The following is a 243,793-nucleotide window of genomic DNA, read 5'->3' as shown; positions in this document are numbered from 1 at the left end:
GCCCCGCCCACCGGGCGCCAGGACGTGTGGGCGGGAGGGGCGGCCTCAAGAGCCCCGGAAGTCGCCGCCCCTCGCGCGGGCGGAGGCGGCCGGCCCTCGCGGCTTCGGATTGGCGGGAAGGTGGGACTGCTGCTGACGCGCAGGGTCCGACCCCTCCCCTACGCCCCTGCGCGCGGTTAACGTGGGGCGGGGTGGAGTGTGTGGCCCCTGGCTGCCATTACCCGGAACAATCCCCGGCCTTGGGTCAGGTGACCCTCGGCGGGGCTGGCGGGAGGGGGGAGGGGGGAGAGGAAGAGGGCGTGCGGAGAGAAGGGAAGGGAGGAGAGGAGAGAGGAGAAGGGCGGAGTAAGAGGGAGGGGAAGGGGGCGGGGTGGGAGCGGTCACGTGACTCGGCATGGAGGCGGTGGCGGCGGCCGGGAGGAGCCGCCGGGGCAAAAGCCGCACTTGTTAGTGTGGGGGGGAGGGGGCCTGGGGACGCCGACACCGTCACCCAGGGACGCCGAAGAGAAGGCGGGAGGGGGGCAGGGGCGAGATCAGGCTCCGACCCCCGGCCGAGGGGATGAGGGGAGCATGGGCGCCAAGGAGTCACGGATCGGATTCCTCAGCTACGAGGAGGCGCTGAGGAGAGGTGAGGGGGGAGGGGTCTGGGCGAGCTGCTGGGGAGGCCCCGACGGGCTGCCCAGAGGGTGGGTGACGGGGAAGGGGAGGGGAGGGGAGGGGGTGCTGAGGGCGTGGGGCGCCTGAGGCGGAAGGGAAAGGAGGCCGGCGATGGGGAATATTATGGGGGGGAAGGGTCGGGTGGGGGGGAGCAGTGTTTGGGAGTCGGGAGCGTCTGGAAGGGGGCGAAGCTTGCCCAGAGACAGGGTATCTGGCGCTGGCAGGGCAATGCCCGTGCTTTCTGGTGGCGTTGTTATCCTGGATGTGTCCAGGGAAGTCCCCCTCTCCCCCTTTTCTTGGGTGGCACCGGCGCTTCCAGCCCCCCTCATCCTTTACTGCCATTTTCGCATACCACTCCTTCCTAAAAACCAACAACATCCTACCCTCGTACCTAACAGCCTTGACTGGAGGGGCCAGGGGAGGCGGCTGCAAAGCCCTCTTTGCTGGTAGAAGCCCCTTCCAATTGTGGAGTCTGCCTTTTCCGAGGGCCTTTGCCAGTCTCCCCCCTCCCCATCACCACCCACTCCTGCCACCACCTCACCCTTTGAGCGACTGACTTTGATCAGAACGACCTGAAAATAAGTTGTGTTTGAGGTGAGATGAGACTGGACAACTGGTGTTGCCACAAGACCTTGTCTTAGGTTTCATCTCCTCAGACGTTGCCCAGAGCCTGTTATTGCACTTGATCCCCAGTTCTCACCCGCTCTCTCCCTATAAAATGGCATTCGGAAACCCAGCATTCTGATATTGTGTTATAGCTGCCTTTAGAGACCGGCCCTGCTGCCAGTCCTAGCCTGCTGCTTATTGGCTCTGATGCAGTGTGTTGTTAACGGCCCCAACCCCCTACCACCGAGTCTGATACCGCTGACCGTGATCGCTAAAGCACACGCTAACTGGAAGTGGCTGTTGCACAGTTTATGGCCAGAATGTGACTTAATTTTTCATGACTGGGATTTGAGCGTGTGTGTGTATCTATGTGTGCTTGTAGTTCTTTTCGACATTTAATGGGTTTTCTGGGTAAGAAGTGAAAAACGTTAAGCGGGTTAGGTGCCAGGCATTGTTGTTCACAGGTTTCTAAGTAAAGAAATTAGCCATGCTCCAGGTAAGGGTTTTAGTAGCTAAGGATATAAAATAAAAATTAGATTCAAAGGTATTCAAAATGAAAATTTAGTAGGGAACTCTTGTTCCTATGTAGTAAGAAAGGGAATAAGTTCAGTGGGCCATCACCTGAAAATAGATACAGAATTTAGATGTATTGTGGACTGACCAGAATAACACAAATACGCTTTTTATGTCTTTCCCGTGGAACAATCTAATGATTATTATGGACATATCCCTTGAACTTTTCTCTTTTCCTCAATATGAGAAATATTCCAAATTCTTGATGTGTTTCCAGCTCTAGTAGGCTAGTCATTTCCGGGATGCTGTTGAGCCTGACAGGTCTGGCCTCAATTAGGCAATGGCTTACATGGCATGAAAGAAGACATCAGTCAAACTGATTTACAGCTTCAAGGTTCAGAAGCGTTTAGTTTCTTAAGTTTGAGGCTGATGCTGCAGGCACTAAGGAATTCTAAAATTAAACTTTTATCCACCTCTAGGCTGCTTGCTTTCATATCAAACTAAGATTGAACCTTTCTAAATATAAGTGAAATTAATAGTTGGTACATCTTAAACTGATCTGACTGAAGGTCTTTGTTCAATTTGTTATGAAGTTCTGACTGTTGAATTTTTTTTTGGAGGAAGATTGGGCCTGTGGTAACATCCGTGCCCATCTTCCTCTGTTTTATATGTGGGATGCAGCCACAGTGTGGCTTCACAAGCGGTGTGTAGGTCTGCACTTGGGATCTGAACCAGCGAGCCCTGGGCTGCCAAAGCAGAACATACAAATTTAACTGCTGCGCTACCAGGCTGGTTCCTGCCTGTTGAATTTTAAAACATATATTTGAAGAGGTAGCAAAATTCTTGTTAAAACTTTATTTAATTGTTGTTTGAATGAATTTATGTTTTATCAGTTTTGCTGCAGAGGAAAATTAAAGCAAAAGAGAGAAATGTGTTAATAAAATAGGATCTCCAAATGTAAACCAGGAGCTTTTTTTTTTAAGTGGGTAATTCTTTTGAATATTGGTTCTATTTACTCTAGTAAATGTCAGACTTTAATATAGAATTTCTGTTAGTAAGGTTATAGAAAGAATTTATAAAGCTTTTGATAGAGCTAAAAAATGGTTTGAGAACTTTTTTGAGGGAGTTTAAATAATCTAAGTAGGTACTAAAAACCTCCATCCATTAGTCTTACCTACTTGTTTATATTATATAAGGTGAATAGAGGCAGGAGGGAAAATTGGACAAATAGACAATGTGTGTTACATGAATCACAGTACAAATAAAAAGCAAAAAGTAGGTACTGAAATACCTACACCCTTGGCTTTACTTAAAATTATTGAGCACTAAATAATGCCTAACCATAATTGGATAGCATTAAAAAGATAGTCAAGTATACATTGCCACATACAAACATGGAATTGCAGGCATCTTATCTTGTAAAATGGCGCCTTGGAAATGGAGTGTTATGTTAGTAACAGATAACACTAGACCTGAGTGAAAGGGCAGTCTAGTGACTTCTCATTTACATTCCAGAAGCTCTAGAAAGTAGGAAGATTGGTTTTGCATACTATTTTAGCTAGACTGTACATATCACTTATATAAACATTAGTAGTTTTCTGAAAGTATACCTTAACATTTTTTTTAAGGGAGATGTATTAGTAATAGCTTTTATTTTTGGCCACTATCTGTCTGTCTTAAATATCTTAAATAGAACACAAATCTTCACTTGAAGGGTTGACTCTGGTTTAGATTGCATGTATTTTCTAAAATATACCTACAGTACTTAATGGGTGCTGAGAATTTGAGCAGCTATGTTCTTCATCCCTTTACTTCTAAGTTTACATCTAAGTTTGTGGCTTGTGTATTCCTAAAAATGTATGCTAAATGCTTGGAACGTAGCGTTAAGAAATCATTGAATGAAAGATGAGTTGCAGTTTAGAGCATTTCAGAACTCCAAGAAATCTTAAGAATCTTCTCCGGTTCTTTTTTTTTTTTTAAAGATTTTATTTTTTCCCCTTTTCTCCCCAAAGCCCCCCGGTACATAGTTGTATATTCTTTGTTGTGGATCCTTCTAGTTGTGGCATGTGGGACGCTGCCTCAGCGTGGTTTGATGAGCAGTGTCATGTCCGCGCCCAGGATTCGAACCAACGAAACACTGGGCCACCTGCAGCGGAGTGTGTGAACTTAACTGCTTGGCCACGGGGCCAGCCCCTCCGGCTCTTGAATTCTTCTTGCTCTTCCCTCTCTCCTTTCTTTCATCATTCTGGAAATGGAGGATTGTAAGGCTTTTTTTTTTTTCTTCAAGAAGTGGCTGAATTGAAATTGTTGTTAGCTTTTAAATTGTAGTAATAAAATACAGTGGATGAATTTTTTCTAATCCTTTTCTTTAAGTAGAATTTGGCGCTTATATTGGACTAAGCTGTATGATGAACTATAGCATCTCAAAAAGTTATATTGTGGATTCACGTTTTTGTGTGTTCCTCTGCTCATTCATTTAGCAAATTTTTACTGAGTGCTGGCTATGATTTAGGCACTGAAAAAACAAAGATGACTGAGACGCTCTCTGTAGGAGCATATAGCCTGGGTCAGAGATCTCCACTGAAGTGTATATACCTCAAGGTGTGTGTGAGACTGTCCATGAGGGGTGGCAATAAAATTTTAGAACTTCAATTTAAAGTTCTATTTTGTGTATGTTTGATAATGTACGTATTTTCAAAAAATAGTGTATATGTATACAATTTATAAATGATTAACAGATAGTGTATTAAATGCTCCAGTGCTAAAGTAGGAAGTGTTCTGGGAATGCAGTGTGTGTGGGGGTGTATTTGGTGGCCTGAAAGTGTTCTAGTACCATACTCATTTCATAGTATGTGCTCAATAATTGTATGTTAAAGAAGTTAGTTTCTGAGTCACTTAAAGATTGTTGTGTTTGCTAGTGGAATAATTAAGCATGTAATAGTTGAAGATTCCAGTACTTTTCGTTTTGCTTATCCACCAACTCTAATAAGCTCTAAAACGTTGCCTCCCCAACCAAGATTTTATTCACCAAGTGTCATAGTATTAATATTAAAATTCCATTAGAATTATACTACCTATGATGTGATGTTAGCTGGTTTAGCATACTGTATCATTGTATAAATGAAAGTTGAATTTCGCAGTTAGCACCTTCTGGGATGCACTGTTCTCTCTTATTACAGCACTTATTTGCCTTCATCTGAGTTTGTTAAATTCACCAGTGAACTCTCTAGCATTAGTGTGGAATTGGAGCTTTGGTTAAGCCTTTTCGCAAGTATACATAGCAGCTGTTATTATATGTAAAGGAGAAAAATTGGGGCAGTTTTAAATTAGTCTCCTTATATGTAGTCATCTGAGTAGCTACGAAGGTGCCGTTCTTCATAATCTCCAATTTGATACTCCATATGGAGTATCAGTGACAAAGAGGAGATATACCAATGAACCCTGGATTTGGGGAGATGAACAGAATGAGGTGACATCACTTGATGGTTAATGGCCTCCCCATTTACCAAACTGGACAGCTGTTGTTTGTTTTTTCTTGTTCATTGTTTGTCTTTGTGCTTGGTTAGTGAGACTTCACAGTGACAGCATTCAGGGTTGCCTTCCAGAAAGATGTATAAGTAATCTGGAGTTAGTAATGTGGCGACCAACCATAGCCAGGTGTTTTCTCAGGAGAAAGGGAAGATTTTTGGCACTTGATTATCTGATAGGTCACAGGAAAAGTTAGGGAAGTGATTATTATTCTTGCTGTGATTGTAGAAAGTCTGTTTTTGGAGTACTACAGAGAAATCCTGAGTTTGGATTAGAAATTTTAATGTTAAACAGCTGCAGGGGTGGAGAGACTTCATTTATGAATTAAAAGTTGGTGATTTGTTAGTGGTACTGACGAGACTAAGATGGATGGCACTGACAGTTCTTTGCATACAGTTGTATCCAAGAAGCTTGGCTTCTCTTTTCAGGGCTTGTTTATGTTTCTGCGTTTCCGTTTTGGGCTTCATGATATTTGTGTTTAAATTCAGCCACTCCACCTCATTCTACATGCCACTTCTCTTGTTCCTCTCATCTAATAACAAAGAACTCTTGGAGGTCAGAAGTAGATAGTTAATTACTGACACAAAAGCCTGATAAAACTGACTTTTTGGTATTTACTGTTAGAGTCAGAGACCTGTCTGTCAGAAGATCTGTCTGTTCAAAGATGAAGGCCTTCCCTTTATACGGCTCTTTATTGGGGATTTAATATTCATTAACAAAAGACTCTCTTTATTTTAGTGAAATCCCAAGTTTATCACTATCTTGTGAACAGGGTTCAGGAAAATTGGTATTTTGAAACCTTGCTATAACGTAGTTTTAGGAGTCCTTGATACTGGACTGCATTAAAAGCAAAGCTATGTAAAATGAGGTTTTACAGAGGAAGTTCTCCAAGTTCTCTTTCATTTCTATAAAGAAGTTAGATTGTCTCAGCATCTTACCCCTTGCAGAAAAAGCCTTATAAGGTTTGTGCTATGGTCTCTTGCCTTTTCCTAATGACTTGTGAAAGAGTTTAGAAAGATTCCATTATGAAAATGACCCTTCTATCAAGGTAGGCTGTCTGTAGTCTTTCCCATGTCAGTAAATAGCACCACTATTCCAACCCAGTTGCTAAAGCGAAAAATCTAGCGACATCCTCAGTTCCTCCCTTTCTTTTGCCATCTCACCTATCCTTTAATCCCCAGTTTGAGTCTTTTACCCAGTCCTCTTAGTTTGGTGTCCATTCCAGTCTATTAACTTGTGTTCATCTTCACTGCCACTACTCTAGTCCCAGCTGCCATCATCTCTTGCTAAGATACCGTGCAGTGCTTTCCTAGTTTCACACAGCAGTCAGTGTGATCTTAAAATCCAAATCAGATCCTGCCATTCCTTTCCTCTCAGCCTGTTTTCCTCTTGGCCTGGAAAGGCTATTTACAAATTTTCACATGTGTGGCTCATTCTTCATACCTGAAGTCCCAGCTCTGATGGCCTCAGCGAGGCCTTCTTTTATTACCTTATATGTTGTGGTCTTCTGTCACTATTGCACTATTCTGTGTAGATCATTTATAGTCTTTATCATAGTATGTAATTATTATGTTTATTGTCAGGCATGATGCTGAATCATCAGTGCTAGGGTAGGTGCAGAGCTTGGTGTATTTTAAGTACTCAGTAAATATAGGATGGTTGGGTGAACATATAAATGTATAAATGATGGAGAGAAGACTTGGAGAACTTGCATAGTGTTGTAAGGTTGGGGGGTAAAGATTGGAGTGCTGACAGGGAATAAGTATACTAAGCCATGTATCCATCTCAAAATTTCTTTTCCTTTCATCAAGTTTGAAAAAATTTGTGCTAAATGTTTGAAATGATGGTTAAAAATGTAAGAGCGTTAAATGTGATATGTAATTTTGTGTGTTTAGTCAAATACCAGTGTAAATTCCTGAGTAGTGATACCAGTGTAAATTCCTGAGTAGTCATTGAGAGAGTAGTATGGCAGTAGTATTATGCTTGTGAACATTTGAGAATGTCTTTTGGTAATATATAACATTTAATAATTTTGCTCATGAAATTATTTATTTTTATACAATGTCCATGATGACCAGTATCATCCAACTGCCAAATGTGAGGTTAGTGTTGGAAACTCATTTGCTTAAAGTGTTGTACAGAGGTACTTTGGAAACTGAGAATAAAATCCATATCAACATAGAGTTCTCTCACTGGTTCTAAATAATCCAGGTGATTTTAAACTAATTTTTATGAAAATCTTTAGCTGCTTCTCATTTTTCTTTTTGGTCTAAGATTCTTTTTCTCCATGGCTAATGCTTTTTTCCCCCTTCTCTTCCTAGTCTTTTAGTTTTAATGTTTATCATAGTGATATATGCACATAATTTAGAATCACATGGTTTTACAGGGCGGTTATGAAAACAATAGTACTATTTATCCTCCCTCCCTCACCAGTTTTCCTCTACCCATTGGCCAATACTTTTAACACTTTGAATTTTTTAATTTGGTCTTTACCTTTATATCTCAAAATAATATGCTTATATTGCTACTCCCCCCCACCCCCCATTTAAGGAGTATTTATTGGTTTCCCACTATTAAAGATGAGGATTTAGCTCTTTGTTACACTGCTACCGGTCCCCACATAAATGTGCTCTTCCTATCCTTCCATTTCCTCATCTTGGCATATTGTAATTTTGGTTAGATCACTGTTCAGTGTTTATGTAATTAGGCCTTTTTAACTGCTGTTCGCAGCTAAGTCATGTAATATACTAGGATTATTTTCCTTTACACTTGATTTGGTCCTAAATATTTCCTTTAATAATTGCCTTTTATTTTATTTGCTTAGGTTTCTAGTTACTGTAATTCAACCCCCAAAGTTCCTACCAATTGTTAAATCTACTCCATATGTTCCTATATATCAGATATTCACTCAGTTCATTATATTGGAAAAAACTTCCTGGAGCCTTCTGGCCTGCTTCAGTTGCCCTTGTTGCTCAAAGCATAGCTGCCATCCTGGGGTATTTCTTCATATTATCCTGGAGATTCCCTTTGCTGTCCTGTGTTGGATCCCTGTTTTCTGTATTCCTTGTTTCCTCTTTCTTGACTCGCTCTTCCATCTTGGTGGAGCTCATTCTCTGGTAGATTCCTGAAAAAAGGTACGTGGGAAGTAGTTTTGAGACCTTCACTCTTGAACTGGTGCTTTCTTTAAAATAATTCTTTTATCTCTACTCTTTCCTTCTACTCTTTAGTTTACAAGAGGCTCTCTATTTTTTTTTCCATGTTTTCATAGAATTTATTTTGGTGTAACTAGTTGTATTCGTTTCCTAGAGTTGCCATAACAAATTAGCACAAACTGGGTGGCTTAAGACAATCGACAGTTATTGTCTCACATTTCTAAAGGCCAGAAGTCCAAAAATCAAGGTGTTAGCCTCTTTCCTTGCCTCTTCCCAGCTTCTGGTGGTGACCATCAAACCTTGGCGTTCCTTGGGTTGTAGCTGCATCAGCATTGTCATCACATGGTGTCCTCCTGATCTGTCTCTGTCTCCACATGGCATTTTCCTCTTCTCATAAGGACACCAGTCATATTGGATTTGGGCCCACCCTAATGACCTCATCTTGATTGTACCTGCAAAACTCTATTTCCAGATAAGGTCACCTTCACAGGTACCAGGCTTAGGACTTCAGCATATGTTTTTGGAAGACAAACTTCAATCCATCACACTAATCATCTGTGTTTTTTTTGTTTTTCCAAGTGCCTAAGAGGCTCTATATTTTTACCACGTAATTATTCTGAAGTTCATTTTTGGTAATCCTTATACTTGATCTCTTATCGTGTAGGTCCTAATTTAAGTCTCAGGGTAGATTCATTGCAGTGGTCAGTTAGAGACTGGAGTAGGAGGAGGACATTGCCCTGGAATGCAGTTTTCCTGATAATGTACCATTAGACTGTAAAACTCCATGAGGGTGGGGTCATGTCTGTGTGTGTGTCCTGAGGCTTAAAACTCATATTTTTATATCTATATTTAAATGTATCTTCTGCTTTTAAAAAATGGTTAGTTGTATTAAACATGTCATTATGTCATTTTTGGCTCTGCTTTAAAGTTGGTTTTGGAATCTGTTGGTGAGCAGCTGTGGTAGGAAGCTGTGGTGGGTTTATAACAGTTGTTTGATTAATAAATTTGGTTTAGAGATTGTTTAGTTTACGCAAGCATCCATAAATGAAATCTTTCACTTTGTGAGTTTTATAGATCAGAGATGCTGCCTTGAGAATACCTCTTTACAGCTGATTATGGAAGGACAAAAAATTGCTTATTCTTTATACGCTTAGAGGTGTAGTAAGGAGCAATTATCTAATCGTGGAAGCATTTTATATTGTCATATCACTGGTACCATAGAGATTCAAATTGATGTTGACAGAAGATTGCCAAGCAAATATATTTAAATAATGAAAGAAATAGGATATCAACTGAATGAGCACTTGGCAGTAAATAACATCTCAGAGAAAAATGTTCCATTTTGAGTTGAGCATATTTTTTGTGTTAGTAGAATCCAAAACTAAATGCAACTTCTTTTTCCACGAATCTGCTTATATATTGCATGTCTTTATGATTCATTCATGAATCCAAGCCAGAAACTTGGTCATCAGTTAAGACTTTTCCCTCTGTTCACATTTAATCAATCACAGTGTCCTTTTGGTACTACTGTCTTACTATCTTCTGTTTCTTCTCCATCTTTAAAAATCATTGCCTTAGAAAAGGCCTTCATCTGCCCCGTGGACTAGGTATCTTGTACCTCTCCAATCCGTTACACATCTGGTCGTCTTACTCAAGTGCCCTTCAGTGGAAGGTACCCACATCTGTGGTTTGAAGTCAGTGATTTTAATGTGGCGCAAACCTTGGTAGTTTCTGTGATTTTGGTCTGTGCCTTTGAAAATGCTACTTCCTAGATCTTGGAATGCCCTCCTTTATTACCTGCATACAGTAAAGTGCACAAATCTTACTATGCAGCTTGATGAAATTTTATGTACGTACCCAGTAACTACCATGCAAAACCAAGGTATAGAACATTTCTGGCACGCCAGTAGGCTCCCTCCTGCCCCCTCCCAGTTGATACTCCCCACAGAGGTAACCACTGTTCTGAGTTCTCTCGCTATAGATTAGTTTTGCCTATTTTTGAATATTGTATAAGTAAAATCATACAATATTTACTTGTTTTGTGTTTGCATAGTGAACTCTTTTTTTAAATTGAGGTGTGAACTTTTTTTTTCTTTTAAAGATTTTATTTTTTCCCCTTTTCTCCCCAAAGCCCCCCGGTACATAGTTGTATATTCTTCGTTGTGGGTCCTTCTAGTTGTGGCATGTGGGACGCTGCCTCAGCATGGTTTGATGAGCAGTGCCGTGTCCGTGCCCAGGATTTGAACCAACGAAACACTGGGCCGCCTGCAGCGGAGCGTGCAAACCTAACCACTCAGCTACGGGGCCAGCCCCGTGAGCTTACTTTTAAGACCAAATTTTAAGCCTTTTCTCTATGAAGCAAATTGCTGAAAAGATCACTGTTGTCTTGAAATTAGAGCCAGTGTGCTCTTTATTTTATGTTGGTTTTTTGGTGAGGAAGATTGTCCCTGAGCTAACATCTGTGCTAATCTTCATGTTGCATGTGGGACGCTGCCACAGTGTGGCTTGAAGAGTGGTGTGTAGGTTGGTGCCTGGGATTTGAACCCACGAACCCTGGGCTGCCAAAATGGAGCATGTAAACTTAACCACTACGCCTCTGGGCCAGCCCACCAGTGTGTTATTTTATTTCCAGAAGCTGGCATAGTGGCTGGCAGGAAGCCAGTCATGCTCATCGATGAATTGACATGCATCTTTCTCCCTGTACTATCTGCCTCATCAGATTCTCATCTATCAAAACTAAGCCCAGCCATCAAGTCCTTTTGGAAGCCTTCCCTGATGTTGCTTCTACTTCCTCTCTCCCTTTCTGTTGTAACACGCTTTTATTATAGTAGCTAGTCCACTGCAATACAGCTCCTAGTTTAATTGGCTGTCTCCTCTACTTTGTGTGTTCTGAAATCCTTGGGAATAAGAAGTCTGGGGCCGAGAAGTACCTACCTGGCAGGGCTTCTTAAAATGTTGACTGAATGATTGGGACAACTTAGTCCCTTTGAATAAAGGAGAGAGCTTTAGTCAATTAATAAAGCTAATAGTAATAATCTGGTAAATTGTATTTTTACAGGATGAAGTATGGTTGTTTATGACTTATATACAAATATTTAAATGTTTCAGGAATGTAAACATTTAAAATTTGGGTTAAGAAGAAAGTCTCCTGGCTCTAAACTAAAATTATCTGAATCTGTGCAGCACTCAGTAGAAAATATGAAGGAAAAAGGAAGCACAACCTTATACGCAAAGACTAGTAGATTTCTAGTTTTGTGTTATAATTAGTACCTTGGATTAAGTTTGAGTGCCCACATCTGTAGATGAACCTTGGTTTAACTGGTTCTGAGACAATCACATTTCTCTTAAACAGTAGATACTTAACTGATGTGAATAGGAAGCATGAGAAAGTTATGTCAAAATTCCATGCAATTTTTGGAACGTCTTTTTTCATATAATTTACATAATTTGATACAGATTTCTACTTAAAAATTTTAACCTCTTCTCCACAATAAGTATAATATAGGCTCATTGGCTTGCTTTCCTCGTTTCGTATTTCTGTGATTTCTCTTATCTGAAGTGATTTTGTCTCTGCCTTCATCTATTCTAATAATTTTATATCTTACAAAGTGCTGGACAGGCAAGATGAGGTGAGATTATGAAATTCTTTTTTGATTCTACCCATCTTTCCAGACTTTTACGCTTTGCCTAAACCTTACCTTGTTCTCTGGACCGTTCTTGAGCTATCTGGTGTTTACTTATCTCCTTTAAATTCCTGTGACTCTTAATTTCTATCATTGGTATTTGAATATTTTTACATACATATGGTATTGTTTTGTGTGTATTAATTTAATCTCCCCGGTAGATTGCAAGTTTCTTTTTTTTTTCTTTTTCTCCCCGAATCCCCCCAGTACATAGTTGTATATTTTAGTTGTGGGTCCTTCTAGTGTGTCATGTGGGATGCCATCCCAAAGTGGCCTGATGAGCAGTGTCATATATGTGCCCAGGATCTGAACTGACGAAACGCTGGGCTGCCGAAGCAGAGTGTATGAACTTAACCACTCAGCCATGGGGCCAGCCCCAAGATTGCAAGTTTCTTAAGGAGGAATCTTTTTTTTTTGCTGAGAAAGATGTGCTCTGCACTAACATCCATTGCCAAACTTCATCTTTTTTGCTTGAGGAAGATTTGCCCTCAGCTAACATCTGTGGCCAGTCTTCCTCTATTTTGTACACGGGTCGCTGCCACAGTGTGGCTGCTGACCAGTGGTGTAGGTCCGTGCCTGGGAACTGAAGCTGGGGTGCCTAAGTGGAGTGATGAACTTAACCACTAGGCCCCGGGAATCTTTTTTTAAAAAAATACGCTTTGCACTGTTTTTTTTTTTTTTTTAAAGATTTAAAAAAATTTTTTTGTTTTACTTTTCCTTTTTTCTCCCAAAGCCCCCCGGTACGTAGTTGTGTATTTTCACTTGTGGGTCCTTCTAGTTGTGGCATGTGGGATGCTGCCTCAGCATGGTTTGATGAGCAGTGCCATGTCTGCGCCCAGGATCTGAAGTGGTGAAACCCTGGGCCGCCGAAGTGAAGTGTGCGAACTTAATTACTTGGCCACGGGGCCGGCCCCTGCACTGTTTTAAGTACAGGTAGGTGTGTTTAGTATATGCTTGATGATCAAGAGAACCAGATGGTTACAGTTATTGGTGTTTTTATATGATAATGATGTATTGCTTTTTGCAATCAATGGTTGTCTCTTATTTAGTTATCTTTTAAAATATACCTTTTAACTTTCATTGCCATGTTTTTTTCTGAATGTTTAGATAACATATGCCTCATATCTCAAGCTCCCAACTTGTAGCTTTATAGGAATGTGACTGAAGGTTGCACTTACAGGTCTGAGAGAACTGTACTGCCTGGCAGGTCTATATGTGTTAGAAGAATTTATTAAAAGGTAGACAATTGTGAGTTGCAGTGGAATTTAGAAGACTTTTGCTCATTTTATGTATTTGTGTCAGTTTGAGGATTTGAAAATGTACCCAAGTTGTCTGCTTCTCACCAATGACTTGTGATTCTGGCAGGGATAAAGCTAACCTAAAAGGGTAGACTTTTCTGTTTGTCTTAGTATCCTGTCTCTCTATACTTGGAGTAATACATGTTTTTATATTTCCCTATGCAAGTGAAACCACTACAAGTGGATTTTTTCAGCTTTTCAGAGTTTTCACATTTATGAAGTTCTTCACAATTATCTCCTAATAGTTAAAAAAAACGATTCTCCTTAACTTCTACCAGAGCTAATTTGATGTTTGCATTTCTGTTAAACTCTTTCTAAAAGCTATATTATCGATATTTCTTAATATTATACTTTTTATGAGAGAGCAAAAATTGCACTAAATTATGATTTCTGATTATAATAGGAATATAACCTTACAATCGGTATTGTATTTTCAACTGTATGTCTTAGTATCATGGTTAGGGACTTCTGAAATGTTTCCTGCGAATCTTTGTCTGATCTTCACAAACTCAGGTATGTACATTTTTTTTTCTGGCTTCACCAATTTATTTTTACTGTGGTAAACTGTACAGAATAGGAAATTTATTGTTTGAAGCATTAAAAAATATATAACTCAGTGGCATTAAGTATATTCTTAATGTTTTGCAACTATCACCAATATCTATATCCAGAACTTCATCATCCCAAACAAAAGCTCTGTAATCATTAACTCCCTATTCTCTCCACCTCCCAGTCCTTGGTAACTGCTATTCTACTTTCTGTCTATGACTTTACCTATTCTAGCTACCTCATATAAGTGGAATTATACAATATTTGTCCTTTCATTTATCTTATTTCACTCAGCATAATGTTTTCAAGGTTCATCCATGTTGTAACATGTAGCAGAATTTCATTCCTTTTTATGGCTGAATAATATGTATATACCATATTTTGTTTATCCGTTCATCTGTTTTGGGGCATTTGGGTTGTCTCCACCTTTTTGCTGTTGTGAATAATGCTGCTGTGAACATTGGTGTACAAAGATCTGTTTGAGTGTGTGCTTTCACTTCTTTTGAGTATATATCTAGGAGTGGAATTGCTTGGTCATATGATAACTTGATGTTTAACAGAAGTTTGAGGAACTGCCAAACTGTTTTCCAAAGTGAGTGCACTATTTTCTACTCCCACCAGCAGTGGAAAAGGGTTATAGCTTTTCCACATCCTTGTCAACACTTGTTGTTATCTGTCTTTCTTATTTTAGCCACCCTAGTGGATGTAAAGTGGTATCTCTTTGTAGTTTTGATTTGTATTTCCCTAATGGCTAGTGATGTTGAGCATCTTTTACTGTGCTTGGTCATTTGTACTATATCTTCTTTGTTTATTTTTGAATTGGATTGTTTGTCTTTTTGTTGTTGAGTTGTAGGAGTTCTTTATATATTCTGGATATTAATCCCTTATAGATAGATGATTTGCCAATATTTTCTCCTTGTCTGTAGAGTGTTTTTCATGCTCTTGAGAGTGTCTTGATGCTCAAAAGTTTTGAATTTTGACTATGTCAGATATTTAGTTTTGAATTTAAATAATGTTATAGATTGTGCAGAGGATATAACCACAAAACTCTGAAAAATTGACCAACTCCACAGCTGTAGACAACTAGAGCAGAAAGAACTCTATTCCCTATACCTGAAAGACCTCATCAAATAAAGAGAATCTTTTGGAAATAATTTTCCAAATAATCCACACAGCCTGTGGGTAAATTAAAAGCAAACAATATTCGTAAAACCAGTGCTGGCTATAATGAAGGCACAGGAGAGCCAACTTTATCAAATCTAGCCAGGGTGGAAAATCAGAATATTGACTGAGGAAAATCAGAAATGTTGTCTTTTATTATTGCAAACATGTACGCAAATGATAGCAGTTAGTCTCTTCTCTAATAATGAGAAGTGCCTTGTGTCTTCATGAATTCTAACATTTAACCTTTGTTAACGCAGTTGCTGTAGAGGCCTAAGGCTTATATGTTATATGTGCTGTTGGAATAGAGAACATTTGATGGTTAAGATGGTACTTAGTGATGCAAATGACATATATGTTTTAAAATCTTTTATTTTTGTAACAGGCACTCTTTTAAAGAAAGATTTGCCTGTGTTTTTTAAACTTTCTGGAGGCAGAGTCTCAAAAGTTATATCTTAATGGGCATATGTGGATTAATACGTGAGTTTAAAGGGGTGATAAATACTGGCTGTTAGAGGTTTCTTTTTAGCTATGTAACCCCTCAGATGTCGTCCTTTGCATGTCAGAATTTTGTTACAGCAGTGTTCCTTGTGCTTTTTTATTAGAGGTTGTCAGCCATTAATCTAGTAATTCTTCCAGAAGTTTTTATCTCTTGGTAGTGGCTTTTTATAACTTTATATATTGGAGAAAACGTTTATTCTAGACTGAATGCTGATATGCTATGTTAGTCTCAGAAGTTTTTTCCAGATTATGAATGTTGTTCAACTGAATGGTTTTAATTGATTATTAATGCTTTATTGTCGTGTTAAACATTACGGTTGTAATTGACATACTGTAGCTTAGTGCAGTTACAGTAGAGTACTCCAAGGAAGAAATTAATTTTTTTTCATCTTTTAGAAGTTGTTACTTTTCAAAAAATAAAAAAATTAGAGGATAATGGGTAAAATGAGTGATAGTGAAAATGTAATGCATATTCTGATTTACTGTTTTTTGATTACATATATTAGAAGATATGAATTATCCTGTTTTTCCAAATTAGTTTAGAAATTAAAGATTTGTGGGAAAAATAAAAAATGACAGGTCAAAATTTGTATTTTCTTTTTTCACTTTCCTTCTGCTGTTATTTTGTGTTTAGAATTAACATCTCATCTCTGATTGGCATGTTAGACTTATTTCTGCAGGCTTTCTGTTAGATTGCCTCTACCAAAGTTGATGAGATAAAGGTGATCATAACTCTGGCCTTATGTAAAGAATGTACTCAGCTCTACTGCATTTAAAATAGAAAAACAGTGTTAACCAAGAGATAATTTAGTATGTGTTATTCATACACTTCATAGGTGTGTATATATGTGTTTGGTTTTAGAATGCAAATTCTGATGTTGTGCTATATAAGTTATGGTGCATTATAGATGTTCCTTTAAACGCTCAGTAATAATACTTAGTACACTGTAATTTAAAATAGCAAAATTACTGTTTTATTTCTTTGTGTAAAAAACCTATCAAGAGTGGTAAACATGTGGACAAAGAGAACACATTAGTGGTTACCAGGGGAAAAGGGGAATGGGCACAAAGGGTGAAGTGGTGCACCTATAATATGACTGACAAATAATGTAAAAGTGAAATTTCACAAGGTTGTAAACTATCATAACCTCAATAAAAAATAAAATAGGAAAAATAAAACATATTAAGAGTAGTTTCAAGCTTTCCTTCTTGTTGCATAACTTAAAATAGGGAGTAGGCATCTTTTCTATGCTCTAGTGAATTGTCATATTCCTTTCTAAGTTTGGATTGGCTTCCAGTATTTTCTCTTTTGTGCTTTCAATGTTGTGAAAGTATCTCTGAGAGATCTTTAAAAGTTTTTTTTTTTGCCAGTGTTGCTTCCTCTGGGACCTCATCCTTTTTGTCACAACTGCTTTCCTCATTTACCTTTCACTAAGTTCCTCTAAGTGCATATGTAGTGTCTCTTAAAAGGTAGCAATGTCAGTATTTCCATGGTCAGGTATTTCTTCTAAATGTCTATGTTCAGTTCAAATTTAGCATTATCACTTTTCGTTTCTCTGCTAAATTTTTTATCTTTGTTGGCAAGTTCCTTCTTTCGATTATCCATTTTCATAAAATATCACGTTGATTTATCACACAACTACTACAGCTTTGCTCTCTATGTATGAACTGAATAACAGATGTGCAGTGGTCAGTTACAGACAGACTTTGAAAGAGGTGACACGATTGGTCACTGATCATGATGTGCATCTTTTATTTCCATAGGGATTTGTAGACTGAAGGGCTAGCAGCGAAGTTTGTACTTTGTGTAGTTATTCACAGTTAATGTGGTGTGTTGACTGAAATTTGAACTGTGTTTTGGGGGGACTTGTGTTATTTAACTAAACTGTAGTATTTGAAATTATGCATATTGTAACTATGCAAAGCAAAGACTGCATTTATATTTAAAAAAATTAACCTTAGTTCTTCTAATTCCTTGTGAAATACATGTTTTGAAAATGCGAGAATTTGATTTCTCAAGGAAGGAATGTGTGTGTGGTTTGTAGAGAAAAGGATGTGAGGCTTACCTCTATAACCTCAGTTTTTTTTCTTACACTTATAAAATCCTCTGAGCTTATTGCCTTTATTATGGACAATGAATGTATGATGTGCTTATTTTCTGTGGATGGATTTTTAGGATTAAATGTTTTTCATTTCTTACTTATCTTGTGGAACTGATTAAAAAAATATTCTTTTTTCACCAAAAAGGTTTAGTCACAAGACTATTTTAGATTATTTATAGTTAAAAAAAATTATGAACAGCCTAAGTGTCCACCAGTAGATTAGTAAAATAAATTGTTATATCTATACAATGAATATTGTATATCCATTACAGCTGATACTGTAGAAGAATATTTAGTAACATGGAAAGCTGTTTCCAATATGGTACAGTGAGGAAAAGATGAAATAATGTAACGTGTGATAACACTTTTGTAAAAATTATGTACATGTAAAGGAAAACAAATTAGAAGAATATATTGCAAAACATTAACAGGTTATCTCTGTGTTGTGAAGTTGAAGGTGATTTTTATTGTCTTCTTGTATATCTGTGTTTTTCAAGAAATTTTCTTTCTTTTCTTTTTTTTTTTTTAAGGTTTTATTTTTTCCTTTTTCTCCCCAAAGCCCCCCGGTACATAGTTGTATATTCTTCATTGTGGTCCTTCTAGTTGTGACATGTGGGACGCCACCTCAGCGTGGCTTGATGAGCAGTGCCATGTCCACGCCCAGGATTCGAACCAACGAAACACTGGGCCGCCTGCAGCGGAGCGCGTGAACTTAACCACTCGGCTACGGGGCCAGCCTCCCCAAGAAATTTTCAATTGTATTTTTAAAACTATTTTTCTTATTATACATAAAAAAAAGAAACATCTTTTAGGCCTCTTCACGAATGACCTGTGTTTCTTTCACATTTAGATGTAATAAAGGAGTTCCATTTCTTTTGGTTTTCCAGTGGGATTAAAGTTCCACTGTAAAATTTTTGTGGCTTTTTTTTAAGGTTAATTTTTTTCAGATTAATATGTAAATGCTTTTTGTATGTTTTGTAGTCAGTTGTTTCGTGAAAATATATTTGTGTTTTGTGAAACATTCAACAGCTCTTTTAATTTATTCACGTCATTATTTAACGGCTTTTTAAAGTTTTTTGGGCAGCAGAAAAATTGAGGCTGTGAGCATCACCATCAGAAGTGTTTGTGTTGACAGGCTCTGATCAGGTAAAGAACTCTAGCCTTGTTGAAAAAGATTTTTAAAAAAATATAAAACGTTATCTTCAACCTCAAAGTTTAGAGAACTGTCTGATAGTTGTCTCTTTCATTAGCTTATGAAGAATAAAGACTTTTTGAGTTTATGCTTAAGGTAATCTAGATAAGTTTTGTAGTCAAGATTTGAATAACTCTTTGTCAATCTTAGTTATATAGAGAAGTTAAAGGGAGGTTATTTTAAAAGTGTTAAAGTAGAAAAAAGAAATTTAATAATAAGTTACATTTCCCTCTTAGAAGTCTCTTTTGTGTATAATTTATTAGTTCCTTTTGCCTTTCTTTCCTCTTTTTAAAAATTTATGGTCCCTGCTTTGATTTGACAAAAGCACTTAGATTTCTTAGGGTTATTGAATAAATACATAATGGAAGGATTAATTAATTAATTATTAAATGCTTACATGCTGTTCTAGGCTCTGTGCTGAGTGCTAGGGATATCAGGATAAGTAAGACATGATACTGCCCTCAAGAAACTTATTATCCATACAAGATAGAGCAGGGTCATGAAGGAGAGAGTAGTCTGAAGATGAAAGGAAGGAGGAAGTGATATTTTAACCAAGTGGTAAAAGAGGATTGTGTGTTCCTGTGGCATTGCAAGAAGTGGGGTAGTATCCACAGAGAGGGAGGGAGCCTTGTAAGCAAAGGCAAACAGGAATGTCAACTAACAACGAATAACACTTTTGTAAAATTTGTTTACAAATTATAAAAGCAATATAACATTACTGAGAGATTGGAAAAGGGAGAAAATTCCACTAATGATCCCGTCACAGCTCATTATTTGCTTTTACTCTTTTTGCAAATAAATGTTTTATATTGTTTTAATCATACATACATGCAATTTTAAATCTTGTTTTTTCTGAGATGTCTATTTTTATCAGTGTTATACATGCATATAATTTATTTTATTATTTTTTTTTTTTGAGGAAGATTAGCCCTGAACTAACTACTGCCAGTCCTCCTCTTTTTGCTGAGGAAACCTGGCCCTGAGCTAACATGTGTGCCCATCTTCTACTTTGTATGTGGGACGCATACCACAGCATGGCATGCCAAGTGGTGCCATGTCCGCACCCGGAATCCGAACCGGCGAACCCAGGCCGCCGAGAAGTGGAACATGCGAACTTAACCGCTGCACCACCGGGCTGGCCCCTACATGCATATAGTTTAAAGTGTTAAGTAGTTTCTATAAGATCTGTTGAATAAGAAGCAGTTGTCTAATCTCCCTTGACATTTTTCCCTTCCCAGAAGAGACCACTTTATACTCTCTTAATTGATCTTTAGTATTTGGTATTGATTTCTAGTTTTAGGCATTGTCTGTTGACTTCCCACTTGTAAACATGAGAATTTAGCTTTCATTCCCCTCTCCTTTCCCCTTAGCCACTTTCCCTTCTCCCCTCTCTATTGCTTCATCTTACCACTATAATTAATTTTGGTTAGATTAATATTCAGTTTGCCTTATGACCATGTATGTATGATTCACAGCTGAAGTTATGTAGTAAGTAAGCTATGATTGCTTTTCTAGCACAATTTTTTGTTTTCCCAAACTTAATAATTGTGGTTTTATTTGTATTTGTTTAGTATCCTAAGTATTTATCGCTAATTCAACTCTACACCTTGTCATGTGCCCAGCTCTCAAGATTATCAGATACTGTCGGTTTCTTCTAATGTTTCATGTCGCCTTTGGACTGGCTTCAAACTTGACTGGTTACTCTTTGAACATGGTCCATAGTTATGATCCTGGGAATTCCCTTCACCCTTATCCTGGAGATTCTCCTGTACTGGATGTTTTGTTACCTCTATCCCCTATCTTCTGCTTTCTTGATTTTCTCTCATTTTGGTGGATGACTTCCTCCAGAAACTTTTTGAGAAAGAGTTTATGTGAGGTCAATTATTTGAGATTTTTAAGTCTGAATTGTCTTAAATCTGTCCTCATACTTGACTGAAAATTCGTCTGAGTTAGAATTCTAAGTAAGAAATAATTTTTCTCCAGAATTTTGAGAAAGTATCGCTTCATTTTTAGCCTAGCTTCCCATATTGAGATATCCAGTGCCATTCTAATTCTTGGAGCATTGTATTTGTTTCTGTTTCTGGAAACTTACAGGATCTTTATCAACGGTGTTCTGAAATTTCAGTGATGTAGTTTACTATGGCTGTTTTCACCTATTTCCTAGTAAAAATGGGCTCCTTTAATCTGAAGGCTACTGTCCATCAGTTCTGGGAAATTTTCTTTAATTATCTCATATATTGCTCCCTCTCTTAGATTTTCTTTCTTTTGAAATTCATATTTGGATATTGGACCTCCTGGACTGATACTCTAATTTTCTTACCTTTTCCCATCTTTATCTTTTTACTACTTTTTTGGGAGATTTCTTTACCTTTACCTTCCAGTCTTTCAATTGATCTTTTTCTTTCTGCTCGCGTTCTTTAATTTTTAAGCGCTCTTAATTTTTTTCTTTACAGGCATACCTCGTTTCATTGTGCTTTTGTTTTATTGTGCATCGCAGACATTATGTTTTTTTACAAATTGAAGATTTGTGGCAACCCAGTGTCCAGCAAGTCTGTTGGCATCATTTTTCCAACATCCTTTGCTTACTTTTTGTCTCTGTATCACATTTGGTAATTTTCTCAAATATTTCAAACTTTTTCATTATTACATTTGTTGTGGTGATCTGTGATCAGTGATCTTTGACGTTACCATTGTAATTGTTTTGGGGCACCACGAACTTCACCCATATAAGTAGGCAAACTTAATAGATGTTATTTGTGTTCTGACTTCTCTACCGACCAGCCGTTTTCTGTTTCTGTCCTTTTCCTTGGGCCTCCCTCTTCCCTGAGACACAAAGATATTGAAATTAGGCCAATTAATGACCCTACACTGGCTTCTAAGTGTTCAAGCGAAAGGAAGAGTCACATGTCTCTCACTTTAAATCAAAAGCTAGAAATGACTAAGATTAGTGAGGAAGGCATATCGAAAGTCAAGATGGGCTGAAAGCTGGGCCTCTTGTGCCAAACAAATAGCCAAGTTCTGAATGCAAAGGAAAAGTTCTTGAAGGAAATTAAAAGTGCTACTCCATTGAACACACAAATGATAAGAAAGTGAAACAGTTTTATTGCTAATATGGAGAAAGTTTTAGTGGTCTGCATAGAAGATCAAACTAGGCACAACATTCCCTTAAGCCAAAGCCTAATCCAGAGCAAGGCCCTAACTCTTTAATTCTGTGAAGGCTGAGAGGAGTGAGGAAGCTACAGAAGAAAAGTCTGAAGCTAGTAGAGGTTGGTTCATGAGGCTTAAGGAAAGAAGCCACCTCCATAACATAAAAGTGCAAGGTGAAGTAGCAAGTGCTGATGTAGAAGCTGCAGTAAGTTATCCAGAAGATCTAGCAAAGATAGCCAATGAAGGGCCAGCCCTGTGGCCAAGTGGTTAAGTTTGCGCGCTCGGCTGCAGTGGCCCAGGGTTTTGCTGGTTCGGATCCCGGGCACGGACATGGCACTGCTCGTTAGGCCACACTGAGGTGGCGTTCCACATGCCACAACTAGAAGGACCCACAACTAAAATATACAACTACATACTGGGGGGATTTGGGGAGAAAAAAAAGGATCGGCAACAGTTGTTAGCTCAGGTGCCAATCTTTAAAACAAAAAAAGTCAGTGAAGATGGCTACACTAAATGAAGAGTTTTCAGTGTAGATGAAACAGCCTTATATTGGAAGAAGATGCCATCTGGGACTTTCATAACTAGAGAGAGGTCAATGCCTGGCTTCAAAGTTTCAAAGGACAGGCTGACTCTCTTGTTAGGGCCTATGCAGCTGGTGACTTTAAGTTGAAACCAGTGCTCATTTACCATTCCAGAAATCCTAGGAACCTTAAGAATTATGATAAATTTACTCTGCCTGTGCTTTGTGAATAGAACAACAATGGCTAGATGACAGCACATGTGTTTACAACATAGTTTACTGAATATTTTAAACCCACTGTAGAGGCCTATTGCTCAGAAAAAAAAGATTCCTTTTAAAATATTACTGCTTGCCACTATGGAAAACAGTATGTAGATTTCTCAAAAAATTGAAAATAGAAATACCATGTGACCCATCTATCCCACTACTGGGTATTTACTCAAAGAACTTGAAATCAACAATTCAAAGATACTTATGCACCTCTGTGTTCATTGTAGCATTATTCAGTATAGCCAAGAAATGGAAGCAACCCTAGTGCCCATTAACTGATGATTGAATAAAGAAGATGTAGTGTATTTATATACAATTGAATATTACTCAGCCATAAAAAAAGACAGAATCATCCCATTTGCAACAACATGGAGGAAGCTTGAGGGTATTATGTTAAGCAAAATAAGCCAGACAGAGAAATACAAACACCGTATGATTTCACTTATATGTGGAAGATAAACTAACACATGGACAAGGAGAAGAATTTAGTAGTTACCAGAGGGGAAGGGGGTTGGGAAGTGGGCACAAGTGGTGAAGGGGCACATTTATATGGTGACTGACAAATAATGTACAAGTGAAATTTCACAATGTTATAAACTATTACAACCTCAAAAAAGAAATTACTGCTCATGGACAATGCACCTGGTCACCCAAGAGCTCCTGTGGAGATGTATAACAAAATTAACGATTAATGTTGTTTTCGTGCCTGCTAACACAGCATCTATTCTGCAGCCTGTGGATGAAGGAGTAATTTTGACTTTCGAGTCTTATTATTTAAGAAATACATTTTGCAAGGCTATAGCCGTAGATAGTGATTCCTCTGATAGATCTGGGTAAAGCTAGTTGAAAACCTCCTGAAAGAATTCACCATTCTAGATGCCATTAACAACATTTGTGATTCATGGAAAGAGGTCAAAATATCAACATTAACAGGAGTTTGGAAGTAGCTGATTCCAGCCCTCCTGGATGGTATTGAGGGATTCAAGACTTCAGTGGAGGAAATAACTGTAGGTGTGGTGGAAGTAACAAGAGAACTAGAATTCTAAGTGGAGCCTAAAGATGTGACTGAATGGTTGCAATCTCATGATAAAACTTAACAGACAAAGAGTTACTTCTTATGGATGAGCGAAGATAGTGGTTTCTTGAGATGGAACCTACTTCTGGTAAAGATGCTGTGAAGATGTTGATGCTGCAACATCATTCAATGCTGCAAACTTCATTGTTGTCTTATTTTAAGAAATTGCCCCAGCCACTCCAACCTTCAGCAGCCACCATCCTGATCAGTATTCAGCAAAGAGGCAAGACCCTCCACCAGCAAAAAGATTACAGCTCGCTCAAGGCTCGGATGATGGTTAGCATTTTTTAACAATAAAGGTGTTTGTGTGTGTGTGTGTGTGTGTATGTGTGTGTGAGTGTGAGGAAGATTGGCCTTGAGCTAACATCCATTGCCAATCTTCCCCTTTTTGGTTGAGGAAGATTGTTGCTGAGCTAATGCCTTTGCCAATCTTCCACTACTTTATGTGGGGCTGCTACAGTGTGGCTTGACAAGCAGTGCTAGGTCCATGCCGAGGATCTGAACCTGTGAACCCCAGACCACCAAAGCAGAGCACGTGAACTTACCACTACATCATCAAGTGGCCCTAGCAATGAAGTATTTTTTAATTAAGGTATGTACATTTTTTTTAGACATATGTTATTGCACACTTAATATACTACAATATAGTGTAAGTATAACTTTTTTTATTTTTTAATTTTTTTTATGGAGGTTATGATAGTTTACAACCTTGTGAAATTTCGGTTGTACATTATTTGTCAGTCATATTATAGGTGTACCATTTTACCCTTTGTGCCCACCTCCCATCCCCCTTTCCCCTGGTAACCACTAGTCTGTTCTCTTTGTCCATGTGTTTATCTTCCACATATGAGTAGAATCATACAGTTTATCTTTCTCTATCTGGCTTACTTTGCTTAACATAATACCCTTAATGTCCATCCATGTTGTTGTGAATGGGACTATTTTATCCTTTTTTATGGCTGTGTGGTACTCCATATATATACACCACATCTTTATCCAGTCATTGGTTGATGGGCACTTAGATTGCTTCCACGTCTTGGCTCTTGTGAATAATGCTGCAATGAACATAGGGGTACATGAGTCTCTTTGAATTGCTGATTTCAAGTTCTTTGGATAGATACCCAGTAGTGGAATGGCTGGATCATATGGTATTTCTATTTTTAATTTTCTTTTCCTCCGAAAACTCACCCACTCCCTCTCATACACACACACACACACACATAAACACACATACCTCCCTCTGTGTGGTCCCGTAGGATAGGTGTAGTGGGCTGGTGACAACAAGTTTGGTGGTACAACGCCATCCCCCTTCTATAGAGGCAGCCTCATTATAACTGAAAGAATTATTGGAAAGTCCTGGGTTTGAATCCTGATTCAGCTATTTAAAGGGTAGGTGATCTTGGGTCAGCATCTTAACCTCAGATACCTTGTTTATATGACAGAAACTGAAAAGGCCTAATCATAGAGTCAATGTAACTATTTTTAATTTTTTGAGAAATCTCCATACTGTTTTCCATAGTGGCTGCCCCAGTTTGCATTCCCACCAGCAGTGTATGAGGGTTCCTTTTTCTCCACAACTTCTCCAACATTTGTTACTTTTTGTCTTGGTTATTTTAGCCATTCTAACAGGTGTAAGATGAAATCTTAGTGAGGTTTTCATTTCTGTTTCCCTGATGATCAGTCATGATGAGCATCTTTTCCTGTGTCTATTGGCCATCTGTATATCTTCTTTGGAGAAATGTCTGTTCATATCCCTGCCCATTTTTTGATCAGATTGTTTGAGTTTTTGTTGTTGAGTTGTGTGAGTTCTTTATATATTACGGGGATTAACCCTTTGTTGGATATATGATTTGCAAATATTTTTTCCCAGTTGGTGGGTTATATTTTTGTTTCAATCCTGTTTTCCCTTGCCTTGTAGAGAAGGTCTTTAGTCTGATGAAGTCCCATTTGTTTATTTTTTCTGTTTCCCTTGTCTGAGAAGACATGGTATCCGAAAAGATCCTTTTAAGACTGTTATCAGTGAGTGTACTGCCTGTATTTTCTTTTAGAAGTCTTATGGTTTCAGGTCTTACCTTTAAGTCTTTGATTCATTTTGAGTTTATTTTTATGAATGGCATAGAGGAATGGTCTATTTTCATTCTTTTACATGTGACTGTCCAGTTTTCCCAACACCATTTGTTAAAGAGACTTTCCTTTCACCATTGTATGTTCTCAGCTCCTTTGTGGAAGATGAGCTGTACATAGACGTGTGGTTTTATTTCTGGGCTTTCAGTTCTGTTGCATTGATTGATGTGCCTATTTTTGGACCAGTACCATGCTGTTTTGATTATGATAGCTTTGTAGTGTATATATATAGTTTTTTTGAGGAAGATTAGCCCTGAGCTAACTACTGCCAGTCCTCCTCTTTTTGCTGAGGAAGCCTGGCCCTGAGCTAACATCATGCCCATCTTCCTCTACTTTATATGTGGGACGCCTACCACAGCGTGGTGTGCCAAGCGGTGCCATGTCTGCACCCAGGATCCGAACTGGCGAACCCTGGGCCACCGAGAAGTAGAACGTGCGAACTTAACCGCTGCATCACCGGGCCGGCCCCATGTTGTATATTTTGAAGTCAGAGATTGTGATGCTTCCAGCTTTGTTCTTTTTTCTCAGGATTGCTTTAGCAATTTGGGGTCTTTTGTTGCCCCACATGAATTTTTGGATTCTTTGTTCTGTTTCCGTGAAGATTGTCATTGGGATTCTGATTGGGATTGCGTTGAATCTGTAGATTGCTTTAGGTAGTGTGGACATTTTAACCATGTTTATTTTTCCAGTCCATGTGCATAGAATGTCCTTCCATCTCTTTATGTTGTCATAAGTTTCTTTCAGGAAAGTCTTGTAGTTTTCATTGTGTAGGTCTTTCACTTCCTTGGTTAATTTATTCCAAGATATTTTATTATTTTTGTTGCGATTGTCAATGGGATTGTGTTCTTGAGTTCTCTTTCTGTTAGTTCGTTGTTAGACTATAGAAATGCTACTGATTTATGTAAGTTGATTATGTACCCTGCGACTTGGCTGTAATTGTTGATTACTTCTAGTAGCTTTCCAATGGATTTTTTAGGGTTTTCTATATATAAGATCATGTCATCTGCAAACAGTGCGAGTTTCACTTCTTCATTGCCTGTTTGGATTCCTCTAAGTGTAACTTTTATATGCACTGGGAAACCAAAAAATTTGTGTGACTCACTTTATTGTGGTGATCTGGAACCAAACCCACAATATCTCCTAGGTATGCCTGTATTGAAAATTTTCATGTGATAAAATTTTACATGTGGAAAAATGCACAAATCTTAAGTGTATTCTTCAATGAATTTAAAAATACATACACCCATGCAACTTACACTCTTATCAAGATATAGATCTTAAATGTTTAGTTCAGTGAATTTTGACAAATACTTTACACTTATGTTACCACCAAATTCAAGATATAGAATATTTCCATCACCCCAGAATGATCCTTCACGCTTTTCAGTCAGTCATCCCCCCTCCCCAGAGGGAACCATTAGTTTTCTGTCTGATTTCTGTCCAGTGTATTCATTTTGTTTGTTCTTATGCTTAGTATAAATGGAATCCTATAGTATGTATCTCTTTTTTTGGTGAGGAAGATTCCCTCTGAGGTAACATCCGCTGCTTATCTTCCTCTTTTTGCTTGAGGAAGGTCAGCCCTGAACTAACATCTGTGCCAGTCTTCCTCTATTTTGTTTGTGAGTCGCCGCCACAACATGGCTTCATGAGTGGTGTATGTCCGTGCCCGGGATCTGAATCCATGAACCTGGGCTGCCAAAGCAGAGCATGCCAGACTTAACCACTATGCCATGGGGCTTGCCCCAGTATTTATCCTGTTTTGTCTGGCTTTTTTTGCCTAACATGATGTCTGAGAGATCTGATATTCATTCATGTTGTTGCTGTGTAGTATTCTGCTATATGAATATAACAAAATTATTTATCTGTTTTTCAGTTGGACATGTGAGTTTCCTGGTTCTGGCTATTATGAATAAAACTGCTATAAACGTTTTCGTGCAAGTCTTTCTGGACATAGACTTTCATCTATCTTATAGATAAGGAGTGAAGTGGAATGGTCATGTCATAGAGGAGGTATAGTTTTAGCTTTAAGTCACACTTAACTAGATACATTCTGAGAAATGCATTAGGTGATTTTGTTGTACGAACACTGTAGAGTATACTTACACAAACCTAGGTGGTATAGTCTACTACACATCTAGGCTATATGGTACTAATCTTGTGGGACCACCATTGTATATGAAGTCCATCATTGGCTGAAACATCGTTACACAGTGCATAGTTATATTTGAAACCACCAAATAGTTTTCAAAGTGGGTATATAGTTTTTTTACTTCTACCAGTTTCAGTTGCTCTGCCTCCTCGCTAACACTTGATATTGTGTGTCTTTTTAATTTTAGCCATTCAGATTGGTGGGAAGTAGTTTCTCAGTGTTGTTCTTTTTGAGAAAGATTACCCCTGAGCTAACATCTGCCGCCAACCCTCCTCTTTTTGCTGAGGAAGACTGGCCCTGAGCTAACATCTGTGCCCATCTTCCACTACTTTATACGTGGGACGCCTACCACAGCATGGCGTGCCAAGCAGTGCCATGTCTGCACCCAGGATCCGAACTGGCAAACCCCAGGCTGCTGAAGCCGAAGGTGTGAACTTAACCGCTGTGCCACCGGGCCATCCCCTCAGTGTGGTTTTAATTTGTATTTCTTTGATGACTAATGGTGTTGAACACCTTTACTTGTGCATGTTGGCCATTTGTATGTCACTTAAGAGTCCTTTTTTGTTCTATGAATTTTATTTAATGGCATGTTTGTTCTATTTTCACCTTTGTTGTATGTTATCTCTTAGAGGATAATATACATTTAAAAAATTTTCTTTTCTTCCCTTTATATACCATTTCCTCAAAACTTTTTTTGTTTGGTTTTTGTTTCTTTGAGGCTTTTTGCAAATGCCTAATAATTTTGTTTTTGTGCTCATAAAGCTGATTGGAAGTCCTGTATTAGTGGGGCTTGTTGCTGAGCATTTTCATTGTGGAACCCTGTACCCACACCCAAAGTCAATATCTTTAGGTCTTTACTCAGAGAAATCTCTTCTGGTCTTCCATCTGGACAGTAAAGATCTGGCTACCAGATTCTGGAATTCCGCTCAGAGGTGGAAGAGGGAAGATGTGTCTACATTTCCATGCGTGTGTTTATTTAATACTTCGGTTTTTAGAATGGCTCAGCTAACTTCATTTATGTCAGAGAGAGATTTTCTAGTGTCAGAGAAGTGTTTCATATCTTCCAGACAATAAACTTCTAGTTTCTTGCCATGTTGGGGGAAGCTTGGTAGCCAGGCTGTGTGGAATGGGAAAGGGGATCTCTGGAATGTCACTGCTTCTTAAGTAGCTTTGAGCCAATAGCACAACTCCCTTCTTTACCCCCACCCTCCTACACCTTCTAAAGGGACTCTGGTCCCACTAATTCTGAGCCTTTATGGGATTCTGCCATTTAAAAAAACTCACCTTTTCCTAAGATTCAACTTTCTTACATCCACTAAGTTCTTTACTATGTGTCCGTCTGCTTTCTAGCTTTCAAAATTTTCTAAGTTTTATCTTCTATCCTGTTTTCTTTTTCTTTGCGTTTATGCCTTTAAAGAAGAAAACAATTCCTTTATTGAGTTTTGGTAGGCTTTAAGAAGGAAGTGAAATTATATGTGTTTCAATCCAGTGTTCTTTTATCAGACTTCGATATATTTTTGTATAAGTGTCTCCCATTTTTAGGATTATTTCCTTGGAATAGATATAAAGGAATAACAGTCTTTTAACTCAAATCATTTTCTGTTGTCCTTTGTTTTTGTTTATCAACATTTTTAGTTCTTAAAATAGTTTTTTAAAAATCAGTTTGTAAAACTCTTTATAATAAATACCTTGAATGTTAACCATCTGACAAATTTGCTACAGATATTTTCTCTAATTGGTTTACCATTTTATTGCTTTTTTTTTTTTTGCTATTGTTTTTAATGTGCATGAGTTTAAAATTTGTATGTACACTCTAGTCAAATTTGCCAACTGTCGTGTTTTGTATCCCTTCTGGAGTTTCACATTTTCACTCTAGCATGTCTGAAAAATAATGGATTCTAATTTATGACTTCATATTTTTAGTATTCAAGTTTTTTTATTCACCTGAAATTTATTTTGGAATGTGGTCAAAGTTAGGATCTCAATTTATGTTTTTATAGCTGCTAGGCAGCTAATCCAGTATGAGCCAGGGAATCATTGGCATTCTCGTTAAAAAAGATCCTAAAAAATAATTTGAATATGTGTAATAACTCCTATTTTGACTCATAAAGTCTGTTCTAATTATTCCTCTATGTAGTCTTGCATCAGAAATTTGTGTATTTTCTCAGAAAAACTTGCATTGCATCATATGAACTCTAGGCTTCCTTATTTTAAATTATTTTGTTCTGCTTTAGTTGGTTGGGAAGTGTTTGTACACTTTTGCTTTTATGTAATAAAACTTCAGAATGTTGCCATCTTGAGGTTGTTCATAAAACCATATATGGTTATCAGGAAATTGCTGACAACTCTGAAATGCTTACTAATTGCAGTAAAGAAAATAAGCTCCTGGACTTATTTTCTGTTTATTTTTTGTTGGGCAGATTGAGTTCTTGTTTTTAACAGTTTTTGTTTTGTTTTAGTTTTTAACTAGGACCTCAGTTTAAAATAGATTTTCCCTTTAGCTCTTTTTTTCTTTTTCCTCTTTATAATGGCCCTACCATTAGTAGACTTGTTTCTTTTGAACCAGGGCCTTTTGGTGAAAAGATTTTCCTCTAGTAGAGAAGGTCTTTTAGATTTTTATATCAGGATTTCTTATTAACTATAAGCAAGAGAACACCCCTCCCCCTTTATTTCTATAGAGTAAAAAAAAAGGAAATTGTATATTGTAATGAAAAGCAATCTAATGTTTATGTAACTCTGTCAAGTTTGGTTTTTTTTACAAAGTTTACATTAAAATAAATAAGCAGCAAGTGGTACACTATCTAGTACTGTAGAAGAGCGTGAAGTGCTTCATTATCTCTAAATACTGTATTTCTCTTGCAGCAGGAATGATGGAATTGTGTTTTATGAGACAGGTGAACTAGATTAGGTAGAATTTTTACTTACTGTCAACCCTTGCATTTTCTTTTTATATGTTTTTTTTGAGGTATATGGATTTCTTTTAAAAAGTGGGCTTAAGATTCTTATTCACTCTGATAGCAGTGTGTATTTCTGTTTCTGGGAGGAATGCAGCACCAGAATTTTTATCAATAGACTTAAATTAGAATATTTTTGGAGTTATAGAAATCAAGAATCAATAGCAGACTCTTACCAAATCTAAGTTATATTTATTTTTCCTAAAAGTACAGTGAAATACTCATTTCAGTTTTAAATGTCAAAGTACTAGAACTATTGCTATTAAAAGTATTCACGATTGCTCATGTCATTTTGAAGTCTACTCTTTGCAGAAGTTTGGATTTAAGGCCAAACTCTTTTTGGTAGCTTTGTTCTAGTTTTTCTCATATATATTTATTATGTGGCATTATTTTTTGTATTTTAATAAAATTGCATATAAAATTTTATTTGTAAAAGTGCCTTCTCCAAATAAATCCTTTTAGTGATTATTTTGTTACCTGACAACTTCATAACCACTACCACGAAGTCACAGTGTAATAAAAAAGTAATAAAATTTCTGTACATAATTAGGACAAGAATTCCTTGGGGAAATATTGAGTGAATGATTACAGGAAAGGTAATTCTTAGTTACAGATTAAATTGCCTTGAAAATTAAATTCGACTTTAAAATGCAGTCATTTTTAAAGAAATAAACTCATTTATGAAACTAGATTAACTGAATAATTAGAGCTTGGTTTATAAGGAAAACTGGAAAACAATGAAATATTCTTCATTTAGACAAAAAATTAATTTTTACTTGTTGGAATAACTTTCTTCAAACCATGAACTGGTAATGCTTTGTCTGTTTCTCTACCTGTATGTTTAGTAGAACAGTAATGATTTTTTTCTCCCATGCTTGTGGGTGAACATAGTATGTTGTCATCTAAGCCAGTATTTTGTTGTTGTTGTTGAGGAAGATTAGCCCTGTTCCAGTCTTCCTCCACTTTATATGTGGGTTGCTGCCACAAGGTGGCTGATGAGCGGTATACGTCGGTGCCTGGGATCCGAACTAGGGTTGCTGAAGCGGAGTGCTCTGAACCACTAAGCCATGGGGCCAGAAGCCAATAGTTCTTTAGTTGGGTAGCTATATAAAAGTTGTGATGGAGAGTTTAGGATAAAAGAAGATATATAATTACTATTAGAAAATCTGAGATCAGGGAACTAGTAAGGAACAATATCTAAAATACCCATGAAAATTAAGTATCTATGGTATGTGAATCCTTTCTACAAAAATTTGAAGCTGTTAGATTCTTTTTTTTTAAGATTTTATTTTATTTTACTTTTTTAAAGATTTTATTTTATTTTTTTCTCCCCAAAGCCCCCTGGTACATAGTTGTATATTTTTAGTTGTGGGTCCTTCTAGTTGTGGCATGTGGGATGCTGCCTCAGCATGGCTTGATGAGAGGTGCCATGTCCATGCCCAGGATCCGAACCAGTGAAACCCTGGGCCGCCGAAGCAGAGCATGTGAACTTAACCCCTCAGACCAGCCCTTGAAGCTGTTAGATTTTATAATTTTAATTTTAAAATTTTGGATTGAAACATTTGCCATTACCAAGTTGGTGTACACCTTCTAATCGTAAAGTATTGGTAAACATTCAAGAAAATATAAAGCAAGAACTCAGTTTGACAGTGTAAATATGTGAATTTCTTTAAAGAATTCGGAATTGTCCACACCTGACTCTTATCCATTTATATAATTTTTTCAGAATTGCTTTTGGTATCAGAAGGTATAACGTATGAAAGTTTGTCAGATGTTATATGTTGTTACCATTAATAGTACTGAAAAATGACATTTTTCCTGTTACCTGTTAGGTGTAGTGGTTGCCAAGACGTCAGTTTGTTTTCAACAGTATTTCTTCCCAGATAACAGCAGCATTGAGAATGGAAACACCATGTATGTTCTTTTTCATCAGTTTGCCAAGAAGGATGTTAAAAAATTGGTTATTTCCACTCTGTATGGAAAGCAGAAGAACAATTCCAAACTTCATTAATGTGTTTTCTTCTAATAAATTGTTTCCAGGTTTCATTAATTTGTTCTCTTCTAAGGTGGCTATTTTGTAGTGTAGTGCTTTTCAGCAAGGATCTTAGTGACACATAAGGATGAGTGAATTCTCAAAAAGTTGTAGGAAAAATTTCATGACTTCTTAGTTAAAAGGCACAAGAAAATAACTTTCACTGTGAATATTATGGGTTTAGCTAGTACTAATAGTAGAATCTAGAAGGTCTGACTTTTAATTCTGTAATGATTTGATGAAGAGGTAAATCTATGTTATTTGTGGCTTTCTTTACAAATGGGTGCCTAAAATACAGAATTTGACTTTTACACAGAAGATGAATCTTATTGGAGATTTAGGCTTTCTTTTCTTTGCAAACATAGTAAATAAAGTTCTGGAAAGGAGAGATTTAGGATATATCATGTTGTGAAAGACTGCTCTTAAAGTGAAGTAGAATGGAGGTAATAAATACTTTTGAATTCATGGATATTAAATGTGATTGGCTTAGCAGGTTTTGGGGATGGTGTGAAAGAGAAGCATCTCTGGAACCTGAAAACTTCCGTACTTGTATGTGGGCAGGCCTTCCCTTCTTCCTTCCTGCCTTTCTGCCTCCTTACCGCCCCTCCATTCCCTCCCTCCTTGCCTTCAGTCCCTAACTCTCTTCCTCTTCTCCCAAAAACAAAAGAACCCACACAGAGATATATATATATTATCTTTATCTCATAAGATGATTGTAAGACTCTTATGTTTTTTGGTTTTTTTTTTTTTTTGAGAAAGATTAGCCCTGAGCTAACTACTGCCAATCTTCCTCTTTTTGCTGAGGAAGACTGGCCCTGAGCTAACATCCATGCCCATCTTCCTCTATTCTGTACGTGGGACGCCTACCACAGCATGGCTTTTTGCTAAGCGGTGCCATGTCCGCACTCGGGATCCAACCGGCGAGTCCCAGGCCGCCGAGAAGTAGACAGAGTATGTGAACTTAACACTCTGCCACTGGGCCAACCCCTCTTATGATTTTTTGAAAGTGCTTTTTAAAGAGTGAAATGCTAGGTTAAATACAACATTTACTTATTTTGTTTAAGGTTAAAGGCACTGGTGATAACCTGTCATTACATTTTGGTTAGATTTGCAAAGAGATTTGGGCTACTAGATGTCTTTTGACTAAGTCATGTGTCATCGTCCCCCACCTTCCCCCGCCCAAATGGGGGTGTTGGGAAACATATTTTAATGTAGTTGAACCGATGAATGCCAAGTTGGTGTTAGCTCAGAAGTTTATGAACCAGGAGAATGATAAATTGTGTGTTTGATGTGAGAAACTGCTGGAAGCAAGTGAATGAACTAGAAAACTTGTCATCAACATATGTTGAATAGTCCTTTTGTTATATTATGGAGAATAAAAAAAGTGAATACTTAAAGGCATTCTTTCCATGACATTTTAAAGACTTTCCTGCAGCGTTTAAGTATACAACAAATTTCCTGTGACCATAAACTAAGTGGTGTCTTTTTTGATTTATGTTCTTTTCTTATGTGCAGTGTTCAAAGAAACGTTCTTCCCCCCAAATTATTTGAAGTTGTTAACTATAAAGTGACATATTTGGGCATGTTTCCGAATGTGAGCTGTCATTCTTAGTAGAAGAAAGCTCGTACAGCTCACGTGTTTCTCCACTGTGCTCAAAGTTTTTAAGTTGTTACTGGTTCATTCATTGACAAAGTAGCTTTGTTGTCCAGCGCACAGATTCCATTCTATATTATTTTTTCTTCACATTTTTGTGCTTATTAATAACTAATAGGAAGGAGGAAACAATTTTCTTAGACTTCTTCAGTTTTTTATGCAATGCAGCAAAGCTCAGGGATACTGGGAACAGAAGTAGCGGCAGATGGTCCAACCTGATGCTCTGCAAAGATAGGGTGGTTCTTTTGATTACAGACACTGGCGGTCTGTGAAGTGAAGATATGGAGTCACAATCTATTCCACAGCCTGCACTAACCATGTGTGTTGTGGTAAAGCCAAGAACAATTTTGTATGGACATAGTAGAAGAGATGACTGGATCCACTTTTAGTTTCCACACACCCACACATAGCAATACTGTCAACATTATATCTTGGAGCGCTAAGGTCACACTGTTTTCTCCTTTGAATGACAGATGATGTGCTCAGGAATATAAACTAGGATATAATAGCAGGGTGCTAGATTTATATGTTCTCAATAACAGAGAAGTGGAGATTTAGTTTCTCCATTATTTTAACAGCTACCCTTAGATGGGCTATACAGGGTAGATTCTTTTAGAAATTTTTGTTTGTTTGAATTACAGAGACTACGTAGACAATAGAGAATGAAAGACTAGGAAAAACACAATTGTGGGAATGTAAATTGGTAGAGCCAATTGGAAGTTTGGCAATATTTATTAAACTAAAAAATGTGAATGACCTAGTGCTTACTAGAGAAGCATATGTTTATATTTACATTTGCACTCATATTCATATTTCTCCATGGAGGCATGTACATGATTTTTCATGGCAAGTGTTGTATGAAGGGAAAAATGAGAAACAGCCTAAATGTCCAAAAATAAGTGAATAGCTAATCTGTAGTATTGTTATATAATGGAATACTATGTAGCACATATAGGAATGAGCGAGGTCTGTATGTATTAAGAGTAAGTTGCATTGTGATACATATAATATGATACTACTGTAAGTTTCTGTGGGTACTTACAAAGGTATGATAAAAGATCTAAAAGGAGACAGACCAAACATTGGTTATCTCTTGGGGAAGGGTAAGAGAGGGGAAGGAACGGATTAGGACTAGAGCGGGGAGGTGACTGGAATTTGGTAGTGGTGCTGTCTTTAGTTTTATCTGTGTGTACTGAATGAATTTAAAAGAAGAATGCATTTACTCGCCACTTTTGTTATAAAAAAACTAATTTAAAAAATTATCCCCAAGTACTACCCAATACAACAACCACTTTATTTTTTGCATATTGTCATTTGTATATATATTTTATATACTTTTAATAATTTTTGGTTATTATAGTACAAGCATGTTTTCATGTTTCTTTGAAGTCTTTATTATCCTCTTTAATAATACTCTTAAATTATTTCTTAAATGAAATTCCCAAGAATGAACCACATGATCAAAGGATATGAACATTTCTGGCCTTTTTAAGTATGGCCATACTACTACTTTACAAAAGGATTTTACCAGTGTATAATGCTACCAGCAATGAAAGTACACTAACTTCACCACAACGTCACCATTCAAATTTCTTTTTAAAAGCAAACATAGAGATTAAGAGTATGGTTAACTGTGTGCCTTGGGCAAGTGACTTAACTTTTCTACTTCAATTTCCTCATCTGTAAAATGAGAATAATAATAACTCTGTCGGGTTGTTACAAGCAGTAAATGAAATAGTATTTGTAAAATACGCAGAATAATGCCTGGCATAGAGTAAGTGATAATTTTTTTAGAAAATGATTTGGAGGAACTTTGGAGCAAGACTGTGTTGTATATAGTTTCTATCTTATCTGTCTCATTTGATTGATATTATGTGATTATTTTTCTTCTAAAATTTGTCACTTTTTGTCATTTGAAGCAAAAACATACCACATAAATGTATAAATATATAATTTTTTAGTACAAGGTGTCTGTTTTTAGTGATAAGGAAAAAGATACATTTATCAAAGGTAAGAAATTTTGAGAAAGTCATTGCAGTCATACACTGCATAATGGTGTTTTGGTGGTCAACAGTGGACTACATATACAATGATGATCACATAAGATTCTAATGGATGAGCCAGCCCTGTGGCGCAGCAGTTAAGTTTGCATGTTCCACTTCAGTGGCCTGGGGTTCGCCAGTTCAGATCCTGGGTGTGGACCTATGTACCGATTGTCAAGCCATGCTGTGGCAGGCGTCCCACGTATAAAGTAGAGGAAGATGGGCATGGATGTTAGCTCAGGGCCAGTCTTCCTCAGCAAAAAGATGAGGATTGGCAGCAGATGTTTGCTTAGGGCTAATCTTCCAGAAAAAATAAAAAGATTATAATGGAGCTGAAAAACTCCTATTGCCTAGTGACATAGTAGTGCAATGCATTACTCACATGTTTGTGGTGATGCTGGTGAGAGCTCCATGTGTGTTGTTGCCCCTAAAAACATTCCAGTGGGACAAGATGTGGAGGTGTAAAACAGTGATATTGATAATCTCGATCCTGTGTAGGCCTAGGCTAATGTGTGTATTTGTGTCTTAAAGTTCAATAAAAAGTTTAAAAAGTAAAAAAAAATTTTTATAAGTAGAGAAGAGCTTTTAGAATAAGGATATAAAGAAAGGAAATATACAGCTGTACAATGTGTTTGTGTTTTAAAACAAAAAGTTAAAAAAAGCTTAAGTCAAAAAGTTAAAAAATTGAAAAGTTTACGAAATAAAAATGTTACGGTAAGCTAAGGTTAATTTGTTATTGAAGAAAAATGTTTTTTAATAAATTTAGTGTAGCCTAAGTGTACAGTGTTTATGAAGTCTACAGTAGTGTACAGTAATGTCCTAGGCCTTCACATTCACTCACCACTCACTGACTCACCTAGAGCAACTTCCAGTCCTGCAAGCTCTACTCATGGTAGGTGCTCTATACAGGTGTATGTACCATTTTTTATCTTTTATACCATATTTTTACTGTAGCTTTTCTGTGTTTAGATACACACTTACCATTGTGTTACAGTTGCCTGCAGTATTCAGTGCAGTAACATGCTATACATGTTTGTAGCCTAGAAGCAATAGACTATACCATCTAGGTTTGTGTAAGTACACTCTATGATGTTCATACAATAAGGAAATTGCCTAATGATGCATTTCTCAGAGTATATCCCTGTCTTTAAGTGATGCATGACTATTTGATCTTCTGCCTTTGGGCAGGTAAATGTGTAAGTTATACCTATTCCAGCACTTTTCAAGATAACATACCTTATTTCCCACCTGCGTTTTATTTAGTGGGTTACTAAATGAACCTGATTCCAAATTGGATCTTAGGCTAACGAAGGATGTGAAGAAGAGATAAAATTAGTGATGACGAACATCAGGTGTGGGATAATGAAAAAACATTTTTATTGAGCACTTACCATGATCAGGTGTTATTCTAGATGCTGTGGTTCACTTGTAAGTGGAAGGCCGTGAATGAAAGAATAGATATGACATTCATTTAATCCTTTAAAAAAATCTAATCTTTATCCAGAAATTTATTGAACATCAGTAATATTTAAGGTTCTTTGATAGGTGTTGGGATACAGATAAATGAGACCATTTCTTTGTTCTCAAACAGCAGAGAGGAGATATACAATTAAATCAACAAATACAGTGTAAGTTATGTTATTTTAAAATTAAACTATTGAAAATTTGATATTGAGTGATTATAAGGAAGGTCGTTCTGTAGGAGGGACTCTGAACTAGTAGGGACATGGAAGCATTTAGAATAGGCTTCTAAAAAATAAAGGAGAGACATTAAGCCAATTCTTGAAGGATGTTGGGCTAATTAGAGTAATTGAGGATAATTGGCAGAGGACACTGCAAGGATGATGGCAATGAGCATAATGTGGTTAGGGAATGGTGAGTGGTCAATAGCTGAAGCCTTTCTATGTTTCTCTACTTCTGGTTCTAAGGTTTACATTTAAAATTTTCTTCTATTTACTGCATGTTAGAACACTTTAGATTTTTTGGCCTAAGCCAAGGATTCTCAAGTCTTGGCAAGTGTCATCCTTCCTGGCCTTGTAACCATAGTATAAACTATATTTTCTTAGTTTCTGATAATGCCCCTGAAGTAGAATCAAAAGCGTTAGGAAGCACCCTCATCATCCATATTCTGGTCTTGTCTGGTTTCTCCAAATTTGATCTATAATAAACTCCTTCTGTAAAAATTACTTTCATTTTTAATCTAAGTTTTAGATGTAAAAACTCTTGCTTGGGCTCCTGTTTTCTGATTGGTCTTTGATGTTCTTGACGTACAGAGTAACATTAACATTACCTTTTTTAAACCTTGACTTTGTTTATGGGTATTCTGCTCTTTTGAATTTTGCATCATCTTCATTTTTCTAGTGCTGTTTCTCAGTTGTGAGGTTCTGCCTATAACTGATTATTTTCTGATTGCTTCTTGTATATTTTATATATTTCAAGTAGCCATTGTCTTTTATATACTCTCCTTATTATATTAGATATCCAGATCTGGTCCAGAAGTTGTCTTTTCTGCTAGATGAGTGTATCTAGTCCTTACCTTTGCAATCTACTCATTCCAACCATAATTTAATCATCATGAGTTTGCTTTTTGAGATTTCCTTGTTTGTGTGTTTGTGTCATATTTGTAGAAATTTCTTTGTTTCTGTTGTGAGATTTCTTCTGTATTACTTCTGCTTTTATGTTTAGTTAACTGTTTATATTTACCATTCTTTTTCTCTCTAATAGATATTTTGGAAACTTTGGAGGAATGGTTATTTTTGGCTTTACCTTCAAAATGCTTTATTTCTATGTTTTAGTTTAGAGTCAAAACAAAATATTGTGAATTCTTAAAGGGATTTGTGAAAATGTCATTTTGGTAAACTTGTTCGCTGTCAAAGATTAGATTTGTACTACTGAGCAATTTATAATGAGGTTAGAGAAACATGGGATTAACTTAGCTGTTGGAACACGTTTTATTCATCTAAGAGAGAGTAAGCCTAATTTTAAGTACTCTAAAGATTGAGTTCAAAAAGTTTATTCGGAATTTAAAATTTATTCCTCCATAGAAACCATGTTATAAATGATGAGATTCAAAAGGTGTTGGCCTATAGAAATTTAAGTCATTGTTTAGCTGAAATACTGTATGTTTGCAATAAAAAAGTAGTAGAAACAATACTGTGGGAATACTAGATGAAGCAGAATAACAATAAAATTGAAAAAGTCATTTAAAAATGTATCTAAATGCTAATGTTTGCAGATATGGAATTCCATTTCCTGCTGGGTCAACCAGCTCTTTTCAGATGCAGGCTCAGAGTGTTTATCAGTTACTGGTAGTCACATAGAGGGGTAAGAGTATCCTTAGGGAATTTTTGTCCATTTGTAAGGAGCTGGGGAGTTATCAGTCAGTCAGATGTTTGTATCTGTAGGTCTATTCCTGTGTATCTAGGATAGGCTTATTAGTTTTTCATATAAGTAGAATGCACTCTCTCTTTTTTTTTTGGTGAGGAAGATTGGCCTTGAGCTAACATCTGTGTTGCCAGTCTTCCTTGTTTTGCTTGAGGAAGATTGTTGCTGAGCTAACGTCTATGCCAGTCTTCCTCTATTTTATGTGGGATGCCACCACAGTGTGGCTTGATGAGTGGTGCTAAGTCCACATCTGGGATCCGAACCTGTGAACCCTGGGCTGCTAAAGCCCAGCGTGCACTTAACCACTATGCCACTGGGCTGGCCCAGAATCCACTCTTCTTTTAGTCAGCCTTCTTTTGCTCAGCATAATTATCTATGAACTTCATCCATGTTATTACTTGTATGAGTAGCTTTTTCCTCTTTATTGCTGAAGAGTATTCTATAATATTAACGTATCATATTTTGGTTCACTCGTTCATGGACATTTGGGTCATTTCCAATTTTTGGCTGTTATCAGTGATGTTACTGTGGACATTTTGTACGGGTCTTTTGGGATATATGTTTTCATCTCTCTTAGGTAAATATGTAGGAGTGAAATTACTAGGTCATAGGATAGATATATGTTTAACTTAATAAGAAACTCCTAAACTTTTTTCCAAAGCAGATAATACCATTTTACATTTCCATTAGCAATGAATACAAGTCTCAGTTTTCTCTTTCCTTGTCACCATTTAATGTTGTCAGACTTTTAAATTTTAGCCATTTTAATAGTTGTGTAGTAGTATCTCATCATGGCTTTAATTTGTATTTCTTTGATTATTAAGGAAGTTGAATACATTTTCTGGCTGTGCTCTTTTTTTTTTTTTGGAAATTTTTTTTTTTTATTAATGTTATGATAGATTACAACCTTGTGAGATTTCAGTTGTACATGATTGTTAGTCATGTTGTGGGTACACCAATTCCCCCTTTGTGCCCTCCCCCCACCCCCCCTTTTCCCTGGTAACCACCAATCAGATCTCCTTGTCAATATGTTAACTTCCACCTATGAGTGGAGTCATATAGAGTTCGTCTTTCTCTGACTGGCTTATTTCGCTTAACATAATACCCTCGAGGTCCATCCATGTTGCTGTGAATGGGCCAATTTTGTCTTTTTTTATGGCTGAGTAGTATTCCATTGTGTATATATACCATATCTTCTTTATCCAATCATCAGTTTCTGGGCATGTAGGTTGGTTCCACGTCTTGGCTATTGTAAATAATGCTGCGATGAACATAGGGGTGCAAGGGACTCTTGGGATTTCTGATTTCAGGTTCTTAGGATAGATACCCAGTAATGGGATGGCTGGGTCATAGGGTATTTCTATTTTTAACTTTGTGAGAAATCTCCATACTGTTTTCCATAGTGGCTGTACCAGTTTGCATTCCCACCAACAGTGTATGAGGGTTCCTTTTTCTCCACAACCTCTCCAACATTTGTCGTTCTTGGTTTTGGATGTTTTTGCCAATCTAACGGGGGTAAGGTGATATCTTAGTGTAGTTTTGATTTGCATTTCCCCGATGATTAGCGATGATGAACATCTTTTCATGTGTCTATTGGCCATATTCATATCTTCTTTTGAGAAATGTCTGTTCATGTCCTCTGCCCATTTTTTGATCGGGTTGTTTGTTTTTTTGTTGTTAAGCAGTGTGAGTTCTTTGTATATTATGGAGATTAACCCTTTGTTGGATAAGTGGCTTGTAAATATTTTTTCCCAATTAGTGAGCTGTTTTTTTGTTTCAATCCTGTTTTCCCTTGCCTTAAAGAAGCTCTTTAGTCTGATGAAGTCCCATTTGTTTATTCTTTCTATTGTTTCCCTCAACTGAGGAGATATAGTGTCCGAAAAGATTCTTTTGAAACTGATGTCAAAGAGTGTACTGCCTGTATTCTCTTCTAGAAGACTTATTGTTTCAGGCCTAATCTTTAGGTCTTTGATCCATTTTGAGTTTATTTTGATGTGTGGTGAAAAAGAATGGTCAATTTTCAATCTTTTGCATGTGGCTGTCCAGTTTTCCCAGCACCATTTGTTGAAGAGACTTTCTTTTCTCCATTGTAGGCCCTCTGCTCCTTTGTCGAAGATTAGCTATCCATAGATGTGTGGTTTTATCTCTGGGCTTTCAATTCTGTTCCACTGATCTGTGGACCTGTTTTTGTACCAGTACCATGCTGTTTTGATCACTGTAGCTTTGTAGTATGTTTTGAAAACGGGGATTGTGATTCCACCGGCTCTGTTTTTCTTGCTCAGGATTGCTTTAGCAATTCGTGGTCTTTTGTTGCCCCATGTGAATTTTAGGATTCTTTGTTCAATTTCTGTGAAGAATGTTCTTGGGATTCTGATTGGGATAGCATTGAATCTCTAGATTGCTTTAGGTAGTATGGACATTTTAACTATGTGTATTCTTCCAATCCATGTGCATGGAATGTCTTTCCATCTCTTTATGTCGTCGTCAATTTCTTTCAAGAAAGTCTTGTAGTTTTCATTGTATAGATCCTTCACTTCCTTGGTTAAGTTTATCCCAAGGCATTTTATTCTTTTCATTGCGATTGTGAATGGGATTGAGTTCTTGAGTTCTTTTTCTGTTAGTTCATTGTTAGTGTATAGAAATGCTACTGATTTATGTATGTTGATTTTATACCCTGCTACTTTGCTGTAGTTGTTGATTATTTCTAATAGTTTTTCTATGGATTCTTTGGGGTTTTCTATATATAAGATCATGTCGTCTGCAAACAGCGAGAGTTTTACTTCTTCATTACCTATTTGGATTCCTTTTATTTCTTTTTCCTGCCAAATAGCTCTGGCCAACACCTCCAGTACTATGTTGAATAGGAGTGGTGAAAGTGGGCACCCTTGTCTTGTTCCTGTCCTCAGAGGGATGGCTGTCAGTTTTTGTCCATTGAGTATGATGTTGGCTGTGGGTCTGTCATATATGGCCTTTATTATGTTGAGGTACTTTCCTTCTATACCCATTTTATTGAGGGTTTTATCATAAATGGGTGTTGGATCTTGTCGAATGCTTTCTCTGCATCTATTGAGATGATCATGTGGTTTTTGTTTTTCATTTTGTTGATGTAGTGTATCACGTTGATTGACTTGCGGATGTTGAACCATCCCTGTGTCCCTGGTATAAATCCCACTTGATCATGGTGTATAATCTTTTTGATGTATTGCTGTATTTGGTTTGCCAGAATTTTGTTGAGGATTTTTGCATCTATGTTCATCAGTGATATCAGCCTGTAGTTCTCCTTTGTGTTGTCCTTGTCAGGTTTGGGGATCAGAGTGATGTTGGCTTCATAGAATGTGTTAGGGAGTACTCCATCTTCCTCAATTTTCTGGAATAGTTTGAGAAGAATAGGTATTAAGTCTTCTTTGAATGTTTGGTAGAATTCTCCAGAGAAGCCGTCTGGTCCTGGACTCTTATTTTTGGGGAGGTTTTTGATTACCGTTTCTATTTCCTTACTATTTGGCCTATTCAGATTCTCCATTTCTTCCTGATTCAGTTTGGGAAGGTTGTAGGAGTCTAGGAAGTTGTCCATTTCTTTCAGGTTGTTCAATTTGTTGGCATATAGTTTTTCATAGTATTCTCTTATGATCCCTTCTATTTCATTGGTATCTGTTGTGATTTCTCCTCTTTCATTCCTAATTTTATTTATTTGCGATTTCTCTCTTCTTTTCTTGGTGAGTCTGGCTAAAGGTTTGTTGATTTTAATTTTTTCGAAGAACCAACTCTTTGTTTCATTGATCCTTTCTCTTGTCTTTTTTGTTTCAATATCGTTTATTTCTGCTCTTATTTTTATTATTTCCCTCCTTCTACTGACTCTGGGCTTTGTTTGTTCTCTTTTTCTAGTTCTGTTAGGTGTCATTTGAGGTTGCTTATGTGAGCTTTTTCTTGTTTAGTGAGGTGAGCCTGTATTGCGATGAATTTCCCTCTTAGGACTGCTTTTGCGGCATCCCAGATGATTTGGTATGTCGTGTTCTCATTTTCATTTGTCTCCAGATAATATTTGATTTCTTCTTTAATTTCTTCAATGATCCATTGTTTGTTCAGAAGCGTGTTGTTTAGTCTCCACATTTTTGCACCTTTCTCTGCTTTTTTCTTGTAGTTGATTTCTAGTTTCATAGCATTATGATCAGAAAAGATGCTTGATATTATTTCAACTCTCTTGTATTTATTGATGTTTGCTTTGTTTCCCAAAATATGGTCAATCCTTGAGAATGTTCCATGTGCACTTGAGAAGAATGTGTAACCTGCTGTTTTTGGATGAAGTGTTCTATATATATCTATTAAGTTCATCTGGTCTAATTTTTCATTTAATTCTATTATTTCCTTGTTGGTTTTCTGTCTGGATGTTCTGTCCATTGGTGTTAATGGTGTGTTGAGGTCCCCTACTATTATTGTATCGTTGTTGATGTCTTCTTTTAGTTCTATTAAGAGTTGCTTAACAAATTTTGGTGCTCCTGTGTTGGGTGCGTATATATTTATAAGTGTTATGTCTTCTTGGTGGAGAGTCCCTTTTATCATTATATACTGTCCCTCTTTGTCTTTCTTTATCTGTTTTGCTTTGAAGTCTACCTTGTCTGATATTAGTATAGCGACACCTGCTTTCTTTTGTGCATTATTAGCTTGGAGTATTGTTCTCCATCCCTTCACTCTGAGTCTGTGTTTGTCTTTGGGGCTGAGGTGTGTTTCCTGGAGGCAGCATATTGTTGGGTCTTGTTCTTTGATCCATCCTGCCACTCTGTGTCTTTTGATTGGGGAGTTCAATCCATTTACATTTAGAGTGATTATTGAGATGTGGGGGCCTACCACTACCATTTTATGTCTTGTTTTCCGGTTTTCTTCAATTTCCTTTGTTTCTCGTCCCATGGTTTAATCTGTTCTGATGAAGAGCTGCTACTCTCTGTTGTTGTCCTTCTACTTATCTCCTCTGCTCTTGGTTTTGTAGCCCCTTTCCTTTTTTGGATTTTTCAGGAATGAGGGTTTTCCTGAGGATTTCCTGAAGAGGAGGTTTTGTGGCAATGAACTCCCTTAATTTTTGTTTATCTGGGAAAGTTTTTATTTCTCCATCGTATTTGAAGGATATTTTCGCTGGGTAGAGAATTCATGGCTGTAGGTTTTTGTCCTTCAGATTTTTGAATATATCATTCCACTCTCTTCTAGCCTGTAAAGTTTCTGCTCAGAAATCTGCTGATAGCCTGATGGGGGTTCCTTTGTAGGTTAGTTTCTTTTGCCTGGCTGTCCGTAGTATTTTCTCCTTGTCGTTGACTTTTGCTAGCTTCACTGCTATATGCCGTATGGTTGGTCTTCTTGCATTGATAAAGTTTGGGGATCTATTGGCTTCTGTCACCTGAAGATCCATCTCTCTCACCAGATTTGGGAAGTTCTCAGCCATTATTTCTTTGAATAGGCTTTCTGCCCCTTTCTCCTTCTCTTCTCCCTCTGATATACCTATAATCCTTACGTTGCATCTCCTAATTGTGTCTGATAATTCTCGGAGAGTTTCTTCATTTCTTTTTAGTCTTACTTCTCTCTCCTCCTCTGCCTGCAGCATTTCTATATTCCCATCTTCCAAATTGCTAATTCTTTCCTCCATATTATCGGCCCTACTGTTCAGTGCATCTAGATTTTTCTTAATCTCCTCTATTGTGTTCTTCATTTCCAGTATTTCTGTTTGGTTCTTCTTTATCGTATCAAACTCTTTTGTGACATAGCTCCTGAACTTGTTGAGTTGTCTATCTGAATTCTCTCTTAACTCATTGAGTATTTTAATGATGGCTGTTTTGAAGTCATCGTCATTTAGGTTATATATCTCATTTTCTTTGGGATTGTTTTCTGTGTATTTGTTATTTTCCTTCTGTTCTGGAGATTTAATGTATTTTTTCATATTGTTTGATGTTGTAGATTTGTGCCTCCGCATAGAGATAGAGTTTAGTTGCTCCTTCCACTTGTTTCTGCTGGTGTGGTGGGGGAGCAGCTGTTTATACTGCACCAACCAGGAACCCTATCCGCAGTTGTTAACTGGGCCTGGGCCCCTCCTTGTAGTCACAGTGGTCCTTTGGATTCCCTCTTCTGCTGTGGGGCCGTCACGGGGGGGCTTCAGGCTGCTGGTGCCTACTGTTGCAACCCACCTAGACGTGCTCCCTCCTTGGGCTCTGCAACGGTGTTATGGGCTTTTCCAGCGGCCAGGGGTAGGATCACTTATATTTGCCACTCCGTCACTGTCGGCACCCACAAAATCTCACTTGTCCACTATGGGTTACAGCAGAGCTATTGGCATCTTCTACAGTCTGTGTTTAGCTCACCTAGCTATGCTACTTTTGTCCCAGGGTCTTCCAGCCTTGTGGCTCCTGGATGGGTGCTCTCTACTAGTGCTGTGCAGAGGCTTTCCCTGAGGCTGCTGTGAGCCTGTAGGGTTTCCACCTAGGATATGGACCTGGGTCGCTGGAACTCCACCCAGCCCCAGTCCTGTTCCCTAGGAACTCGGGGAGCCCTTTGCCCCGTCTGGGGGATAGCCGGAGATCCTGATTTCAGTGGTAGCTGGTCAGCTGCTGCACTGCCTGATATTCTCCTCTCTGGGACCCTCCCGGTGTTGTGGATGCTGGGCGTGGCCCCTCCGCTAATAGCAGACAGAGAGTTTTGTCTGCTTCCCGGACGGAACTCTGGAGCTTCCCCTCCGGGCCGCAGAGGCGGCCTCTGGAGCTCCCTCCAGCCCCAGTCCTCTCCGAGATCTCTGGCAATCCCTAGCCCCACGGGGCGGGCAATGGCAGCTGGGGGTCACCTCGCCCTCTGGGATTCTCTCTGGGACTTTCCCGGAGTTGTGAATGCTGGGCGTGGCCCCTCCACTAATGGCAGACAGAGAGTTTTGTCTGCTGCCCGGTCAGAACTCTAGAGCTTCCCCTCCGGGCTGCGGGGCCGGCCTCTGGAGCTTCACCCAGCCCCAGTCCTCTCCGAGATCTCTGGCAATCCCTAGCCCCACGGGGCGGGCAATGGCAGCTGGGGGTCACCTCGCCCCCTGGGATTCTCTCTGGGACTTTCCCGGAGTTGTGAATGCTGGGAATGGCCCCTCTGCTAATGGCAGACAGAGAGTTTTGTCTGCTGTCCGGGCGGAACTCTGGAGCTTCCCCTCTGGGCTGCGGAGCCGGCCTCTGGAGCTTCACCCAGCCCCAGTCCTCTCTGAGATCTCCGGCAATCCCTTTCCCCACTGTGCAGGCAGTGGCAGCCGGGGGGCTGCCGTACCCTCTGTGATTCTCTCTGGGACCCTCCGGGCGCCATGAACACTAGGTGGGATCTCCCCGTCAATGGCGGGGCGAGACTCTCCCCGCGTGCTCAGGTGTGTAACTCTAGAGTTTCCCTCTGCGTTTAGGAGTAATTGGGGGGTTTAGGTAGGGTTCTGGTCACCTGTTTCCACTGTTGCTCCTCTGGTGTGTGCTCGCTCCTGCCCTAGGTGTGTGTTGATCTTCTGGGGGTGTCCGTTGGAAGAAAGCCGCTTGCAGGTACTAGGCTGTTCGGTTGGGATCGGAGAGTTTTCACCTATCTCCACATCCTCCCGGAGGGAAGTCCGTCCGCCTTCCGATGTATAGTCGCGTGGGTCTCTCAGATGTCCTGAGATGCTATCTGGATATCCTTTGTTAAGCGATGAGTGTCCAAATAATTGTAGACTCGAAGGGGGAGAGACAAAGAGGACTACTCACGGCGCCATCTTGGATCCCCCTCTGGCTATGCTCTTTTATGAAATGCTCATTTAAGTTTTTTTCCCAGCTTTCAAGTGGGCTCTGGTTCTTACTAATACATGCTTTAAAATAAGGTAAGGTAAAAGAAATCTGATGGGAGCCAGCCCTGTGGCGGAGTGGTTAATTCCACACGCTCTGCTTTGGCGGCCCAGGGTTTCACTGGTTTGAATCCTGGGTGCGGACATGACACCACTCAACAGGCCATGCTGAGGTGGCGTCCCACATAGCACAACTAGAAGGACCTACAACTAAAAAATATGCAACTATGTACTGGGGGGATTTAGGGAGAAAAAAAGCAGAAAAGGAGTCTGATACTTAGAGATTATTCTCTGTAGCACAAAGTTGTAGACATTCAGAAGCATGTAGTTAATACTCTTAAATCTGGCAATGACTGTTTTTTGGATTGACTAGGGGGTCTTAGCATTGGAATGTTAATGATCTCGTTTGCTTTTTATATTTTGATGGACAGAATTCAGAATAGGTAGAAAGCTTATTGAATTTAAATTATAATAATAGAGTTTATACTTTGGGTTCACAGGTACAGCCATAACCATATCTGCCATTATCTACCACAGAAACAGTTTGTATAAACATTGTCATAAGTTCTATGAGCCATTACTTTTTTTTTTTTTTTTAAAGATTTTATTTTTTCCTTTTTCTCCCCAAAGCCCCCCGGTACATAGTTGTGTATTCTTCGTTGTGGGTTCCTCTAGCTGTGGCATGTGGGACGCTGCCTCAGCGTGGTCTGATGAGCAGTGCCATGTCCGCGCCCGGGATTCGAACCGATGAAACATTGGGCCGCCTGCAGCGGAGCGTGCGAACGTAACCACTCGGCCACAGGGCCAGCCCCGAGCCATTACTTTTTTTGATGTTAATATTGCTTAGGGATCAAAATTGGTAATTACAGTGTTAGCATTGTCTTTAATTAGCCAAATCAATCTGTTGACCTCCCTTATAAAAATTGGGAACTTGTTTCCTGCCTTATGGAGGTACTGTGTAAAGTTGTGGCTCTCAGAAGTCCTTTAATCTTTCTTGAAGAGTAAATATGTAATCATTAAAATTATTTTTTTTACATTATTTAGAGCTATTTTCCTTCTGTGCTTTTTGTTAACCATTAAAATACATACTAACCAATTTAAAATCAAAGTGATAGTCTACTTGGAAGGAATGGATCCATTTATATTGTTGAAGATTCCAGTTTATAGAACAGATGTTAGGCCAGTTTCAGAATTTCCGATTTTGTGCCGCTTGATTAAAGGTTATGAATATGTTGAGAGTTTAACCCTTCAACTTTGCTTTGCCCCTTCTTACCAGAGAAAAAACCCTTATGACACCATTTAGCCCTAGATATGTTCTGAAACTCTGGTGGAGTTGTGTTCTTGACAAAGTCACTAGTGCCATAAAACTTGCTAATTGTAGGCTGCCTCTTGCCTGAGATATTCCATCTGGGATGCCCTTTATTATCTACCTGAAGTGGCTTTGCAGTAGCTTTTGCTATAGGTAGCCTGCTAGACTTTTGGTAGGTAAATTCACTTTAGATCAGCTGCACCAGGCACATTTATAAATTAATATTGGTTGTGATTTCTATGCTACATTCAGCATTTTGCTTCTTCTGTGTTTGGAAATTCTTACCCTACTTTGGCAGTGAAAGGCATATTTCCCAGTGTTTGTTTGCCTCTCTGGTTGTCCTCTGATTCACATGTTGTTAAATTTTCATCCATGCCTTTGGAACAAGACTGTTAAAACAGCAACTCCTATCTTTTAGCAAAAATATGAATGCATAACACTGCCGTGGCTCTATGAGAGAGATGGAGAAATAGATTACTTGGTCTCTGCCTTGAACAGACTTAAAATCTACTTGGGGAGATTAAGACTTAATCATTACCTTTGAAAAAAAGTTAAGATATAAGGCTTTATAATAGGAGTGTAGAATACAGGATTGTGGTCCATTGTGAAATATTTTATAACCATGTAATGAGTAATAATGAAGTACTGAACTTTGTAAAAAAATAAACCTTTGCAAAAGTGGATTAAAGTTCCGTGTATTTCACATATGCCTGTGATTTCTTTTAAAGATTTTATTTTTTTCCTTTTTCTCCCCAAATGCCCCCAGTACATAGTTGTATATTCTTCGTTGTGGGTCCTTCTAGTTGTGGCATGTGGGACGCCGCCTCAGCGTGGTTCGGTGAGCAGTGCCCTGTCCGTGCCCAGGATTCGAACCAATGAAACACTGGGCTGCCTGCAGCGGAGCACGCAAACTTAACCACTTGGCTACGGGGCCAGACCCTGCATGTGATTTCTCGAATGAAAGTAAAAAGAGTGTAGTTACAGCTAGAATTTGGGGAATGTCCATGGAAATGAAAATATCCATTGCGAGTCACTGCAGAAAAAGGTTGGTAACTATTGTTGTAGACAAAAAAATTTACAAGAATTTAGAGACGAGCATTGTGCCCTTCTTTTATACTGAGTTCTTTTGGTGCAATCCTTAAAGTACATTTATTTTCTTTTCAAGGACAGTGAGTTCTCATCTCTTCATATGATCCTTCAAAGGCCATTTAAATAGCTTCTCTGTCTAAATACGAAAGGAGTAGTTGGCTTATTTATTGTCAATACTATAGAAACTGTATTAGTTTGCAAGGGCTGCCATAACAAAATACCATAGACTGGATAGTTATAAAAGCAGAAATTTTCTCACAGTTCTAGAAACTGAAAACTCCAAGATCAAGGTTTGAGCAGGGTTTGGGTTCTGGTGATAGCTCCCTTCCTGGCTTGCAGATGGCTGCCTTCTCTCTGCTCCTTCATGTGGCCTTTCCTCCTGTGCCTGAGGGGAGAGCAGGAGAGTGAGCTCTCAAGCTTTCTGGTATCTCTTCTTATAAGGATGCTAATCTTATCTTATTCGATCAGGATCCCACCCTTCTGACCTGGTTTAATCTAAATTACTTTCCAACTCCAAATACAGCCATACCTACAGGGGGGTTAAGGTTTCAACATACGAATTGTGGGGAAAATATACATTCAGTCCATAACATTCTGCCCCTGGCACCCCAAAATTAATGTCCTCCTGGCATCTAAAGTACATTCATTCCATCCCAACAGCCCCAAAGTCTTAACTCATTCCAGTATCAACTCTAAAGTCTGAAGTCCATAGTGTCATCTAAATATCATCTAAATCTGGATATGAATGAGACTGGAGATAGGATTTATCCTGAGGTAGAATGCCTCTCTAGCTGTGAACCTGTGAAAGGAGACAAGTTACCTGCTTCCAAAATACAGTGGTGGGACAGAATTAGATAGACATTCTCATGCCAAAAGGGAGAAATTGGAAAGGAGTCACCCCAAGCAAGTCCAAAAATTAACAAGGCAAATTCCATTAGATGTTAAGGCTCAATAATAATCCTCTTTGGTTTGATGCACTGCCCTCCAGGCCCACTGGGGAGGCAGTGTCACCCCCATGGCTCTGTGGGGCAGCCCAGCCCCCAGGCACTGGGCCATGGCCTTGCTCTTCAGGCCCTAGGGGGTGGTATCTTGGTTCCTCACCCACCAAGCAGGGAGTCCCTACCTTTTGAAAGTGGAGAGGAAGTAGCCCTGCCATCTCTGAATCACCTTTCGAGTGTGTTTTCCCATGTCTTGAAGGATAATGTACCTTTGTAGCTGGATAACTCTGTTGTCCCATACTGTAGAATCCCAGAGGTCTGACAGCCTTCTTTAATTTTGTCCCATTTTTTTTCTGTTCCCTTTAGTCCCAGCTGGCAGTGTTTCTGCTGGTATAATCCTATCTTTATTCATGGCTACTGCTGAGGTGCTGAGGTGATTAAATTTCTGGTTCACACCCATACTAATCTGCTTATTAAATAGTTGTTCACCCACACCCTTAGTGTTCTCTTCAGAACAAGCTTTATCATTTTTTGCAGAATGGATATGCTGAAAATTTTCCAAATCTTCAAGTTCTGGTTCTTTTTGCTTAACAGTTCCTTCAATTTTGTCTCTTTCCTCTTGCATTTTACTAAAAGCAGCAAGAAGAAAACAAGTCTTCAAGACTTTGCTTAGAAATTTCCTCAGCTGAGGCCAGCACCAAGGCTTAGTGGTTAAGTTCGGTGAGCTCTGCTTAGGTGACCTGGGTTAGGTTCCCAGGCACAGACCTACACCACTTGTCAGCACCCAAGCTGTGGTGGCAGCCCACATACAAAATAGAGGAACACTGGCACAGATGTTAGCTCAGGGCGAATCTTCCTCAGCAAAAAAAAAAAAAAAGAAGAAGATTGCTACCAAGTAAACATTAAAAAAAAAGAAAAATTTCCTCAGCTAAATAGGGAGTTTCATCACTCAAAAGTTCTATTTTACACAAAGCGCTAGAACATGAACACAATTCAGCCAAGTTCTTTGCCATTTTTTAACATAGATCTCTTTTCTTCCAGTTTCCAATAACATGTTCCTCATTTCTGTCTTTGCTCTCACCACAGTCACCTTTGATGTCCATATTTCTACCAACAGTCCCTTCACAGCAATCTAGGCCTTTTCTAGCATACACCTCAAAACTCCTCCAGCCTCTGCCCGTTACCCAGTCCCAAAGCCACTTACACATTTTTAGGTGTTTTTTTATAGTGGCACCCCACTTCTCAGTACCAAATTCTATATTAGCTTGGGCTGCCTTAACAAAATACTGTAGACCAGGTGGCTTGAACAGCAAAAATTTATCTTCTCACAGTTCTGGAGGCTGGAAAGTCTAAGATCAAGGTTCCGACAGGGTTTGATTTCTGGTGAGGACTCTCTTCTTGGCTTGCAGATGGCTGCCTTCTCTCTGGGTCCTCACGTGGCTGTTCTTCTGTGTGCATGGAGGGAGGTGGAGGGGAGGAAGCCAAGTCGTCTTATATGGACACTAATCCTATTGGCTTCACCTATATAACTCATTTAACAGTAATTACTTCTTAACTCCAAATGCAGCCACACTGGGAGTTAGGGCTTTAACATATGGATTTTGGGAGTGATGCATATGTTTCATCCATAACAGAAATGTAAATACAATGCAAATTATTCAAATTCTCCTACAGACTGTGTCTTCATCCATGACATTGACTACACCTTAGAACCAAGCAGACATCTAGAAATCATCACAGATACTTTTTCTTTCTTGTCCTTTAACAGTGTTGACGAAAATAATCCATAACCAATCTATAAATGAAAATTTGGGTGAGTTTATTCTGAGCCGAAATCTGAGGACCATGGCCCCAGGCCTTTCTTCCTGAAGGAAGAAAGGGCACCAAAGAAGTGAGGTATACAGAGTGGTTATATACCCCCAAACAGGACGTTTCACATGTGATTGAAATGTCCCTCCCATAATAGTCACAAGATTGCCCTGTCAGCACAGCGCTTGACGGACACAGCAGGTGGTGGGTCTGCTCTCTTGGAGGGCGTAGCAGGAGGCAAGTCTATTGTCTTGAGCTGGGTGGTCACAGGTGAGTGCAGCAATCAGTTTCTAGCCTAAGGAAAGATGCTTAATCCTTAAGGGAATGCCAATGTTGGAAGGGGGAGGGAAGTTGCACCTTTATCTCAAGGGCCTTTGTTCTTGCCACAGGGAATTTCTAAAGCAGATATACAATGCATGCTCAACAGCCACGTCAGGCCCTTTTGGAAAGACAAGGTCAGGCCTAATTAGGTTTACACAAAATGGCTTCCTCATATTCTCCAATATATCCTAGTACTTGCCATATTTATTTGTCAACAGCTGATTATCCAGTGAACCCTGTTCAGTCAACTTTAATATCTCTTGAATCTGCCTTATCTTACCTCCTGTTTTAGTTTAGGCCCTCATCTCTTGTCTGAACTAATGCAGTAGCCTCTCAGCTGGTCATTGAACTGCTTGTCTGGTCTTTTCCCAATCTTTTGAACATATTAACACAAATGTGAACATAAATCTGATTGTTACTACTTTGTTTAAAACTCCAGAATAGCTTAGACTGTCCTACCATACCGTTGCACCTGATACCTCTATCACTTAGGATTAAATTTGGGTGAATATTAAACAGAAAAATAAGATAGAGTTTATTTTTCTCACACACAAATATGGAGATAGGATATCCAGAAGTTGTATGGTAATTCTGTGGTCATCCAAGCTTTTTCTGTCTTTTTGACCTCACTATCTTTAGTGTATGGTTTATAACTTCAAGTTCACTTATAATGTAAAATGGCTGCTGGAGAGGCAGTCAATGCTTCTGAGTTCCAGGTGGGAAGAAGAGACAAAAAGCAAAAGGACATTCCTAGCTATCTGGAGCTTTTTAAGACTGTTCTTGGAGGTCCTCCCTATCAATTTCTATTACATTTCATTGGCCATTTCTAGTTGCAAGGGAAGCTAGAAAGTTTAGTCTTTTTAGCTGGGAACATTATCATCTTGAATAAAGTCAGGGTTTTGTTTATCTGCCAGTTATTGTTTCCTACAGCTCTGCTTCTTGCACACTATATTCCATTTGTATCAAACTACTCACTGTTCCCTTATTATCTATGCTACTTCCTTCTATCTTTTTTTTTTTTAAGATTTCATTTTTTTCCTTTTTCTCCCCAAAGCCCCCCAGTACATAGTTGTATATTCTTCGTTGTGGGTCCTTCTAGTTGTGGCATGTGGGATGCTGCCCCAGCGTGGTTTGATGAGCAGTGCCATGTCTGTGCCCAGGATTCGAACCAACGAAACACTGGGCCGCCTGCAGCGGAGCGCGCAAACTTAACCACTCAGCCACGGGGCCAGCCCCTACTTCCTTCTTTTTTCTTGAGGAAGATTAGCCCTGAGCTAACACCTGCTGCCAATGCTCCTCTTTTTGCTGAGGAAGCCTGGCCCTGAGCTAACATCCGTGCCCATCTTCCTCTACTTTATATGTGGGACGCCTGCCGCAGCATGGCTTGCCAACTGGTGCCGTGTCCGCACCTGGGATCTGAACTGGTGAAGCCTGGGCCACTGAAGCAGAACGTGCAAACTTAACCGCTGTGCCACAGGGCCAGCCCCTACTACTTCCTTCTTTTATATCTGTTTTCCTTACGTGGAATACTGTCCTGCCCTTTTTTGCCAAGTGAACCCTTACTCTTCAAGGGTCAGCACTTCTTGGAAGCCTTTTAAATCACCAACTCAAGCAGAATTAATCACTCCTTATTTTGGGACTCTATTTTCATACCTCCACTTTCACATTTCCTGTCTGGTATTGCAGTTATTTTGGTTGTGTATCAGTCTTCCCTACTAAATTTGAAGTAATAGAATGTGGGGAGTATGTCTTATTTATCTTGACTGTGCCTCACACATAGTAGATATTTGATAAATGATTGGTGGAAAAAAAATCAGCTAAAAGTACAACTAAAAATAGCTAGGAGGAATGTTATGCCTACTTGTAGGCCACATACAGTTAGGAATTGTCTCTAGGAACTACATATGAACATGTGCAGTATATGGACTACTACATTAAAATGGCGGAGTTAGAGAAAGTTCTGAAATCCCTGGTCGAATGATTTGAAGATATTTTTTGCTTAAAATAAACTTAAACAGAATTGGTCTTGCTATCTCTGCTTTGTAAATTCATTTTTTAATGGATTTTTTTTTGAGGGGTGAGGAAGATTGGCCCTGAGCTTACATCTGTTGCCAATCTTCCCCTTTTTGTGAGAAAGATTGGCCCTGAGCTAACATCTGTGCCAGTTCTTCCTCCACGTTGTATGTGGGACGCTGCCATAGTGTGGCTTGATGAGCAGTGTGTAAGTCTGTCCCTGGGATCCGAACCGGTGAACCCTGGGCCGCCAAAGAGGAGTGCGTGAACTCAACCACTACACCACCAGGCTGGCCCCTAAATGGATTTTTTTTGTTCTTGCACATTTTACTTCCCCTTCACCTTTTAAAGAATCTGTGACAAAGCAGTTATGACTCTAGCTCTGTTTTATCTTTGATTTTCTTTCCTAGGGACAGCATTTCCATTGCCTTGTTAAGTCATACTTCATTATAATGCCAAGTGGACTATGGGAAAAGAGAAATTTTTCATTTAAACTCTCAGGAAGAAAGGCTCTAGATAGACTTTAGAGCCTCAGATCAGTGAGTCACTTAAAAGCTAGCCTAAAATTTTTTATCCTTTTGCTTTGGAGTATATTCTTTTCTTTTTTTTGCTATTCTTTGGTAGATCTTAGATACTGAATTTCTTTGTGAGGAAACAGATCACAATCTCCTACCCTTCCCCTCCCGTCCCCCACCCTTGTTTTCTCTGAGGCTGGGTTATTCCCAGTCTCTGAAATAGTGCTCTCAGATGTAGTACAGGTGGGATTTTGATTTCTCCCAATGAGGTAGCAGGTCACATGGTTTTGTTCTATGTCTTTTCTTTTGATTTTGTACCTTTTCTAAGGTGTTAGTTTGGAAGTTTAAATCTTTAGTTCTGTCTTTGGCTAGAGATAATCCTCTATAATGGTTTAGTATTCCTGAAAGAGAGTTGTGTGGTTAACTACTTTAGGATTAACTTCTTTAGTTGCACTTCTCTTTTCCTGAAGTACCATTTTCTTTAGTACTTATGTATCTAACTTGTCTTGCAGAGATTTGCAAATATTTAAAAGGGGAGTAGATGTAGAATTCTTTGGGTGCCTATGGAAAAAAGAAAACCCAATGTAAATGTAATACTTATTATTCATTTAATATGGCAGATTATATTTTCAAAAGATGGCCATGACAATATCTCCCATCCCACATGCTGCTTACAGTGTGACTTTGACACTTCTCTCATGAGAAGTGGAATCTATGATTGCTCCTTTAGAATCTGGGCAGGTTTGTGATTATAGCAGAAGTGACATTTTTGTTATTTTAACTTTTTTTATTAGGGATACCAATGAAATGTATGTTGATTTCCTTTAGCTCTTTGTCTAATATTTTCTCTCTAATCTTTCTCTTTTTTTTAACTTGGCTAACTTTTCTTCTATTTTCCTCCCTTTTCTCAATCTTGTCCTCTTTCTGTTTCGTGCATCATTTCTTTGGCCAAGGAACAGATAGTGGGCATTTTGGTAAATATTTTTCCATAATGCTGGAGATCTCAAACTGAGGCCCAGTGGCCCTTATTCCTTATTCTCTGTTGTCAGAAAATGAAATAAAATGAGGTGGGGTGGGTTTGTATGAGGGCTGATGTATGTCTCTCCAGGTGTCTTTTTCTAAATGTAAACTTTTTCAGTGTGGAATATGTTGTGGCTATGTGAACTCTGAGCTAACTCTGACTTATTAGAGTATTAACTCTGAGTTAATAGAACTCTTAAGTCAGATTTAGTTTTTTAGTAGCTTCCAGATTTAAATGCCCAATTTAAAAATTTTACACTTTGTTATGCTTCTTTCACACTCTGACCAGAATAACTCCTGAAAAAGTAAAAACTGATTAGCATATTTATCACCCTAGATACTCCTTCCCCTTCTCTTTCCATATTTTTCTCTCTTGGAGTCCCCACACCTTACATTCCAGCCTCTCAAACTGTCCACCAACCATTCCTAACATCTTCTGACCTCTGTGCCATTCATTGCTTATTCCCTTGCTGATGCTTGACGTGTTCTATTTGTTTCTCTGTCTTGTACTCATTCTTGATTTTCTAGCATGAGAACTGCCCCCTTTTTATGAAACTTTCCTAGATTCCTCCCTGGTAATCTTTTCTTCTGTACTTCAGTAGCACTTGTCTGTACCCCTAAGGCTTTTTATTACATTCTATGTAGTGTTGTTATTTGCTAATTATGCATTCACTTATTTAGCAGACATTCGAATCCCTGGGCCCTACTTCCAGGACTCTGATGTTTTGGTTTGGGGTGGAGGCATCAGTATTCTTTAAATGCTCCTTAGGTGATTCCAGGGTTAAGAACTAATGGAATAAAGATATAACACAGTGCCTGGCCTGTAATAAACACTCAGATATTTGTGACAGATTTTAAGCTTTTAAAACCAAGGACAATACCTTATTTTTGTATCTCCCATAACACCCAACAAACTCTTGCCAATTACTATATATATATATATATATATATATATATATATATATATATAAAATTAGGCAAAATGCACAGTTTTATTCAGTTTTCATGATATTTCATGTAATTAGTTGTATGGGCCACTCAGAATATACTTGGATTACTGTGTAACTAGAAACTGCTAGACAAACAAAACTGTGAAATGTTTTTTCTGCTCTTGTTTGTATTTTTAAAACAAATTTAAAAATACCTTCTAGAGAAATCTTGGATTTAGTGAACTCTAAACTAATCTGGTGTTTGATCTGTGGGTTAAATAGAAAAAGCCCCATTCTTTAATCTCTTACATTCGTAAAATGTGTATATATTGACTTCTTAGAGACTTTAGTTCAACTATGATTAAGAACCTTTATAGATAAATGTAGTAAATATAGCAAATAAATGTACCATGCTTTTGAGTAAATATCATATTTATTCCAACCTGTAGCCGGTGAATGCAGCAGAATTACCAGACTGTGAACATTTGATCTATTAAGACCAAGTGACTCCTGACTTGCTGCTTTTATGTAATGTTGATAGGAAACTTTCTTTTCTGAAGGAAGATTTCGTTTATAATTTTATGGGATGTTAGTGACCTTTTAAAGTGTTTATGAATACTCATAGTAATGTGACTTAACCTGGCTTTGAGTAAGACAGCACTCATGCTCAAATCTAATACAGGTGACTTGGGTACATTCTTTACAATGACTGACAGTACTCTTCCCTGTTGGTTGTCTGTCAAAGCTGCAGAAATTACTTTCCTCTTCTTGACATTTCTCTTCTTCCTCTTCTGTTCTCTGCCTTTTCTTTCCCTCCCCTTTGTTCCAGTGTTAGATAGCAGCTGGGTCTGCTGAGATGGTAATTTTGGTCTATAGGTAAGGAAAAAAGACAAGAGAGGCAGAAAAATTTGTTGTTATTGTTTGTTTGGCTTTTACTTGTTTCTCCAGTCCTCATTTTCACTCACCTCCAGACTTAGGAGTAGAAAGTGAAAGCAGGTGACACTCTCATTACTGTTAAAAATCCCCTCCTCCCAGACTATCATTTGTTTAGCATCCATTGTTTTCCTGTCTTTGTTAAGTCCTTTTATATGTGTATATTCTCATTAGATCCTTATAACACTGCCAGGAATTAGGTGGTATTATATCCATTTTACGGATGAGTAAGCTGAAGCACAGAGTAACTTGCCCATGTTCTCACAGCTAGTAAGTGACAGTGTTGGATTTGAACATATGTATGTTTTGTGTGTGCCCTTAACTATTTGGTCAGAGGTTGCTAAAACCTAGCAGCTGGTGGGCCATAACCAGTTGTTTAAAATTTCTTAAAAATTAGCTATCAACACTTTTGAAGTAGAGAGGTTTTTAAATTCATATTCCTGGTTTCTTTATTGCCACATTGCCGCAAATGCCTGGAACTTAGTAGCACCTACACCCTGTAGAAGAGATATGTGCCTCTAGGGTATCACAGACCGTACCTGGCCCGCTTCACCATTTATATTACCATCCTGGTCCCTGTAGGTATTTCAGTTTTTGAGCTTTGCATCATCACTCTTTACTATCTCTAGTAATTCCTTTTATGCCTGAACTTGTGTTCCAGAGCAAAGGAGCCACAGAATATTTTTATTCGTACAGCTTTTCTTCCCAATGTCAGGTCTGAGAATAGTCATGTATTAAGAAGATGCCTTATGTTTCTGGAATTATGCACATATTTTCATTTTTTTAGGTAATATTTATTGATAGTGCTGGTAAAGGATCAGATGGAATGTGGTTCAGAAATAGTGGAGAGTATTGAAGAAGCGCAGGTTGCTTGTCAGCACCTACTGCCCTGAATATGAAGTCCTTCAGCAGGAAATAGACTGCCTAGAGTGAATTCGGTGTTCCTCACTTAGCTCACCAAAGTACACTATTGCCTTCACCTAGCTCTGAAAACCAAGTGATGAAATAGAATGGGAAAATCTGGGATGGGAGGGTGTCCAGGAAGCACAAATTTGGGGCTAGCACCATTGTTTATGTTTAAGGGCTGTTCTTTGTCCCATGCAAGTGAGGAGGTTGAAGGCCTTAAACCACATGGGGAATTCCTGAAGTTATCTGCTTTCTGTCCCATAACAGTTAACTCAAATCCAGACACATTAGTCACAGTCAATGGGTAAAATGTGTAAATCTTATCCCAGAAGACTACAATTTTCTCTTAAAAACATTATTTATAGCTGGTGATTAAGTTGTTTATGTTGATAAGTTGCTATGTTAGGTTTATTACAGATCAAATAGGTCTTTAGAATGTCATGCTATAGGGGCCGGCCCCATGGCCGAGTGGTTAAATTCGCGAGCTCCAGTTCAACGGCCCAGGGTTTCACTGGTTCGGATCCTGGGTGCAGACATGGCACTGCTCGTCAGGCCATGCTGAGGCGGCGTCCCACATGCCACAACTAGAAGGACCCACAACTAAAATATACAACTATGTACTGGGGGGATTTGGGGGGGAAAAAAATAAAGGTGATTTATTATTTAAAAAAAAGAATGTCGTGCTATAGATGATCGAATTTAAGAAGAATTCACAATAAGGAGATCTTTATAGGAAGTATACATGCAAGTAATCACTAGATGTAGTTAGCTTTCTTGCTCTAAGTTGTGCTTAGTAATGTAGTTTCAGAGCACTCTTCCCCCCTTTTTAGGTCTTCTTCCTCTGTGCACAACTATGTCTTTTCTATTAACCATATTGTCATTATTAATGCGTCTGTCTCTTAGCTGTGAGTTCCTTGAAGGCAGAGTTGAATGTCTCATTAGTTTTGTGTTCCTCTTTGCCTAGCACAGTGTTGGGGCATCTGATACGTAAGGGCTCAGTAGCTTTTAATCTTTATTTTTTGCTTTCAGGAGAGTCTTACTGGAAGGATTCTGTTTCAGCGGTGACCACCATAGTCTTTGTTTTACCTCTGTTTCAGAAAAATTTCTCCCTTGATTCATTGCCTTTAGTGTTCTCTCGTTCTTGTCTTCTGTTCACACTTATTTCCTGTTTGAGGAGGGATTATGGTTTTGTCCCTATAGCTTTCAGTGAGATTCTAGTTGGTTTCTTAATTCTCATGACAGAGTGTTAGAGGTATATTTTGAAATACTTCTCCGTTTCCTTATGTTTTTAAGGAAAACCTGAAGTAAAAACCTAAAATAAAACCAGTCCTTGAGATTTATTTTTTGACGGTGAAATACCTCTTAAAGCTATTCCCATCATGGTCAGATGTGTCAGTTGGTTTACTGTCCCGCTCTCCTTTTTTATTCTGGAGCCCTTCTTCATTTCTAATGTGATCTTGTTCTCTAGGCCTACTGCACAGTTGTTATCCTGGGATGTCAGATCATAATCATCCTGGGAATTGCCTTTACCTCACTTTTCGCTCATGCTCCAGTCAGTGTTTCCTTTGTTTTCGTTTCTTTGCCTCCTCATTTTGTTGTACGACATCCACTTGTAGCTTGCTGGGAAAGGGTGCAAGAGATTGTTTTTACTTTCTCATTGTTATATTTTTATAGTACTGTATTCTTACTTGGATGTAATTTTCTTTTTCTTCTTCTCTAAGACTTTTTAGAGGTTTTAGTATTTTTTTCTTCTTTCTTCATTATTTCCATTCACCCCTCTTTCCCCTATTTGTTTGTTTTGGTACCTTTCTTGTTGGAATCTTCCTCAATATTTGGTGTTCCTTGGCTCTTCATTTTTTGAGAGTCCACTCTATTGATACGTAATTTACATACAATAAAATGCAAAGATTTTGATTATTCAGTTTAATAAGTATTGACAAGTGTATTCTCTTGTGTTACCACCAACCCAGTCAAAAATATAAAACATTTCCATCACTTCCCTCCTACCTCTTTGCAGTTTGTTGCCTACAATCCCACCCACACACCCCTCACTCTGTTATCTGTCAATCCCTATCTTCATTACCATAGCTAGTTTTGCCCTTTAAGACTTTCCTATAACACGGTGTATAGTGTACGTTCTTTTGTGTCTCACTTCTTTTACTCAGCGTAGTTTTTGAGATTCATTTATGTTGTTGCATGAATCAGTGGTTTCTTCATTTTTATTGCAGAATACTATTTCATTTTATGGATATACCACATTTATTTATTTACCTGTCCATGGACAAGGGGTTGTTATTTCTAGTTTTTTGGCTATTAATAATAAAGCTCCAATGTACTTTTCTGTGCAGTGTTTTTATTTCTCTTGTGTAAATAACAAGGAGTGGAATTGCTGGGTCATAGGGTAAGTGTGTGCTTATCTTTATAGGAACTGCCAAACTCCTCATTTATTTTTGAGTGATGCATTAAAAGGTTGATTGGAGGGGCCGGCCCCGTGGCCGAGTGGTTAAGTTCGCATGCTCCGCTTTGGCGGCCCAGGGTTTCACTGGTTCGAATCCTGGGCGCGGACATGGCACCGCTCATTAGGCCATGTTGAGGCATCATCTCACATACCACAACTAGAAGGACCCACAACTAAAAAAATATACAACTATGTACTGGGAGGATTTGGGGAGAAAAAGCATGAAAAAAAAGAAGATTGGCAACAGTTGTTAGCTCAGGTGCCAATCTTTAAGAAAAAAAGCAAAAAAAAAAAGTTGATTGGAAGACTTAGGTGTTTGACTATATGACTTGTTGACTTGTGGGTTTTCCTGTCGGGTAATTAGTTAAGAACCCAGCCACTTCTATAGGGGGAATGGAGACCTTCCCCTCACCCCATGTCAGTAGCAGTAGATCTTTAGCCTAGCATCATTTACTTTCTTCAGAGAAGAATCTTCCTTTATTCTGCCTAGGTGGTGTACATGTCAGAGTAGGGAAAGGGAGGGTGGCTAGATGCAAATGCTCACTTACTCTTCACCTTTTTTCATACCTCATTATCCCTCCTATAGCTGTCAGCTAAATCTGGTGTTTCCATGTGTGGAGCCTTTCTGTCTCAGTTTCTCCAGGGAATGTATCTCCAGTCTTTTGATATATATCTACATCTGAAAGGTTGGTGTGACAGTGGTGGTTGTGTGGGTAGGTGGTAGATTGGTGCTTGACTGCATCGTGCTGCAAGGGACTTGAGAGTCTGACCATTCCTCACATAGGCTTTCAACTAGTCTCTTCTTACCCTTCTGCCTTTTGTAGTAATTGGTACCATCAGTTCCTGAGCCTTTTTTGGGTGCTCTGGGCAGGATAAATTAGTTTGCTTCTTGTTCACATTTCTCAGCTGCTAGTGCTTAAGTTTCAGCTTTCTTTGGTCTACTTAAGTCAATCACCACTCCTCCAGAAACTTAATGTTCACCAGAAAAATTTGACCATCTCTTAGGTCCTCAGTTCTCTCTTCTCCTATTCTCTTTGTCCTTGTGAGTTTATATCCTTTTTCAATTCTTTCTGAAACCTAGAGAGAGAAAAAAACACTTGTTCAGTTTTTCATTTTTTCCTGAAATTGCTTGTTCTTTCTAAAACTAACTACATTAATATTATGTTTTCCTACCTTAAAATTTTACTAGACTTGATTCTAGTCTATTTTCCGTCTTGCCTAAGTTTTTATTTTTAAAGTTTTCAAAGTTTCATTTGTATAGTGAACTTTTATGTACTTCGTCTGCAGATTAAATGTTAGTGGGTTTATTTTCAGTAAATATGGATCTGTGGCAATATTTTAGTGTCTGATATTCTATTTCAAGCATATACAATAATTTATCTAATCTGTCCTTTGTTAATGGATGTTGTTTGCTTCTTATAAACGCTTTAAAAAGCTTATGCATACATTTTCTCAGGTTATAAATGAATAAATTCATTAGTTATCAGATTGCTAACTTTTAACATATTACCAAACAGTCCTTCAAATAATCTGTAACCAACAGTGTATGAAATTATCATTTTATATCCCAGTGATTAATTTTCTTGTCTTCTCCTCTTAGACTACGAACCTCCTAATTTGTTAGTAAAGCCATTAATGAAAATTAGACGTCTTGAAGAATTAGGTATTCCAGTAGCTGAAGTAATTTCTTCTTCATTACAGTAATTTCTGAGATGAGCTTTCTTCTGTTTTTCACTTTTTCATTCTCCAAAGGAAAAAAAAAGTAGTATTGTTGACACAAAATAACCAATAACCATTCCATAGATAAGAGAGATAAGGTAAATTTTACTTGAGCCAGAGTGAGGATTAAAACCCTGAAAGGCCTTAGAAAGCGGTCTGGAAAAGGATGGTTTTCTGTACAGTCTTAAACCTTTTTAGAACAGAAAACACACCCAGGGTACGTTTGATCAAAGTTTGAAAGAGGTATTTAGTTGCAAATTAGCAGGTCGACATGACCCTGATGCTGGGAAAGGAACTAATGGGCTGTACTAACAGGATGTAGGAGGGGAAGTTTGCGTTCTTGAGAGAGTGCATTGTTGAATGGTTAAAGCAGCTGTACAGTGTATGTTTGATAAGTCAGGTTTCTTAGTTCAAGGCTCATCGGTTTTGAACCGGATGGTTACCCCATATACTTCAATATGTGAAAATCTTTTGTCAGTCTATTGGGGGTGTTAATATTGTGAGTCCAATTTTTAAAGAATTAAGCATCTAATATTCACACTTTTCTCTAGCTACTTATTCAAGTATTAGTTCTCATTGTTTCATCATTGCCCTCCATGTTGCTAAACCCTGGACTTTCCCTCCCTATGACAAACATTTATTGAATGATAATCTATGTGCCAGGCATGCTTCAGTCTTTAAGTTGGTGGTCCTTTCTGCCTTACTTGAGGCTGTGGACCAGTCTCTTATTCCTGTTCTTTGGAGACTACACTCTTTTGTGTTTCATGTTCTAGCTATTCCTTATCAATCTTCTTTGAGTATTTTTTTCTTCCTCTGCAGACACTGTAAGCATTGGTTTCTTTCAGTTTTGTCTCTGTCTCATTATGCTTCTAATTCATGGTTTTAATTGCCACCTATATGCTGATGACTTCTAAGCTCTCCTAAGCTTTATACTCCTAATTGTAAAAGCCCAATGGATCCCCCAAAGGTTCTTATTCAATGGGTCCTTACCAGAATTTATCATCTTTTCTTCCTTACTTACTCTTTTCCGTACATTCCCTTTCTCCATGATCATACCATCCTTCGAGTTTTAGAATCCTGGATATTATTCTAGATTGCTTCTCCTTTCAGTCAAGCTGCAAGTTCTACTGACTTTTCTTTTTAGATGCTTCCCAGATTTAGCTCCTTTTGTTCTTGTAGTAGCAGACTCCTTTTTGCTTCCAGGTTTGTTCTGTTCTGTACACTGCTACCAGAGTGAACTATCTGAATTGTATCTGACTGTGCCCTGTTTCCTGTCTGCCTGGAGTTTGTATCTGAATTATATCTGACTATATCCCTTCCTTATGACAAAAGAGAATCTCTATGAATTAGTCAATGACTGCCTTTCTAGGTTTATCATTTACTACTCCCTGCCTTGTTTATTTTGTGCTAGTAACATAGAGTTGTCCATATGCTGTATATTTTATTGTACTTTGAAACAAACTTATCTCTGCCTGGCTTGCCCTTGTCCTTTTTGCTTGAATTAGCCTTTAAAATTTTATGTAATCATCCTCTGTGCGGATGTTTTCTCTTTCTTCTGCCACGGGCTAAAGGTACCATTTTCTGTTCTTCCATTGTGGTCATTGTACTGATGGTGTAATATTAAAGAGTATTTTTTTTTTTGTCCTTGTAGATTGTTCTATTCAGTGAAAAAAAGTTCTTCAATGCCTAAAATAAAGTAATGGCTCAGTAATTTTTTTTTTTTGATAGTAGGTGTCTGGCAATTTTAGGTTGTTAGAATCATCTATTTATAGATTACTTTCTTTGTAAATGATGACAAAATCTAAGCTAAACTTGGAGACTGTCATCCACATGGATAGATACTTGATCAAGGAGTACAAATAATATAATTTTTATCCTAAAGGAAATGTGTGCATTGCCTCTGAAAACATATTAATGCCAGAAACTAATGCCATTTAACTTACCTGCTAATTTGAAACACTTGTTACCTCTTCCTTGCCCCTCCCCAAAATTTGTATGCATAATTTAATGTTCTGTCATTGGAAGATAGTGGGTCACGAATTTTCATATTTATTTTGTAGATTAGATTTGAACATATTAGAATTATGACAAAATATCTTTGAGTTTTTTTACTTATCTGGAAAGAGATGTAATGTTTGCCAATTTTTGTTAGGAGCTGGGTTGAAAAAATGTAAAGATTTTGAGAGACTTTTTTTCTCTTCTGGTTTCTTATCCACCTTCTATTTCTGAATTACAGTTACAGATGTAGAGCTGAAAAGACTGAAAGATGCCTTCAAGAGGACCTGTGGGCTCTCATATTATATGGGCCAGCACTGCTTCATCAGGGAAGTGCTTGGGGATGGAGTGCCTCCAAAAGTTGCTGAGGTAATCTTTATGTTCTAGATTTTCCTTTGAGATAGTTATCCACCGGCCTGAATTCTTGAGGGGCGTCCTGGTCTTAACAGATTTAGTCTTCGCTACAGTTAATTTTCTTGCCGAGTAGGTAAACAGGTCTTGTTTTAGATGTCAATATGACTGTGCTCTTAGAGACCAACTGAGAGTACTACAGAGTTGCAATTCTGCTTCTTTTGTACATCTGAGCTTTAAACCCACTGATTATAATCAGGGGACCATTAGTATGACTGACTTCTTCTTATAGACTTTATCACTCTTATGTGATTTTTAGTGGGAGTATGTTTTATAAATTTTGTGTTAAAGAAAATCTTTCCATATAGTAAAAACCTAATTAAATTAATTCTAAAAAATTAAATTTTGTAAATGAAACACTAACTTATTAGAACTTGTCTTATTTAAATTCTACTAAAATTTTTAGATAGAGATAAAATGTGCTAAGTTGATATAAATATTCCCTTTCTAAAAATAATGACTTTACTATTTTATAGGCATATGCACAGATATGCATTATGTCATTCTAAATGTGAAATGAGAATAAAATTAATAAAACAGGGAAAATTATAGAAATTTTAAGCTTGGCATATTACATAGAACCTTAATTCACCATTCCTAATTAGTTACAGGTTCTATTTCTAACCTGTGTTGTGTGCTTTTTAACCTTCTGGTCTATATAATATGGAGATTACATTTGTTGTTTTTTTGTGTGTGTGTCTTAATTTTACTTGGGTAGGGATATATGTTCCATTAATTCTCTTATATGTATTCTTGTGTAAAATTATGTACTTTCTTGTGGCATTAATTTGGATTTATGACAGGGTTATCTTTTTTCCTAATACTATTTATTGGGTTCTCTGTTTCAGTATGAATTCGTTGTCCTGTTTTCTTTTAATTTTTTTGTCTTAAATGCTGGTATAATATAAAAATTTGGAATTTAGAATTTTTCATTTTAGGATGAAACTAGCAATTTAATGAGATATAATATAAGATGCCAGTTAGAGGAAGTGATTTAAACTGAGTCCATAGTAACTAATACAAGATGCTTCCAAATTCAAACATATACTGACTTCAGCCTTTCTCTCCCCTTGGCTCCTTTCTTAAGGTCAAAACTGTCAGACTCAGTGTAATTCATGGTGCTGGGAAAAACTTCGGTCAGATTTATCTGCCTACTCTCTTTGGATCATATATAAAGATTTACATATGTACATCTGTACACCTAAAAACAGATATCCGATCAGGTTTTTGTCCAATTTTTAAATGGATTGTCTTTTTATTCTTGAGTTGTAAGAGTTCTTTATATAATCCAGATACAAGTCCTTTATAAGATACATCATTTGTAAATATATTCTCCCATTCTGTAGATTGTCTTTTCATTCTCTTGATGTTGTCCTTTGAAACACAAAACTTTTAAATTTTAATGAAATCCAATTTACCTGTTTTTCGTTTTATCACTGGTGTTTTTGGTGTTGTATCTAAGAAACCATTGCCTAACTCAAAGTCACAATGATTTACTCTTCTGTTTTCTTCTAAGAGTTTTTAGCTCTTAGATTTAAGTCTCATCCATTTTGTGTTAATTTTTATGTATGATGTGAGGAGTCCCACTTCATTCTTTTGCAAATAGTTCTCTAGTTGTCTTAGCACTGTTTGTTGAAAAAACTATTCTTTCCCCATTGAATTGTCTTGTCAGTCTTGCTGAAAATCAGTTGGCCTTAATAAGCATAAGGTTTTATTTCTGGATTCTCAGTTCTATTTCTTTGATTTCTCTCTTTCCTTGCTTCAGTATCACATTGTCTTGATTACTCTAGCTTTATAGTAAGTTTCGAAATCAGACAATCTCATTCCTCCAACTTTGTTCTTGTTGAAGTTGTGTCTGTTCTGGGTCCTTTGTATTTACATATCAATTTTAGGATCGACTTGCCAATTTCTGCAAAAAGGGGATTTTGATAGGATTGCATTGAATTTGTAGTTTGATTTTTGGGAGTGTTGCCATTTTTAACAATATTAAACTCTTCTGATTCATGAAATTAGTGTCTTTCCATTTATTTAGATTTTTAATTTCTTTCAGTGATGTTTTACTTAAGTTTTCAGGGTGTAAGTCAAATGTCCATCAACTGAACAAAATGTAGTTTATTTATACAGTGGAATATTATTTGTTAATAAAAAGGAATGAAATTTTCTGATACGTGCATGGAGGAACGTTTAAAACATGCTAAGTCAGAAGCCAAACACACAAGACCACGTATTTTTTTTTATTCTATGTAAGTAGCCAAATCTGTAGAGACAGAAAATAGATTAGCGGCAGTTTGTTAAAAATTTAGGTGATTTTTTTTTTTTTCTGACTCGCTTGCGTGGCAGCTACGACTTCTTCCCTTGCTCTGATTTTGGAGAGACAATCCATGCATCCTGTATTTTGGAGGAATCTATCCTTCCTGGCATGTCAGGCTACTTGGTTGCCCTGTGATCTCAGCTCTCTGATCGGCTCAAGAAATGTTGTAATATGATAGTTTATCTGGCTTTTTCTTGTTTTTAGATTAGGAGTGACATACTTTCATGCTTTCTGTGTCTAAGGTGGAAGTGGAACTGCCTGCAGCATAATTGTTTTTTTTAAAGATTTTATTTATCCTTTTTCTCCCCAAAGCCCCCCGGTACATAGCTGTGTATTTTTAGTTGTGGGTCCTTCTAGTTGTGGCATGCAGGATGCCGCCTCAGCGTGGCTTGATGAGCGGTGGCATGTCTACGCCCAGGATCCAAACTGGCAAAATCCTGGGCCGCCACAGCGGAGTGCGTGAACTAACCACTTGACCACAGGGCTGGCCCCTGCAGCGTAATTTTTATGTAAATATTTCATATATTTCATTTCATCCAAAACTTTCAAGAGTCTTGCTCTGTCCTTTGGACTATCTGATAAGAGTCATCACTGCGTAGAATAATTAAAGTAATTGTTTACAAGAATGATCTTAATTTAAAATCGTAAAATCCACAATGATAGTTTCAAGCTTCAGTTTTGTTGTAGTTAACACTTTTTTATCTAAACTCTAGCACAGTATTAAACACAAATAAAAACTTTATAAATAGTTTTAGTGATGAACTTCTTTTGTCCTATTATTTACTGACCTAGGCTTATTTTAAGTGAGGAAGGGTACTATTGGCATATGGATATTGATTAGTACATATAATATATTGTGTAAATTATAAAGTATTATAAGAAACTAAGTACTTCTATCTTTAATTAATCTCTGGTATTTTCTCAGCAAAGGAAGTCTTTATAGTTTCTCACACAGTAATCTCAAAGGATGAGTGAACCCTGTTAAATTCTGTTCTGGAACAGTTTCAACATTCATATAAAGTGAGCTTGTGGCTTATTTGAGGCATCTCTCCAAAACAGGCAGATCAGTAGATGGACTTAATCAGCTTTTTTGTGTATTTGGGAAAAGGAGAGAATTTATGAGTGTAATTCATCTTACAGTGCAGTTATTTGCTAAAGTGGACATAAGTTATAAATGGAAGTATGGGTGTGAGCAGATAGTTGTTTGTTTGTTTGTTTTTTGTGAGTAAGGTTCACCCTGAGCTAACATCTGTTGCCAATCCTTCTGTTTTTTCGCTTGAGGAAGATTAGCCCTGAGCTAACGTCTGTGCCTGTCTTCCTCTACTTTGTTTGTGGGATGCCTCCACCGCATGGCTGATGAGTGGAGTAGGTCCGCACCTGGAATCTGAACCCCAGGCTGCCGAAGCGCAGGGTGCAGAACTTTAACCACTCTGCCACAGGGCTAGCCCCTGGGCAGGTAGTTGTGAAGCTTGAATTTAGTTTTAGAGGATGGAATGGAGGATAGAATGGAGGATCTCTGTTCTGTGGCTGCAGGGGAATAAAGTTAAGTGATGGGATTTATAAACAAATGGTTAGTTGGAAAGGTAAGAAAGTAATCTTTCCACTGTATATGGCCTTTGTGAGACTTTTCTTAAAATCCTCTGGAGAGCTTGGACCTTAAATCTGGGTGAAGAGGGTCACCTACTCTTGGTGAGATTCTGAAATTAATGGGTTGAGACACAATAGGAATATTTTACTGTCAATATCTCCATAAGAAGAGCCACAGGAGTCACTTAAGCTGCCAATCATGGATGGAAAGAGAACTTTATTCCCTAGTTAATGTGTTTTTCTTTTTTTTTGGGTGAGGAAGATTGGCCCTGAGCTCAGGTCTGTTGCCAGTCTTCCTCTTCTTGCTTGAGGAAGATTGTCCCTGAGCTACCACCTGTGCCAATCTTCTTCTATTTTGTATGTGGGATGCTGCCACAGCATGGCTTTGATGAGCAGTGTGTAGGTCTGCTCCTGGGATCTGAACCCATGAACCCTGGGCTGCCAAAGTGGAGCATGTGAACTTAACTACTATGCCACTGGGCTGGCCCCCTAATCAGTGTTTTTCTTTATAGTAGAAGTAATAACATGTAGTCATATGCCCATAATGATGTTTTGGGCAACAACAGACTGCATAATAATGATGGTGCTCCCATAAGATTATAATGGAGCTGAGAAATTTCTATTATCTAGTGATGTTGTAACTATTGTAACATCATAGTGCAGTGCATTACTCATGTGTTTGTGGTGATGCTGGTATAAACAGATCTACTACACAGCCAGTCATATAAAAATATACCACATACAATTATGTACAGTACATAATATATAATAATAAAAGACTATGTCACTGTTTTATGTATTTACCGTGCTTTTTATTGTTATTTTAGAGTGTACTCTTTCTACTTATAAAAAAAGAAGTTTACTGTAAAACAGTATGCCATCTTATGCTGGCAGTAGCCTCATCCATCTTGTGTTTACTGCATCTCTTGATTGCATCATTTTCTCTTGTGCTTGATTTAATCTCCTACTGTTTTGTTCATCTTGGTCCCTAGCATACAGAATCCACTACTAATGTTGCCAGTAAGAGGCCATGTCAAGTAATAGACCTGGAAATGAGATTAAAAGTGATTAAGGACTGCAGAGGTGGAAAATCACTGATGGTTATTGCTCACCAGTCAGGCATGTCCCATTCCACCGTAGCTGCAATCCTGAAGAACAAGAACAAAGTGATGGCAGCTGTTAAAGGATCCGCTTCATTGAAGGCAAAAAGATTAACAAAAATTTGAGAAGGGCCTATATCAGACATGGAGAAACTTATAATGACCTGGATTGAAGATACAGAAGCGTATCCCTGTCAGCACCATGATGATCATGAGCATGGCTAAAACAAAAAGTTTGTTTGCAATGTTGAAAGAAAAGGCTGATGATTACTGTTAGCTGTTGAATTTACTGCTAGCTCTGGGTGGTTTAAATGATTCAAGAATTGTTATTACTTAATATGAAAGTGAGTGTTGAGTGTGAGTGCTGATGTGAAGGGAGCTGAAGAATTTTTGGAAACTCCAAATAAGCTGATTGTGGAGGAGAATTGCTTTCCAGAGCAAATATGCAGTATGGATGAAACCTCCCTATTCTGGAAACAGATGCCTAAAAGAACGGTTATCCATAAGGAGGCCAGGACAATGCCAGGTTTCACAACTTTTAAGGACAGGGTAACAGTCTTGTTTGGGGGTAGTGTTGCAGGCTACAAATTGAAACTCTTTGTGATCTGGCACAGTGAAAACCCCAGGGCCTTCAAGCATATCAGTAAGCACACACTGCCAGTGTACAGGAGCAGTAAGAAGTCATGGATGACCCAACTCCTCTTCCAACATCCCCTCATGCATTGCTATGCCAGGAAAATGGAGAAGTACTATTTGGAGAGTAACATACCTTTCAAGATTTTGCTTATTGTTGATAATGCTCCCAGACATCCTCGTTTTATTGGTGATCTTCATCCCAATATCAAAGCAGTGTTTCTCTCTCCAAACATCACTTCTTTGATCCAACCAATGGATCAAGGAGTTATGTAGGCATACTTCGGAGACATTGCAGGTTCAGTTCCAGACCATTGCAATATAGCTAGTCACGTGAATTTTTTGGTTTTCCAGTGCATATAAAAGCTATGTTTATACTATACTGTAGTCTGTTAAGTATTCTATAGCATTATTTCTAAAAACACAATGTCCATACCTTAATTAAAAAGTACTTAACTGCTAAAAATCACTAACCATCATCTGAGCCTTTAGCAAGTCATAATCTTTGCTGGTGGAGGGTCTTGTAAAAAAATGCAATATTGGTGAAGTGCAATAAAACTAGGTATGCCTGTAGCAGCTTTTAAGGCCTACCACCTGAGGAAGACCTTTGCCCAGGTTATTGCTGCAACTGAGTAAGACACTGAGAAGATGCTGATGCAGTTCTGGAAGGATTACAACTTCTGTGACTGCATTGAGAACCTTACTTGGGCTTAGGGTGATGCCACCAAGGAGTGTATGAATGACATCTGGAAGAGGACACACAAGTTCATCCATGACTTCAAAGGATTTGCTAAGGATGAGGAAGTTGCAAAAATCAAGAGGGCTGTGGTTGAGATGGCAGACAACTTTAACCTGGGTGTGGATGAGGATGACACTGAGGAGCTCCTAGAGGTGGTTCCTGAGGAACTGACTAATGTGGAATTGTTGGAACTGGAACAGGAATGTATCGCTGAAGAAGAGGTAAAAGAAAAGGGAACTTGAAGAGAAGAAAAAGAACCCCCAAGAAAACTCACAGTGAAGGGTTTTGCAGACCTCAGCAAGCTCCTCAAAAAATCTGAAACATGGTCCCTAACACTGAAAGGCTTTTACTAGTAGAGAGAAATGTTCATGGTGTATTATCTGCTTACAAGCAAATCTGTGATGAAAAAAAGAAACAAACTAAGCAAACCACCATGGACATATTTCTGAAAAGAATGACAACTCCTCAAGAAAAAGCTCAAGCAGGGCCAGCCCTGGTGGCATAGTGATTAAGTTTGGTATGCTCTGCTTTGGCAGCCTGAGTTCAGTTCCTAGGCTCAGACTTACACCACTTGTCAGTGGCCATGCTGTGGCAGTGGCTCACATACAAAAAAAATGAGGAAGATTGGCAACAGATATTAGCTCAGGACAAATCTTCCTCAGCAAAAAAAAAAACTCAAGTGGGTTCTTCAGGATGTATTCCAGAAGAAGGCATTGTTAGTGTAGCAGATGATAGCTCCATGTGTGTTATTACCTCTGAAGACTTTATAGTGGGACAGGATGTGGAGGTGGAAGAGAGTGATATTGATGATCCTGACCCTGTGTAGGCTTGGGTGAATGTGTGGGTTAGTGTCTTAGTTTTAACAAAAAAAGTTGGAAAAAAAACATTTTAAAAATAGAAAAAAGCTTATAGAGTAAGGATATAAGGAAAGCAAATATTTTTGTACAGTTATGCAATGTGTTTGTGTTTTAAGCTAAGTGTTATTATGAAAGAATCAAAAAGTTAAAAAAAATTAGTTTATAATGTAAAAAAGTTATAGTAAGCCAAGGTTAATTTATTATTGAAGACAGAAAAATTTTTTTTTTCTTCTCCACAAAGCCCCCATGGCACATAGTTATATATTCTAGTTGTGAGTGTCTCTAGTTGTGCTATGTGGGATACCACCTCAGCATGGCCTGATGAACGGTGCCATGTCTGCACCCAGGATCTAAACAGGCGAAACCCTGGGCTGCTGAAGTGGAGCGTGGGAACTTAACCACTCGGCCACAGGGCTAGCCCCAAAAAATACTTTTTTATAAATTTAGTGTAGCCTAAGTGTACAATGTTTATAAAGTCTACAGTAGTGTATAGTAATGTCCTAGGCCTTCACATTCACTCACCACTCACTCACTGACTCACCTAGAGCAACTTCTGGTCTTGCAAGATCCATTCATGGTAAGTGCCCTATACAGCTGTACCATTTTACTTTTACACCATATTTTTACTGTACCTTTTCTATGTTTAGATACACAAATACCATTGTGTTACAGTTGCCTATAGTATTCAGTGCAGTAACATGCTGTACAGGTTTGTAGTGTAGGAATAGTAGGCTGTACCATATGGCCTAGGTGTGTAGTAGTCTATACAAGTACACTCTATGATGTTTGCACAATGATGAAACTACCTGAGGACTTATTTCTCAGAATGTATCCCCGTTCTTAAGCGACCCATGACTGTATATCTTTCAAGTGCAAGGAAAGGTATTTTTGGCATCTTAGTGCAAAAGAATGATGAGCTTAAAAAGACAATAACTTGAGTCCTTAATATATTAATTAAGGAGGCAATGTAAATTTCTAAATTATATAGCTACTCTCTTTTAGAAAATATTTTTGTGGGCCGGCCCGGTGGCACAGCAGTTAAGTTCACATGTTCTGCTTTGGTGGCCCAGCGTTTGCTGGTTTGGATCCTGGGTGTGGACATGGCACTGCTTGGCAAGCCATGCTGTGGCAGGCATCCCACATATAAAAAGTAGAGGAAGATGGGCATGGATGTTAGCTCAGGGCCAGTCTTCCTCAGCAAAAAGAGGAAGATTGGCAGCAGATGTTAGCTCAGGGCTAATCTTCCTCAAAAAAAAAAAAAAAATGGGGGGAGGAAGAGGGAAATTTATCTCAAATTGAACTGAACTCTCATTTTTTACCTTCTCTGAAGACTTGCTTTGATAAATTCTAAGATAGAGGCTATTTTGGATGAGGAATAAGAGCTCATGGCAGTTTACAATTTTTAGAATTTGAGCATTGATTTCATTAGACTCATTGTTTCTAGGATAGATTAGTGTAATTAATGTTTTGATGCAATTCTGATCTTGCTTATAATAGTAACCATGTATTATTTGATAAAATATTAAATGAATAGAATTTGAGGGGATTGAGAAAGCATGGTCAAAACTAGGTAAATGAGAAGTAAATGAAAAATGTATTCTTCTTGAAATTGGAGTTTTCTGAACCAAGGCCACTTATTCTTAATAATCCAGTGTTTATATTTTTTAGAGTATTACCTATTCCCCAATCCCCTCCCCCGGAAATCTAATAACAGAACATTTCCATGTAGTATTAATTTGTAATGTATCCTATTGTTTTTGCATTCACTTAAAAGTGGTTTTCACCATTTACAAAATCTGCCAGGCAAGTGAATTTATAGTAGCTTCTCATTAGCTGTTTCTTTTAACTGGACACTCCTAAATCTCTATCCCAGGATTGATTTCAGTTCTGGATACTGGCTAGTATAGTAATACCACTCCACCATAATAGTAATACCATTATTCTGCAAAATCCTCTTACAAGAATGACCAGGACAGTGACCAAGAAACCATACTCCTGAAGTCAGTTAGCTTTGCTAACTTTGCAATCTTTGAACATTTAACCATTTCCAAATTAGAGAAAAATGCACGTTTTAAGCAAAAGCACTCTTAGAGCCTGGAGTGTTTTCAGACATAGTGATGAACATGTGAAAACAAACAGCTGATTAGTAGTATATTTTTCCATTAGTGTTGGTAAATTTATGCTTAGGTATTCATATTACATTTAGATGGCCTTTGGGAGTAAGGACATTCATTTACTAGATAGTCCAGGTTTAAGGGGACTATTTGATCATAGAATAATGATTTGTGTTTGTTTTCTTGTTTTGATGTTAGTTGATTGGTATTATTGATTTTATCCCTTTATGTTGGGTTTACTAGCATCTCGGGTAACAAACTTTCTTGACTACTCTAGTCATTGCTTTTTAGCTCTTGATACTATTGATCATTGACTGTTGTAATATACAATAACTAATGTGTTTATGTGAACCAGAGAAAAACAGCTAATGTTTTCATTTGTTTATGTTTAGATACACAAATACCATTACAGTAAGTCCTGATCTTGGTGTTATAGCTGACAGGAGAACTCTAAGCAGCATACTGCTTTAAAATCTTTCTTTGTAACTCGAATCTGTAAAATATTCACTAGTCTTTATGTTTAACTGCATCACTTTTTTCACAGTGTAGTGTTCATGCTGGGTCTTAAGTTTCATTGTTTTTCAGTATTTCTCTTTGTAAGATGAGACAAAAAAAGATTCCAAGTGTTCTGTTAGATGAAGATAATAACAGGATGTATCACTCTCTTGTAAAATTACATAAGGACTTTTAAAAAATGGTAGAGGGCTGGCCCTGTGGCATAGTGGTTAAAATTCCGTGCATTCTGCTTTGGTGGCCCAGGTTCGTGGGTTTGGATCCCTGGCACGGACCTAAACCACTTGTCAACCATGCTGTGGCAGCGACTCACATATGAAGTAGAGGAAGATTGGCACAGAAGTTAGCTTAGGGCTAATCTTCCTCAAAAAAAAAAAGTGCATTATTGTCTTGATAGTTCTTAACTGCCAACTTTTAGCCTAGAGTGGTTTTTAAACAGCTTCATAAACTATTGAAAAACAGAGTTTATAGTAGAAGAGGTGTCTTTATAGTAGAAGAGGTGTCATTTCATTAAGCATAATGGGACTAGTGAGTTCCCTGTATAAAACATTACATCAAGTACATTCTATAAATTATGAATGTTATAAGTGGTATGCCAGATGTCAAAGAAGGTATTCACTTATATTGGTACTAAAAATTACTCTTATAGAAAATAACTTATGCATAATCAGCTATTTTGAATCCTTGTGTATTAACTGAGCTACTGAAATGACTAGTATAGTAGATGATAAAAATAATTGGTATCCTTTTCAAGCCAGTCTTCCTAAGACACTTCAATCCAACAGCATATTCCTTAATTGGTATTATAAGATAAAATAAGGTTGATTTAATTTATAGCTTGCAGGATTAAAAACTCTGTCAAAATTTAGCTAATAAAGTTTAGCTGAGTTGGCCTATAGAAATTGTAAAATTCATATAAAGAGAATTCTAAATTGTAGGGAAAGCAGTTTGAGTGAATGTAGAAGGGACGTGTCTGAATTCTTGTCCTTTGCCCATCTCGCCCTATACCCACAGGTAGAATAAGTATAGCTATATTTTATTGAGTACCTACCTAATAAATTTATATTTTTAGCAGAAATGGAAGTATTTTTATGTTTGCCTTACATATGGCAGTTATTATCTTTTAAGACAGTCATCTTTGACTACTATCAGTTATTGTATTCAATATTTAGATTAAAATGTAGGGAGACGGTTTGCAAAATACAGTTGAACTTTGTATATTTCTATATTTTTGTCATTAAGTGGTACGTGTAAGAATCCTTCCTTAATGTATTTCTAAATGTAATTCCTTGATGCTTTATTTTTTCTGTGTAGCTGATTGAAAATATGAAGAGAAAAGAGTTTGTGTCTTTTGTACTTACAGATTTAGGGTACACTGTTTCCTGCCCAGTTCGCCTTTAAGCTATAAGAACATCCTGAAAGCACCATTTGGAGAATTGGAGGTGTTGTCCCAAATATTATGCTATTGTGAAAAATGGTGAACTTTAAAAAATTGTTAGCTATGTAATGGCTAACATTACATGCTATATACATTGTAGTTTTAAATACAGTCATATGTTGCTTAATGATGAGGATACGGTCTGAGAAATGCGTTAAGATGATTTCGTTGTTGTACGAACATCATAGAGTGTACTTACACAAACCTAGATGTTATATCATATGACACACCTAGGCTACGTAGTACTAATCTTATGGGACCACTGTTGTATATGCAGTCTCTTGTTGACTGGAATGTCATTATGTGGTGCGTGACTGTGCAAGTATGTACAATACATAAGCAATATAACTACATGTATTGTAGTTTCAAGTATAAATACATAAAATCTTATGATCATCAAAAATTGTGGTTTTACAATTAATTTTGTAATTAAGGAACATTTCGGTCAATTTTGGGATTTTCAGGGATGTTTTCTTAGGAAATAAATGGCATGAAGAAACAGCAATATATCCTTCTGTGTTCATGCAAACTGGTATAGGATAGCAAATTATTTATTGAAAAATGGTTATATATTGCAGCTGAAAAGGAAGTCCTTAGTATTGTCCATCCTTTTTTCACAGTATTTTTCTTTACTGAGAATCTTTCATTTATTCCCATTATCTAAATTAGATATTTGTTATAAAATGTCTATGATTTTTGTGAATGCATAAAAGTTCTTTGAAATAAACTCAAAATAATAGCATATAATAAATGAATTACAATACATACAGTAAAACTTAGCATTGTATTTTCTCTCATTAGTTAACTTTTCTCAATAATATACATTTTAAAATTAATCCATGGGAATATGTTTTAAAGACATCTTGTCCTATATTTTTACCTGCTAAAGCTAAATAATTGAAGTCTTTAATTTCTGATTATTTTTTCTCAGAGGTGATACTAATATAATATATTTCTTCACTGGGCTGTCTTTCTTTGACATTCTTCCTTTTAAATAGAAGCAGGTTAAAAATGTCCATTCTATTCATCATAAATATCGCAAGATGTTCTTTACAATGAGAATTTTCTTTATATTACTTTGTAAAATTATATTTGATGACTCAGCAATAAAAAGGAAGCTCTGTTGATATATGCAACATGAATGAATCAGAATCATTATGCTTAGTGAAAGAATCCAAGTAAAAATAGAGTACATGCTTATGATTCCATTCATATAAAATTCTAGAAAATGCAAAGTAATCCATCATGAGAGAAAGCTTACCTGGAGACTGGATGCTGGTGTTGGTGCAGGAAAAAGAAGAGGGAGGTATAAATTACATGGAGACATGAGGAAACTTTTGAGGTGATGGAAATGTTTGTTATTTGTTTTCTTGATTGTGGTAGTGATTTCAGTGGTAAGACTTGACATATGACAAAACTAATTAGTTGTACACTTTAAAGATGTGCAGTTTATCGTACTTCAGTTATTCCTCAAAAACTTTGTAAAAGATTTAATTAGATCTACTTTTGAGTTTTTCAGGAAGAATACTTGTATTACTTGGAAAAGTGAGCCTGAAATATAAAAATTGGCTATTGACAGAATAGATCATTTCCTTTTCAATCTTAGTTAGGATATTTGGATTTTAGTTGTAACTTTATTTACTTCGTGATCTTTTCCTAGTTACTTAAGTTCTGAGGCAAAAGAACCTCCAAACTTTTGATCAGAATTGTTGTAGAAATTTAGGTATATGACCAGCTTGACTGTAATTAGAAGTGTTAGAAGTGCAGTTAAATTGTGATATTCTGTTGACTTTGAGATCTGCCTGGAATGGAGGGGAGAAGGATGTGGGCTAGGTTAGGGTGGGAAAGTTGGGGCAATGAAAGGAAGGAATTACCAGTGATAAATTTGGAACTCTGCCTTTTCTCTCCTGATTTGAAGTTATGGATTAAATTAAGCTTTTAGAAAATTGAGGTTAAAGCAAAGAGATTCCAGCATAAGATCATTAAGAATATAAGATCCAGGATAACTAGCTTCTAAGAAAAGTGTGACTAATAAAGCAGGATAAGAACAGACAAGGGGAGCCAGTTGTGAGGACAAGGATCCAATCTTAGGATCATGGATTAAGGGATGGAACAGCAAAGAAGAAAGCTATCCAGGATATCTCCATAGGCAGAATCCAGGGATACTAACTCCAAGGAGAGCGATTTTGACTTGAAACCTAGTAGTTGAACCTGAAGCCTTAACAGCCTTCTTCAAGCACTCGTGGGTCTGAGGAGAATTCAGCTTCTTCCTTGGGTTGGAAATAAGTCAGCTATCAAAAAGGGACAGATATTTGCTTTAAAGGAAGCTAGTGAGTGGAAAGGGAGTTATAAGCTAGAACTTCAAAGAAATTAATTATTTTAAGCCAATGCCAAGCTAGTTGAGAGAGTATACCAATAATTTACCTCATTGATGTCTAGCGTCGTTGTAGTTTATGCTCTTAAGTATCTCCTGTAGTTGTGTATTTGAATAGACTTAAGTAGACAAGGTATCTTCAGAGACAAGAAAAGAGAGAGTGAATCTCAGGACTTGCTGTCTGTAACAGTAGGAAGTTACCTAACGCAGAGGTAGTAAGTAGTCTGGTTTCTCCAAACACCCTGGGATTAGCTTTTTGGTCTGATAGTCTGTCAGCTATAAATAGGTAATGTACAGAGGTATTCTAGATATTTTGTTTAGGTAAGGCTCCTTTGCTTTCAAACTTGAGGAAAGGAGAGAAGTAGTAAGGAGTGCTCTGTTCTTATGTGAAAAAATGTGGATTGTAGGGCCAATATAATACCAAGAATATGGAGCAACTAACATGTTTTAGTTTTTTCTGAAAATACTATTTAATATTTTCACTTTAAATTTAACAATTTATTCTTTAACGGTAAAGTAACTTGGCAGAGTAGTAATCTATGTAAATAAAATTAATTTCTGTCTCTTAGAATATCTTGCGAAAATAACCAGACTTATTTTCATAAAACTTGGTAAGCTGATTTGGGGAGATAGGACTTAAATTATAACCTATCCTATACTATGTGCATGGGTTTTCCTTTGGTTATTTTCTGGAGGAACCTCAAAGAGATAGGCGTCTTACAGAGTGCCTCATACTGAAGTCCAAGAATTCCATGTGACTTCCACAAGTATTAAGTCCCAGTTGAATGAGAAAATAAACCATGGTGTCAGATATAGACCCCAGATCGAGTTACAAGGTCAAATGGTCTGAAATGCAGGCTTTGATTTATGATTGATCTCTGTGTCAGTGGGAAATGCATCACTACCCTCTGCTCCTCAAAACCCCCATTGACTAAATTTATTACTTTTATTTTTCTTTCATGTAAAAGAATTTCAAAGGTAAGCATTGCAGGGATTCAATGGCAGCTCCACTTTGTCATTAGGGACCCAGGCCCCATTTGATCAAAGAGCCTTTCCAGAAGTCCGCACATTGACTTCCAGTTACATCTCCTTGGTTATTCCTAGTTACAAGAGACTCTGGGAAATGTAAGTTTAAACAGGAACATTAGTATCTTGGAAGAAATTGGGGTTCTGTCACTGAGGAAGAAAGGAAATATGGAATGTGTTACCAGCTAACACTTTCTACCACAGGCTTGTATCATAGATTAGACAGTATCGTGGAAGCTTGTTATTCCTATATAGATGAAAATTTTATTTAATAAAATTGCCTGGGCTGGCCCTGTGGCCTAGTGGTTAAGTTTGCATGCTCTGCTTCGGTGGCCCAGGGTTTCAGTGGTTCGGATCCCGGGCACGGACTTGGCACCGCTCATTAGACCACGCTGAGGCAGCATCCCACATGCCACAACTAGAAGGACTCACAACTGAAAAAATATACAACTATGTACTGGAGGGATTTGGGGAGAAAAAGCAGGAAAAAAAAAAGAAGATTGGCAACAGTTGTTAGTCATGTGCCAATCTTTAAAAAGAAATTGCCTTTTAAAAAATGTGTATGCAGTAAATGTTTTAGTTATATTATTTAAACTGAATTACAGTGCTCTTTTGTTTCAGTTGCTTAATTGTTCTAAAAGAAATAGGTTATCCTTGCCCATGGCACACGATTTAAAACTTACTGAAATGTTTTTAGTGAAAAGTAATCCTTCTCCATTTTATCCCCATTACCTGGAGTCCTTCCTCAGCAGTAACTAGTTACCCGTTTTGCAAATAAAGTTTTTAAGTTATTATTTTTATCAAAGTGGTGTATGCACATATTTAGAACAGAATCAGAAAGAGCTAGTGAAAAACAAAAGTCCTTCTCCCCCACCTACCTCAATCGTATCCCGGTTCCAGAGGCAACCACTTAGTAATAGCAGTTTCCAAAATATACCTCCATTTTCTGAATACTATTCTTAACTGCTATTTCTTAGTTAATTTTAGATTTTATCCTTTGCTTTCAGAAGATATTTGCAGAAGATACTTAGTTTTCTTGTACACTCCCCTCTACATCTTTCCAATGCAGTTATATCACACTTTTTGGTTAAATCAGTGTTTGTTATTTATTGCAACATAGTGTACTATGACTTAGTTTTCTTTCTTATTCACTTTTTTGTTTTCTCCTGGAGTTAACAGTTGCCTTATTTTTTCATTTGCTTAGTTTTCATACCTGTGGCTAAATCATCCCGTGCCATCCAACAGCTTTTTAGTATAATTTTCCATGAGACAAGGTTAATTTTTTACATTTATCTTCTAACTGTATCTTTAGCTTAAGTATTTTAGTTGTGATAGATACATGTATTATATCGTCTCTCTCTCTCTCCCTCCCTACCTACCTGCCTGGCTGCCTGCCTGCCTATCTGTCTATCTAATCAGGCTGTCTTTCTGTCTTCTAATATTCCATGAATTTTTGTGCTTTTTGGCCTTCTTTGTCCCAACTGTGAATACAAAAACTCTGATGTAAGATTTAATTAGTAAGTTTTCTTTATTTGCTGTTGAAGTAATGTGGAACATCAAGATAAAATATAGGGGGTGAATTTAACATCATTTGCATGTTGTTAAATTACCATTGATAACAACAATGGGAATATACTAGATATAAAATTCCATCTGTACAAAGCAGTTGACCTCAGAGTAAGGAGAAATCAGGCTTAAAATTATTTTTTTTCTTGCCTTATATAAAAGAAGCTAAGGTAGTCTTTTAAAAATCAAGTTGGTAGCATCTCTGAAAACGTGTTTTCATTTTTTACAGATTTTGGCTAGAGTTTAGCTTTTTAAATAGTTATAATTGGCACTGTTCATAGAAATTAGTAGGCAAAATAGCTTGCTTATGTTATTTTATGTATGGGTGGCAACTTTAGTTGTATTCCAGCTCTCAAGAATAATTTCTTCATTAATTTCCAAATGATAGAAGCAGTAGGGGTGTTATGACATTTACATAGAAAATAATACTGGCATATAATACCTAACATTAAGATTCATTCTGAACTATTTTCCCCATCTTCATTCTTTCTTGTTGCTACATTTGACTTTTTGGAATTTTAGATGAGGAATAAAATGGCTTATAGGAGCAGTCTTGAGAAAAGTTTGTTAAACCAAGTTTGCTTTGTATACCAGGTTCTTGCTTTAAATGAAATAGTGGTATTTTTTTCCTTACAGTTTCCTAATTACTGAGATATAATACATGCTATTCAATTCACCCATTTAAAGTACACAGTAAATGGCTTTTAGTTTCTTCACAGAGTTGTGCAACCATCACCACAATCAATTTCATTACTCCCAAAAGAAACCATATGCCCTTTGTCACCCCTGTTCTCTTCCTCCCCTCCTTTGCCAGCCCTATGCTAACTAATATACTCTTCTGCTTTCCATATCTGTAGATTTACCTATTCTGGACATTTCATATAAGTGGAATTATATGATGTATGGTCTTCTGTGACTGGCTTCTTTGATGTAGGTGAATCTTGAAAACATTATGCTATGTTGCAGCATGTATCAATCCTTAATTCCTTTTTATTGGTGAATAATATTCTGTTGTACGGACATAGCACATTTTGTTTATTCATTCATTCAGTTATGGATATTTGGGTTACTTACACTTTTTGGTTATTGTAAGTAATGATGATGTGAACATTCATGTGCATTTTTTGTGAACACTTGTTTTCATTTTTCTTGGGTATATATTTACCTTGGATGGAATTTCTGGGTTATATGCTAGCTCTGTGTTTAACCTTTTGAGGAACTGCCAGACTATTTTCTAAAGTCACTGCACCACTTTACATTACTACCAACACTGAGGGTTCCAGTTTCTCTACATCCTTGTCAACCTTGTTATTATCTGTGTTTTGATTATAGACAGCTAGTGGTTAAGAAGTGATATCTCATTGTGGTTTTTTTTTTCCCCGAGGAAGTTTAGCCCTGAGCTAACATCTGCCAATCCTCCTCATTTTTGCTGAGGAAGACTGGCCCTGAGCTAACATCCGTGCCCATCTTCCTCTGCTTTATATGTGGGACGCCTGCCACAGCATGGCTTGCCACGCGGTACCATGTCCACACCAGGGATCTGAACTGGCGAACCCCGGGCCGCCGAGAAGCGGAGTGTGTGAACTGAACCGCTGCGCCACCAGGCCAGCCCCTGCTGTGATTTTAAGTCACATATAATGTACATTTTCTTGGTTTGTAGTGTCATACCTATTAAATTCATCCCTCTAAGAACAGTATTTTAGACATATAAATATGATTTAGGTCTACCGAGGTACCTACCCTTCCCACTTTAAAGAAACAGCTCATTGAATCTACAGATGTATTAAAACACATCTTGTAAAATGGTGAGCCTATTTTGTACCTAGTAGTCACATTTCGCTTAATTTTTTCCTCCGTCTCATAAGGACTGATCCCTTGATACTATTTATTTCTGTTCATTAACTTTATTCAGTGATCACTGAGTGCCACCTATGGGCACTTTATTGAAAAGAGGTGACTAAAGTTGTGACAGAGTTGAAATGCAATGTCTTTTTCACTTAGTATCAGTAGGGTTATGAAGAAAGACATCCGATTAAAATGATTCACACTGAGATGTGTTAATGATTAATAGAGTGGGCCTTTACAAGGAGTTGTTGCTCTTAAAAGGAGGAGCTTGTTTTCCCAGATGTCCAATCAGTAGATTTAGGTGCGTGATTTTGTTGCTGTTATTATTGTATTTTTCAGTTCTAACATTTCCATTTGGCTTTTCTCTCTATCTTCTGTTTGTATGTGAGGCTTTCCATCTTTCCCCTCAGAAGCGTTTGCCTTCATTTCTTTGGGCATTTTTATAATGGCTGCACTAGTCTTTGATAAGTCCAATATCTGTCTCACGTAGTTGTTGATGCCTGTTGATTGTCTTTTCCTAACTGCATCGAGACTTTCCTGGTTCTTTATATGCTAAGTAATTTTAGATTATATTCTAGACGTTTTCAATATTATGTTATGAGATTCTGAGTCTTTTAAAATCCTATGGAGATGTTGATATATTTGTTTTATCACATCATTGATATTAATGGGTTCGGGTTGCAATTTCCAGCTAGTATTCTTTTGATTGTGGTTCCAATATTGGTTAAGTTTTCAAAGCCTTTGCAGTGCTATTTGGATCTGTCCCACACATACACCACCCAGTGGCCAGTCTTGGGCAGTGATCTATCCTGAATTTTAGTTCTCAGACTTTGTTATGCTATTTAGGGTCAGATCCATGCATGTGCGGCTAAGAGGCGAACCCAGGAGTTCAAAAACAACTTTCCCAAGTTCCTTCCTTCTCTCAGTATCCATAGGACTTTCGCTTTCCCTGGAGCTCCCATTTTCTGTCCTCCTGTCAGAAAGCTGGCGCTTTAGTTACCCTGCTGTGCCACACACTTCTCGCTATGGTGCCTGTGTCCAGAGCCAAGCTGTAGAACAAGAGAGAGAGGAAGAAAACAATGGGAGTTTGTCCCACCCTCTTGAGACCATTGCTACTCTGATTGGAGAGTGTGGTATGCTGAATAATGCCCCCACAAAATCTCCAAGTCCTATCTCTCAAACCTGCATGTGGCGTGTGTCTGTGGAATTGTGGTAATAAATGTGCATGTTCTAAAATGCTAGGTTTATTACTTATTACTCTATTTGAAAATATTTTAATTTATTTAATTAGGGCAATCTTCCTCGACTACTGGAAATAGGTTTATATAATTATGTATTCTTGATTGTTTAAATCTCAGTTGGAGATTTTCAACAGTGATTACTCTCTGAAAATTTATTGTGTGACATTGTTCTAATGATGATATTGAAGATACTTATAACCTGTCCTCTTTTGTTTTATGAGTATTTTAGTTGCCCTTGTGATTTAATAAAATAAAATTCAGGTGTTGACACACTGTTCATCAATCTTCATGTAAGTTGTTGAAGTTAAGTTTTGATTTTCCCATTTCTCATAGAGTTATATAGTATTTACTTAATAATTGAATGGTACAGTGTTTAAGTTAATGTAAGCCACCAAAGGTTGTAGGTAAGGGCATGAACTGGCATGAGTTTAGGAAGAGCTTGCCCTGAGCATACCTGGCTCTTAGTTTGGAATGGCAGGTCCAGCTAACAACCGTACTTTACTATAGTTTGCTCATTCCTTGTTTAGGTGAAATAGTTTTTGACCGCGAAAGTAGTTCTCAGAAGACCCTTGCTTACTGCAACTTTTACATTTAAGAAATAGGAATGATATACCAGTAGATCAAATCTTTTTCCATCTCAAAGGACTTCTAAAAGTTTCAGAAAAGTAAGTTTTCCTTCAAAACCAAGACACTTATCAATGAGATGAGGAAGATGTAAAGTAAGAAAGCAAATCAAACAACATGTAAAGGAAGATGTATGCATCTGTTTTTGATTAAAGTTCCACAAAATGTTGGTTCCAAGAAAGATCAAATTTCTCTTGTTCACTGTGTCTCCCTTACCCTGTTTGATGCCTGGCGTATAGATGCACAATAATTATTTATTATGTGGGATATAATTTTTATTACTTATTTGGCTTTATGAATAGTTTGCGTTTCCTTTTTTTTTTTTTTCTTCCTTTTTCTCCCCAAAGTCCCCCTGGTACATAGTTGTATATTCTTCGTTGTGGGTCCTTCTAGTTGTGGCATGTGGGACGCTGCCTCAGCGTGGTTTGATGAGCAGTGCCATGTCCGCACCCAGGATTCGAACCAACGAAACACTGGGCCGCCTGCAGCGGAGCGCGCGAACTTAACCACTCGGCCACGGGGCCAGCCCCTGCGTTTCCTCTTTTTAATTGGAAAAGTATTATTTCTTGTTTTTAAATAGGTTCAAGTTCTAAATGTGTGAATCTTTGTGGAATTTTTTTTCCTTCATCATTGTGCCCTTAGGAGAAAAATTAGCTATTAAAGCTAGTAATAGGGAAAAAATATTATTTAGAATACATTTACTATAAAATTTTTCCTAAAAATCCTTTCTGTGGTACATTTACTCAAATATTCTGAAGATCTGTTCATCCTAAATTTTAACTGGAATTTTTATTAAGATAAATACAAATTCGCATGCAGTTAATAAGAAAGAATACAGAGAGGTCCTTTTTGTGCTTTGCCAGTTTCCCCTGAAGGTCAATTCAGTGGCATTAATTACATTCACAATGTTATGTAATCTTCACTTTCTTTTTCTAAAATGTTTTCATCACCCCAAACAGAAACTCTGTACCCATTAAGTGATAATAATGCTGCCTTTCTCCCTCCCTAGTCTACTTTCTGTCTCTATGAAATTTACTTATTCTAAATATTTCATCTAAGTGGAGTCATACAATATTTGTCTTTTTATGTCTGGCTTATTTCGCTTTGCATAATGTTTTCAAGATTCGTCCATGTTGTAGCAAGTTTTAGAACATCAGTCCTTTTTTTTTTAATTATTTTTTATTTTATTTATTTATTTATTTATTTTTTTGAGGAAGATTAACCCTGAGCTGACTACTGCTAATCCTTCTCTTTTTGCTGAGGAAGACTGGCCCTGAGCTAACTAACATCCATGCCCATCTTCCTCTATTCTATATGTGGGATGCCTACCACAGCATGGCTTTTGCCAAGCAGTGCCACGTCCACACCCGGGATCCGGACCCGTGAACCCCGGGCCGCTGAGAAGTGGAACATGTGCACTTAACAGCTGCGCCACTGGGCTGGCCCCAGAACATCATTCCTTTTTGTGGCTGAATAATATCCCGTAGTAACTAATAACTTTCAAAAGCGGTCAGTTTTTCATTCAAGCATCCTTGTCTGTTTAACATTTCTCTTACATTGTTAGAGGTTTTGTATCTTGCTAAGTGTTGGATATTGTAAATTGCTGTGGGAAATCAACTTGAAAATGTAGAATGTCATGAATTCAGTGAAGCTTTTGTTTTTTGTTTCCACCCTATTTAAATTTGGGGGCATTGAAACAGTTCTGTATATTCACCTGACTAGTCTCAAACTTAATTTCCAGCTTTATAGATGGGGGTGGAGCTAGAAGCTACTGGGCATTTTGGCGGAGTATCATGATCCCAAGATTTCTGCTGTCTTTACTAGAGCCCCCATTGGAAAACTGCTAACTCTCAGAGATGGAATTCAGCTATTTGAATTGGGAAACTGGAACCTTTGGCGTGTGAACAAGTCCTTCCCCCCTGCAGTTGCATAGTTAATATGCATACTGGTTAATCCCATGCTGTTACCTAGATGGAATTAGATTAGTGAACAGTAGGGGAATATTTAATTCTTTAATCACTACCATGCAGCATAAAATTGTATTAACTTAAGCAAAAAGATCATAGCTTTGTTGGCTATAATTTCCAAGCTTGATCTTGTTCTTCTATCCTTACATATACAGTCATGTGCCACATAACGATATTTTGGTCAATGATGGACTGCATATACCAGGTGGACCCATCAGATTAGTACCATATAGCCTAGATGTGTAATAGGCTATACTATCTTAGGGATTTTTTGTTTTTGTTTTTTTTGCTGAGGAAAATTAGCCCTGAGCTAACATCTGTTGCCCATCTTCCTCTTTTTTTGCTTCAGGAAGATTGGCCTGAGCTAACATCTGTGCCAGTCCTCCTCCACTCTATATGTGGTCACTGCCACAGCATGCTGACGAGCAGTGTGGGTCCACACCTGGGATCCAAACCTGTGAACCTGGGCCGCCGAAGCAGAGCTCACCAAACCCAACCACTATGCCATGGGGTTGGCCCCTGTACCATCTAGGTTTTTATGAGTATACTCTATGATGCTCGCATAATGACAAAATTGCCTAATGACATATTTCTCAGAAGTATTCCTGTCATTAAGTGATACGTGACTGTACTAAGTTTTTAAGAATCTCTAATTTAAATGCATTACATTTAGTCTTGTTGCCTTTATCCTAGCGTTCCAGCCTAAGATGAATTTGAATCTGTATTCTGTTACCTATTTTATTAGCCATTCCTTTCAGCTTTATCATTTACAAAATTAATATACATGCCTTCTATGTCACAATCCAAATCACTGATAAAAAATGTTTAATAGTTATGATCAAAAATGCAGTCTAGTTGGCACTTCTTTAGAGCCTTTTTTCCAAGGAAGATGTAGAATTTTTAATCAACACTCTTTGTGTTTCTGATTCTTCAACCAGATTTGCATGGCCCTAACTATAATATTCAGCCCTCAATTTGCCATATTATCTAAAATGTAGTATTATGAGACCTTATCAAATACTTGCCTAAATAAAGTCAGCATACATTTACCTGAATTCTTATTACTTAATTTGATTACTGCACCATTTTTAATTTCTACTAAATGATCTTTGTCATAACATGGAATTTAACTAATTTTTTTGTAACTTCTAGGCTAGCTTTGGGTTAGGCATATGAAGAAGTTGGTCTACTTCTTATATGTGATCTGTTAGAGAGAAAGATGCATTTAAAAAAAATAATTCAATTTTATAAAGGTTTGAATTGAGCCCTTTTCAAAGTAGGAGTAGACAAATGTAAGGATTGATATATTCAATAGTTAAAAGATAGTTTTATTCATTTAAAAATAGTTATTTACTGTATTATTGTAAAATAGCGGGTTTATCAGGTTGACCTTTTCCCAGTTCTGTAGACTGTTAATTCTTCCAAAACTAATGGTCTGTCTCACCATTGGAGGAGAATCTGAAGGATAAGATTATTCTAAGTCTTAAACTTAACTTTGCCAAGATCTATTTATAAGATTCAAAGTCATTTGAAGTAAAATCAAGTGATATCTGTATAAATTTGATGTAAAATGACCTACTTACGGAGTAAACAGATGACCTGTGTATTATGACTATCTTTAAATATATATTTTCCTAATGTCATTTATAGATAGATAGATATAAATAATAATAATGATTGCTGAATGTATAGCAGTAAACAATCGGGTAAAATCCCTGCCCCTCATGGAGCTTACACTTTTGTTGGGAATTGGGAGAGACAGATAGTAAACAAAACATACAAAACGAAAAAATTGCCCTTCATTTAAAACTCCTAAATGACTATACTTTGCATATTTTATCCTCTTCAACTTTCCTTTAAGTGACGTTAATAGAATGGTATATGTATCAGTTCTTTTGGTCTTAAGGAAGTTTTAAGTTTCCTAAAATAATAGGAGGTTATAAGGAATATAGGAATCTTAGGCTACTGCTGTTTCTGATTTTAACATTGGAGTGGGCTCACATTCAGAAGAATTAAATAGAGTTCAGGAACTTCAAAATTGTTTTAGGATCCTATGGATTTTAGTCATTAATATGTCACGTAAATCTACTCTTTGTTTCTTATAATTGGTAGCATTTTAAGGGAAACTTTAAAGATGCAATGGGAGTAAGGATAATTATAAGGAAATTGAAACATATCAAATAATGATATTTTAAAAAATACCCTCTTTGGACACTGTCAGAGGTTTCCAAGACCACCCCCAGATTCGTGATTCACTAGGACTCCTATATAGAACTCAGCATATAGTCGTATTCACTGCTGTGATTTATTATAAAAAAGGATACAAAGCAAAATCAGTAAAGAGAAAAGACGTATGGGGCAAAGTTTGGAGGAAACCAGGTGCAAGCTTCCAAGAGTCTTCTTCCAGTGGAGTCACACAGGATGCACTTATTTCCTCTAGCAATAGTTTGTGACGATCGGTGTGAAATGTTGTCTATCAGAGAAGTTCATTAAGAGAGACTCAGTGCCCAGGGTTTTTGTTGGGGCTGATCACGTAGGTACTTATTACCTTTCACATACCAAAATTCCAGACTTCCAAAAGGAAAGCAGGTGTTGAGCATAAACCGCATTGTTTGTACAAACAGTTTAGGCAGTTAGCCACATTTAACGTTTAGGGAATGGTGGAAACCTTCCTGAAATTCAAGTTCACACATGTCAGTCAAGGGTCAAACTTGCAAGCTGACCTAAGAATAGTAGTCTCTGGTCTTCTGTATTTTTTTTTCTTTCTGCACGGATGCCTTTGAAAGATGCTGGGAACGCTACTCATCATTTAAAAAAATGGCTAATGAAGGAAAAGAATCAAACATTTATTCTGGTGGTTCTATACAAAGTATACCCCACGATGACCAAATAGTCGATTAGGGGAGTTTTCTCTTTTTAGAAGTATTCCAGCCAATAAACAAAAGAATGGTAGAATTATAATTACCAGTGTTTTTAGCCTTTAATGAATTTATGAATCTTAGGCAGTGATCATCAGTGGCTACTAATATGACAAAATGAGAGATAAGCAGTCATTATTTGTCTCCTGATGGAGGCACAATAGCACCAACTGGGAGATGGTTCTTGCCAAAAAATATAATTTAAATTTGATCAGTTCTCTGGATCTAACTACCCCTTCACAGGAAAATAGAGGACAGAAGATACAATCAATAAAATGCAGACTTTGGGAAACTCCACAGCGCAAACAAATAAATTGTGAGGAAAGGGGCCGGCCCAGTGGCGCAGCGGTTAAGTTCGCACGTTCCGCTTCTCGGCGGCCTGGGGTTCCCTGGTTAAGATCCCAGGTGCGGACATGGCACCACTTGGCAAAAACCATGCTGTGGTAGGCATCCCACGTATAAAGTAGAGGAAGATGGGCATGGATGTTAGCTCAGGGCCAGTCTTCCTCAGCAAAAAGAGGAGGATTGGCAGTAGTTAGCTCAGGGCTAATCTTCCTCAAAAAAAAAAATTGTGAGGAAAAAGAGAGAGAGGGTAGGAAGAAGAGAGAGAGAAAGAAAGGCTATAGACTGGGAGACTTAAGAGATTAGCAACCAAATATAATATATTTTAGATCCTGATTTGAATAAACAAATTGAAAAGAATTATGAGACAATTGGGGTAATTTGAATACTGACTAGATATTTGATACTAAGGAATTTTTGTTTTTATTTCAATTCATTTGGGCTGCTATAATAGAATACCATGTTCTGGGGTGCTTATAAACAACAGAAATTTATTTCTCACGGTTCTAGAGGCTTGGAAGTCCAAGATTAGGGTTCACTGTCTGCTGAGGGCCCACTTCCTGTTTCATAGGTGACCGACTTTTCACTGTGTCCTCACATAGCAGAAGGGGCAAGGGAGCTCTTTCAGGCCTCTAATTTAAGGATACAAATCCCATTCATGAGAGCTCTGCCCTCATGACCTAATTTCCTCCCAAAGGTCCCACCTCACGTTGGGTTTCAACATAAATGAATTTTGGAGAGACAGGTTTTTTTAGTGTGATAATGGTATTATGATTATATTTTAAGGATATCTTGTAGAGATGCATAATAAAATATTTACATATCAAATTAATAAAAACTGTATAGCAGGTTTTTTTAAAGCACAGAGTAAGAGTGTTGTTTAGACATTTCCAGAAAAATCAATTCTTCATTAACAAATTTAGATCTGCTAAATTTGATGTGAGAAAATTGGATTTGGTAGAAATAACATCTTCAAAAGATAGCACAGAAAAATTTTTGATATGGAAAAAAACTGATGAATCAAATCTTCATTAAAAATATAAATGGAAAAGTATTGGTCCTCATGAAAATTATGTGAAATAAAATGAAAGTTTGAGAACAGTAATTTGGTTCTATTGACTATTAATCAAGCAGTTTAAAAGGTGCAATAGAGTTTACTGAGGAAAAATATTTTCCAAGGCAAAAGTCATGAGCTCGTTGAGCTGAATTCTCACAATTTACTAAATGGAGTCAAACTCTGACTTCTCCCTTTTGCCCTGATAATAGCATTTCCTACACAGGGGCTGCTCTTCAGCCTGGGTCCTAGAATGAGAAGACTTGTGACGCATTGCTTCTACCTATGTGTAATGGAATGGAACTGAGGCTCAGGAAGTTAAATGATTTCCCCAAGATCACATAGCTGGTAAATTAATGAAGCCTGTCTTCAAATCCAGGTCATACTGGTTCCAAAAGCCGTGATATGAAACAGTATCCATTACTTACTACTTCCCCAAGGAATAGTGGAATGCCTTTGTACCTTATATCCAAAAGACAGTGGAAGGAGAAGGACCAGGGCTATAGAAAAGCAATTGAAGGACAGCACAACCTTTCCTTAACTCTGGAGACCTACACACATCTGCCCTTTTTTAACCTTTTGACTATATGACAAGAGGTGTGTTCTTGATATATTATACTGTAAGTCTTTCTCTTTGAAAACGCACACTAATTTCCCTCTCTTCTGAACTAATCATATTATTTACCAGGGTGATATCATTATCTGAAAGGAGGCTAGTGAGATCATTGCCACAAGCATCAATGTTATACATTAGTACAACAGTACGCCAAATCTCAGTCTGGATATTCATGGCTACCAAATGTTTAAGAAAATATCTGTTTTTATTCTCCTTTGTTCTTTAATAGCTACAGGAAATTATTAGAGGGATTTTTAAATAAAGATCTTATAACAAGTTATAATAATAATAATTAACTTTTTAAATTTGCTTTTTAAAAAGTAGCATCAAAATATCCTTGCTGTCCTGTGCATACTCCCTATCGTCAATCCTAAAAACAAAGCTGAATAGTAATGAGCATGATACTTAATATTTTGTAAATGTTAAAGCATTGTCAGTTGTAAGGTGACCGTTGCTTTAAAAATCTTTTTTGAGGATGAAAAAAAAGATACTACACTTTAGGTGTGTTAGGTGCATGATGATTACTGGAACCTTAATAAAAGGTGGAAAATACGTTTTAGAATTTAGGAAATACGGTGATTTTTCCTGGGCCTCCTTTCCTCATCTGTCAAGTGAACTTTTGAATTCGCTGTTTTAGAAGGTTGTTGGTGTTCTTACATTTTGGGAATGAGGTACCAGTATATTCTATCATTCCAACCAAATGTAGTCACAACAAAATCTTCTACATTTTACAAATGCTTGCAAAACTAAAACTCATATCTTAACCTCAATTTCTTGGTTAATTTTATCCTTACTTCTTTACTCACCTTGTGTTAAAGTCAATGAAGTGGTCAAAAGTGAAGAGACTGCATAATCAAGTTAAAGTGAGGGGAAAAGAGACGCCACAGACATAGTGTTTATAAATTGTGGTTGTTGGAAATTTCTTAATTTAATCTTCAATAGATTTCACCAAAATGGTGAAACATTTACTGGCGATGTCCCTCATTTCATATAACACTAGAGAATGTATATAATTGTTCTGTAGAACTATGAAGTGGTTGAGAGTTCAGTTTCAGGAACCTGTCTTGCCTAGGTGTGAATCTTGACTCTGCCACTTCATTGATGTATGACTTTGGACAAGTTACTTAATCTCCTTGGGCTCTAGTTTTCCTCAGACATAAAATGGAGACACCAGTAATCCCTTCCTCATGGAATCATCTTGAGGTTTAATACTGGTAAAGCACTTATGACAACAGTTAAATGCCACGTGATAAGCATTTAAATGTTAGCTATTGTTTTTACTATTATAAAAACAAAAATTTATCAATGGCTTTAATGTTGAGTTAAACACTGTAGTGCTATGATTAAGTAATTTCTTGTTGACTGGCAATATAAAGATGGAGATGGGTGGTGTAGTATAATACCATTGTATGTGTAGTATATAACAGTATACTTCCAATTTCTCTCTCCCATCTTCTGTGCTGTTGTCTTGTGTTGTGGTTTTACTTGTACTATGAACACATTAAATTTTTACTATTATTTCTGTAGACAGTCAGTTATCTCTTAGAACAATTAAAAATAAGAAAAGAACATTTTATATTTACCTTCATTTATTCCATTTTTTACTTTTATTTCTTTTATAGGTACGTGTATCTGTATCATATTTCCTTCAGCCTGAAGTATTTTCTTTTGCTCTTTTATGTAGTGCAGGTTTGCTGCTATTGACTTCTCTATTTTATTTTCCTGAAAAAGTCTGTTTTTCCTTTCTTTTTGAAAGATATTTTTGCTAGGTATAGGATTCTCAGTTTTTTTTCTTTTAGTGCTTTTTTTTTTTTTGAGGAAGATTAGCCCTGAGCTAACTGCTGCCAATCCTCCTCTTTTTGCTGAGGAAGACTAGCCCTGAGCTAACATCCATGCCCATCTTCCTCTACTTTATACATGGGATGCCTACCACAGGATGGCTTTTGCCAAGTGGTGCCATGTCCGCACCCGGGATCCAAACTGGTGAACCCTGGGCCGCTGAGAAGCGGAACGTGCGCACTTAATCGCCGTGCCACCGGGCTTGCCCCTCTTTTAATGCTTTAAACATGTGACTTCACTGTCTTCTGGCTTATGTGGTTTTTGATGAGAAATATTTCTATAGTTATCTATCTGTGGTTACCTTAAACATTTTCTTTTTATCTTTGGTTTTGAGTAGTTTGAATATGATTTGGGTGGTTAGTTTTTGAGGGCTAGAGGTGTGATTTATCCTGCCTTTTCTCTGAACAACTTCTGTCTATGGTTTTGTGTGTTTATTAGTTTTGGGAAATTCTCAACCTTTATCTCTTCAGAGATTTCTTCTCCCTGTTCTCTTTTACTTTTAAAATTTCAAACTACATGTATGTTAAATATTTGATATTGTCCCACAGCTCTTGGATTTTCTCTTTTGTTCCCTCCTGCTCCCACATTTTTTTCCCCTCTGTGTTTCATTTTGGATAATCTTCTAGTCAGTTCTGTTAAGTTTACTATTGAGCTATCCTAAAGCTTTATTGAACTCTGTTCCCATGTTTTTCCTTTGTCAGTATGTTGGGTTTTTGTTCTTTGCTTCCTTGTGTGACTTATAATTTGTGGTTGAAAGATGGATATTTTGTATAGGACAGAAGAGAGTAAGCTAAATAGTATTTATGCCTGGCTAGATCTTTAGCATGAGTAGTTGGGTCAGTCTAGTCTGTAGTTGAGCTGTATTTTGTGTTGCTATGGTTACCCACAGTGCACTGTAGACTTCAAATTCCAGTCTAGGGTTACCTTTTTTTTAGGGTGAGGGGTCATTTGCTGGAGGATTTTTCTAATGTCTGCTCTACTTTTAAGTTTTGATTTTATTTTCTCATTGTTACTATACCTCAGAGAGGGTCTCTCACCACACTCTTCCTTCTCCTCCAGCAGTAGACTGCTGTTATTTATTCCTGAGTGTTTGCTAACACAATGGTGGAGGTGGGTGAGGGGTCTTATTGTAATATGATTGCCATTGTATTTCTGAGCGTTCAGTTAGAGAATGTCAATCTTTCAAATCAAGATGTGTATAAGTTTTACAGAGGCTGAAGGAAGTTCTGTAATTGTACAAAATTTTTATTACATCATTGGGGCTATTGAAGAGGAGGACCTTTATCTTCTTGGACCTTGGTAAGGACTCCAAAGAGAAAGAATAAATATTCAGTGTGTGAGCCAGCGATATATATACTTTAGAATAGATGCTGTATAGCGTGACGAACACTGTCAGCTGAGTGCGGCAATAAGGTGTACAAGAGGAAGAAGAGGGAGAAACTTATCATTTCACTAAAGTTTACCAGGGCCTTGTTTAGAGATGGAGACAGGATCTGTTAAAGGTGACATCAGCCTCAAATTCCTCAACAACTGAAACGTCTAAAGTTGGCTTTATCATTTTTCTCCTAGGTGATTTACTGTTCTTTTGGTGGAACATCCAAAGGATTGCACTTTAATAACTTAATAGTTGGACTTGTCCTTCTTACAAGAGGCAGAGATGAAGAGAAAGCAAAATGTAAGTACTTTTTTTTTTTTTTAAAGATGGGCACCTGAGCTAACAACTGTTGCCAATCTTCTTTTCTTTTCTTTTTTGTTATTCTTCTCCCCAAAACCCCCCAGTACATAGGTGTATACTCTAGTTGTGAGTGCCTCTGCTTGTGCTATGTGGGATGCTGTCTCCGCATGGCTTGATGAGCAGTGCTATGTCCATGCCCAGGATCCGAACCGGCGAAACCCTGGGCCGCCAAAGCGGAGCATGCGAACTTAACCACTCAACCATGGGGCCAGCCCCAGTACTTTTATTATTTCAAAATGCTAATACTACATCTGTGTACAAAATAATTAACCTCAAAATTCTGATGACAGGCCATGGATTTGAATTAATTTTTTTTTCTTTTAAGATTTTATATTTCCTTTTTCTCCCCAAAACCTCCTGGTACATAGTTGTATATTTTTTAGTTGTGGGTCCTTCTAGTTGTGGCATGTGGGATGCCACCTCAGCATGGCTTGATGAGCTGTGCCATGTCTGCGCCCAGGATCTGAACTGGTGAAATGCTGGGCTGCTGCAGCGGAGCACACAAACTTAACCACTTGGCCACGGGGCCAGACCCTGAATTGATATTTTTTTAAAGAAGATATACAAATGGCCAATAAGCACTTGAAAAAATGCTCAACATAATTAGTTATTAGGGAAATGTAAATTAAAATTACAATGAGGTATCATTTCACCTCCACTAGGATGGCTAAAATGAAAAAGTCAGAAAACAGTGTTGGTGAGGATGTGGGATGTAGAAGAGTTGTAGTCCTCAATCATTGCTGCTCAGTGTGTAAAAAAGTACAGCCACTTTGGAAAGCTGTTTGGCAGTTCTTCATACTATTAAACGTCAAGTTATCATATGACCTAACAGTTCCATTTCTAGATATGTACCCAAGATAATTGAAAACATATATTCATTAAAAAAAATATAACGTGTTCATAGCAACACTGTTCATAATAGTCACAAAATAGAAACAACCCTAATATCCACCAACTGATGCATTCAACATAGACAAAATATGATATATCCATACAACAGAATATTACTCAATAATAAAAAGGAATAAAGTACTGATACATGCTACAACATGGATGAACCTGAGAACATTATGCTAAATGATAACTGCCAGTCAAAATACACCACATATTGTATAATTCCATTTACAGTTGGCCCTCTGTATCCCCAGCTTCTGCATTCTCAGGTTCACCTAACCGCAGATCGACAAAGGCCTACTATGGTTGTGTCCATACCAAACATATACAGACTTTTTTTTCTTGTCATTATTCCCTAAACAAAACAGTATAACAACTACTTACATAGCATTTACATTGTACTAGGTATTAGAAGTAATCTAGAGATGATTTAAAGTATGTGGGAGGATGTGTGTAGGTTTTGTGTAAATAGTACACTTTTTTATATAAGGGATTGAACATCTGCGGGTTTGGGTCTTCTTGAGGGGTCCTGGGACCAATCCCCTGTAGATACCAAGGAATGACTATATGTGAAATGTCCAGATTAGGCAAATTCATAGAGACAGAAAGTAGATTAGTAGTTGCCAGAGGCTAGGGGGAGAGGGAAATGGAAAGTAACTGCTAATGAATATGGGGTTTCTTTTGGGGTTGAAAATGTTCTGGAATTAGACAGTGGTGATGATTGTACAACCTTGTAAATATACTAAAAAAACACTGAATTATACACTTTAAAGGGTGAATTATATAGGACGTGCATTCCATCTCAATAAAGCTGTTATTTAAAAAAATTCTGATGACATAGGCTTAACAATCTATTCTTACCCTACTTCACAAATAGAACCAAAAGTTCTCTTCCTTGATAATATTTTATACAAATTCTTGGTAAAAGATTTAATTTTTTTTAATGGTTTTACTTTTAACTTCAAAAGTTAATTTTATTAGTTGAATTATCTAAGCCCAGAAGTGGATGGCACCTCATCCATGACCTTTAAATTCTACTAAGCAGGGAAATGTTATAATGAGAGGGCACCATTTACCGTCTAAATGTGAAAGGGAAGATAACTTTAGTTGATCATTGTTCATCTGTGTTTCTTAGGATATGCATTTATTTACTTAATTTTTATTCATTCAATTGTTTATAATATCTTTTGTCCCCTCATTCTTTTCTTTGAGCTCCCCAAAGACAAATTTGCTCTTACCAAAAGTAATAGTAAACAATGTAAATTTTATTTAAAATTTCTCAGGGGAAGTAAAAGAAGGTATTTATATTACACTGAGTATAACATTTTGTTCCAAAAATTCCTAGATTTTTAGCCTTGGCCAGTGGATACTGAGTCTTTCTCTCTTCCTTCTTCCTTTTCTAACCTGCCCTCTTGGCTACTTCTAAATTTCTCAGAATGTTCCTTCTTACTCCTGAATTTAGACTGTTCTTCTTAATCTATTTTATTTTTTACAATTTTATTGTGGTAATTGACATACAATAAAATGCACATATATAAAGTGTACATTTTGATATGTTTTGAAACATGTACATACCCAGATTATCACAATCAAGAGAATGCACATCCATAAACCCAATTTTATGTATTGGTATTTAACTGTGATCCTGGTTTTTTCAAATTAGCATCTCTCTACCAACAAACACATACTCTGGCTCCAGGCAGCCAGTAATCAACAATAACAGTTTTGGGGGTCATAAACATAAACATACATTTAAAAATTTTCATCATTTTTGTTAGACAATTGTATTGATTTTCTAGGGCTGCCATAGCAAAGTACCACAAACTGGGTGGTTTAAAACAATGGAAATTTATTATCTCACAATTCTAGAGGCCAGAAGTCCAAAATTAAGATGTTAGGAGGGCCTTGGCTCCCTATGAAACCTGTAGGGAAGAAATCTTCCTTCTTCCTAACTTCTTGTGATGGCTGTCAATCCTTGGTGTTCCGTGACTTCAATCTCTGCCTATGTTATTACATGGCTTTCTTCCAACTGCGTCTGCCTGCTTTTCTTATAATCATTCATATTGGATTAGGGCCCACCCTAATGACTTCATCTTAACTTGATTACATCTGTAAAGACCCTATTCCAAATAAGGTCACATTCACAGGTACTGGGGTTAGGACTTCAGCATCTTTTGGGAGCTTACAAATCAACGCTGAACAGATGGTCAGAGCCCTCCATCAAATATTCTTCCTAAGGGAATCGGCGATGAGATCTAGAAGGGCAGGTAGTGGAACCTGGTGGGCCTTCAGAGAGATGGAATGTCTCTTCCATCCTCTATCTTCTGTCTTTTCAAATGAGGTCACATTCATAAGTACCCAGAGGTTAGGATTTCAACATATCTTTTTGGGGGATGCAGTTCAACCCATAATAGCAGTATTTCAAACATATAATATATACCTCCACTCAGCTTTACTATTTCTTAGTATTGTATCATATTTGTCCCAGATCTTGTTTTTTAAGAAATAAAATATTACAGCCAGGGTGAGGCTCTCTCTCTGTATCCTCCATGGTCTCATCCATCCCTGTTCTTCCTTTCACAGAGGTAACTACTCTTATGAATTTGGTGAGCTTTCATTCCTCATGCAGGTCTCTTATATTTGTGACATTTTTATATATCCTTAAGCATGTATTCACCTGTTTTGTAGATTTTAAACTTTTAAATAAATGGTATACTATATAGATTATTTTGGAATTTGCTTTTTCCCTCAATAATTTTGATATTTATCCATCTTGAAACAGTTCCTTTATTCTATTATGATAGTATTTCATTGTGTGTGTGTGTGTGTGTGTGTATCTCAGTTTACCTATTTTCTTCTTGATAGACATTTGTCTTTTTTCCCTGAATTTTGCTGTTACAAACAGTACTCCAGCTAACATTGTTGTACCTCATGCACATGTATTAAAGTTGCTCAAGGGTGGAAGTGGAGTTGCCTAGAAGTTGAGTTTTTAGCATACATGTTCACCCTCATTAGGTTTTGTCAGGTTACTTTCCAAAGTGATTGCAGTAATTTACACTCTCATTAGCAGTGTATAAGAGTCCCTGTTTCTTCCAATTTATTGCTAATACTTTGTATTGTCACACCTAAACATTTTTGCAAATTTAGTGTGTTTGAAAAGATAACACATTGCTCTTTTAATTTGCATTGCTATTTTTTTTTTTAGTAATAAGTTATATATTTATAAAATGCTCTTTCTTTCTCCTAGACATTTTTAGTCTTTTTGCAAGTGAATCCGGGAGCTATGTTATACGGGAAGAAATGGAAAGAATGCTTCATTTGGTGGATGGTAAAGTCCCAGATACACTCAGGAAATGTTTCTCAGAGGTATGTTTAAAGATTTACATTTCATCCCTACCTGTTGACAGAGTATTAACTCTTAGTTGTATAATGAGTTTAGCTATGATGAATTAATGTTTATGTTCAGCATATTCTTGACATTTTTTTATTTAACGATCGATGTTTCAACTATTTATGTGCTATGCTCAAAGGTCCATGACACTTATTACTGCTATACGTGTAAATCTGAAAACTCCCAATTCTACTGTAAAGGCAACTGTCTATACTTATGATATAATGATACACACTCATACACACACACCAACATACACACAGAAGTAATCCTGCAGGAACCTGAGATTGCTCATGTTGTAGTGTCATTACTTTTCATCATGAACATGTAAGTATATCGCTTATTGGCCTTGAACCATTCCGTGACCTCTATGACCCATCAAGGCCTATTTTATCCTTTATTTTAATTAGGTGATTTGTATAGTGGCATGTTTGGATTTAAAAAATTTGTCATTTTTTCTGTTTTCATCAATAATATGTTTTCATTGTCCAAAACTTAAACGATAGAAAATGTGTATCTTTTACAGAGAAAATTCTTTTTTTTCCTTTTCAGGGGTCTGCTAATTTGGGAAAAGTTCCTAGAGATGGTAGAGTAAAACCCTTTTAGAAGTTTCTGACCCTTTCCTGCAGTACTCAATGCTGCATGATTTCTTATGGGTGACTTTTTGGCCCAGTTTCATTTTATAGACATGACAGTCCTTCTCTGCTCTTGGATTTATTCAGGTAGTTTTTATTCTTCAGGTATTTTTATTCTTCAGTTTAGTCACCTTCCTAACTAGATAGGCATATATTATCAATATGCTAGCCTTACGCGTATATCTGGTTCTAATGTCTCTTTGGACTCTCTGGCTTAGCTTTTCACCACTCTGGTTTTGAGTTTCCTCTATGTCGATAGCACTTGGAGATCTCTCTCTCTTGCTTTTGAGCTTGACTGTGCAATTTTTGGTAGAGGTTATGATATTAGATTTTACTCAGCATTTCTATGTGTTTCGTGCAAAAGGACTGGCCTCCTGCGTGTTTGGTTCTGACATATTGACTGGAAGTTGCTGTGATAGTATTTCAGTACTTCAAGACAAACTAGGCAATGGTTTTTTTCCTCCAAGAATACAAGTTTGCTGGTCAGAAAAAAGAGTAACCTTTGCAGGCCTGATTAATTAGATTTTTCATAGAGATGTCAAATGCATTAATACTCTGCTCATTTTCAGGGAGAATGTATATTTTTTCATTTTGATAAGGTTTATGCAGACATTCCCATTTTATATATGGGAATTAAATGTGGTAACCATCCAGTTCTCTAAAATTTAGGCACAATAGCAGGTACATGTGTTAGATGATAATTAGTGCTACATGGGAAAATAGAGTAAGAGGGATAGGTAGTAATAGGGAGGGAAAAGCTGAGTGTCAGTATTTTGTCTAGGACAGTTAGGAAAGCCTTGTCAGATAAAGTGACATTTGAACAAAGAATTTAAAGGAAGTGAAAGGTAAAACCAGGCAGATATCTGGGGGGAACACTTTCCATGAAGAGAATACAGCAAAGGCCCCGAGGCGAGTACGTTTGACACGTCCAAGGAGCATCAGAGAGGCCAGTTCAGCTGGAATAGAGTGAATAAGAGAATAGTAGAAAGTGAAGTTACAGAGGTTGGGGAGGTTATATATGTCCCTGTAGGACAGTGTGAGTTCTTTAACTTTCACCGTGAGTGAGATGGAAACCATTAGAGGGTTTTGAGCAGAGGAATATATGTTTTTTTTTTTTTTTTTTAACATGATCCTTTTGGCTCTTATGTGGGAGGTAGTCTGAACAGAGTCCAACTGAGATATCTGAATAATCCAGGTAAGAGGAGATGATCATTTAAATCATGGTGTAGCAGTGAGGTGATGAGAAGTTTTTAGATTCTGCATTTATTTTGAAGGTAGAGTTGACAGGCTGTTGTCTTATATTGATTATGGGCTGTCACAGAAAAAGAAGAGAATGACTAAGGTGTTTAGCCTGATTTAGTAAATGAACGGAGTTGCTGTTAACAGATGGCTAAGACTTCTGGAGAGGGAGGTTTGGGGTTTTGATACCAAGAGAGGTTTAGGACGTAATTAAATTTGAGAATCATATAAGACATTTAAGTGAAGTTGTCACTTACGCTTTTTGACATAAGTTGGAGTTCAGAAGGATTTCTTGGCTTATAGATGAGGATGAGGTCATCTAGGAGTAAATTTAGATAGAAAACAGATTGGAAGACTGAGTCCTGTACTCTAGTGTTTAGAGATTGGCAAGATGAAGAGGAATCAAAACAGGAGCCTAAGGAATAGCCTGTGAGGAGAGCCAGAAGAGACTGGTGTCCTGGAAGACAAGTGATGAAAATGTTTCAAGAGGAAGGGGTGTTTAACAATGTCAAATAAACTGAAATGTCAAGTGACACTCACAGAAGCGTGCTTATAAGAGGAAATTGTGATGGGGAGTGTGGAATGCTTAAAATTACGTTTATGGGAAGGGGAACGGTTATTATAATAAAAGATTGTAAGGCTGTGGTGGTAAATGGCTGAGGTAGTGTATGAAGGACAAGATTTTTGGAAGGGGAAAGATCAACGAAATGAGAGGCCAAGATTTTGGAATACTCATGTTTATGGCTATGTAAATAATTAGATACTTAATGGTTGGTAAAAAACTAATACTGTAAATCAACTAATTTTATTTAACTATTTGATGTATTTACCTGCTGTAAATTTTGAGTACTGTGTCTGGTGATTGTGTCCAGACCTTTTGTTTTCAAGTTACCATGTTTCAATGTCAATTTACTTACTTTTTTTTTTTTGAGGAAAATTACCCCTGAGCTAACGTCTACCACCAATCGTGCTCTTTTTGCTGAGGAAGATTGGCCTTGAGCGTTATAACATCTGTGCCCACCTTCCTCTACTTTATATGTGGGACGCCTGCCACAGCATGGCTTGATAAGCAGCGCATAGGTCTGCGCCCAGGATTTGAACTGGCAAACCCTAGGCTGCCGAAGGGGAGCATGCGAACTTAACTGCTAACCACTGGGCTGGCCCCTACTTATGTTTTTTGTTAGTTCCGTGGAGTTGATTCTGACTCCTAGTGACCCTGTGTACAGCAGACTAGAACCCTGCCTGGTCTTTTTGCACCATCCTCTCATTTTCCTGCTCTATATCAGGCAATGCTCTGCTGCTTTCATGGCCAATTTTTTTGGAAGTGGGTGGCCAGGTTCTTCTTCCTAGTCTATCTTAGTCTAGAAGCTCTGCTGGAACCTGTCCACCATGGGTGACCCTGCTAGTATTTGAAATAACTGATGGTGGGGCTGGCCCAGGGGCGCAGTGGTTAAGTGCGCATGTTCCACTTTGGCGGCCCGGGGTTCGCTGGTTTGGATCCCAGGTGTGGACATGGCACCGCTTGGCAAGCCATGCTGTGGTAGGAATCCCACATACAAAGTAGAGGAAGATGAGCATGGATGTTAGCTCGGGACCAGTCCTCCTCAGCAAAAAGAGGAGGACTGCCAGTAGATGTTAGCTCAGGGCTAATCTTCCTCAAAAAAAAAAAAGAAAAAACTGATGGCATAGCTTTCAGCATCACAGCAACACACAGCTGCCACAGTGTAACAACTGACAGACAGGTGGTGTGATTCCCTGACCAGGAAACAAACTCAGGCCGCTGCAGTGAGAGTGCTGAATCTTAGCCACTAGACCACCAGAGCCCACTTAATATTAGAATAGGCTTATTCAGACCTTCCGTAACAATGCTTTACATTGTTTTTTGCATTCCTAAAAAGCACCCCAAAACTATAAAGAGAAGCACTTTAGCTTATGTGGACCTAACACTTAGATTTAAGTGGCATAGAATGGTTCTCAGCTTTTTCTGTCCTGTCCTTTATTAATCTTGACAGATGAAGTTATAAAGGAAATCCACATAGGAGTTGTATTTTTTTTTCTTACTGAATATTTTTTTTGATTGTTGATTCTTAAAGTGGAAATTCCTATTTTATATTGTTCTTCAAAGATGTATCAGTTTCACGAGTCTGTTTATTTTTAATTGCCTTTTATAGTATTGGAAATTTTTTTCTAGACTGCTATTATGACAGTTTATAAAAGGAGACTTTTCCTTTTGCTTCCTTTTTTAGAAGAGATCTATGACTTAAAAACATAAAAAGTCAGGTTCGACAGATGGAATTTTGGTGCTACCAGTTATATGGAGTGATCCCAGTGGGCAGGTGGATTTCAGAGATTACTTTATATTTCACTGAGTTGTCCAGGCAGTGTGGTATATAGCTTAGGCACAGAGACTTTGGAGTGTAGACTGTCTGGGTTCATTCCTGTCTTTGCCACTGTGTAACCTTGGACAGATTACTTAACTTTTTGGTGCCTCAGTTTTCTCATGTGTAAGATGGGGATGGGTGATAATCGTATCTCATATAGGGGGTTGCTTTGAAGATTAAATTAATATAAAATGTTTAGAGCGGTGCTTAAGGCATTGTAAATACTCAATAAATATTAACTATATGTGAAGGGGTAGAAGTATGTATTATAATTGCCAGCTTTTTTTTTCTTGGTGGTACATGAAAGTGCATCTTATAACAACCTCTTTCCTTCACTGAAACCATTGAAACTGCTATGTTTCACTGAATCTAAGATATCATTGATTATAAGATGCACCTTTATGTATTATAAAAAGAAAAAAGCTGACAGTTATAATTGAAGGATACCATTAATTTTAAGACCTATGCCAATGTCAGAGATGTTAACATATGTAAAATGAGTGTCAGCTTGTGGAACTTATACTGCTAACCCTCTTTCTAGACTAAACATGGGGTAGAGAAAGAATATGGGTATGATCCCTAATCTCTAAACATGTTGGCAATGTCCTCATGTGTCCCTAAAGTAAGTTTGAATACCATATTCTTCCATTTAGAAAAACTGTATATATTGTCTTGATTATTTGGGTTGCACTGTTAAATGTTCTGAAACTGCTAGGCTAAGCATATTGCTGTACTTAATTTGGATGCTACTCAACAATGTAGAAATTGTTTTTAGCATACCTCTTTTAAGTTATAAGTTTGTATCCCTTTAATATCCATATCATGATTAGAGCTACTAGGCTCCTCAATCATTTTTCATTATATTTCCATGTGGGTTGCTTCTCCCTTTTCCTCATAGAAACATCTGGCCCTCGCTCAACCTAGGTCCTTTTGTCTTCCAAAGAGATTGACTTGCACAGCCATGTGATGTTCTTTCTCAGCATGGATACTTCCCCGCCCCAGAGATTTAACAAGACAAATCCTTGGAAAGAAAGCAAAGAAATAGAAATCTACTTGCTTCTTTTTGTATTCTAGTTGACTTGTGAATACATGTTTTCACTGATGCCTTCTGGAGCAGGACTCCTGGATATTTGTTTTTAATTCGCCAATGAAATATAAAAGAGCATTTTAATTCATACATAGTTAATTAAAATATATCAGTTATGACTGAGGTTGAGGTGCTGAGAAGGCTGAATAAGGCAAGTGAAAAATTCTTTATTACATATTGAAAGAAATGCTGTTTACTGTTTTCAGGGTATACCTTAGCAAATAAAATGTGGCTTATTAGTAGCAATGCACTGCTTTGATGAATTGATGAAATAATTTGCAGTTAGCCTATAGATTTTATGCAGATGGAAGTTCTGAGGTACAATTATTTTTGAAAACAGTTTGATTTCCAAGTATGTAGCCTGTGGTGTTATTTAGATAATCCTTTCTTTGTAGATGGTAGAGAGATAAATGTCAACTAATTGCAGATTTCAAGTTGTACAAGTTCCAAGTAAGATACTTTAAAATTTGACTCAATTTATGTTTTCTTGTTTTAATTTTAGGGTGAAAAGGTAAACTACGAAAAGTTTAGAAATTGGCTTCTTCTAAACAAAGATGCTTTTACCTTCTCTCGTTGGCTACTGTCTGGAGGTGTATATGTGACCCTCACTGATGATAGTGATACTCCCACTTTCTACCAAACTCTGGCTGGGGTTACACATTGTAAGTAATGACATTTCATTGTTTTCTGTTCACTTTTTAATACAATTGCCTAATAATATGAGAATATGCCTATAAAGGAGAAATTTATTATCAGTGATTTTTTTCTTCCAACGTGTAGTAAAATGAAACGCTGGAGCATTGAGTACATAGCTGAAAAGGAAAACTGTCTATTTTTTGTCTCTTCACTCAATACTTTTGTACTCCAAATGTGTGGGTTTTTTCCCCCACACCTAGCAATTCTCCAGTGCTCTGTGACACCGACTGGGTATCCTACAGTTCAGTTCAGTTCTGACACTGTCTACCCAGGTTAGCACAGACCTCATAGGTTTAGGGCTCAGTCCCACAAGACTGCCCCACTGCCCCCCACTTCAGATGCCAATCACAAGTCCAAGTTGTCACCTGTGCTTCTGACCAACCAGGTATTAATTAGAGGTTCCCATGACCCTCTCCTTGGATTTGATAACTTGTTAGAATAGCTCGCAGAACTCAGGGACACAGTTATGTTTACTGATTTATTATATAATAAAGGATATGTTAAAGGATACAGATGAACAGCAGATGAAGAGATATGTAGGGCGAGGTCTGGAAGTGTGCCAAGCAGGGGAACTTCTGTCCCCGTGGAGCTGGGATGTGCCAATCTTTCTGGCACGTAGATGTGTTAACCACCGCAGAAGCTCTCTGAGCCCTGTACTTTTGGGATTTTCATGGAGCCTTCATCACATAGTCATGATTGATTATTAACTCAGTTTCCAGCTCCTCTTCCCTCTCCGGAGAATGGTGAGTGGGGCTGGAAGTTCCAAGTTTGTAATTATGGTTTGGTCTTTCTGGTGACCAGTTCCCATCCAGGAGCCCACCAAGAATCACCTCAGGCATTAGAACAAAATTTCTACCCAGGAAATTCCAAGGGATTTAGGAACTCTGTGTCAGAAACTTCTGTCACTCAGGAAATTACAGGAGTTTGGTCGAAGACCAAATATTAGTAGAAACCGAGGGCAGAGAACAGTTTCTTATTATTTCACAGTAGCCCTCTGCTAATTGTCCTGAACCAACCTATGTCAGTTTCTTAGGGCTGCTGTAACAAATTACCACAGTTTGTAAACTGAAACAACAGAAATTATTCTCACAGTTCTGGAAGCTGAAATCAAGGTGTTAACAGAGCCATGTTCCCTCTGAAGGCCCTAGGGAAGAATCCTTTCTTGCTTCTGCCAGTTTCTGGTGACCCCAGGCTTTGCTTGGCTTGTGGCAGCATAGCTCCAATCTATGCCTCCGTCTTCACATGGCTTTCTCTGTGTGTCTTTCTGTGTTCTCTCCTCTTTGTATAAGGACACTGGTCATTGGATTTAGGGCCCAGCCTAAATCCAGGATGATTTTACCTCAAGATCCTTAATTCATTACATCTGCAAAGACCCTATTTCCAAGTAAGTTCACATTCTAAGGTTCCAGGTGATCGTGACTTTTTGAGGGACACTATTCAATCCACCAATAAACAGGTCTAAGTATTAACTCCTACTGTTCTTCCTTCCTTTGGTTACAGAAAAGTACCTACGCTGGGCTTTTACATATGCCATTTCTTAATACTGGAATGCCTTTCCTTTTCCCTGTAAGTCATAGTCATCCTTGAAGACTTAAATCACATGCACCTTTGTTTTCAAGAAACCTTTTCTTCCTTCCTGTGGGAAAGCATCTCTCCTTTCTCTGAACTTTTATAACACCTTTTTTTAACCTTCTTGAATGAACTTATCACTTTTATCCTTGTATTAATTATTTCTAGCATTCTATTTATTTGTACATGTCATCTTTGTTAAATCATAGAGAGTCTGTATTATTCTTTCTTTCTTTCTCCGTGCCAAGCCTTAAATAAGTATTTGTTGACTGACTATAGGGCCTTGGGTGTCCACTACTATTTGTGTCTATTGCTTTATATAACTTGGGACTTGACTACTAATTATACACCAGCTACTTTCCCACTCATCTTCATCCTGTTGTTACCAGAAGTTCTGACTGATAAATTCTGACATGAATAAACAGTGAACTTGATTTTACTGCTGTTCCATGCCCTTGTCTTTATTTTTGATAGGAAAACCTTTTTATTTTTTATTTTATTTATTTATTTTTTTGATGGGGAAGACTGGCTCTGAGCTAACATCTGTTCTCAATCTTCTTCTTTTTGCTTGAGGAAGATTGTCACTGAGTTAACATCTGTGGCATTCGTCCTCCATTTTTTGTATGTGGGATGCTCCTACAGCATGGCTTGATGAGTGGTGCACAGGTCTGTGCCTGGAATCTGAACCCACGAACCCTGGGCCACCAAAGTCGAGTGTGTGAACTCAACCACTACACCACTGGGCCAGCCTCAAGAAAGCCTTTTTAAAAAAATTGTTTTGCACAAAAAACTAGAGAATCTTTTTATACTTACTCTAAGCTGTTTCTAACTTACATTAATATTTAAGTTGTCAGGGGCTGGCCCTGTGGCGAAGTGGTTAAGTTCGTGTGCTCCACTTCGTCGGCCCAGGATTTCGCTGGTTAGGCTCCTGGGTGTGGACATGGCACTGCTCATCAGGCCATGCTGAGGCGGCATGCCACATGCCACAATTAGAAGGACCCACAACTAAACATACGCACCTATGTACCAGGGAGCTTTGGGGAGAAAAAGGAAAAATGAAATCCTTAAAAAAAAAATTTAAGTTGTCAGTCTTATGGATATTCTGCTGAACTTTTGCTTTCATTTGTGAGTGTATGGTAAATTATTTTTCTGTTAGTATTGGCCAAGAGTGTGGCTGCTTCACTTGAAGGACTTATGTTAAAGAAAATATTATTCTGATAGTGGCAAGGAAGGCTTTATTCAAGACTTTGCAGTAGTGTATTGCAATAGGGGAGAGAGATAGGTCTTAACTCCAAATATAACAATGACAAGTGGGAATTTATAACCAAGGAGCAGGGTAAAGGGGTCAGTGGAGGAAAATTACTAAGAGGCAACACAAGGTTAGGGGGATTCTTGCTAAAGGTAGGCTAAGGACTTACTCATCAAAGATGAGGTTTGAGGAACTTGATTAGATATCAAGGGTGATGACTTAGCAGGATTCTTTGCTAAGACTGGGCTGAGCAGGCCAAAGACAAATGGGGACCAAATTTGAGGCCTACTGGAGAAGAGGGCTCAGAGGAGTGAGACTAGAGTTTGGTCAAGGAGAGAGTCTTTGTCAGTTGCTTGAAGTTACATTAGTTCTAACAGAACTTTCCAAATGCAAATACTGTTCATTGCTTGTTTTTGAAAGAACTGTATTATTAAAGATTACAGACATTTAAGTTTAATCAGTCAAAATAACTTTCAAAATGTTATCTCATTATGTGGCTCCATTTTTATTTGAAAATGATCTTTTCTATTTAGTTGTTTATCAGTTGGGAAGATTTTTGGATTTTTAATAGTATCTAAAGTTACAATGTGGGGCTGGCCCGATGGCACAGCGGTTAGGTGCGCACGTTCCACTTTGGTGGCCTTGGGTCTGCCGGTTCACATCCTGGGTGCAGACATGGCACTGCTCATCAAGCCATGCTGTGGTAGGCGTCCCACATATAAAGTAAAGGAAGATGGGCATGGATGTTAGCTCAGGGCTAGTCTTCCTCAGCAAAAAGAGAAGATTGGCAGATGTTAGCTCAGGGCTGATCTTCCTCAGAAAAAAAATAATAATAAAAAAATAAAGTTACAATGCCTTAGCCTGTTAAAAAATATTTATCTTGAATTATTTAAAACACATTAATGTAAAAGCATTGTTTCACCTGCAATAATGACCTAATTTCTAAACTGAGTGGTTTCTTCTTAGGGTCATGGTGCCTTCTAATATCTGCAACGCTTTAGCACTATTGACCATTCAGTTTTCTTGAAATTCTCTTCTTCTTTGGCTTTTGAAACATGTAGTTTCATGTAGTTTTGAAACATGAACTTTAGCCTAAATAGCATCTTAACAAAGAACAGTAATTTTGTGGGGAATTGACAAGACGAAGGAAAAGGACTTTGAACTTCTGGGAGTGGCAGGTTTTAGACAGGCAAATATATGTGGAAATTAATGGTAAATAGGGCTGGTTAATAAGGTTTGTTATGTAGATTCATTTCTCTAATGCTATCTCCAGGTTGATAAGGAAATAGGGTTGTCTCTGGTGATTAACTTCTGTCCTTCCTGGTAGAGGGGTAGGGAAGACACTTTTACAAATTAGGCAAATAGGAGAAGGGCAGAGAGCTTTTCTGGTGTCTGCATCGTCTTAATTGTCTTCAACTCAAAATAATCTTTATACCAAAGTGGCATATTTGGGATGACATACTATGCACCCTTCAGGAGTACATGAAATTATACTTTTTTTTAAAGGACTCAGCCCTGTGCCTGGTATAGAATAGGTGCTTTCTAAGAATATGCATCCCAAACCTGGGGAAGGAGATGGAAATCCACGTGAAAGAGGCCACCAGATCTAACTACGTCAATGTAAAGAGACCTACTGCAAGACATATAGTAGTGAGGCCAGCAAAAGTCAGTGACAAAGAAAAAATACTAAGAGCAGCAAGGCAGAAGAAAATAATTTAGAAAAGAACCCCTATCAGGTTTTCAGTGTATTTCTCAGCAGAAACCTTACAAACTTGGAGAGAGTGGAATGGTATATTCAAATCTTTGAAAGACAAAAACTTTCAGCCAAGAATATTCATCCAGTGAAAATATCCTTCGGATATGATGGAGAAATAAAAACTTTCCCAGATAAACAAAAGCTATGGGAGTTCATTGCCACAAGACCTCCCTGTACAAGAAATCCTCAAGAAGCCCCTCATACCTGGAAAAAAAAAAAAGAAGAAAGGGGTTACAAAGCTCTGAGTAAGGAGATAAATAGGTAGACAAAATCAGAAAATTGGAGCTATCCAGCAGAACAGGTTAGCAAATACTCAGGTAAAACATTAGAGATAAAAGGAAGGAAAACACCAAAAGCAAAGATAATCTTGTCATTTTAAGCATAGACTCACAGCATAAGATAGAATAAGACATGACAAAAACAACTTGGGAGAGGAAGAGGAAAGGGACTGAACAGGTTTAGTCTAAGAAGTAAGAGGATGTCAGAAAATGGACTATCTCATCTGTGAGATTTTGCACACAAATTTCATGGTAACCACTGAACAAAAAAGTGGATCAGAGTCACAAATAATAAATAAGGAGAAAACTAAGAAATCCAGCATAAAAAACTACCTAACCAAATTGGTAGTCCAAAATACATGGGACGAGAAACAAAGGAAATGCAGGAGAACCAGAAGACAAGCGATAAAATGGCAGCATTAAGTCCTCATATATCAATAATGACTCTAAGTGTAAATGGATTGAATTCTCCAATAAAAAGAGTGGCTAGATGGATTAAAGAACAAGACCTAACAACGTGCTGCCTTCAGGAGACACATCTCAGCTCAAATGACAAACACAGGCTCAGAATGAAGGGATGGAAGAGGATACTCCAAGCTAATGGCAAACAAAACAAAGCAGGTGTCTCAATACTTATATCAGACAAAATAGACTTCAAGATAAGACAGGTAAAGAGAGACAAAGAGGGGCAGTATATAATGATGAAAGGAACATCCACCAAGAAGACATAATGCTTATAAACATGTATGCACCTAACACTGGAGCACCAAAGTACATAAGGCAACTACTAACAAACCTAAAAGGCAGTATTAACAACAACACAGTAATAGTAGGAAACCTCAACACTCCTGTCACATCAGTGGATAAATCATCCAGACAGAAAGTTAACAAGGAAACAGTGGAATCAAATAAAAATCTAGACCAGATGGACTTAAAAGATATGTATAGAACACTCCACCCAAAACCAGCAGAATATACATTCTTCTCAAGTGCACATGGAACATTCTCAAGAATAGACCATATGTTGGGAAACAAGGCAAACCTCAATAAATTTAAGAAGATTGAAATAATAACAAGAATCTTTTCCAACCACAATGCTGTGAAACTGGAAATTAATTACAAGAAAAAACCTGAGAAACGGACAAAGATATGGAGACTAAACAACATGCTACTGAACAACCAATGGATCATTAAATAAATTAAATGAGAAATAAAAAAATATCTAGAGACAAATGAAGATGAAAACATACATACCAACTCATATGGGATGCAGCAAGCGTGGTACTAAGATGGAAATTCATCACGATACTGGCTCACCTTAAACAAGAAAAATCCCAAATAAGGAATCTCAAACTACACCTAACTGAATTAGAAAAAGAATAACAAACAAAGCCCAAAGTCAGCAGAAGGAGGGAAATAATAAAAATCAGAGCAGAGATAAATGCAACTGAAACAAAAAAGGCAGTAGAAAGGATCGATGAAAGAAAGAGCTGGTTCTTCGAGAAGATAAACAAAATTGACAAACCCCTAGCCAGACTTACAAGGACAAAGGAGAGAAGGTTCAGATAAATAAAATTAGAAGTGAAAGAGGAAAAATTACGATGGATACCACAGAAATATGAAGGACTATAAGAGAATACTATGAAAAGCTATATGCCAACAAGCTGGGCAATCTAGAGGAAATGGATAAATTCTTAGACTCATACAACCTCCCAAAGCTGAACCAAGAAGAAATGGATAATCTGAATAGACCGATCACAAGTAAAGAGATTGAAACAGTAATCAAAAACATCCCAAAAAGAAAAGTCCAGGACCAGACTGCTTCCCTGATGAATTCTACCAAACATTCAAAGAGGATTTAGTACCTATCCTTCTCAAACTATTCCAGAAAATTAGGGAAGATGGAATACTTCTTAACACATTCTATGAGACCAATATCACCCTGATACCAAAACCTGACAAGGACAACACAAAAAAGGAAAACTACAGGCTGATATCACTGATGAACATAGATGCAAAAACCTCAACAAAATATTGGCACCCTAAATACAGCAATATGTCAAAAAGATCATACATCATGATCAAGTGAGATTTATACCAGGGACACAGGCATGGTTCAGCATCTGCAAATCAACCCATGTGATACATCAGATTAAGAAAATGAGGAATAAATACCACATGATCATCTCAATAGACGCAGAGAAAGCATCTGACAAGATCCAGCAACCATTTATGATAAAAACTCAACAAAATGGGGATAGAAGGAAATTACCTCAACATAATAAAGACCATATATGATAAACCCACATCCAACATCATACTCAATGGGGAAAAACAGAAAGCCATCCCTCTGAGAACAGGAACAAGACAAGGGTGCCCACTGTCACTACTCTTATTCAACACTGTACTAGAGGTTTTAGCCGGAGCAATTAGGTGAGAAAAAGGAATAAAAGGAATCCAAATAGGAAATGAAGAAATGAAATTCTCACTGTTTGCAGATGACATGATCTTATGTTTAGAAAACCCTAAAGAATCCATTGGAAAACTATTACAAGTAATCAACAACTACAGTAAAGTTGCAGGATACAAAATCAGCTTACAAATATCACTTGCATTTCTATATTCTAATAACGAACTTACAGAAAAAGAACTCAAGAATACAATCCCATTTACAATTACAACAAAAAGAGTATGATATCTAGGAATAAATCTAACCAAGGAGATAAAAGATCTCTACAATGAAAACTATAAGCCATTATTGAAATAAATCAGTGATGACATAAAGAAATGGAAGGATATTCCACGCACATGGATTGGAAGAATAAACATAGTTGAAATGTCCATACTACCCAAAGCTATCTACAGATTCAATGCAATCCCAATCAGAATGCCAATAACGTTCTTCACAAAAATAGAACAAAGAATCCTAAAATTCGTATGGGGCAACAAAAGGCCCTGAATAGCTGAAGCAATCCCAAGAAAAAAGAACAAAGCTGGAGGCATCACAATCCCTGGCTTCAAAATGTTCTACAAAGCTATAGTAATCAAAACAGTGTGGTGCTGGTACAAACAGAGGCACACCAATTGATGGAACAGAATTGAAACCCCAGAAATAAAACCTACATCTACAGAAAGCTAATCTTTGACAAAGGTGCTAAGAACTTACAATGGAGAAAAGATAGCTTCTTCAATAAATAGTGTTGGTAAAACTAGGCAGCCACAAGCAAAAGAATGAAAGTAGACCACTGTCTTACACCATACACAAAAATAGACTCAAAATGGATTAAAGACTTGAAGGTGAGACCTGAAACCATAAAACTTCTGGAAGAAAATGTAGGTAGTACACTCTTTGACATCCATCTTAAAAGGATCTTCTCGAATACCATGTCTTCTCAGACAAGGGAAATAAAAGAAAAAATAAACAAGGAGGACTTCATCAGACTAAAGAGCTTCTGCAAGGCAAAGGAAACCAGGATCAAAACAAGAAGACAACCCACCAGGTGGGGGAAAATATTTGCAAATCATATATCTAACAAGGGGTTAATCTCTATCATATGTAAAGAACTCACACAAATGAACAAAAAAACAAGCAATCTGATCAAAAAATTGGCAGAGGATATGAGCAGACATTTCTCCAAAGAAGATATACAGATGGCCAATAGGCACATGAAAAGATCTTCAATATCACTAATCATTAGGGAAATACAGATCAAAACTATGTTATCACCTTATGCCCGTTAGAATGGCTATAATGACTAGGACAAAAAATAACAAATGCTGGGCAGGCTGTAGAGAAAAGGGAACCCTCATACACTGCTGGTGGGAATGCACACTGGTGCAGCCACTATGGAAAACAGCATGGAGATTTCTCAAAAAACTAAAAATAGAAATACCATTCCACCCTGCTGTCCCACTACTGGGTATCTGTCCAAAGAGTTTGAAATCAACCATTCAAAGTGACTTATGTACCCCTATGTTCATTGCAGCATTATTCTCATTAGCCAAGACATGGAAGCAACCCAAGTGCCCATGAAGCAATGATTGGGTAAAGAAGATGTAGTATATATATACAATGGAATACTACTCAGCCATAAAAAAAGAAAAAATTGTCCCATTCACAACAACATGGATGGACCTGGAGGGTTACGTTAAACAAAATAAGCCAGATGGAGAAAGACAAACACCAGATGATTTCATTCATATGTAGAAGATAAACGCACAGACAAGGAGAACAGTTCAGTGGTTACCAGAGGAAGGGGGGTGGGGGTGAACACAGTGGTTAAAGGGGAGCACTTATACGGTGACAGAGAAGTAATGTACAAATGAAATTTCACAATGTTGTAAACTATTACGAACTCACTAAAAAAATAAAAATAAAGAACCAAAATAAACTGGTGCAACAGACAACTGTATTGCTACTAGCTTTAGCAAACTGCTGCTTTCTTAGTGGGCCTTACTATGAAAGCATTACTACAAAGTCAGAATTACTGCTAAATTTCTTACAGAAATTCTGACATGGGCAAGTTTACATTTTGATGACTGTGATTTATCAAATTATCTATAAATTCTCAGCTTTCTGGCTAAGGAGTTCATTATTGGTGTCTTTGCAGGCTTTTCCACTCAAAGAATATTTGTCATGTTAAACTTTTCAAATAATGTGTTAGGAAGGTGGAAACTTGTGACAAAAATAGAAAACGTTATTAACTAATTTGTAAGTAGATAGAAAATATTTATTTTAAAGCATCAGTGACTCCATTTAAATTTGTGTAATGAGCCAAGGTATCTAGGAAACAAAAAGGATTACAATTTTTCACTTGTAAATAACATTTATATTAGAGTGCAGATGCCTTTAATTACTTTTTCACATACAATTATAGTGTGAAATTTGAAGTCACAGTATGTCGAACACACTACCCTATTTAATCAAATCTTGTTTTCTTTTATGTAAATCAAAGATGAAACTGGGGAGTTATTTGTATTCAGTACAGAGTTAGAATAATTAATTGATTTGATTTAAACAAGACTTTGGATTTTGTCATAGCAAGTACATTTTTCAAAACTGCAAATTCTAAACTATTGTTACCTTACCTTTTACTTAAATTTAAGAAATTGAATTAGAACTTTAGCCTAAAGTTCAAGCTTTTATGCTTGAGTAGATCTTAACCAAATTTTTATCAAGACTTATATTTTTCTATCATAATTTGCTATTTAAATACCTAAGATTAGATTTCTTTTTTTTTTAAAGATTTTATTTTTTTCCTTTTTCTCCCCAAAGCCCCCCAGTACATAGTTGTATATTCTTCATTGTGGGTTCTTCTAGTTGTGGCATGTGGGACGCTGCCTCAGCGTGGTTTGATGAGCAGTGCCATGTCCGCACCCAGTATTCGAACCAACGAAACACTGGGCCGCCTGCAGCGGAGCGCGCGAACTTAACCACTCGGCCACGGGGCCAGCCCCCTAAGATTAGATTTCTTAAAAAAATTTTTTTTGTTGAGTGTATGCAGTGTTTTTAATGACAAATTATTTTTTAAAGCCATTTGTACTGGAGCTAGATGGATAGACAGAAAGAATATTTGCGATGATGCTGAAAATTTTGATGATGTTCACAGTTGGAGAACATGTATAGAGAGCATAAACATGTTCTATATGATTAAATGTTTGAAATAGGTTAGTAAAGGTGTTATTACATTCTTTTTTTTGATATCTGAGAGAAGAGTCTACTTTTCTAAGACCACACCCTAGTCCTTGGATTTTTCTCGTGTTACCCATCCCCATCCATTTTGTTCGTGATTATTTAGCACCACATAGTGTTGGAATTTGGAAACACAGACTATAAACTCAAAGTGTAATTCATTTTAATCAGCTCTTCACAAATGTAGATCAGTGTATCCCATCCCTTACTACTGTACATTTGTGGTCCTAGCCAAACACAATCTGACAGCTCTCTGTTTGAGTTGAAAGGCTCGTTCTTTAGATGCTAACCTTTGAAATGTCTACATTCTGACCGAACTGCCTACTAGTTCTAGGTTAAGCTGTCATCTTTAATACTTTTTGTCACTCACTGGGAAGTAAAGTTCTTTCTTGTTTTTTTCTTTTATCTTGGATCCATGGCATAAATCCTTCCATAGGATATCCTTTTCCTTGTTTTTTAATTATAGCAGAATGCAACAGTTGGGTTTTGTTTTTGTTTTTCAGTCCTGTTACTACCTATCTTGCCTACAGCCTTCTACACATGCTCTTTTGCCTCTAATGTCCTTCTTCTGCCACTCTCCTTTTCCTTTCCCTGGTCAACCCTTAGATGTTCGGCATGTACCTCTTTAAGTATCAAGACCTCCAGGACCTAGCTGCTTACGTGCTCCCTAAAAATGCTGTCTGTTCCTTCATTGTACTTTTCACACTAGATTAAAATGATCAGTTTTCACTTTACTAGAATCTAAACATAGTTCTGTTTACAGTCGTATCTTAGTTTTTTAGCACAATGTCAGGCACATAACATATTTTTATTAAATGTTTGCAGAATATTAAATGATATTTGACTATAGCTCCTGTACTTTTTGGGGGTTTTTTTCCAAAATTCTTTGGCCTGTGGAAGGTTCCACTTACCCCATGCAGATTGAGTGCTTACTAGAGAAGACACTGTACTCTGTGTATATTATCTCTTTTAATCCTTGTGCTATCTCTGAGGTTCATTTTCTCTCCATTCTAAAAATGAGGAAACCAAGGCTATGAGAAATTAAAGAAACTTTCTCAAGATCAAATGGCTAATAGGTGCCAAAATTGGGAGTGCATGCTTATTATCATTTTAGGACTCGAAGAGACTTTATTGAGTTATTTTATTCTTTACTCTTTTATGAGTAGCTTGAGTTGGTCATGTGGTAGTTGTGGTTGTGGTGAGTCATCTTCTTTAGACTCACTTCAGACAATCTTGCAGATTCGCTTTTCTGATTTCCTTTTTTCCCCCTTGGGATATTTACAAATGATTATTTTTTATTTCTCTTCAATAATTAATTTCATTTGATCCAGGCAAGATCACTAAATGATTGCCTATTTACTAACAGTGAAATAGGTAATAAAACAACTATGATTTTAAGAACTGATTCACGTTGATCATATTTTCATAGAATTTAGCTGTATTATTTGGAAGAGAATATGTGTGCCTCTTCTTGTTACCACCCAAGGTGGGGGTCGTCTGCCTGCTGTAAGACATACCGATAGTCGAGAGGCAAGGTGGCAAGAGGAGGGTTTTATTTCAGCTTGCTAGCAAGGGTGAAGATGGCTGACTAACATCTGAAGGAACATCTTACAGAACAGAGACTACAGGTCAGTTATATAGGAGACTGGTCTCTGGGTGGGGCAGACATTTGGTCTTAGTTCCTAATAATCTTTTGGTTTACTGGATATGTTTCAGAGACCCGGAGCAATGCCCTTTAGTTTAAGGATAAGAACAAAATCTTTAATATGTATAGTAAAGATTACTGTTTATATGAGTCACGCCAACAACTCCCCATTGTTAGTTGTAATTTAGTATAATCATATGCTGGTAACAGCAACAGGGTCATTATTGTCTGTCTGGCTACTTCCTGCTGAATGGGGTCGGCGTGGGAGGACCATCGAATGAAACAGTGTCACTAGTGTTTTGCCACTGTGACTCTGGAGAGGCAGTTGTCAAGTCACTGATGCAGACAGTTTAGAGATGAATTTAGAAACACATTTGACCCCTAATTTAATTATAAGGAATAGCCAGAGTCACCACACCAGATCTTTCAGTTGTCATTGGTGGCTGTCAACATAGACTCTCTGCCCAGGGGTCATCACATCCCTAAGGAACTCAAAAGGACAAAGTTATTGACTTATTGCTGCTGGGAGGGGCCATAAAATCTATAGAGCATGTTTATCCCTTGGAGGGTGCATATCCAGCTGGGTTAGTTAGTCAGATCATTCAAAGTTACGATATGGTTTCTTTTCTGCAATATGGCTTCCCTTATGTCACCCTTGTGTTGAGCTGGAATCATTCTTTCTGGTAAATATGTTTTTAAATAAACCAAGAAAGAGTTTTTGGAGTTTCCCTAGAATGTATCTTAAGTGCAAATAAGCCTGCTAACTCAATGATTTCTTTTAAGTAGTAGAATCTGGATTCTGAGGTAATTAATGTAGTATTTTTCGCTAATTTTAGGGCCATGGAACTCATTTTGATTATTTTTCTTATCATATTTACTCAAATTTAGCATTTATTATCTCAGCTAAAAATTTGTATATTATTATATTCCCTTGCCGCATTTAGTTTGCAGTGTTAAAACCTTCTTTCAATAAGAAAAAAAGTACTTCAGTGATTCTTAGACCATAAACCGCCTAGTGAATCTGCACGTCCCTCCCTCATTATCCTCTTATCTGGTTGTAAATGATGTAAGGCTTACAGCCATTTTAAGTAGATCTCAGAAGGTCATTGCTTTTGAGAACAGGTTGCTTCTTCAAAAATGTTAAAAAAAACTGTGTCACTGTTTGAAAATACTTGGATATTTTGCCTGACTTTTTTTTATGAGCGTCCAATTCTGGCATTAAAGAGCTATTTCTGCAACTGGAGCCTCCAGTAAGGTGGGACTTGATTAAGATGGCCCAAAGTGCAGGCCAAGAACTATTTAGAATGTTGGGAATATGGTATGCCGCTGTTGTGAACCAGAAAAAATTATACCTATAGGTGAGTGATAAATTCATTCCTATTTAGCTAGTGAAATATAAGTTTTGGTATTGATTTATGAATTGCAAATAGAGTAACTACTGTGATTATCTGTAACTTCTTCAAGTGAAAATATGATTAGTTGCCTGCCTTCTTCCCAGTAATTCAGCTGCCAATGCAAGGAAAAAGTTTGGGTGATAATAACATAATACATATAATTTACTTTTGGCAACTATTTGATTAATGAATTGCAGTCTATAACCAAAAAATGAACAGATCACATGAGCTTAAAAGGGAGCTCTAAAGCATGGTTTTGATTGGTGACCATAGCCAATCTGATCATTTTTTTCTTCTGAGTATGTTCTACTTGTCTTTCCACATTTCTCCTTCAGCCAAGAAATTGTTTTTTTTAAGAATAATAATAAACTTAGTTTTCAAAGGTTAAAAAAATTGGGGAGGCAGTTGATGTGATTTTTGTGTGTGCTAATTTAGTGTATTATGGAACCAGCAATTAATCAAAAGTATTTATTGAGCACCCATTATATGCTCAGTACCTAGAAGTATAGAAATAAGAACATAGTTTCTGTCGAGGCTACTGTCTTCCTCTTTTTGTTTCAGGGTCAGACTTTTTATATGCAGATCTACTACTTGGCAGTAAGTTTAGAATTTGAGAAGGTAGTTTCTCTGGAGAAGCAGAAGAGATTTCTCTTTCTTTCTCTTTCATATCATAAATGGAGTAAACAGACATCTTATTTAGGAAAAGGAGACAGTAATGCTATCTTGATTTATATATCAGACTCCTGCAATTGATTACTCTCCCTATTGCTAAAATTTTAAAATTTCAGTAAATTCGGTTATCTAGGTATTTGAAGTAGGTACTTTGTTTTAAAAAAAGAAAGCTACATGCTTGTGTAGAAGCTTTGTATATTTTTAAAATTGGTTCCAATTCTGAAGTAATTGGACCTTTGCACAGATTGATTCATTAGGAGGTTACAATGTAGTATTGAATGCATTATATTCGTTATTTGGTTAAAAAAGAAATAATATATGACAGTGTGTGGTCTTGTATGAAGATTTTATCTTTTCTTGATGATTTTCCTGTAAAATTTAAGAAATGAGGGGCTGGCCTGGTGGCACAGCGGTTAAGTTCGCACGTTCAGCTTCTCGCTGGCCCGGGGTTCGCTGATTCGGATCCCGGGTGCAGACATGGCACCCCTTGGCACGCCATGCTGTGGTAGGCGTCCCACATATAAAGTAGAGGAAGATGGGCACGATGTTAGCTCAGGGCCAGGCTTCCTCAGCAAAAAGAGGAGGACTGGCAGTAGTTAGCTCAGGGCTAATCTTCAAAAAAAAAAAAGAAAAGAAAAGAAAGGAATTTACCTCATTGAATATTTAAAACCATTAACTAGGATTTTGTGTAATCTGAGAAATCATACAATGGTATAGATGATAGAATAAAAGTATTGGAAATAATGTTCCCAAACAACCCAGGTGACATTCAATTAAATACATGTACTACTCTGATTACAGTTATACGAAGACATGCAATTATATGTTTTTCCTTTTTTTGATTATCTACACTTTTAATGTTTTTCATGCAACAAAATGTATTACTAGTCTAATAAAAACAAGCAATACAATTTTGAAAGTTAAACTAGTATTATTAGTATTTCTATTTTTTAACTTCTTAAAATTTTATAACCATGTGACTCAGTTGTTTATAATTACTTTTAGTAATTAATAAGTAATTAGTAGTTCCCTTTAAATGCCAAAAGTGTGGAGTAACTTCATTATCACTCTTGTAATCTCTTTTCATACTTTTTGTGGATCATTAAGAGGACAATTCTAGGGATAGCCAAATCCAGAACTTTCCAGGAGAGCATTCTTCTTTGTAAAATGAGGATTAGTTAGTATCAGTATACTTGACCCCAGGTACTTATTGTCAAGGCCTTTTTTGTTTTTAGCTATAGCAGATGTAGGCATTCCCATGAACTTTTCCTTCTACTTCGGAATAGATTAGAACAGTATCTTTCTGAAAATCTCAGTTCCTCCATCTACTAATGTGGGGTAATGTGTACAAAATTTTGTATTCCCAGTACAGGATTTTTTTTTTTCATTTTTATATTTTGCTTTCAAAAGAATTTCACTTTTAGGTCCTTTAAGTAAAAACCTCTCTTTTAGGTTTTAGACTTAATGAGTGTCAGGGCAGAGTAGGTGGTAGGAAGGAAAGATAGAGAAACATTAAATCCTGGGAGCCCCTTGAAGGTCAAGCAAAAGGAATATAATTTCTCTTAAAATTTTATGGAAGTTGGTGGAATATATGTTTTCATTTATTCACCACTTTTTATGACTCTAGTACTTGTACAAATACAATACAGATATACGTATTGTTGAGTATCTTAGATATCTTGCTGATGAGGAGAAAATTTTCCCCCAAAATTTTTATTAAAACTGCTAAGGAATAGAGTATGAATGAATGCTTTGAAGGCACTGAAAATTTAGAGAACATTGTTCTTGTCTTCCCAGGTAACCTGTAAGTTATTGGAGGCCAAGGTTCACTACTAATACCAATCTTTATCTTTTATCATAGTTAACATTATCCTGAAAATAAACGAACACGCACCTATACCTTATACGTGTGTGTGTGTGTATAATGAACAAATAAGAATTATTTGTTGAGCTCCTAACATATGTATATTGTTCATTAAAAAAATATTTATTGAGTGCTTAAAATGTACCAGGTATTATTCTAAGTGTTAGAATATAGCAATGAATAAAACAAACCAAAAAACCTGCCCTCAAGGAGCATATGTTCTAGTTGGGGGAGACAACCAATAAAACAAATAAGTAAATTATGCCAGATGTTGATAAGTGTTAGGGAGCAAAGTAAAACAAAGAAGAGGGATAGAGGAGTGTCATTGGAAGGGGTATAGTTTGGATGGTCTGAGAATGTGACATTTGAGTAAGGATCTGAAGGAGTTGTGGGAATAGCCATGCAGATATCTTGAGGAAGAATGTTGAAAAGTTTTGAAGCATGATTCTGTTTACATTTTTCTTTTCAAATGATTTTTCATTATTAATGAAATTAAGCTTTTTCTCCCTGGTTTTATGAATTGCCTGTCTTGTACTTGTTAATCTGTTGTGATTTTAATGCTTTTAATTGTGTATATTGATGATTTTAACTTTTTATTAAATGCCTGACTGGTCTTCCTGCTTGTGTTCTTGCTGCCCACCAGGCTGTTCTCAACTCAGCATTCAAGAGTGATCCTGTGGGTTAGACCATATCACTCCTCTTCTTCATAGCCTCCAGTGGTTCACAATTTCACATAAAACCAAAGTCCTTATAATGGCCTATATAATCTGACCCCCATTTTCTTTCTGGCTTTATTTCCTACTACTACCCTCTTGTTATTCTCCCCTCAGAAAGTCTACTTCAGCCACTGATCTTTCTCTCCCTTGAGCTTGCTAGGCATGCTTTCATCTTGAGTCCTCTGTCCTTCTTCTCTCTGTTCTTCTTCTCCATGATTTCCCCCTTGCCTCCTTTAGGTCTTTGATCATATGTCACCCTTCTATAGTGTGATCTTCCATAACCACTCTGTTTAAGTCCATGGTATGCTTCTATCAAGGTCCTGTTTAGGGCATGATAGTCTTCTTCATTTATTTAAATCTTTAATATTATTTATAAAATTTTCTTCATAATGATCTGACTTATTCCTTAATGTTTATTTTTAGATATTTGTTTCTAGTGGGGAATTGCTATTGTTGATACACTTTTTCCTCTTTTATATTTTCTTACATGTTAGATAGGGAAAGTATTGATTTTTGTATATTTATTTTGTATCCCTACAGGTTTTTTTTAAAGATTTTCTTTTTCTTTTTTAAGATTTTTTTTTTATTTTTCATTTTTCTCCCCAAAGCCCCCTGGTACATAGTTGTATATTTTTAGCTGTGGGTCCTTCTAGTTGTGGCATGTGGGACGCCACCTCAGCATGGCTTGATGAGTGGTACCATGTCCATGCCCAGGATCCGAACCAGCGAAACCCTGGGCCGCCAAAGCAAAGTGCGCGAACTTAACTACTTGACCACGGGGCCAGCCCCAAGATTTTATTTTTCCTTTTTCTCCCCAAATCCCCCCGGTACATAGTTGTATATTTTTTAATTGTAGGTCCTTCTAGTTGTGGCATGTGGGATGCTGCCTCAGCATGACTTGATGAGCGGCGCCATGTCTGCGCCCAGGATCTCAACTGGTGAAACCCTGGGCCACTGAAGTGGACCCTGCATATTTAACCACTTGGCCATGGACTGGCCCCCCTACAGATTTTTTAACCCAATTATAATTTGTAAATGTTTTCTCTTTGAGTTTTTTGGTATGCATTCTGCTTATATGAAAATAATCTTGCTTTTTCTCATCTATTATACTTCATATTTATATCTTATTGCATTGATGAGAATTTTCAGAATCATGTTAAGTAATAATTGAAGGGTTCTGCTTTATATTGGGAAGTAGAAGTACAGGAAAGGCTTTCACTCTCACCATAATAACTTGAAATCAGCACATAAAATGAGTAAGAGGCATAAACTACAAGAGAAGCAAAAGGTTTAATTGGGGTCTCAAGAATTGCAGTTTGCTGAGAAGAAATTCTGATAGAAACCCAAATAGTGTCCCACTAGGGAGCAAAAATCAGGGGCTTTTAAAGGTAAAGAAGGGAAATTGAATACAAAGAATTTTAACTGGAGTTGGAGGCAGCGAACTAGGCTTGGCTAAACATTGATTGATTCTATCTTGAGAAAGTTCACAATCCTCAGTCTTTTTGATCAGGGTGTCTGTTCACCTGCTAACCTCTCAAACAATTGCTTCTCTAAAACAGTTGCCGGTTTGGCCCAGTCCAAGGTTCAAGACAGCAAGGCAGTTTCTTTGGAAGGCACCTATGACTCCATTTTCAAATGGCTCCGCTATAGTCAGTTTTGACAAACCAAACATGCATACTCTTCTTCAAAGCCATTGAAGATGTATCAATGCAAAGAAATCTTTAAAAAAAGCAAACAAAACTGAACTCTAGAGGGACAAACCCTTCCTAGGTGATCAAATGATGTAGGGTGCTTTCATATCTGAGGCCAGATGCTGAGATTGGGAGTAAGGCTGTCAGAGGAGTGAGCCTGTATCAGGACAATCCTTGCTTGGTTGAGAAGAAACCAGCCAAACTTTTGGATGAGGAGAAACCAGCCAGACTTGTTTCATATTTGAATCTGAAAGAACCCCAATGCAAAGATAATCTTCTCTACCCAGTAATTCTCCCACGTGGAAGTTTTGTTGAGATTTGGGGCAGGCTAAAAAGTGAAAAGAGATCTTTTGATTTTGCAGTTTCATGTCATCACCATTTTGAAGTCTCAGAATCTTGAAGGCTTGCAGTCTCATGCCTCAGTGGTCTGAGGTACTGTCATTTTGTGGAGTTTTGCAGTCTTGAGGTCTTGCAGTCATGCTATTTCAAGGTCTAACGCAGGGATTGGCACGCTTTTTCTTAAAAAGGCAGATAATAAATATTTCAGACTTGTGGGCCATATGGCTCTGTCACAATTACTCAACTCTGCCATTGTGACACACTAGCAGCCATAAACTATATGTAAGTAAATGGCATGACTGTGTTCTAATAAAATATTACATATATAAAAATGTATGCAGGCTTCACGCTTGAGTTAGGGACTCATAATTTCAAAAACTAGCTCTCCTGAATAGAAATCTGAACTCAACTTTCAAATAACCAAAGCTGCAACCAAACTTCCATCCAAAATCTGATATGATCAATGATGTCAGCCCCATAGAAGTTAAGGACTAGGCATTTCCTGTCTTTGTCATTTCTTTGTGTGGATATTGATTTCCATCTGGTATCACTTTATTCAGTCTGAAGAATGTCCTTTAATGTTCCTTTCAAAAGATGCAGTTCTGCTATTGATAAATTCTTTGAGCTTTTGTTTATCCAAAGCATTTTTCATTTTGCCTTTATTTTTGAAGGATAGTTTCATAGGATATAGAACTAGAGATTAACAGGGTTTTTTTTTCTTTCAACACTTTTTTCTCCATTGTCTTCTGGCTCCCATGTTTTTGAAGAGAAATCATTGCTTATCTCTTAGTTCTACTGTCTGTAATGTATTTTTTTCTCCCTTCTCTTGTTGCTTTTAAGATTTTCTTTTTATCAACTATTTATTTGTGACTTGCTTTGGTTTGGTTTTCTTTTGAATTTTTCTTGCACAGGGTTCATTGTTTGTCTGGGAAAGATTTACTTTCTCCCTCATATCTGAAGGATATTACTGCTGGGTAGAGTATTTTTGGCTGAAGATTGTTATCTTTTAAAGTTTTGAATATGTCATTCCATTCTCTCCTAGCTTGTAAGGTTTCTGCAGAGAAATCTGCTGAAAGTCTGATATGGGTTCCTTTGCGGGTTATTTTCTTCTGCCTTACTGCCCTGAGTATTTTTTCTTTGTCATTCATTTTTGCCAGTTTTACTACTATATGCCTTCCAGTAGGTCTTTTTACATTGACAAATGTAGGAGATCTGAGAGCTTCCTCCACACACATTTCCCTCTCATACCTTGATTTGGGAAATTCTCTGCTATTATTTCTTTGAGCACACTTTCTGCTCCATTCTCCTTCTCTTCACCTTCTTGAATACCTGTAATTCTTATGTTGCATTTCCTCATTAAGTCAGATATCTCTCAGAGACTTTCTTCATTTCTTTTTAGTCTCAATTCTCTCTCCTCCTCTGTCTGGAGCAATTCAACATGTCTATCTTCGATTATGCTCATTCCCTCCTCTATGATGTCAACACGAGTATTCAGGGAATCTGTATTTTGTTTTCTCTCTTCCATTGTGTCTTTCATCTCTAGTATTTCTGATTGATTCTTCTTTATAGTTTCAATCTCTTTTGTGAAGTAGCTCCTGAACTAGTTGAACTGTCTCTCTATATTCTCTTTTACCTCCTTGAGTTTTTTGACGATAGCTATTTTGAATTCATCATCGTTTAGTTTACGTATTTCTGAGTCCTCAAGACTGAATTCTGGGTATTTATTTTTTCTCTGTTCTGGAGATTTGATGCATTGTCTGATGCTGGAGGAACAGGTTTTCCCCCTTGTGATATTATTCGGTTCCTGTTACAGCCTATTGCCACTGGATGGGGGTCAAGAGCCATGTATTGTGAGCCCTCCACCTTCAGCTGAGATGGCATGGTGCAGCGTGGCACAGGTGGTGGGGGTTGGGGGGGCACTTTCTCCTGCATGTAGTGCCCCATTTCCCATTCAGCTCTTGCTACTGCTATCTGGTCTCCTGGGGTCTTGGCTTGATGAGATCACCCCATGTGAAAGCTTTTGCCCTGTTAGAGGGCTTCCCTCTAGGCTGCAAGGGCCCTAGGGAGTCCTGGGCGATCCCATGGACGGAAGGCCCCTCCAGTGCTCCTTCCCTCACAGAGCCTCTTGCTGCCACTATCCCAGACTTTAGGGGAGGGAGCGAAGTTCTCTCTTACCCGGTTCCAGCTCCTCCAAGGGGGGTGCCAGCCTCTCCACCCTCCGTTGTTTGGCTGCTATGATTCTCCAAGGATTCCTGTGCTATTAGGATATTTTCTGTTGGAATATGGTTGCTCCTTTTTGTTATACGTTGGAGGGGAGAGAGTCCCAGGCAAGAGTCACTCCACCATGATGCTGATGTCACTCTCTTGCATAGGGTTCATTGAACTTCTGAAACTGTAGAATTATAATTTTCATCAAATTTGGAAATTTTTAGCTATTATTGTTTCACATATTTTCTCCCTACCGCTTTCTGGGACCCCAATAACATGTATGTTACAGTTTGATATTGTCTTGCAGGTCACTAAGATTCTAATAATTTTTTCTGCCTGTTTTTTTCCTTATGCTTCCATTTGGATAGTTTGTGTTGCTCAGTCTTGAAGTTCAGTGACCTTTTTATAGTTTTAATTTATTTCCTCAATATGGTTGTAGTTTTCTGTAAAGTTTTGAGATATCTATAATAGATGTTTTAAAGCCTTGTCTGCTAATTCCATCATCTCTGTTATTTCTATGGCTTTTTCTACTGACTGATTTTTGTCCTCGTTTTGGATCACTTTTTCCTTCTTGTTTCATATTTTTTTTGGATGCTAGACATTGTGAATGTTACATGGCTAATTGGATTCTGTTGTCTTCCTTTAAAAAAGTAAATTTGCTTTGTTGTGATAGGCAGTTACTTGTGGGTAAGCTTGATATTTTCAAGGAGTTTTTGCTTTTTCTTCTTCTTCTCCCCAAAGCCCCCCAGTACATAGTTGTATATTCTAGTTGTAGGTCCTTCTGGTTGTGCTATGTGGGACGCTGCCTCAGCATGGGCTGATGAGCTGTGCCATGTCTGCACCCAGGATCCAAACTGGCAAAACCCTGGGCTGCCGAAGCAGAGCATGCGAACTTAACAACTTGGCCACAGGGCCAGCCCCTCAAAGATTTTTTTAAAAAGCTTTGTTGGGGCAAGTCTGGATTAGCCTTTACTCCAGAGTTAGTTTTTCTCCTACTAGTTAAGTGTAACCCACTGAGTCTATGAATGTCCCAGTGTTCAACAAGGTATCTCCACTCTGGCTGGTGAGAACTTAGGTATCTCCTAGCCCAGCCTCATGAATTTCACTCTGTGCATACGCAGCTTAGTATTCTGCCAAAAACTCAACAAGACTCTTGTGCAGATTTCTTGAGCTCTTTTCTTTGCACAACTCTTTCCTCTCTAGCATTTTTCCTTGCAAATTTCAGCTACTGAACCTCCCTGAACTACAGCTTCCCATCTTAACTCAGTGAAACCTCACTGCCTAGGTTCCTCCTCCCTTGCCGAAGTCTAGAAAGTGACTACAGGCAGAAAGCTAGGGCAGTGGAAGGACTCACCTTGTTTGCTTTCTAAATCTTGACTTTAGTTCCTTGGAGGAAAAAAAGCATATATAGAATATAATCATGGTTGGAGCTTATCTGTGATTTTTTAGCGTATCTTCTGATGAATGAGGAGAGAAAGATGTTCATGTTTTTGTGATGTCCCTTTTACTTATCACATTGTTAATCCTACTCTACCTCCTCTGTCATTTATTAACTTTGTTACTTATAACATGTTTTATCATTTTCTTTTTCATTTATTTAATAAGTATTGAATGTGTTAGTAGTTACTATATTGACAGGATGAATCAGGCATGGATCCTGCTATTAGGATATTTACAGTGTAGCCTGGAGAGAATATGCATATAGAATCTTTAAATCCAAGATAGAGATTGAAAATTACCCAAACTGAATACAGATAAAAGTGATATGGGAAGCTAAAAACTAATGTCTCAATTGTTTATTATTTTTGGATTTAAGCAGCCTACTTAATGAGAATTTACAAAATTTTTCCTGATTTTAAACCCTCTTTTATGTTAGTTTGAATTTAATTTTCGTGCCATTTTAGATATAATATATTTGTCGATCAGAGTTTTGTTTTAGGTAATGATTATTTTTAGTAGTTGAGTTAGAAAGTTAAAATATATCCCTGGAAGTTACATTATCAGGATGGACTAACTCTCCAGAAGGGAAATCTGAGGTTTTTATAATCTTGTTTGATTTGACTCTCAGTGGAAGAATCAGACATCATTGATCTGGAGAAACGCTATTGGTTGCTGAAGGCTCAATCCCGGACTGGACGATTTGATTTAGAGACATTTGGCCCGTTGGTTTCACCACCTATTCGTCCATCTCTAAGTGAAGGTAGGAGTCATTCTATTTTCAACTAATGTTCTTTGGTAAGGGCCCGCCCAGTGGCTCAGTGATTGAGTTCACGCACTCCACTTTGGCAGCCCGGGGTTCACAGGTTCAGATCCCAGACCTATGCATGACTTATCAAGCCATGCCATGGCAGGCATCCCACATATAAAGTGGAGGAAGATGGGCACAGATGTTAGCTCAGGGCCAGTCCTCCTCAGCGAAAAGAGGATTGGTGGCAGATGTTGGCTCAGGGCTAATCCTCCTCAAAAAAAATAAAAATACAAGAAAAAATGCAAATGTTCTTGGTAAACACACAGAGCCCATCTCTAATTTCTAAGCAATATGTTTTAACTCCAAAGGGAATTAATGTTACAGATTTGTAAGTTTCTTGAAAATAGCGTAGTCTACTGGAAAAAACTAAAATTGGAATTAAGTTTGTAGTCTTGAGCTTTCTATTCTAACTATGTAACCTTGCATAAATCAGTTTAGTTCTCTGCACCTGAATATCCTCATGTATAAAATGAATTTGACCCAGTCAGTTGTTATAAAACTGTACTCCAATGAGGGGCCTCAGCAGCTGGTGCAGGAAAGAGTGGTGGCCACTGGATGGGCAGAGGTCCAGGTTTCCACACATAACCCCACCTCTTCCTCAGCTCAAGTGCCTCTACTTTATTTCTTTTACATAAGGAAGTTCCACTTCTGTATCCATCTCCTCCCAAAAATGATTAAGAAACTATTAGACCATACCATCTTTGAGGTCCCTGCTAGCCCTAAACTTCTCATTGCTATGACTTTATTTTTAAGTTAGGAATACAAAGAGTAATTGTGGGTGATATCACAAAAACTGTATTTGGAATCTGAATACTTGGGTTCTGCTGCGGGTTCTGACCTTTTTTAACTTTTATTTTTGGCAAATCACTTAACCCCTTCTGAGCTTTAGTTTTCTACTCTTTAAACTGAGGGCACAGAATTAGATTCTTGAAATAGAAAATCTGTATTCTTCAGATTCCTGGGGTACTTCAGAAGTACTTGTTAGGAGAGGCGAGCAGACAGGGCTCTGGGCTTCTACATACTTCAGCAGTGCAGTTGTATTTTTACTTTTTATTTTATTTTTATATATTTTTTATTACTTTCTTTTTGCTTGAGGAAGATTGGCCCTGAGCTAACATCTGTGCCAGTCTTCCTCCATTTTGTATGTGGGTTGCCACCATAGCATGGTTGATGACTGGTGTAGGTCCACCTGGGATCTGAGCCCAAAAACCTGGGCTGCTGAAGCAAGAGTGTGCCAAAATTAACCACTACGCCATGGGGCTGACCCACTGTTTTTACTTTTTCAGAATTAGAGATTGATAAATCATGTCATTTGAAAATAAAATTATTCCATGTCTATTTTGCAAAACATTTGAAAACCACAAGATTAAATTTTAAAATACCCTTTTATTTCTGAAATTTAAAATATTAATTTATATAGTATTAAGTAGTACAAAGAAGACTGCAGTATAGAATTTCATTCTGTTGTAATATAGTGTTTTATTTTTCTTTGCTTCATGAAAGAGCTTTATGGGAACTTATTAATAACACCATGGTATATCTTTTTGAGTATACAGTTCAACTTTTCTCCTTTTTTCCTTTTTATTCTCAATATGTCTAGGTAAGGATAATTATAATTTCTGACCTTTTTTTCCTGGTTTTTAAATTTTTTAATTGATTTTTATTTTTTACATACTATAGTCATTTTTAGCTGTTAGAGTTGATATAAGAGACAGACAGGCAAACATAACCAAATACCACATGATAGTAATATATTTTCTGCTAGAATCTTAAGTTTTAGTTGTAATTATATCAGTAGAAAAAGAAATACTTCTTGAGATAGTGGCAACTACTGATAATCTTTTTTTTTTTTTAATTTGGCCAGTTTATGAGAAAGAGTCATGCCTCCTTTCATAAACATATTATTATTAACATTAAGAAGTTTGTTGACTATGATTTGTGGTGTCTTTTTCTATTTTACAGGTTTGTTTAATGCTTTTGATGAAAATCGTGACAATCACATAGATTTTAAGGAGATATCCTGTGGTTTATCAGCCTGTTGCAGAGGACCCCTGGCTGAAAGACAAAAATGTAAGTGTCTTAAACATTTTCATAAAATTTGCAAACTGTACAGAGGACAAATTACTGTTCATTCACGTAAAATCATCTGTGGATTAAGGCTTGAATTTTCATCAGTTTGTCAGATTGGCAAATGCAGTCTCATGTTGAAGTTTTACTGAGTTAGTCTAATGGGTCAATCATCTGTTATTTTTACTGTGGAGTAGTTTGGGATCTTTGTTATTAATAATGGGGTTAATTTTCCTGATGAATTTGCAGTTCGTGATAAATGAACTACAATCAGTTATGATGTATGTGAAAATGTTAAGCATTTAGAAAATATTTTCTGGTAGTCTCTACAGATAATTTTATGTCTTGCATAGTTTGAAGTACAACTCATTTTCTGTCGCTTCTATACGTTAATATTTTATTAGCAAAATGAAATTTATCATCAAAACACAATTTTATTAAGTACTGAAATGGTCTTTTTAACCTAGCCAAAATGTTATTATAGCATAATTTATAAGTCTATTGTATTATTAAATCTTAACCATATTTGAGACAAATGAAGCGGTTTACATTTAATTGGAACCTAATTCTAACATATTTTCTAGGGTCATCATCTCTCTGTCTTTCTAAAATATAGCTTCACAGATGTTCCCTATTTTGGGTGTGCTATTTGATATTTTGACCTTTTTTGGTAATATTGTACTATAATGTACTATGTACTATGACTCAGTTGATTAAATAGTATAATTCGGAGCTGGCCCTGCTGCACTTCCTCGACCCAGGGTTTCAGCAGTTCGGATCCTGGACGCGGTTCTAACACTGCTTGTCAAGCCGTGCTGAGGTGGCGTCCCACATAGCTCAACTAAAAGGACCTACAACTGGAATATACAACTGTGTACTGGGGGGCTTTGGGAAGAATGAAAAAAATAAAATGAAAAATATATATAAATTGTGTAATTCTTATGAGGGTGTATGAAATAGGTAGGTTATTATTTAATCTTAAAAATTCAGATTTATTTTTTCTTCCCTGGTGATATACCATTAGTCCAATCTGGCTTTTTGATAGATTATTTGTTCCCATTAAAGTTATAATATTAAATAAGGAGGCTGAAATCTTTGTTTCTCAATTGAGGTTAATTATCGCCTTAAAAAATTTTTTTTCATTCCACTTTTTCTAGTGGACTAATGGAAGTTAATAAACTAGAGTGATTCATTTGGAGTTTGTTAGCAAAGTGCTGATATTTTTACTTCTTCACATACTGTATTTAAACTTCATTGAAGAGCTGAAATTGTTCTTTGGCGAAAAATGGAGTGTGCATTAATCAGCTTGTTATTGATTCCTAATGTAGATGGAATATTTTCAGCATTATAAGAATCAGCTCTGCTGATTTACTATTTAATATATATTTAATATATAATATATAATATTTAAATGTTAGAAATTAAGGGCTTGAGTTACCCCCTCAAAACCTGTGAGGTATTGTAATAGTTACTATATTGGCCCTTTTCTTTTGGTTTGCAAAGAATTTAACTCCAGGTTTAGGTGAAGGATAGGACTTTCCAACCCAGGTAATGATTTAGAGAGAGAGATGTATGAAGTTTGTGCTGGAAGACCTACAAGTTCAGAGGACTTTTAATGACATATAGTCTGCTCCAGATGAGATCTGAATCGAGAATGTACTTGCTTGAGAAACTAAGTAATTTTTCTAGGGCAGCTTTTAGTAAAATGTAGTATACTTTAGAATATAAAAGTAATTTCCTTCCATAAGAGTTTCTTTTCTTTAGTTTGCTTCAAGGTGTTTGATGTTGACCGTGATGGAGTTCTCTCCAGGACCGAACTGAGAGACATGGTGGTTGCACTTCTAGAGGTCTGGAAGGACAACCGTACTGATGATATCCCAGTAAGTTCTGATTGTGTACATCTTGTTGCATGTAAACTTCCAAGAGGAAAATAGAGTGGAGAATTTTTAAAAAAGAAAGAGACAAAAGGATTTGTTATTACTTGTAGTTGCTATCTTATGCTGCCCAAAATATTCATAGCTGAAGGTACAAAACTGGGAAATTGCCTCAGAAAATTTAATAAACTGAACTTACTTGTAAGAAAGAAACTACACGAAAATTGTCTTAATTTTTTAAAGCAAACATAAGATTATATTTATCGTAATTAAGGAAATACTTGACCAAAATATAGTATACTTTAGCCTGAATGATAAAATGATATTTTATCTTTATACCAAATGATAAAATACCTACTTTTTTCTAATTATTCCTTTGGATTTCTGTTTTTAAAGGAATTACACACGGATCTGTCTGATATTGTAGAAAACATATTGAATGCACATGACACCACAAAGGTGAGTCTAGCTAGGACTAATTTATCTTTTTCTAAAAATACCATGTACTCTAAATTGGGATATGTAGCTAATCTACATATTTGAATCTCTTCTGTATCATCTCCACCAGGTGCTTATTTGGACCTGTGGCTACAATACTTCCAAGTTGTCGCTGAAGATAGCCCATTCCATCTTTAAACAGCTCCTTTGAGTGTTATAATATGAAAACTTTTATTATATTTTATAAGCTAGGCATTTTATAAAAATTAAATAGACACAGCCGTTGTCATCTATAGTTTATGATCTTTTTCTCCCATTTTATAAGTTATGGTAAGGCTGACCTTCTATAATTAAGCAAAAGAAGTCACACCAAAAAGAATACATATGTATGATTCCATTTATATGAAGTTCAAGAACAGAGGCAAAAGTAAAAAATGGTGATAGGCATAGAATAGTGATTTCGGGGATGAGTAGATTGATTAACTGGGAAGGACCATAAGCATATCTGAGATGACGCATATAATTTTTTATCCCAATCTGGGTGGTGCATATACATATTCCTTAAAAAAAAAAATTTCTTAATAGTGTTGGTAAGGGCCTTTCTTGAGTTCTTTTGTTGCAGCCAGAATAAGCATGTAATAGCGGGAATAAGTATGTGCTTTACAAAGAATATAAATTCTTGAATTTTTTAGTTTGACGACATTTATTCGTAAGGATATTATAATAGGTTTATTCCTGTAGCTGGCATTACTGTGGTGTCTACATGTCCCTGTAAAGTTGAAAATAATATGTGAGGCACATTTGAGTTCATTTAAGCCTTTCCACTCAAACATCGACATGTACCAAATAACAGATGGGTAGGATATGGACTACAGCGGTGTTATAGAGGTTTAGAAAAAATAGGTAACATCAATTTTTTTCTTTCTTCAATCATAATTCCAACATGAATCATTATAGTCTTATTAAGTGTTGCTCAATAGAAACAAATAATAAAAATGAATTTTACCGGGCTTGAGCTTTGTTTGGCAATTCAGGCAGTCTTCTCCCTTCATTCACCTCTCTCTGCAGAACACTAAGGTATCCACTTCTATTTGGTATGTATAAGAACAGAAACCTGCAAATGTTTCTGTTAGAAAATGCCTTATGTAGAGATACAGTTTCTAACACCTTTTCTCTGAGTGTTTGATAAACATGTAGGTATTACTACTCTCTATGTGAGATGAAGTTTCAACTTCTGGTTCTGCTGTGAACATTAAAAAAATATATAATTCAGCTGCTCTATCTCCATGTAACCATGATAATGAAGTGGTAACAGTTTAGAATAGAACTTAGACCTTTCTACCAAACCTATTAACTATGTTCACTGGTGACTAGATTGTTCCAATTTACCCATTTTTCATACCTTTAGATTGGTAATAACATACTTAAATGGAAGTATCATTAAAGCCAATAATTATAATTAAATACTAAATTATCATTAAATACTAAATAAATCATTAATGATTAAATAAATTATTAAATGCTAAAAGCTAATAACATTATTATCCATCTAGGATTGTTAGGTAATTGTTGAACACATGAAGTAAGAAACATTTGGTGTATTTTTGGGAAATGTAATATAGATATTCATTTTTTATATATATTAAGTTCCTTTAAATCTCTAAGAAGTCTGATAATATTGCCAGATGTTTCTAAGAAGATCTTAGGAAATTGTTAGGATGAAAGGGCAAAATTCAGAGAGTCTGCTTTTTGCTTTCAAAATTAAGAAATACTCCGTTTTCCCTACCCGGGGTCTTTTGTGGTTTTCCATAGGTAACCGTTGAAGCAGAAGATATTGTGAGTTATTTCCCAGGTCTTATTGAAGGAAGAAGATTGTTGATGATAAATTGTTCTCATTATCATTGACTGCTTCAACAGAGTTTTGTTACTTTTAGAACTTATCCTAGCTGGCCTACTTTTCAGATGAACACATAACATCTACTTTAAATTATTGGTTTACTTTCAGACAAACGACCAATATAAGTTTAATAAGCCAGATTTTATTCAAATGCTGTAAAACATGAGACCATTCTTAACTTGAGATCTTTTTGAATATTATTTCTCTTTCAGATGGGCCATCTTACTCTAGAAGACTATCAGATCTGGAGTGTGAAAAATGTTCTTGCCAATGAATTTTTGAATCTCCTTTTCCAGGTATGTTTAAGGTAAATGACAGGTACAGAGGGTAGTAGTACCAGTAAGTCTACATTTTTTTCATTATGTAGTAGTTATTGTAACTAGGCTACAAAACCATATATTATGAAAAAAACTATGTTATCCTGTACACCACCTGAAAGATGGTGAGAGAAAGCCAGGAGTGCCTACTGAAGCTTCTCAAAATCAGGATATGGGAGATAAGATAGAATATGGCTGATTATGTGTATTTATCTTATCATAACTTGTGATAGAACAGCATGTAGACACATAGAGAATCATTTAAATTATAATAGCCATCATAATTTGCTATTTTTCTTCACTGTTTTTTTTTTTTTTTGAGGAAGATTAGCCCAAGCTAACATCCACCACTAGTCTTCCCCATTTATTTTTTCCTGAGGAAGATTGGCCCTGCACTAACATGCGTGCCCATCTTCTTCCACTTTATATGTAGGATGCCTGCCATGGCATGGCTTGATAAGCAGGGCGTAGGTCCTTGCCTGGGATTCAAACCTATGAACCCTGGGCTACCAAAGCAGAGCGCGTGAACTTAACTTCACCACCAGGCCAGCCCCCACTGTTGTTTTTTTTTTAAAGACTCTTCCTAACAAGTGAAGCAGTGTGAACAGAGAGATGGATCATAAATAGGCAGCTGTAAATTTTTCGAAATATATAATGTCTCCAATTAGAAGATTATCTTAGCTGCAAGGCTGTTTCTTAATCTTTTTTCCTTAGAAAGTCCAAGAAAGATTGAGGGAGAAGGAGGGAAAAAAGCTGCCAGAAGTCAAGATTAAGCTATAGAGGTTGCCAAATTCTAACTCTTTTCCTAGTAAAGTAGTTCCTTTGCTCCAATTTTTAAAACTAATTTACGGTTTCCTGTTTTTCAATATTCTTCATAAATATTTAAGTTGATTTAATAGTGGTATTTTAGATTCTCCTTATTTTCCTTTCCTTGTAAAAGCACCCCTGTGAAGGTCAGAAAGGTTTGGTATCTTTATATCTTTCATAATCTTCCATTGTAAATAAAGAATAACTTATTTGTGACACAACTATGTTGGAATAAATGGAAATTCATCTCTTCTTGACAGCTAATGACTCATTATTGTATATTTAAAACATGTACAATCTGATAGGCCTGTAATATCCATTTAAATCAATCAGTTGTTCTACTGTCAGGTATAATTTTCAGCAGAAATTTAAGTTAATGGCTTTATAAAATATAAATATGTACAAAAATAATATAAATACTATAAACAGAAATAACGTACTTGGTAATATCAAAATTGGTGAACTATTTTTATCTCATTTAAAATAATATCCTCAACTACTTTACTGCATAATTAATTATATAAACATTTTGGTCACTTAAGTTTGTATCTTAGTCACTCTCATGCTCTCATGTAGGATATCATTTCCAGTTTTTGTATTGCCTTTGCTATTTTCTCATTCTTATCAGGGGCTTGCAGTTGTACAATTTTCCATGACTCTAACTTATAAACAAGCATATGCTTGAGTTTTGCGGTTGTGTTTCCAACATTATATTGTGAAAAGCCCAAAGAATCTTTCATTGAATACCCATCAATTCATTATTTAAATTTTAACATTACATTTTGCTATACTCACTTTATCCCATATTCAGATATGCTTTTAAAACTATGTGTTCACTTAATGTATGAGTAAGCAGACTGTTATGCTAAGTTGTTTTGTTTTCTATATGTGTCTTAAAATTGGTAGAGTTAGCTGGTAAGTTTAGTGATAAAAGCTTGAATTATGCTCTTATTTTATTTGCTAAGATTCCCACTCTTGGCTGAGTGTTTTGAGTATTTAACTGTAACATATGTAAGTGTCAGTAGAATTGGAAAATCATCCCTGTGGTAATATCTTTATTTTCAATCCTCAGTGCCCAATATTTTGCAGAGGAAGCATGCTAAACATAATCCGGGTCTTTTGACTTATACCTCCGTCAAAAAGTATCAAATGTTAAAAAGTGTGGCAGACAGAATAATGTCATCCCTGCCTCCCCCACACCCCCAACCAATACCCATACCCTAATCCCTGGAACCTGTGAATATGTTCTGTTACATGGCAAAGGGGACTTTGCAGGTGTATCAGGTTAGGGACTCTGAGACAAGGAGATTCGCCTGGATTATCTGCTGGGCCCAGTCTTTCCCACCTGTGGTCAGAGAGGTCGAGACAGAGAGACAGAGACACAGTGTTGGAAGAAGGGTTAGAGAGATGCAGAGTTACTAGCTTTGAAGATAGAGGAAGGGGCCATGGGCAAAGGAATATGGGTGAACTCTGTAGGCTGGAAAAGACAAGGAAATGTATTCTTCCCTTAACTTCCGGAAAGGAATACAGCCTTGCTGACATTTTGATTTTAGCCTAGTGAGACTCAGGTCTGACTTTTGACCTAAAGAACTGTGAAATAATAAATATGTGTTCTTTTAAGATGTAATTTATTATAGCAGTAATTTAAAAAAAGCAGTACAGAGGGAGATAATCCATATTTATGGATTGAAGGGCTCAATATTTTAAAGACGTCAGTTCCTCTTCACTTGATTTATAGATTTGGTACACTCACGATCAAAATCCAAAGAAGTTTATTATTGTCATGATGGAACTTGACAAGCTGATTCTGAATACATACAGAAGTGTAAAGGGCCAAAAATAGCCAAGATAATATTAAAGAACAGTGTTAGAGGACTTAGATTACCAGATAATAGGACTACTATAAAACAACAGTATGAAGACAACCTGATATCTGCATAAATTAGACAAATAGACCAATGGAAAAGTATTGAGAGTCCTTAAACAGACCTACGTATATGTGATCCCTTGATTTATAACAAGGAAGACATTGCATTGCAGATGGGAAGGAATGGTTTGGTTTTTTTTTAATTATTTTATTGAGGTCATATTGGCTTACAACATTGTGTAAATTTTATGTGTGCATCACTATATTTCAGTTTCTGTATAGACTGCGTGTTCACCACCAACAGTCCAGTTTTTATCTGTCACCATACATATGTGCCATTGCATGCATACAGTGGTATACTTTACAGCAATGAAAATAAATATACTAATGCTACACAAAACAACATGGAGGAATCTTGCGTAATATTGTTTGGGAAACACTGAACCAAAGAATTCAAAAGCAGACAAAACCAATCTATGGTGATAGAATTCAGGATAGTGAATGCATCAAAGGGATGCGGTAGTGTCTGGGAAAGAACCCACAGTAGGGCTTTGGAGGAGGTAGTAATGTCCTATTTCTTGACTGGGTGAAGGTTATATAGTTGTGTTTATTTGTGAAAAGGTCAGTGAATTGTACCCTTAACATTTGTTCACTTAAGCATGTATATTATATTTCCATTTATTAAAAGTTTAAAATTTGTCTACAAAAAATATGTCAAAAGCCCAAGTATCCATCAGTATGAGAATGGATAAAACAAATGGTGGTATATTGGAACAATGGAATACTACTCAGCAATAAAAAAAATGAACTTCTGATACACGGATGAATCTCAAAAACCTAATTTGTATATTTCATTGTTATGTAAATGTTGTATCCAAAGATAAACAAAACTGTAAACAGATGTTGAACTCTAGTTAATGTTAGACATGCTGATGTATTTACAGAGAGCTATACCAATGTCTATAATTTACTTTGAAATGTATCCAAAAATTAAGATTGATGGATAAATTGAGGGATAGATACAAGTATAATAAAATGTTAATGTTAAAATCTGGGTAATGGGTATGACATGTTCTGTGTAAAATTCTTTCAATTTTTCTGTACTTTTGAAACTTTTCATGATAAAATAATGAGAAAGAAATTACATCTTTTGTGATGATATTTACAGAAGGCAAATAAAGAGGAAATGAGCCTTAAAAAACATATTTAGGGTCCGGCCCTCTGGCCTGGTGGTTGAGTTCAGTGTGCTCTGCTTTGGCTGCCCTGGTTTGTGTGTTTGGATCTTGGTATGGACCTACACCACTTGTTGGCCATGCTGTAGTGGTGATCCACATGTAAAAAGTGGAAGAAGATTGGTGCAGATTTTAGCTCAAGGCTAATCTTTCTCAGCAAAAAAACAAAAACAAAACGCTTATTTAGCATTAGTGGCAATGATTTGTTTCTTAGAGCTGTTCAAATTAAAATGCCACCCTTATCTTTCATCTTCTATCTCCTCTTCATCTCCGCTTCACCTTCCTCCCCAAGTGCCATGAGATACTCTTCCAATTTCACGAAAAAAAACAATATTCTCTGCATGAGGTATATTAAAATATATAGTATTAATGAAATATTCTGAAAAGTGGTTGGTTCTTTTCTTTCTTCCTTTCTTTGTCTCTTTCTTTATTTCTTATCTCACATAGAGATTTTGAAGTTGGCCTCCATTGAAATGGTTTGTTTTAAAAACAAACAGCTAAAGATGAAAGTTCAGATTTGCTCAGGTGAATCATTGATAATTCATCAGTTGAAAGCTATTGCTAATTCAGATTCCTACCTAGAAAGTGTCTCTCACACAGAGAATGTGAAATACTATACAGTCCAGTCATTGGCACCAGTCAATGGAATTTAATTTACCACTTTTTTCTCTAGGTATGTCACATAGTTCTGGGGTTAAGACCAGCTACTCCAGAAGAGGAAGGACAAATTATTAGGTAAGTTTGTAGTTTTAATCTGTGTATTTTTCATTATATTATTGAAATTTCTAAAACCTGAAGTATATTTTACTAAGCAGCATCATGCCCCACTTTAAAGTAATCATTATAGTAACACCCTATTTCTCCAAAATACTTATGTGGAAATTGTTTGGCACTATTTATGAAAGTTGAATGTAGGCCTACCTTATGATCCAGCAAGTCTACCCACGTGTATACGCTACAGAAATTTGTATATTTGACATATTTTGTTAAAGTAACTTCCTATACGAGAGATGGGATTAATTTGGAAATCAAATTCTATTTAATATTAAAATTTTATTAGTACTAAATTAATTTTTTGAAGTAAAAAAGATATAATATAAAAGGTAGCAATTTTTTCTTCCAAGAAAACAGTTCACATTTATTGTACAAAGATTATAAAGCAGAGATAAGCAAAAAGAAGCAAAAAATGCCCATCTTTCCTGTTTACAGATAATTGCTGTTGACATTTTTTTCAGCTTTATTGAGATATAATTGATAACTAAAATTGTAAGATATTAAAGTATACGATATAATGATATGAATTTGTATACATTCTGAAAGGATTCCCCCCATTGAGTTAATTAACACATCCATCACCATTGCTTTGCATATTTATCATCTTTTTTTTTTTTTGGTGAAAATGTTCAAGTTCTACTTACTCTCTTAGCAAATTTCAGTTATACAACACAGTGTTATCAACTATAGTCACCACATTATACATTAGATCTGCAGACTTTATTCATCCTACAATTGAAAGTTTGTACCGTTTTACCAACCTCCCTCTTTGCCTGCAGCTGCCAGCCTGTGGCAACCAGTTTTCTACTCCATTCCTGAGTTTCACTTTTTTTTTTTTTTTTTTTTAAGATTCCATGCATAAGTGATACCATGCAGTATTTGTCTTTCTCTGTCTGGCTTATCTCACTTAGCGTAACGCCCTCCAGCTTCATCCACGTTGTTGTAAATGACAAGATTTTCTTTTTTAAGGCTGAATAATATTCCATTATATATATATCACGTTTTCTTTATCCCTTTATCTGTTGTTGGACACTGAAGTTGTTTCTGTCTTGCTTATTGTGAATAATGCTTCAGTGAACATGAGAGTACAGCTATCTCTTCAAGCTGATTTTGTTTCCTTTTGCTGTATACCCATAAGTGGGGTTGCTGGGTTGTGTGATAGTTCTATTTTTAATTTGTTGAGAAACCTCCATACCATTTTCCATAGTGACTGTACCAATTTACATTCCTACCGACAGTGTACAAGAGTTCCCTCTTCTCCACATCATTGCCAGCATTTATTCTCATCTTTTTGATAATAGCCATCCTAACAGGTGTGAGGTGATGTCTCATTGTGGTTTTGATTCGCATTTCCCTGATGATTAGTGATATTGAACACCTTTTCATGTACCTATTGGCCATTTGTATATCTTTGGAAAAATGTCTGTTTAGGTCCTTTGCCCATTTTTTAATTGAATTATTTGTTTTTTGCTATTGAGTTATATCAGTTCCTTGTATATTTTAGAGATTAACCTCTTATCTTGTATTTGGCTTGCAAATATCTTCTCCCATTCCATGGCTGTCTTTTCATTTTGTTGATGGTTGCACTATTGACACTTTTAACATTCACATACCCACATATGGGATTGTAAAATTTTACAAAAATAAGAATATTCTGAAATATTGTTTTATTTTCTTTTTCACTGCAAATCATATAAAATGATACTTTTATATCTCAAAAGCCAGTTATAATTTAAATTATTGCCTAGTAGGCCCTATTTATCCCCTATTTTTATCTGTATTTTTCTTTAAATGTAAGTGTATTGGAACAATTTAGTAATAAAATCTGTGTGCCTTGGTTAGGGATTTACTTAGGCAAAATTACTTGAGGTGAAATACTTGGGTTAATAGGCCTGTACATTTTTATAGATATAATTCAATTTTTAATACCTCAAGTATCTTTCATTGCTTTAGGGTTACCGTTATACTACATATTCATAAAGAAAGTTTCAGAAAGAGGACTGAATTGCTACTGAACTTTGCTTTTAGAATAAACTCTTACTATATAGCTTGTCACTTGACTTTTTCTTAAAAGTAGTGTGTATACAAATTTTTCAGTAGTTTCTTCTGGTTTTGGACTACTGAATAAAAGAGAGTTTATTGAAATAGAATTGTTTGGAATACCTGAATACAGAATTACATAGTAAACATTAAAACAAGCATTGACAGTTGAGATTCAGATTAGTTGAAGTAGCAAGTATATTTTCTAGACTTTTAAAATGGATTTTTAAAAATGATTATTTCTTAAAGAAGATTAAGCAAAATCAAGGTTAAGCAAACTCCATTTTGTAAAATGTTCATAAAAACGCTAGTCTCATGTAGTCTTTTTAATTTTCATACTCAGAAGACTCATTCTTGTTTGTAGTTTTCAGATGTTGAAAATGTCTTGATTTTCTCTAATTTTTAGCTATTTTAGCTAAATGTAAAATAAAATTTAAAAATACATTGAAGTGTACAAATGAGATATTGTGAGGAAATACTGAAAGGCTTTATGTAGCTGCAGTACCTTTTTTCTTATAATATTGAAGTCTAATTTCATGTTATACTAATATCTTCTGAAGTCAATATGACTTAGCATAGATATTAAGAATGCTGTGCGAACTGTATATTTATTTATTTATTTATTTATTTATTGGCTTAATTATTTTGTAAGTGCTGATAGCTTCCCTAGTTAAAAATATTATGTTGATATAATCTTATGTTTTTATGGAATTTTGTTCTTTGCAAAGTGCTTCCACGTGCATTATTTCATCTAGTTCTCAGGATGACGGCATGAAATTAGTGACATCATCCCATTTTGTAAAAGAGGAAACAGATTCACAAAAGTTGAGGAACTTACCTAAAGTTACATAGAAGTGGCAGAATCAAACCTAAGACTACTTTTTGTTAAAAACACAAATAATCTACTGCTTTCTATATTCTTTATTTTTCAATAAATCTGAATTTCAAATCCTGGATTCTAAATTGGTTCATTTCATTTAGATTTTTTAAGTTTTGTTTTATTTTGCCTCCATTTTCACTTCTAAAAATTCATTTGATTGTCATGATTTTTAAAGGATGAGTCAGGTTGGTACATAGGCAGTGAGGTGAAAGAAATATTTCTCTCTAACTTAAAGAATCAGTACTCTGTTTAAAAATCAGTATCTTGATTTCTGCAATGACTGAGTGAAGATCTCAGCAAATCCTCTCCCCAAAAAGCAATTGGACAAAATATAAAACTAGACAAAATTGTCAGTCAACTAAGGACTCTGGAAACTGACCAGAGGTATTCAACAAATTTTGAAGCATTTACTCAAGAAAAACTACTAAACTTTGGTAAGAATAACAGGAATCTCTAATAATTTTACCTGGCACAGTTCCCACTCCGTCTCATCCAACAGTTCTGCATGACGGTTTTACCAGGGAAGGCCAGCAAGGGCTGACTTGATTTGGAGTAGAGCAGGGATGAAAGTCTACCCAAGAGAACTATAAAAAAAACAGTAGAGATCATGGTGGCAAATAATCAAGGAACATGACTAGCTTGGGGTTAAGATACTGGTTAAGGGAAGCAACAGACTGTCAGACTAGTCAAAATTTTAACAATGAGATCCAGCGTACAAGATAACCACAGTGAATATTAATAAACTTCCATATACCCTAATGATCTGGAAGGCTGCTTGTATACAAGGCTACATGCAAGCTCAGGAGATACTGAATAGGGCTTTAGCTATCTAGTCATTCCTGATTGGATGTGAGGCCTTGCACATGCAACAGGTAAAAGCCAGAGAATGTTTTTAACATACCTGAACTTTGCGTGTGTTTCCCAAACTGTGAACAGATCCATCAGGAAAAAGGTGTTACTGGCTCAAGATGTTTAAACACAACCTCTCACCAATCAATGGCTGACCAGTAAGTTATGCTTTCCCCAACAAAGCCAGACTTAAATATAAAATAATAATGGGGCCGGCCCAGTGGCACAGTGGTTAAGTTCGCTCGTTCTGCTTTGGCGGCCCAGGGATTGCTGGTTTGGATCCCGGGTGCAGAATGGCACCGCTTGGCAAGCCATGCTGTGGTAGGCATCCCCCATATAAAAAGTAGAGGAAGATGGGCACAGATGTTAGCTCAGGGCCAGTCTTCCTCAGCAAAAAGAGGAGGATTGGCAGCAGATGTTAGCTGAGGGCTAATCTTCCTCAATAAAAAAGAAATCAAAGAACTTAGACTAGCTTAGACAACTTCAAAAAAGAACAGAATTGAAGAACTTAAAGTTCCTGAATTCAAAACTTAGTATAAGCCTACATTAATCAAGACAGTGTAGTACTGGTGTAAAGATAGACATAGAGATCAATCAAACTGAACTGACAGTTTAGAAAGAAGCCCTTATATATTTGGTCAATTGATTTTCTACAAATTATCCAAGAAAATTCAATGGAGAAAGGGTTTTCATTTTCAACAAATGGTACAGAATAATTGGATATCCACATGTGAACAGATTTAGACCCTTACCTCATACCATACACAAAAATGTACTCAAAATGTGTCTCATAGACCTAAACATAAGAGCTAAAACTATAACACTTATGAAAATAAAACTAATATAAAATCTTCGTTATTTGAGGTTAGCACACCAAAAGCACAATCCATAAATGAAAAAAATTTTTGATAAATTGGACTTAGTCACAATTAAAAACTTTTGAGGTTCAATGGGCACCATTCAGCCAGAGACTGGAAGAAAATATTTACAAATTATATCTTTGAAAAAGGACTTGCTTCCAGGTTATATAAATGTTACAACATATGAAATTTAAAAATCTAATTAAAAATGTGCAGAAGACTTGAATTGACATTTCACCAGTCAGGTATGAATGAATGAATGAAGAATGGCTAATAAACCCTTGAAAAGATGCCCAGCAGCATCTTCAGGGAAGGCAAATTAAAAGTACAGTGAGAGGAGTGACTCAGTGAAAGTGGTGTAGTAGGTAACTTCAAGAGCCTGTTTTTCCACAGAAACATTGAACAATAAAGGAAAAAAGTCTAAAAATAAAGTTTAGCAGACTTTATTTTGACAAGCACAAATTCTGGAGCCAAAAAATATGGTAACTGAAATGAAAAATTCACTAGAGGGATTCCTCACCAGATTTGAGCAGATAGAAGAAGGAATCAACGAACTTAAAGTAGGCCAGTTGAAATTATCCACACTGAGAAGTAGAAAGAAAAAAGAATGAAGGAAAATTAACAGCGCTTAGGAGACCTATGGAATAGCAGCAAGCATACCAACATACACATGATGGGAATTCCAGAAGAGCAAGAGAGAGAAAAATGGCAGAATATTTGAAGAAATAATGGCCTAAAACTTCCCAAATTTGATAAAAGACATGAGTCTAAACACTCAAAAAGCTCACTGAATTCCAAGGATAAACTCTTAAGAGATCCACACCAAGACACGTTACAATCAAATTGTCAGAAGCCAGGGACAGAATTTTCAAGGCAGCAAGAGAGAAGCTGCTCATCCTATACAGTGTATCCTCAATAAGATTAACTGCAGTTTTCTCATCCGAAACCTTGGAATCCAGAAATGAGTGGAATGGAATTCTTATTAAAGTACTGAAAGAGGGGCCGGCTCAGAGGTGCAGCGGTTAAGTTCGCACGTTCTGCTTTGGCGGCCCGGAGTTTGCTGGTTCAGATCCCCCGTGCGGGCATGGCCCCGCTTGGCACGCCATGCTGTGGTAGGTGTCCCACATATAAAGTAGAGGAAGATGGGCATGGATGTTAGCTCAGGGCCAGTCTTCCTCAGCAAAAAGAGGAGGATTGGCAGCAGATGTTAGCTCAGGGCTAATCTTCGTTAAAAAAACAAAAAAAGTACTAAAAGAAAAAACTGTAACCAAGAATTCTACATCTAGCAAAAATATTTCTTCAAGAATGATTTGGGGTGTTGGCTCTGTGTCCGAGTGGTTAAGTTCGCGCACTCCACTGCAGGCAGCCCAGTGTTTCATTGGTTCGAATCCTGGACGCGGACATGGCACTGCTCATCAAGCCACGCTGAGGCAGCATCCCACATGCCACAACTGGAAGGACCCACGACGAAGAATATACAACTATGTACCGGGGGGCTTTGGGGAGAAAAAGGAAAAAAATAAAATCTTTAAAAAAAAAAAAGAATGGTTTGGATTTTGAAATGAATTCTTATATGTGACACCAAAAGCATGAGCAGCCAAAGAAAAAAATAAATAAATTTGACTTCATCAAAATTACAAACTTCTGTTCATCAAAGAACCTTGTCAAGAAAGTGAAGAAGACAACCTACAGAATGGAAGATCTTTCTAAATCATAGAACTGACAAAGGTCAAGTAAATAGAATACGTAAAGAACTCCTACAACTCACCAACAAAAAGACAAACAACTCAATTAAAAAATGGGCAAAGGACTTGATTACACATTTCTCCAAAGCTGATATACAAATAGTCATCAAGCACATAGATGCTCAAATCATGTCAGAAAGCATATTGGTGATTGTCAAGGGCTGGGGGAAGGGAGAAATAGAGAATAACTGCTTAGTGTATAACTGCTTAATTAGGATGTATGAAAATGTTTTGGAGAAATTCACATAACATGAAACCATTTTAAAACATAAAATTCAGCAGCATTTAGTACATTCAAAATAAGCAGTCACCACCTTATATGAATTTCTCCTCCACAAAAATAGTGTTTTAAAAATCACAATGTACGGCCGGCCCGGTGGTGCAGCGGTTAAGGTCGCAAGTTCCGCTTCTCAGTGGCCCGGGGTTCGCCGGTTCGGATCCCAGGTGCGGACATGGCACTGCTTGGCACGCCATGCTGTGTTAGGCGTCCCACAAATAAAGTGGAGGAAGATGGGCATGGGTGTTAGCTCAGGGCCAGGCTTCCTCAGCAAAAAAAGAATAGGACTGGCAGTAGTTAGCTCAGGGCTAATCTTCCTCAAAAGAAAAAAAAATCACAATGTGACACCACTTCACACCCACTAGAATATTTTATTATAGAGAAGACAGACAATAAGAAGTGTTGGTGAAAATACGGAGAAACTAGAACCCTCATACATTACTGATGGGAATGATAAATGGTGCATCCACTTGGAAAACAGTTTGCCAGTTTCAAGTGATGAGATGTTAGATGGAAAAACAAAATGTGGTATATACATACCTATGGAATACTACTATTGAGTAATAAAAAGGCACAAACTAATGATATCTGCTACAACATAGATGAACCTTAGAAACATACTTAGTAAAAGAGGCCAGATGTGAAAGATCATGTGCTATATCACTCCATTTATACAAAATGTTTGGAAAAGAGAAGTGTAGAAGAGAGAAAATAGACTAATGGTTTCCTGGGGCTGAGAGTGGTAACACAGATTGACTAAAAATGGGCAGAAGGTCTCTTTGGGGTAATTGAAATGTTCTAAAATTGGATTGCGGTGGTGATTGCACACATTTGTAAATTTACCAAAATCATTAAGTTGTTCACTTAATTCGGGTAAATTTTATGTTATGTAAATTATTCCTCAATAAAGCTATTTTGAAAACATCAGTACGAGGCTTGATAGTGGTGATATGACTCCTGAAATTGGCTTATCAATGTTTCACTAATTGAAATTGTGACAGTCTCCGGAGTGTATCTATTTGTTTCATATTTTTCCTTTATAAAAATTTATAATGATAATTTGCAGATGTGTGGTCATCTATTTCACACACCATTTGATGTACTGAATTTCTTTTGTGTGTACAGAGGATGGTTAGAACGAGAGAGCAGGTATGGTCTACAACCAGGACACAACTGGTTTATCATCTCCATGCAGTGGTGGCAGCAGTGGAAAGAATATGTCAAATATGTGAGTAAGATTCTTGTTTATTTACATTTTTCATAGAGTTTTCAGTTCTATCAGACTTTGTGTGACTACTGGTCAGTAATAAAATGCTCCAACCTAGATAAGATTTGAGGGGAAAGAAATGAATACTCATATAATACTTCCTATCAACCAGGCTCTGTGCTTACACTTCCACATAAATTTCCTCCCTTGCAAAAGCTCTGTGAAGAAGGTAATACTGGGCATGGGGGTACATATATATGCACCTTACATATCTCTTTTAATCTTCACAATATCTCTATGAGGAAGGTAGTATTATACCCATTTTACCTGTGAGGAACCTGAGGCTGAGATTAAAGGTAATCTGAATATCTTGCTCAGATTGGAAGTTCTGGGATCAAACCTAAGGACTGACTTTAAAGCCAGTGAATGTTGTCTCAACCACATCATTTACGTTACCCTTCATTTGTTCACCTTTTCCATCAAACAGTTGAAGACTCTGGGTAAGAAGTGCTGATTTTCTATTCAAGAAAGTTAATTTCAGAACTAACATTAGAGCTCAATTTTTAAATGATAATCTGCCATCATTCCAAATAAAAAGTTAAAAAAGAAATTCTCATTAGTGAATATTCTATAGTCTTATTTAAAACATAGAAAGAATTTTTTTCAGAATTAAAAAACTAAGAAAGAGTAATGCCAGGAATCAAATTTCTTCATTCTTGGAGAGTCAGTTGATATATCAGCTCATTGTCAGTTGTCTAATGATCACTAACGAAAATTTTAATAATTTGATTCCTACTTTTTCTATATGTCCTTTTCTGTCATTGTTTATTTATCAGAATATTGGTAAACTGTTTACATTATCTACCTCATTATTCTGCATGGTTCTTTTTCCCTTTTGCAGAGTTTAGTAGTGTGTTTTCACTACTAACATAACGTAAAATACGTTAATTGGAAAAGGTAGACTTCGGTGTCACTGAAGGAATAAAAATTTGCAAATGACTTCAAAGACCTTGTAGGTAGATAATGATGATGATTGTAGATAGAAAGTGAGAACATTGGGATAAAGCACCACAGTCTATTTTGAAATGCTTTTTGCTCTTTATACAGGCGTGCACCACGTAATGACATTTCAGTCACTGACAAATTGCGTATACAATCGTGATCCCATAAGGTTAGTACCATTTAGCCTAGGTGTATAGTGGGCTATACCAGCTAGGTTTGTGTAAGTACCCTCTATGATGCTTGCACAATGACGAAATGACTGCAGTTTAAGTACTCTATGTATGCTGATGACACAGATTTATATCTTTGGACCAGACCTCTCTGAACTCTACTTGGATGCCCAATTGGTATCTCAGACTTATTGAGTACCGTCATGCATTGCTTCATGTCAGGGATATGTTCTAAGAAATGCATCATTAGGTGATTTTGTTGTTGTGCAAATATCATAGAATGGTCTGAAGGGGTACAAAATACGCCACCCCAAAATGTATCTCTTCAACATGAGGATTATTTTAGGCTGATTAGTTTTAAGAAACAAAAGACTCAGAAAATTTTTATTAGCTCCTGCTTAACTGCCTCAAAGAATTCAGATAAAAAAACTGTCTCAGGAAGCGAGCTATCACCTTAGCATAACATGAATTAGGTAATAGACAGGGAGGAACCTAGAAAAGCCTGTTTGTTGGGCTTCCCTCTATGTTCTTCTGTTTCTGTGTGGCCAAACACTTGTTTTCCAAATGTTTGCTCCTTTTCACCTACCTGTAAATTGCTTTCCTTCCGTTTGAAGTCCCTAACTCTCCCCACCCCCAACAACTTCTTTTGTCTTTAGCTGAGGATGGTACTTAAGGTGAGGGCTTCAGCCATTTTGGCCAGTTACTTGTTTTTCCTGGGTTTCTCCTATTTATACGTGTTATTAAACTTCTGTTCGTTTTTCTCCTGTTACTCTGTCTCATGTCAATTTAATTCTTAGACCAGCCAGAAGAACCTAGAAGGATAGAGGTTTCTTCCTTCCCTATAGTACTTACACAAACCTAGATGATATAGCACACTACACACCTAGGCTGTATGGTACTAAGCTTGAGGGACCACCATTGTGTAAGCAAACCATTGTTGACCAAACTGCCGTTTAGTAGCACATGACCATATATATATGTATAAAGCATAAAAAGAAGTAGCATCATCACTGATAAGAAAGTGAATCCTGCCTCTTATTTTGCAACATCATAAACCATTCATACAATTCAGAAGGAATCATAAAATTATCAAAATAGAATTATCTTATCTTAAAGTGCCACATTGTCAGTCCTTTTAGGAATCATCCTCTCAGAGAAAGAAAAATTTCTCACCATGGGTGAAACTACCTATCTAGAGACCTATCTTCCTGAAGCATGGGCTTCTGGGATAGTTTATGGTAGTTCCAGACCCAGAAGTCAGTAAAAACAAAACAAGGTCCTTTGATGTTTAGGTGAAAAAAATTTCCCAGAGCAACTGCAAATTACGTAGTCAAAAAGAGCCAGTGAGGGGCCAGTCCAGTGGTGCAGCAGTTAAGTGTGCATGTTCCACTTCAGCAGCACAGGGTTCGACAGTTTGGATCCCGGGTGTGGACCTATGCACTGCCTGTCCAGCAATGCTGTGGCAGGCATCCCACATAAAATAGGAGAAGATGGGCATGGATATTAGCTCAGGGCCAGTCTTCCTCAGCAAAAAGAGGAGGATTGGCAGCAGATGTGAGCTCAGGGCTAATCTTTCTCAAAAGAAAAAAGAAAAAGAGCCAGTGACTGCAATATATGACCATTATTGGTTGGTTCAGTGTATAGAAGGAAAGTAGTGATAAGGTTAATTAACTAAAAATGTTGACAGTTTTACTGAAAGCCAAGAAGAGTGGAAGCAATGACAAGAAAAATAGGGCAGAGAATGGGAAAAAAGAGAGAACCTAAGTAGTGGTGACAGTTTCAGGCAGTGCCAGACACTGGGAGCAATAGATTCCTAGAATAGAAAAGAAGGCCAAATACAATAAGAAGACATAACACTTTAGATTGAAACATTGGAAAAAAAGTGAAGAAAAGCCTGTATTTTCCATGTCTAAAGGGTATCATTCATTGTGCCATGTTAAAAGCATATGGTATAGTCTGTAGTCTTTGGGGGCAAAGATTGTAGCTTCTGATAAGCTATTACAATCATTCTATTGCTAAATTATTATAAAACTCAACCTAACAGATTTAATGCCTGGTAATTTATCATCCCGTTTTCTTGCCAACGATATTGATAGATTCAGCCTATGGACTAAGCTGTTTATAATAAAAAATATTATGAGAATGGTTTCATGTAAATTTTCTTTAGAAACATAGGCTCCATATAAGATTTCCAAACCCATTAAAGCATTTAAAATACAATTCTAAATATTTCTCCTTGAAATTCTGTTAAATGCCAAACTCAGAGGAAAACTTGAAGAAAATTATTTGCTCAAGTGGGATTAAGGAAACCTAATCTTCCTCAAAATCTTTTTACAGATTTTTAAAAAGTAATTTATCGTGCATGTATAAACCTAATATAAATGGAATAGAGAAGTGAATATAAATTTGAAAAGGAGTTACCTGTCAACCATATGATAGTTATGCAGGCATCATTTAAGTTCAAGAACACTTATAGCAAGAATAAAGTGATTTTCTAAAGGATAACAAAGTGACCTTGGAGAAGACTTTAATTTTTCAGAAAGTTATTCTTTTAAAATAGCTATGCTATCTGTCTTACTCCAGCTCTATAGGAAAGAAGGAAATGATCCAAAAGCTCATTCAAATCTGAATCTTTTTCTAAAAAGCAAGTTTCAGAGTAAGTGATAGATTCAATAAGAAATCAGTTACTATACTCTCAGCATTTGGAGCACATTATGAAAACAAAAGTTTGAGACTATAAGCCTCACTAGGGCAATGATTATCAATTCTGACTGTATAGTAGAATCACATAGAGAGCTTTAAAAAAAAAAAAATGCCTGTGCTCCACTCCAGACCAAATAAATCAGAAAGCATAATTGAAGAAAAGTCTTGAAATGATTTAAATAGTAAGTCATTTTTATTTACTGAAATCTTTCTTTTGAAACCTAACTTAAATTGAATGCATTTTTGTTGGTATGGACATGGTATCAGAAGAGCTGTGAGAAGATCGATATTATCTTTAAGGAATTGCTGTGAAATTCACAGGCTGAAGTCTAAACATATGATTAATAATATAAACTATTCAGGCCTAATTTATATTTCTCCTCCTTTTGGCTATAGATCAGTTTGGTTCTACTGTTCTACTGTCCATATAATTTTGACTTCTTTGGTGGACAGTCCAATTTAAAATATTGATGACTTGGGCTGGAACCATGGCCTAGTGGTTAAGTTTGGTGTGCTCCACTTTGGTGGCCCAGGTTCAGTTCCCCAGGTGTGGACCTACACCACTCGTCAGTGGCCAGGCTGTGGTGGTGACCTACACACAAAATTGGGGAAGATTGGCACAGATGTTAGCTCATGACAAATCTTCCTTAACATAAATAAATAAATAAATAAATAGAATAGAATAGAATAAAATACCAATGACCCCAAATTCATATTTAAAGTTGATTCCCAGTTTTGAGTTATTTGTGTACTATCATCACCATTTTTGTCATATAATACCCTTACTATTATTTGCATAATATATAAATAACTTTACCATTTTTATGTAAATAAATGTATTTTAGAATGAAACTTTATATCACTATCTTTTTTTTTTATTGAGTTATTGATAGGTTACAATCTTGTGAAATTTCAATTGTACATTAATGTTTGTCAGTCATGTTGTAGGTGCACCACTTCACCCTTTGTGCCCACCCCCCACCCCACCTTTCCCCTGGTATCCACTAAACTGTTCTTGGTCCATAGTTTTAAATTCCTCATATGAGTGGAGTCATACACAGATTATCTTTCTCTTGCTGGCTTATTTCACTTAACATAATTCTCTCAAGGTCCATCCATGTTATTGCAAATGGAATGGTTTTGTTCTGTTTTGCAGCTGAGTAGTATTCCATTGTAAATATGTACCACATCTTCTTTATCCATTCGTCTGTTGCTGGGCACTTAGGTTGCTTCCACGTCTTGGCTATTGTAAACAGTGCTGCAATAAACATTGGGGTGCACAGGACTTTTGGGATTGCTGACTTCAGGCTCTTTGGATAAATACCCAGTAGTGGGATGGCTGGATCGTATGGTAGTTCTATTTTTAGTTTTTTGAGGAATCTCCATACTGTTTTCCATAGTGGCTGCACCAGTTTGCATTCCCATCAGCAGTGTATGAGGGTTCCTTTTTCTCCACAACCTCTCCAACATTTGTTGCTATTAGTTTTAGATATTTTTGTCATTCTAACGGGTGTAAGGTGATATCTTAGTGTAGTTTTGATTTGCATTTCCCTGATGATCAGCGATGATGAGCATCTTTTCATGTGCCTGTTGGCCATCAGTATATCTTCTTTGGAGAAATGTCTGTTCATGTCTCCAGCCCATTTTTTGATTGGGTTGTTTGATGTTTTGTGGTTGAGTTGTGAGAGTTCTTTATATATTAAGGATATTAAGCCTTTGTCAGATATATGACTTGCAAATATTTTTTCCCAGTTAGTGGGTTGTTTTTTTGTTTCAATCCTGTTTTCATTTGCCTTGAAGAAGCTCTTTAATCTGATGAAGTCCCATTTGTTTATTCTTTCTATTGTTTCCCTTCTCTGAGAAGGCATGGTGTCCGAAAAGTATATCGCTATCTTAAATAGAAAATCTGTCACATTCCAGAAATAGAAGATCAAAATAAATTCAATGAAAATAAAATATATTATTAAATTCCAGTTAAATAGTGTCTCCTTTTGAAGACTAATATTGAGACCTATTCTCTGTCAAAAAGAGAAATTATCAAGTGTTAGATTAGCATATCAAGTATTGGGTTAGCACATCAGTACCAGACTAAGACCCTTTCCTTGAAATAATCAGAGGATCAAAAGAGAATTAAATAGGGAATAACTTTATCTTTGTGAACTAGGACTATTTAATGCCCAAAATAGTGTGGTGCCTTTACCATACTTTAAAAAAGTTAATAATTGACAGAAGATGCTAACATTTGGATCTGTAATAAAGAATGTGAATCTATATGCCTCTGAATTGTTTGAAGTTTTAATGATAAGGCTGTCTTGCTATTTAAAAATTTTTAATCCAACAAAGTTAATTGGTATGTGGAGAGAAACTTAGGTTTTATTCTCATTCTTCTTGCCACTCTTTCAATTAAAGGCATTGGAATGTCTTCAGAGTTGGCTTCTCTGAAGGATCTACAAATTGATAGTATTCACCTGGCTTACATAGATCAAAGAGGAGAAAACAGCTAATAAAATGTTGATACAATGTCTTCCTAATTTGGCTAAAATTAGGGATATTATAATTGCATTAAAAGAAACTAAAACATCCACTATGCTATTACTATGCCGTGACTTAGAGTTAGGGTTTTAAATTTGATGTTTTTCTTGGGTTTCAGTTAGTTACTTTATAAGCAATGCCTTCAAGACCCACATTCACTGATCAGTTTTATCTACTAAAATTCACATCAGTGTTTATTGAATGCCACTTGAGTTCTTGTACCCACGCTATCTGTCTCCTCAGATGCCTGTGGGATCTTGTTCCACTGGTTAGTCCCATTAGTCTTTCTCTTTACCCTCTCAGTTACAAATATCCGATCTTTTAAAAACACAGATAAACATTCTCATAGCACCTTCCCTCCTCTGTCTCCTCAAGCCTTATGTCTATTTTTTTCACTGCTAAACTTAGTAGAAAATAGTTCTATGCTAACGGTCTCTGCTTCTGGTACTCTACAATCTCCTGATTTTTCTCTGATCATTCAGTCTCAGTGTCCTTCCCAGATTCTTCTACTACCTATCCTATAAATATTATTCTCTCCTTATTCTATGTATACCACTTTCTTGTTCTTCAGGAAGTCTCTTGAGCTGCCAATTTTTATATCCAGCCTCTTTCTCTGTCCTGAGCGCTAGACTCAAATGTCCAGGTGTCTCAAACAGGAATATCGAGAATAAGCTCATTCCCAAGATGATCTCATTCACCCATATACTTTATCTTATAAAAGTGTCAACTCCCATCTAGTTGTGTAAGCCAGCACCTACCTTGGAATTACCTTTCCCCTCTTTCATATACAATTCGTTGTCAAATTTCTCACCACCTACATCACCTAAATCCATTCTCTTCTCTCCATCTCCTTATTTTTGGATCTAGCTCTGTGGTTTAGTACCTCATCACCTCTTGCCTGAATTATTATAGGAGTCTTCTAACTTGTGTCTCAATTTTCAATTGCTACCTCTAGTCCTTTCTACACACTAGAGTTATTTGTAAAGTAAAAATTGAATTATGCTATTCCCCTGTTTAAAAGCCTGTCGCAGAAAAATCCTGTCAACATAATAAGTAAAAGAAAAACCAACAGTATGCTGTGTTTAAAATGTGAGATCTATTTAACAACCACCAGAGTGGTAGCACATTTACTAAATGCCAGGCACTTTGCATGTGTTGCTCATATAATCTTCACAATAACTCTGAGGTAGATAGTAATATTATCCTAATTTTTATCCTTGAAGAAACAGAGGCTTAGAAGTTTACTTATTGTGAAAGTCACATGGCTGGTAAGTCAGAGCCCTGCCCCTAATTCTAACTACAGACATGTGTCACTTAACAGCAGGCATATGTTCTGAGAAATGCATCGTTAGGAGATTTCATCATTGTGCGAACATCATAGAGTGTGCTTACAGTGTCAACTGAAATAAAGAGTCTGGATAAAGGTTAATTAAAGGAGTTTATTTGATAATCAAAGTGAGGAATTCGAATCCTGGGAAACAGTCCAACAGAGTATTCTAAGGAACCGTTCTGAGTCTACAGATCCGAGTGTAGTTTATATACTTTTTAACAAAGCAGTGTACATGCAGGAAAGGGCTTACACATCTAATAGTCATATGCTTTAAAGATAACATGACAAGAACTTTCGGTTACACATCAAACAAGGCTTGTAATGTTGATGTTGTCCCTGTGGAGGGAGGCAAGGACCAGGGTTGTGACCTTTTCCCTCAATCTCTAAGAAATATAGTTGGGAAATGTGAGAACAAGGTACCCATTATCTTTTCCTGTTGCTGATTCATCCTGCTGGTTCTTCAGTCATGAGGTGAGAGGTTGCAAGGTCATTTAGGCACAGGCTTATGAAGCCTGCATGGCTGCTTCACCGTACAGCATGGATTTTTATTGTACTGACTTTAAGTCTAAAAAGCTTGCTTGTTAGATTCACCTGCTAGACCAGGGAGAAGGATCCCAGTTCCGTTCACACACAAACCTAGATGGTATAGTCTACTACACGCATAGACTATATGGTACTAATCTTATGGGTTCACCATCATGTATTCAGTCCATTATTGATGAAAACATCATTGTGTAGCACATGACTGTATATACTCCACGTCACTTATTTTATATATATATATGTTTTCAGTCACAAGAAATAAAGAAAACACATCAAAATGGCAACTATAGTTAACGCTAAATGATGGAATTTGAGTACTTGTGATATTTATTTTGTTCATATTTTTCTATATTTTCTACAGTGACAATGTAATCTTTAATGATAAAATGAATAAATATTATTTAAAATTTTAATATTTAAAAAAGCCCTCCAGGGTTTCCAGTTTTCAGCAGAATAAAATCTAAATTACTTTATGTGGCACAGAGGCCTTCACAGTCTGTTCCCAGCCTGCCTTACCAATTTAATTATACACACTCTTCCCCTTCGAAGTAATTAAAATTTAATTATACGTTAAAATGTTTTTAAATTGCCGTAGCCCACCATAGGAGAATCTATTGTTTCTACAGTAGGTAATTTGGGGATTCATTTTTGAAGGCTGTATAGTTGTCAGATTATTACATTTTACCTCTTAATCTCTGACTTTGTGATTTTTAGGATGCTAGCCCTGTTGTAATTGAGCCATCATCTGTTCTGAATGGAGGAAAATATTCATTTGGAACAGCAGTACATCCCGTAGAGCAGAGTGAAGACAGAATCAGAGGAGGAAATCTCAATTATGTGAGCCCCACAGAAGAGAAATTTTCAGACAACATTTCTACTGCATCCGAAGCCTCAGAAAACGCTGGCAGCAGTAAGTATGACTTGTGTCCTATGAGGTTTAGTCAGGGTCAGTTCTTAGCTGTTGTTGTTGTTGTTTTGGTTTTTTTGAGGAAGATTAGCCCTGAGCTGACTACTGCTAATCCTCCTCTTTTTGCTGAGGAAGACTGGCCCTGAGCTAACATCCTTGCCCATTTTCCTCTACTTTATACATGGGACGCCTACCACAGCATGACGTGCCAAGTGGTGCCGTGTCCGCACCCAGGATCCTAACAGGTGAACCCCAGGCCGCTGAGAAGCAGAACATGCGAACTTAGCCGCTTTGCTGCCAGGCCAGCCCTAGGGTCAGTTCTTAAAGGAGTATACTTCGTCAAAGAGTGTGCTTGTGTTGCCCACAGCCGCAAAGGGCAAGGAATGACAGGTACCGCCAAGGCTACTTGGTTGTTTAAGCGATCAAAGTTTATTGATAAAGCAAAACAGAACAAGGAGCAAGGATATAGGGGAACAACAAATCGGTACTTACAACATCCACACCACAGTCAGCCGGGGAAGTCCCAATAGTTTGTACGGCGGGTGGGAGTGCTGATTGTCCAGGTCTGAGGCAAAGCGTCCTTTCCTCAATGAGACTTCCGATTATTCTATGCCTGTGACTCCCTTTTATCGTAAGGTTTCTCTGGGTTTCGACTCAGGGTTTCAAACATTTGGATATTTTGAGTTATTTCTTCTTGTTCCCACAGCCGGGGTGTTTTTATCTTTTTTGTTCCCACGGATGGAATGTTTTTAAAGTCCTGTCAGGTGCCCTTCGGGGTGGCCAGCCCAGACAAGGAACATGACGCAGGATATATTTTTTGTAACTTATTGCTTAGAGTCAAGGCCAAAGTGGCCATCTTTGGCCCTGAGCCCAGACACATTCCTTTGTGTGGGGCCCAGGCCCAGTGTCCTTGGAAGGTGGTGGAGGGGATACATACTTATCAGAACCTACAGTGTGCTGACATGCCAACAAAATAATATCACTAACCTAATACACGGACATTGAGTTCCTGTCTTTAAGCCTATTTATGTATAATAAAGAAAGAGGGTCACTGAACTCTGTACAGCTTGGTGGGATATTGAGCACCAGGCTCCCATTCACAGAAGTAAGTTTTTAATGAAGTGGTCAATTATAAGATTCTTGAATGTGTTAGTAGCTTTCCAAAGAGAAGCTCTTCTATGTTCTACTTTATTAATCTCTCAATTTGAAAATATTTTCACCGATTTAGCTACATCTCTCCACATGAAGCTATTAAATTTAAATTTGTCAATAAATTTAAATTTGGGAAGGCAGTTTTTGAGAAAATCTAAATTACCATCTCCAAGACTCTAACCATAGCATACCTTCATTGAGTTGAATGTACCCTCATATCAGATTCTGCAGACATTTGGGGCCAGAATTTGGGGATTATTTGTTAAAATATTGAGAAAGAATTCATAATACTTCCCATAATTCCCCTTAGTACCTACCTAAAACTTAATTGTTCTACGCTTGTGGGGAAGATGCTGTGGTGTTTTTGTAGCCCAACTGAATTGAGTTGATCCCTAATATTCAGCTGATACAGTAGCAGGACTCTCAATCTTACCCTCTTCTTATTTCATTTTTGAGATCTTTTTTCCTTTTCTGTGGAGAGAGTAGGCAGATTGGACAGAGCTACCATTTTCTCTACAGAACTCTTTGTAGAATCCACTGCTTCTCCTTCTCCATCTGACATTACAAAGATCACTTAGCGGTATCAGAAGTGCTCTCTGATAAAACCACACATCTATGGACAGCTAATCTTCGACAAAGGAGCAGAGGGCCTACAATGGAGAAAAGAAAGTCTCTTCAACAAATGGTGCTGGGAAAACTGGACAGCCACATGCAAAAGATTGAAAATTGACCATTCTTTTTCACCACACACCAAAATAAACTCAAAATGGATCAAAGACCTAAAGATTAGGCCTGAGACAATAAGTCTTTTGGAAGAGAATATAGGCAGTACACTCTTTGACATCAGTTTCAAAAGAATCTTTTCGGACACTGTAACTCCTCAGTTGAGGGAAACAATAGAAAGAATAAACAAATGGGACTTCATCAGACTAAAGAGCTTCTTCAAGGCAAGGGAAAACAGGATTGAAACAAAAAAACAGCTCACTAATTGGGAAAAAATATTTACAAGCCACTTATCCGACAAAGGGTTAATCTCCATAATATACAAAGAACTCACACTGCTTAACAACAAAAAAACAAACAACCCGATCAAAAAATGGGCAGAGGACATGAACAGACATTTCTCAAAAGAAGATATGAATATGGCCAATAGACACATGAAAAGATGTTCATCATCGCTAATCATCAGGGAAATGCAAATCAAAACTACACTAAGATATCACCTTACCCCCGTTAGATTGGCAAAAACATCCAAAACCAAGAACGACAAATGTTGGAGAGGTTGTGGAGAAAGAGGAACCCTCATACACTGTTGGTGGGAATGCAAACTGGTACAGCCACTATGGAAAACAGTATGGAGATTTCTCACAAAGTTAAAAATAGAAATACCCTATGATCCAGCCATCCCATTACTGGGTATCTATCCTAAGAACCTGATATCAGATATCTCAAGAGTCCGTTGCACCCCTATGTTCATCGCAGCAGTATTTACAATAGCCAAGACGTGGAACCAGCCTACATGCCCAGAAACTGATGATTGGATAAAGAAGATGTGGTATATATACACAATGGAATACTACTCAGCCAAAAAAAAGACGAAATTGGCCCATTCACAACAACGTGGATGGACCTCGAGGGCATTATGTTAAGCGAAATAAGTCAGTCAGAGAAAGACGAACTCTATATGACTCCACTCATAGGTGGAAATTAGTATATTGAGAAGGAGATCTGATTGGTGGTTACCAGGGAAAAGGGGGGGTGGGGGGAGGGTACGGAGGGGGAAGTGGTGTACCCACAACATGACTAACAAAAATGTACAACTGAAATCTCACAAGGTTGTAATCTATCATAACATTAATAAAAAAAAAAAAAAAAAAGAAGTGCTCTCTGATTGGCTTTAACACCAAGATTATTTCTTCACTCCCTCTAAGGTCCTTATTGATATGTGCTCACTTTATAACTTGTGTTGTCCACAGGCTAAGCAGTGCCACAGATAGAAGGTTCAAGTTAACTGATGGCTAGAATGTTTACTTGAGATTAACATGTAGTTGAGAGTTGAAATACCTTAAAAAATGCCGTTGAGGTTCACAACTCTAAGTCATTATTAATCATTTTTCCATGTGTATTTTTCTATTGTAATTTTCATACCTTCCTTTCGAATAGATTTATTAGAATACAGTTTCTCCCTCCCCCCCTCCAGCACTCTTCTGTTGAAGTTCTTGTTTTAGCTCCTTCCCTTTGGTTTAGAGACTTCTTATCACTATTATCTACCAAGAACCTTAGGAATGTGTTTGCAGGTGGAAGAGAAGAATTAAGGGAGACTGTGTGAGATCCCAGCTACTTGGCCATGCTTTTTCCTTTCCCATCGGAGGATGTGTAATTCTTCTTGTGAATTATTAGATACTCTAGGAGGCTGGACAAATGTTCATTTGATAATAATTTGTAAAGCTTTTATTCTACCTAGCGTTAGGCTAGGTACTGTCCAGAAGGAAATACATCTTGATATCCTATCTTCTACATACTTATCAGAACCTACAGTGTGCTGACATGCCAACAAAATAATAGCACTAACCTAATACACGGACATTGAGTTCCTGTCTTTAAGCCTATTTATGTATAATAATGAAAAATAAAGAGATTCTATCCTCTTTTTCCTTACAGGCTTTCTGTATTCTGCTACACCAGCGGCAGATATATGCTTTGCTCGACAACATAACACTTCTGACAATAACAACCAGTGTTTGCTAGGGGCCAATGGGAATATTTTGTTGCACCTCAATCCTCAGAAACCAGGGGCTATTGATAACCAGCCACTGGTAACTCAAGAACCGGTAAAGGTAAGTAATTTGACATCTGTTTAAAATCATTCTGTTTCAAGTTGCTAATAAATTTCATTCTAGAGATTTTACCACACAGCAGAATGTTATGGTTCATTTAATTAACCTGTTGTTGTTGTGGATGGAAGTCTCTTTGCATAGTACATTTCTGTGAGAATATTTTATGATTTATTACTTGCATAGAAGGGTAGTGAGCCTTATAAATGCTGTTTCTACTTAGGACAGCTACTGTGAAAATGTAGCTTCATATGTATATGGAATTTATTTTTTCCAAAATAATGTTTTTTATTGTTTGAAAGAAATCTGTGAAAACCAGTCTTATTATTTCCAGATGCTCCAGTGATTTTTTTCAAATGATTTGCCTTGAATTCCCTTTCTTAAATAGTTTATTTTAAAAATTAAAAATAAAAATCTCCTTTAGAAAATTCCTTTTTTCCAGTAACATGAAACAGTAGTGACATATGTTTGTTCTTCTGTGTCTAGGTTTTGTTAAAACACAAGACACTGTAATGTTACAAGTTAACAGTTACATTCCATTCTTTCTAAGGCTACATCATTAACACTAGAAGGAGGACGATTAAAACGAACCCCACAGCTGATCCATGGAAGAGATTATGAAATGGTCCCAGAACCTGTGTGGAGAGCACTTTATCATTGGTATGGAGCAAACCTGGCCCTACCTAGACCTGTAAGTATAGCTAATAGTGTCTTATATAAGGAGGAGTCCTAGATGCGGTCTTCTATTACTTTTCTACATGAACCTTACTATCCACAGATTAGTTCTTTTTGAAGGAGAAAGATATAGATTATAACATGTGGTAACAGGAATTCAAAGTTAATGAATTCTGATTGTTGCCGTTATTAGAATGTCACAGCTTAAGTAGAATGCTCTAAAATAATTTAAAGGACTTAGAGTATGTAATATCAAAATATTAGTGAGTTAACTATGCTTCATTTGTTGAATTTATACAGTAAACAGTAGGACTCCCTGAATACTCTTTACATTGTCAATGCAGTAAAATACTTATAAGAAGATTCTTTTGGTATATCAAGAAACGTTCTCCCTTATGTAATATCCCAGCCAGAACTTTTTTTTTGTTTTTTTAAGATTGGCATCTGAGCTAGCAACTGTTGCCAATCTTTTTTCTTTTTTTTCTTCTCCCCAAAGCCTCCCAGTACATGGTAGTGTATTCTAGTTATGAGTGCCTCTGGTTGCGCTATGTGGTGCTATGTCCATGCCCAGGATCCAAACCAGTGAAACCCTGGGCTGCCGAAGCAGAGCATGCGAACTTAACCACTGGGCCATGGGGCCAGCCCTAGAACTTTCTTATACTAGGAAAATTTTGCATAGATGAGATATAAAGCCTTCGTCCGTAATTTTGACATTGATTTTGAATTTTTAATAATTACGTTTATTCAAAATTATGCTTAGGGCTAGCCTTGTGGCCGAGTGGTTAAGTCTGCGCGCTCTGCTGCCCCACTGCCCAGGGTTTTGCCACTTCGGATTCTGGGTGTGGACATGGTACCGCTCATCAGGCTATGCTGAGGCAGCTTCCCAGATGCCACAACTAGAAGGACCCGCAACTAAAAATACACAACTATGTACCGGGGGGCTTTGGGAAAAAAATAAAATCTTAAAAAAAAAAATTATGCTTAAGTTGGAATCAGGAATTTAGGATTTGTGTTTGTTGACTCTAAAAGGTTCCTACTGTATTTGACATCAGGACTTCTAGATAGATACATATAAATATGAATATAAATTGATACATATACTATATTATATTCTTCTTTAGTTATTGGGGTAGCCCTTGAGTTAGTCACTTAATTCCTGGGACTTTCCTCCTTTGTCTTAATATTCTATATCTGTAGGAGGAAAATTGTGATAATTGTGTTTAATGTAGATATAGTTTTATTTATTAGAGCCTGCCTGGATTCAGATTTCCAGTGTTCTAATCTCTAAATCTTAGTTTCCTCATCTGTAAAATAGAGATAACAATAATATCTACCTCATTAGAGTTTTGATAATTAAATAGTACATACAATTAGCACAGCATCTGATTTACAGTAAATGGTCAATAAATGTTGACTGTTGCTACTGTCATCATCATCATCCTCATTATAATTAAATGAGTTTTTTCAGAGTGTCACAGAAAGGTCGTGTTTTTTACATTGATGTCAGACGAGTGTTAGTTAAGTAAACTATAATTTTACCAGATTAAAGCTTTGTTTGCTGGCTTGACAGTATTTTCTCATCTCTAAATATGATAAATTTGCCTGATTTCAGGAAAAATTGCTGTAGAAACATTTGAAATAGGGCTTTCCCAGTTAGAGAATCCTGAATATATTTGCCATGGAATGGTTAAAAATGAATGCTTTCACCCTCATACTTACATAAATCATGCCATTTAAGGAAATGGCTGTATTTTATTTGCACATGTCATACATAACCTAATGATAAATTAAGCAATATGGAAAAAACAAAGAGGAAAATAAAAATCATGCCATTTCCTGCTACTTAAGAGATAACCACTATTTAACAGTTTGGTGTGCATTTTTTCAAACATTCCTTTGTGTCTTTTCATATACATGTATAGATATATGTGGATAATTTTATAAAATTGAATCATATTATACCTGATGTTTTGTAATCTCCTGTTTTCAGTCTAATATAGATGCCATGGATATCTTTCTAGGTTAATAAATTTAGATCTATACTATTTTTAATAATTGCATAATGTTCCTTTATATACCTTGCATACATATACACATGCATGTGTACATAAATCATAATTTATTAACCAGTCACCTACTGAGGGACATTTGGTTTGCCCCCAGCTTTTAGTTGTTTAAAACAATTTTCTAGTGAACATTCTCTTTCCAAACATGTGTGATAATCTCTTTAAGGTAAATTCCTGTAAATGGAATTGCATCTATTGTTTGCTGGTTGTCATTAAGCTAACAAGTTAATAGATGAGAATAACTAAAATGTAAAAAAGGTATGTGTTTATGTATGTTTGTGCCTGTATGTATAAGAATTTGTTAATTTGCTCACAAAATCACTTATCATCTTGGAAAGCAAGATGCATATTATAAAAACTACTTCATTACCAGTTCAGATTCTGCCAAAGGTATTGTTTTTATGTAGCCTGACAACGACAGATCCTAAATTATTAATCTTCCCCCAAATCACTTAAACTGAAATCATAAAAATTATGGTTGGCTTTGCAGCTGTCAGTGTCTACCTAGAAGTGGACGTCCAGACTTTGTTTTCTTCCAGTGATTTTAGAGGAGAGTGGCAGGGAGAGCTCTTTTTACTGCTTACCATTTAAATAGGAGTTGAAAAAGCTCCCAAATAGAGCTTTCTGAGTGCCATACTGTAGCATATCAGAATGTGTGGAATACTCTTAAGAAATACTCCTAAAGACTTGGTTTGTAGCGGTTGTGTTTATTTGCTTCTTTACTACCCCTTCTTCTTTTTGTTCTTTTTTTAAAGATTGGCACCTGAGCTAACATCTGTTGCCAATCTTCTTTTTTTCCTGCTTTTTCTCTGGGAATCCCCCCAGTACATAGTTGTATATTCTAGTTGTAGGTCCTTCTGGTTATGCTATGTGGGACGCCTCCTCAGCATGGCTTGATGAGCAGTGCCGTGTCCATATCCAGGATCCGAACTGGCAAAACCCTCGGTCACCTAAGCGGAGCACACGAACTTAACCACTTGGCCGTGGGGCTGGCCCCTACTGCCCCTTTTTGATATTAAAAAATGCTGTCAAAGAAGACGTTGGTTACTAGGGCAAAAGGAAGTAAAATAAAGCCTGATCACTTGAAACTACTGAAGATTCTGTAGGATTTTATGTTTTAAAGCGTTTGAGTGTTAACCTTGCTATCCTTTTGAAATACTAAATTGATAATGTGCTACTCTTAAAAGTCTTGAAGCACTATTTTGATAATGAAGTCTTTTCATGTGTCTTTGGGCTGGCAAGCAGGATGTTGGAAGGGTTCTGAAAAATCCTGCTTCAATGTGAATCCCAGTTTTGGACATCCAGTGTAGTTGTTTTTTGTTTGTTTTTAAGATTGGCTCCTGAGCTAACAACTGTTGCCAATCTTCTTTTTTTTTTTTCCTGCTTTTTTTTTTTCTCCCCAAATCCCCCCAGTACATAGTTGCATATTTTAGTTGTGGGTCCTTCTAGTTGTGGCATGTGGGATGCCGCCTCAACATGGCCTAATGAGTGGTGCCATGTCCGCGCCAAGGATCCAAACCCTGGGCCGCCAAAGCAGAGTGCACAAACTTAACCACTCGGCCATGGGGCCAGCCCTCAATGCAGTTGTTTTAATCATAGACAAAAAATGTTTGAAGAGGGGCCGGCCCTGTGGCCGAGTGGTTAAGTTCTCGCACACTGCTTTGGCAGCCCAGGGTTTCGCCAGTTCGGATTCTGGGCATGAACATGGCACTGCTCATCAGTCCATGCTGAGGCAGCGTCCCATATACCACAACTGGAAGGACCCACAACTAAAAATACACAACTATGTACTGGGGGGCTTTGGGAGAAAAAGAAAAAATAAAATCTTAAAAAAAAAAAAAAGACAACATTTGAACAGACCAGTTATCTAGAACCATAGATAGTAAATTTTTATATCAAAACATTTTTATCCTCACTTATACAAGAAATAAAATTTTAAGCAAAGTTACAATACTCTTTATATGTATTAAAGAAGCACAGTATTTTTTTCCCCTGCTTTTTGTCCCCAAATCCCCCAAGTACATAATGGTATATTTTAGTTGTGGGTCCTTTTAATTGTGGTATGTGGGATGCTGCCGCAACGTGGCCTAATGAGCAGTGCCATGTCCGCGCCCAGGATCTGAACCAGCAAAACCCTGGGCCGCCGAAGTGGAGTGCATGACCTTAACCACTCGGCCATGAGGCTGGCACCTGAAACAGGGTATTTTTAAATGATGTCCAATGATAAGGTTTTATGAGAGTAGTACATTCATACGTTTCTGGGGATATTGCAAATTACTACACTTTGGGTGGCGATATGACTTTGACATGAATACTTCCATACTTTTTGATTTGTAACTCCAGTCCTAAGAATTTATCCTTTAAAAGACCATCATTTATATAAATGAAATATGTAAAAGTGAAAAGAGTTGTGATGTGAGGATAGTAGATAATATGTAAGTTTTTTCCCTTAATTTTGATGTTACTTGCTTTTAAATGAAAGGGGAGAAAATGCCCACCAGGAGTTCTAATCTTGGAAGATAGATTTAGGAGCAGGAGCCTGAGAGTATATAAACCCATGTAATTTAAATCTATGAATTTCTATAATCTAACTGAAATATAGGTAGTGAACCTATTAGACATTTTAGTTTAAAAATAAATCTCAGAAGTTAAATAAAAGTGGCAAGTTTTGTTTATTCTTTTATAGTGATCACTGTGTCTTTTAAAATAACAGGTGATCAAGAATAGCAAGACAGAAATCCCAGAGCTGGAATTATTTCCTAGGTATCTTCTCTTCCTGAGACAGCAGCCTGCCACTCGGACACAGCAGTCTAACATCTGGGTGAATATGGGTATGATGAGCCTGAGAATGTTTCCTCAGCATTTACCAAGAGGTAATTTAAGAATGCAGCAAGAATACCATGCATTTCCTTAAAAAAAAAAACCAAGTTGCTCAAGTCTGGTGCCACTGTACTAGTACACATTCCCATCTGGTTTCATACAGAATCAGTAAATTACTTGTGGGGCTTAGATCTATGGTCATGCGCAAGACTAGATGGGGTAGAGCCAAAATCTCAGCAGCAAACTGCGAAGAGTTGTTTCCTTTTCTGGTTTGTAAACATACAAAGATAACAAACAGCAATGAATTTCACAAACTTTATTTCTTTGAGAACAAGTGACTATAAATTATTTGCTTGACCTAAGTTAGAGTCTACCAGTCAATGACTGGTCTTGTCAGCTCCCCTCAAATTTCTAAGGAGTGATTTCTTTGACAATTTATCATCTTTTTTGTTTACTTTTTGGTATTTTTTTGACAAAACATGATACATTTCTCATGCTACGTCCAAAGAGCCTTTATAAGAGACAGATAATACAGAGCAAAGGATATATTTTTGAAAATGAAAGTGATACATTTGCTTTGAAAAACATCAGGCTATCAAAATGACATATAAATTACATGCAAAAAGTTCTCCTTTGATTTCTCTATGAGGTTAAATTTTATTGATGGTCAAGATTTGCTCTGTGCTTTTGCGTTGGCAAATATTTGAAATTGTTCTTCAGCAGAAATACTGAGGTTATCCATTTACACAAAGTCTCGGACTTTGTGTTAATGCCAAAATGTTATAATTAATATAACTTAGTATGCAAGAACCACCTATGAACCCAAACCAACCCTATAAGTACCATCCCTCCTTTGAAATTGAATAGGGTTAATTTTATGTCTTCCTTAAAGGTTATATTCAGATAATATATGGGGATTCTTATACATATTGTTTGGTAAGAATTATAGGACAGCAGTGGCCTCTGCCTAACCAAACTTTGTCTTTGGGGGAAATATCAAAATCAAGGAACAGTGAAATAGAATCTCTATGAAACATTCTTGATTTGATTTTCCATTGAATAAAAGTGTTTGCCTTATTTCCGTGGCATCCATAGCACATATCTTTTTCGATTCTTTTTGAAAGATAACATGAGAGGCAAGATATGTTGTTGCACTTTTAGTAAGTATTCTTTGTAACTCTTGTGCTGATCCTAGATTTTTGCTGCTTCTGTAAATTCCACTAGATTTGTTGGTGCTATTCAAAAGCACAAAATTTTGTGTAATAATAAGTGGCCACCTGCTTAATGAGCTATGCTAAAACTGTCTAGAATTCAAATAAATTTCTTATGTGGCTTAGGATGATAGAAATTGACTTGGACATTACACATCCAAATGCTTCTGAATCCTAGAACTGGGTAGTTGTTCTCCAAATTTGTTCTTAATTTGAAATTTTATTCCTTAATAATTAGTTGTGGAATCAATCATTAATCATTTTGAAGTTTTTGAAAATGTACTTTCTTGCTGTAATCTTATAACTAATCCTCTGATGTATGATTGGGGAAATTTGCTCTTTTGTTTCTTTTAGGGATTATCCTTTGCTTGCTTATTGTAAAAGATTTGCTTTGCTGTGTGTTTAAATTGTTCATGGTTGGGTTTCATTCTGTCATAACACAGTTTTCATTTTTCTCATTACTCAACTTACTACAGCTGTTTACTAGGCTCTTTTATTCCTTTTGAAGTGGACAGATATACAACCTTTGCCACAGTTACAATGACTTAAATGTAGCCTTTTCGACAGACAAGCCTATAGAAGTTGTTTCTTAGATGATTTTTCAGTCTATTTAAGCAAGTGAATTGTTTTTGGAAGCTCTAAAAAAGCGGATGATGCCAGTACTTTTCTCCACTTTGTTTAGTAGATGAAGACTCACTTAAAGCGCATTTAATGGGAGGAAAAAACTAAGTCACCATTGAATGGGTATAAAACTACCTGCAGTATATAAAATTGTACCCTAGACAGATTATATTGATATGTTAAGTTTATTTTTGTTTTGGGTTGCTCAATACCTCCCATAGGCAGAGAGAACCATTTTAAGGTACAGCTTTTGTCTGGATTTTTGGCTGATTAGTTAACCAGGGTTTAGGAGATTGTTTTAGCAACTTATCCATGATTTTCATAATCTCTTGTCATTTCATCCCCCTTCTCTTTTGAAGTACAGTCATGTGTTGCTTAATGACAGGAATACATTCTGAGGAATGCATTGTTAGGTGATTTCATCATTGTGTGAACATCATAGAGTGTACTTGCACAAACTTAAGTGGTTTAGCCTACTACATATGTAGGCTACGTTGTACTAAAAGGACCACCATCATATACGTGGTCTGTCGTTGATCAAAATGTCAGTAATGTGATGTGTGACTGTATGTGGTTAGACTTAATATGTTCTTCCTTCACTCTTTACTCTTTCTCCTTATTGCCCCTCTTTTTGTTTCCACCTTAAGCCCTTCAGGAATTCAAGGTCATGTCTGCTGTGATCTTATTGGGCAGGCAGGCCGTATGATGATTTTTTTCCCTCTCCTACCTTTCAGTGGGCAATTTCTTTTTCATGGGAAGCTTCTTGGCTTCATTTTAAAGCTCTGTTTGGCCATGTAGAGTCTATGCCTAAATTTTTTGTGTGTAATTGTACCACTATGCTAGGTAATTGGGCCAATTAAGTACAGAATGGTGGAATTAGTAATTCAAAGACAGTTTATTTTAAGAAAGTGGATCAGGTGAATCCAGTTATCTATCTGTGGAATTCAAATCCTGTCCCATTTTATCTTACCCCTTCTTACACTGAGTTTTGATTTTGCTATTGAGTGTGACCCAACTGAGGGCAGCTAAAATACCAGTGCCTGTTGTTAATATTTGCCACTCATCGTAGGATCCAAATACCGCCAGTTATTTGGGCTTTATGACTTTGTTGCTCTTCCTTTCAAAGTTTGGCTCACTCTAAGGTATTTAGGTCTCCTGTCTTCATTTTAAAGCTTCTTAATATATAAAATTATTAAACCTGTAATTCTCATTTCTCATCAATATTTCCTAAAATAGTATGATCTCCATTGCTAAGAGGGGTGTTGTTTTGTTTTTTTTACATCTGCCTTCTTCCTTATTGTGATTACTATGACCATAGGAAATGTACCTTCTCCGAATGCACCATTAAAGCGGGTCTTAGCCTATACAGGCTGTTTTAGTCGAATGCAGACCATCAAGGAAATTCATGAGTATCTATCTCAGAGGCTGCGCATCAAAGAAGAAGATATGCGCCTGTGGCTGTACAACAGTGAGGTAAGAGGCATCTCAGAGTCCTGAAGAGTCCTGATGAAGTGTTAAATCCATATTTCATGAGTCTAGGGTTTTTGTCTACAGTAATTATCCTGAAAGCCATATCTAGGATCTCAGTGGAAACGTCAATTTTTAAATTACTGCGTGTATACATGTAGATATTTGTCACCTGAAATCTGTAATAACAGTTGATCATCATCTTGTGAAGATTATTGTTATAAAGTACCTGCACATAGCTTTTTTTTTTAACTGAATAGAGTTTATTTTGGATTTATTTTAAGGTAAATTATACACGTTAAAAAAAATTCAAACAATACAAAAGTATGTAGTGAAAATTCTTTCTTCCCATCTGCCGACCCCTAAGTATCACTCTCCTCAGAGGCAGAGATGTTAATTGCTTGTATACTCTTCCTAACGTACACGATATGTCTTCAGATTATACTCTGAAATTGGATCATAAGTAGTTTCAAGGAGTTCTCTATTCCGTTCCTTCTTAAGTCCTCCTTTGGTCACCACTGAGAGGCAGTATAGTGTAGTAGTTCAGAACACAGCTCCTGGAGCCACATTGCAGGGATTAAATCCTAGCTCTTGTGAGTTGTGTAACCAAGAGCAATTCACTTAACTCTCTGTCTCAGTTTTCTCATGAGTAAATGGGGAAAATAATAGTTTCTCCCTTGGGGTAGTTGTGAGAATTAAATGAATTAATTTTGTGAGCACTTTGGACAGAGTGAGCATGAACAAAAATATATATAATTCTACTGCATGGCATTAGGTTTTACATTTTCAGCTCCTAGTAAGTGATCAAGTTCCATCTTAATCACAGGCACATTTACTGAATTTCATACTAGGTGCTAAAGAAAATTTATTTTCTGTAACCTCTTTAGAAAATCTAAATCTTGGGGCCAGCCCCGTGGCACAGCAGTTAAGTTTGCACGTTCCGCTTCGGTGGCCCGGGGTTCACTGGTTCAGATCCTGGGTGCGGACGTGGCAGCACTTGGCAAGCCATGCTGTGGGAGGCGTCCCATGTATAAAGTGGAGGAAGATGGGCATGGATGTTAGCTCAGGGCCAGTCTTCCTCAGCAAAAAGAGGATTGGCAGTGGATGTTAGCTCAGGGCTAATCTTCCTCAAAAAAAAAAAAAATCAGAAAATCTAAATCTTGATGAATTTTGCTTTGATGTGTGATGAATCTTCTTCTGGTCTCCCCAAAATTCTATATAACTTTGCTTTAGAAACATAATGTATATGTTTATGAAGTATACATTATTTATGAAGTATACATTATTTTTCTCTCATTTTGCCAACTAAATTATAAATATTTCTAAACAACTACAATATGCCAAATATCTGTCACATGAGTTATGTAACTACAAGGGCATTTTTAATTGTCATTCATTTTTATTTCCGTATTTGTTTCAAGTTGAGTAATCAATTAACAAAAACATTTCCTCTTCTATACACAGAATTACCTTACTCTTCTGGATGATGAGGATCATAGATTGGAATATTTGAAAATCCAGGATGAGCAGCACCTGGTAATTGAAGGTACAAGATGGAAGTATGCATCTATATTAGAATTTTAGGGGAAGAATTTAAAGATTTATTTACTCACTAATAATCCATTTTATAATTTTTCCAACTATTATTCGATCATGTATTCTTTATGGTAAAGAAAACCCATCAAACCCTTTAGTTATAAGTTTACAAAGTTTCTTAAAATTTTCAGGCTGCCTTTTTGAGTTTGAGTAAAGGGACTAACTTTCTGCATAGTTAGTGGCATGGGCTTTCATTAGTCATCAACACTGGACTTTCTTGTATATTCACACATAGATTTACACACTAGCATGCACATGTCATTGAAAACTAAAACCATGTCTTCTCCCATCAAGATTCATGAAATTTATATAATGTTGTAAACCAGTGTTACCTCAAAAAAAAAAGATTCATGGAAACATTGCTAGCTTCTTTTGTATTAAAATGAATAGATTACTCTGACAGCTGTCACAGTTTAAAAAAGAATTGTAATAGTTCTAATATGTTAAGTTTAAAAGCTTTAATTACTTCTATAGATGGTTGAGTATAATTTTATTTGCAGGTAGGTAATTGAGAGAATAGCTCACTAATTAATTCTGACCAAGTAACTATAAAGTCACCAATATGAAGAGTTGGAATCGTTTCAGAGTCAGTTACTCAAATTAACTTGATTTGTTTCAGTTTCTGATTTAGAAATGAGTGCTTTTTTGTTTTTTTTAAACAGAAGCAATTGAGTGGGTATGATTTGAATGGATAAGAAATTAATACATTCCTATCTGTCTTTCCAGTTCGCAACAAAGATATGAGTTGGCCTGAGGAAATGTCCTTTATAGCAAACAGTAGTAAAATAGATAGACACAAAGGTAAGTCTCCAGTGTATTACATTTAAAGAGATTATCTTAAATGTATTCTTTTTTTTCTCTCAAATATTAAAGTGTTAGAACTTTAGCTTTCTAGTTTAAAAGTGATTATGCCCCCTCTTATTTTTCTTTTTCCTGAAGCAGGAAAACTTCTTTCTAACCTTGCATTTAAATAATTTATATATTTTTAAAGACCTAATGCTAAGAGAGAATTGTTTGATTTCTATGAAGCTATCGTGGCAATTAAAGAGAATCACTGCCGCTTCTAGATTATAGATGAGCATGGATTATCATGATTGCCAATGACACTGCGTGAAAAACCTTCCCTATTTTAGCTTTGAAAGACAAAGTAGAGAAATATATGAGCTCCATTTAGCTGATTAGAAGAATTATAAAAATCACTGCATCGAATACAAGTAACTGTTTATCTTACTACAGCTAGGCTTTGGTTCTCATATTGTTTGTTCCAGTTCCCACAGAAAAGGGAGCCACAGGTCTGAGTAATCTGGGAAACACATGCTTCATGAACTCAAGCATCCAGTGTGTTAGTAACACACAGCCACTGACACAGTATTTTATCTCAGGGAGACATCTTTACGAACTCAACAGGTAATCTTTCTCGAGTCATCAGCCTCTTAACCTTTTATAACTTTGAAATGAACCAGTATCACCTAATTGTCCTCTTCCTTCACCATGGGGGGGGGGGAGTCTTATCTTACTTGCCCTATTTAGTATGAAATAAGGGCCTAGGGATACTTCTCTTGTTTTTTTTTTTTTTTTTAAGATTTTATTTTTCCTTTTTCTTCCAAAGCCCCCCAGTACATAGTTGTGTATTTTTAGTTGTGGGTCCTTCTAGTTGTGGTATGTGGGATGCCACCTCAGCATGGCTTGATGAGCGGTGCCATGTCCACACCCAGGATTCAAACCGGCAAAACCCTGGGCTGCTGAAGCAGAGCCACTCAGATACTTCTCTTGTTTTAAAAAAAAATTTGATGTGAGAAAATAGATGCTAGGCTTTTCTGTGCCCACGTGATTGTGATTTATAAGAATCTTTGGCAATAAATTTTCCTCTCAAACCTCTAGGACAAATCCCATTGGTATGAAGGGGCATATGGCTAAATGCTATGGGGATTTAGTACAAGAACTTTGGAGTGGAACTCAGAAGAATGTTGCGCCATTAAAGCTTCGGGTAAGCGGGTTAAAATAATATAAAAGTATTTTAGTCTCAAGCAGTTGTTTAAGTAACTATTTTTCTCTACATGTTTTTTGTTGTTGTTGTTTTAATTTTAAAGGAAGAGTGGTCCACACTTGAGGGTGGCTCATCTTTTTTTAAAGATTTTTTAATTTTTTTCCTTTTTCTCCCCAAAGCCCTCTGGTACATAGTTGTATATTCTTTGTTGTGGGTCCTTCTAGTTGTGGCATGTGGGACGCTGCCTCAGCATGGTTTGATGAGCAGTGCCATGTTGACACCCAGGATTCGAATCAACGAAACACTGGGCCGCCTGCAGCGGAGCATGCGAACTTAACCGCTTGGCCACAGGACCAGCCCCTCTCTATGTGTTTTTTATGTTTAGCTTTTTAGTTTTAGTTTAATGTTTTTGGATCCTTCAGTAGGCATAAACTGGATGTCAAATACTTGTTCAAATATATGCATAATACTGCTATAGATGTAGTGGGTAGGAAAGGATCAAAGCCACAGTCTAAATTTGGGGTATCATTCATTTTACTAATTTATCAGATATCTTACTTTTATATATAGTAAACCTTTCTTTGTTAATTCTTCGTTATTAGAAGTATACTAACTGCAGGGTAGACCTCTGAGTCTAATGAATAATACTCAATACATTTTTAACATTACTAGGATAATTAGTTCTATCTGTAGAATTAAAAAGCAAAAAGAAAGCATGTAATTAATGGATACAAATTTTACATTAATATTGTATGTAGTGAGTTTTATTGAAATTAGGATTATTTTTTATCTTTATTTAAAAACACAAGGCAAAAGCTTTTTAGGTTAAAAATTAATAATCATACTCATAATAGCTAAAAATTTGATTACTTGCCACTTACCAGGCACTATTCTAATTACTTTATGTGTATTAACTCATTTAATTTCCTAAATGGCTCTGTAATGTAAAACAATGTTATTATCCCCATTTTATGGCTCAGGAAACTAAGACTCAGAGCAGTTAAATAGCTTGCCCAAGGTTGCAGGCTAGTTAGTAAATCCTCACAGTTAAGCATGATGCTATTCTGCCTCTGATAATAAACGTTAGGATACAAGACCAGAAAAATTAATATAACAGGAAATCTTTCAGTGTGAGCAAATGCTATTTTAATAGTCTTATCTGTCTTAAATATCTTTTGTGTACCTAAAGAACTGTTTGCTTATATGCTGCTGAATTGGGATACAGTATTGGCCAAAATACTTTGGGGTTTTTTGGGGGGTTGTTTTTGTTTTTTTTTAAAGATTTTATTTTTTTATTTTTCCTTCCCCCAAAGACCCCCGGTACATAGTTGTGCATTTCTAGTTGTGGGTCCTTCTAGCTGTGGCATGTGGGACGCTGCCCCAGCATGGCCTGATGAGCAGTGCCATGTCCGTGCCCAGGATTTGAACCAGCGAAACCCTGGGCTGCCAAAGCAAAGCACGAACTCAACCACTCGGCCACGGGGCTGACCCCAATACTTTGTTTTCCTTTTGAGATTAGGAGTAGAAGGATTTCATGATTATCCAAAATATATTTGCTGAAATAGAGACAGACTATCTACTATAATATTTACCTTCTTATAATGCCTCTGCTTGAATTACGGGGCATGTTCTTTCCAAATTTTACGGGGCAGTGAATAATGAGTTTGATTCCTCTTATATTTATAGTGGACTATAGCAAAATATGCTCCCAGGTTTAATGGGTTCCAGCAACAAGACTCCCAAGAACTTCTGGCTTTTCTCTTGGATGGTCTTCATGAAGATCTCAACCGAGTTCACGAGAAGCCATATGTGGAACTGAAGGACAGTGATGGCCGACCAGACTGGGAAGTAGCTGCAGAGGTTTGTCAGTTTTCAGTTTCTAAGTAAGCAATAGATAAAATGTTCTGGCCAAAAATGTGTGTTGCACAACTTAATGCTAACTAAACTATTCTGTGATCAGAATTTTACTGTGAAAATAAAGAAATTTATATTTCTCTGCTTAATTCATGTGCAGGAATGCCAAAATAAAGCACCCTTAATGAAAATAGAAAAATGTTGTATTTTCACATTGTAAACTTTTAGGAGAGGATGTAGGAATAATTATTCAGTAGAACTTCTAGAGTCCCTATAATTGCTAATGTGTACAGTGACAAATAGACATATTTTATCTGCCTTTTTAATGGACAAAGAACTTTAAAACTCATCAGTGTTACCATGGTAAGAACAAAGAAAAAATTAGGATTGTCCATCTGAACTTAATATTTTATAGGTTGAGCAGAATCACATTCTATTTAATAATTGGTTTTCTCTGTTATCTTAGTAGGCAATAAATTTTAAATTACAAATCCGAATTGTAAATTTGTAGGCAGTCTGCTTTTACATTTTAAGTGAAGATTGAGGATTATATCCTTGATATTTAAATCCAATATATTTAACCAGTCTCTTTGAATTTGTGTAGAAATACTTAGTTTTGGAATTTTGAAAAAAAATTCTCCAATCTTTTTCCTTGCTAGGCCTGGGACAACCATCTGAGAAGGAATAGATCAATTGTTGTGGATTTGTTCCATGGGCAGCTAAGGTCCCAAGTCAAATGCAAGACATGTGGACATATAAGTGTTCGATTTGACCCTTTCAATTTTTTATCTTTGCCACTACCAATGGACAGTTATATGCACTTAGAAATAACAGGTAGGTCACAAAGTTCTGAAAAACTATTTAACTTCATTGTCTTTTACCTTATTCAAGCAACTTGAATTTTAAGTATGGTCATTTGTTTATAATACATTCTCATAAAGACTGGTAGTCAGCATGTTATAATCTACCAATCTAATTTCAGGCATGATTTGAGATTTGAAAGACTTGTAACGTGGGTCCATTTTTGTACCCATTGATTCCTCTGTTAGCTGCGGGCGTCCCAGAAACTCACTTTACAATCTTGCAAAGCCACTCACACTTCTATATGAGATGAACATCAAAAAATAATGATTTTGGGACCAGCCCCGTGGCCAAGAGGTTAAGTTCGCACTCTCTGCTTCAGTGGCCCAGGGGTTCACTGGTTTGAATCCTGGGTGCAGACATGGCACTGCTCATCAAGCCATGCTGAGGCGGCATCCCACATGCCACAACTAGAAGGACCCACAACTAAAAATACACAACTGTGTACTGGGGGGCTTTGGAAGAAAAAGGAAAAATAAAATCTTTAAAAAAAAATAAAATCATGATTTCATTTAATATTATCCTTAAGTACCATCTGTTGTAGCATTTACCTATAAAAATAAAAATTCTAGCTGATGAGGCCAGCCCGGTGGCGCAGCAGTTAAGTTTGCATGTTCCGCTTTGGCGGCCTAGGGTTCACAGGTTCAGATCCCAGGTGCGGACATGGCACTGCTTGGCAAGTCATGCTGTGGTAGGCATCCCACATATAAAGTAGAGGAAGGTGGGCATGGATGTTAGCTCAGGGCCAGTCTTCCTCAGCAAAAAGAGGAGGACTGGCAGCAGTTAGCTCAGGGCTAATCTTCCTCAAAAAAAAAAAATTAAAAATTCTAAGCTGAAATGTTTGCTACTTCCAAGTCATACACACCCCTACGCACACACACATGCACACAGACACATGGTGTAAAGCTTTCAATGAAACCCGCATTTTACTAACAAAAGATTGTTTATCTTTACTAGTTATTAAGTTGGATGGTACTACCCCTGTGCGATATGGACTAAGACTGAATATGGATGAAAAGTACACAGGTTTAAAAAAACAGCTGAGTGATCTCTGTGGACTTAAATCAGAACAAATCCTTCTTGCAGAAGTACATGGTTCCAACATAAAGGTAATATTAACTATTCTTTCTAGGAAACCTGATTCCATCCTCCAAAGATCACAGTTTTCTTAATTAATTATTATATTAAAACACAACAAAAACTAAACAAAAAAAAATTGTCAAGTTCTCAGTCTCAGAAACTTAGAAGGCTTGGCTACCAGAATAAAGGAATAATGTTGATAGTGGTATTTTTAAACAAGGGAAATATGTAAGCCCACGACTGCCAAATGGAGTGATCTAGCTATGTCATTACAGTGTGGGTTCCCCTCAGAGACTCTGCTGCTGCTACACTTGACAGCTCTTCTTTATTACCACTGTCACTAGAATTCTTCCTAGGTTAAAATATTTCATATGTTTATGAGTGTGTGCTTTCAGTATCTATTTATGAATGTAAATACCTGACCTTTTGGCACACTGAGAAGTTAGAGAGTAAGGACAAATTGACACAAATCACTTCTTCCTGCATACCAGCTGGAGAAACAAGCAATTTAATAAATATATTGCCTACCCTAAATTGAGTTCCTACCATTGGTATTATTTATATTCATCTTTAGAGTTTCTGAACAGACTCCCACCTCATTGACCTTTTTTTCATATGTAATACAAGGGTGAGATCTCTGAGAGTTTTGGGTTTAGATGCTTGAAATGAAGGACAAAACTTAAGTCAACTATGTACATGTACTTCCTTCCTTGGAAAGGGATAACGGTTTTGTCAGTAAGGTTACTTTATCAAGCTTCTATCTTCTAGTTACTTGAAAAATTATTTAGTCATGTTTGTTTTACTGATGAAAGCATCTAAGACATTCATTTCAAATATATCAGAGAGATGATTTTTCATTTTATATGGAACATCTCTCCCTTCTCATCTTGCCTCTTTTTCTGTAGAATTTCCCTCAGGACAACCAAAAAGTACGACTCTCAGTGAGTGGATTTTTGTGTGCATTTGAAATTCCCATCCCTGGATCTCCAATTTCAGCTTCTAGTCCAATACAGACAGGTAAGATAGAACTAGAGCTCCTTCTCATGTTTTCAGCTTTAAATGTTGGTCCAAGTGTTGTTGTCTTTTTTATATTTGTATTAGAGCAAAAGAATTTTGGAGCCTGAAAGAAACCTTGGTGATCATTTGTCTCAACTTCCTTATTTTATAGATGAGGAAACTAAAATTTAGTGAACCTAAGTGACTAAGTTAGGTAGATAGTTGTTAGCTAAATCCATCACTGGAATTCAGATCTCTTTTAACCCTTTTATCTAATACTAAATGCAACAGATGGTATGAGAGAAGTATGCTATCAGAAAACAAAAAAATAAAATATGACTAAAAAGGAATCTGTTTATCTGATATTGCATGTGCTTTAATATGATCATTCAGTGACTCTTTTTGGCCATTAATATGATTTGTCTATTCTTCGTCATCATCTCTTTTTTTTTTTGGTGAGGAAGATTGGCTCTGAGTTAACATCTGTTGCCAATCTTCCTCTTTTTGCTTGAGGAAGATTGTTGCTGAACTAACATCTGTGACACTCTTCCTCTATTTTTTTTTTTTTCGTATGTGGGACACTGCCACAGCATGGCTTGATGAGCAGTGTGTAGGTCTGCGCCCAGGATCCGAACCTATGAACCCTGGGCTGCTGAACTGAAGTTTGCGAACTTAACAACTATGCCACCAGGCTGGCCCTGTGTATTCTTCTTTATACTACTGATAATTAGATTCATTCCCCAACTATAAAGGACTTTAGAGAGAATGAGGCTCCTCTCATTGGCACTTAGGAGATAGTAGTGATGGTGGGTTGGTGGATGATTTAATATTACTTTTTTGTTTAGATTATCACTGTCCAATATAGTTAGCTGCAGTGATGGAAATTTTCTGTAATCTTTGCCATCCAATACAGAAATTAAAGTCTTCTAATCAATATAGAATTATTATTTGAACTATGATTTCTCCCTCTTCTTTGTTGAAAGAGACTACATCATCAGTGGTCTGGGTCTCCACGATAATTGAGAAAAGAGCAAAGATGAAGGTACCACAAGCTTATGATGCTGTACTTATCTTTGAATTTGTAGATTTCTCTTCTTCCCCATCTACAAATGGAATGTTCACCCTAACCACCAATGGGGACCTGCCCCGATCAATATTCATCCCCAATGGAATGCCAAACACTGTTGTGCCATGTGGAACTGAGAAGAACTTCACAAATGGAATGGTGAATGGTCATATGCCGTCTCTTCCTGACAATCCTTTTACAGGCTACATTATTGCAGTCCACCGAAAAATGGTTAGTTTAACGTTAGGCAAGTTACTGCTGGTCTTGCCAGTGTCGTTTGTGAAACAGTCATTTTCAGTCTTTGTGTTATCTTCATTGCATGCACTTTCAGTGTGTTGCGTATGTTATTGTACATGATCAGAGCCAGGATTTAGTATATACATGATGGCCTATATGAAATGACATTCCTCATTCATATAATCAAGAAGCAGCAGGACAGCTGGTGCATCTGAATGCTACTTTCTTTGAAAAGTTTGTATCTCCTATATGTTCCTGTAAGCATGTGCATCTTCTTCTCTGCCCTATTAAGTGTGGATGCCTCTGGAGAAGGTTTTGTTTGTTCATTGAGCAGGGGGGTGGGGGGAGGACAAGAATATTCTTTAGCAAGACAAGTTGTGCGTAATCCTCTTTTGGTAGACTAATATATGGCTATTTCATTAAAGGCTGACTGATTAAAAAACAAAGATTTGAAAACTGATCACTGGACAATTGTTAAAGAGGTAGTCATTGTATATGGTGGCAACTTGGTGGAGTAGAAAGAGCACTGGACTAGGAGCTGAGTGACTTAGGTTTAGTTCTAATTCTGCCACTAGAAAGCTGATTGAGCTCTTTGGGCCTCAGTGTCCTACTTTTAAGATGGAGAATAGGACTGCTATATAATTTCTAAAATCCATTAGTTACCTTTACTTCTGTTCAAAAATTCCCTCTAATCAGGGAAATGCTAATTAAGACCACAGTATGATACCACTGCACAGCCACCAGAATAGGTAAAATTAAACAAATTGATAGTGTCAGTAAGGATAACAGAGTACCAGGAACTCTCATACCCTGCCGATGAGTGTAAATTAACACAGCTACTTTGGAAAACAGTTTTCTAGTTAAAGATAAGCAGTTCTGCTTCTAAGTATCCACACAACAGATACATGTGCCAGGCTATATGTATAAGAGGATTCATAGCAGCATTATCTGTAATAGCCCAAAGCCAAAAACGCAAAATGAAAGCATTAGATCCCCATTGTAGTAGAAAGGATAAGAAAGTTGAGATATGGTCATACAATAGAATATTATACAGTAATGAAAATGAATGGGTTTATAGTTGTAACCAACATAACTGAATCTCATAAACATAATGTTGTGGGAAAGAAGCCAGACAGGAAAGAAATACAAATTATATCATTCTGTTTATAAATAAAAGCTTTAGGGGCCAGCCCCATGGCTGAGTCGTTAAGTTCATGTGCTCTGCCTCAGCAGCCCAGAGTTTGTTGGTTCAGATCCTGGGCATGGACCTACACACCGCTCATCAAGCCATGCTGTGGCAGCATCTCACGTAGAAGAACTAGAATGACCTACAACTAGGATATACAACTATGCACTGGGGCTTTGGGGAGAAAAAAAAAGAGCAAGATTGACAATAGATGTTAGCTCAGGGCCAATCTTCCTCACCAAAAGGCATACTTGAAAAAAAAACTTTAAAAACCTGAAAGATGAAATTTACTGTTTATGCATACGGTATAAATCTATAAAGAAAAGCAAGAAAATGGTTACCATAAAATTCAGAATAATTGTTACCTTTAGGAGGAAGGAAGAATCCGTGATTGGGAGGAAGCAAGAGGGAGGCTTTTGGAGTGCTGTCTGTATTCTGTTTCTTGACCTGACTGGTGATCACACAGCTATTTGCTTTGTAATAATTCTTTGAAGTGCACTTTTTCCCCCTTTGAATTAGTAACTCTTTACTTAAAGAAAGTTTCTGACCATGTGGATGATGTTCTGTTGACCATGTTCTAGACAGGGTTGTTTGAGGGGACAGCCTAGAGAATTAAGGGATATATTTGTGACGTGGAATTGTCTTTAAGCACAGCTCCAACGGGTCCCATCAGCTAAAATAATGGAGTGATTCATGCATTTCCCCTTATCTTTCTTTTACCAAGCATTATCAGATCATATATTAAGAATTCCAGTGCACTTTTTAAATCTTTCTTTGGAAACAGCTCTCTTCAGTTATTTATATGTTATATAAAGTGCTTGGTAAGTGCTAAAGCGTATGTACAGATTTTTCTAGTTATTGGACCATAAAGCCATATTGTCAGCTCTAAATTTTCACCTTTTAACCATTCCCCTATTTCCAGTTTCCCTCATGATCTAACCAGCTGCTTTGGGGAATGCCTCAAATTGATTTTATCATCTCTCTCTCTGAAGTTAGCTCCCTTTTCACGTTATTTTCGTGAAAGGGAACACCATTCTTTCCATGCTAAAGGCTAAACGGTTGGAATGTTCTTAGATTTTTTTTCTTTTCTTCTGAAACCCTATATTCAATATATCACTATGCCTTCAATTTCTTCTTTCAAAATACTATTTGAATTTACCATTTTGTTTGCATATTTATTGCTACCTTCTTCTTTCAAACCCTTTTGATCTCATGGTTGAACTACTTTAAAAGCGGTTTATTTTTCTTCTACTCCCTTCTACAGGGTAGAAAAAGAAGAGCAATAAGGCAAGGCAGCATAGGCAAGGATATTCAGAGAATGAAGGGAGAAATAGAAAAACAGGTACTGACACAACTAAGGACACATCTATTTAAAAAAAAAAAAAAGAAGAAGAAGAAGAAAGAAAGAAAGAAGTAGTTACACGGACCAGAGAAGTTGAAAAGACTGAAAACTGAAAAGTTTGGCAGTGTAACCAAGGAAAGAAATAGCGCAAGAATTTAGCATAAGTAGGTCAAGTTTTTTCAGGTGAGAGAGAAAGTTGTTAGGAGAGGACAAAAGGAAAATTCCTGCTGCAGTAAACTGGGAGCATTTTACTATGAGGAACCAAGCAGATATGGGCTCTAGGGCACTGGGAGAAGTTACCTTCAAGAGGATGAAAATTGTGTAGGTTTAGAAAAGATACACTGAGAAGACTAGAGGAAAGAGATCATTGCTTAAATGATCTCATCTGCTGAGAGTTCAAGTAGAAGAAAAGTAGAAGTTTAAGGAGCGGGAAAGAAATCTAAGTTGTTAGATTTTAAAAAAATAGTTATTCTGAACTCTGTCCACATGTCTGGGGTCTTGTAATAATACCGACACATGAAACGAGGTCTAAAATTCATGTATTTAGCGAAGCTGAAATTAACAATGGCAAAATAAAATGCTTGAGGATCTAAAATAAAAGAGTCTTTTTCACTTAGAAACTAGCCAACTTTTAGTGAGTTTATAGTTGTTGACTTAGCTTCTCTACTACATAAAGACCAAACAAAGAATTAAATGTCCAAGCGCTCAACAGCTTTTTTGAGTAATCCTGAACTCTCACCAACCTTTATATTAATCTAAACTTTTGTTTTATTAAGAAACCATTTCCAAGCTAATTCTGTGCAGTATGTCTTGTATTAAGGAATATCATAAAAATCTTCTTAACATACTCAAAGCAAATATTTTTAAACTTCACCTTTTATTCTATCATGTATTTTAAAAATTCTAAAAACTAAAGTCACTCACTTTCTTTTAGGAAGATTGATAAGTTGTTAGAAAATTAAATGACTGGATTTCACAAGTCTCCGAACATTTGGAAATTGCTGCTCTAACAATAGCTATCAACAACTTATTCTTAGAGAATTGCATTTTGAGGGACTTTTGGTTTACTGGCATACTTTCTAGAAAAGGGGTTTTAATTGCTTAAAAGCCTTGAACTGTGAAACTATTACTAGTTTTTACATATGATTCAGTGTGTGTGAGAAATGTTTATAAGAAAAAACTAATTTGAAAACATTAAATGCTGAAAATCCAAGTTTGACAGATAGACAGCAACTCTGAAATTGGCAGTTACCTCAGCCTTTCAGTGACTTCACTTTCAATAGCCATTCTCTTCATATTAATAAAGATGGTTCTTTAAATAAAGAGAAGAGTGGTAGTGACTAATTTGAAAATAGTAGATGCCTCTTATTGGCAGTTGTAGAAGAACAAAAGAGAAGAATCAGAGGCCTGTCTTCTCAGCTTTCTCTTCTCTTTGTACATACAGATGAGGACAGAACTGTATTTCCTGTCATCTCAGAAGAATCGCCCCAACCTCTTTGGAATGCCACTGATTGTTCCATGTACCGTGCATACCCGGAAGAAAGACCTATATGATGCGGTTTGGATTCAAGTATCTCGATTAGCCAGCCCACTTCCACCTCAGGAAGCTAGTAACCATGCTCAGGATTGGTGAGTTTAGGGGATTAGCCTAGACCTGTGGTTTCCAAACTCTAGAAGAAGAAGAATTTGTATGAATTCTGTGTGATTTATAAGACCCATTCCATGTCAGCTTAATCACTCTTTGAAGAACTATCCAGAGAACATTCAACCATTTGGTTTAATCTTTTGAGTAGGAGAGACTATAACTTCTTTTCATCACCTAGAAGCTCTAGTGTCTAATAGTCCTTTCATTCTCTAATCTCTTGCCTAAATCCTTACTGCTAATGCTTTAAATGCTTCAGGTAATATCCTTGACCTCTGTTATTACAAAAATAGAGGGTATGAATTCATCAGGAAGTTTGTGTCATCTCTGAAATTCAGAATGGGAGCATTAGTGTGCATATCTATACATGAACTCTGAGAAAAGTCTCATGCCATAACTAATGATTCAGTTGGATTGTTTCCATACCATGTCATTTTTAACAAAATAGGATAATTTCATAAATCCAGGTAAAGAAAATAAACATCTTCTGTTTTCTTTCCATTCCTCCTATCACTGATATATTGGATTAGTAAATGTATTTCTCACAGTTGTTAGGATTTTGCACTTCATTTATATTTCAGTTGAACTGCAGAACATTTTCTTGCTATCATGGTGCAAGTAAGAGTTCTGTTTCTGTGTTAACTGAGTAAAGAAGTTCTCTTTGCTGATAGGTTATTTGTTATGGTATGGAGTCTTTTGATGATTAGGATAAGGCTTAAGGTAAATCTTAAAGGAAAACTGTAAATAATAGATAAACAATTTAATTGATGAATGTTGTATTTAGTAAAAATGACTGTAGGGCAAGATTAAAAATTGAATTAAAAGTGCTTCTAGATGAGGGCTTGCTAATGAACTGGATATTGAGTATGAGGGAAAGAGGAGCCCAAGCTAGGTTTTCAGCCTGAGCAGTTATTTATGAATGGTTTATGGTTATGAAACCTTATAAATGGTTTCCTCATTCCATTTAATGACGTGAGGAAGACAGGAGAAGGAGCAGGTTTTGACCAGAAGCAACAGGAATCAAGTTAAATTGAAGATGTGTGTTATATTTTCAAATGGGAAATGGATTTAAGTGTCTTTGTTGGAGATATAAATGTCATCAACAAATAGTATTTAAAGTCCTGAGACCAGATGATATCATTTAGAGAGTAAAAGTTAGAGAAGTTGCCCAAGATCTAATTCCTGATGCATTTCAACATTTAGAGATTGAAAAGAGGAGAAAGAGGCAAGAAAGGAGATTGAGAAGGAGCAGCCAGTGATATAAGAAGAAAAGCAGGAGTGAGTAGTGTCCCAGAAGTTAACTGAAGGAAGTGTTTGAAAGAAGATTGATCAGTTTCAAATGCTACAGAGAGAGTGAGTGAGAAGAGGACTGAGGGGCCAGCCCTGTGGCCAAGAGGTTAAGTTCGCGTGCTCTGCTTCAGCAGCCCAGGGTTTCACCGGTTTCGAATCCTGGGCGCGGGCCTAGCACCACTCATCAGGCCGTGCTGAGGCAGTGTCCGTCGTGCCACAACTAGAAGGACCCACAACTAAAATATATACAACCATGTACTAGGGGCTTTGGGGAGAAGAAGGAAAAATAAAATCTTTAAAAAAAAAAAAAGAGGACTGGGAATTAGCTGCTGGATTTGATAAAAATAGCAGTCCTTGGTGACCTTTGCAAAAGCTGTTTTAGTGGAGTGGTGTAGATGAAGGCATAGAGGTTGGAGTAAGTTAAAGAGATAATGGTCCTACAGACATTAAAAAGATAAGAGCTTATCTTCTACAGATAACACACTGAAATATTTATGGATGAAAATGGTAAAATGCCTCTGATTTCCTTCAGAAGACTCTAGTGAGTCACACTAGCTAAGAGGTAGAAACAACTTAAACGTCCAGATGAATGGATAAACAAAATGTGGTATATACATACAATGTAGTATTATTTAGCCATATAAAGGAATGAAGTTCTGATATATACTACAACGTAGATGAACCTTGAAAACCTTAGGCTAAGTGAAATAAACCAGATTCAAAAGAAGAATGATTCCACTTTTATGAGGTATCTCAAAAAGGCAAATTCACAGGCAGAAAATAGTTTAGAGGTTACCAGGGTCTGGGGGTAGGGGAGAGAGGGAGTTATTATTGCTTAATGGATACAGAATCTCTGTTTGGGAAGCTGAAAAAGTTCTGGAGATGGACAGTGGTGATGGTTGTACAACATTGTGAATGTACTTAATGCCACTGAATCATACACTTAAATATGGTAAATTATAAATTTTATATATATTTTACCAGAATTTAAAAAAACGGAGTCAAAGAATCTAGTGGGGCTAGATAAGGGTATAGTTGAAATAAGAGTTGATGATTATTGCAGTTGGGTGATGGAATACATGAGGATTCATTGTACAGTTCTCTACTTTTGTGGATGTTTATGTCAATAAATTTGAAAATTTAGATTAAATGGACAAATTCCTGCAACTGAGGATCTCTACGAAAGGTGATTATCTTGAGGGACAGTGGATGAGGAGGAAAGTTAGGCTTTGAGGGCAGTGATTAGGGGTTTCTCTTGGGTCAAAAGAGTAGTGATACTTGAATAAGTGATTCAAAAAGTCAGGAGATCGTTGTTGCAAACTAAGATATTTGGAACTGAGATTTTTGGAGATAGTAAAGTCTTTATTATTGTTTTCATTACATTCAGCAGCCGTGTAATAGCCACTACCAATTGACAAGGTCTAGAATATAACCATTGGAGTGAGAAGATCATATAGGATGGAGAAAATTATTGTTGGAAGAGAGAAGGCCTAGATGTTGCTGGCTAAGTTACATTGATATTGAAATCACCAAGAGTAATAACAGGAGAAATAACGGAGAGAAAGACAGTGAACTGAGTGCTAAAATCTTTGGTGACTAAAGAAGAGATGTGCCTACCAAAGAGGAATAGCAGGTGGTATAATTCAATAGCACATAGTACAAAGAAACCAGAATTTTTTAGAAGGGTAAAGAAGGAGAAATCATCTAGAAGGGGCAAAGAAGAGTGAGGAGGAGACCCATATCACCTGCAGGTTCTGGGATATATGAGAAAAGACAGCAGTTAATAGGCTGTAGAGGAAGCAGAGTCCTCAGGAAAGCCAGGCTTCAGTTAGAGCAAAACAGTAAAGAAAGTGTTCAGACGAGAGAGGCTGCACAGTTCCCTGCCAGAGTGCTGCCTGGTCATTTTGCCCTTTTATCTTTCTTTTGATTCCCCATTTACTCTTGACCTGATTTGGACATAATAGTGGACAGCATGGGATATCAATAATCATTCACTCAACGAGTCATACAGAAAGATGGGAACTCCTGTGACAGACATGGTACAATACTCACTTTTGCCCTTATTATGGTTTCATTACCTTCAAAAGCCATGTAATAGCCACTACCAATTGCCAAATGAGCCATAAAGTGTACTGCTCTTACATTATATTCCTTGCAAGGGTGCAAGGATGAATAAATTTTTTTTTAAGTTGGAAAACTCTCAAGGCTATCTTGCAGTCAAAAGGCGTTACTCTAAAAATGTTATATAGCTTATAGCATTGAGTAGTTACAGCAGGGGAAAGGGCTTACCTAGCATGTGCCACATCAGGGATTCTGATTAAAGGGAACTTCTAAATATACAGTTAGTCAGCTACTCCAAAAACCATTATGACTTTTCAGCCTTCTGTACTGTGTCAATGTTCTTGCCATGGAAAGGTCTAATTTTTATTTTAGTTTAATGTGAATTAAGCCTTCTGATAGAATTAAGGCTGAAGGATAATTGGTGTTTGATCTCATGATTGGCTTATCTTATAAAATTTGCGTGGACCACATGGTCTGTCTTAGAGACATCTGGCAGTCTAGTATGTCTGCCCTTCTGTAAGCAGGGATACAGCATGGATGCTGAGTGTGATTGGTACAGGGCTGCAGCTAATGGGTTAGGATAAGCAGCAATGAGCTGTCAACGTGAGCATAATGCTATGACAGATGTCCCTTTCTAGGGTAACTTGAAGAGAAGATGAAAAGGAGTTGAGATCTCAAATCAGAAATGTTTCTTATACTCTTTGGTTTATGTTCTGTTTCAGTGATGACAGTATGGGCTATCAATATCCATTCACTCTACGAGTTGTGCAGAAAGATGGGAACTCCTGTGCTTGGTGCCCATGGTATAGGTAAAGTGACCTTCCGCAAAAGAAACATTTTAGTAGAATTGCAGCTTCAGATGTTATACCTTTTTCATAAGGTTTCCAGTTTTTAGAAATAATAGTAAATAATGAAAAGCTTGAAATAAACTTAGAAATTGTTCATTTATCTCTTCCTTGGTGAGATCCATAACTGAATTTTGCTCTTGAGACTTAACTGGTTTTATGAACTCTGTGGTCCTCATCAAATTCATAGTTTATGATCAACATTTATTATTCTATTGGTAGTGAGGAAAGTACCAATTCCAGACCTAGTTCTGCTCCTTAAATATAAATCAGTTTAGCAATTCTGAGCCCAGTAGAACATAGTCTACTTGCCATACCTTTCCAGAAATCTGTTTTTGGTTTTTATAAAGAGTTATGGAGATTGATTGGTCAGTACTGTTCCAGCTTGGAAAATGCCTGAGTGCTGAAGTCAGCCTTCAGAGAACTGTAATAAACTTATCTAACTGAGTTTAAAGTAGAGTTGGAACCATGACTTTGTCTTGCTTCCCCCCCGAAAAAATTTTTATATACAGTTATTTAATGTGTCATTTTATAAACAAGGAAGTAGGTGTTGTTATACCAGATAAATTGTCCTACCTCAGAGCATTAAATAACTGGATTTAGATTTCTTTAGAAGTGTATTTTCTCAAATATCCAATTCCAATATTATTTATTTGCTATAAAGTTCACATATTGATGTGGATTAACAAATGATTATCAAGTGCTTTGAAGAATCAAAACTTGAGAAGTGATAAGCACGATGCCCTGAAATACTAATAATTATTATTATCTGTTCATGCATTTAACAGTCTAAAGTTAGAAGCCCATGACAAATTGTGAAGCCCAAGAAAGAAAGTCGCCAAGAAGAAAGGGAGAATATTTCAGATAAAGAAAATTTGGATACCTTCATAATTATTTCTTCCGCAGTAGATCTTTTTTCCCCCCTTTAGATTTTGCAGAGGGTGTAAAATTGATTGTGGAGAAGACAGAGCTTTCATTGGAAATGCCTATATTGCTGTGGATTGGGACCCCACAGCCCTTCACCTCCGCTATCAAACATCACAGGAAAGGGTAAGTATTCAGGGCCACCATAAGATGATGCCTTTTATATATAAAGTTTTTCCCAGTTTAATTATATCATGCCATTTAGGTGTGAGACAGTTTTTTTCTTTTCTTTTCTTTTTCTTTTTCTTTTTCTTTTTTTTTTTTTTTGAGGAAGATTAGCCCTCAGCTAACGTCTGCTGCCAGTCCTCCTCTTTTTGCTGAGGAAGACTGGCCCTGAGCTAACATCCGTGCCCATCTTCCTCTACTTTCTATGTGGGACGCCTACCACGGCATGGCTTGCCAAGCAGTGCCATGTCCACACCCGGGATCCCAACCAGTGAATCCCAGGCTGCCAAAGCAGAACGTGTACACTTAACCGCTGCGCTACCAGGCCGACCCTGTGTTTGAGACAATTTAAATAGAACCAGACAAACATTCATTGGCATTCTCTATGGCACTTAATATAGTGACATGATTACGTGAATGTGAGTTTACCCAGTATTAGAGTTAACTGTATTGGGGCATTAAATTTCAAAAATACTAATAATAAGTAAATCTTGTAACAAAACTCTGTGTGTAATTAAGAAATATATTCTCTGGCCATGACATACCGAGCAGTACATATCTCTCTGTCTGCTTATTAATTATTACTGAAGCTGCAGCATTTGATAACCACAGTTACTTAGCTCAGATGCATCCCAGAGCTATAGCTGCTGGCTTTAATGGGCATAGTGATCAGAAAAATTAGAGAAAGGATTGAATGTTTTGAGACTGGGCACCTAAGAGTGCATCTCAGTGACTGTTCTTCACCCTTAGCATTTCTCTACTGCCACTCTCTGGCCAGAGCAATTTTGAAATTTTGAAAACTTTACTTCAAAAAGAATATGAACTCCATACCTAAAAATTTTTGCTAAATATTGTTTGAAGGGTAGATTGATTAGACAGCTTGTCGGTAGAGATAGGAAGAATCTGATGGAGAGGCAAAAGCAACAGAATCAAAAGAGTTTTTTTAGTCACATGAAAAATTGTAGTGGCTCTTGCGTTTATATGGCTGTCGATGGAAATTTCCTTCACTATTCCTCCAAGTATACCCTTTAAATAAGTTAGTAATGAACATTGACTTTTCTGTCTTTTTGTGCTATTGAGGAGTGAGTAGGGAAACTACCACTTCCAGACCTAGTTCCTTATTTGGATCCCTAGATATGCCCCCACACAGTCTGAGGCTCCTGGCAGCTCTCACTAGCCAAGGATGAGTGTAATTTGTGGATACTGGCCAAATGAAAGATTATTGGGCTAAAGGAAGCTGAAGAGAAGTTGATGTTCTATCATATCATGCTCACTTAGCAAGGTAATTCAGTAACCTCAGCCATGCTTTGTTTGAGGAGGGAACATTTTAGCTATTGATAAAAAGATTCCTAAATCTTTGTTAGCACAAGATCTGACAAGACGTTATTGTGATAAGACACTCCTGTCAAAAATGAGAAATTATTTGGCTCTCTAAATCTCTTTCCCTTTTTAACAAACCCAGTGTGCAATCTGAAAAGCTCTGGAGGACATCCTGCTTCTAGGAAGAAAAGTCTACGTGACCTGTTAAATCTCATCCCATTTCCACTTTTAGAGATGCTCTTAGGGCACTATGGAAACCAAGTTGTTATTGAGATATCCTGCCTTGCTGGGGAGTGGGGCCACATGACTTAATTTCTTCCTACATGTGGTTTTTGCATGTGCTTAGAGAATCACGTAAACAAAAGGAGATACCTTGGTTCAAAATTGAGATTATTGCCCATGTTTTATGTTTTTTATTCCAGTGATTTTCCCTTCTAGGAATTGATCCTAGGGAAATAATCTGTAATTTGCTGACAAATCTTCATCATGGCATTTTTTAGAATAGTAAACAATTAGAAACAACTTATATTTGTCCCACCTTAGAGGAATGGTTAACTAAAACGTGATACGTTAGTTGAGTAAAATATTATGCAGTCATTGAAAATGACGGTTACAAGGAGTTTTTATGACGTATATGAGAAGATACTTGTGATATCAGGTTGTTTTTTTAATTTTTTATTATTTTTTATTTTAATTTTTTTTTTTTTGAGGAAGGTTAGCCTGAGCTCACTACTGTTGATCTTCCTCTTTTTGCTGAGGAAGACTGGCCCTGCGCTAACATCCATGCCCATCTTCCTCTACTTTATACATGGGACGTCTACCACAGCATGGCTTTTGCCAAGCAGTGCCATGTCCCCACCCGGGATCCGAACCTGTGTACCCCGGGCCACCAAGAAGCAGAACATGCGAACTTAACCGCTGTGCCACCAGGCCGGCCCCAGGTTGTTTTTTTAAAAAGCAAAATATAAAATTTTATGTCCTGAAAAATCTCTTCACTATAAAAAAATACTATTTAGGAAAAGGACAGAAGAAAATCTGCTCATGTTTTGACAGTGTTTGCCTTTGTATTAAGAATATAAAAGGATCCCTGCCTTTATACATTTTTCTCTGCTTTCCAAAATTTCTACATGAATATTTTATTTGGTGAGCAGAAAAAAAATAGGCAGTTATTTTTATTCTTTTTATTTTTCCTGTTTGGACCTCATATTCCTCAATAGAAAATTAAACTAGATAACTTCTTAGATCTCCCTCTTTTTCTAATACTCTTATAATGTGTGAAAGCTATTACTTCATTCCTTATGTTTTGTTTTAAGGATGAGCTTTCAAGCATCTTAGAAAAAAAGGAAGAGGATGCCAATAAGTAATTGAGACTATTAATAGTAGAGGATCTGGGAATGGATCCCAAGAGGTAAAGGGAATCTTTGTCATTTAGGGAAATTTTGTTGATATATAAAAATTATTGTCAGTCCACAAATATTTTTTTTATCAGTCTTCCCTCCTCCCAGTTTCCCTCTAACTCTATAGCCTGTATGTTCCATAGAAAATATAGTCAATAAAAAGCAACATTCTTTACTAGCTTACTGTAATTTGTGGTTGGCCATAAAGTATCTTTGGGAAACATAATAAAGATAATGTTTAACTGACTGTGAGAAAGAAGACATTACTGTATTTGTACACCTCCTTTTCTACTCTGACTCCAACAACCATAATACAGTATGTTTCTTTTTGAAGCATGTCGGTTTTTCCCTTGGATAACCAGCTCTCAGGATGATAAGAGTATCAGCAAAGTAGTCAGTGACCCAAGGTCAAGCCAGGTTTCGCTTTCTGAAAAGAAGAGTTTTCCTCTAAGTTCCCTATTTTAAATGAGTTCTTTAGAAATGGATGATGATGCAATGTTAAAACCCTGAATTTTGGGGCCAGCCCCATGGCAGAGTTGTTAAGTTCATGTGATGCGCTTCAGCGGCCCAGGGTTCGGATCCTGGGCGCGGACGTGGCACCATTCGTCAGGCCATTTTGAGGCGGCGTCCCACATAGCACAACCAGGGACACTCACAACTAGAATATACAACTGTGTACTGGGGGGCTTTGGGGAGAAGAAAAATAAATAAAATAAAACCCTGAATTTCATGATCAACTTCATCCTTGGCAATTTATGGAAGCATTTGATAGCATGTGACTCAGCCATCCTCTCATGTAGGGAAAAAGTCGTACCTGAAAACCTATTCTAAACTGAATGTCCTGAGCTGTGCCCATTTGTGATCTAGGCAGCCCAGTGTTCCCATCATGATTTCAGGAAATTGCCTCAAGCAAAGAGAACCAATTCACCTCTGGAAGGGAGGAGTAATAAGTCAGGTGATGGACATGTGTGTGACCTTTGCCAGAAAGAGAGGAATTTATTGTTGGACTTGCAGTCCAGGCTCCACCTTGGAATGAAAAGATCCCTATGTGAAGCCTCATGGTAGCATTCATAGTCCTGATACTATGCCTCAACCACCATGATTCTTGATTGATTATTAAGTGACAGCCAAGAATTGGAGAGGGAAAGATTCTTCCTGTTCTGTTGCCTTCTAGGTCTCTGCTTCTCTCCCTCCTCCTGATCCTACACAACCTCCAACACACATCCTTACACAACTACTCCCCTTTCCTCTCTCTCCTTTCCTATACTTACCACTTTCTTGCTCCAAAGCCTAGCATGCTGGTTAACAGGACCACAGAGGTTTGGGCAGGTAGTGGAGACCTTCTCAACAAAATCACACTCTTTTGAGCCTGCTGTTTCTTTTATTTCCATCTCACATAAAAGGGCCCCACGAGGGGCCAGCCCGGTGGCATATCGGTTAAGTTTGCACATTCTGATTCGGTGGCCCAGGGTTTCCTGGTTCAGTTCCCGGGTGCGGACATGGCACTGCTTGGCAAGCCATGTGTGGTAGGCATCCCACATAGAAAGTAGAAGAAGATGGACACGGACGTTAGCTCAGGGCCAGTCTTCCTCAGCAAAAAGAGGAGGATTGGCAGCAGATGTTAGCTCAGGGCTAATCTTCCTCCCCAAAAAAAGGGCCCAATGAGGCAAGAGGCAGTGATACACATGAGATTCTGATAGTTCTGTGTTACATGATATCAATATGCAAATGAGGTGTGCCCTGTGGGATTTAACACTGGTATGTTGTCTTCTCATGGTGAACTTTTCTATCTCTTGTCTTACTTAATCCAGGTCTGGTATCTGTTCCGTGATATTATTTCTCCTAGTCTCTATAAAGCTTGCAGCATACTAATAACATTCTGTCTTTCTGGTTAAAAAATAAATGGCCTAATATCAATACCCCTGGCTTGAGGGCCAGCTCATCATATGTAAGCTGTTTTAGGATTTCAAAATTATAAAATAAGCAGTTCCTTGTTTGTTTTTGTTTTTGCCACTTTGAAGCATTCAGAAATCTTTCAAGAAAAGCTGTGGTCATGTAAATAGAAATTTGATCCAGGATGCTATTGATGTGATATTTGTGACTAAACGTACAGATGCTGTATTTGCTCAGACTCTAATTTGGGTTGTATTTTCTTTTTCTTTATGTAGAATAAAAATGAGGGTGAGTCACCTAGAGGATGATGCATAGCCAAGTGACCATTTTAAACTCCCTCTCTCCCTCACTTCCACTCCTTCCCCCATCCCTCCTGTTCTCTCCACCTGCAGGTTGTAGATGAGCACGAGAGTGTGGAACAGAGTCGGCGAGCACAAGCTGAGCCCATCAACCTGGACAGCTGTCTCCGTGCTTTCACCAGTGAGGAGGAGCTAGGGGAAAATGAAATGTACTACTGCTCCAAGTGTAAGACCCACTGCTTGGCAACCAAGAAGCTGGATCTCTGGAGGCTTCCCCCGGTCCTGGTAGGTTACAGCCCTGCCTCTGAGAAAGCAAGAGTCTATCATAAAGGAAAGAAGCCATGAACAAATAGGAGTTTTTGTTTTTTCTGAGAATAAGACCCACTGTGCAACAGTGTTTAAAACACTTTGCTGTGCAAGGTTTTTATGTTGCACACAGAGGTTAATTGTTCTACAGATATTTGCTACTTCCTGCTCCTGAAGAGCACACAGCCTAGGAGAGAGAAGTCATATAGACCAATTACTGCAATTTGTCACAATATGTCAGAAGTGCCACAAGTGGTACAGTCCGGTGAATTTGAACCTCAGAAGAGGATGCAGATACTGCTGGCTGTAGGGAGAGAGGAAGCTGTAGGTTCATGCTTAGTGGACTGTAGAAGAGCAGCTGAGCCTGGAACCTCCAGTCCCACTCTGCTTGGTCACATGGTCACAGCACACTGCTGAGTCAAGTTTGTGTACACAAGTGCAGTGGGGCTCATGTGTTCTTTTAGATCTTCTTTACCTCTGCCTTCTCTTCATGGATTAGGAGACTCTCCTGTTACTTGTCAGGAGAGTTTGAAGTGACAAATCTTCCTATTCATTTAAGAAAGCTTTTTGGGGGGGGGGGGGCAGCCCCGTGGCTGAGTGGTTAAGTTCACGCACTCCGCTTCCACAGCCCCAGGGTTTTGCCAGTTCAGATCCTGGGCACAGACATGGCACCGCTCATCAGGCCATGCTGAGGTGGCATCCCACATGCCACAACTAGAAGGACCCACAACTAAAAATACACAACTATGTACCGGGGGGCTTTGTGGAGAAAAAGCAAAAAAAAATATTAAAATCTTTTAAAAAAAGAAAGCTTTTTCCTTAAGGGTGGAAGTATCATATCAAATGTAACTATAAGCCACTGGTATATTTTAACCAGGCCGTGTATGTATTTTTGTATTCATGTCTTCTTCCTACTACTCTGTAAGACTGTGAATGTAGATTTTTCTTTCGTTAGACTAAAACAACTTCCCAGGGAAGAAGGCACAAGAAATTAATAACATTGACTAGCTAACTCCAGGGATGGGAACTGAGGGAAGGGAAGAAGAGGGCAGGGGCAGGTAGGTGGGAAGGGGTAAAGTTTTTTTTTAATTGAGGTATAATTACTGTGGAATTAAATGCCTAGATTTTGAATGTCTAATTTGATGAGTTTCGACAATTATATATATACTCATATAACCATCACATAAAACATGTCATGGAGTAAAGACATTTATAAAAGCTATGTTTCTGAGGTCTTTAAAGAATAATAAAGAATAAATATTGTGTTGAGAGCTTGATGGGTTTTTATTAGATCCATACACCAGCATGCCCCTTAGAAAGGGATTCTCTTTATATAGACAGCGAATCGTTAAGCATTTAGGGTAGAGGTAGCAACCGAAGATCTGTGCCTGCCCTAAAAAAGCATAATAACACTGTACAATACTAGAGGAATTCGTTGCTCTTAAAAAGGAAAAGAGAAGCCAAAAAAGAGAAGGGAGATTCTTATGCTCTTCAGGACAGTGAAATTCCCTGACAGCAGTCAAAAGAGATGGTAAGAAAGGAGAGACCTCCTATTGGAGGTTAGGTAAGTGTCCTCTATAAAAAACTCTTCATTTTTCTTCAAAGTATTCAGTGTAGTCTCCTATCCTTATGAGTGTGTTTGTGAATGGATTTTCTATGATATTGGAAATAGGTAGAGGTCAGTGTAGGTCATGAACCCAGAAAACAGAGGATGTGGAAATATAGGCTCGTAGGATGTTGAAGAAATTTGGAAGAGAGTTTCGGATACACACAGGCTATGAAATTAAGGAGATTACCATGTTAGCTACATATATAAAGGGCAGTAGCCCCACTGATAACTGTGTTACGTGGTAAAATATATTCTTTTTGGAAAAAAATGTTCTGTTATATATTCTTGAACATTCTCATGTATTAGACTTGGATTTTTTTACTGTAAATTTTGTACCTTCAGAACCCTTTACTGCATTTTCTACCTTTTCTTCTCCAGATTATTCACCTTAAACGATTTCAATTTGTAAATGGTCGATGGATAAAATCACAGAAAATTGTTAAATTTCCTCGTGAAAGTTTTGACCCTAGTGCTTTTTTGGTACCAAGAGACCCGGCTCTCTGCCAGCGTAAACCACTCACACCCCAGGGGGACGACCTTTCTGAGCCCAAGGTTCCGGCAGGAGAGGTGAAGAAAGTGGATGCCCAGAACTCAGCTGGGGAAGAGGATGTGCTCATGAGCAAGAGCCCGTCCTCACTTAGTGCAAACATCATCAGTAGCCCGAAAGGTGAGGAGGCCTGGGGAACCTCATGGAGCCCAGACATCACCCTGCGTGGGGCTTTACTGGGACCCCTGTAGGCTGTATATTTCCCTCTGTCTTCCACTCTGGAGCAACAGCTTGGTGAGGTGGAAGGAACCTATCTGGAATCAGACCTATCTAGATTAGAGCTACATGACTTAACAAGAAATACACCCTCCCTAGATCTATTTTCTCATTTGTAAAATGGAGATAATACCAGGCTCACAGAGTGTGAGGATTTGATACATCAGGAGTGAAGCACTTTGCATAATGCCTCACATAAACTGAACATGAATGCAAGTTGTCATCCTTCTTCCCTTACAGCAGAGGTTTTCAAAGTATGGTCTGGGAAGCCCTAGAGGGTCCCTGAGACCTTTTGAGAGGGCTTGGAGGATTAGAACTATTTTCATAAAAATACTCAGACAGCATTTGCCTTTTCACTCGCATTCTCTCACAAGTGTGCAATGGAGGCAGAGCCAGCATGACACATGATGATATTGTCAGTGAAATAATGCTTGCATATTGTATTTTTTAAATTCCTCAGTTTTAATTTCTAACGTGATAAAAACTAAGAGATATAACCCACACATACAAAAGTTCTAGATGTCCTCAGCAATTTTTAAGAGTATATAAGAAGGTAGGGAGGCTATGACCAAAAAGTTTTAAGACCCACTACATTATAGGAGTTGTGAGACGTAGAAATAATAGAGAGTTCCCAGTACCATGCCTAGCAATGGTAACTGCTTAATAATCGATAATCTTATTGTTTTAATATAATTTTACAGAGGAAAATATGTATTTGTAAAACTCCTTAGTCTAATAACATTGTTTTAAAGTGGATCTGACCAAAATCACCTTTCTGCTATTTTCTAATGGTACTTTACAATTTCAGGACATTGCTGCCTTTAGAGGCTTGGCATTGACTGAGGAAGACAAGAATGTAACTTACTGGCTTCATAATAGGAACTGAAGAGTAGCTAGTTAGGATGCCCATCTTTACCTTTTTGTGTGCACTTGTGAAGTTGGCTTAAAAGTTAGCATTTGGTGGCCAGTTTACTTGTGGCATTTGAATTTGTGAATCTTTCCTTCTCTCCCTTTCACAGGTTCACCTTCTTCATCAAGAAAAAGTGGAACCAGCTGTCCCTCCAGCAAAAACAGCAGCCCTAACAGCAGCCCACGGACTTTAGGGAGGAGCAAAGGGAGGCTCCGGCTACCCCAGATTGGCAGCAAAAATAAACTGTCGAGTAGTAAGGAGAACTTGGATGCCAGCAAAGAGAATGGGAGTGGGCAAGTTTGTGAGCTGGTTGATGCCTTGAGCCGAGGGCACATGCTGGGGGGCAGCCAACCTGAGCTGGTCACCCCTCAGGACCATGAAGTAGCTTTGGCCAATGGATTCGTTTATGAGCATGAGGCATGCAGCAATGGCTACAGCAATGGTCAGCTTGAAAATCACAGTGAAGAAGACAGCACTGATGACCAAAGAGAAGATATTCATGTGAAGCCTATTTATAATCTGTATGCAATTTCGGTAAGTGGTTTGTTGTGTGGTTTTCAGAATGATCTGCATTTTTCAGTGGCTTGTTCATTCATTCATCATTTTATCAGGGCCTATTTATTTGCTAGGCATTGAGCCTGGTGATAGACAAAGTTAGCAGTAGATATCTTGGCCTTTTGGGTAGAATCCACGATGTTCACAGTGTAATGCTGGGAATACTCATGTAATCATTATAACTGGAGTCACAGGTTCAAGTCATTCACAGGTGTGTGTTCCTAAGGAATTTTTACTTTCTAAAAAATAATTACAAGGGCTGGCCCCATGGCGTAGTGGTTAAGTTTGGCATACTGTGCTTTGGCAGCCCAGGTTCTTGGGTTCAGATCCTAGGCACAGACCTGCACCACTTGTCAGCCATGCTGTGGCAGCGACCCACATAGAAAGTGAAAGATGTTAGCTTAGGGCTAATCTTCCTCAAGCAGAAAAAGAGCAAGATTGGCAACAGATGTTAGTTCAAGGTTCATCTTCCTCAACAATCACAGCAAATTACAACTATAAAATGGTTAAATTTGGAGATTTGGAATTTTGCTTTTTGTTTTGTTTTTGGAAAAAGATAAATGATTCCAAAACATTCTTTCTTAATCTCCTAAGTGTTCAGTGTTTTCCTAATCGAATCCTAGTACTGTGCCCTGGCCAGGGATTTTTCAACTACTAACATACCTCCACTTTCCCCTGTCTTACAGTGCCATTCAGGAATTCTGGGCGGCGGCCATTACGTCACATATGCCAAAAACCCAAACAGCAAGTGGTACTGTTACAATGATAGCAGCTGTAAGGTAAATATCCCCAATATTTGAATAAAAGAGACAGAAATGTCAACAGATCTGGGGGACATTTGTTGAAATAATGGACTCTCTCCTGAATAGGAAATAGATATTTCTGCTAGAATCAGTATATAGATGCCTTCAGTATTAAAGGAACAAAAATGATATGCAGAGTAGAGAATGAAAACATGAGTAGTGAGGGAAAAAATGGGTATTGGTTACTGAGAAAAAGTTCTTGTCTTTTGAACTATTAGAATTTGATGAAGGGTTTTCTTTTTTTTTTTTTTTTGGTCATTCTTTTGACTTGCCTATGGTCAGAATATTTTCCCCAAAAACAAACAGTGAAAATAATGGGGCTTAGTTTAGGGGCAGATATGAGGCAGCCAAAATATTAAGCTGATTGAAAGTAATCAGAATAGGTAGTTAAAACGAATTGGTCCCCCCCTTCCCTGGCAAGGAATAAGAGCCAGCTTAGTGATGACTTCTTTGTTAAAGACTTTTCTTGCCCCTTCAGGAACTTCACCCTGATGAAATTGACACCGACTCTGCCTACATCCTTTTCTATGAGCAGCAGGGGATAGACTATGCACAATTTCTGCCAAAGATCGATGGCAAAAAGATGGCAGACACAAGCAGCATGGATGAAGACTTTGAGTCCGATTACAAAAAGTACTGTGTGTTACAGTAAAGCTACCACTCTGGCTGCTAGACAGGCTGGTGGTGAGGGAGGTAACTCCCTGTAGCTGACATTTGGCAAAAGCATCGCTGAAAGGCAGGCTAAATGTAGTTATTTTATCCTGTGACCCTGAAGCACAAAATAAAAATCCTAATTAAAATAGCAGTTAACATAACAGTAGTAATAATTTTGTTTGGAAGTGTCTCACACAAGCTCTCTGGTAGAGAACTTTCAGGCAGAACCCACCTTTAGCCTGTAAACAAAAGGGTTTGGCACCGGCCACCTGGGACCAAATAAGAACTCAATTGTGCTTGTCTAGATATGAACAAACATGTAGTGAGTATAGAGTTATCAATAACCATAACAAAATACTAAGAATTTCCTTGGAGTCAAAGTAAAACAAAAAATTACAGTGTTGTCTGGGGACGACATGATATGCTACCTCCTTTTTCCTGAAGTTTTATTCCATTATATTGACAAGATGGAGAAAGCAAGATCATGAAGGTGTGCAAAGGATTCTTGTGGCACGGACACAGATTTTTCAGTTTATTTTTTAAACCATTTTCCCACTTTGTATGTCTTTCTTGCTCTTTGTTTTTGTTGTTTTTGCGTTTGAGACACACCCAGTCATTGGTGGCAGAGCCATGTATAGTGATCAGTCTGAAAGAGAGAATCTCTTAAGAGCTGTGTGCCTTCTACCCAGGGCTTTAGTTGGGAGACCCTGTAGGAAAAAAAGCATCCTGGGAAATCCAGCTGAAATGGCCCTCCAGATGAGAGGCATCTTACTTTGAGGATACTTCAAGTGTCCTCAAACTCTATTCCCCCGCTGCTGAATGTGGTGGATTAGTTGCCAATATTTGCACCATCTTCACATGCGCATGTTGCACAAAGAGCTTATGAGAGGGAAAGTGACATCAAAGCTAGATGGTTTTCACTATTAGTGGTTGTTTTTTCTTTGTTTCTTTGTTTTGCACTTTATAAAAAGAGAATACATGCAAATGAACTTTTCAAAACTTGTTCATATTTGATGGCTGTAAGGGTTGTAAATTAACTTGAATGGGTTATTTTCCCCCTTCGTATTAAATTTAAAAACAAAACACATCCCAAACACTGATAATGTGTATTTTTAATGAAATTGGTGGTTTCAGGAAGTAAAATTTTGTTTTGTTTGCATGTCCATTTATTTTTCTTATTTTAGTGTTTGTCTTTTTTTTTTTTTAATTTCACAGTATTGGTCATCAAAAGTTATATTTCTTTGCTCACTTCATTTTTTCCTCCAATAATTCAAGACTGGAACAAAAATATAAATGTTATTTATTTCAGGCAGCATTTTATTTTTCTTGTATTGTTTTTAAATATATATTCAAAGTAAATATTTCACTTTTTTTAACTCTTTTTTATTCATCTGGACCCTGGAAGTTGATTCTCATTAATTGTCGGATTCCATTACCTTCCTTCCTCATTGATAGTTGGTCCCGATGTAATTAAGCATTTATGTTCTGATATCTGAGGGCGGTTACTATCCACTTCTTCTCAGAGCATTTGCAAAGGTTGTCTTAAGTGTGTAAGTTGAAACCCTATTCAGAAGAAGACTATAATTACAAGTAGGAAGGAGTAGCCTAAATGGTATAATGTGATGAAGTCAGACAAAATGCAGACTTTATAGTTTCATGGTTTTCAGTATATAAAATCTGTCCATTCCTACCTGGACAAGTCCCATGAAAAAGTGGAAGATTTTAAATAATTTCATTACAGATGTTTTATTTAAGCAGGTAGCGCAATCTACTAATGTTGATTGATCTGTGTTTATTATATTGGTTGTAATTAATTTTTTTAATTCATGACTAGCGGGAAATTTATTAAATTAACTATTAACTACATTCACCTTGTAAATTAGTGTATAAAACTTGTTGACAATGCACTGACTCTAGAAAGATGTTGATGTACATAAATAAAGTGTAAATAAAATAGTGTTGATGTACTGAAATATGAACTGTATAAAAAAGTATTGGTAATTGTATATGGAGTGTACTTGTTTATCTGTAACTATTATCCAAACAAATTAAATACTGTGGATGCATCTATGTGCTGTTTTTCCTCTATACAAGTAAACACAAAAACAGTCAGATTCTTCAGCCTTTCTCTCCGTGATCCTGTTTTAATTCTCCTTGAATAATGCCTGCCTGACTCATAGAGTGGATGCTCCATCTCGGAGAGAGTGGAGACTTTGTTGAAGGTAGAGCAAGATACCTGCAGGGACCAGGTGAATTGATTTAAACTTGGCTCACATTCCTGTTACTGGTGAACTGAGAATTGATGAACGAGGTCTTAACAATAGTTTTCATGCAGTTTAGGAGATAAGGTGAAGAAGAAGAAGACTTCTCATTTGTGTAATGTCTTGAAATGATCCTGGCTTTCTAGGAGCACTGAGAAATTCCAGATATCCTGGTTTTCTCCAAGGAGGCAGGGGGCAGTGTTGAGTCAAAGATTTAGAGCTGTGGGCTCTTCACCCTCAATCCTTGTATTTTTACCTCTTTTTTGTGTGTGTGAGGAAGATTGTTGCTGAGCTAATATTAGTGCCAATCTTCCTCTGTTATATGTGGGGTGCCACCACAGCGTGGCTTGATGAGTGGCACTAGGTCTGTGCCCAGGATCCCAACCTGCAAAACCAGGGCCACTGAAGCAGAGGGCACAAACTCAACCACTACGCCACCAGGCCAGCCCTGCCCCTGTTTTTAAAGATTTTTAGGGCCGGCCCGGTAGTGCAGCAGTTAAGTTTGCATGTTCTGCTTCTCAGCAGCCCGAGGTTCACCAGTTCAGATCCCGGGTGTGGACCTGGCACCGCTTGGCAAGTCATACTGTGGTAGGCGTCCCACATAGAAAGTAGAGGAAGATGGGCATGGATGTTAACTCAGGACCAGTCTTCCTCAGCAAAAAGAGGAGGATTGGCAGTAGTTAGCTTGGGGCTAATCTTCCTCAAAAAAAACCAAGATTTGTATTTTTCCTTTTTCTCCCCAAAGCCCCCCACTACATAGTTGTTTATTTTTAGTTGTGGGTCTAGGTGTGGTATGTGGGACGCTGCCTCAGCGTTGTTTGATGAGTGGTGTCATGTCCGCGGCCAGCATCCAAACTGGCGAAACCCTGGGCCGCTGAATCAGAGCGTGCAAACTTAACCATTGGCCATGGGGCTGGCCCCACCGCCCCTGGTTTTTGCCTTTAAAATTAGAATGCTTACCTCTCAGGCTTATATTAAGTAAATTAAGTATATAAATGCCTGGCACGGTTTCTTGTAAGTGCTCAATGAATGTGAAATTCTACCCCCATGAGATTCAATCCTGTTTTGCAAAGAGGTTTTATTACTCCCTTGCTCTTCTGACGTTACAAGAATTTAGTAGCTCTCTGCTCACATTCTCCAAAACCAGGAGTACACGTTAAAAATGTATAGAATGAAACGTGTTGAATCAGCAGCAATGGTAGCGTGTTTAAGGAAACGAACAAACAGGAAAAGGATCCAAAAAGTCATCAAGATGAAGCATGACTTCTTAAGTGCCAGTGTCTCTGGGTTTTTAAAAGACAACCTTGAGGGGCCTGCCTGGTGGCATAGTGGTTAAGTTTGCGCACTCTGCTTCGGGGGCCTGGGGTTCGCAGATTCAGATCCTGGGTGTGGACTATGCACCCCTCATTAAGTCATGCTGTGGCAGTGTCCCACATACAAAGTGGAGGAAGATTGGCACAGATGTTAGTTCAGGGCCAATCTTCCTCACACACACAAAAAAAGACAACCTTGAAAAGGACCAGCTTATAGAGATGGGCAAGCATTTTGTTTCTAGTTTCTGAATGACCCTGTAAATTGAGGGAGATCTTCAACCTCACAACCTCTCTGGCTGAGGGTGGCAATTCTACATGGAATCTCTCCATCACTTAGTGGCCTTGTTCACTGTGGGTTCTTTTCTTAGTTGCAGATACAATTGAATTGGAGTAAGTTGATGAATTGCCACATTTTCCCCAACTATTTTAAAGGCTGAATATAGAATTTTACTATGCCAGAGCCGGAATGTGTAGCTTAGAGAATAGAGATCCAAGTTTTCCTTGATAGTATACCAGCAGGTTCCTTAGTTTTGAAATCACAAAGTCAGAAATACATAGGGGCCGGCCCGGGGCTGAGTGGTTAAGTTTGTGCGCTCCGCTGCGGCGGCCCAGGGTTTCCCCGGTTCAGATGCTGGGCGCAGACATTGCACCGCTCATCAGGCCATGCTGAGACAGCGTCCCACATGCCACAACTAGAAGGACCCACAACTAGAATATACAACTATGTACCAGGGGGCTTTCGGGAGAAAAAGGAAAAATAAAATCTTTAAAAAAAAAAGAATTCACACACCTCTATGATCAGAGACCCATACAAGTAAGAGCAACAAAAAGAGGCTATCTTTAAGTTTGCCAAACTTTTTGAATAATGGGAAGCAAGATAGTAAATAAGAGGGCAAGAGTTGCAAACTCGGAGAGCCTACAGGGACCAGGCTGGGAAGAAAATGTAAGAAAAGCAGGTCCAGCCGTGGATGAGAATGGGGAGTAGTGGGGACTGTGGTGAGTTCTGGGGCACGCATCCATCTTAAGGTTTCATTTGATTGTTGCCATGCAGGAATGTGGGCCCCAGTGTTACTTTTTCCCCCCCTAAAGAGAAGCCAGAAATCCAGATACTAATACCAGATACCCAATTTAGAAATGTTGGTGATTGATTTTTTTTAAAACTTTAAACATTGTACTGTTCAAATAAAACCTATCTGTAAGCCAGATGCAAGCCACCAGTTTATGCCCTCTGATAAGTAGAAAGGTCATGGACTTTGAGCCCATTAAGTCAGAGGTCAGATCACCAGTATAATATAGCAATAATGTTGTGATCAAGTTCATTGCCAGTCTAGAGGCATACAGCTAACAACCTAGAGCACGTTCTATGCTGAGTTCTCTGGGGACAGCAGTTCCCAACTTGGCAATTCATCAGCATCATCAGAATCAACTAGGAGCTTGTTAAATGTGTTTATTCAAGGGTCCCACTCATCACTGTTGTATTACACCATTCTGTGCCTGTCTACACCCAGATTTATGAGGTCATCTTCTCCCATGCAACCCAAGAATCTGCATTTTAATAAGTTTCTCAGGGGAGATTCTTTTGAAGCCAGTTTGCACTGGTCTGCAGATTGATTGTTTATGGAAACCACTGCTCCAGAGAATGAATCATTACTTCCAGTCTAATTAAGGAAAGATGATATGCGTATGCACACATGTAAGGAGGAGTGATGGTAATTAACCAAAGCTCCCTGGATATAATTGTCTCTGATGAAGTGCTGAGGACGTAGGCAGTAGGCTGTTGACAAAGTACTAGGGAAAACCAAATGGGAAAGAGAATTGAGCTGCACCATGAAGTAAGATCAGGATTTTATTGTCAGAAGCATGCAGAATAGTCTAGCAGTCTAGACAGACAAGTGAGCAGAGGTAGTGCATTCCAGAGGCTGTGTAGACCTGTTAGAGCTGAGGTGAAGGTGCATGAGGAACACAGTGGAACATACCAAGCAGGCAGAAACCATGTTGTGAAGGCCTTTGAAGGTCAGACCAATTATAATAAAAGTGTCTCACATTGCCAAGTATTTTGGTATGGTTGCAAAACATTTTCATATGATTTAGCTAAGTGTACACTAATCTATTTGAGACTATTTTATTATAAACAAATTATTTTTTTGGAGGAAGAATAGCCCTGAGCTAACATCTGCTGCCAATCCTCCTCTTTTTCCTGAGGAAGACTGGCCCTGAGCTAACATCCGTGCCCATCTTCCCCTTTTTTATATGTGGGACGCCTGCCGCAGCATGGCTTGCCAAGCAGTGTGTAAGTCTGCACTTGGGATCCGCATTGGTGAACCCTGGGCTCCCGAAGCAGAATGTCCAAACTTAACTGCTGCGCCACTGGACTGGCCCCTAAACAAATTTTTGTTTGTGTGATTTAGCTTTCTCTTCCATATACACAATTCACTTTTGCTGAAATTTCTCTTGATAATGAACTTTGGATCTTACCACAAGCCCAAAAGGAACACAGATGGATACCAGGCTTAAAGTGCTCTGGGAAGATCAAAGTGAGTGGAGGGAAAAGAAAAAAAGAATCAGGCAGGAGGTGGGATAAAACTAGAAGGGCTTTGGAAAGGGAGAGAGCATGCTGGATAAAGGAGCCCAATCATAGCTGTGTGCAGTCTAGAGAACAGAGGAGATGAGGCCCAAAAAGGAGGGTGGGCTGGTGGAGGTGTCCAAGGCCCGTGGAGGCCACAGGGGCGGGCTTCTTCAATTCTCCACAGCAGGATCCTCTGCTGCTGATGGCTAAACCCCAGTGCTCACTGGAATCATAGGTCCAGTACGGGGAAGGGGACTTTCATATTGGGAATCATCGGGCAGCCTTCCAGATTGGATCAAGAGATGCCCATGGTTGTCAGAGGTTGTCATAGCCCCAAGTTCAAGGTGGTCATCTTAGCTGACACCACAGAAAGGAATGGACCAGGAATTTAGTCTGCAGTGTTCACTCTGCTCCTTGCAGAATTATATGACCTTGAGCAGGTCACTTGTCTCCTCTGCGCCTCAGTTCCCTTGGTGAATAATGAAGGGGTTGCATTAAGTCAGTGGTCTTCAGCTTTTATTTTGAAACAACATTGGGACTGGACTCTTTCTTCCAACTATGTTTTATCTGAAGGACGCATAGCTAAAGCCTGAGGCTGGAGTAGCTCAGGTTGAAGTGAGCGTGGGGGTGGGGTGCTGTTGAGCAACCTGTGAGGGCACTGGATCAAATGGCCAGTTAAGCACCTTTGACCTTTGCGCATTCAGCAAGTTGATCACGCGGTGCTGCTGCAGGGCCTGAGGAGCTCCTAGAGAATTGTCCCCAGCAATTGAGAGATTCTCATTTGGTTTGGAAATCACAGTGGCAGCAAGGGGGACCTTTCTAAAGCCATTTTGCTACTCTCAGTACATCTGGGCAGGGAGGAAAAGCCAGGCAAGTAGGCTGGAAGCCAGTGAGCATCCCCCTACCCCCTACCCCGTGCAGAGACCACAGGTAGTACCTGGAGCACCTGTGGCTCGCGGCTATGGGGAGCCAGCCCCAGGGCCTGAGGCCTTTCATTGAGCCAGCTGGAGAAAGTTACTGCTGCCGCTCCTTGTTTGCAGAGCTCCCTGCGGTTTAGAGCTGCAAATAAACATCCTCTCTCTTTGGGAGAGATGGGAAAGGGAGAGGGCAGAGTATCAGCCACATATGAAATGTTTATTGAATACCTACTGCATGGCGTGAGGGATAGTCCTGCACGTGGAACCAGAAGACAAGCTGGAGAGGGCACTTAGATGTTGAACAGACTATGTGCCAGCCGCCTTGCTACGCATGTTCCGTTGGTTATTTAACGCTCACCACAGCTCTGTGAGGGATGCATCGTCATCCCTTTTTATAAATGAGGAAACTGAGAATAAGACTGTCTCTTGCCCGAAGTGTCACACAGATGGAACGTTTCCCAGCTGGATTCAAACCCAGGTTAATCCGGCTGCTTCTACACCACCCCACTTCCCCCTGAACTGGAGTCTGTAATCCACCACTTAGCAACTCCTAGCAAGACAGTCAATCACTCAGCCTCAGTGGCCCTTTGTGGTCTTTGACAAGGGATCAGGGTCGTCATGACTCTGACTATCTTACAGTGTTGTGACAAGCACTGAATGAGAAAGTGAATGTGAAACCCTTTTACAACCAGTAACACATTGTGGGGGGGGGCGGGGGTGAGGGGGCGCGCAGATTGAGGGTCCTCAAAGCAGCCTCCTCCTCCTCTTCCTGGAAGATGAAAAACTCTTGGGAGCAAGTAGCCATGCAGTGACTCTGGACAGAGACAGATGTGCTAGGTTTGTTCTCTTCACCTCTGGTGGCCGAGGGAGTGGGACAGAGGGAGGAAGAGGGGTGCAGAAGGGGAAGTGGGACTAGGGAGGGAGAAAGAAGGACTCTGGGTCAGGTCAACAGCTCTAGCTCCAAAATGGACCTTGGAGTGTCTGATAGTATCTTATAAGGGATTTAACGGGGATGTGATGGTTCCAGAGGCAGGATGGGAAGGACAAGGATTGAATGAGCTGTTCTTGGGAAAGCGGCTGCCAGCCGCGGCAGCCATGAGATAGATTCCTGTGCTCCCCACTGGGCCTCTGCCAGACTGGGCTACCTGATGATGCTTAACCCACTGAGGACAATGCCTCCTCCCTTAAGCTGGGGGCTTTTCCTTCCTGGCCTTTCCTGGGGAAGGTAGGGAGAACAATTGAGCCTGGCCGTCTATACCCAGGTGTTTGCGCTCATGAGCCTGGGCCCTAAACCAAATACCACATGTCCATCCGGCCACCATGACAGGCCCATCACACAGCAGGCAGACTCCTCAGCTGCCTTCCATTCAGTCCTGGCTGTGCTGGGCTTCAGAGAGGCAGCCCATTGTCTTTTCCCCCAGGGTTTATGAGCTCAGCTTTGGTTTTCTCATCTCTCCTCTTTGATGATAATGGAAGTAGTAGGCCTTAAACCAAAACTGATCTATGTCAAAACAGGAGAGAGAGAAAGAAAAGAAAGAGAAAGAAAAGAAAGGAAGGGAGGGAGAGAATGCCTAAATTTGGAGGAAAATCTAAACTCTGTAACTGATTTGAAAAGACATGAATCAAGGGCCTGCTGCACTGCCCAGGGAGCACCCTTCCGGAGGCGGCACAGGTTTGGCTGAAACATTTCATCTATCATCCTGTTGGCATTGACAGTTTGTTGAGGAAACCCTTTCCTCCTCTAGAGCGCAGACCAGCCTCAGTCCCTGAACTTGAATCATCTCCAAATTCCACGCAGCAGCATCTCACGAATCAGCTTCTGTGCCAGCTGTGCCGGCCTGGCCACAGCAGCCTCAGACTCAACGAAATGTCACTCACTGTGGTGACACAGGTTTCATTGGAACTTACTCTTACCCTCTTCGAAGTCCCACTCTCCCTCTACATGTTGATGGCAGCCTCTGGAAAGTAATGCCTTAAACTAGTCATTTCAGCTGCCATGTGGTATCTGCTGGGCAGGACCACCCAATCTTCTGGGTACCCCTCAGGTAACCCCACCACAGCCTCCCTCAGGCATCCTCTCTCAGACTAGGCACCAGAGTCAGAGTTGCTCACTGGTCTATACAACACTAGAATGTTCCCAAAGAGAGCTGCTTGCCCCCCACAAGCAGTGTTAGAGTTTTGGTGAAATTGCTCTTTTTGCTTTCATGCCACTTCCATTCGCCTTATGACCCCAACGTGAATCCCAGAGGTTGACTGATAGAGGCCACACCAGACTCCAAGCCCTTCCTCCCCTACAACTCTGAAGCTTCACTTGGACCCAGCATGTCACACCCAACCCCTTTCTCTTACGAAAGGTGTCTCCCAGGAGACCACGCAGGTGGTAGACCCAGGCAAGTCTGTCCTACTGATGAGGATTATTTCAGGCTGGTTACTGTTAAAAACTGCAGATGAGAAGGAGGCTCTGAGGACTGGAATTTGCTTGCCCTTTGATGAGAGACATTTGCATTTGTGAAGGAATTCTCTGTCTGTGGGGGGTGTCTCCCTCTCTGCACCAGGAGGAAGGTGGGATGGCCTTATCTCTGGAAACTCTTAATGGGGAAGGCAAGGACTTAAGTTGTTTACTGTCTGGCAAGCTCATGCAACTGAGCACCCCCCCCCCCAACATCCTCCTTTGTCTTTAGCTGAAGATAATATTTAAGGTGGTGGCTCCTGCCATTTACTTAATCCGGTTTGATTCTTATCTAAAAGTTATAGGACCATCCAATAACCAGGCCCTACCGGCACTGATACCATTTTAACAACTGTTTTATATATTCTTTCCTTTGTCTTGTAAATAGATAACGCACATACCTATGCCTTAACTTTAGCCTACTCTCAACCCATGTTTGCAGCAGCAGCAGCTCTTCCTGCCCGTGGGTCCTATCCCCACGCAGCAGTTCTGACTGCCCATGGGTCCTGTCCCCATGCTATTCCATACTATTCTCTAAATAAAAGAGCACTACTGCCAGACCTTGAGAGTCCAAGAAATCTTTCTTTCAACTCCTCGGCTCACCGACCCCGCATCACTACCATGCTCCAAGCAGCTCTTGATTACAGCTCAACCCCAGGGCTGCAGAGAAACCCACAGCTTAACCGAGAGTGAAATCCCAGTGCGACCTGTAACCTCATGGAGACTGTGGCCAGGCCAGGCCTGTGGGATGGAGGGTCAAAGTCACCCAGGGCCCAAGGTTGGGAAGCAGATTCCCTGAAGAGGACACATGACGCTGGGGAACAGCGGGGCCGAGGATCAAGCACCTCGTCCACCCAGACCCCACATGTGGAAACAGCTGTTCAAACCATAACAAAACCAGGTTGATTGCATCAGTCACTGAAGCAAAGTCGGCATCAATAGAGCTTGGAAAACCAGGCCTATCCCTCAAGATTGCCCCATGGGCAAGGTAAATATTCAGTAAGGTAAATATTTAGTCCTGGGAATGATGCTTGCTAATTCTGTGCTTTGCTATTATTTTTCCTTTTATTCGTTTGTCTGACAAACGATCTGTGTGGCCAGCCTTGGCTTGGCACTTCCACACTGATGGCTAAGATGTCATCCTCCAGTCCTCCCTCAGCGTATCTTGGTGGGGGAGAGTGAGGGGAGCAGAGATTGGGGATGGCTTCACAACGGAGTCATTTTTCAGGTGGATTTTGGCTGCTACGTAGACCTCGTGAGAAGGATCACAAGGGGGCGAGGGGCAGCGGAGAGCATTCCAGGTCTCAGGAACAGCATGTGCCCCCAGCATCTCTAGCTAGCTTGGTGATTTCTGCATCTGATCTTCCCTGTAGGTGAAGACCCTCTAGAAGCTCTTGCAGGCCAGCAGCACTCGGTCGAGGGAAGCAGCAAGACCACAGGGTTTGTAGATCTGGCGGCCAACTGGCTGGCAAGGAGCCGGTTCCTTTACGTCTCTAAGCCTCAGTTTCCTTCAGAAAAATGGCAGAGCGTGGTGATGATCAGAGGGTGAGCTTGAGTATCAAATTGTCTGGGTCCAAATCCTGCTCCTACTCTCCTTCTTGCTAGCCATGGGTCATGTGTATTTCATTTCCTCATCTGAGAAAATAGAAATGCCTATCTCAGAAACTTGTTCTAAAGATTAAGTGGGGGGCCGCCGGGTGGCGCAGCGATTAAGTGCACACATTCTGCTTCTGCGCGGCCTGGGTTCTCCGGTTCGGATCCCGGGTGCGGACACTGGCACCGCTTGGCAAAAGCCATGCTGTGGTAGGTGTCCCACATATAAAGTAGAGGAAGATGGGCATGGATGTTAGCTCAGGGCTAATCTTCCTCAAAAAAAAAAAAAAAAAAGATTAACTGGGATATAAAGTATGTCAAATAGTTTTACCTGAGTAAATATTAACTGCTATTATGTTAGTACAATGGTGCACTTTATAACGTTTTGGTCAACGCCGGACGACATATATGACAGCGGTCCTGTAAGATTAGTACCATATGGGGGCCGGCCCCATGGCCGAGTGCTTAAGTTCGGGCGCTCCACTTCGGTGGCCCAGGGTTTCGCCTGTTTGGATCCTGAGCACGGACATGGCACGTTCCTCAAACCATGAGGAGGCGGTGTTCCACATAGCAGAACCAGAAGGACCTACAACTAGAATATATAACTACGTACGTACTGGGGGACTTTGGGGAGAAGAAGAAAAAGTAAAATGTTAAAAAAATTTTAAAAGATTAGTACCATATGGCCTAGGTGTGTAGTAGGCTTTACCATCTAGGTTTGTGCAAGTGCACTCCCTGATGTTTGCACAACAACAAAATCATCTGACACATTTCTCAGAACGTATCCCGTCCTTAAGTGATGCATGACTATATACTGTTATTTGTGTGGAGTCAGGACCAGCAGTGCCCACCCCAGGCTTCTTAATCCAGGATTGATTGAGAGCCTACTATGTGCCCGGGGCTATGTGGGCTCAGCTATGCCACAGTCCTGCAGGCTGGCTCCCCCAAAAAGCTAACGGAGTAGTGCCCAGGCTGTTTCTTAAGGAGTGCCTCCAGGACCAACACCTGTGGAATGGAGCGGACAGAAGCAAGATGGGGAAGAAGGAGAAGTGGAACTGCCACACAGGCCCAGCGGTAACCTCGTGGCCCCATCAGGAGCTCTCTGGAGCTGCAATGTCCCTTTGGAGTCACCCTGAATGGAGCCAGCCCTTTATACCCCCCGCGTTGATGAGTCATTGACTGAGGGCCACCCGGGAAAGAAATGTGGCCTTGAGCAAAGAGGCTTCTCCCTGGAGAGGCGAACAGCTGAAGGCGTCTGCCCTGTGACAGCACTCCCAGGTGGCACAGGCCGTTCCTTGAAGGGGGCTCTGAGCTGTGCATCCCAGCCCCCACTCCAAGCAGTAAATAAAACAGAGGAGAATCCCTGCCATCCCGAAGAGGCTGTTCCAGTGGGAGCTTAGGTTCCAAAGGTTGCTGTCAGGATTAAGTGAGATAATGGGTGTAAAGTACCTTGCCAATGACCTGGCATAACAGAGTAAGCGTGAAAACAACAATAGCTAAAGGTAGTAAAAAGATCCGGGAGATTCCAGGTGAAAGAACAGAGGGGACTCAGCTGCCTGCTGGTGTCTGGATCCTGCTCCTCCTGCACTCCAGGCCATGACATGGACAGGTGCTCCAGCCCTGATGGAGTCCTGCACCTCTTGAGTCTCTCCTCAGTTTGTAAATAAAACCCTAGCATCTCAGGCCCCTTCTCACCTCACCTGGTCCCATCCATCCTTCAATGCTCTCTCTGTCCAAAAGAATCATAATGATAACCACAAATTATTGTACACAGCCTCTTGGCTGGGCATTTTCTTTCATCTTTACAGTAATCCGTGAGGTAAATGCTGTCATCATCCTCATTTTGCACATGAGGAAACTGAGACTCAGAAAGGTAAATTAAATTACCAAAGGCACCTCACTAGCTAGTGAGCAGTGGAAGGGGACTCAGACCCAGGTCTGTGTGGCTCTGGGGCCCATGCTCCAAGGGCGTCTGTGCCCATCTCATGGCCTGAATTTCGTAGACCTGGTCCTACTGTGCCCTGTATCTGCCCTTTGGTCAGGAGTCTTGGGGGAAGGGCACAGACTGATTTTTTTTCTCCCTGATTCCTCAGTCCCTGGCACAGAGGAAATAATAGTGTTTGTTGAAAGACTAAATCTTGTTCCAGAATGTACCCATATCCCTCCCCTGTCCCCTGTCCCTCTCCTCCCAGGCCTAGTAGCGGCCGACAGTTGGAACAAGAAGTGCCTTCCTATGTGTCCAGCCTTAACTGGGCTAGGGCTCTAAGGAAGGAACTGACTTGTGACTTGTCTGTCCTGTAGCTCTCCTCCAAAGGAAGCCCCTCCCTGGCCCTGGGACAAATCCTTAGTCCCTAGAGGAGATAACGCTTTTGTCCCTATTCAGATAAACAAGCAGAGCCACTAGATGTGTGTAATGCAAGGTGCAGGAGCAGCGCCCCACCCACAGAGATAGGCCTGGCCGTCCTCCAAAGGTCATCGGCAGGAGCCTGGGGACAGCCAGGCCCAGTTAGATGGATGGGCCAAACTTAGCCCAGTTTGCAGGTGGATAAACTGAGGCCCAGAGCAGGGAAGCCATGCCTCCACGCCTGCAAGGCCACCAGCTTCCCTGCCTCTTCCCACCCACAACCCACCCAGAAGCACAGAGCCTCGGGGTCACAACACACGGGGGCACCGTTCACAATGTGGTCTCTGAATAGGCGCCCCCTGGAGTTTTGTGACGCAGCAGCCTTTACACGTGTATGTGCACACGTGCACGCTCCACCACCACCACCCATGACCCTGGGCTCCTACAGACTCTTCTCCACCACACGCTCCCCCGCCCGCATGCTGTCAGATCAGAGCCACAGGAAACAGGGCCAGCAAGTGTGCAAACCAAGAGCCAAGATGGGGAAGTTTATTTTCCAAGAATCATCTAAACACTTGGGGAGTATTGTTGGCCCCTGACTCCCACCCGGATGCGAAATCTAAACAGGGGGCCAGAGAGACGGCTGCCGGGGGATGTAGAGCAGCCAGCAGAGACAGGGTGGGACAAGGAACTGCAGACCCCACCCTGCCCCTGGTCCAGAGGTCTGTCTTCCTTGGATGACAGCCAAAGGAGAAAGCTGGCTGTGGGTGTTGAGGAGATGCAGAGAAGTGACCCCAGGTTCTGACAGGTCCCCTCACCCCTCTCTGCCTCAGCATCCTCATCCGTGCAATGAGAGACATAATTCCACCCTTAGAGGATTACAGTGAGGCCCGTGGCTGGCACCCAGTAGTCATTCAACAGATTTGCATTATGGTCTGTGCTGGAGCCTGTGACCTCAGAGACGGCAGGTGGTGGCCAAAACCACCAGCCATTGAGCCTTCCCTGGGCCTGGCCAGCTGCAGTGAAGTGTGTGTGCGCGCATGTGTGTGGACACGTTACACACGCAGTGCAGTGACCCAACGGGCATCAGAAGTGGATGAAAGCAGGGCCGGGGGCGGGGTGGGGGCCGGGCCGTCTTTGTGAATAAGAGGTGCTGTTGGTAGCTGCCCTCACCTCTGAGAGAGCTGCATCAGGAGCCGCATCAGGAGCCAGGCAGGGCTGCACAGAAGGAACCTGGAGGACCTTCTCCAGAGCGGGGTCTGCGGAGGGTGGCGCGGCAGCATTAAGAAAAGGAGGCGCTCAAGAGCACAAACGCAGCGAGAGGGAACGCCGGGCAGTCTCAGCCTCCGGGGCACGGGCGCCAGTTCCAGGGAAGTTGGCTGTCCACTCCTCGGGTGACTGGCCAGGAGTGACCTTGCTATGAGCGCTGGCTGGCAGCACCTGCTCTGGCCTCCAGGCACAGGGAGGGAGGGCGCAACACAGGGAGGAGACCTGAGCCCTGGGCCCTGGACAAGCTGTGCCCATTCTGGCCCCACTGGCTGCGTTTATTCTTGTAGGGTCACAGGGACAGGCGAGGGTCTGTGCCTTCTGCCTAGGGTTAGAGAGGCCAAGCCTCCCCTAGTCTTTTGCAAAGAGCTGGGACTTCTTGGTTCTGCAGCCATGTGCAGCCATGGCTTTCACTGAACGTTGCCTTGAGGGCAGGGATGAGGGTGGGGGGTGAGGGGGTGTAAATGGGGAGGAGGGGCAGTTCAGACTTCTGAGAGCCCTGAAGGGGGGCCGTGTGGAACCAAAGAAAACAGGTTCACTGTCCACAGCTACTTGCTGACACAGGCTGCCTGCTGTTGCCATGGTGACAGCAATACCAATCTCCACCCAGCCCCACGGCTGTGTGGTCACCAGTGAAGGGAGAACGGTGCTTATTCTTGATGACAAAGGAGAAGAGGGAGAAGGAGGCTGGTATGGAGGGGCAGCCCTTCTCCCTCTCCTCAGGCTTAGCTAGGTGTAGTCAGGGACTCAGAGGGTATCAGGGTGAGAGAAATCTCAGAGTCACCTCCAACCAGCTCCCCTCCCCAGACCAACAGCGAGCCAGGGCTTCTAGCACTGCCACCTAGCTCACACATCTTCTGGTGGGGAAGCTCACCACCTCCAGAGAGTGGACACCAACTGACCTGGCCCTGGCCCCTGGGGGCCCCTTTCTACCCAACAAGGCCCCATCCCATCCCCTTCCTCCTTCTCAAGGCTCACGCTCTTCCAAAATCCAGTCCTGCCCTGTGTGATGAGGAGAGCCCGGGGCCCTTCAGTCCCTACCTCCAGGGCTGGGCCTGGCTGGGGACCTACCAGTGGGGCCCTTTTTCCCTTCTTGATTTTTCTGGACACCCCCCCCCCCCCCGCCCTACACACCCCCTCACAGTCTCACTCCCTCCTTGGGCCCCAGAGAGGAAAAACCGTTAGAGACACAATCCTGGGTCTGGGGGGGATGTTCCAAGTGCAAGGGCCTGAGACCCCAGGATTCACCCCTGACTCCTCTTCCTCTCACATCCCATTTCTGACCCATCACCTCTGGACCACTGCAGCCCCCTAAGTGCTCCTCCTGCTCCTCACCCCTGCAGCCTCTGCTCCACAACACAACGACCCTCTGGAGGCTCCCAGGCTCTCATGCTCAAAACCAGTGTCATAATATCCTACCATGAGGCCCCCATCCCCACACACTCAGCCTCTCCCGTCCCGCTTCCCCTCCCTTCGGCCCCCCTCACTGTCTCCTCTCTCATTTGCTCTCTCCCTCCCTCACTCCACTCCTCATGGCCTCCCTGCTGTTCCTCCCACAGGACGGGGCCCTCCCCTCCACGCCGGAACACTTGCTGGCCTCCAGATGGCCTCCTCCCTGGCCTCCTCGAAGCCTTCTGGCTGTCCCTTCCCTTGAGGCCTGCCCTGACCCCCTTCCCTTCCTGATTTAACTTTCTCCCCAGCACTCACTGCCTCCTGATACGTGGTACCAGTCTGTCTGTTTTGTTTATAGCATCTCCCCACTAGACTGGGAGCTCCAGGAGGACATGTATTTCGTCTGTTTTATCCCCTGCCACATCCCCAGTGCCTACAACACAGACGCTCAAGAAATACTTGAGCAGATAAATGAAGCCCCTGTCATTCGCCTTGCCTAGGCTGTCCCCACATGTGACCCGCGCTCTCCACACCTAGGGCAGAGGAGGCAGTGCCGGCTGCGGTCTCAGCTGGCTCTGCCACAGCCTCCCTGTGTGGCCTCCAACAGCCTCCTCTCCTTTCTGAACCTCAGCTTCCCCCTTTATGTAAGGAAGACGCTGCATGGGAACTTCTCTGGCTTTTGCTGGATTGGAACTCCAAGGTGCCTTCTGCATCTCTCCAAGTGAAGTGTAGACAGGGAGTTCACAAAGGTGGGGGCAGGTGTCCGGTGGTCCCTGTTCGGAGGAAATCTCCAGGCCTTAAGTCCCCTACCCTGGAGCAGGGGTGGGTTGAGGGGAACAGGGCAGGGGTAGTTGTGGGAACTAAAAACAGACTCAAGAAAGGTTTTTCCAAAAATATACCCATATTTTAATCATCGTTACAGTCCAACCTGGGGAGCCTGAGGAACAGAGGCCCAAGGCCTTAAGGGCTGAGATCAGAGGTCAGGTGTCCAGAAGTGAGCTATCACTGGAGGAAGCCAGCCATCAGGCAGGTGAGTGTGGGGGCCAGCAGGGTTGTCAAGGGCAAGGGCAGCAGCTGTCCAGGGGCCTGGGACTTGAACACCGGGCGCTGCCCCAGGTCCTGCAGGGGCCTGACGTTTTCCGTCATACTCAGTTTCTGCTCATTGTCGTAGTACAGCTTCTGGGAGAATGCAAGGATCTGTGGAAGGGACAGGGCTCAGCAGGGAGGTGGGGAGCAGGTGGAGCTGCACTTCCTGCTGTGTGACCCCAGGCCAGTCACCTTGTCTCTCTGAGCCCTCATTAGTGAAGAGGCTCAGAATCCCTACCTCTCAGGTTTTTCTGCAGACAAAAAGAGTAAGGGATGTAAAGTGCTTGGCATTGGTGGGGGCTCGGTTCCCATTAGCCTTTCCTAGTCGAGTGGACTCACAGCTCACAGGTCTGAGGGCCTATGATTCCTGCCACCATCACTAGTACAAGAGAACAGTGGCTCTCAAACTCGAGTGTGTGTTAGCATGGCCTTGTGGGCTTTTGGATCCCAGATTGCTGGGCCCCACCCCTAGAGTTTCTGATTCAGTAGGACTAGGGTGAGGCCCAAGAATTAGAATATCTAGGAAGTTCCCAGATGTGTTGATGCCACTGGTCCAGGGACCACACTTTAAAAGTCACTGTTATGGAACGGAAGCTCCACAAAAGCAGCGATTTGGGCCCTTTGGCTCACTGCTGTATCCCCAGAGCCTAGTGTATTATAGGGACTCGAGTACCACTTGCTGAATGAATGAACTGTTTTCCTACTGTGGCTACACTGACCTCTCTCAGCTGCTCCTAGCCAGCGCCAGGCCCTCCCTTATGCTAGTGCCTCTCCCCAGGACCCTGGCTTCCTGCCCTCAGCTGACTGACACCCACATACTTTTCAGGGTGCAGCCTGGAAGCGTTTTCTGACCACCCCTGCCACGGCCTCCCTTCCAGCCCTCAAACCAGGGATCGGACAGCCAGGACATTTCTAGTCTGTCTCTCCCAGGGAGTGTCTGTGGATTCAACCAATGGACCTCAGCTCCCTGGGGTGCCTCATCCCCACCCCAGCCCAGGAGACCTCCAGGGGAGCCCAGAGGGACAGTTTCTGAGGAGCCAGGCATGGGAGGCTGCACCCTCGGCCGAGCCCTGGATACCTGGTCCTCATGAAGCTGAATGGGCTCCTTGAACACGGTCCAGACGACCTTCTCCTGGCAGCCCGGCGTGGTGAGGGAGCCCAGGTAGCGGAAGTAGTGCCTCAGTTTCTCCTCCTGGGGGAGCAGGTCCCACAGGCTGATGCTCTCTTTCATCGTGGTTCTCATTTCTTAGGGGGACAGAGGATACTGTCAGTTGGGGGGTGGGGAAGAGGGGCACCTCCAAGGCTCTGATACCCGCCTCACACACCTCACTCTCAGAGCCCGGGCCACCCCACTCGCTTCCATTCTCGGAGGAAATCTCCTGCCTCCTTTCATCCCCACAGCCTCCCCTTCCTGGTCAGCCTGACTCACCGGGTTTGGGGATCTCAGACAGCACCTCCACCAGGGGCTGGAAGCCATCATTCTTGGATCCAGCCTGGAATGGGAGGGAAGGGGGCTTGAGAGGGGCTTCTGTGGAGCCAGTGGTGACCACCAGTTCATTCTCCTGGTCTGGGGTGGGGAGGGCAGGTAGCTTCCGGGATTTAGGCCCTAGAGGCTCTAGGCTTCCCAGTCGGGGGAGAAACAAGTGATTGAGAAACAGGAGAAATCGGGGCCTCCCCAGCTCCCTCCTGCCTTGCTGGTCTCTGGATGCTAAGAAGCAGCCCCTCAGACCCTGGTTCCCTGGGACCTGGGGGGAGTGGGGGGTCCCACCTGCACCATGAAGGCCAGCACTGCAATCTCATCTGGGTCCTCGGCCTTTGTCTTGATCCTCGATGTCCCATTCTGTTTCTGATGTACTACGTGCATCTGGTGGGGGGTGAGAGGGATGGAGAGAAGACTGTGAGGGGGCTGGACTGCTCCTCTTGCCCAAGGAAGTTACGCCCAGAACCCGGCCAAGGCACCAACCTGGGAAGAGGCCCCTCACCTCCATGGCAAAGCGATGCCCATCGAAGGTGTGCTCTGAGCCTCTATTCATCTTGTTGGACCAATGCAGGTGCAGCTGCTGGGCCCGGTACTGGGCGTTCAGTCCTCCTCCAGAAATTATGGGCTTGTCCTCCAGCCACACTACCACTGGAGGGCACAGGAGGGAGCAGAGTCCTCTCAACCACCTCCCCTAGCCTCTCCCGGACCCCTCATCCCAGCTCTACCCAGGCAGGACCTTCTCTCCTACCTCCCACCCTTCAAAGGCTACAGTCCTGGGCCTGAAGGGACGGGATAGGGTGGGAGAGCCCCAGGCTTTTCCGTGGTCCCCTCACTGGCCTCCCTGCCTGCCTCTCCCTCTGCACACCCTCCACTTCCCCAAACATGCAACTCAGCCCCAGTCCCTCCCCTGCTTCAACCCACTCTGTGGCGCCCTGGCATCCTCAGGGGAATGTCCAAACTCCTTGGCCCTGGGTGACCTGCCCCTGGGCCCAGCTCGGCTGACCCTGGGCTGGCTCTGGCCCCTCTGGGCTTTACTGTCTGTCCTCCATCCACACGGAGCCACGCGCATTTCCCTGAAAACCCAAACTATTTCACTGTTTCACGCCTCCATGCCTTTGCGCATATTGTTCCTTCTTCTTAGAACGTTCCCCCACCCCCAGACTGATCTGATGAAAGTATTGCAAACACTGCTAGAGTGTTCCTTCCTTCCTGAAGCCCCTTCCTGGTCCGCGCCCGCGCCACGCCGCCTGGTCCCCTCCTGCACTGCGGGCTTTTCAGCCTCTACTCAGCTAAGGTGGACCCGGGCCTGGTGCACCCTCCCAGTCCTTGGGGATCTCAGGCATCCCAGGACTGGGTGCCCCTTCCTCCCCAGGTCCTCCATCCACCTGCTGAGACCCACCTGAGTGCCCATTGTTTTCAACATCCCACTGTTGCTTCTGGTCATAGCCGGAGAAGGAGAAGGGTCCCAGGTCTAGGTTCACCTCGGCCTTGGTGGTGTCGATGTTGATGGGGGACTGGCGGTCCTTCTGGCAGTCGTCACCCCACAGGCTTGGGCCTGAGCAGGGAGAGGGAGCGAGCTGAGGCCGAGGCCACTGGCACCGGGCTGTGGCCACCTCCGCCGCACTGAGCTCAGGCCCCAGCACCCAGCTCACGTGCGGCAAGGTCTCAGGCTAGCTGGCGGGCTGTGTTGAGGGAGGCTCTGCCCAGAGCTCTGCCCTCATCTTCCCTGGGCCCTCCTCCTCAGATACACTCACACACACTCACTCACACACACTGCAAAGCCAGCAGAGCTGGCCGCGGTGTGGGCCAGGGTTAAAAGAGGGTGGCCCCTTGGTGGCTATGGGCTCAGGGGTAGGGGCGACCTCATGGTGCTGGGCTGTGGAAGAGAAGTGCGGTGACAAGCTGCTTCCTGAGGGCAAAGGAGGTGAGTGAGAGCTCCTGGAAGCCTCGGAGGGAAGTCCCCTGGAAGAGCTGCTTATAGAAGGACGCTAAGCATTATCTGAGGGCTGGGAGGCAGGGCAGAAAGCCCTGGAGGAACCTGGTCCCCACACCCTCGTGACTCCAACACCCCATTGGGCGGGGCTCGGGAGTGGGGCAACACTATCTGGTCACCAAACCTAGCCGAGGCAGGAAGAAAGCAAACTGCAGGGAAACTGGTCAGCATTTGAATCAAAAGTGCAAAGGGCGACCGCCCAGGTCCACCTGCAGGGGAGTCCCTAGGCCAGAACCGACTCTCCATACTGTTGTGAGAAAGAGCAGTGTATCCCGTCCTTTGATGCTGCTGCTGATTTATTTCACAGAGGACTTCCTTCTCAGTGACATGACAGGAGGTGCCAGGGAAGATGCAGGTCACTGGTCACTCTACGGTCCTTATCCCGATCACCAGGAGTGTGTGCATGCATGCGTGTGTATGTGTTAGGAGCTGATATCTGACTGGGGGGCCACCGTCACCCCTCATTCTTCCCATCCTCCCTGGGTCTCCATTTTGACCTGGACCGCCCCCACCACGGAGAAAGGTCTGTCCCAGGGCTGGCTGTGCTTACCCTGGCAGGTGTGGTTGGAGGCCTCAGCTTGAATCTCGTAGCACCAGTGTGACTCTGGAGCAGAGAAAGGAAGGATGTGAAGCTTGCGCATATGTGTGTCAGGGTATCTATGCACACCTGCAACTCCCAGTGCATGTGAACCGCGTGCACACAAGCAACTTTGCATGTGCGTGTATGTGGGTCACAGTGGGTCAGAGCCGGGGACTATCCCTGGAGTTGGAGCCCCACCTTGGGATGGGATAGAACGTTCCTGGGGTCTGGGACAGGGGGTCCAGGGGAAGAGACTTAAGAAGAAAATGTAGGGATGGGGGAAGGAGGTGGTCAAAGCAGCCAGGCCCGGGGTGTCCCTGACCCATGGCTGATCAACTGGTCATCTTACCTGAGTCACTGTTCCTCAGTCAGGGCCAGGCAAAAAAGATCAGCCCTTGAGGGGGCCCCTCTGGGACCCTCAGCTCTACCCCAGGGCCTAGCCTGGACACTCCCCATCCATTGCTCATCAGACGCCCCGCTTCATCCCCTCTCCCGAACCTGGAAGGGAGGCTCTGGTGACAAGAGGAGGAAGATTAGGGCCTGGCCTCCCTTCCTGGGACAATAGAGACAGGTTCAGCCTGGCTGCTTTCCCAGAGTTGATCTGGGATGATGGAGATAAGGTTAGTCCCTCCCCGGATCACACCCTCTGTGCTATTAAGGCCCATTCTTGGCTACAGCTCACAGCCCCGCAGGGAGGAAGGCAGCCAGGCTTCTCCCCCTGTCCTACCACCTCACAGCTCTGGTGTTGGAGGCCACACAGATCGGGTTCTAGTCCTGGCTCTGCCTCAGGGCAGCAGAACCGGTGTCTCTGAGAAAAGGCTGGACCACAAACGTACTGCACTAATGCAGGGTGCTAACAATAGGGGACACTATGCAGGGGCAGAGGGGCACACGAGAGCCCTGGGCTTGCTGCTCAATTTTTCTGTAAACCTAAAACCGTTCTAAAATTAAAGTCTATCGATGAAAAAAAAGGCTGTGCCAGCAGGATGGACGAAGCATGTGATCCAAAGCTGGAATTCTAGCTGGGCCACCATGGTGGACTCAGGGTCAAGTTACTTAATCGCTCTGAGCCTCGGTTTTATCATCTGTAAAATGTAATACCATCCAGCTCATTGGGCTGTGGGAAGTTTACACGAGAGATGGGAGAGAGCGTTCCAGGCAGCTTGGAATTCAGTGAAGTCCCTGACTGATGAGTCCTTCCCTTCCCCTGCCTCCCCGCTCTGGCCTCATGTCCTTGTGCAGTTGGCCAAGACCAAGGAGGGGCTGAGAGGAGAGAAATGGGGTGAGTTGGAAAGGATTCCGGGATGAGGAAATTCCTAAGAAAAGCACAGCTTCCTGCTCAGCCTGTGAGGGCTCTATGCACATCCGCCCCCGCCCCCAACTCCTCCTCTAGGGTCCCTGGAATAGAACAGGGTGGGGAGAGAGCTTTGAGAGGGCCAGGTTCTCGGCAGGGGAAAGAAGGAGGGGTTCTAGGCCAGGAGGAAATCAGCCACTCTCTCAGTCTGGCTCCTCAGAACCACCCTGGGTTTCCCAGGTTCCCAGCTCTAGATCCAATGCTTTGCCTATGCTTCTGGCACAGCCTCTTCACAGATGGACAGCTCTTCAGGGATGGACAGCCCTGCAGCATCTTCCCCATGACAGGCCATCCCCTGCCCTGGACATCCTCTGCTGCCCCCGGAGGTTGCTGCCTCTGAGGACCCTCGTGTGGGGCAACTCTGGCAAGGGGCAGGGGCCACTCCCCATCCAGGCCCCTCTCTGCAGGTGGGCAGAGCTCTGAAGCTGGAGCCCTTTCACCTGGCTACCAGTCCTGGCTCTGCCTCTTGCATAATCTCTACAGGAGAATTCATAAAATTTCCTGAGCCCTACATTCTTCCTCAGGCAGAAAGAAGAGCCTCTGAACTCCCAGGGCCAGTTCCCGAGGAGAGGAGATAACAGATGAGAGGTCATTTGCAACAAGGTGGTGAAAGGCTCCTTGTCGTAATCTTGCCGTGTCTTCACCTCTCAGTTGTCCTGAAGCAAAAGTGGCCCCCTTGGTTGAGCTGACCCCTTCTCTGGACTGGAGGCCCTGGGGGGTCACATTCCAGGGGAAGCCTTGTTTAAGCCAGAGTCCTCCGGAGCCAGCTCTGAAGGGCGCCAGCCAGCTCTGAAGGGTGGAACCCCTTCTCAGCCTCCCAGGGGCCCATCTGGTCTAGGCTGAGCTTGCCTCAGGAATTTGTTTTCTCCTGCCTCGGGCTACTGCTCCTGGGTTTGCAATGGTGACCTCTGATCCACTGTCTTAATCACAGAGACTTTTGACCTGCTTAGTTGAACACTCTTGTAACTACCACATTCAGGAGGCAAAAGCCAGGGAAACATAATGTTGATGAGGCCAAGGTCAGGGGTTATGTCTCTGTCAGAGGGCTGAGGGTAGTGTGCCAGCTTTCAGGCAGGAGGTGGCAGGATCACAAACCAGCTCAGGTTCGAGAGGGCTGCTCTGGCACTGTCTCAGGCCACCACTAAGAGGACCTGGGAGGAGAGGGGCCACCCATAGGTCTTGGCTCTGAGCTGTGGGTTCCACCTACTCCCCCGGCCCTGATCAGAGACAGAGTGAGAGACCTAACAACCACTGCCAGTCACCCAGCCACTGTCCCCTACCCCTGGCTTACCCACCACCCCACCCCCTTCTTTAGAGATGACTGAAGAAGCTCTCTCTGATGAACCTTGCTCACCCTACCCTCCCACTCCGAGAGGAGGGAGGAATCCTGAAAACCAGCTTAGCAAAACCCAACTATGTCCTGGGCAAAGTCTCAGCAATTCCTGGCCAGGCATTTGGGACTCTGGAGGGGCCTAATATCCTCTCCCAACTGCTCCCTCCCTGGCAGCAGATGCCCTGGGGACTTTGATGTGCATGCAGCCTGGTCGCTCTCCAGCCTCAGGTTGCCTAGGGGATGCAATGGGTGGAGGAAGGCAGTTAGTTCCCACATCAGCTCCCTGTCAGCAGCAAGCCTCAATGCTTCAGGGGAACACAGCTTGTGCGAGGGGGCGACTGAGAGACTTCCAGCCAGCTGGCCCCAGGCCAGGGGTAGAGCCGTCATAGCCATCCCAAATGGCGTGCCTGCCATGTGCTACATGGTCCCCACACCAAGCACTTACACCCACTATCTTGGAATCCTTAAAGCAATACCTGAAGTCAGAAGTACTATGCCTGTTTTGTAAGTGAGAAAACTGAAGTTACGTGACTTCCCCAAGGCCACACAGCTACAAAGCAACTGAATGAACTGCAAAGCATTCCTCTTTCTACTAAGCACAGTGGCTTAAGTAGGTTTCAAATGTCCAGCCCTGCAAATAAAATTTTTCACATCCTGCCTTTTCTCTTTCCTCCCTTCCTATGAAAGGGCCTGGGAGTTGCTGCCAGATGCCCCTTGTCCCCCGCAGCAATGAGCACACACTCTTGCCTCCTCTGCTGCTGAGGGCACCCATACCCCTCACTCCACAGCTCCAAGGGACGAGCATCATCTAACTTTGGCAAAGAGCTTTGGCCCGGTGGACCCCAAGGACCATCCGAGGGGTCGCTGAGCTGGGGACTGGCAGATAGGGGCTTCCTGCGAAGGAGATGGTCACCTGTAGTGTCGCAGAGAAGGTGCCTCCGGATCCCTGTGCCCAGCCTCTGGAAGCGCCTTCAGCTCCTTATCAAATATTAACACGCCTCCCTGCCACTTCCTACCTAAGCGAATAATTAAGAGCTCGCCACACCATTAACCTTTAAACGAAAAATCTGGCCGGAAAGACCGGCTTGGCCGGGACCTCGGGGCTTCGGGTGCCCCCCGCCAGGCTCCCACTACAGCCCTGGGGGCTGGAGCGGGGAAAAGGGCTGGCGGCCTCCGGGGACAAGGAAGCCAGGGTGGGAAGCCGGGATGCCAGAGCCCCACCATACCCAATTTGTGCCTTTGGTCTAGGCCGGGAGCAGCCGCCCAGCATTGAGCCCCAGCGGGATGGACAGCGACCACGCACAGACTGAGGAGGACCAGACACGGTGTAAAACTCCAGAAACGGCGAAAAACGGACGCGTGCGTCGTGGCAGATCAGAGAAGCATCCTTATCACTGACTTGCACAATCACCTCGCCAACGGCTGCGGGACGACGAGTGCACACACTCTCCCCACACCTGCACGTGTGCACACAAGCTGCGCACGCCCGGTCCGCCCACACCCTAGCTGCTGCGGGCGCACACGCAACCCGCGGACGAACGTGCAGCCGGTGCGCACCGGCCGCCCGCGGGTGCAGCCGCGGCGGGGGTCGCAGAGCGGTCCACCTGAGGGGCATCAGGGTCCAACCCCCGGCGTTCACCTGCGCTGGCCAGAGGCCGGGCGGTGGTGAGAACCAGGAGCGCAAGCAGCAGCCACATCCTGCGCAGCAGCAAAGACGTCGCCAAGCCAGGGGTCGCGCACGGAGGAGGCCGCCGAGGATGCCACGATCATGCCGGCCGGGATTTTATAGCGGAGCCGGGACCGGAGGGAGCCCCGACAGCGGTACTCGAGTAGCGGCTCCTCCCCCTGGCGGAGCCTCCCCTCCTCTCGTCCTGTCCCTGGTCTGAAATCCTCCGCTCCCCACCTTGCCCTCCCCCCTGCTCCGCTGCTTACCCGGCCACCTTTTGCTTAATTAAGCGCGAGGCCCCCTCACCGGCTCCGCGTCCCTTTCGTTCAGAGGCTTTGCCCTCCCCTCTCTCTCCTCCCCCCATCTCACACCAGGTCTGCGGTTTGGGAACAGGGTAGCGACATTGCAAGGTCCTTGATCTACACAAGGGTGGGTGCCCCAGAGTCCTGATTTCTATCGTTTTGGCGCGGACCACTGCGCAGCCCTCTGGCCTCCGGAGCAGCCTGCGGATGCCTTGGATGGGCTTGGGTTGGGGGCTAGGCGGGCGGAGATAGCCTCAGAGGGATGATAGTGTTGAGGGATGCGCGATGGTATTTGTTGAGTCGGGTGTCCCCAGAAGGAGGGCTTGCTTCTCTTTCTCAGGCAAAGGTCGCTGATTCTCTGGTTCTCATTTCTTTTTCTGCTTCCTCCCAGACTGCTCCAAACTTAATTTCTAGGCAGATCAAAGACCCTTCTTCCAACACAGAGAGAAGACGCCCCTAAATTGTTGTGTGAGTGTTTACCTGATGGCCAGAGCAAGGGGGCCTGAGGGGGCAGAACTGAGAAACGGATTGCAACGCCGCTCAGTGAGAGAGAAACTTATGGGGTCAGAGAGGTGGGGCCGGGTCTTGTTGAGCATCCCCAGACCCCTGAGATGAGATGGGAAGAGAGGAGACTCCGGTCTGAATGGACTCCTAGTTTTCTCATCTGCCAGGATCTTCGGAGGAGTCCAGGGGAAGGAAGTTTTCCTTGAAGGACGCCCTAGCATTTGGGGAAAAGGGGCTGGGGGTCCCCGAGAGCAGAGGCTGCCTCTCAGGAGGGGAGCCCCTCTCCTGACTGTGGGCCCCCTGTTGCAGCGCCTCTAGGCTCCTTCACGGCTCTAGGTATTGGGCCTCCTACATGCATTGGGGGCTTCCTGGGGAGTTGGGGAAGCTCAGACTTCGGTGGGGAAGAGGGGCAGGGAACTCGGCAGCAGTTCTGAGCCCCCTCCATCAACAGGAAGCCCCGGTTTTCTGGCCTAGTCACTTCCCCATCCGCTGCCAACCTCTCAGTCCGCACCAGCCTTTGAACTGAGGCTGGGGACCTCTGATGCGGGCTTGCCTCCCCCAGAACTTTCCAGGCAAAGGGGCTTCCTCCTTGGTTAGAGTCCTGGCTGACTCCTCCCCTCACCCCACCTCCTGGCCCAGGATCACACAGCCTCAAGGAGCAGCTTTGATCCTACAGAGAGGTGGGAGGGGAGGGGGCTTCCACATCAGGCTTAGGACCCTATTGTCTACCTGCTTTAGAATTTAATCACCAGCCTGCGACTATGACAGGGCAGGAATTCCACACCCTGGGGCCTTTTGGGGGGGGGGGGTGGATTAGTGTTCACAGGGCTGTAAAAATATATCTTTCAGGACTGAATAATGCGGCTGGGAGGAAGCATCTTCCTGGCAATGAAGCTACTTCAGGGCGTCCCTGGGACCCCAGGCCAGGTGCCTGACGGGCAGGAGAGTGCCTTGGAATCCTTTGGTGGGGTTAAGGGGCTATTGATCGTGACCTTTGGACCCTCTTCAAAGTCCATTGCATTGGGGCCCCCCAGGGGAGAGGAATGTGGGAAGGGGAGCTGTCCCCTAGGTAATCTGCTCCTCTCCAGTCATTGCCCCCCCCAGTATGTTTTGGGGCCAGCAAGATGGGGGCCTGAGAACCAGGCCCCAGTGGGGTGTCCCCTCTGAGACATGGGGCTGGGGAGGAGGTTAAGGATGGGAACTTCCTTGTGAATGTGTCTTAATCATGGGCACCACAGAGGCTGCACATTTGGGATGTGGGAGGTCAGGGGGTGGCTCCTGCCTTATCCACCATCTCTGACTCCAAGATTATACTTGGTGGCGGGAGGCCCCCCACTCCTGGTCTTAACATTCCCAGCCTTATCTCCTAGCCAGGACCCTTGTCCTGGCCTGCCATAAACTAGTCACCTGTCACTGTCTAGGCCACCCTGGGCCCAGCTTCCTCAGAGGGGTTAAGGCCCTACCTAGTTAAAGTGGGATCATTAGAGCAGGGATGGGCCCGGACATGTCTCTGTGACTTATAGGGCCCATAAAGCTGCCAACCCAGGCCCAGCCGCCTGCTGCGGTCTCCTTCCTCTTACTCTGTATAGAAGCCCCAAGCATCCTGCCTTCAAGTCCCTTCTCTTCCTCTGACTCAGGGCTGACTTTGGGCAGCTTTCCTACTCTTCTCTGATTGCAACGTCCTCCTGTGTAAAGTGGAGCTGACAACCCCTGCCCTGCTGCCCTCTACCAATACAGGGTTATTGGGACCCTGCTGTGAGCTGGGCCTGCCCAGCCCAGGCTTTCACAATCAGCCTCATGGTGCCTGGGTGTAGCCACCGGCCCACAGCAGATGCAGAGGTGAATCACAGCTCTCATCTTCTGTGGATTTTCACACGAATGGCCTTCGTCTAGAACAGGAGGGAGGCAGTGAGAAAGATAAAGGGCTTTGAGGTCAGACAACCCTAGGGTCCCTTCTGGCTCCACCCACTTGCTCTGTGATGTCAGCCAAGCCTCGCTTTCCCTCATCTGTGAGATGAAAGTCATATCCCTGTGTTCCTCGTAGGTTGCTGTGAGAATTCAGTGGGATAAAGACTGAGGGGGGCTGGCCGGGGCCTGGGCACGTTAGCATGTGTCACCATGACCCTAGGTGGAGGTCCCCTTACCTGGATTAAGCTTGATCCTAGGCAGGTGTGGCTGTGACATTGGCTGGGAGGGGACACTAGGGTAGACCCAGGGAGAGTCCCTGGCCCTTTCGGGCTCTTCCTGGACTCCCAAGGCCCAGGGAGATGTGAGAAAGGCCGCGGGGCAGGGAGGGAAGCCCCAACTGTGTGGACCCAAAAATGTGAGGTTCAGATTCAGCTCCTCCTGGGACTCTGGTTGGCGTGGGGTGGAGGCAGGAGGGAGCAAGACGCTGCGCTCCTGGTGTTCACAGGTCAGAGGAAGGCCTGGTACAGACCCCTAAACAGAAAGCTCCTGTGCCTTATGTTCGGGGGTGAGGTGGGCAGACAGACGGTAGGCAGAAGCTGAGCCCAGGCTTTGGGGCAGCACTGCCCTGGGTCCACATTCCAACCGCAACTCTGACCCTCCACTCCCTCAGGCTCAGTGTCCTGATTCAGGAAAACGAGCCTAAAGGCAGCATCTCCCTCACATGAGTATGGTTAGGGTTCAACTAGGTGATGCTGGGGAAAGGGCCTGGTAGAGGTCCACACACTTAGTAAGTGCTCAGTAAACTTCAGCTGTCATTACCAGCTCTTAAGGGCAACAACGACACATGCCCATGATATTACGGGAACCCAGAGGAGTAGCACCTAACCCAGGCAGTGAGTGGGGAATGGAGGAAGGCTTCCTGGAGGAAATGAGAGCCAAGCTGAGTATTAGAGGACAAGTAGATGTTAACCCCAGAAGGGAAGAGAAATCCAGACAAAGGAAGCAGAATGAGAAAAGGCGCAGAGGTGGGGTGGCTAGGAGCACGCAGTGAGAGGTGAGAGTGCTGAGAAATGAGACTAGAGAGGGATCTGGCACCAGGGTGATAGGACTTGTTTGTGGAGATCAGACTGGAGAGGGATTTGTTTGCTGGGATTAGAAGCTTGGACTGATCTTTCCTTTGATCGGGGGTAAATATCAAGATCCTGATTTTATAGGCCAGGACACGTCCTCAGAGAAGGTCACTCAGCCTTAGAAAGGGACAAGGATCCTCAACTACTTCTTTGCGTTACAGAAGAGGAAACCGAGGCTCAGAGAGGGCAATGACTCACCCAAGTTTCCCAGCAAGGAGAGAGCAGAGCCGGGATTTGAACCCTGGTCTCCTGCCCCCATCGTGCTGTTTCATGCCATCTCATCTCCTTCCTAGTGGGACTCTCAGCCTCCATCTCCCCATGCTTTCTGCACCCCCAGAGTCTCCTCCGATTAGTAGATGATTCAGGGAAATGTCTGCAGGGACGCCAGCTTTTGTGTCCCTGGATGTTGAGATTAAACGCACATGCGGAACAAGGTTTAATCAATAGCCTGGGCTCACCGCTCCCCAGCCTGGATCTCTGTCATACTCTAGCAGAGACAAGAAAACTCCTTTCCTGCCAGCATCTGTGGAAGCTGCAGTCCTCTTCCCCCGTCTTCACGCCTATCCTATTTCTCTGGTCTGTAGAGATAATCCTGGGGGAGCAGGAAGAGGGGAACAGAGAGAGCTGGAGGCTGTCATGGGGTAGGACAGGGGCCTCCTTAGAAGAGGGGGTGGCAGAAAGTTCTGCCCCTGAACATTTTGAAATAATAACAGCAGTAAGGAGCGTAGAATAATCCAGCAATGGAGACGACATATGTTCTGTTCCTGCCCTGCAGAGAGCTCAGGAAAACTTGCCCATGGCTGTCTCCTCCCACCCCAGGCTCACACCAGCAAGAGGCTGGCACAGAGCTTCTTTGGATTTTCCAAGTGTCTGCATTTACCTTCCGGGTTTGTAGTGGAAGGACCTCTCCAGAGGGTGAAGAGAGTAGAACCAGGTAGGGAGAGAAAGAGAAGAGCTACATAGGCAGCCCTGGGGGCAAAGGGAACAGCCCCTCCATTCCTGCTGTGGCAACAGGAAGACAACAGGCTCTTTCAGGGGGGCGTGTGTGGATTTCTTTTTCTCTCATTATCCACATAATATCTACTCATTGTAGAATATTCGGAAAGAAACAGGGGAAAAAGTCACCAATAACCTTATCTCCCAGAAGTAACCATTTTACAATTTGACATATTTTTAAGAAAAACACCTTTTTAAAGAAAATAACTACCCACTCCGCCTTAATCCTTCTGTTTGATTTTTCCATCTTCCCTTTCAATCTTTATTTACATGCAAAAGACTGTTGACAGGGAACTACTTAGTGTCCTACTTTCTAACCTTGACATTTCAATATAAACATGAATCCATGTTACCTCATCGCCTTTGCAACTGTCATTTTCTGATTCCACAGTGTACCCAGGTTGTGTCATCAGCTTACTTGCCATTGTACATAACACTGTTGGGAACATCTTCCCACTGGAGGGGCAGGGCCACAGGCTGGGGAAGGAAACCAGGGGTCCGAGTTCCTCTCCCCAGCTCCTCATTGAGAAGGACTACCATCGTTCATGACAATAGTTTGGAGGTGGAGTAGGGGTTAAGGCAAAAGATTTGTGAGGGACACCCTCCAAGGGACCCTGAGAAGCCAGTTGGAGAACTGAGCCTGAGTTCTAACTTTTTGACCTCTGATGTGCCTATAAGGTAGGGAATATGTGTGTTGGGGGTGGGGGATGTTTCTGTGTAGATTTGAAGGTCGAGAGGGTGTGAGAAAAAATGTGCGCCAGTGGGCCCCCCCCCCCCACTTCGCCCCCGGCCCCGCAAGTGTGTTTGCTCAACAATGGCGCCCTCTGCTGTCCGTGCTCTTCTAACAGTTCAGGGCTTTTCACAGTTTGGAAGATTTTCCCCCCGCTATAGATCAGTCTGTCCTTCCCTCTTGTTTCTTTTTCAGTTGTGGGGAGGGCAGCATTTAATGGCAATCAAATAGCATTCAGTGAGTTGAAAAACAACACTTTAGGTCCACCCCATACTTGATACCCAGAATTTTAGCCCCGTTAAAAAACAAAATTCAACTAAATAAATTTTAAAGATCTTATTGGCTTTATTAAACGATTCTTGAATTCTTGAACTGGGCAGCATCCAATCCATCAGATAGAAGGGAGCTCCAAGGAGCTGTCCAAAATTAAAGACTTTTATAGGCAGAAATTATACTGGACAAAACAGCGATTGGTTATGGCAAGGTCATTTTCCGTTAGGGGATGGCAGGGGTTTATCAGACAGATTACCTAACTAGTGCTGATTAAGCGGCTCCTGATTGGTCTAAGGTTCCATTTATGGGAGAGCCGAAGCTGTAATTAAGTCTCCATTTGGTGATGTGGGGCTTAGCATAAGTGACTCCATTTTGGGCCTGTTTTCTTGTTGTTGTTGTTGTTTGGTGAGGGAGATTGGCCCTAGCTAACATCTGTTGCCAATCTTCCTCTTTTTTTTCTCCCCAAAGCTGCGGTATATAGTTATATATCCTAGCTGCAAGTCATTCTAGTTCTTCTATGTGGAACACTTGCCACAGCATGGCTTGATGAGCGGTGTGTAGGTCCGTGCCCAGGATATGGACTGGCGAACCCCGGGCCGCTGAGGCAGAGCGCATGAACTTAACCACTTGGCCATGGGGCCAGTCCCTGTTTTCTTGTTTTTGACAGCCCCCTTCAGGAGACTTCTCAGACCCTAGTAGCATGTGCAATCTCATTTAACCTCTGAAATACTCTCTCTTAGATATCAGAAGGGAAACTGAAGCAAGCAATTCAGAATGTGTCAGCAAGTCCCCTAAAGACCCCACTCTAAAGCTTCCTTCAGTGTGGCCCTGGTCCCCCCTCACCCTGGGGAGGGATGGAAGTGTCAGAGCTGCAGACAGAAGCTGAGATTTAGCAAGGCTGCAGAGATAGCTCACCTCTCACCCTTGATAAGGGCTACGTGTGGGCACAGGTAGTATGGTTAGATCAATCTGCCTTGCCTCCTCCCTTATTTTGGCAATCAAGGACAGTGGGGGGCAGTGCCTCTGCCATAGTAAAGGGCCCCAAAGTTAAGCCTGAAGTGTTAGGTTTAGTGAGACCTGTGTGGGACAGGTAGGGGCAGGGCCAGCTTCGTGGATGTGGGACTTGCCTAGTCACAGAGGGGTGGCACTTGGCTTAATGTTCTCCTGTCACTGTCTTGATCCTCTTAACAATTTTTGAACAAGGGGCTCTGCATTTTCATTTTGTAGCAGATGCTGTGTGTGTGTATGTGTGTGTGTGTGTGTGTGTGTGTGTGCTGTGCAGTCTTCTGGTTAGACCTCTTCCCTCCCAGGGTTGGCAGGAAACCCCTGGGCAATGGCATCTTGCAGAATGACCCGTGGACCAGCAGCCCCTCGTGGAGCTCTCACCTGGCTCAGGTTCTGCTTTCTCACAGGAAAAGTTAAATGCTCGCTTGCTTGAAACTCTCACCGCGCTGCAGCCATCCCTGCCCTCGGAGGCCTCTCACGCAGCCTGGCAAAGCTCCAGGTGCAGTCAGTGCCTGGGCCTGTGGAGCACCGCCAGCTCCTTGCAGCGCTGCTTGACAGCCCACTCTGTGTCACACGGTGTCCAACCGAGCACTGTGGCCACCTGGGGCAGCTTCTGGAGCCTTGTCTGGCAGTGCTGGGCACCACAACTGGGTGCTAGTCACAGGCTCGGCTGGCCTGGAATGCCCTGGATAGTACTTGCCAGGCCTGCTCTGCAGACTTCCGCCTCTACTGTCTGGTCTCCCTCCGGGTTTCACACTGTTCCCAGGGGCTGATGATAAGAAGGTGCAGCACGCCACAGGCAGAGGCCCTGGAAGATTGCACAAGGGCACAATGGGAGTCGAGGTGCCGCAAAGCTCTCCCAGTGCTCGGTAGAATGCACAGGTGTGGTCATTTGGCTGTTCATTGTGCCTTCCGGGCCCTCTGTTCTGAGCTAGTTTCTGCTCTGAGGGCCTATATCTGGCTTCTTCGCACTTCCCATCATCATCACCTTTAAGATCACACTGAACTCACTGGGCAACTTCTTCACTACTCACCCTCAGGGACAAAAATCTGGACCCGAAGTGGTAGTACTCTACATTGGGAACAGCTGGCACCTTACTCTTTGCCAGTCCTTTGGGGAGGCATGGGATGGGGACGTCCACATGAGCTGGGGGTCACCCAGAATCAAAGGAGGGCATATTCACTGTGTGAAAGGTGCGTGGGAGAAATTCTAGAGATTTTCCTCTCCTGCCTGGCAGGTAGCAGGGTCTCTTCAGCTTGGATGACCTAAGGAGGTTGAGTCCTTGGAAACTGAGGGAAACCTTCCCAGTCTCCCCACACATTTAATAGGACAGGTCTGGAGTGGGAAGGGACTAGGTCTATAATGTGTGAGTTCTTACCAGAGCCAGGAGAGAGCATGAGATTTGAGTTTTGTCCACCTCTCTCCAGATGCCTGAGTCTGGTCAGGTCATGGACATTCTCTGTGCCTCCTCAAGCAAGCTCAGACATCCTGCCTGCTTCTAGTACAAACTGGTGATGGTCTGAACTGTTGATGCAGATGATGATCTATGTGGGATATTGGACCAGTATGAACACCTTCTGGAGTTCAGATCGGATCCTGAGTGGAGGCTGCAGAAGGCGACGTGGCTCCTAGTAGGGGGTGGAAGTCATGGGAGGGAGCTTCAGCACCATGAGATGGACAGCACCCTTGGGGTGCCGGCAGAAGCACCTCAGAAGGGACAGTGACAGCTCTGCTGCCCCACTGCGGGCTTTACCCTGGGAAGCAAGGTGGACTGCGGCCGAGCAGGGCCGAGCTCCTGGCCAGGGCCTCAAGCCCCAGAGGCTGCATGGGGCTTGGGGCCTGTGCCTGAGTGGGGACCTGTGCCCAAGGAGGGAGGGAGGGAACTGGAGCCGAGCTAACCTGAGGAGGCTAGTGTTCCAGGACCACGGAGCCGGGGGGCTGAATGTAGAGTCCTGGTCATGGCCCTCGAGGCTCCTTCTAGTTCGCTTGGAATTTCAGTATAGACACTGATTCCCGTGTCCTCGGGCACCCATGGACCCAGGTGTGAAGTCTCCACCTCCTGCCTCAGGTTGAAAAGAAAGAGTAGCGCACCTCTGAGGGGAAATGGAGGTGTGGAAGGGCTGCTTCAGGGGAGGGAGGCAGAGCAGTCCGGCTGCGCTGACCTAGAGACAGTGAGGATAGTTGTAGACTGTTTCTAGGAACCATGTAAATAACCTTTTTTAGGGGTCAGATTATGTGTCTCGCAGGACCAGAGCCACCTCACAGCCAGGGCCTTCCAGCAGCCGCACCATCCCCAGCACCTCTGGGGTGCCCCTGTCAGAATGCAACCGGGGCTGAGCAGACAAAGGTGGGCAGGGGGCACTTGAGATGGGCAGCAGTTTATGGCTGTGGGAGGAGAGCGCAAGTGGTGCAGGAAACCTGGACAGATCCCCACTTTCCGCACCCAGGCCAGGATGAGACCCAGGGCTCCCATTACACTCGATCTCTACACAACACCCCATCTCCTGAGCTCTCATTCAAGGCCCATCCCACTCCACCTGTCAAGCTCATCTCTGGCCACCTCCACTCCACAGGGAGTCCCCAGGAGCAGGTCCCAGGGTCCACCTCCTGGCTATTTCAGTCTCCTTGAATTTCTGATTCCATCTACCCAGAACACCCTTCCTGGACAAGTTTGTACATCCCCTCAGGTCTGAAATGTCTCAGTCCCAACCCCTCCAAGCTGGCCAGAGTCTCCCTAGCTCCAGGCCCTTGGCCCAGGCTCCCTGCTCTCATGACAGACATTACTCAACAGGTCTCTCATCTCTGCCCTGGTCAGTCTCTCCCAACTCCGAGGTCCTGAGCTCCATCAGGTCAGGAACCAGGTTGGCTCTTCCCCCCTAGAACTACACAGTAGGAGCTCCACAAACATTTGTCAATGAATGAGCCTTGTCTTGCTTTACTCAGGGTGGGTGGCCTGGACTGAGGAAAGGTGGGTTCCTATGGGCCAGTGGCTCAGAATCACCTGGGGAGGGTCTCAGGAAATGACTGTCCCAGGACCCAGCCACTGGCGCCAATTCAGGTTTAACCAGTTGTAGGATGTACTGGCAGTGTTAGGAAAATGACATGGCGGGAGAACCTCAGGATCTCGGGACGTTCGCATTTTATTTTACAGAGAGGGCTACGGTCCCAGAGATGGGGCTGCAATTTGTCCTAAGTCTCATGGTGAGGTAGGGGAGGGCCAAGTCAGAGTTTTTCTAAGACGTGAATGGATCGGGGAAAATCACTTTCCATCCTCAGAAAACTCAATATCCTAGCGACCCAGGAGACAGCCAGAAAACACAGCCACCAAACTTAGCCCTAGTTTCCCACTCTTGGGCCGGATGCCGGTCGAGTGCAACCAGGCTCTGCTTCCGAGGTCTTGAGGAACAGCAGGATCAATCTATTGGTTATGCCTGCCAGCACTGCTGAGTGCTGGATGGGTCCCCGCTGGTGCTGGGGCCCGGTGGCAGTGGCCGGGGAGGGTCACACCTGCAGAACTGGCACCTGAGAGGATTGGTGTGGGTAGCACACTGCCAGCGTGATCTGGGGGAAGCACAAATACCGCAGGCATTTCCTCACAAGGTTAATCACCGAGTTACCGTGTGACTCAGCAATTCCACTCCTAGGTATATACCCAAGAGAAATAAAAACATGTTCGGGGGAAAACTTGTACATGAATGTTCATAGCAGAATAATTCATAATAGCTACAAAGTGGAAATAATCCAAATGTCCATCAACTGAAGAATGGATAAGTATAATGTGATATGTCCACATAATGAAATATTATTCAGTAATAAAGAGGAAATTCTGATACATGCAACAACATGCATGAAACTTGAAAACGTTTAGCTAGGAAGCAGTCACAGAAGACCACATATTGTATAATTCCATTTATATGAAAAGTCCAGAATTGGCAAATCTGTAGAGACAGAAAGTAGACTAGTGATGGCCTAGGGCTGGCAGTGTTGGGGGGAAATGGAAGTGACTGCTAATGGGTACGGGCTTTTTTTTTTTGGTGTGGTCTGTGGAGGAAGGCTCATACCCCACCCCCACCCCAGTCAGACACAGAGCCTGTGAATGGTTTGATAAGAGAAGGGGCCTTTCTGCTGCTTGGAAAAGATGCCTCCTGCCTAGGGGACGTTGGGTTGAAGCCCACATCACTTCATTGCCTAGGCTCTTGTGCAGTACATAGCCTGCACCACGTACCTGGCATCCCTCCCAGCAGGGGAGAACAGACATCTGCAGTATCAGACCTAGCTTGAGAGCCCACCCCTGGCCACCCCCTTCAGAGCTAATGGTCCTGCTCCTTGTTAGGCCAGGGCCATGGCCAGGCTAGTCTCTGTGCAAAGGGGCCAGGTCCAATGTTAATTACCTCCTCCCGGTGCATGGTCTGTGCCTGTCCTGGCGTTGAACTTGACGCACAGGACAGAGTGGGGTGTGGTGCTGTGCAGGACCTGCAGGCATGGTCCAGGGAAGACTGCAGAGAGACCGCAGCTCTGGAAGGGATGGGGACCGACCAGGGGCTTGTTGGCTGGATCAGACAACTACAGGCACCCTCCTAGCCCTGAGATTGGGGTCCCCAGGCCAGGATCCTCATGTGCCCTTGGGATTCTCCACTCGATGACCACAGGGGGCTTTCAGTGAGAGGGCCCTAGGCACACTCCTCTCAACCTCCCAACCCTCCCCAGCTGCCCCTCCACCTGGCCCTCTGCACCTGTGGGCCCTCCACCTGACTCATCCCCCTGTCTCTGGTCTTCTGTCCTTTCTCATCCATGCTCCATGACAGAGCAATCTTTCTAGGAAAGGACAGTGTCCAGATGCCCTTGTTATTGCTTCAGGCACAAGTTATTACTATTAAACCCCTCCCGTGTGCCAGAAGCTGAGGGGGCGGGAGAGGCCACGAAGTGGGCATCTTCTCAGGGGCTGGAGCCTAGCCCAGGAAGGACCTCTCTTCTGCTGACTACAATCACAACAGAATAATAGCAGCTCCCAATACTGCCCACTTACTTCATGACTCTGCCAGGCACAATGCAAGCAAGTTATATGCATCGTTTAATTTCATCCTTTCAACAATCTATGAGGTATGTGCTGTGACAATGCCCAGTACACCGATGGGGCTAGTGGAAGTTTTTAATCATGAGCCCAGATCACACAGTCACAGAGGGAAAAGCCAGGGTCTGAGCCTAGACAGTCTGACTTCAGATGCCTCGCAGATACTCTCCTGGACTTACAGATGTTTTTCTTGGTGGGGCTTTGATGCTCAATGGAGCATGACCTATCTGGGAAGACAAACCTCTGCAAAAGAATGCCAGCAGGTGGCAGGCCTGGGGAGGCAGGTCAGGTGCAGAGGGTGGTCAGGTACATTCCTGCTGACTCTGAGTGCTGAGAGGGGCTCCCCAAACTTCCAATGTCCTCTCAGTGTTGGGCAGGAGAAGGCCACTTCCTTGGGGAGGTGCCACTGGAGCCTCTGGTCTGCGCTGGTTCCTCTGTAGATCTGTGGGTGGGAGAGAGCCAGTGGCTCAGCTGGGAGTCCACGGGGAGCCCAGGCCCATGCAGTCCTGGGGTTGGGTGAGTGAGGTGTGGGAAAAGGCCTGGGAGTCTCTGTGGAGCAACCAGGTGGACACTGCAGAGGAAAGAGCAGAGCTCTGGGGTCTCCGACCTCCTTCCTGATGAGGGCAGCCTGATGAGAGTAAAGCCCCCACCCTGGGGAGCTCAGAGTCTGATGAGGGAGGCACAGCCCTTAACTGGGGGAGCAGGGCCATGCCTGTTTCTCCCTGAGCACCCAGTGCCAACCCAGTGCCAGACACACAAGAGGAGCACAATATTTACTGATGAATAAGTCCCATTTTTCTTTTTCCTGTGCATCAGTTCCCCCAGATGATGGTGGCCTGGCTGCTGTGCATGTTATTGCTTGAAAAGCTTCACACGGCCCTAGCCAGGGTAAGACCACTGACATCACTCCAAGCGACACTGACGCTGATCCTGGGTTTGCAGGGCCAGGATAAACGAGGGACTGTAGAGACCCTTTTATCTCACTCATTCATTTTATAGGTGGAGCAACAGACCTAGAGAGAATAGCTCATTTATCCTAAGCCACACAGCGAGGTAGGCGGAGGGCCAGGGATAGTGTTCTTTTAGGACCTGAACTGTTCGAGGACAACTTCCTTTCCGGCCAAGGAAACTCGGTCGCCCAGAGGCAGCCACGGAGCAAGGTCCTCCAACTTAGCACGGATCCCTCCATCGGGCCCAGGACCTTCCACAGATCGAGTGCACGATGCTCTGCTTCTGGAGCTTGAGCACAAAGCAGGACCAGAGGATTGCCTGTGATTGGTGTTCCCTGCCCGGCGTTGCTGAGTGCTGACCGGCTCTGGGTGGGAACTGGGAGAGAAGACGGGGGCTCGGGAGAGCGAGGGAGCCGGGGAGCCCCGTCATCTGCAAGAGGTCCTGGAAGCCCAAATGCGCTGTCCGGCCGCCGGGTGCCCGGTCCCCTCACTCCTCACTGCCATCGGGTCTAGGACTTGTCGAGGCCGCCTTTGAACTCGCCCTCTCATCTGGCGCCCCCTCGCGGTGCCCGGTGTTGGCTCCGTCGCTAAAACTCCTCGTTCGTCTTCTCGCCGCGCCTTCAGTCTCCGTTTGGAAGCGGTGGTTTTCAAAAGAAATCCTTTGCAAGCGGCCCAGCCGTGCTGAAAGCGGCATTGGGGGGTGGGGGTGTTGGCTCCTGACTATTTCTCCACACCCCTGAACTCTGGGGTTCTCCCTCCAAACACACTCCTCTTCTTTCTTGCTTGTCCGTAATACACAAACACCATGGCTCTGCAACGTTTACTCACCTGGTCACCGTTTCTTCAGCTGGAGAGGGAGATACATTAGAGTAATAAAATTTGGAAAAACAGAAACAAATCGCAACAACAAAAGTTACTAGATGTAGTGCCATTTGAGCGAACAGGCTGTCAACAAAAATAATTCTCTGGAAGTGAAATGGATTAAAAATTCAGAGGGGATGCCAGAACACTTAGCAGGTTTACAGTGGAGCGGCTCTGCAAAATGTCTAGCTGTGTTGATACAAATAGTCCAAAGCTACAGCCCTGGTCGAGCGCAGGCTTCTGCGTTCCCCAGCAGCGTTAGGCCGGCTCTTCGCCCAGCTTCCACCCTCCTCCCTGTGGGCTCCTGGGCTTTGCTGCCTGCGCTGGAGGGTGGGGTAAGTGGGGCCTGGAGCTGTGGTGGAGCAGGGTGGCCATCCCATCACAGTCACACACGACCTCCTGTGGGCAGTGCTCTGATGCATGTGACCCCAGCCCCATTGTGTTGTACCCTCTGGGCAGTGGAATCACTGAGCTGCCAAGGGAAGCTGGAGGCAGGCCTGGAGCACTAGGTTCCTCTGAAAGCCCCTCATATTCATGGGCACCTTGGCCAGGGCCAGTACCAGAGGCCAGAGGCAGATTGTTGCCCCCGGGGGCCTAGTCTGCACTGGGGGCACTGCAAGGAGCTCTGGGAACAAGGAGCCTGGAAGAAGAGCTTTTCCTTCACACACTGTTCAGTCCTTTGACCTTAAAAAGGAAAAGTTTTCTTCTTTTTCTTTTTCTTTTTTGGTAAGGAAGATTATCCCTGAGCTAACATCTGTGCCAATCCTCCTCTGTTTTGTATGTGGGACACTGCCACAGCATGGCTTAATGAGCAGTGTGTAGGTCTGTGCCTGGGCTCTGGGCCCATGAACCGTGGCCACCAAAGTGGAGGTGCAAACTGAACTACTAGCCACAGGGCTGGGCCCAGAAACATTCCTTATAACTTTAGATTTCTCCAGCCCTCTTTTTTTAAATTAATTAATTAATTATTTTTTAGGAAGCTTAGCCCTGAGCTAACATCTGCTGCCAATCCTCCCCTTTGTGCTGAGGAAGACTGTCCTGAGCTAACATCCACGCCCATCTTCCTCTACTTTATATGTGGGACGCCTGCCACAGCATGGTGTGCGAAGCGGTGCCACATCCGCACCCGGGATCCAAACCAGTGAACCCCAGGCCACCGAAGTGGAACGCGTGCACTTAACTACTGTGTCACTGAGCTGGCCCCTCTCCAGACCTCTTAATAGAACCTGGGAACCAAAATCTGTTCTAATACATTTTGCAGCACCTATCTGCAAACAGCTGGAGTCCTTTAATTGGACTGGCTTTGTGTGGCAGCGCTGGCCCCATATTACCAATGTCATTTTTTTGGTGATGTCACCCCATTTATACATGAGGAATGCAAGACTCGGAGAGGATCAGTGACTTACATGAAGCCACCCAGCCAGCAATGGCAGAGCCAGCATTCCAACTCAGGTCTGTCTGATGCCAAAGTCTCTCTCCATTGCCCTCCTGCTTGGTTAGGCCGGACAGTCAAGTACTCAGTCTTTGCATGTGGCCTCTGAGTGTGTTTGCAGGTTAACCAGGAACCAGGGCTAATAATTTCCTCCTGAAACTGACCAGGGAGAAAAATGAATGTGTCATTAGAGCAATTAGTAACCTGTTGCTGCCGTGAGACCAGCTTTACTTAAAAGTTTGAGCCGTATTTTCTTTTCTAGGAAGGCTATATTATACCTCTTCATAATGGGTAAGTTCTACACTCAGCACAAATAGCAAAAGTTATTTAAAAAAATACCTCATACTGCCCTCAAGCTTGGAGAAATACCTACCCTTTTAAGAGGCAGCCGGGAGCTGAGACTGGCGGAGAGCCCAGCAGAGTCGCACCTCCCACCTCACACTCAGTCCAGGAATAGCAAGGGGTGAACTGCCCATCCACGTTGAAATCATTTCTCTTTCTCTTTTATTTTTTGTTTGCAAATCCTCAGTTGAATTCATCTATGACGTGACTCTGCCATATTCAAAAAGGCCAATAAAAGTGATGACCTAAGGATGGTGGGCGGATCACATGAGGGTTTTTTTCAAAACAGCTTTATTCAGTTGGAACAGACATACGATAAACCACATATTGAAAGCGTATTAGTAAGTTTTGATGTGTATACATTGCACAACCATCACCACAAACACGACAGAGAACATATGTATCCATCACCCCCCAACGTTCCTCATGGCCCTTTGTAATCACTTGGTGTCCCTTTTCCCCTTCCAAATTCCCAAGGAGCCAATGATACGCTTTCTGTCACTGTTTAGTTTGCATCTTCTAGAGTTTTATATAGATGTAATCGTACAGTATGTACTCTCTCTTAGTTTGGCTTTTTTCATGCAGCATAATTATTTTGAGATTCATCTATGTTGTTGTGTGTATCAGTAGTTCATATTTTTTTGCTAAAAAGTATCCCATTGTATGGATGTGTCACAATCTGTTTATCTGTTGGCTGATAGAACTTCGGATTGTTTCCAGTTTGGGGCTGTTACCTGTAAAGCTGCCAGCTGTCCCTTGGGTGTAAGTACCTAGGCCTGGAATGGCCAGAGCACGTGGTAGGTGCATGGTTAACGTTTTACGAAACTGTCAAGCTCTTTCCCAGAGTGGTTTTACCGTTTTACGTCCCTATGAGCAGTGTGTGAGATTTCCAGTACCTTGTGTGAGGATTTGTAACTCCTAGTTTTTGTTTTTAAGTTAAATGAGAAAATGCTACTTGTATTACATGAAACTCAAAATATTTGCATGTGTAATTAATTTAAAAGAAAAAATTTTAAAATCACCTATAATCTCACCACCTCAATGCTTTTGCTGTATTTTCCTTCAGAACTTTTTCTTCATATGCATACAGCCAACACCTAGTGTAGGATGTACCATAATTTAGCCATTACTCTGCTGTTAGCTATTTAGATTGTTTCTAATGTTTTTGTTTTTAAAATTATGCTGCTGTGAGTATGATGCTAAATAAATTCTTTCCGGATTTGGCCATTTCCTTAGTAGTGGAATTAGTTCATTTTTAGAAGGAGAATTCCTGGGGTCAAAGGTATAAAGGTTAAGCTTCTTGGTGCATACTGCCACAGAACCAGTAGGACATATATATGTATAT

General features: G+C 39.7%; 2 protein-coding genes across 2 annotated transcripts; one reads left to right on the top strand and one right to left on the bottom strand.

Moving 5' to 3' along the window:
* Positions 1-268: 268 nt before the first annotated feature.
* Positions 269-203,088, top strand: USP32 (ubiquitin specific peptidase 32). The gene is made up of 34 exons (XM_044744462.2): positions 269-628; positions 66,293-66,420; positions 96,736-96,841; positions 101,043-101,161; positions 107,031-107,190; positions 130,366-130,497; positions 132,508-132,615; positions 134,377-134,492; positions 134,883-134,945; positions 137,034-137,117; positions 141,718-141,779; positions 149,595-149,697; positions 158,671-158,866; positions 162,677-162,852; positions 163,400-163,540; positions 168,304-168,421; positions 171,561-171,715; positions 173,174-173,255; positions 174,032-174,106; positions 174,574-174,712; positions 175,187-175,292; positions 176,979-177,152; positions 177,806-177,980; positions 178,965-179,116; positions 179,993-180,104; positions 181,169-181,380; positions 185,359-185,543; positions 189,630-189,716; positions 190,682-190,802; positions 195,844-196,035; positions 198,044-198,332; positions 199,448-199,872; positions 200,580-200,672; positions 201,175-203,088. Exons 1-34 carry the CDS (start codon positions 571-573, stop codon positions 201,346-201,348), a joined length of 4,818 nt encoding a protein of 1,605 aa, XP_044600397.2. The 5' UTR covers positions 269-570; the 3' UTR covers positions 201,349-203,088.
* A 15,241-nt stretch (positions 203,089-218,329) lies between these two features.
* On the bottom strand, positions 218,330-227,215 carry CA4 (carbonic anhydrase 4). The gene is made up of 8 exons (XM_070482847.1): positions 226,917-227,215; positions 222,561-222,614; positions 221,417-221,572; positions 220,520-220,665; positions 220,306-220,401; positions 219,967-220,030; positions 219,616-219,782; positions 218,330-218,648 (listed from the first exon to the last, which is right to left on the bottom strand). Exons 1-8 carry the CDS (start codon positions 226,972-226,974, stop codon positions 218,454-218,456), a joined length of 936 nt encoding a protein of 311 aa, XP_070338948.1. The 5' UTR covers positions 226,975-227,215; the 3' UTR covers positions 218,330-218,453.
* Positions 227,216-243,793: the final 16,578 nt, after the last annotated feature.

This window comes from Equus asinus, chromosome 13 (genome assembly GCF_041296235.1).
Source record: "Equus asinus isolate D_3611 breed Donkey chromosome 13, EquAss-T2T_v2, whole genome shotgun sequence".
NCBI classification, from domain to species: domain Eukaryota; kingdom Metazoa; phylum Chordata; class Mammalia; order Perissodactyla; family Equidae; genus Equus; species Equus asinus.
This window is presented reverse-complemented; position numbering and strand designations above follow the sequence as displayed.

Excerpts from the sequence above, each read along its gene's own strand:
- USP32 (XM_044744462.2), top strand. The coding sequence starts at position 571 with ATGGGCGCCAAGGAGTCACGGATCGGATTCCTCAGCTACGAGGAGGCG. Across the intron at positions 629-66,292 it reads CGAGGAGGCGCTGAGGAGAG|TTACAGATGTAGAGCTGAAA; the intron begins GTGAGGGGGGAG and ends TCTGAATTACAG. Across the intron at positions 163,541-168,303 it reads ACCTGGCCCTACCTAGACCT|GTGATCAAGAATAGCAAGAC; the intron begins GTAAGTATAGCT and ends TTAAAATAACAG.
- CA4 (XM_070482847.1), bottom strand. The coding sequence starts at position 226,974 with ATGTGGCTGCTGCTTGCGCTCCTGGTTCTCACCACCGCCCGGCCTCTG. Across the intron at positions 222,615-226,916 it reads CCGGCCTCTGGCCAGCGCAG|AGTCACACTGGTGCTACGAG; the intron begins GTGAACGCCGGG and ends TCTCTGCTCCAG. Across the intron at positions 220,402-220,519 it reads GGCATCGCTTTGCCATGGAG|ATGCACGTAGTACATCAGAA; the intron begins GTGAGGGGCCTC and ends ACCCCCCACCAG.